The sequence below is a fragment of the Anguilla rostrata genome, chromosome 11, assembly GCF_018555375.3.
Source record: "Anguilla rostrata isolate EN2019 chromosome 11, ASM1855537v3, whole genome shotgun sequence".
In the NCBI taxonomy this organism is placed as follows: domain Eukaryota; kingdom Metazoa; phylum Chordata; class Actinopteri; order Anguilliformes; family Anguillidae; genus Anguilla; species Anguilla rostrata.
In genome coordinates, this window is record NC_057943.1 from 8284777 (window position 1) to 8547162 (window position 262386).

Genomic DNA, 262386 nt, shown 5'->3' on the forward strand with positions numbered 1-262386 from the left:
CATCCCCGTGTCCCGCGCTCTCTCGTGTCCCGCTCGCTCTCGTGTCCCGCGCGCTCTCGTGTCCCCCGCTCTCTCTCCTGTCCCGCGCTCTCTCCTGTCCCGCGTTCTCTCGTGTCCCGCTCTCTCTCGTGTCCCGCGCTCTCTCGCGCTCCTCCTGTGCGGACTGAAGCAGGCGATCCACGCGACAGCACTGTTTGCCTGTGAGAGGCTTAGGGCAGAATAGCTCCAAATCCCCCGGCTGGGCCGTCTGCCCTGGCTCCCAGAGTGCCGAGCTGCGTGGATGTATGGACAAGGGCGGGGCGGGGTGCGCGGGGGGGGGGGTTACCTAATCCCCCGCCACAAGGCCGCTTGAGCCTCCCGTTGCCAGGACACCTTTGAGAAAATCAGGATCTGGCCGGAGTCGAGCGCTCCGCGACCTGGCCCCCCCCCGCCCCGCCCCCCCCCGCCCCCCTCTCCAGCGACCGCGCGCCCCGCTCGGAACCCCGCGTGACCGCCCAGACGCGACAGGTGTCCGCGGGACGGGCGACTCTTCACCTTTAATCTTCCTCAACAGTCGGGCCGCTCGAGGATACAGGGGTATTTATGGAAGCCTAACCTTCGGGGGGTTCTGAGGAGCGCGTATATTTACACCGAGATGAAAGGTCCTGAACTCGGCAAGGGCGGACGGTGACCCATATTCACCATGTCATCTGGAGACGGACGTAACGCCACGCGTAACTCTGAGGTCCCGCGCCGGAAACGAAAGGCGTTATACGATTCCGGAAGGGGCAGACAGGTCACAGACAGGTCACATGATCACCAGGGTAAGGGGAATAATGTAGTGAAATAAACCGGAACATTCCACTGACACACGGACCTGGAGCGGCAATGTCTAAAGCAAATGACGGAAGGAAACGGACCAAAATGCAGCTGAACTGAGAAGAAATTAGAACCGCCTGCTTCTCTGGGAGCAGCCAATGCCGTACGACACAGTAAGGCAATATCCCAGCGTCTAGCAAAGTGCCTAATAAATGAGAGCAGTTTCGGACACCACCCACGAGAGATCCACCTTATCAGCGCCGACGCATTTAAGAAGCACTTTAATAAAATCAAGCTGCTGACCTGAGCACATGTGGGTCCTGGCGGGGGGAGGAAACCCAACCTGCAGGGAACCGGCCAATCGGAGGGAACGAGAATGCAATCACGGCCAATAGAAACCGTGCTCGGGCGTTAAAGGGGCCAGCGCGCCTGAACAGCACCGAAGGGTAATGAAATCATTCCCACGTTTGGCTCAACAAAAATTAAATGAGCTGCGTTCAGCCCAGCAACAACGGTGCTCGTAGTGGAGCCTGCATCAGCACAAGCAGCTCACAGTTGACCTTTACAGACCCGCAAAGGCTTCTGGGTAAGGGCCTCACCACATCTTCGCACTAGAGCAGCGTTCCTCTCTGGTGTGAAAGACAGACGTGATAATGGCAGAGCTGCACAACTGTCTCTGCATCATCTGAAACTGGGCTGGAACAAAATGGCCGCAGGGTCGATTACCGCTACGATTGCGCCTAACCCGAAGTGCTTCAGCACAGGGGTGTCCGGTCTTACCCGAAAAGGGCCAGTGTGGGTGTGCAGGTTTTCGTTTCAGCCTGGCACCGAGACACCTGATTTTACTTATCAAGGTCTCGATCGAAGACCAAGGTTAATTAGTTCATCAGCTGAACCAGGTGTCGTAGTGTTAAGACAAGAACCCGCACCCACACTGGCCCTTTCAGGATAAGACTGCACAGCCCTGCTTTAGTACATATATCCAGCCGCATAAACGAATACCACGTAAAAATGTAACACTGTGAAGGTGTGGTAAGGTTCTCTTATCCAGAGCGTATGCCAGCAATGTAACTTAATACACAGGATATCACAAGAGTACCGTAATGCAGATCACACAACTTCCAGAAAAGGCACGCTAATCCTCTCGGTATTTGAAATGCCTTCCAACTGTTGGAAAGGCCTAGAAAGCAGTGGCACACAAAGCCACTTAGCCAACAATGCGAAGCGGGTAATGTGAGTTTCCAGTCTTACTCGAGCGCATTCTCAAAGACAGAAAGGAACGTTTGACCTCCCCTGGTTCGGGGGCAGGTAGGGTAAACGTGAACACCGAGCACAGAGGTTTAATCTACACCCTTGGGCCCACTGCTACAGTGGTGGAATTGACAAGACAAAGAAAAATCTGGAACGCATTTTCCATCGCGATCGCGTTTGTTTACCCCGCCAAACAAACTAATCGGTCGCGGGTCACGTGCGAAACGAGGCCTTGTCTTCCTGCCCGACCGCGGGGCGGACGCAGCCAAAGCTCCCGGAGCCCGTCATCTGCAGATAGTTAAACGTGATGCAATAAAATAAAAATGTGCACAATATCAATCCTGGCCTTTTTTTTGTTTTTTTTTCGTTTCGCGGAAAGCATTCACGTTAACTGAAATCATTCCCCCGTTCTACAAATATCGGTGCTGCGCGCCTCCACGCGAATCTGCCGTACTACCGAATTGCGCTGGTCCGAATGCAAATGTTTCCACGGAGACCTCTTGTTATTTGTTTTTTAATTATCTTCAACTCAACGTGAGGATTAGCGCTTTCCATAGCATACTCATCGGCTAGAACTGCAAGGGGGCACATTTTGGACCGACTCACTGCCCTGACTTCACCGCTCAATAATATGGGCACAGTAAAAAGAGAACAGAGCCCTCCTTCTGGTCTCCTCCTATAAATCACAAAAGTTAGTTCATCGCTGCACTTGGAAGATCCTCATTTCGCAGTGATGGAAAACACGGCATTTTTTTTGGATTCAGCTGCTGGGCTGCAGACTGAAGCCGGATCCAACTGGCAATCAGTACGACAGTGCGAGAAATAAAAAGAAATATAAATAAATAAGTGTACATACTCTCTCCCTCCTCCTCCTCCTCCTCCTCCTCCCCCAAGCTCCCTCAACGCAACACTGAACGCCAGGCTTCCAAACAGCAATGAGACCACAAGGGAAATATCCAAGAGCTGTGTACATCCAAACATTCCAGTCTACTTCTACAGTTTCATGCAGCGAAGACAACTCACTGAGAAGGGGGAAGGGTGGGGGGAGGAACTGGAACACAAGTTTCAATCGACCTAAAAAAAAAAAACGATCAATCAAAAATGGAAAAAAAGAGGAACTGACTCCAATGGTAAAAAAAAAAAAAAAGAACAGGATGAGAATAAAGCAGATTGGCATGACTGGTTTGAACCAGAGAGGATGTGAGCCTTGTCCCTGCCCCCCCCCCCTTGTCCCCCCCCAGTGGAACCAGCTCCACAACAGGGAGCCTTGCAAAACCAACCAGACAAAGTCCAGGGCCGGGGGGGTGCACACCGTGAGCAATCGATGTGGCCTTTTTCTCCTTCACTGTTCAAACAGGAGATTACTGCAGCCAGCGTGCACACACACACACACACACACACAGCCGTGCGACAGCCGCGGCTGGGGGCTAGCCTAGCGCATCGCGCACCAGCTTCGTCCTTTAAAATTCAGGAAAAAAACACCAGCCCGGGCTACACTTCCCGAGCAGGTTTCAGTTTCGGGTTGGGCCTGTCGGGGACAAACCAGTTTCCTTGCTGATTCACTCTACCGGCATTCAATGAATTAATCAATCAGCCTCAGCCCCACAGTAATGGAGCCGGCTGCATACCAACCATATTTTTCCTCCACACGGTGCGAATCCCATAAATAGTGATGAGATGTGCATGACGCATCTGCACGCATCATCACTGTCATACTTTCAGTTCCCTGAACATTCAGAACATTCCAACCAGAGTGTTAGTACACCGGCGTCCCAGCTGGAGGACAGCCCTTGGGGGCAGTGTTCAGGGCCAGCCCTACGACAGGTGTAAGTAAAACATTCCTCCATTAACATTTAAGACGGAGTTCACTGAATAAAACATCCCTTCGGAAAACAAGGGACACATCAAAATGGCCGTTTTTTTCCACAGGATGTGAACCTTCGGTTCCTTGGGGCCGGGTCCCACGTGGTTTTCCCAGTCTCTTCTTCTGTGGTGCCTAGGCCCTGCTGCCAGCTACCAGCGCTGGGGTCTGCTGTTGAGAGGGGGCGAGGCTGGGAAAAATGAGTGACAGCGGCGAATGAGTCAAAAACACACTCACACGCTGTGTGAAAAGGCAGACCCCATTGTAGCCTATCGCTCACAAACACACCGGCGGGAAGCAGGAGCGCGATGGAGGAGCGCGATGGAGGAGCGCGATGGAGGAGCGCGATGGAGGAGCGCGATGGAGGAGCGCGATGGAGGAGCGCGATGGAGGAGCGCGATGGAGGAGCGCGATGGAGGAGCGCGATGGAGGAGCGCGATGGAGGAGCGCGATGGAGGAGCGCGATGGAGGACTCCCTGCTTTCGTTCCGGAAGAACGTCGGCCTTGGGCCGTAAAACCAGCCGGGGCCGCCCGCGGTCTCCGTGCGATCAGACGTCATAGACTACAGCTCTGGGTCGCGGCGGGGCGGGGGGGGGCGGGGGAGGAACAGTGACCGAATCGGCCAAAACGGGGTGTCTGTGGGTGACGGCGGTGTCTGTGGACGGCGGTGTCTGTGGCAGCCTCTCAGATCGAGATAAGGGCTCGGGCCATTGTGAAGCAGACAGCCGATAGCGGAGTCATTTCCACTCCCCTCCGAGGACTCAGTGCCTGAGAAAACATCCAGGGTCCTCAGCTGCTGTTTCCCAGGGCAGCACAAACACGCCTCCCACTCCCCAACACAATCCCCCTTTCACTGCTCCTAATCAGCCTGGAGTTCTTCTGTCGCTTGCAGAAACACCGGGAATGAGTTACGACCTCCGCTACTGCGGACTAACAAAACCTGAGGGTTCGCGAAAACATTTTCGGTGTTATGTTCCGGACACGGTTAAAACAATGAAGGCCGCGTATAAATTATAATTTTTTTACGCGAGCGGGCACTCGTTTCCCGAACGTTAATAAGCGAGGCGTGGCTGTTTTCACTCAACTCTGGACTCGGCGCTCGCTCAGACTCACGCAGCGGGTGTTACGTCGGGGGGTGGGACGGAGTGTAGCACAGTGGGTAAGGAACTGGGCTTGTAACCGAAAGGTTGCAGGTTCGATTCCCGGGTAAGGACACTGCCGTTGTACCCTTGAGCAAGGTACTTAACCTGCATTGCTTCAGTATATATCCAGCTGTATAAATGGATACAATGTAAAATGCTGTGTAAAAGTTGTGTAAGTCGCTCTGGATAAGAGCGTCTGCTAAATGCCTGTAATGTAATGTAATGTAATGGGTGAGAGGGGAAACGGCTGCTGCCCTGTATGGGCAGGTCAAGAGCACGCGGCGCTACTGCTGTTTGTGCTGAGGGCTGAGCGCGCCGCGTGTTAGCATCGCTGCTACGTCCTGCAGGGCTTACGGACGCAAAGCAGAAACTGCAGGCGCGAGGCCTGCGGGCCAGCTCAATCAGCAGAGTCAGAGTACACATGAGGACTGCTGATTGGATGACCCTGGTATAAGTGTGACTGTCAGAAAACCCCTTTACAGTGCTGATAAATTAAACAGCAGCTTCCCATTGGACTAAAACCTTTAAAAACGAACAAAAAAAGTGCTCTCCATAGCAAACTCCAAATCAAGACAGAGACCAGGACCCCAAAAAAAAAAAAAAATTATTTAAATGTTTATTGAGATGACTTATTTATTGAGATGACTTATTACTGTTACTGTACATATTATCTTTCATACGATAATGTGAAATATATGTATGTGTGTGTGAGTGCACTTGTGTGTGTGATATATGAATGTCTTAACCGCTCTGCATACTCCTAAACATTCTTTCAAAGACCACATTCCTCATCGGAAAAGAGACCGAGATCCAGACTGAGCCTGTACATGAGCCACAGCCTCCCCCCCCCACCCCCCCCACCCCCACCCCCCCCCCACCCCCCCCCCCCCCCACCCCCCTCGCGTGGCTGATGAACGAGAGCAGGCCACTGCAGCAGAATCCCATCACGGGAGGAGGGCGCTCAGAGGGATAAAAGCCCTCAGGGGCCTTGCCCAATTTCCACTGCAAATGAGGGTGTGCGCAGGGGCGGGGCAGCGGCTGTCTCTCCCCCCCCCCCCCCCCCCCGGGACGCCTGAGGGGGTGCGCACATCTCCCCCGACAGCCCGGAGAGCAGCCGACCCGGCAGGAGAAATGCCCCCCAGCCAACAGCGTCCCCAGGGCCCGGTACCAGTCCCAGCCAGAAACAAACGTACACAAACGCAAGCGCGCGCACACACACACACACACACACACAAACACACACATACATACACACGGACGCGCGCACGCACGTCACGCACGTCACGCACACACACACACACACGGATGCGCGCACGCACGTCACGCACACACACACACACTAACACAAGCGCGCGCACACGCGCAGGCACACATTAATGTACCCACACACACACACACACACACACACACACACACACACGCAGGCACACAGAAAGATTTATTTCCATCCTCTCAGCCATTGTTTGAAGTACACAAAGGACATATCGGCCAGATGAACTCTTGTACTGAAAACTGCACCCAAAGAGACGTCAGCAGAGCGCATCAGAGCCCGGGCCTCTCACACTGCGCATGTAATAATGCGCTCATTATGGATGCCCGCTGGAAAGGAAATTTCCCCAACTGGAGGAAGATGAAAGGAGTCTGCCGGGAGCCAATGGCAAGGCTGCTCCCCATATGATAATGCACCCCGTTTCTGCCCCCCGAAGCTGCTCCACGGCACCCTTCTCCACCCGAATTCAGCACAGACGCACCTCACGCCCGCTCTGGGAAGCTCAGAGAGGCACACGGGCGTATCTCTGAGGATGCTGAGAGACCGACGAAAAAATGTCCAGTAATGTAACACCTAATAGATCACATTTGGTCCCACATTCCAGAGTGGGGCCAAATGTTATCTGTTCAGGGTTGAATTAACAGTGTTAGAGTTGAATTAACACTGCTATAGTTATATTAACACCGTCAGAGTTGAATTAGCACAGGACATTTTATCGTGCAGAGGGCCCTGATGTAGACACACTGGCGAAACAGACAGAGAAGAGGCAGCTGACACGACCACACAGTAAAGCAGATTAGCCCCCCTCCCCCTCGCCCCGGCCCCGCCCACCCTCTCCCACCAACCCAATGAAATCCAGCCAAAGGACCCACCCTATTCACCCCCCTAGACGCAAAGCCAGAAGCTGCTCTCGTCTTCCGCCGGACCGCCACGACCACTGACATGGACCCCGCCCTGCAGTAAACATGAGAGTGCCCTCTCTCCATCAAAACCAGCCAATCAAATCCCCACCCTGAACGGCCCCCGATGTTCCCATTTCCAGAAAGACAAAGCAGAACTGAATGTGGAACATGAGCCAGTTTTTTGCCAGTCTGAAGGCTCTTGGTGAAACAAACGTGTGTGGAAACGGACACAAAACTGTACCACTTCCTGTGAACACTCAACATCGCGCTGACCCTGAACAACAGCGGGTCTTAGGGAAACGGCTAAAAATGTTCCAGATAAGGACGCCCATGCCATTCACACAAATAAATGACACAAGCAAACCAAACAACAGCCACCGCGGAAGCGGGGGAATGGAAAATACATCACAGCGCCATTAAGTAAAAAAAAAAAGACCAACAAACCAGGCATTTCCTGGGTGGGAGTGAGAGAGAGACACAGAGACAGAGGGAGAGAGAGAGAGAGAGAAGGAGAGAAAGAGAAAGACAGACAGAAAAGGGGGATAAGTGACGACAGCCACCTGTGCTCCTAGACATTAGAGGTGAGCCCAGAGCCTGAAAGATGCACACACAGGGCACGACCCCCATGGGGGGGCGAGGGGGGGTGTAAGGCGGGGTAGGGACACTCTGGGGGGGCTGTCGCAGACACGCGATGAGGATTACCCAAATCCCCGGCACCGGGGCGTCAGTACCTGCCCCCAAGCCGATTAGCTGACCGGGGGAAGTTGTTGTTGTTGTTGTAGTGGCTGTTGCTGTTGTTGTTGTTTTTCCTGCTCCCTCTTAAGCATATGCACGCCCGTATGCTGCACGGCACATCACCCACAGCCCCCCGTACATCAGTATCCATATGTTACCCATCCCCCCACCCCACCCCACGCTATCACGTGCGAGAGACGACAACGATGGCGACGCCGGGCGTTTGGAACGCCACTCGCGCACCGTCCGCCGTCTGCCGTCCGTCAGTAGGATCTGGCCCCCGCTCTGGCCCCATTCTGGCCCCCGCAGACGGGGACGCACGCCAGGAAAGCGGCAGGAGAACGCGACAGACGGCGGCGCTCCAACTGCCGTTTCTGGGTCGCTGCGGCGCACCGCTAATGCTAACGTCCTTAGCGTCACGACTGAAGCTAACCAGGCGGCAGCCGGTCAGGAGGCCATTTTCACAGCTCAGGTCTGGCCAGCGAAGCGCGCAGGTCTTGTGAGAACACGCGTAGCAGTCATTCAGCAGCTCGGACCGAATTCAGTGCACAGACCCATTTTTTGTTAAAACAATCAGCAGAACCGATAACTGATGGGGATGCATTTTCATCACAAAAGGCTCAAATTCTTTTTCTCTATGGAACAAGAGAGTCTGAATAGAGAAGTTGTATTTACGATAAGCGAGGCTCATTCACGAGCAGATCAGCAGATCTGTGCAGCAGATCAGAGGGTTGGGCAGCTTTGGAGCGTTATTTCCCACAGATACTGAAACTGGGGGAAATTCTAACAGATACCAAATTTGGGGGGGAGGGGTTTTCAGCTCCTCATATGCTGCAAGAGCTAGTGTTTGTTTTAGGCTGTGGACCAGTAACTATGGAGACCATGCTAGTGTTTTCCCCACCGAACGCTACGCACGGGCGATCTCCAAAGGCCGGACTGATTCAAGGGCAGAAGGATCATATTCCTGCGACTATTCTCATGCCAAACAAATTTCCATATTACCTCATTCATATATCAAATCATCATTGTATTCACGTAGCAGGCGCTCTTACCCAGAGTGACTCAGGAACTTGTGCGGTATCACCAGGAAGGCACAGGAGGCCATTTATAATCAGTATGTGAGACGATAGCCAAACAAACCTACAATTAGTATTATAAATAAAAACAAATGTCGCTACATGAGATAGCTCAGCGATATAGCGGCATTTGCTTTTGCCGATTATTAATAAACAGTCCTACTAGAGTTTAGATGTAATACTGCATTCACATTATGGAACCAACGAGGAACAAAATGCACTCATCTTACTACGACCACTGAGTGTACTGCAGGAAAGAGCACTAATGTAACTAGAGTACTAAAGAAGGCTATCTCTGTGTAACTTCTGGACTGGTCAGTTAAACAGGACTAGCACACAAAAGGTATGTTTGAACACCATGAACATTAACTATCTGAAAGGGAAGGAGATGGACTTGGACAGAGGCGATGACATAATCCCGCTCATTTCCAATAATACAGCGCGTTATTTCGATTTTTGCACTAAACTGTCGCTTGGATCTGCATCATTATCTGTAGTGCATCGGACAAGCAAGAGGCCAAAGACTTAATTGGTGTCAATGGCTGATTTTTCTGTGGAAGCAGCGAAATGCTAAGGAAATAAAGAGGCTAAAATAGATGGCAAAAAAACGAACGTGGCACAAAGTAGGTGGACTGAGCCGAGCGGAGAAGCCAGTGCAGATTAGGGTCTCCCCTCCTGGCGAAACGTTCTCCCCAGCCCCAGGTCCTGTAAAGAGATACGCATCGCCCCCATATCGAACGCCCCTGTCACCCTGCGACAGATGGGGGCGGAGAGCCGGGCGAAATTGACGGCGATCGATTGGGTTGATTTAAGGACACAGCGGCTTCCCTTCCTGGGGGGGCGGGGGGGTCACGTGACCACGTGAAGGACACACCTTTAGATGCTGGGACGGGGGATAGCCACCGGCATCGCGTTACGGTCGTGAAACAGGACACCGTAATCAAAAGCGGAAAATCGTTTGAATCTGAAGATGATTTCGCCAGCGCAGTAGCTCAGCTACGGAATATGAGTCACACTCAAAGAGTCACATGGCCTGTTTTTCACGGGCGTGAGATGACAGGGATCAGAAAGGCCAGCAGAGCCGCAGTGGGCTGACTCTGACGTGTTCAGATAAACCCTAGCACACTTTTCACTTCCGCATCTGTTCACCCCATTACCCTGACCCGAGTCGTGACCTGGAGCAAGTTCACCTGACCCCAGGGTCCAATGAGGAGGAGGGGGGGAGGGGCTTGTGTTGTGACAAGACAGGAAAAACAGGCATCGAACCAACTCCTGGACTCCAGGCACCGTGAGGCAGTGAGGCTTATGGGTAAGCGTTTATTGAACAGCGGCCCATGAGGGCACAAAATGGCTGCAGTCCTCACACAGTGAACAGCATTTTTCAGCTGGGAAAGGGCAACTGGGATTGGAGGAACAGCTGCAGCATGCGCGCACGCGAGACCGCGAGGACGGGGGCCGGTCGACGTGACCAACGCCTCGTCAGATCCCTGCGACGCCGCGCTCGAGAGATCCGCCTCCGGGCGCAGCGGTTCCGCTGAGGGGCACTGCAGCGCCCTCGTGCGCGGCGGGACGGCGGAGTCCGCCCCGCCTTAATTCAAATGGGCCCGCCTGTCCGGTAGAATCGCACGCACTTTGACGACGCTTGGGTAAAGCGCTGCTAAATGTAATAATGAATGCGCGGCCCGCTCAAACCGCCCCACCCCCACCCCCCACCCCGTCATCGCACCCCCCCATGCAGGTACCAGAAAGAACAAAAGGAGCTCAGAGACCTCGAGGTTTTCGCGTGGGGAGAAATTCACTGCTGTGATTCACGAGCCTGATCACAGGATCTGATAATTTATCGCTCTTGTTGGGAGTCTTTTCTGGCGTGGAAGAACAGATCTACTGCTGATCTGTTATAAACCCGCTCTACCCCCCCCCAACCTCTCTCTCTCTCTCTCTCACGCACATACTATTTTTCCAATCTATACTTATGAATCACTGTCCTTGAGAGCCACACTTAATACTGAAAAGAAGGGACTGAGCCCTGCGACTAACAGTGTCAAGACCGGACATTTCCTCTTTCCTTTCCACACACGCACGGCAAAGTGCGCGCGCACACACACACGCACACACACACACACCACACACACACACACACACACCACACACACACACCACACACACACACCACACATAGCACAAACTCAATTCTTTAATTCATTACGCTCTGTGCATTAGCGATGGGGAAATAAAGAGGGGCACGCAAGCAAATGGAATCCATCCATCTTCCCATCTTCAGAGCGGCTACTTCCTGTGTGGCACTAATGTAACGTAATGGCCGCCGTGGTTTCTCTCTCTCTCTCTCTCTCTCTCTGTGTGCTGGTAATGGTGCACTGTGACAGCACAGCCAGAGCTTCGGACGTGCTCCTTAAGATTACTGTAGATCGGTGTACCCTCGCAGTGGCCATCAATGTGGTTCCAGAACTAGTGCAGGTAACTCCCTTGCAGGTAAGCCAGGTCTTCTCAGGGGCCTGCTCGCACGAGGCCACCCTATACCCCTCCATGGTCAGACAGCTCAATGCTGAACCCGGGCATCAGGACGTCTCTGTTTAGCCCAGGGGGGGGTCAAACTCCAGTCCAGGAGGGCTACAGTGAGCAGGCATTTGTGGTTTCCTTTTCAATTCAATCAGTAGCTAAATACAGCCTTGACAACAAGATGTGGTTCAGCCAATCGATGACTTAAATTAAATCACTCGTGCTGAAACGCACCAGAAACCCAGCGGACACTGCGGCCCTGCAGGACTGGAGTGGGACAGCCCAGCCTTTAGCAGTTCAGATCTCGGGGTTGCATGCAATCCTCCTCTTTCCCAAAAAAGGAAAACAAATCTCACCAGCGGAGGACTCGATCCCGCGCGGTACGGTCAGCCGCGAAGGCGCTACACGGATAACCAACCGCTGCTGGATGAAGCGCGCGACGGCATACTGCGCGGTGCGACACTAAAAACCCTCCCCCCCCCCCTCCCCAGCCTCGGGATTCACTCGCTTAATCATATCAGTGAGCGGCCAGAAAGGGGCGCGGCTCTTCTGCTCCGCACACGTCGCTTTCGATAAAGGAAATATTCAGTCAGAGAGAGGGGACCTATCAGGCGGGGCCGGGGGCCGCTCGCACGCCCAAGGACGAGGCCTTTGTTCGGTCTCTTCCTGTCTATTAATCCTGTCTTTCCTGTCGTTTTCACTCCTCCGCTTCCTCTCTTTTTCGCAGGCGAGGGTCACTGCCAAGAGGTCCGAAAAGAGATTGAGAGTAAAGTGCACACCGTTGTGTGCTGCCCCCCCCCCTCTCCCACACTGACACAAAACACTCACAAAATAACACCCGTGATCGACACACCGTTCCACCGAGAGGAGGAGCAGCACTTACCCCTCTGGGTAAAACACAAGGCGGGAGCGGTGAGGAAAACAGGAAGCCTCAGCTCTCTGCACCTGACCTTCAAATCACCCCCCCACCCCCCCAAACCCCCCCGGCCTGCAATCAACAGCAATACCCCTGGGTGGGGGGGGGGATGACCAGGAGAGCTGCACTCCTGAGTGTATAAGTATTCTGCATGAAGCACTCCTTCGGTGTGGGGGGGGAGGTCACATCCGCCAGGCCGTGTCCACATAAAAGGGCTCCAGCATCACACATCACTGAGCGGGCGTGTGGCTATCGATCCGCTCCCGCGCTCCAGCGCTTCATCAACCGTCCTCCCGCCCCCCCGCCCCCCCCTCGCCCACCCACCCCCTCAGAGAGTACAGCACTCACAGACGGGTGGGCATCCCAACTGTCAGAGAGGTGGCACCATTACCCAAAGGATTCATTTACCGGGATTCACCAAAAACTCTCGTCTTTGAGATTGTGAAAAGCACTATATAAAATACATTTATTATTATTATTATTATTATTATTATTATTATTATGTCTTTTCAGGGTTTACCTTACATTTCGTAATTTTAAAACTGGAGCGTATCTCAGGACTCAGACAGCAGGCGCTGTGCGTGTTACTACGCCGGAGATGCAGCGTGGTGCTTCTGCTCTTGTTTATTTGAGTTCGATCGCTACCAGATGCTTATGTTTCAGCGGTGTGCTTTTCAGCTTCGCGGCTGACGGTTCGGTGCCAGTGTTCCTGCTCCCTCGTTCCTCCTGCGATGAGTGTGTGTGTGTGTGTGTGTGTGTGTGTGTGTGTGTGTTTAATGCACTCTGCACAGATGGCCCTGAACGCTGCTCCAGATGAAGACAGCGCCTGGTAAACCAACTGAAGACAGAAATAAACTGGAAATTAAATCAGGAACAATAATCTGATCTCGTAATCTGAACGAGACCCTTTCTGTGTGTGACCTCGGATGATCACCCCACACCCGTTCCCCGCACCTGAACGTCTCGTAAGTCTAAAAGTCTCCTGGAACAGCGAGCCCAATTTAAACGCACAGCTGATGCCAAAAAATAAATCCTATCCACTCTTTCATGGAAGAGATAAAGTCACTAATCGCCCCAGTTGGAGTGTGTTGTTTTTGTTTTTGAATCTCTAATCTGATTGCACTAATTAGTCTTCCATTATAAAGCTGGAATAATCAGACTCCCGGAATAGAAGCCCTATTTGATTGGCCGAGGCATGGGTACGTCTTCTCCATAACCGAGCCACGGGCGTTTCTTTGGGTAGCATGTGCCTCACGTGCGCTCAGAAAAACTGAATGAGAGCTCGATCAGATCAGGCTCAGACAACAGAGCACAGACCCAACAACGTTAGCTCGCTTCCCCAAACGTCGTCCTCCTCGAAGGACGTCAGAGGGGCCCGGGCGACATTCCGCATTACGGAGGAATTTGTCCAAACGCCGCACGCAGCGGTGGGGCTGCCCGACTGGGCGGGAGGGGTTAGGGTGATTCTATCCTTCGTCCTCATTTGTCTCTTTTCACATGCACAGGTGAACCAACATGGCCGATTTTGCGTCGCACCGTAAACGGGAATCGCCTGCCTGTCCTCCCAGGCTGAAATCCGGCGGTAAAGGTGGTGGGCAGGCGGGGGGGGTACTGGAGAGTGAGGGAGGGGGGAACTGTTTGACTGCAAGTTGTAATGGGGAGGGGAAAATAAATAACAAATTAAAAAAACGTATCCAAAATGCTGACCTAGTTTAGAATCCATGGAAACACACAGAGTTCCGCTACTTGCTTTGAAGAAGAAGCGAGGATGAGCACTGCGGCGAGGCACGGAGAGAGGGAGGCCAAGTACACAACTGGAAAAGTGAAGCGGAATTTACAGATCATTAGCCAGGCACAAACGCAGAGGGTGACACACGCGCACACACACACACACACACGCACACACACACACACATACACACACACACACACACACACACGCACACACACACACACACACACACACACACACACACACACACACACACACACACGCACACACACACACACACACATCATTTATTAAAAACGGCTCTTGTTTGGGGAACGCGTTCATTCTGCTGGGTTGGCACTAACGCCCCGAGATGAAGCTCGCCCCCACAGCCATCAGTTTGGGGAGATAAAGAACCCCGGCGGGGTCCGGTTGTTAAAGCCGTTTCTGAAGACACGACGCCCCCCCCCCCCCCCCCCCCGAACCGGCTGTAACGATGCACCTCCTCTGACAGGGGGTCCGTTTCCTGTGGCTCAATCGGACCTGCAAGAACAGCGCCCCGGAGCAAAGTGATGAAGAGAGTTTTTTTTTTTTTTGTTGTTTTTTTTTGTTTGTTTCTATCTTTCCCTCCATGACTCAGCCAATAGGGTGCCGTACCAGTGACAGGCGAATCGCAGTGGAGCCCGCCTATCGGGCAAAGCAAACACACTCCGACAGACGGACGTCAAGGAGAGGCGAACAGGACATGTGACCGGCCCGGTGGGGTGGTGTTTGGCCGATGGGGTTGGCTTATGTAAGCGCGGTTTTTGGCTTTTGCTCCTCATCCCTGGACAAACAGCCAAAACCCAGCAGCCCCGCTCCCCCCCTGCCTGCCTTCACTCAGAGCGGGAACGACAATATTGGAGAAGACAAATCAATACAATCACGAGCGGCCAGAGCCGGTGTTCTCAACGAAACGTCATCCGATTACAGCGGCAGCTCCGGGGCAGGCAGGGACCGGCTGGCTCTGGTTGCTGGGAGCGGGTTTGGCCACAGCGTCCCGATATGGAGGAACAGAGCGGGAGCCATTTTGTAAGAGGAGGCCCTTTCTCCAGATATTGAGTTTAACCCATTACCTTCTTACCGAAAATGGGGGGTTTGGCTCCATAAAAGGCTACTGCTAACTGCAGCGGAGGGTCCAGAAATGAAAAACAAGCCAGGTTCACTGCTGGAGGCACACAGGCCCAACATTTACAGTCTGTATTCACTCACTGCATTGCATTGCATTTAAGTGCCTAGCAGATGGCCTTATCCAGGGAGACCAGCACACCCTACATTCCACACAGAGTCTGTTTAAACAGCTGCATATTTACTGCAGCGGTTCAGCTTCGGTGCTTCGCTCAAGGGCGCAACGGCCTCGTCCCCGCCCAGGAATCGAACCCATTGTGTCGGCGCTGCAACCCCAGTTCCCGTAATCGTTACCCCAGTGTTTGCCGCCCAACCCTGTTCCTGTGTGGTTGCCGCTCCACGCCCGAACAAAGCACACCTCATCCAACAGCCAGACATCTCACCGAGCCGCTGACTAGTACGTCTGTCTGGCAGTCGAAGGGTTGCCGGTTCAAACCCCACCCTGGGCGTGTCGAAGTGTCCTTGAGCAAGACACCTTAACCCCTAACTGCTCTGGCGAATGAGAGGCATCAATTGTAAAGCGCTTTGGATAAAAGCGCTATATAAATGCAGTCCATTTACCATTTAGTATAATCGGTGGTGTGCCAAATCAGGGTTGAAGAGAAAAACCTTACAGGGCGGTAGATCTCCAGGAGCAGGGCTGGGCAGGCCTGGCTTAGACTACCCCTCCGCCCACTCCCGTTACTGTATAATGACACAGTTATGTCAGCGTTGGGAGACTGGAGGCTCAGGTCGGGGCTTTCCGGTCATTAACGCTGACCTCCCCGCTCAGGGCTGGTCCAGCCTCCGGTGCTCCCAGAACCCTCTGCTGTGCCGACGGGTTTTTTATTCCTGTTGCGGAAAAACTTGCCGTTCCCTCAGCAGCAGGCCCAGGCCCTGTGTGTGTGTGTGTGTGTATGTGTAATTGGGATATGAATTATTTATAATTACAAGGTTGGGGGGGGAGCCATTATAATGGCCCCACATCACCAAGCTGTCTAAAAATGGGAGATGCATCCATCTCGCCGTGGGGGGGGGGAGGGTTGGGGGTGCGGGGGGTGCGGAGGGGGGGGTCTGATGAGGACTGTGCGTTCCTCCGCGCTCTCTCCAGTTTAATGAAGGACTGCGCTGAGCCGAGGAGCACCCGTCTCCCACAATAAGAAAAGTGATCAATATCCAGGGAGGAGAGCAGGGAGGAGGGAGGGGGAGAGGGAGAGAGAGAGAGAGAGAGGGAGAGAGAGAGAGAGAGACAGAGCGAGAGAGAGAGAGAGAGAGAGACGCTTCCACACCGGCCTGCTCTCTCTCCGAGGAAACGCAGGCAGGGAAACACCCAGCGGGGGGGACGGCAGATTTGAGGAAGCGGGCACGGAGGGGAATGCCTGGTGCTTTATGTAGCGAGACCAGCCATGGGAGAGCGGAGACTTCATGAGCCCATGAACGGGCAGCTAGCACCCGCGCACCAATCAGCACCAGGGCCCCGGTGACTTCTGCCATGCACTGCAAAGTCATTTGTAAGGCTGTTCATACGGCTCATAAGTCTGATACTGACGGCCACAGTATGGCGGCACCCAGAGCCCTCCCTCCCACTAGGCAGATTATGCACTGAGCCTAGGGTCCCGCCTCCTCGCCCAGAGCCCTGCCTTCTTGGGCTGGGACCCGCCTTCTCGCCCAGGGCCCCGCCTTCTCGCCCAGGGCCCCAGCAGCAGTAGCACTGGATCCCAAGCAGGAGAATCAGAAGGTGCAAATATTCTGGAGGGGCCCCCAAAAATTCTAGGGACAGCTCAGATATCCACCAGCCACTGCAGGAGTAATAAGGACTCACGCTTCCTTCGCAAACTAACCACCAGGCTCCAGTGACACTTGGCTATGGTCACATGACAGAGCCCAACCTCTGGACTGTTTAGATGGAGGGGTACAGGGTCTGTGAATCAGCTCCAAAATAGGATTCCTAACAGAGAGCATCATTTACTAAAGATGATCTACTCACATTGTGCCTCTCCACTTATCTGCATGGAACAAGACACAAGGTTCAGAGCCACTCCCTATACTGCCAGTTCACTACAGTGCCAGAGAGAGAGGGGGGGAGACATTATTTTGTAGTTTATCATTTTGCTAATAGCAGGGCCGTGTCTTGTAATGTACAGTTGGATGAGTTCCCTCTTAACGAACCTTGTTAAGAAAGTGAGCTTCAGAACTTGACAGCTATGCAAACAGCCATTGTTAACTTTTGTCTCTTCGCTTACCACATGCACACAAACGCTCACGCTCACTCACACAGACCCACCCACACACACACAGAAGCGCACACACACACACAGAGACACAAAGTGTTTTGCTGTGGGTGTTGTACAGAGGAGCGAAAGAATAGCTGCTTAACGAGAAGTCCTCTGTTCTGCGCATGTTTGAGTGCTGAATCTCCTGGACAGCACAGCCAGACAATGGATGCAATAGGCCAGCACGGCCTGTCAGTCACACAGTGCCAGTGGGTGAGAGGGAAGGAAGGGGGGAGGGGCAAAGTGATGCAGAAGGACCAATCAGAACAGAATGGTAATGGTAAATGGACTGCATTTAGATAGCGCTTTTATCCAAAGCGCTTTACAATTGATGCCTCTCATTCACCAGAGCAGTTAGGGGTTAGGTGTCTTGCTCAGGGACACGCCCAGAGTGGGGATCGAACCGGCAACCCTCCGACTGCCAGACAACCGCTCTTACCTCCTGAGCTATGTTGCCCCTATGTCGGACAGAAGAAGGGAGCAGCTGTAAAGTGCTACAAACCATGATGTCATGACGGGGGCGGGGCCAGGTGTACTCACGGTTGGGAGTGCGCTGTCTCGTAGCGCTCGAAGGCGTGGCCGAGGTCGTGCTTGTTGTTCATGTAGCACTGGGTGCACAGGTCGTAGTCGAAGCACACCTTGCACTTCCACCGCATTCCCATGATGCCGTGCTTGTCGCAGCTGTCGCAGATGATGTTGGAGTGGCGGACCCCTGGGTCAGAGAGCGAAGGGACGGCGTTACAGAGCAGAAGGAACTCACAACCGGACGGCACTGCACATCATCATCATCATCATCATCATCAACTCAGTCTGGGGCAGAACACTGCTCTGCTCTCACACATAGGTAAAGGTTTATAACATCCTGGGTGGACAGAATTTGAACTTGGTCTTTCACATCATTACTGACTAATTCTGCGGAGGGGGGGGGGGATACTGTACACTGCCCTCTCATAACAAGTAAAGAGTTATAAATTTAAATAATTTTACATCTTTAGTGAATAGAATTTGAACTTGGTCTTTCACAACATTACCAACTGATTCTGGGGGGAAAAATACTGCACTCCACTCTCTCGTAACAAGCAAAGGCTTATACATTTAAATAAAAAATTTTAATCCTTGGTGAAGAGAATTTGAACTTGGAACAAAGAGTCCAACGCAAACAACAAATAACAAACATTGCTTCCGGCTCTGAGCACTTTAAGCACTGCCTCTGTTAAAAAGCAAAAGCTCAGCAAAATGGCTCAGTCATCTTGGCTGGCACTCGCTCCTAAATTAATTAATGGAACACAAGCCCCGACCCCTTAATCCAAAAACCCATTTTTTTTAACTTTATTCATTCATTTACGTAAAAACAATAATAGCACTTGCTGGGCAGCGGTCTTTGGAGTTTGTCGGCTCAAAAGGTGCATTCACTGTCTTCTTAACAACATTTTGTGTGGTCATTTATTTGTGGTCTTTCTGTTTTTGCTCAAGTGAACGTAATCCAACGGACTCCCATGAATAATAAGGGGACTTTTGGGCCATGTGAGTTTTACTGACAGGAACGGGCCAGAGCCACAACAGGAGGCTTCCTTACAGGGGATCTGGCATCCTGGACAGGCCGCGCCCACCACAGCTTAAATGCACGTACAGGGAGAGCGTTTCATTTCCCCGAGCTCTTACTGGGGGAAAGTCAGACAATTCGCACCACAATGATGCAGTTACTCAGTGACCTTCGGAGTTTCTCTCTTCGCCTCTCCCTGCCAACTTCTCTCTTTCTCTCGCCCTCTCCGTCCAACATCTCTATCTTTCTCTCTCTCTCCTTCTAACATCATTCTTTCTCTCCACACTCATTTACTCGCACGCTCCATTAAACAGAAGTGCAATCCGGTTAATTATGAAATATGTACAGTATATGAATTTGCAATATACCATTTTCAGCCACCCCGCCCCAAAATCCCAGCACCCCTGTTACGGCAAAACCAGGACAGGAAACAAGGCGGGACCCGAGGGGAAGTGAGAGAAACGAAGAAGAAGAACACCGCACATCCCAAAGACAGGGAGCCACATAAGGGAGCCATTTTATAAAACAACAACAACCAACAACGACAAAAAGAGCCTTGATAAGCTCATCCTCCCCTCCACGAAAGCCTGTCCCAGGCCGTTCTCACGTCCTGCTTCGTTTCCGACGGGGCGTCTGTCGCTCAGCAGATCTCGCAGAAAGCAGATCTCTCAGAAGTCCCGCAGCGAACCCAAAGCCCGCTCAACGCCCCGCGGTGGCTAATTAAGGACCGCGATGACCTCATAAGCTGAGACCTCTGCGGAGCGGAGCGAAGCAAAGGCCCATCCCATTAAACGCGGGACTTAAAACTCCCCGGATTAAACGCGCATCACAAACACGGACGTGTCCGCGAAACGTTACCGCCGTTGCCCGCTGCCCGCTGCCCGCTCGTGAGCAGTCACCTTCGACTTAAAAGGTCACTCAAGGTCACCCGTGAAAGGGTTAACCGGAGCCTTTTTTTGGCGGATAATCACTGCAGAACGTTCCACCTGCGGTTTGATGACATTCACACAAAAAAACAAAAAAAAAACGCGTGCCTCAGCAAACGCTCATAAATAATGGATCTAAATTACACAAAGCAGGAACTGGGAGGAGGGCGTGCGCCTCGTCACGCAAGGCTTTTTATGCAAACAAATCATTCAGCGGGCGAGCGACTAATGGATCGCTCAAACAACGCAAACAGTTCAGCCCGCGAGAAGCCTTCGCTGCGGCAGTAAATCACGTTTGTCTGGTTAAGAGAAAAAAAAGAGAGCACATCTGAGCGGATTTCTGCAGCGTTGCCCAGACCGCCCTCCTAAAGAAGACAGAACGTCCAGTTTGACACGCACAGGTTTGGGAACACCATCGCAGTGCGGAGCACGACCGCGGCTAACAAGCGCTGCGGCGGTGTGCGGGGCATTAATTCAGTCCAGATTGTGTTGTCCTCCCGCTGTTGCCAAATCATTTAAACTTCTTTTGGGATACGAGGCTTTTAAGGGTCTCCATCTGCCGCGGGTGCCCTCCTGTACCCCTCTTGTCAATCCCAGCATGCCTCGCTCCCTCCCCCCACCCGCCCCCGCGGCAGGTGCGAGCGAGCGCTGGCTCGGCAGGTGGGGGCAGCTGTCACGGCGTGCGGCGTGTTAATCGGTCGATTTGGGCAGCGGGCGTGGACGTCGGGACACGCGGTGCCAGTCTGCTCCGGTAACGAGGAGAGAACGCCTCCACCGCACCCCACCGCCACACCTCACCACCGCACCCCTCCCACGTACCCCTCTGCCGCACCCCTCCTCCACACCCCACCTCCGCAACCCACCACCGGACCACCCCACTGCACCCATCCGCTGCACCCCTCCGCCTTGCTTGCCAACCAACGCCATCAGCTCCACGACCCCACAGATACACACGCGCTTCATTATAAGGAGAGCAGGCTGGAAATTAAGCGATATTACAAACAGCTTAAAAAGCAAGTTCTTGTGCGACTGTTAAACTTTTAAAATACTGTTAATGCGCATTTAATCTACGAATGAACTTCTAATTAGAATCTCGATTGAAAATCAACAAGATTCCCTGGCAACTCGAGGAAGAGCTGATTAGATAAACACAAACGCAGAGATCAATCTGTGTGTGCGTGCGAGTGTGTGTGTGCGTCTGACTGTCTTTGGGAGAGAAATCAGAAATCAGAAGAGAAAAGTCTAAAGGTAGCAAAACCCCTCTTATCAGGATGGTGTTCACTATATGAAACACATCTGTACATGTAAACATGAGATTTAAGTGTATAACAACAGAATGCAGGAGATCAGTACGTACTCTAAACACACTGGCTCGAGGTAATCTTTAAAATAACAAAGCTCTTAGAGTTACAGGTTCAGGCTTCATTCAGCAAAACCGCAACACACCTTGCGTGCGCTCCCACGCATTCTAAGCATTTTTTAACAGCAGAACCTTTGAGCTGCAAGCACTTTGAGAATGACTGTCATTTGAAAAGGATCTTGCCTTTACCACAGCCCTTCTTTAAAAAAAAAATTAATAATAATACATTTTTAAAAACAAGCCACTTTTACTTTGTATGTATAAAACTTAGTTTAATTTAACAGCTAATGGGCTAAACGAGAGGAAGGGTCTCATTAAGACAGTAAACGACTGAAGGAGAGCACGAGTAAATTAAACGGGTCAGTAAAAACGACGTGTGCCCATAACGAGCAGTGCCCGAATTAAGCAGAGCCTGTAATGAGCAGGGCTCGTCCCCTCATCGCAGGCCCCCTCTGAGGGGTGGGGTGGGGAGGGGACGGGGCGGGGGGTCAGCCGAGGACCCCGGGACTCACCGATCTGGGCGTTGTCGTACAGCAGCAGGTCGAAGGCGCCCTGGTAGCCCGTGCGGTAGTTGGTGCGGGTGCCGTTGTCCCACTGCACCACCACGGTCTTGTCGGGCGTGGTGGTGCTCCCCTGGCGCCCGATCTCCACCACCGTGCCCACGTGGCCCTCCCCGTCGTCCTGGCCGCCCCACTTCCAGTCCAGGCCGCGCACCACGCGCATGCCCACCTCCATCCCGCCGCGGGGCGGGGGCCTCCCCGGCTCGACGCGCTTCCGGGACCTCGACGCGGGGGCTGGGCGGGGCCGGGGGCCGGCTGGGGGGAGGAAGGGAGGGAGGAAGCTCTCCGGAGACGGCTCTGGGGCGACTGCCAGATCAAAAAACAAAAAAAGGAACGCGGGAAAGTTAGCATGGCGAGAACAGGCCGTTCAGCCCATTGGGGCTGGACAGGCTGCAGTACTCCAAATCTTAGGCTCCCGACAGGGGGGCCCGCAGACCGCTGGGGGTTCCCCAAAAGTACTGTAGGGGGTCCCTGTTCAGCTGGCACATGCACAGTTATAACCCACCCCCCCCCCTTCCCAGGCTAGAGCCTTTATAAAACTTTTCTTAAATATAGGCAAACACTTTTTCCTCGATGAAGGGGGTCCCCGGGAAGCCTTTGAGCCTGGGTTTGGGTCCCTGGATCAAAAAAAAATGCCTGGACTAAAATACAGTATCCAGCGATGTGCCAAGTCTGGTCTTTGGTCTTGAACACTATGATCTGCGCTTGTACTGCAGGTCTTGGTAAACGATTCAATGCAGAAACAATAAGAACACAAATAAACGACCAAACATTCAGTCAAATCGCTACTCCTAGCACTGATGTTTCAGTCACTAACCCCAAACACCAAAATCATTACAGCTCAAAGCAGCATGGGAACTTCCTGTTTCTCACATTCTCACGCCATTTTGAAAAGGCCCCCGGGGGGAGCTTCTCGAAACGCGGAGGAGCGACGAATCGAACCCCAGGCTGAAGAGCCACCACAGCTCGGCCTCACATCAGCAGGCAATCCCAAAAAATGAGAGCGCCTGCGCGATGTTCCTAAGGAGCGGTGCGCAGAGGCGCGCTGATGTCCCTCGCTTTAGGCTGGAGGGGCATGCCAGATAACTGCTACTTTAGTGAGCAACGGCCTCTAACCACACGCCTGGCAAGCATCACTAAGCTATCTAACGTTATCTCACCTGAAAGGGTCTACCAGTAATTTATGTACTGACATGGAAGCCATCACCCGATAGTCATCTGAGAATCCAGTATATCAATGTATATTCCTCCAGATATGCTTGCAGTCGTTATGCAAGGGCAGATTTTACTGGAACTTTCGTTCTGAAAATGATGAAAACCTGACTTCTGGAAAAGTAGAAGGCCATTCATTGGTCAAAGCACCATTACCTCATGATGCACTGCAATGAGTGCAGAAGTTCACACTCTCTCAGTGGACATCAATATGAAGAACTGTTGCAAGACGTTGCATAATGCTGTGCTTGACATGCATTTTTAACACTAATGTCATGAGTCTATTGCCGCCTTTGGCTACACTTTCCCAGGGCACCAACGTCAGTGCAGTTACTTCTTCTGTCCGTCTAACTTGCCCGGGTTAGAACAAGTTAAAACTGTTCGAAATTGGCACACACGAATGAGCACACGTTCGCGTTTCAGTGTACCTGCTTTCTGAATGGCCAGCCAAGTCTTCCTCTCTTAATTGAGGACACGTGTAAAAATTAACTGCTCCCAAGCGTGAAGCTCGCAGTTAAGCGTTTAATAGGTCTGACTCAGGGGGTGGAGGGCCCTCTATAATCGTTCCCTCTTTTCATGGGTCGTTTCACACCTTCGTTTCCGAAACACAGAGGGGTACCCGCTGCTACACCCCGCCCCGCCTTCGCTTGCATCACCCGGGCCAGCTACCCGCTGTAAACATCGCTTCACTCCCCAAAATCTCGCACCTTTCGGGGAACTGGTCACCCCCACAGAGTCTCAATCTGCAGGCAGGACTGCAGCAGGTTTGTCTGAATAAGCAGGTCACGTGGATTAATTAAGATGAGTCCACCAATAGTGCCTCAACCTCTGTGCTGGTGAAACTGTTTTTCAGGGATTCTTCACATCTCCAGAAAAGTAAATGTAGGTCTTATCCACAGGATCCAGACTGCACACCAAGAAATGGTGTGGGTGCACCAGCTATCAAAGTGGGAAGCACATAATTCTGCCAATAATTATACTTTTGTTTTCTGCTGTATCAAAGCCAAATCCAAGGCAAACAGTGCCCCAGGCGGCCATCTCATTTTGAACCCTACTGTTCATTTTCTGTGGCTGCAATTTCTACCTGGCAAACCCTTTACCAGATGACATATGTTCAAAAAATACTTCCAAAATGTTATTTGAAATGCAAGGACTTCATGTGAGGTTTAATGGCATCCCACAGTCTTTGGATCACAACTTACAGTTCCACTTTTTGGATGGGGTAGGGTAGGGTCGACTGAGCATGGGGTACAGGGCAGGGCTGACTGTGCAAGCATGTTCTTTTACATTAACGCCCTGTTAACACACCCCCCAATTACCCTAGCCTGTATGTCTTTGGACCGCGGAAGGAAACCCACGCACTCAAGGAGACAACATGCAAACTCCACACAGGAAGGCCCCGGCCAGGACTCGAACCCGGCACTCTGCTGCTGCAAAGAAATAACCTGCAATTTTAATTCTATTCCATCACGCCCCCCTCCCCCAGCTGACAGCTGGCTGATCTCATCACAGGCACCCGCCTTTCGGGACAGTGATGTCATTAAGAGAATAAAATACAGAGAGGAAGGTCAAAGGTCGGACAGTCGTGAAAGGGAAGCCATCATCTGGTTCTTAACCACAGATCGCAGGCCAGCGGTGACTGAGCTCTCTGGGGACAATGCAGGCAATTGCGTTACAGCCTTTTTTTTTTTATATAATGAAAAAGGCTAGAAGCAACTCTATAAAAAGACACATGCTGGGCAAAGAATTGGAGAGAGAGAGAGAGTGTATGTGTGTAAATATATGTGTGTGTGTGTGTGCATGAATATGTGTCTGAATGTGTGTGAGAGTGTGTGCGTGGGCAGAACAGACGGAGCTGCAGTACTCATCCCACACACACACACACACACACACACACACACACACACACACACACCTCGGCTTCCCGCTCAGACTGTGGGAGGCACACAGCTCCAGGCGAAGCTTCCCCATACCGCTCGTCTGCCTGGGCAGAACACTCACACAGACGCCAGAAAGTCAGAAAGAACCCTGAAGAGAAATCATGGAGGCTTTCCCACACACACACACACGCACACACACACGCACGCACACGCACACACACACACACACGCAACCTCAGCTTGGCAACATCGAGGCTTTTTTCTTCTAAACAGTGGGAAGTCATGCTTGAAGTTAACAGAGCAGCAGCACTACGTATAAAGAAGCTTGCGTAACAGGCACTTAAATAAATATGAAGATTTCAGCAACAATTCCTTTAGCAACTAAAGCGCAAAGGGTCTGTACCCTTGATTGAAAGGAAAAAGAAAAACAAAAAAAACATTCTAAGCAGCATCTCTGGTTCCATATATCAACAATGATGTTCAGCAGTCCATGTTCAACAGAATAGCCGAGCATATCTTGCTATAACCAACATGTGGACGCAGCTAGCTTGCACTGAAGAGCACCCCAATTAAGGATTTAACACTGTTCCCACCTACGTATTGTCAACCCGGGGCCAAATTATTTCATAATTATTTCAGAATTTTGAAAAAAACATATTTGTTTTCCTTAATGTGCCATCAGCTGTGAGCAATAAAACCACCCGGCTACTTCGACATCCGCGCGAAGCTGGCCAATTAAAACTGACCTCTTCCTCTCCATCCACAACTCAGACAGACGGTCATTTACAGAAGAGCGCGCAAGCCAACTGCCACCACCGAGAGCGAAAATAAGCCAGAAAAAAAAGGAAAAATGGTCAGCATTCACTCTGTCAACAACTATAAAAAGACCCATTTATAGAGCACAGAAGAATGCTAAACACAAAGATGGTGGCACACAGCTCCAAATCCTACAGCGACGGCTCCCCGCGAACTCACCCTGGCTGAACTTGCACAGGAGGGCTACGAACTCGTCCTCGTCGGCAATAACGACGTACGACCGGCGGCACGGCAACGCTTGCGTCTCCATGGTTACAAAACGAACGGAAGTCAGCGGAGGGGGAAAAAGACAGAGCTGTACAGGGAAGAGAGAAATTTGCCCAGCCTGGCTGCCAAATTCTGCCCCTCAGGGGTACCGGCGAGAGGTGCAAGGTCGTCTTCAAAGCCGTCCGCCGCGCTCCTGAGCGAGGTACGCGCCGTATCGCTAATCTCCCGAACTCCGACGCTTCCCCTTCCTGTTGTCGGCGAGCGGGCGATTCCGGCGGTCAGTCGGTCGGTCGGTCGGTCAGTCGGTCGGTCCTTCGTCCGGCGAGCCCTGACACTGCCGTCCCCGGACCCGGTTGCGGATGGGGTAAATATCGATCGGGGGGGGGGCTGGACGCGCCCCCGCTTCCCAGGGAGGAGAAAGCCCAACGCCGTCCCCCCCGGGGCGTCCCGTCAGAAAACACCCGGCGCGCGTCAGCAGGAAGGGTGAGTCAGAGACAGCTCGCGACTTCACGAGCCCGCAGAGGCGCGGCTGACTGAGCCCAGCCCGGGTGTAATTATCGCCCCGCAGCTCGACGGTGTTAAAATGTGACGTTTCACAACCGCGTGTGTGTGGGGGGGGACACAAAATCATCCGAGGCCACGGAAGAGAGGGGGGATAACCAGGGGAGGAGCCGTTCTGCCTTTCTGCTGTTCAGCGAGGCCGGTAAAATGGCCGTCATTGGTGCAACATAAAGATAAGGCTTTAGGGCATCGGTGAGCACAAGCTATCTCGCAAAGATAACAACTACAACGACCGCAGAGAACACAACGATACGGCCACGCGTAGACTACTGAGAGAATGAATCACGATCACAAGTAAAACAACCTTTCAGTTGAATGAAATAAATGATGATTTTACTGATGGGGATGGCACTACAGGACCACGATCAGTCATCTTCCTGTAGAAATACATGTAGTGATACCAGGACACCGTCATGCCTCATGAACTCATTAAATAATGATTGTGGGGGTGCTGCTGGGTGGCTAATCCAGTTAAGGAACCGTTCTGGTGTGCAATGACTGTGTCACCAATGAATGGGAGGGTTCAGTCAAACGAGGGCGGGAATTGGGCAAGTCAACTTAAAAAAAATTTTTTTAAATAAACTATGATTGTTGGAACCTCAGAACAATTACTGGAACTGTATGTACAATAATGTGATCATTTCAATGATCAACCCGCCTGACTGGTTTTAACAGGCACAGTGCAAACAGAGGCACTACACCAAGGTCATAAAATACACTCAACAAAGACATCAGAAGCGCTCTTCTACACACGAGAGGCCGCAGTCCTCCAGTGTTTGCATACCGTGCGCTGCAACTTGCGAACAGGAGGCTATTCGGAGAACAGCACGCGTTATCAGAAAGGTTATCTCCTGCAACACCAATCGTAGCCTCCTGCAGAAACCGCTGGCTGAGCGAGCGACTGAACCAACGAGAGGACCGACGTCCAAAGTAAGACCGCGCCGCCCGTCGATCCGCTCACAGAGAACCGGCGTGATGAAACCGCGGGGCAAACGCCACCGTGCGACTCCCGAGCGACGGCGCAGGCCCGAGCGCGGCTCCTTCCTCGTAGCGCTGAGGCGAACCGCGAGCCGCCAAAGCCGTTGACATGCCGGTGACATGCCGGTGACATGCCGGTGACATGCCGGTGACATGCCGGCGCTGCATGCGCTGCAGAGAGAGTTGTGCGTGTGCACAAGTACAGAACGCCGTCTGCCAAAGGGGGACGACAGAACCCTGGCACTCGAAAAACAAGGCTGCCTCAACGTCAAGGTTAGAGAGAAATCAGTGTGCGCGCACGAACACAAACACACACACACACACACACACACACACAGGAAAAAAGCACACAGGGAGGTTGAGAGACACACACATGCACACGCATACACACACACAGACACACAGAAGTAAAAAGCATACAGAGAGAGAGACACACACACACACGCAGACACACACACAGGAAAAAAGCACACAGGGAGGGAGACACACACATGCACACACATACATACACACAGAAGTAAAAAGCATACAGAGAGAGACACACACACATACACACACATGCATACATATACAGACACATAAACGCACTCACACACACTTACACTTGCACAAACACAATTCGAATAATCCAGTAGAAGCTGTTCTTGAAAGATACTTGAATATGTTTCACCGTTTGTTACCGATCTCATGACAGAACTGCAAAGTACGATTTGATAACCTTTCGTTCTGCTGTGGGAACAAGAGGTAAAATGGCAACAGCTATTAAAAATAACGCTGAAAGCCACAAAGACTGAGCACTGGAGACACCCCCCCGTTTGAGCTGTGTGGACAGTAACAAGCCCTCAAAGGACAGGACCGAAAATCACACAGAGACCTGCAGTACCGGAGAAGGGTAAACGGTAAGTGGACTGCATTTATATAGCGCTTTTATCCAAAGCACTTTACAATTGATGCCTCTCATTTACCCATTCACACACACACTCACACACCAACGGTGAAAGGCTGCCATGCAAGGTACCAATCAGCTCGCTGGGAGCTCGTTTGGGGGGGGGGGGGGGAGGTCCCCAGAGAGGCTCTGGTGAGGCACGGGAGCTGGCGCGGGTCCGGTCAGGAGCGGAACATTCCGGGTGCCTTGCGCCATCAGTCTCCCAGGAGACAGCGGCTCCCGCTGGCGGGCAGAGGACAGCGCCACTCAGGGGCTCGGTCTTGCCCTGTCAGGCCAACGCTGCAGCCCGCCCCCACACCACTCACCCAAAACTTCAGCCTCCCTACAACGCACACACAGCAACAGGGCCCAGGCTTTTTACACCACGGGTCACACTGCTTACACAGGACAGCAACCAGGGGTGCACCGCCGTTAATCGGGGAAGGAGTCGTTTTGGTTCAACGGCGCACTTCCTGCCCGCCAGCACATGCAGGAAGGAGCGCTGGTGTAGGAGGGCATGCTGGGCACTTGGCGGCGTTCCCCCCCCGGGCACGCCACCTGCCAGGGCATGTCCTTGCCAATCTATTTCTGAAGGCTAAGACTGGGAGGGGGGGCGGGCGGGGGGGAATAAACAGCTCTGCTACAGCAGATGGGCAGCCCGGGCACACTGCTGGGATTCTGGGGGGGGGGGGGGCAGGCGAGATAAAGAGGGACATGGAGCAAGAGAGAGGAAGAGGGAGAGAAAGAAAGGGAGGGTGTGAGGAGGAGGGAGAAATAGGGAGGGAGGGAGGGAGGGAGGGAGGGACAGAAAGGAGGGAGGGGAGGGAAGGAGGGAGAGAGGGAGCGCCGAGGGCCTCCCTGTGAGTCCTGCATAGTTGCCTCCCACACAGCTCAAAATCCTATAAGGGGGCGGAGCCACAGACTTCACAGGACAAGGAACTGGCGGCAGTGTCCTGATTCTGAGAGATGCGACAAAAATCAGAAATACTAGCATTCGAAGAAAACTCACCACTCGACTTGTTCTTCAGTGCTCTTTCAAGTAATGATATCTAGAAGGTTTCCAAAAAACCTGACTGACTAGCACGCGAGTGTTATTCAGTTTAGTAAGGATATGAAGAGGCCTATAGCAACAGAAAGGGTAAAATGAACAATGAAGAAAATGTTTTCTTAACAATCTCATAAAACCAGATAAAACTAAATATTTGTTTTATATATATCAAAAACTGCAACCCCCCTCCCCCTGACTATTTCCAGTGTCAGTCTCTTATTTTTTTAAAGTGACAGCAACGTGTATTGTTGTATAATATCAAGGTTCATCAGTCCTTCTAAGTTCTATAATATTAGGCACACACAGGACGGATGTGGTCTAAATAAAGTTGTGTTCTTGATCTTCAGACCCTCTCATTTGAGGTCAGAGTTGGATTCTGGTCTTGCGTTCTCTCATTTTGCTGAAGCCATTTTTCTTAAAGTAAACACTGGAAAACAGGCGCACATGGGAACACACCATTTTCTGTTTTTTTTCATCACGGCTTCTTGAACCAGGGTGGCAGTGTACAACAACGGTCTGACACTGGTTTCTACAAGGCTTTCACCTCAAAGGTTGTGGGTTCGAATCCCCCACTGAAGCACTGCTGTTGCACCCTTGCGCAAGGCTCTGAACCTGCATGGCTTCAGTACAGGTCCAGCGGTATAAATGGGATTGTGTATAAAAAAATGTGATCTGCGCGAGTGGTCTGGATCGTCCCATCGGAGAAGGACCGTAACGTCTGCTGCAGACCACTGAAAATTCCGCTTTGCCAACAGGTCTGCCGAGTCTTCAGTGTCGATGGCCAGTCAACTCCCTTGTTTTGTAAAACCTTGAGCGTTTCATTATTACATTAAATATTCTATGGCATAAATGCTCTGTGGTTGTACATCTTGGTTTCTTGTGCAAAAGTAGTGTGGTGACAGACAGCAACTGTTTGGTAGGTATACACAGAAGCTCACAACATGCAGGCGACTGGACCCAACATTAGCAGAATCACACAGGAAGCGGCAGTTTGCGGTTACATTAGGAAATTATGCAGATTTTGAGAGGTACCGGTGTGTGGCTGATTGATTTTCCTGATTTCACGAGTACTCCCTAGTTCAAAACAAGACTGTTAGTTATCAAGCAAATTGCAGAAATTTAGGGAAGGGATTATTACTGTTCAGATCTCAATGATTGCCTCCAATTTCTGTCTCTCTGTCTGTCTTGTTTGTGTGTGTGTGTGTTTGTGTGTGTGTGTGTGTGTGTGTGTGTGTATATATATATATATGTGTGTATGCCTAGTCCAGGGCTGCCCAACCCAGATCTACCGTCCTGTACACTTTCAATTCAACCCCAATAGAAAATGTTGATTCTACTAAGTATCAGCTCAATATCTCTAGCAGTTGAACGGAGTGTACTTTGTTAGGGTCGGAGTGAAAACCTACAGGACGGTATCTCCAGGAAGAGGGCTGGGCAGCCCTGGCCTACTCAGTACACTACTGCCCTAGTCAGTAAACCAGGAGTGACTAATCAAGACTGACGACATGTGATGTAGGATTCGCCCCCCTAGGCGGTGTGTAAGACTAATCTCCCAAAATGAGCACCTCGTATGACTTAAATGCGAGGTTTTAACTGCCTCGGGGTTAGAGACAAAGGCCATAGTCCTTGATGGCCCATTCACCCAACAACACTGATCACTAATCAGTATTAAGCAAGTGAGTCACAGAGCAGGCATTGTGCATAATGTGCTGAGCAAGGATCAAAGATCAGCGCTGCTGAGTGGAACAGCGACTGCTTTCAAATGCCCAAAATGCAAAGACACCGGTGACAAAATGGCCGGTAGTCCACCACAAACAGACTTTGTCTGTATGTCAATCATACCACATGCGTTGTGTGATAACCTACATCTCCATTACGCTTAGTATGGTAGTTAGGAGGCTTAACTTGGAGCCAAAATGTTCAACTCACACGTGAGGTGATGCCGTTATTTTCTTAAGCAATGTACACTTCAGTAACCCCCTATAGAAAATACCTAGAAATATAAACGATCAGAATAGGCCGTGCTGTCTGAGTACATTCGGTTAAAGCCGTTCGACTACGAAAGTTAACAGTAACAAGTCATAGGACCTGTGAGGTAAATGTGTTGTTTGCACAGTAAATGTTAATCAAGCTGCTCCAAAAACAGACTCAAAGGGGAAATTGGGCCATTTTAAATATCCTGAAACCTGAAATTGAGGAAAATGTTTATTTTTTTTATTTTATTTTGTAAAAGCACAGACCTTTTTAATCACAGATAGCAGACTGCATCTTGTCGTCGACCCAGCGTTATTCTGGGAACACATCTCAAATCTCACACTCTCCCTCGAAAGATTCATCCAGGTTGGGTGGGCAGACGCAGACCAAAATACGCGAATACAGCATTTTCACAGCATTTAAGCCTACGGTATTTCCACTTCGGTTTTAAAACGTCAGAATAACCTGTTTCCGATAAGGAAAAACGATAGGTATTGGAAACTTTTGAATGAATAATGTAGCTATAATTGAAACAGTTTATCTATTGCACCGTTAGCAGGCTATGTGGCCCGACGCGGGTTGTCATTTTATGTGAGCATTTCTCAACGAATGGGCACGCCCCCAGTGCTCACACACAGACAGACGCGCAAAAAATAATTAAAGGTATTATTACCCATACGTTTCAGGCCGCTACGTAGCATCTTTACCACGCGGCTCTTCCTTTTCTCGTTGTCAGACTTTCCGGCTAACGCCCGCTTCCAAAAGATGATGTTCATTCTGGGACCGCCCCAGAACACAAGTGCCACTACAAGGATCCGTGGGTGAATTAACCTGCCGCAGCAGGTCTGTCCTGTTTGCCTGCGTGTGAACTTTGCTCTTTGTTTTGGAACATGTACTTTTTGCTCTTTTTGACAAGAGGATGTGGCTCAATGTCTTAAACTGGCAAGCTTGAATACATAGAAGTGATTTAGTTTAAATAACTGCTGTTAATAGAGTAGATCCACTGCTTTTACAGCATAAAAGCACTCTCTATATAATTGGAACGTACTTTATAAGTCGCACCCGAAAATTCACCCGCTGTCTCATTGGCCTGCGTTGATAGACCTATATCACACATTTTAAGAATAGTGATACGAACTGAACGTTAAAAGATTAAAACAACTGATGTAATAATCACCGGTTAATAACCAACAAACCCACTAGGTCCATTTCAGCACAATGTTGCAGCTTGAAAGCATCTATATTGACATATTTAATTTTTAAAAACAGACTTTATAAATACAAAATAACCTTTAAAATCCCAAGAGTGTATCAAATACATTTCTGCAAAGCTGTGGCATTTAACTGTTTCATGAGACTTGAAATGTACAATATCTGGCTAATTAAGGGGGGAAAAAATAAGATTATTTTGTATTCATTCTTACTTTTTAATTAATGAAATGAAAGAGAAAGATCGCATAATAATATGGATTGTGTTTTTTATTTTATTTCAGGATTCGTTTTGAATTAATCGGAAGCCTACTAGCTGTGCTTTCATATTTTGGTCTCATGCAAAATGCAGTGATACGCATTGAAAAATGCTAATAGCCAACCACCTTTTTCAGTATTTCCATCTTTAGCCAAGCAGCCATAACAATGTTAACTATCTACCCTCAAGCAAGCAAGAAAAGAGCTGATTCTCACAATACATAATGGCTAACTAGCTACATGGGTGGCAACATGGAGTTTTGCTCTTTTTTCAGTTGGACAGGCCACATGTAAAAAGTAATATCATATGCTTTTCATATAGCCATACATTATACAACTATAATAAGAAAACACAAAAAGAAATATACAGGAGCCGTTTAATCTAGTATTACAAGGGGATGTTGGCCTAAATATTAACCCCACACGCAGTGGCGTAGGTTTCGTTTGGACATTGGGGGGGGACACATTAAGTGGGGGGTCTTCCCCCCCCCCCCCTCAGGAAATTATGAGCGTCAAACACTTCATTTCCTGCATTCTGGTGGATTTTTATGCACCAATTTGTGCCTTTTCTGTATCATTTTAAAAGTCCTCTGCTTCTTTCATGTTTTTATAGGGGGGGGGGACAAATGCACATGTTCTAAATACTGAGGGGGACGTATCCCCTGCGACCCCCACCCCCTCGAAATCTACGCCTATGCCCAAACGTAATCTCTGAGATTTCAAAAACAAGACTTGGACCCACTTACTAACGTAATCAAAAAACCAAACAAACTATACTGAAGTGCTCAGTGTATTTATCAGAGAGTGACTGGGTAAACACTGGACTGCCTGCTGAAGTTATGTCATTTGCAATGGGTCAAAGTTTTGTCTTTGGTCTTACCCAGGACAAATTCAACCCCCTCACCGCAGCCTGTGTGGGTTTAGTGGTGTTTTTTTAAGATAAGGTATTTGCATTAGCACCAGCACTCACTAACATTATCATTTCACGCCGAGATGCCGGGCTTTTAAAAATAGATTTGCATCAGTTAATTTAATCAGGTAAAGGAAAGGTGTTGGTCTGCCTTCCCAGTTCAACTCAAATAAATTGATTATATATTTTTTCCTTCTAACTGTAAGGATAACTTGATTTTTATTCTAGAATACTGACCTACTACACAGCAATGATTGTGGGTTAGAAGCATCTCGAGTCCTGCTCTAGTTTCCTGCATAGTAGGACACTCTTATAGCGGAATTTATTATACACAGAAACGGTACGTCTATTCTTCGTGATGCATTTACGAAAGGAATTCTTCACATAGCAAATTATTTATTCGTCAGCACTCCGAAAACTCGTCATAATAAAAGAAAACAAACATCCCGCATTTTGATTGGAATACAACAGACAATCCTCTTTTTAAATAAGCAGCGTAATCGCAACAGCTGTAGCCTCAGGGCAGTGATATACAGCCCTGCACCCAAAAGACATGACTGGCTGCTACAAGCACACAGGACAGCTGCAATGAACTCATGCATACAAATGCTAGCTATGCAAGCATTTAGAAATATGGTAAATACAGTACATGTCTATATTTATATCTATATCTGCAAATGCCAAAAAAATCCCCAAATAGAAAAAATATAGGCACAATAAAAATGAATGAAATAACCATGCCGGTAATATTACCGTTTAATATGTCACGGTTTGTCTCTTTACCTGTTGGAATAAGCGGGGGCCAGCAAACAATATTCAAGGCGCCAAACGGGGAGGACTAGGCGACCGATCTTTCAGAGGCGCGAGATGCTGAAGAGCAGCGGTCCAGCCGCCGCCGCAGCAGCAGCACCCCGAAACCAGCTGCGGCGGGTGTCCTGGGGGGCGCGAGCCTTGCGCGGTGAGGTAGCCCTCTCTGAATTAAAATGAGACAGAACGCGCTGCGTCCCAGAGCCAGATTAATCAGCAGCCACACCACCGCCGGGGCCAGCAGGTTGAGCCGCGCACGCCGCCGTCTTCTGCGGAGACATCGGCGATTAAAAAATAAATAAAACGAATAAAGGGAAATAAAAAAACGGAGACGTCGGGAGGGAGGGATCGGCTTTGCGCTGGAGGATGCGGTGGGTATTTAGCCCATTGTGTGCCTAGTCAGAAGGGATTATCTGAGAAGGACGAGGAAAGTGGAAACGGCGCGTTCAGGTCGTCGCACGCGCACGCGCGCACGCACACACGCCCGCACTAACACAGAGGCTGACGGCTTCTGTCTTCGCTGTTCCTGGTGCTATTTCTGTCTCTGGCAAACCCCGGTGACACACATGCGCGCGCACACACACACACCACGCGCTGTGCTGGTTTTCTTCTCATTACCCAGGAACACCTCCGCATGCGTGGGTAAACAGAAGACATGAGCAGGAATATCTCTCGTGCAAAACAGAGGCAGTGGAGGGGGTTGGCTCTGTGCGTGTGTCTGTTGGGGGGGGCGGGGGTCTTAAGAGAGCATGAGCTGAAAGGGAGGGGCTGACGACGGGTGACGATAAATCAGCACCTGCCATGACTCTGTTCTTCACTTAAAAACCCCCTGGAGATCCCCGGGCTCAGGGAGAGGGGAAGAAAGGAGAGAGAGCGAGGTCTATTCCCGAGACCACGGGACGCAGGGATAAATCCGGGCGCAGCTGTCGGAGGCGTGGACGCTGTCCAGACCCAAGCTGCATTCCCTGCTCGCGAGCACCCAGCCGCGAGAATCGCACCGCTCTCCACCGACGCTACTGCCACGGTCCGCACGGCTTGGATAAAAAAAACACGCAAACGCAATCGCGCAGGCACTCGCGCATGCACGGCCGCACGTTCGCACCGCAACAACAAAGTTGTAACTGCCAGAATGACGGCAGAGCCGCTCTGGTGTGCGATTTACGCCTTAAAAACCAAAGCACAACCAAAGCACACTACAGTCATGTTTCCAAAAACAAAGAGCGCTTTGTTGTCCACCAAGGTCAGCCATATCAAAAATGGCCTGACTGAAATGCCAACTCCCTTCAAAGGGACTAATCTGGGATTTTATTCATTTGTTTCTCCCGTTCATCTTTTAAAGGTTCAGAACTGGAACACAGAACAAAGCCAAAAAGGACCAGGCTTCCGCAGGTAGCCTCCCTGTAAATCCGGCAGCGTGAGCAAGTCCACGTACAGAGACGTACAACACTTCGCTTGCCAGCAAACAGCACTGGGAGCTCATTCTTGGTTCCAGTGAGTGATCTTGAGAAATTTCTGGTTGTTGTTGAAAAAAAGAAAAGAAAAAAAGATCTCCCAGACTCTTGCTAGAGATACCTTGCTAGCCATCGTGTGGGCATCTTCGCTATTCGGGTCAGTGATCTGCTGTGCAGACGCTCAGACTCATATCCTGGTGAAGGGACGCTTCCTCTCTACCCTTCCTAAATCCCGAGCGATGAGGAAAATACCCTGAACGAGCTCTGGGTGGAAATGTCAGTCAAATGAGGAAAGAGAGCATAACTCATCGCTCTGCGCTGAGTGGCACGCGCTAAGGGGAAACGGCTCGTGCGCTTTTATCTCCTCCGGGCCAGAGCCTCGACCCCTGGGCCGTGACACTGTGCTGCCGAAGCCCATACGGCCTGGTCCTCGGTGCCATCAATCTAGACCCGCGGTCCGCAGGGCACCGAGTACAACTGCCACTTTCCGACGTGGTGTTCCCTGGCACTGGGCCCTTGGAGCAAGTACTTCTGGTGCTCAAACAGCCCTTCCTTGCTAAAGTTTTTCTTTTAAAAGAAAGGTTATGTTAATTTTCTCCTGCACGGGACCCCTTGCTATTGACAACGAACGCTCGTTGCGGTCACAAAAGGCAGGCCTTCCCTAAGGGTTTTTAAAAAGGAAAAAGGTTTTGTTAAATTTGTTCATGCCCACTTCTAACACATTGCTTTTTGCACCAACCTCCAAACACAACAAACAAAACGGCCTGTCAGTTATCTTCTAAGAAGGAACAGTCCAAGACACACCCCTAAAACAAGAGCAACTGCAAACACCACGCTCCCAAAACTATAGCAGCAATCAAACCCTGATTGTGCTTCTGGTGTAGACGCTATGCTGAGGTTTTCAAAAAAAATTTAAAAGGGGGGGGGGTTGGCTCTATGGATATTTTTTGCAAGCTACTGCTGTAAACAACTGATGTATTATTCAAGAGACTGCAGTTTTCTAAAAAAAAAAATGTTTGAGATAATATCACAGCCTTTGCAGCTCCAAGACTTCCTAACTCCAGTGAAGGCCTCGTTCAATGCCAAATTTCTGGTTTTTACTCACAGAACGTTCAGCTTTCTGTAAACCAACACAATTTTTTTCCAGCAAAAGAGAAGGTATAAAAATGAGATAAGAAAAAGTTAAACTACTTCAAAAGTAATTGAGGAGATAAGATAGGGTAGTATATGATGTGTAACCCTTTTAAATCAGTAATGTTTAAACATTAATAACACCACAGAAATACGTTAGGAAATCAGGCAAACCACCGGGTCTGGGAATGATATAGGCCTGATCAATCCTCCTTGATTGCTAACCTTAAGGTCATAACTAACCACCATATCAGTTAAAACATGGGGAAGATAAACTACCTGGAAAGGTAACAGTTTATTACACTATGACTTCCATAGTCTCCGGGCTAGGGGGCACACTGCCTTGGTTTGAAATTACAAACGTAATGCTCCAAGCTAATACATTCCTGTTAATTTCAGCCTAACACCTAATCTGGAATTTAAGCCATTTATCAGCTAAACAGACATTTAAACAGCCTTTTGGTTGGTTCTCACTTTTATTTCAGTGCATACTAGTAATTAATTCAGTAACTCAGCCATGTCTGTTTATGTGTTCATTTGACAGTTGTTACTAGGCATAGAACAAATAATCAACCAAAACAATCACGCCCAATTCTACTAATTAGCAGCTCAATGAGATCTCAAGCTGCTGAATGAGGTGTGCTTTGTTAGGGTTGGAATGAAAGCCAACAGGACAGGTCTCCAGAAGCAGTGTTGGGCAGCCCTGGCTCATAACCCTGCTATAAGCACATTTATTTAAGATATATACATACATATTAAACTCCTTCACTTGCCCTTTACTCGTCCTTTGGTCAACAGGGGCGGCTGCATAGTATAATGGGTAAAGAGCTGGTCTTGTAACCTAAAGGTCACAGGTTCGATTCCCAGGTAGGACACTACTGTTGTACCCTTGAGCAAGGTACCTAACCTGCAAGGCTTCAGTATATATCCAGCTGTATAAATGGATACAACGTAAAATGTTGGTAAATGCCTGTAATGTAACGTAACAGCAGGGTCTGCAAGATGCTGTTGGTAGGAGTAGCCCTACATGCATGACATTAAACAATCAGAATTACAGTCAATGACAAAGGGGAACTGCAGCAACAGTCCGTTCTATCACCGCACAGGTGGCAAGATAAACCTCGCCACTATCAGGGGGCAGTAGATGCGTGACTTCCTTGCAGAGCTGATTAACTTGGCTAAATTTAACGTTCTTACACTACGCTTCAACTGCAACTGCAAGTTTCAGGTCTGCTGTGACATTAAACATTTCTTTCTTTCCTGATCCACAAGACCATAGGTGCTCTGTTTATTTTCTCTCATGTCAGTGGGTTGATGCATGCATCAGTGCTGTGCAAAAAAAAAAGAGGGACTTACCAACTGACTAACATGAATGAAAAAAAAACATGACCTTACAAGCTAGACGGCAAACTTTAATCTTTGCTTACTAGCATCCATTCACTAACACTGAATTCATTTGAATGGGCTTAGACAGCAAGCAAGCAAAATAACTTGTTAATTGTACACATTACGTGCCGTTTAATTAGACTGTTAAAAATAAAAATCACACAGCACTGATACCTTGTTGTGTCGCTTTTAAAACCAGTCTTAATTATATTTTTTAGCTGTCTTAATTTGAGTAGAATTCCATCATTACTTTGAACATGATGAACTGTGAGAGAGCAAATTAGGCTATTCAAAGCAAGCTTGAGGCAATGTACATAAAGTTACTGATGTAAAAGTAAGTACATAAAAAAATGCAAATGTTTCATAAAGACATCTTAACTTTCATGCCATTGAAAGGGACATTTATGCAAACACCCACCTGTGCAGCACAGGAAATGTGCTTCTTATGAGTACTGCTGAGCTGGTAGAATTTGCCCAGGTGACTGCACTCAAAAAGATCAGTTCTTGTTATTTTAGCCAGCTCTACATTGTTTTCTCCCTCAATAAGATAGCTGCTGGTCATTACACAGATATTTGACATAGGCTTTCCAACATACAGGTAATAACTACAGACCAATCAACTGTAAACATATCAGCCTCTACAATTTACCTCTGTGTTGGCAAGTTCCCCATCACACATTTTGCACTGACCTGTTTTTCTGTCTCCAACAATTAACTACAAAAAAAAATTCTTTCCATTGTCGCTGAATGCACCCAGGTCAGTGAAACCAGGCTCCATATATATATATTTTTTTCATCGCATAGAAGAAGCAATGCATTGGCTCATTTTGTCTCTTCATTTAAAGGAGCCCCCATCTGTAATTACCACATTGACAAGAGCCTTCCCGATTAGGCAATAACAAACAACCAGCGACATTGTTTCCACTGTCTCGTAAATACTGTTTTTCTTATTATCTGACTCTCCTTCATTCCTCAGATCTTAGCGCGCTTTGATCATTTTCAAATTTAACTGTCTGAAGCAGCACTTTTGTGGCAGAGCTGCTTTCTTTCCCCGTCAAAGAAATTAATGGGTTTCTGTTATTGTTGCTTTGTTCGTAACAGGAACAATATGGCTGGCAAGAGAGAAAAATATAGGCCTTTGTTATACTTATTTATAATGGCACAATTGTACATAAAACCAAGCTCTACAGCAGGTTCACATTTTCAAGTACACAGGAACTACCGTACATATTGAAAGTTGTAAATTGGAAAGAAATACTGTAACATCACTGTTGTTGCATCAGCATTTTCCCTGTATTGTACATTACACATACCAATTACTCAGGCCTACTCTCCAGCACAATATTCAGTTAGTAAGGACTTATTTATCTGTACAGAAAAAATTGCTTGCTGGAATGGACATGCATCTTTGCTTTGCCAGTTGACAATGTTCTGCACAGTCACAAGGAAGCAAATGATTAATGCCATCAAACGATTATAGCTTCAAGAATTCACAAGTCCAAGAGACATGAACTACTGTATTTGTGTTCCAGGGTTTCTTTGCAAATCATATTTCATTACTTCTCCCACTTTTTTTCCATTTTCGTCAGTTTCAAATATTTAAAAAAAACCTTAGTGGAAGCAGAAATGATATGTGTAGGTTTGCTTTCACATTTTTTCCCTCACTTAAACTAATTACTTTACTGGCATTGTCTGTGTTCCATCAGTTAACGATACTACTGTCTCCTATAATGAGCTCCTTTGTATCCATGACTGAAGATAACCGAAGATAGTCTTGACATAAAGTCCTGACAGCACATTTAGCTTCTTCTTCTGTGGTTGCAGCGCCTTCGGTTAGTATTACGGTAGTCTAATTTAAGATTCACACAAGCCTATATATTTCCAGTGTATGCATGGGCAGAATCACATAGCTGTAAATGTATGAGTTTTTTTTAATTTATTATACAGGCCCACCATGGCCTCACTGGAGAGACATATCCAGAGCAGGTTCTGTGATGAACAGAATGTAGTTAATAGTGATTGCTGGGGGGGGGGGGGGGACTTTGACTATTCCAATGAAGTTTCAGCGCCATTTCCAAAACAGTGACAAAAGGACAGTAAAAGAAGACAAATTAGCATAAGTGGACCACTGCCCATTCACCGACTCAAGACTATATTTACATTTAAATTTTCCCAACATTTTCTTCCAGCTCTTCCAGTCTACCACTTCAGTTCCTGCTCCCCCCCCCTCCCCCGCCCTGAAAATAAACACAACCACGTCAACACTTATAAACACGAACTGTACGGAAAACCCAGAGCGTATTCCCAGTGTGCACGCTGCACCCGAGCAGAGAAGTTTTACACTAACTGAACAAAGCAAGAAAGCTGGGTGGCAGCCACTGCGCGCGTCTACAAGTGATTTAATTAGTTCGCACGCAAAGAGGAAGAAGTACTCATCTAAAAGGCAGCCATGCAAATAGCCATCAGAGGAACTACTAAAATGCAATTCCGGCTTCAGCACCAGACATGAGCAAATAAGCTTACCAAACACTGTATTTGCATGTATTTTCACCAGTCACTGTGTAAAGCCAAAAAGACCAGTTCTTCCAACGAATAAAGTGAAGTAATTAAGTAGTGATATAAACTGAACTGAAACTGAATTAAAGCATCAGTTTTTTACGGAATCATTCAACCTAGATGCAAGGGTCTTTTTCACTGGAAAACTGGAGATCGGTCAGAAACCATTAGTTGGAGTATTGTGCAATGGATAAATATTTCTCTGCAACTACAGTAGCCTAGATACTAATGTACGAGACTACCCTTTCCTGTTTTGTTGTGCTTATATCCGTAATGACACGGATAACACAGTGCCTCTTTTGTAAGAAAGCATGTATAAGAAGCAATGTGACTTTCTTTTCCCACATTCTGTGTCCAGATTTTCCAAGATAAAATACCATGAATAAACGTGTCAGGATCAGATTACATGATTGCATGTTTTCAAGCGGAGTCATGCATGCAAACTTACATACATACACGCATAACACTAACCGTTTCAGCAGTGCGTGGCTCCGCTTTTATCAATAATGCTTACTATGCCATTTAAAGATGCTCCAAGCTAATACATTCCTGAATTTTTATAGCCGAAGTAAAGTTAGTACACTTTAAATTTCCGGTCGTTTTTTTTTTTTTTTTGGTGTTATATACATCAGAAGGGGAGGTAAAAGCAAAACTAATCCACTTCTCACACCCACACTCGTGACAACCTGGGTAAACAGAACCATGCACGAAACCATGCAGACCCACGGCGCACCTGTACAAAGTGTCATGAGTGAAACTTGGCTAACTATATAGCTAGCTATGGTGTGTCCTCACCTCTGTAACGTTATTTGTTGTCCTCCGTGTGTCCATACATCTGTATCGGTGGTACGCGCTAAGTAGGTTAACTAAAGTAGGCGAAACGCTAACATGTTAGGGTTAGCTAAAGAAACGTTAGGCAATAAAGCTGTGCTTAAAAATCTTGTGCCGTTTGAAGTGGTGATTTTGGGAGATGCACCTGCGCATGCGTCCTACTAAACGAAGCACCACCTGCGCATGCGTCCCACAGGTCGTCCATGAGTGAGTGAGTGAGTGACCACAATTTGCCATGCATAGGCCACGGCGGCAGTTCCTGCGCGTCGTGAGAAAAACTATCAATGAACGCAATTTCAATCAGAACCATTTTGGAACTTTGATGAAAAGCGTAGGCCTACACAGATCATTCATACAGACAAGGCAAACATGTTCATTGTTTAACCAAATATAACGTGTGTACTTATATTCTCCTGATAAACTGATGTTGTTTCTAGTAGGACAATCTGAACATAGAACTTCACCCCCTTTTGAATTTGTTTACCATTTGTAAGTGGAAGATCTATGTATGATAGCTGCGCCTAGCTGTGATCTGTTGCTTTATTCTTCAACGTAGAGCACCAATAATCGCAATGTTTCATAACGAACGTGGGATTTGCTAATGTTAGTTCGCTTCCAAAATAATTAATAAATAAATACGTGCTATTATTTTATTCCCCTTTGGGAGAAACACCTATTTCGCGAGCTATTTTTTTATTTTTTTAATTAACGTTAGTTTACAGCCACTAGAGTAACAACAGTAATGTAGCTAGCCAGCACTGACATACCTTTTTCATAATCTAGCTATCACAATCTTGACATCACAGAGCAGACGGTTATTTATGTATATAGCAAACGATAACTAACCGATTTAGCCACATTATGAGCTGTGCTTGAGTAACTAGATGGCGTTATGTGCTTGAGCAGTAGCTAGCAAGTCCAGCATAGTCAACGTTCCCCAGGTGTTTAGCAAAACGCGAATAAGTAGCTAGCTATTTACAAATCGTTAATGCATTGATTTCACGACAGTAAAAAAAATATTGCCGTCTGGCTAATTTGCCTGACAGCAGCATTTGCGCACTGTAGCAACAAAAATACCAAGCTAATCAGTGAGCCACCACATTTTGTTTAGCTAGCTATCATAAGTAGCAGACTATTTGCGCTAGTCTATATTACAGCTACACAAACCGCTTTATGACACGATCGCACCAAGCTTGTAAAATATTTTGTTTATATATATATCAAAGTTAACTGAATATAACTAACCTTATTAGGAAGATCCTTAATGTACCCGGACTTTTAATTCCATGCCGGTGATCATAACATTATATCAGCTTTCTCTGCCGAGGCGCTCTCAGGCGGAAGTTATTGGTCAATGTGTATGAAGGAGCACTTGGCTACTAGCTAGCTACCAAGCAAGCTAGCTAACGAACGTCTACTCCCTCCACTAGTGAGTCACATGTATTTTCAAGTCATTTCTTCTTTTTCAAAGACATACAATATTAATTTTTAAAAACATAATCAATGTGCGTTAGTTACACACATTCCAAGCACGTGTATCAAAAAGGCAATATAGGCATTTGTACGTCATGACGTTAGTGTAGCTGCACGCACTTTCTACAATTGCGCGTTCTCCAAAATTCAGAACATTATCACTTGAAAGATTTGCTCACATTTTTCCACGGGCGTATTTAGGTTCGACAAACGACATAAACATTTGCGTGTTTGAACCATTCTTCGGCCAGCTAGTTTCGCTTAGATATGGCATTTATGCAGACCAGTTTTATGGAACAATTGCATTTGATTTAAGCAAAGTATAGCTGTATATAGGTGGATGTGTACTGATGAGAGAGGTTTGAGGTTTTATGAACCTCACAATGGACAGCTACAATGAATGATCAGGCATTACCTTGTTTGTAACAATCAAAACATGTTGCTCTCCGCAACTAAGCATAATGATCGAATCATTGAGTCCACTGATAACACATGATGAAGCCTCATTTCTCCATCACTACTGATTTCAGGTCAAGATAACACCTTCAAGCTTGTTTCTTTTTATGGCACAACAATAAATTCAGATTGATGGTAAACGCTTCCCTGCCATTCAAATATTGATAATTTATTATTTTCTACTTCATGAGAGTAGGTAGACATTCTGAAATGTATTAATTGCCCAGCACTGATTAAATGTGACTTGACTGTATTCATTAGAATGTTAAAAAAATTTCATTTTCTGTACACATTGATATAAATGGCTTACTGGTGGGCATACTGCAAAATAACTGAGAGCAATCTTACTTTAAATCAGTGACTCCTAGTGTTAGCCCAAAGCAACAGCACTTATAATTTTCCCCGTGTTCCAAATCCCAACTGTTGGCCCTTCCATCTCAGCAACAAGGGAAACATACTGCACTCACATCTGAAACCAGGTACAACTTTTCCCAATGTCCAATCAGATAGCTAAGTTGCTGCAGTTACTGGACCATATGAATTTGCAACTGGTGCAGGCAAATCGCAGACACCGGACCCAGCAGTCATCAGTAGTGTGCCATGAAGCATGGCTACCGTATCAACTGAGACATTTCAAATACAATTTCTTTCCCATTGCTGACTGTGGCAAATGTTGGGTGATATACACCAGGGGTGCTCAACAAGGGCCGATCAGTTTCAGTATTTTTGTGCCAACTTCTGCTCTTATTTATTTAATAAGCTCAATCATATCTTGATATGACATTTTGACATTTGTATACGCACCAGCTACAGCCACAGACAAGTGTATCCTAAAGGTTCTACTGTGCAGTTGTGAACAGGGCGTATAAAGCTGTAAGAAAAACAAAACTAAGCTAACAGGTTTGAAAAAAAAAAAGAAAACAGCATGCAGACCGGCCCTCAAGGAACAGATTTGTCACCGCTGTTTTACACACTTTAGTGATGACATCTATGACACTAAAAGTGAAAAAAAGTGAGTTTTTACCATAGGGATCTTTCACTCATTTAAATGCATGTACTAATGGTTTGATTATCACAACATTTTTCATAAACACTGAGATTAATAATGAGCTCTCTGGCTAGCTCTTCATTGATTAAAGCAGAATATTGAAGATTGGAATTCTAAAAATGGGTGTGAATCTGTCCTTCACGTTTTGTTATTTCCACTTGGATAGGCTACGTTTTGAATGGCTAGAGCAAGCATGTGAACGAGTGTGCATTTTAATCTATCATGAGTGGATGGCGGGTGTGACGTCATAGTCTGTTGTAGCCTATGCATGGACCGTAGAAAAAAATACATTATATTACCGTGCATCGCCGATAATTGGTTCGCGGCAATGTTTGCAGGCTTACGTCGAAAGATCAAGAACTGGTTATTATTTCGACATCCAACAAGAGGTGTCGAAAGACGCAAATACCTAACCAAACAACTGATCAAATCACTGCGATCGAGTCGCGCTGCAACGCACGGCCATTTTCAGTTATTATTAGCTAGTTCCATCTTGCTACATGTGTCAAAGCCAAGGTATATGTTTGGTAGGTAACAGTGCATGTGGACAGCTCTTACATTCATTCACGAGTGCTGGTCGATCTATTTTAATCTAGCAGGGGTCCAGCACAGCACGTCAACGCATCAGCTATACAGAAATTGATTCGAATTCAGCTGCCTAGATCACATGAGCCAGATAGCCTGTAATCAGTGAATATTTAATGTTTCCTCATAGAAACAGACAATATTTCGCTCAATATCTATGAAGCTAGCTTGCTTCAATTCCAACCGGAGCACACACGTTTGCATCGGAGATATTAAAGCAATTAACCTTTGGACACTGGACTGTTAGTAGTAGGGCCGTTGTACCTGCGGTTAAAACCAATGTTTTGGAAGTTTTGGAAAATGTCATAGAAACGACATGCTCTTGGCGACTTGCGAGCTACTTATTAAATTTCATCGTGATCTCTGGTCATTTTAGAAGCATGGCTACATCTGAACATATACAAATGTGACAAGTTGCTTCATTGTTCCGATACATTAACTTGTAGGATAGCGCCTTCTGCTGACATAAAACATAGATTTACAGTGCACGTATAGTTTCAAGACTCACCATATGATAAAACGAATATATCCAAGGTATCACTGCACAACAGAATGCATTATTTGTCGCAGTGATTCTCAAACCAGTCCCGGGCCCCCTTTCTATGTTGCTTCCGTTGCATCTGATCTATTGATCAATTAAGGTTCTTGAAAACGTGTTTATATTCTTTCATGTCTTCTCATTTGAAACACGTTTAGCCCTTTCAATCACTTAAATGTTAAACAAATGCACTTCAAATCCCTGCTCGACAATTTGTGAAACATGTTACAACAGATAAGAATAACTCTAACCTTATAAGATTTGGTTACGTGGATTAAAAAAGAGCACAATCAGAATGGGCGTAAAAATGTATTCGTGTAAAAAAATTAATAAATACATTGCCGATTTAAGCATGTTTATTTCCTACTTCCACCATGAAACTGTTTATGAAATAATGAATGAAAACAAAGCAGACATAAAATGCATTTGAGAGCCTCTTGCATTTGTAAACCAACACAAAAAAGCTTGTAATTTCTAGCAGCTTTCACAAGTGATGAGTAATGGCCACCAAAAGCATCACACAGCCTACAAATAATTGCGCAGCAATAGGCACTATATGGCACCTGAATCAGAATTATTCTGGCCAGTGAGTTTTGCTTAGCACAGTAAATGGAGGCTCTCCTGGATAAGCTTGACAACTAACTTTATTGTTTTGTTTTTTTTTTGTTTTTGAGAGGGGTGCTGATAGATCAGTTGGTGCAATGAAAGAAAAAAAAAAAGCTATAAAATTCGATGCTGTTCAAGAAAACAAAATGGCGTATTATTATTTTTCTGTATTCCCCATCAAATAAATCTGAAATGAACAAAGGGAAAATCAAGTGTTACAATTCAGTATAAAAAACATCTGTTCAACTTTAGAAAAACACAACTCTGGCTCACTATATATAAATTACCCATGTAGAGAGACTGACAGATCAAACAGCCTACATGTAATTATTGGCAATTTTGAATTTTCAAGTCTTGCAAATGTTTTTGGACGGATTACCGCATCACAAAACTGAACAAAACTTCCAGGGCAAAGGGGTAGCTGAAAAATTATCACCAACCAGCATGTAGTCATCTGACTTTCTGCGTTTGGTACAATTTGACAGGTACACAAGTATTCCAAGGAATGTCACAGTTTCATATTCTGTTCTCGGTTAATTTTGGGTCTTAAAAGTGTATTTTAATGTTATAGCAAGCAATCCCTTTACCTGCAGCTGAGAAAATGTTAGCTGCTGCTATACAACCTGAAGTACCTGTATTCAAATGCAATTACCCTCTGAAGTACATCTTATAAAATGTGATTGGGTAATTGCTCCATTTGACATTCTTCATTTTGTTCAATTTTGTAGATGCACATTTTTAAGGAATGTCCCAAAGGTTATTTTCTAACTGCAGGTCTATTTTGGGTCTCAAATTTGATCTTATTGCAAACCGCTCCCTTTGTATGCAACACAGTAAATTATGCAAAAGCTACACAAAATGAAAGAACAAGACTGACCCACAGACTGGTGTTTCTGTAGTTAAACTAAATTTGAGCTAAACTGGTTTCCTCCATCGTGACAGGCCCTATATGTACAAGACTGAAGAAACAAGTGTTGTCAGATTTTCTGACTGTACGTATGACACGCTAAGGTCATAGGCCGCCAAAACACAAACCTAACTCAATTAAAATAACCATTACAATTTTTTTCCTTCAAATCCACAACAGTATGTAGATTTCAGGAAGGGCCCAAACACTGAACACGGTATGTCTAATAGTACTATGGCATGTGCTACCTTTTTGAGACAATGCATTTAAAAAATAAATTAGTTGCTTTTTAATCTTGTCAACAACTAGTAGCAATGACTGCAATGTTTGTGTGTTTAAAGATTCATAATACTTTTTGTGAAAGAACAGAGAGCATAGCCTTGTTAAAAAAATCTCAAGACCTGCAGTCTGTTAATCTAGTACTGAAAAGGGTTGTTAACACTTCTCATACACCACATTACATCTTGTATGTGCAATGTTAAAACAATAACAAACCCGGTGGTAAGCTATAACAAAATTGACAAACCTGGTGATATATATATAAACAAAATTGGTTAAACACCAGTAAAGGGTTTACATCTGTCCTGAAATACAATTTAAACAAAACAATAAATTAAAGCCGTTAAACCGCACAAATAAATCAGAATAAATACACTGATGCATGTAATCTAATCTACTCTGTACTACAGTGGTCCCCAACCCTGCTCCTGGAGATCTACTGTCCTGTAGGTTTTTACCCCAACCCTAAGAAAGCACACCCCATTCAACAGCTACAGATCTCCAAGAGATGCCGATTAGCAGAATCAGGCGTGCCAGATTTGGGTTGATATGAAAAACCTACAGGACAGCATATCTCCAGGAACACAGTTGGGAACCGCTGCTGTACTAGAACGACGACAAAAAAAAAAAAAACCCCAAAAAAAAACCGAAGATGAATTCACAGGCGCGGCAAACTGCCTCGCGGTGACAATATTATCCCAAAGACGTAGAAGAGCCCCATCAGGAGGTTGAGTTTTGCGGTTTTCTGGGGGATTTTGGAGTAGCACTGGCTGCGGAACTGCTTCTCCAGCGGGAAAGCCATGGGGAGGGTGAGCAGGGGCAGGGCCATGCTGATGGTGTAGCGGGTGGCCAGGATGCAGAAGAGGACGTACGGGACGAAGAGTAGGAGGTTGAACAGCACGTAGGACAGCGTGGGCCCGATGAGGATGGCCAGGGTGACGATGCCCGCCTGCTTGTCCGAGTCCATGTCTCGCGTGTTGTTGCTGTGCAGGATGGCCTCGGTGTTCAGGGCCAGCGGGACGGCGTAGACCAGGGGCAGCACGGACAGGTGACCCACCTGCACCGCGTGGGCAAACATGACCGCGAGGGGGCCAAAGGTAATCAGGATCACCACGTCCCCCAGGGCAACATATTTCAGCCCAATACCTGCAAAGGGAAAAGGAAAAAGATTAACAGAATTAAAACGGGCAAGATTCTCACCGTGCCACTAGAGACCCTCATTTCACAAGTGGTCAAAACTTCCATTCTAAATACAAAGCTTGAACTAGAAACCAAGATTCACGTGGAGTCGTAAATAACTACAGAGAGAACAAATATTAAGCGGAAACACAGCAGTTACAACTACTGCGAGTCCACATTTGTGTATCAACAAGGCACTAGGGAAAGTTAGTAGTCGAAGAAGCACAACCATCCATCAGCAGAAATTCACCTCCGGTATAAAGGAAGGAGCTGGAGAGCCCCCCAAAGTAAATGAGGGCCAGGTGCTCCAACCTCAGTGCGGACAGGTAAAACAGAAGAGTCGCACACAAGCACCCGAGGGAGTAGAGCACAGCTCCAAACATGACAACATCCTGGGGCTCCAGGATCTGATCCACCAGTGTCCTATCGTCGCTCTTCTTGTGGTCAATGCCCTTGGAGAAATCGTAGTAGGTGTTCACCAGGTTCCCGGCGCCATGAACCACCAGTACAGCCACAGCACACACCAACAGGATCACAAAGTCCACCGTCCCCTCTGACTTGTAGGCCAGCGCACTGCCCAGGGCCACAGGTGTCAGCGAGGCACTAAAACTCCACGGACGGAGGGCCAGGACATAGGCGGCGCACTTGTGCTTCATGTCCATCGCTACTCTGGCAATTCCTGAGGATTTTTCGACGTGGTTCCTGTCCAAGCCATTCAGGCGGGCATCTTCTCTGCCTCCGTTGTGCCCGTTCGATCCAGCGAATATACAAGTCTCTGCACCGCCCGATTTCTGCCCCTCTGCCATCCTCCCGACGGGATGTGTTGGAGTACTACAAAGTGCTCCAGCCCAGGGGCAAGTAAGGGAAACCTGAGGAAGAAAATGCATTTAAACGAGTCAACTGATTAAGGTCCATTAGAAGTGTTATATACATTATATACGTGTATGCATTTAGTTCGGTGTGCGTCTGAGTCCAAAAAATGTGAATCCCTTAACGGTGAGTGTGGAACACTATTGCAACACAGCGAAGGGGTACTTCGGTACACTGCTGCTGCACTTCACAGCACAATACAGTGCTGTACAGAGTACAACTTAAACTCTTAAGAAATGGGGGCGCTGATTAGCTCTGATCTACTGGCCCCAATATAGGCCACCAAGCAAGTTAGCTAACTTGAGTTGAAGTTTGCAAGCGATTGTCTTGGCAAGCTTCAAAGGTAGATGTATAGCTAAATTAGAGACCTTAGTTAATCATCTCAGCGAAAACGGAACTCAAAACTTCGTTAAAATCTTATAAAATACTCCTCTAACATTCAACATCAATATCGCATTCCTAGCAAACGCTGCATTAGCTGACAAACAAGCCAAGTGATTATCGGAGATTATCTCCTCGGCTCAGTGTTAGCTAACTAGTTAGCAAGCTACCAAGGTAATGTCTAAACAAGGAACGCAAACATTCTAAACTTACCCACGCGTGAAATATTCTAAAAAGCCTCTCTAATGCACCGAGATATCATCCCTCTTGTCCTTGCATGACCCTTTCGTGACAACTTGACTTGCCTTGATATCACACAACCACCCAGTTACGTGTCAAATCAGACATCGTAAGCCACCATCTGAAAGCCGCCATTTTGTCCAACCCTTTTAAGTGTAACATGTTTAGTGTCCGAAGGAAACATGCTACCGATTCAAGTATATCCTCCCAATTTACAAATTATACAGTGGTGCTCGCGTGTCAGACCACCCAGTCTGTGTTCTCGTTTTCCCTCGATGCCAAGATGCCGTTTATAAACAGTTAGTTTTCGGGAAGTTTGCAAGTTTACGTTTTTTTAACATAATCGAACCCAGACTGTGGTATTGTACCATTTCACAACGTTGTCAAAGTCGACTACTGCAAAGTCAAATGTGCCAAACGCTCAGTACTCAGTTAAATGAATTCGTCCCCGTACACTGTATTCAATTGTTAAGGTTTATTTTACACGAAGTGAGGTATTCCCACATATGTAGAATTTACACTACAGTGCAATTGCATAATCGTTACAATCAATTAGGCAATTGCATGTAGAAATTAAGTCAGGACCAAGCAAGACTTCTAGTCTTAGAAGGTAAAGCAAAAATGTAACAATTTACATTTAAGTGTATTTGAATTCTTCTGACCATTGCACATAATGTGTCGTCTTTCTGTCACATTTTCAGTGATACATTTATTCAATGACCCACACAACCTCTGCTATAAAACAAACAAAAATGAGGTTTAAAAACTATTTCTAAAAACTATATTCAAATAGCTTCAGTAATCTAAAATGGATAATCCCTTGTAGGCTGTACCAGTTACTTGCTAATTTATAAAATATTGGCTGAAATGATTGCCTTTTCTGTCAAATTAGAAAGAAATTCACACAGGCATCACTTGTAAAAGACTCAATTTCAAGCAACTCACGAGGAGTTGAAAAGGTTTGGTACCATTTTGACATACATATAAGTATGAATACCTATGTGTGGGCATATACATCAATACCTATGTGTGTATGCAAAAATGGTGTGCATATATGGATGCTTACTGTGGCCTTGTTGAGAAGTAGGACTACACACAATGATGAAATACATACTGATTCATAAAAATATGGTGTATGAATCATTTGGTTAACTGTTGTGGCTCTGAAGACCAATTTCAATTTGAGCTACTTCAGAGCCTATGGGGTACACTTTGGAAGCAGCACTTCATCTTGAAGTCTTCTGTGGTTCTGCTTTAAGATTACACATACCCTGAAGCTGAAAAGGTTTATAGTAGCATGCCCTCAATTAGCTGATCTCCTGGGGCTGAATGCAGATGTTTTTTTGTTTGTTTTGTTTTTTGACAGGTCCTTTGGTAATTTATTGTACTTTTCTAGCTTTTTCTGGACCTGTTGACAAACCTGACAATAGGCATATAGCAGAATCTTAACTTCCCATCCACTAGTCATAGGCCTACTCAAGGAGCAGCCAACATCAATGTGCTCATACCTATAATGAGGATACTGCAGTCTCTATTCTAAACTAGCAGGATTTACAACAGAAAAGACCAGGACCTCTGAAGTACCTGTTTTTTTTAAAGATTTGTTGGCGAGGGATCAATGCGAATGCAAACAGAAATTGATAATTAGATTTTCCATATATCTGATGTCTCATACACGTCTATTTTAGAAGATAACACCAGAAAATCGTATATATTTTTTAGCTATGACTCGATTGATTGCGTAACTGGTCTTGCTGCAGAAAGATCCTTTTGCACAATACATGTTTGACTCGATGATATCCCCTTCACTGCTAGGCTAGGATAGCCCTGTGATTTCAAGTCTAACAAGGGTCAACTGGCTTTAAGAACAATGTATAGAAAACTATGGTCTAGGACTGGCTTTATATTAAAATGCGTACAGCCGGTTTCCTTTCGGCATGAACTTGACAAGCAATGACCTCCATAAGTAATGTGATACCGCTTGGCCGTCTGTGCGGAGTAGCGCTGCAGTAGAAAATAGAAAAAAAAAGTGGGAGTTTGGTGCAGACACCAAACTTGAAAGCGACTTTTATATTGAAGCGGAGCCGGACTGTTTGTGCTTTCCCGCTCTAACTTGCATTCTTGCCATAAACTAAGAATAATAGCCTAATAAAGACCAGTTCGATGGTCATTGCATAAATGTTGGCGAAGTACGCTAGAGTATTTCTTTCTTAGGGAAAGCAGTTGGAGGCAGTGATGGAGTGTCAGACATTCAGAAGTCATCGACAAGGCGACTCCAGTGTTATATTCTTCACATTGTGTGTGATCAGTGTTTTTTTAGCAGGGATGCAAGAAATCGCGGCATTCCCCACCTGGAGGATTGAGGTAGGGTGTGCCTATTGTATTTTCTGTTTGCATAATTTCTGTTATGTCATCGTAATGTCAATTTATGTTGAGAATTCATTATGTTTTAATACAACCAATTGCTTTATTGGTTTCTTTAAAAATTCCAGTTTTATATGTGCACGATATTAAACTACTTTATTATAATAAGATAAATCCTAAATATGAATATGATCAGACTACATCAAGTATGAAAGGGATCCAGACTTTAGATTGGCTTGATTTTTCTTTATGCAAAAACAGAACTTTATGAAAAATTACTTAAGTAGAACGTTCAGTAACTTGCAAAAAGTTGATTTTAGCCAGACGTCTTTCCCATAGTTTTCATTGCGATTTGAGCTGAAATCCGGCGCGTCCTCTGAGATTAAAAGGCTGCTTCCGCTGTAAGGTCATTTCCATGACAATTAGATAACTTCACAAAACAGCACCGGCGTCTGTCTTCATTGTGTTTTTTTATGTGAAAACCTTCTATTTTCCATACTTTTTTCATAATCATTCTTGTTCGGTGCTGCGTGTAGCCTATACATACCTTGCCAAAACTTTATTCCTTGCCAAACCTTTGCGTCTGGAATCTCGTAACACATGGAACCTCAACATCCATTAACCTAATACTTATGATGACCCGGGCTGTCTGATGAAGGAATTTTATTTCAATGGATTTTATTAACGTTTTTTAAAAAATTTTTTGAAAGGTAATTCTTAAATCACAAATAAACCAATGAATAGTTTAGGAAATGCCATGTGAATCATGTCAGTGAATGTGGCAGTACTGTTGGAGAAAGACAGTTTTTGGACACAACACTGGCAGTGAAATGTTAGTGAAGGCATGCCTTTCATAAAGCAATTCCTCATAAAATTTTTAATTTAGACTAAGAGTAAAATGTAGTTTAAATTAATAACGCATAGTTTGTTGTAGCTGACAGTAGCAATAGTGAACATATCAACATGAGGAAACAAGTTGGACTGGGGGGTCAACATAGTTCTATTGTCAATTTGCTTTACAACCACTCTTGCGTACATACATGTGATTTGTTCCTTCTCTTTAATACATCACACGGTACATCGTAGGGCGTCATACAGCGGGTTTATTTTAGCAAAACTTTAGCTTTAGCCAGGGAGCTGCTGAGTTCCTCATTCAGATGGCAGGGTCACAGGTTCTGGCCTCAGCTTTTTCAGTAAGCAACGATGACCGAGAGGCAGTTCTGAGAAAGAAGCACTGACAGTCGGCCTTGTCATGGAATGGGACTCAGCCTGTCAATCCTCTTTGGGCTACTCCTGCATACAGTAAATGCCTGTTGGTTTTTCGCCAGGCCGAAATTGTGGATTCCAAATTGGGAAGAACAAAGGAAAAGAACATAAAAACATAAAAGCTACACATTCTTTTTCGGGGTAGCCATTTATTGATTATTTATCGGAGAAACTGAATGCCAATCCTTGTGTCTTGGCTCAAGTTGGGATGAACCTCAGAATGCAAAAAAGAAAGGACGAAAAGTTGAACGGTCAAGAGAAACGAAACAAGGCCAGAAGCCGGTGCTTGTCCCTAGGCGGAGACAAGAAATGATCTGGTTCGAAGGGCTGCCTCCGCTGAGCTCGTCTTGGACTCGGAATACCTTTTCCACTTTCCCTTCTTTTTTCCTAGGAGCGCAGCTAGCCACCCCTTTGCCAAGGCTGCCTTCTTAAGAGCAACGCTGGGCTCCCAGTGCACCTGAAGAGGTGCCAGCGGGTTTGCGAGTGGTGCTGTATCAGACACGGCCAGAACTCGGCCGTCCTCCTCCTCAGGAACGCCAGCGCCGCCTCATTTTGGGTAGAAGTGACAGGGCTCATAAATCCAGTCTCCCTGTCTCCGTTATCGGTAGTATGCAAAGGCTTTCCTACACGCCCATCATCGCTGGCCAGAAAATGTGTCTGGCCTCTGCTGCTTGGCAAAGCTGTGCTGTTTTCCGGAAGAACACTGGAAAAAAAGGGAAGAACTTTAGGAATGCAAATTATATATACACGGTGCTTCTTCTGTTACATGAAACATCTTACTTAAAGAAATTTGGCTTGAAACTTCCCCCCCCCCCCCCAAAAAAAGAAGCTTATTTATGCTTATGCTGCTTTTGGAAGAAAATATTCAGATTAATTGTTTCCAGTGTCTGTGCGGAAGATTTACTCAGTTGGGCAGTTGTCTCATATAATAAGTTGGGCAGCTCTATGCAATATAACCCAATTTTCCAAATCTCCTGGGTAACTGAATAAACTATTTATGCTCATGCTAAAACCTTTTATTTCAAGTTTTATTTTTCGGACTGAAATTAAATTTAAAAAGCACCTTTTTCTACCAGCATTTTTTGAACATCTTTTTTTGGTGAACTATGTGTTTCCTCTTCTACCTCCACATGCTCTTATCTTTTACCTTAAAAATGGTCATGTTTTCTCTTTAGAGTCCCCTGTCAGCAGTCATTTTTGCTGCATTTTAGACTAAAATATTTATAGTCTTCCCCTCTTAACTCAGTTAGAGCACTTTCCTTGTGCCGGATGTGCTGATGTTTAATGAGGAAACATGTAGGGCCAAAACAACACTAAGAGCATCCCTCCCTTTTTTTTAAAAAGTCGTGGAACAGCCAGTTCTGCAGCCCTGTCTGTGTCACCCCAAGTTCATGTCGTTCATTCCCATTTCTCAGCTTTATGACCCTAGAGTAATGGCTGGATGGGGTAGTTAGCCACATCATCAAAAAGGCAAACAGGAAAAAAAAAAAAATCTTTTTTTTTTTTTTCTTTCGTCAGAAAAGCAAAAAGCACAGAGGATGACAAATAGGGAAGGGACCACAGCGGAGAAAATGGCACAGTGGGGACCGAACCTCCTCCCACGCGTACGGCTTAAGACCCGGCCGCCCTACGGACTGCGCCACACGCCTCGCCGGAAATATTATTTTAAGAACAGCGCCAGAGACGGCGCGGGCTTTAACAGAGAAACAATCAGTGCGCTCGGTTCTTTATATAGCGCAATTGTACTCCGGTGACCTGCCACAATTCCCACATAAACACAAGCTCAGGATACAGGCCGAGCTGCAGTTTGCAGAGAAGGATTGTGATCAGAACTAATGTATTACTTTTCAGCTCTGTTGCTGGCTTTATTAAAGAGAAGGATTTAATCCATAAGGAAATCTAGCTGTCATTGGTATGGGTTCTTATCAGCCCGAACCAAAAACGGATGACTAGGCAACTAGACCATTCAGTAGATCCGCGGAACACGTCTTGCTCAAAATGTTGGACATAATCATTAACAACGGATGCCTTCCTGTTCCCACATACTGTAATGGGATGGCCTTGCATAAAAGTGCAAAACATTCCATTCACAATATATTCATTTAGGTGGTGACACAGTCATGTGACAAATATTAGAGTTTGCCAGGTTTGCAGAGGAGGCCTGCAACATGTAGCTTTAAATTCCTGGAAATGTAAATTTCTCATTGTTAACATCCTTGGTATTTGGACTGAGGCCAGAAAAAAAAAATCAAGTTGGGTCATTCACCGTCTTGTTACTACCCCACCGCTCCCCCTCCCGCCAAGAGTTTCATTTCCCCCTTTCCCGATGTATGTTTGAGAACACCATCTTAGACAGGGATCTGCCATTTCGGAGAAAGGGAAGACATTACTTGCTTCTCGGGCTTGCGGTGGCTGCTTTCCCCACACTGAGAGAGGTGCATGTGCTTTGGTTAAACCCCATCCCATTAAACCCTATCCCAAAGATCATCAAATGCAATTTATGAGTTTTCAAATGTGCGTGTTTAACATTTTACCATGCGTGTTTGAAAACTCATAAATTGCCTTTTTCGATGATCTTCAGGAGGCAGGTTAATTTATTTGTGTTTTGTTGTAGGGTAAATCTCTCCCTTTTTTTAACCGTAGAAAATGTTTTATGGAGCATTAATTCGAAGAATATGTTTAGTTTGAGTGGCCGCCAGGTCCAGCCTAGTGTGGGGAGCGCTGTAGTCATCACAAAGGCCTCCAAGTCACCGAAAGGTGAATATAATTGGAAATGCAGGGGCTCCCCAGCTGCATCCGGCTAGGTCGCTCATACATAATGCAGCAAGGCGTCCCGTGGGCCAGACCCAGTCGGACTGGGAACCGTGTGCCCGCACACACACGTCAGACGTTCAGAGAGGGAGGACTTCGGTCAGCAGGCAGGGGGGAAACCCCTTACCTCGTCCCCCTGCAGACATGCAGCTGTTCAGGATGACTGCATGTCTGCAGCCTCCCCGCGTTTGACCACGCTGCCCTCGGGCGCGGTAGGTCAGCTGGGAAATAATCGCAGTAATCGAGTTGGTGAAGTGGAAGAGAAGCAGTGGACTGACTGCCCATGTTTTATAGAAGGCACATGCTTGTGCACTTCCTCCTAAATGGACAACCTTGAAAGGCTGTTTTCTTTATTTTTAGTAATAATAAAAAATGTAAAAAAAAAAAAAGACCTGTACCGGTTGAAAGATTTTTGATTAATCTAAAGTTCTTTTTGTCCAAGGAAGAAGCTCATCCCTCTGGGGTCTTGATGTTTGGAATTCGTAAAAATGCCCGTTCTCAAGTTCTGCACCTCTCCAGGAACAAGCGCTACACCCTCACTCCAGAGAAGCTGAAGTGGGACAAATTCAAGCTCACGTACAAGTAGGAACCATTATTTTTTGCAGTCTGCGTAGTTCCCTTGTGGATGGAGATGGACCAGGGAAGTGAACTAGGTTTATCTCCACAAACAGGAAACATTTAAATAATTAAACATAGAATAAACAGTTCCTCTGTTTTTCCAAGCGCCACCCCCGCATCCCCGTTTGTTTATTAACCACCATTCTCAGTTCTGTGGAGAACTTTTTCTTTCAGAACAAGGCATGGATGGTAAATAAGTTCAAATGGAAAGGCGAGAAGTACTGAAGCCAGAACAAGACATGATCCTGATGAGATTTGGCACATAAGATTGTGTTAAACCACTGCACTAACTTTATTTTCATCATCTTGTGATTTATAAGCCTGTGAACTTTAAATTTATCAATAAGATGAGAGCTTTGAGCCTTAGTCATCTTGAAAAGCTCTTTTTAAAGGTCTGGTGTATTATTATTAATGTTAATAATAATAATAATAATAATAATAATATTATTATTATTATTATTATTAAAAATAATACCTTTTCATACAGGAAAATAAGTTACTCATGGTGTTTTAGCTCTCTGTTGATAACAGCACCAGGCGCTAGTTTTGGGGAAACTGGTTCAGTACGTTCAGATTGCGCCCGCGTTGTGTTGTGTGTTCTGCTGAGGTTGCTGTCCTTCCCCCAAAACCTGATGAATGAGAGCGACACAAGGAAGGGGTTCGTCAAGGCCTTCCGCATGTGGAGCGACGTCTCTCCCTTCAGCTTCCGGGAGGTCCCGGCGTACGAGGAGGCCGACATCAAGATCGGTGAGACGTGAGCGCGCTCTGCGATTACGGCATTACGGCGACTGATTGCGTCTGCCTGTTGAACCAATCAGTGCTTGCCCTCTTACTGGCTTTTAGGTGGATGTGTGCAATCCCATAATTCAATCTGCATTTCACTTAAGGGGCATAGACATATCGCTATAAAACAATCCTGAGAAGTTTGTGAGAAGTCCCATATCAGAGAAATCCCATTAAAAGAAACGGGCATCTCAAATTTTATATTTAAGCTGCATAACCACTTCATGAGCAAAAAAATAAAAAGAAAAAAACTTACTTGGCCAGACTTACCTTATTTTCTATTCTGTCCTCCAAATATGCACAAAATTAATTCTACATCCCTTTATTGAGACCAGAGATCTTTTCCCTTTCATTCCAGCATGAATTCCCTGGAAGAGAGAGAATGGTTTTCCTCTGGAATGGGAGTTTGATTTGTAGAGGACACACCCAGACAGTGATATACAGGATGTGGATCCAGGCGCATTAGAGAATATGTCTCCTAGGAACTGAAAATTCTGTTCTCTCTCTCTTTCTCTCTGACACACACACACACACTCTGGTAGGCTTTTACCCTATCAACCATACTGACTGCATGCAGTCTTATCTGCACCACTGTTTCGATGGCATCACCGGGGAGCTGGCCCACGCATTCTTTCCCCAAAATGGAGAAATACACTTTGATGACCACGAGTACTGGATTCTGGGAAACATGCGTTTCAGCTGGAAGAAAGGTACGTACAGTTAGATGCTGTCGTTTTGACTGCTGGTAGCATTGATTTAACAACTTTTTGTCCACGTTTAAAAAAGAAAAAAAAAAAAATTTCCCCCAGTTTTGAGTGAGCAATTGCATTTATTTACCTGTCCCATCCCCAGGAGGGAACAGACTAGTATGTGCATCCTCGAAACGCATGCAGCTTGCAATGGCTTTACACTTGACCAGCTGAGCTGTACAGCCATTGTGCTGCAGGACTCCACATCTCATGTAGCCAGTGCTGTCCCTAGACTTATGGGGGCTCTGGGCAAAAGATTATTTGGGGATTACACAAGAACATTGGCATCTTCTGATTCTTTATTCTTGGGCGAGACGGCGGGGCCCTAGGCGCAGTGCCTGATCTGTCTAATGGGAGGGACGGCCCTGCATGTGGCAAGCCTAGTACACCGAGTGGTCTTGATTGAGCAGTTGTTCCCCAGGCAACATGATGGCCAACATATGTCCCAGAATTCCATTCCTTTAGCTAGACAAGCTACCCAAAGAAGCCCTATTACAGCTGGTAATCACTGGCTCATTGTAGAGGGGATGTTTGGAGTCATGCCACAGTCTGCAGTTTTAATGAAGTACTGTTGTATTTGTGTGTCCACGCACGCGTGTGTGTGTGTGTGTGTGTGTGTGTGTGTGGGCACGTGCAGGGGTGTGGCTGACGGACCTGGTCCACGTGGCGGTTCATGAGATCGGCCACGCCCTGGGCCTCATGCACTCGCTCAACCCCATGGCCGTCATGCACCTCAACGCCACCCTGACGGGACGCAAGCACATCACGCAGGACGACGTGTGGGGCATATTCAGACTCTACGGTAGGCGCCGCGCGCTCGGAGGGCACTGAAACATTAAAATCATGACTTTACTTCGGCCGACGTACAGCAAGTCGGCATCAACATCAATACTGAGATTACTGCCGTTTGTTTCTTAGCCCTTCGGATTGTTTTTTTTTCCCCCAAGGCATTCTAGAACTCCGTTGCTTCCAGTTACCAGTAGCGATTGTTACATCAGCATTAGAATGTTCAGTTAAGAACATTCTAATCACGTGCCTGTGATCCTACGCCTTAAAGGGTTAAAACGTAAAACAGCAGCACTGTTAACCTTGCACAGGTCAGCATTCCCCTGCCCCCCACCCCCCCACCATTTCCACAGTGTTGATTCACTGCCGTCTCCTCCCTCCCCCACCCCCACCCCCCCCCCACTCCAGGATGTTTGGACAGGCTGTTCATCTGTTCTGCCTGGGCCCGTAAGGGATACTGCGACAGCAAGCGAAAGCTCATGCAGAAGCACTGTCCGTCCAGCTGCGATTTCTGTCATGGTAAGAGCCGTGTGCTGCATGCCTCGGTGAAAAAGAAGACATCTGCCGTGGTTATCTTGGCCCCCCCCTCCTTCGCACACGGCACCGTTCCCACTGGGGTCTGGGACGGGGGACGGGAACCAGCAGCTTTTTTACCGGTAGCCTTGTATATTGTTGGAAATAAATCAGGGAGGTTCGCTTACTCTGAGGACGCGCCAATAAATATCTCCGCACGTCGGGCGTTGTCCAAATGAATTACGCGAGCGTCTTTAGCGCTCCTCTGTGGGACCCAATAAAAAAAGGACACCCCTATTAGTTTTCACGAGGGTCCCATTCGAGGGACTTGCGGTTCCTTTCCGCTTAAGCCGCCGTCGTTCTCCAGAGCTCGCTCACATTTTTATTTGTAAAAAAGCAGGATAACGGGGGGGGAATAAAAAGTGGAAAGGATAAAATTCCCTCGCCTGTAATCTGTTTCTCATTGTTGATTGGGGGATAAGTCGCATTGCTGTGGAAAATTCCGGCGTGACTACAAACCATCGGAATCTCAAGACTGTGGCTTGTGGGCTAGAGACAGAAGGGGGTCAGCTCCGCATTTACACTGGCTTTGCCAGAGCGGATCGAGAAAAAAAACGAAAAAAAAAAAACGAACTTTCAGACGGACCGAATGAAAAGGATCGGTTTTCTGAGGGGACTTGCCGAAAAGAAGCACATCGTTAATAAATCCAAAGTTCACTTCCCTTTGATAAACAGTATGTTACATAACCTTCACAGGGCAAAAAACACGAGACAGACATCTCTTTGAATCGATATCTACTAAACCAGACCGAACTGGAGCAAAACCAACCCCTGAACACTCTCTAGGTCAGGGCTGCGCATCCCTGTTCCGGGAGATGTACAGTCCTTCTTGTTTTCACCCCAACCCCTAACGAAGCGCACCTCACTCAACAGCTGGAGATCTCGTCGAGCTGCCGATTAGTAGAATCGGGTGTGCCAAATTAGGGTCGAAATGAAAAACCTCCAGGAGGGTAGATCTCACAGAACAGGGCTGGGAAGCCCCGATCTAGGGTATGATACGAGCTCCGCATTGCTGTGAAAACTCCACTGCCCTTCACCAGGGTGTGCATGAAACAACTGTGCATGAAAATTAATGGGATGCGTAATTAGGAGGTGGAAAACTGGAGCACTCACAGAGCGCTAACCCCCCCCCCACCCCCACCCCCATATCTCCCTCTCCACAGACTTCCCTTTCCCGACTGCCGCCCCGACCACCATCCCCCCCAGGACCAAACACAAGCTGGTGGTGGAGGGCAAGAACCTGACCTTCCGCTGCGGAAAGAAGGTCGCCGCGAAGAAAGGAAAAGTGTAGTGAGTACATCCTCTGCTTTTCCGTCACCCCATCCCCACACACACCCACACACGCCCACCCCACATCCCCCACACCCCCACCCCCTTCCGTTCTGGCTGATCCTGGGTCCGGTCTCAGTGACAGAGATGTAAATTCTTTTTTCATGTGCACTTCTGAAACTTCTAGTGCCGCCATTTTAAAACGACACCCTTTTATGTGCTTTTCGTGGAAGCGTGTGCTGTTGCTCATCTGCTCACGCGCAAACACCGAGCACTGCTTTGGTGCTCCCAGCTATGCAACTGCCCTGGGAGGGGAAGCACTGCATTACATTACAGGCATTTAGCAGGCGCTCTTATCCAGAGAGACGGTCACAACTTTTTTACATTTTTTACATTTACACTGCAACCATTCATACAACTGGATATATACCGAAGCAACGCAGGTTAAGCACCTTGCTCAAGGGTTACAACGGCAGTGTCCTAACCAGGAATTCAAACCTGTGACCTTTAGGTTTCAAGACCAGTTCCTTACCCTTTACACTACACTGCCGCCCTTTCTTTCCCGTTCTTTCGCGGTTTTTCCCCCTAACGCGGAGCTCTCTGGCGCCCTCCACAGCTGGTATAAGGACGGTGAGCTCCTGGAGTACTCTCACCCCGGGTACATCTCCCTGAAGGACGACCAGCTGAGCATCGTGGCCAACGCCATCAACGAGGGCACGTACACCTGCATCGTCCGGAAGAAGCACAAAGTGCTGACCAACTACTCCTGGCGGGTACGCGTGCGCTTCTGAGGGGGTGGGGGTGGGGGGGGGCGCGCTACCACGGCAACGGACAAAGCGAGAGACGGGGGGCGCGCTACCATGGCAACGGACAAAGCAAGAGGACAGACCCTTACCACTCACCTCCACTATAATCAGGCTAAAAAACCTCACTCTAAGCTGGGCACATATTTCAAAAATGATAAATGAAAATTGTCATTGTTTTATTCAGGTTTTTTTTTTTTCTTTTCTTCCAGTTTTTGTACATGCTGATGCCAATTAAAACAATTTTATTCTGTCACTTGATACGTGTTTTCATGAAATATTCTAACTTTTGGAGACAAATACGAATTTGCTATATTTATGAGGTTTTAAAACTTCCAAAACCAGATAACTCGGCTCATGTCCAATTTCAAAAATAGTTAAAATGGAGGATATTACATTGCTATATAGTTGAGTATCAAGCAGGAAAAGAAAAAATGAACATTTGCATTTTAGACGCCAACAACATCAAAGGGGAACAGCTATTGAACAGCTCGTGCTCCTCTCATAAAATGTTTTGAAAAATTCAGACAGCTGTATGCATCGTGCATGGCCCATCAAGCACGTGGCCACAACCGCATATGGCATTCGAGTCAAATATTAGCTTTGCAAAAAAATACTGTAAATATTTGAGGGGAGATGACAGACAGCTGAAGCATGTCTGGAGCATAAGGACACCCTTGCTGTCAGCAAAAAGAATGAACTATCTCCATTTGTTTGTAAATCAAAAAGCCTTGTGGCTCTCCCCGTGTCAGACACTGTTTGGTCTAGAGACGTCTGCAAAAGAAAAGAAAAGAAAAAAAAAACTTTTTTGGTTGTGCAATCCTTGGCCCGCACCAGCTATCCCCATTGTTAACACATCAAAGTTCAGCTGCTGAATGTCACATAAGCACTTAAATTCAGAAATAAAAGTCACCCCAAAAAAAAAAAGAGAAGAAAATTATATAGAGCGCTAAGTCACTGGGCTGCATTGCCATTTCTTTTCATTTCTTCCAGTAGCACATGCCAAAAAAAAAAAAAAAAAACTTAAGTGGCACAACAAGAAGAGCACAAAATTCATAAGAGCGGTTAGAAACCTGAGAATTGACTGGTTAAATAAAATTCAGAACACACTCTTTCCCCCCTCTCACAAAAGAAGGAAAATTAAGATCGTCTACTCCGAGCAGAACAAAGTAGCGTGTGATCCTCCTGCAGACGGACAGTGGTGTGCCAAAGTATGATATCACATTTGGATGTCTGCCGTCCGAGTTCGGTTCAGTGCTGGACTTTATTAAATAGGCTAACTCTTCTAGCTAAGAATGCTTTATTGCAAATTGCGGAAACCTATGAAAGGACCAGGTTGAATACGTGTGTGTGTGTGTGTAGCTTCGGATGACAAAATCGCAGAAGTGAGAAAATGAGAATTTCATGCATACTGAACGTTTTAATTATGTATATATTTATTTTTTTTAAAAGGCCCTTCTCTGAAGTTAGCCGAACCTGAACTGACTCCATCCTACCGAATAAAACCATTTTATTCCTGTGCCAAAAAAAGAATAAATCTAAATCATAGAACTCTCCAGAAGAGTCCCACTAATGACAGCTTTAAAAAAAAGGACAAAATAACTAACGCAAAATAACTAATCCCAAATGCTTTTTTGTTTATTTTTCCACTATATCTTCACAAGAAATAAAGCCTTAATTCAGTGATATTATAAAGTACTGAGTACTACTGAAATGTAGAAACCAGCAGGTGGACATTTCCCACGAAAAGAAGGAGAGGAACACGGACATTTTAACAAAAGTTTGCATCTGTGTGCGAGCCAAACCGACCAGCACCCGTCCCAGTCCGGCCCTTTCCGCGGGAAGGGGGAGAAATGGCGGTTTAAATCCGCCTCGTGCTCTCTGAATAGGGTCTCTCGCACCCTCTCCCAAAAACAAGGCGTAGGATTCCTTCCCATCTGCATGGCTCTGCGAGTGCTGGTCACTGATTGGTCAACGTTCTCGTGAACACACGGGTTCCAGTCTCCACTGCTCAGGGAGTGGGCGGGGCTGGCGGGCGGGTGGGCGGGAGGGAGGGAGGGATAGGGCCAGAGCAACCGCGTTTCTGTGCAGATTCCATTTCTGTCCAGTCAGTCTGCTCAAAATTCCCAAATCCGGAATAAAGGGGCCGGATCCGGATCAGAACTTGAGGCTGAACCCCGGCCCGGCCGCGGAAGCTCCCTGGTTTGTGGTGGTCAGATGAAAACCCGTGTCCTTCAAGTCGTCATCACCCTATCAGAACACACGAGGACGCGTCCACGTTAGCTGGCTTTAAAGGCTAGCAATCATACGCAAAATAAGAAGGTAGAGGCACCACAAAGCAAAAAAAAAACCATAGTATTACAATAAAACATAAGAAGCATTAGAACCATATCTTCTCAGTCTTAAAAAAAGAGAAGTGTTTTGAGTATTTGACTCTATTAATGAATAAGAATAAGATGTACTGGATGCCCGTGTCCTGTTTGCTCAGGCTAAGTTTAAGTTTGAGACGCAAGCGAGCGAATAGGGACGCGGGACGTGCAGGGAAGGGTCCAGACGCAGGACTCACCAGCTGGCTGTACCCCAGACCGCCCTCTGGGGGGCGCGGGCTGGTACCCCGTTTCACTCTCTGCTGCTCGCTCTTGGCCGGCCACGTGGGGAACATGGAGGGGTCGATGGGCAGGGGGGTCTCCCGAAAATACTCGTGCTTCAGGGCCTCCTCTGCCGTGATCCTCTTGCTGGGACAGTAGGTGAGGAACCTTTGGGACAGGAGAGACGGAAGGGGTGTTCAGGTTTGGCGGTTCACCCTCACACACACACACACACGACAATGTTCAGGGTTCAGATGGCATTTATTAACCAATTTTCTCTTTGCTACCCTAATTTTGAACGGGCCATCATGGTCTTGCTGCAGCGGTCACGGCAACCTCTGTTGTGGATTTGGGAAAACGCAGACAAGTGTGCATTTTTCTACGCGTGCGACGTCAGCCATCGGTTCTGACCACAACGCAGTGCGCAAGTTGGGCTCGTGCCGATATGAGTCGGTGGAAAACGTTTCATGGGCGGGGGGGGGGGGGGGAGTCACACGCAAGCGGAGAAACACTGTCAGCTTAACCGAGAGAAAACCCCCGCATGCCCGGCCAATGTTAGAGCCGTTAAAAAGTGAAGACGTGCTTTTGAATAAAAATCCTGTCTAGGAAGATCGGGTTTATTCAGATTTTACGTGCTATGGAAAACCAAACACTACTGACACAGAGGTCATAATACTTGGGGCGAGCACTCCTCTTGAGAGGAACTTGTATAACAATGGAAATTTTGCTTCATAAATCGCATAAACCAACCGAAAATCGAGCAAATGCGTGCACAGTGCAAAAATCCAAGCGTTTCGGCAACGCTGAATGTTCCACACGCGGAAGGCCTGTGGGAACCCAACGCCCAGCTGCCTCTCTCCCCAAACTGCTCCGGACAGCTGTTGCTGAGACGGCGGTTGCCGAGACGACGGTTGCATAGCGCGCCGAGCCAAACCCGACGGATGCTCCACCCAGCCGAAACGGCGCTCGCTGGCTCCCCCGCCGGGCCGGTTCAAACGGGGCGCGGGAACGGCGCACGGGGGCTCGAGGCCGCCCCCCGCCCGGAAGCCACCGTTCACCCGCCGTCGGCCCGCCGAGGCCGTGGCCTCCGCGGTCCCGAGCGACAGGGTTCGATTCGGCTCGCCGCAGGGCCCGGGGCTGCACCAGAGCGCGACATTGGCAGCGTGACCGCGATGTCCGCCAGCCCGGCCGGCTCCGCACCGCACAGGGGGAACCCCAAAACCGCAGACTGCCCCCCCCCCACTGGGCTCACGACTCTCTGGCTGCTGTCCACGGCGTCAGGGCTGGACTCAATATCAGGACTGATAGGACACACATGGGAGGCCCACTGTGGAGCTTAGGCCTCCCATTCACACGCTGGGACAAACAACCCCAGCGTCTGGGTCACTGAACACGTGCATGTATTTTTGGTCCTACCACTACAGTGCTTTCAATCAGGTTTCAGCAGGTCACCAAGTTATTTATTTATCCTAGTTATCTAAGGTCAAAAAGCAGGCCTCTTATTTGCTGAATGCTATACACATGATCAAAATGAACCCGTTCACTGGCCTGATGTTGATGTTGACAGCAGTAGGATTCACCGAAGACAATGTGACACAGTCCCCAACATCAACTGAACAGTAACCAACTCCTGCTTAGAGCAGAGGAAGCATCCCTTTTCCCCTGTCTTCTCCAGATATAGAGGTCAGTGTCTTTTCTGAGCTAATATTTGCGGGAAGGGGAGCGAGGTCGTCTGTGACATTTAACACTGGGCTGCTGAGAGACTGGGGACAAGCACAGCCTGTCACTGCACAGCACCTCACACACCGCAAAAACCCCCACATCACAGCAGAGTCAATAACCCTGTCACCAGGCACATTCACCCCCTAAAAAGAGTGGGCCTTTTTTTGGAATGTCTGTTCAAATTTCCATATGTCAGCATTCTAGAACTGGTAGGCTTGCTTTCAGTCACCAGCAGTGAATGTTACATCAGCATTAGAATGTTCAGTTATGAGCATTCTTATCACGCATTTGTGAACTTACACGGTAAAGGGTTAAGAACATTCTGACTTTCAGCCACGAAAGTAACTATGAAAAAACATACACTCCCCCCCCCAACCTCAGATTTATTCAGGTGCAGCTGTACACCCAAACCCCATATTTATGGCTTCCCGAGGAGATACCGGGGCTGAGAATTTATACTAGAGGAACCTCCCCATATATGTAGGTATGCGATAGTGAGGTCGCCGCGGAGACGTACTTGTTCATGAGGTCAAAGCCCTGGTCGGACAGGAGCGCCCCAAAGCGCTTGCGCAGGTTGTTGTAGGGGTACTCCGTGAAGGTCATCTTCTTCACTGCAGGCAGCTCGTTGTAACCTGGCCAGATCTTTTCACTGGGCGATCCCAAATCCTGGCGTGGGGAGAGAGAGAGACAGCCACAAACGCCCTGGGTCAGAGGTCTCATAAGTATTTTTCTCATGATCTGACAGAATTCTGCTGAGGAGATGTACACTTCTATGATCCAAAGAAAACTGAGAACCGAATAATGTTCAAATGCCTACGTACTGTGGCTAACATCTTTGCAAAAACCCTTACTGTTTCTCTGCTTTCATAACTAGCAATCGTACAAAACACTGACACCTAGTGTTCACAAATGTTGTTACACCTCACTCGTGCGCAACCACAAGAGCTCAACAGGTACCTTAAAAATCTTGTTTATTTGGTCAATTTCGGACTTTCCGGGGAAGAGAGGCTTCTGGGTCAGGAGCTCTCCAAATATGCAGCCGACGGACCACATGTCCACAGCTGTGGAGTACTCCTGTGTGGAGGGGGGGGAAAGGGATTTAAAATCAAAACTTCCTCTTGAGGTTCTGAGGTCTGGTACAGGCTGCCAGGGGGGAGACGTGTTAACAGGCGGTGTTTATAAGCGGAGGTTTAGCAGCCGAGCTCCGCAGCAGCTGCTCCCTCCAGCCTCCAGAGAGCCGGCGCTGGGCGGGCCGGGCGCTAGCGGGCCGGGCGCTAACGAGCCTCACCTTGGCCCCGAGCAGCAGGTCCGGGGACCGGTACCACAGCGTCACCACCACCGGCGTGTAGGGCTTGAGAGGGGAACCGTACTCGCGGGCCAGGCCGAAATCTCCCACCTGCGGGAGGACGGGGCACAACGGCACCACTCCATTAAAATCAATCATCCTCTAATGACTTTAATGAAGTAGATAAGTATTAACACTGAAAACCCCGCCCCCCACGCTGCAGCCAGCTCATCAGGGAGAGATGACGGTCTGCTTTGGAAAACCTTACGCTGATGGCCAGGAAGTGCCAGTGTTCTGGACACAGCTTGTGTGGGATGTAATTGGGACTAAGGAACATTCAGTTTCCATAAAATGCAAAAACCGACCAAAAATCAACCTTCACCATTACAGGCGACTGCATGAGAGGCCAAGTCTCACGAATGCCAAATTTGGACATGACAGTGGAGCGAGACTGACCAATTAGCCCTAAACAAACACCAGAAAGAGACAGCACACAGAGCGCTTGGGCTGCACACGGCTCCGGCTCTCCACCTTCAGAATGCCCTTGTGGCTCAGCAGGAGGTTGGAGGTCTTCAGGTCACGGTGGAGGATCCAGTTGTCATGGAGATGGCGCACTCCCCTAAGCAGCTGGATCATCAGCGTCTTCACCTCACCTGGAGGGAGAGGGGGGGGAGGGAGAGGGACAGAGTGAGAGAGTGAAAGTGAAAGAGAGAAGGAGAGTGAGAACGTGGAAAAGCAAAATAGAGACATGGGAGAGTCGAAGTGGGAAACAAAGAGGGAAGAAAAAAATTGAATAAGAAAACAGCATGAGGAGGATGAGTATGAGAGAACGACAGATTGCAGAAAGAGTGATGGCGACAGCAAGTGACTGATAGACTGTGTGTGAGGCACTGTGACTGACACTGTGACTGCGTCAGACACACTGACTGAGACCGTGTGAGGGACACTGACTGACAGACTGAGAGGCATGGTGATGGACCAACTGTGTGTGAGGCACTGTGACTGACAGACTGTGTGTGAGGCACTGTGATTGACAGACTGTGTGAGAGGCACTGTGACTGACAGATTGTGAGGCACTGTGAATGACAGACTGTGAGGCACTGTGAATGACAGACTGTGTGAGAGGCACTGTGACTGTGTGAGAGGCACTGTGACTGACAGACTGTGAGGCACTGTGAATGACAGACTGTGAGGCACTGTGACTGTGTGAGAGGCACTGTGACTGACAGACTTGCTCACCTGGCAGGAAGGGCTGCTTCATGGTCTCCATCAGGCTCTTCAGGTCATGCTCCACGTAATTCATCACAATGTAGATCTTATCCATGTTACTGCCAACCACAATCTCCTAAACATGGCGGGGAAGAAGAGGCACTTCCGTCAGCTTACAGCCTGCGGGTTAAACTGCCTGAGTGTCTGCCAGAGCATTAACATCGGCAGGGCCCTCTTACCCCCCCAAACTCACCCTGACTGTGACAATGTTGGGGTGCTGTGCTTTCAGGATGGTGTTGATCTCTCTCAGGGAGGTGATGGGAAAGCCCTCTTTCTCCTTCTCCATCTTCAGCCTCTTCAGGGCCACAATCTCGTCTGAGACGCAGGGGAACAGCAGCAGTCTGCGTTTGAGACTCAACTCCAATCGCGAAAATGAAAAAGCGGTTTTTGAAAATACACAAGATGGCGCTGCATACCCGTCTTTTTGTCCTTGGCTCGGTACACCACCCCGTAAGTGCCTTCCTCTATCCGGTTCAAACACTGGAACTCCTCCACGCTGCGGCATCCCTGAAAGAGATACAGGCACGTCAGGAAATGAATAACTCTCCGAGGGTAGAATCAGAGTCCTCTGGTCATTCCTTCAGAGCAGGGGTTGCCAGCCCTGTTCCTGGAGAGACAAAGCATGTCCTGTCCACAAGAAACCAGCTGAGATGAGTTAATGTTGTAAATAACAGCAGCTTTAATTGACCAATTCAGTGTTAAGTAAATAAAACCAGCCGACCATACAGGGCCAGGGCTGCCTGGCATAAGAAACCCCCCCCCCCACACCTCCCCCACCACGCTGCACTTCCTGGTCACGTCACCCATCTCTTTTGGAGTGTCCCACTGCAGTCAGGGCAGCAGATACCCTGTCTATCTCCAGACACAGACTGAAGACCCACTCTCTTCAGATAGCACCATGGGTCCCCTGACCCCCTACCTATCATCTTTCTTTTTGCATTTCTATTTGGCATAGTAATGGTATAGGTATAGTTAGAAAAAATCGGCTAGCTGTATAGTAGCATTTACTTTTGCATGTGCCACTAATTCCACTCATTTCTGGTTTGGTGGGCTAACTTCACATTTACGGATTATAAATGGGTTTGCAGGGCAATATCAACAGTACGTCTGTATTCCTGAGACAAACACAGTGTCAGGAGCTCTGGATAAGGCTGTACACTGAACGTGATGTCATGTAAAGCAGCAGCAGCAGGCACACCTGGAGCGCAGGCAGGTATTTGGGCAGCTCCTTCTTCAGCTCCACGGGGGACATGACGGGCGAATCCGGGATGTACTTGTCATCGGGGGTGGGGGAGCGCGAGTGGGACGGGGGCGTGGGCTCGCCCTCCTCCACCTCTTCGGGCTCCTCCTCCTCCTCCTCCACGCTGTCCTCCGTGTCGTGATCGAAGCGCGACTCGGGCACTGTGCCGGAAAGAGGAAAAACCGAAGATCTCCTAAGAGGCGACCCCTCCAGCAGCACACCAGCTTAGTCTTATATTATTCTCTCTCTATAGTCTTACACAGGTATGGGGCATGCTGCCCCGCCAAAGGTGTAATTTGGTGGGATGGCATACCTGCCATCCCGATATTCCACTCTCTCTATAGTCTTATATTCTGCTCTCTCTAGTTGGCTTGTTTTCTGTTGAACCTGTGTTGCACTCTAAAAAATTATTTAGAAATTATCGAATGGGTATACTGCCCAGCGCTAGCTTTAGCTCATAACGGATATGGTTATGATGAGGACAGGGAAAAACTGATACACAATCAGCACCCTGAGCTGAAAACTACAGCAGGATTTACAGCGAGAGAGATTCATTTGGTTAGAAGGAAATGCTGACAGCAGTTTTCCAATGTGGAGTTGCCATGCCTACCGGGAGGAATGTGGTTTCCGTTCTCCGCCTCCTCCTCATACTCCTCAGACTGCTCTTCCTCACTCACTTCATCTGAATGAAAAGAATGGTGTGAATGACCGGATCGCTGCTCACCCTCTGGAGCACCTGCACACAGAGAACACACAGGCTCACCTGTGCACTGAGAGAACACACAGGCTCACCTGTGCACTGTGAGAACACACAGGCTCACCTGTGCACTGAGAGAACACACGGGTTCACCTGTGCACTGAGAGAACACACGGGCTCACCTGTGCACTGAGAGAACACACAGGCTCACCTGGCACGTGAAGAACACAGGCTCACCTGTGCACTGAGAGAACACACAGGATCACCTGTGCACTGAGAGAACACACAGGCTCACCTGTGCACTGTGAGAACACACAGGCTCACCTGTGCACTGAGAGAACACACGGTCTCACCTGTGCACTGAGAGAACACACGGTCTCACCTGTGCACTGAGAGAACACACAGGTTCACCTGTGCACTGAGAGAACACACGGGCTCACCTGTGCACTGTGAGAACACACAGGCTCACCTGCGCACCGTGAGAACACAGGCTCACCTGTGCACTGAGAGAACACACAGGCTCACCTGTGCACTGAGAGAACACACAGGCTCACCTGTGCACTGTGAGAACACACAGGCTCACCTGTGCACTGAGAGAACACACAGGCACACCTGTGCACTGAGGAGAGACACGGCTCACCTGTGCCTGGGCCACGCTCACCTCTCACTCGTGTCAACGCTCACCTGTGCACTGAGAGAACACACAGGCACACCTGTGCACTGAGAGAACACACAGGCTCACCTGTGCACTGAGAGAACACACAGGCTCACCTGTGCACTGTGAGAACACACAGGCTCACCTGCGCTCTGTTCAGAGCCTGCCGAGTTGGAGCCGGACTCCTCCTCCTCTCCCTCGCTCTGGCTGCTCGTCTCTTCCTCCTCCTCCTCTTCCTCAGACCCTGACCCTGATCCTGGATGGGAGAGACAGTCCAACCACTTCACACCAGTGTCTTTACCCATTTACCCAGTCCACTTCCTCAGCATGAACATTATGGAAGACCAACAGCCTCCAAGTCTCTGCACGCATCTTCCTAAGCTTTATGTGCACCACCTTTGCTGTCCCATTCTGGGTGTTTCCATGGTTACCGTGGTTAAAGAGTGTAAGGTCCTGGGCGTACCTGAGGAAGACTCTGCCGTGCTGGTCTTCCTCTCGTTGTCGCTGATGTCCTGCAGGTCAGAGAGCAGGTCCCTGTCCTCGGGCTTCTCATCCCGCACCGCTGGAAAACACCACACCTTTACCCACAATGCCCTGCACTGTCAAAAACACCACACACCTTTACCCACAATGCCCTACGCTGTCACAAACACCACACACCTTTACCACAATGCCCTACGCTGTCACAAACACCACACACCTTTACCCACAATGCCCTACGCTGTCACAAACACCACACACCTTTACCCACAATGCCCTGCGCTGTCAAAAACACCACAGATCTTTACCCACAATGCCCTGCACTGTCAAAAACACCACAGTCCTTTACCCACAATGACCTACGCTGTCAAAAACACCACACACCTTTACCCACAATGCCCTACGCTGTCACAATCACCACACACCTTTATCCACAATGCCCTACGCTGTCGCAAACACCACAGTCCTTTACCCACAATGCCCTGCGCTGTCACAAAAAACACCACAGTCCTTTACCCACAATGCCCTACGCTGTCAAAAACACCACAGACCTTTACTGCGCCGGTACAGAAAAAAACAGACCTTCACTCCTACCCACCACATGTCAACTCAACAACCAGCCAGCTTCTTTATTTTACCCATTTCTCCATTTCATGTACAGATATATTTTACGGAATGAATGAGTGCACAGGTGAATGAGACTCAGAGAGCGAGAGCTGCAGTGAGATGTGGGTCTACTTCCACACAGACGGCAGGTAAGCCTGGTAACCCTTAGACTTACAGACTTTGCGGTAACATTTCTATGTAGCTCTAACAAACAGAAGACGTTGCATTCTGTAGAACACCAGGAGGGTGTTCCTAGGAGACTGACGCTAGGGGGCGCCAGACCGTCGGCTCCCTCACCCATGCGGCGGGGCTCGGCCTGTTCGGGCTTGCTCTCGCGGGGGGGCCGGAGGGGGCTGCGGCTGCGGTGGCTCTGTTTGGGCTTCTCCCCGTAGTCGTCCAGCTGCCCCCGGTGGTGGGACGGCACTGCGGGGCGGGACACGCACGCGAGACATTAACACCGGGAGGTCTGTAACTGAGCCAGGTACAGCGGCCAGGTGCTCACAGAAAGCAGAAACACTGAGGAGCTGCGCCTGAAACACTGATCCCAGTACAGCCTCATACTTACAATCAACAACTAAACAGGGGTAACGCACAACACAGCAAATGACTGACGCAAGGTCAGTGTCCGTTTCCATATATAAGTCCAGTTATTAGAGTACCGCATCCAATACAGCACTGTATGATATAGACAGTGCTGAAAGAGTATAATCAGCAACAAAAACGAAATACTTCAGATGAATCATGAACCTAAGTGGACGTACCTCAGAATTTTTATTTTATTATTATTTTTTTTTTAACTGTTTTTAATGCTTCTTTCCCCTGTTTCCACCCCCAAATCATCACAGTCAATCATGCCCATGCAGTGATGTTTACGGCTATGTCTGCTTTCAGTTCAGGAGAGCAGATTAGCATAAGCCCAAACGCAGGAATGCTAGATAAAGTCCAAACAGTAGGGAAAACAGGGGAGCCGGGATTGGGCAGAAAAACCTGTTTGGGTAAAACGGGCCTAAGTTCCCCAGCCTCTGACCTTCTCTGCGCGCCTCCCTCTCTTTCCGCCTCTCCTCGGCCCTCCTCTCTCGCTCCTTCTGCTCCCTCTGCTCCTTCTGCTGCTGCTCGCGGAGCTTCCGTTCCCGCTCCCTCTGTCGCTCCAGCTGTTCCAGGCGGTCCCTGCGTCCCGGGGGAGGAAAGGGGAAGTGTGTTTAGCAGTTTACCACACGCCAGGCACACACAGGCACTACAAACACTGAAAAACACAGACAAGCATCCCCAACACAGGCCATCAACAGCAATCACCAAACAGCTACGCACACGACAATACACGTTTGTAGTACAAGTGTACACACACCACTCACAATCTGGTACGCATTCATGCAAACATATTAAAAGTACGATTCCACACTGAGGCAAGATGGCTTCAAAGGGGGGGAAAGTATATTCCCTCTCAATTCACATTACCCTCCAGGTAAAGGAACGCAATGTTGCACATCAAACACATTTTAAGATTCAAGGGTTCCTTTAAAGGGACAAAGAAAAAAAAGGGGGTGGCACAGCTGGAGAAGGCTGGCAGAACACTCAGTACAGAGAGCCCACAGACAGGAACCACAGAGTACTGCGTCCCACACACAGGCTCAGGCTCAGACACGCACACGCACGCACGGGCACACACATACATGCTCAAACACACACACACGGACACGAACAACACACGCACGCGCATGCGCGCACACACACACACGCACATGCACACACAGGCACTACAAACACTGAAAAACACACACGTGCACGAACAACACACGCGCACACACACACGCACATGCACACACAGGCACTACAAACACTGAAAAACACATACATGCTCAAATTCACACAAATACACCACATGCTAAACTAGGCACACAAAAGTAAACAAAGCAACACACACAAAAATTGTCCCTCCATTTCCCTGGACGTCATCTCTATGGCCTGTGTTGAGTCCAGGGAATCATTTTAGTTTCCTTCCCCCATATCAATTTCAACTGGGTTTTCCGCCTTAATTTAGAAAATTACCTCTGCAAATGGCCCCTTGTTGTGTGCTGCGTCTCTGTAAGTGATGCTCTAAAGGATAAATGAAATAAATGACTGACAGACTGATCGACCAGTCCTGCGGGAGCACCCTCGCTGAGGGGGGGGGGGGTGTGTGGTCACCTCTCCATGCGGGAGTGGGCCCGGGCCAGCTCCCTGCGCTTCTGCCTCTCCCAGTCCCGCCGGGCCTTGTCCTGCTCCTCCCTCTGCCTCTTCCTGCGCTCGTTCTCCCTCTCCTTCTCCTTGTCCTTGTCCTTCGAGCGAATGTGCTTTCCTGTCGACCGAACCAGAGCAACACCCGTTAGACTGACGGCATGACAGGGTCGTGCAATATGACAGGGATCTAACCCCTCTGAAGAGTACATTCACAGGAATGGAATGTCAGTGTTCTAGAACTCTGCTGCTGTAGTTACCAGCAGTGATTGTGACATCAGCATTAGAATGTTCAGTTACGTACATTCTAATCATGCATCGGTGATTTTACACCGTAAAGGCTAAAGGAAGAGGAACCGTGCGGCCCCCCGAGGTCACCTCCTTCTGCCGAGTGGCTGCGGCGACGCCTCTTGTCCTTTCTCCTCTCCTCTTTCCTGTGGTGCGATTTCTCTTTTCTTGCCATTTGCTGGGGGGGCTTGATAGCGAGGGACTCGTCCTCTTCCCCTCTGGAAGACACAGAGCAGGAGGAGACGATGGCGGCCTCTGCTGGCTCGGAGGCAGACCGCCGGTGGGCGGGCCCGGGGTGGGGGTGGTACCTGTCTTCCGTGGAGTCCTCCCGCAGGTAAGGGGAGTTACGGATCGTTATTTCCATCCTGTGATCCCGCAGCTCTCCTTCCTCCAGAGTGTCCCGCTTGGTGTCCCGTTCATCCGTCTGGGGGGAGGCGCACAGCGCAAACGAGGTCAGGCGAGAGAGGAAACCGGGTCGTGGGGAGCGTCCAATCAGAGAACTGCTTCGCGCGCACACCTCACAAACAAATAGTTATTTAACATGTGATGGTGAATCACTTGAAGAATGCTAATTATAATCAATATTGACAAAGAGCACAATAAAATATTCAAGTATAATTCATCAATAACAGAGCCCAGTGGGATAAATTGCACTCTATCAGAGTAAAGTAGAGTTAGTTTTAGAGTTTATTTAAAACTGAAGTTTTTTTTTTGCCATGAGCTTGAGCACAGCTCCGACCGGCAGACTGCAGGACTCACAGCTTTCTGGCGTTTGGGGTCGGCCTTCTCTTCCAGCTCTTTTCTGCGTTTTTTTTCTTGGAGAATCTCGTCCAGTGTTTTAACTTTCCAGGTGTCCTTTTCGTCCCCCATCAGCGCCAAGTGACCACCAACTGCAAAACAAAGAGAGGGAGAGAGCGGATCAGTTCAAATTTCCCAGCCGACAGAATAACTTTCTCAATTGCACATGGTGTGTGGTGTGTGTCTATTTTATTTAAGCAATAAAAATTTCTTATATCTATATCATGTAGAGAAAAAACATCTCTTGTAGGATTATGAAGCATCAAAGCCATCAGACCATAACAGAATTCATATCAGCTAAAATCAATACACGTTTGTAGTACAAGTGTACACACACCACTCACAATCTGGTACGCATTCATGCAAACATATTAAAAGTACGATTCAATACTGAGGCAAGATGGCTTCAAAGGGAGGAAAAGTATATTCCCTCTCAATTCACATTACCCTCCAGGTAAAGGAACGCAATGTTGCACATCAAACACATTTTAAGGTTCAAGGGTTCCTTTAAAGGGACAAAGAAAAAAAAGGGGGTGGTGCTAAAATAAACCTATGACCACCCTTTTATTTCTCCAGTTACCTGAGACGTGCTCGGTATCCTATCCATAGTCAGTACCTTCACACTTTCACTGGATAAAATAAACACACAAGTAAAAACACCAACCCAAAAATTAAACCATGAACATGAGTAAGAAGCAAATAAACCACATAATGAGCATCCATACAAATGTATCGCTGTGTGCACATGATGTATTTCAGAGAGAAAATAAATCATGTAGAATTGGGACAGATTTTTTGTCTAAGATTTATCATTCATCACTGCCTGTGGCATGCTCAAGAGAATTTGACTGCCGCGTAAACACTACATCACATTCCAATTCAGACAGATAAGGGGCAGAAAGTCAAATGTAGTTTTAAAAAAAAACTAAACCAAAAAGGACTTTCATAGTAATCGAGAGAACCACATCTTTGTGTCAACAGTATGGCTGACACTTGGACAGTCAGTCTCAGGTGTTCAATCAGTTATTAAAGGCTGTATGATATATGGTAAACCACTACAGACTGTAAATAACAGGCCATGACCTAGGAGACCAACGACAACTTGCCAAAATAAAGACCTAAAGATGATTCAATAATCTGGTCCATTTTGGACTGCCTAATAAACAGAAGGTCACAACATGCCCTGTAGCAGTAGCTCTGGGGGGTAGCCTATTTCACGAAGCAGGGTAACTGCACTGAGTAAAACCCGGAACAGCTCTTGTTACTTCAGCTCACGTTCCAGATTTGGGAGGGTTCCGCGTTTCACTCAGTGCAGTTATCCAGCCAACTCAGAAATCCTGCTTTCGTGAAACAGGGCCCTGGGCAGGAGATGGACCCAAACGCACTGTCCGCTGTCCACAGCACCAAAGAGGGGCTCTAGTCTGTGCTCACCAGCATTCATTGCTGAAACAGAAGGTTGTGTTGCAATCTGCGTAGCACAGCCCTCTTTGGTGATGCATGACATTTGTGTGCACACTACCATAAATGACATCAGAATATGTGGACATAGATGCCTGCTATTCTACAACCAACCAATGGAGAGGAGGGCCAACAAGCAGCAATGCTACTTGTAGCAACTCGGGGCTAGCTGCCAGCACAGTGCTACTCCAATGCATCCTGAAATCTCCCTCGCCAACCTTCTGGCAGGCTCACAGTGAAAAGATTATATTCCAGCCAAAACAATGCAATCTTATTCTCATGCTGCTGGGCTAACAATGACAGCACTGCAATAAGAATGTGAATTATTCCATAGATGCCCTACTCTCCAGGCTTGTTAGCCATGTGAACATGACTTTCATCAAAGTTTCAAAGACATTGAAAAGGTCAATTCCTAGACAGGCTCTGCAAGAATAATAGGACATCTTTTCAGATGATACAAAGCAAATGTACAACTTATTTTGCTTCCAATAGTGGCAACAGACACTACAAATGTGTGAATGCAACAGCAGACCACCAGCTGATGACAAATAATGATGCTTAGAGGAGTTCTGACAATGCATGCCAGTCAAAGAGACTGTTGATGTGATTTGTTCAAATTGAGCACCCAAGACTTTTAATTTGCAGTCGTTTAGAAGGAGCTCTCATCAAGAGCGACTTAAAATGTAAACACAGTGATCGCAAAGAACAGGGATCGAATTGCAGGTTACTGAACGTAACATTAGCTGGTCTGCAAAAAGTGTAAGCAAGGATAAACAAGCCTGATAAACAAATAAGCCAATTACAAGAAAAGTACACCACGTCAGTTGGTTACCTAGTTATCTAGCCACGACTTTCAATTTGAGCCGTTAATAAATGTGTGTACCAATCATGTAGCTATGCATCTAGTAAACTGTTAGTTGAAATGAAAGGTTCAAAACGAGTTATATCATTGGCTAGCTAGCCAGCTGTCATCAAACTCGTGGTCCCACCGAACGCTTGCGCCAATGTTTTTCCTCACATTTCGGTGAATTTCATGAAGATCGAAAAATAGACGAATTAATGTGTGTTGCTCACTATAAACCATGTAGCTGCTATGACTGTCAAAATATACGTTAGAGTCAATTTAATGTCTCACAAAGAAACATGGATTGACGTAAGTTAAACGTGCTTCGTTCAAAACAAAGCAGGCCGCCTTTTTTTCAAAGGACCACGATGGAAGTTAGCTAGCTAGCCATCTACCATTAATGATGAAATCTATAATTGTTTGATCTGATTCACGGGCAGAACCTTGTGTTCTAATTACTATAACATTGATACATAGTTCGAAAATGACTGAGGTAGATTGCACACTTTTCAAGCTTTAAATTTAGCTTAGCTGGTACTAGCTAGCTGGCGCTAAATGAAATGTCGCTAGCTAGCTAGTAGGGACGCTGAAAACAATTAATAAACAACATTCTTACTACATTTCTTTATTTTTAACCATCGGATTACACTTTTTGCAGACGATATATCTAATGCTCCACGATTATATACAAAAATTAATGTTTTGACTAACCTGAAATATGCTCCACGCAATTGGAACACACCGTCGCCGGAAAAATAAAACACTTCCTGTCGACGCTTCAATCAGACGTAATTTCCTGCCTGGTGTTCTTGTCGAAGTTCTGTTGTGGTCCTATAAAGAAATTCCTGAAGGGCTTATTCACAATATTTTGTAATGCGATCAATACGTTAGATTATAAACGTATGGTCGGCCGAATGGATATTGATGATTCAAGGTGTAAAAACATATTAGAGAAGCCTTTTACAATAGATGGAGGGCAACACATGTTGTACTTATTGTAATTTGTTGATTGAAAACATAGACTGAAAGAAGACCTGTCAATTTACCTTACAAATTCTGTTAACCAAATAAGGCCAGAGACGTGCATTTAAAAATAATACACAATATTTCTCCCACAAATACATTTATATCTAAATTTACAAATGTATAGAAAAACTGCTCTTTTTGTGATTCTGACACAGAAAATGTCATCTCTTCTGGTCCTGTATTGTAACTACAATGTTCTGGGAGGATCTCTCGGCCTGCCTCATAAGAATTCCCATTTTAAAGGGCCTTTAATTATATATAACATTTGTTATTTTAAATCTAAGGATAACAAGTTAGTTAGTTAGGTACTGATGGGAAAAGGTTTACATTCGCAAATGCAAATTTGGGGAGAAAGAAGCCATTATTCGAAGCTTCCCTTTGCAAATTCAAATTAGACTCAAAAACTAGTAGGAAAAGTAAAAACAGTAAAGTACTGTAAGGTTTTTTATTTTATTTTTTTTTAAATACGATGAATAGATATTTCATGATATTTCTGTATATTTTGCATAGCTTTTCTTTTTTTTTTGTTGTTGATATCAGTTTCTGTATTGGCATTCCTGCCTGGATTCCTGGAATACATACTGAAGTTTTATATGTGGAATTTTATATGGGGTATGTCTAACAGTTCACTGTTATGACACTAACTGAAAATGCATTGGAGTCAAAGTTCTGCATCAATCTCATCAGCAAAGCTTCAAAGGTCACTTTTTCTAGTAAATAAGTGGCAGGGAGTTATCTACAGAGCATACAAATGTCTATGGAGCTATCCAGACCACATGTAGTCACTATCAGCATGTAACGATTTTAACATTTCAGCCCCTCTGGTTGTAAGTTGCAGTTATTTATTTTTTGCAAATTCAGTTTTGTAATGACAAAGAAAACACATTACTTTTTAGCTGATTAGCCGATTTGAAAGGCGACCCGTATGCGCTCATACATTGTCCTGATGCAAGGTTAATCGTCTTGATTGTACCCATGTCCTTCTGGTGTGGCCAAAGCCAAATCCCCAAAGAAGTGGACAATAGCATTCAGTCTAAACTAATCAATACAAGCACTCTGATGCAGGGATCAGTGATGGTCACAAATCAGATTAGCCTATTCTCACTGGTGTGAAGTGAAACTAATAATAATTACAACAACAACAATAATACCATGAGAAATGTCAATAAACTCCATTTCATTTTCAATCAATTAAAAGTAAATGTGTTCATGTACACAGTGAACAGAGCACATAAAAATGTTTAAAAATATTTATTTCAGACCAGTTTGATGCATTTGAAGAGTAATGCAAGTTTGTGCTGTAAATCAAGCAAAGTAAAAGCAAGACCATCTTCTTGAAATTGCACAAAACATAGAAATTTAACAGATCCCCGCTTCTTACATTTCCCTTTGCAGCATATTTTCTCCTGTTTTATACTTCACTGTACAGTAAGTTACTGAAAGATGTCCAGTTATAAAAGTGAAAATGGTCAACCCTTCAGAAACGAAAGTTGTGGAATTTCAAAACATGGGCCAACCACTTTGATGTTTTAAACCTGTAATGCCTACACCAGACAAAAGTCAGTTTGCTACAAAATGTATGCAAGTCAAGACAGGAATCATTAAACATGTTTCAATTCACGAATGGAATAATAATCACAGCACAAATATCAGGTCCATAACCTTGATATCAGGTTCATGTGGTAAACAAAAAAAATGAATTGGCCCTTTTTTTGTAATACAAGAATGTTAATATTCTAGTCCACAATATGTTAAAACAAGACACCAAATCTCTAAGAACTCACTGATACACCACAGACATAAAGGAAGAAATACCATCATAGTCAAGTTTTTGACTTATATTCTACAAATATGGACAAAAGGAAATCTACACCTGCTTAACCCTTTCTAAAGACCTGGTTAAACATCTTTCATCACAGTAGTCTTCAGAGCACAGGCAATCTGATTGCGAAAGAAAAGCACACAGCAGCGCAAAAAAAACAAAAAAAAAAACAATCATTTCCAGGCAGGCGCATCTTGTGTGCTCGGACATAGTGGCAAAATAATATCAATGAAAACACACAACCCATTACACTAGATTAAACTGGTCATGTACATTCTTGATGCACAGCACTGAAAAGTAGCAATGTCCCAAGGACAGTAATAGAACATCACTGTGGTCATACCACAGCACTGACAAGTTTATAGGCTGGTGCAGGTTTGACTAGTAGGCTAAACTGCTATTACTATCTATACAGTAATTCAAGTTGCTTTCTTACGTGTCGGGCACTCTAGCTTAGCAAACAATGTTGAATTTTTTGCTTCTTTCTGACAAGGCTTTTATTTGAGGGGACCACTGTTCACACAGCGTGTCACACTGACTTCCAGTTTAACTACTTTTCAAAAAAAAAAAAAAAAAAAAAAATTCTAACGTCTGCTATGGAGAACAAGGAATAGTATGCAAATAAGAAAAGCTACATACAACCACATCTTCCGTAAGTAAGAGCACAGACCCCGCACTCAGGGATGGTTTTATGGCAGCTAAACAAAAGAGCTTTCAACATAAATTAGCACTTTTAAAAGAGCAGTGAGCACAAATATCAATTCCTGGATTAAGTGATACAGAATGGATGCACAATTCAATGGTTCCTACGTGCTTCCATGACCCTCAGGCATCCAAAACCTAAGGGCTCATCTGCCATGGGGTCTTAAAATGAATCAAACAAAAAAGGTGTATCTTAACATACTGTATTTTCCTTGTAAAACCTTGGATAGCTTTAATACAATATCAGGCCGCTCCATTATAAATTGAAAGAACCACCTTTAAACCTACAACCTCCACCAACATAGAATGACATTGACATTACAGACACACTGGATTTAAAACATTGCCTGTGTCAATTTATATGTATGTATGTACGTTAAGTGGTGATGGTAAATACTGTATATTCAGTACTACCAGCTGTAATGAATTATGGGGTCCCTTTTTCAGTCTACTATGAGAACCATTTTGCATCTATGCAAAAAGCAATAAAAAGCTTTGCATTTACACTGACTCATGTAAACAAATTAAGCACACCCTCTCACTCACCGAACAATTCCAAAGAAACCTGAGCTGTTTGCTTTTTTTTTTTTTCCCCAACACCAACATTCAAATATATATTTATTTTGAAGTCTGTGCCTTTCTTTGCTGTGCGAGACATGAGACATTTTGTGAAGTGTTGCGTTAACAGCGAGGCCACACTTCTGAATCACTTTGAGGTATTCCTCCTTTTAGACAAAGCTGTACTTTCACCGTCATTCACAAAACAAAAATCACAGATCACTTGCGTAAAAAGAAGTATCCATATTGCTGACCACTCCACAGTATTCTAACCACTGTCTTTCTCACAACCAAAACCCTTTAATGTTCTGATGAAGTTCGTGTAATATTCCTGGAGGGTGTTGCCAAAATAATTCCATAACTGGAATAGTTATGCACAGTGGGGTTTTTCTCCCTACCATTTAACATAATTCCCCCCCACCAAAAAAGAAATGTAAAAATAAGACTCTTCCACTGAATAAAAACCCACTGGAAAAGAAACAAGAATACAGAAATATGCAGGAGCTCGCAGGGAGACTGGCGCTCACAGGCACGAGAGAGAGAGATCAAGTATTCAGGTTTGACCCGTCTCCGTCTTCACTGGACATCCCAAAGGAACGGAATGTGGCCTTTTAACTGGTGATCTGTGATGGAACGGAAGAGCAGAAAACACTGCATCGTAGGCTCTGGGTGACTGTTCCAGAAGGATCTGATGAGGCATACTCCTCCTCCGCCTCATACCCTCCAGGACAGGGCGTGGAGGGGTTTTAGGAGAGGTGTCCGTCAGCAGCTTTGTCCCCCTCCTGAAGCGGGAGCTTCTGGTCCACCTCGGCAGCCTGGGCCAGCGCGTGCAACGTGTCCCTCTGCATCCTCCGGGCCTTGTTGTACAGTATGACCCCGATGATGACCAGCACCGTCCCCACCGCCGACAGCACCGTGATCCTGTTGCTGAACACGATGATGCTCAGCCAGATGGACAGGGCGTGCTTCACCGTGCTGGCCACACTGAACGCCGGGAAAACAGCGCAAGGATAAAAAGAGAGACGGCGAATTACCTCAGAGTCCACCATACAAAAAAAAAAAAAAAAAAAAAGAACAGGTGCTTCCACTTCTCACCTCTCACATCCAGGGGACGTATTACAGGTGCGCTGAGGAAGAGGAGCCAGACTGGCCCTTACCTGAAGGTGACGGGCGAGATGCGGCCCATGAGAGCGTACGCGGTGACGCTCTGGAGGTGGAACAGCACCCCAGCGAAAAGCAGCAAGACGACAACGTCCTGGTTAATGCTGAAGCTGCCGTTCTTCCCGGCCACCGGAAGGTCCTGCGTTTTCCCCAGGAAACACACACTCAGACAATGAAATGCATTTTTACACTTTCTACAATTAAAGCAACATTCGAAAAGCACTGGTTCCTATGTAATCCCAGCTATCACGTTGTCTGAGTACCGAGTACACAAATTAACTAAAGCAATTGAGGAGCGCAGGTGTGTAGACCCAAATATAATAACTCATAGAAGTTAATAGAAGGTCATAGAAGTCCTCACACAAATCCATAATGCAGGCAAATAATTTCAAACTAGGGCCAGGCTATACAATAATGATGAGAATGACTATGAATATTCTGGGCAGGATATGGGTTTTTGCACTGAGGATCTCTCAATAGTACACACATCGGAGTTGCTGCTAAAAGCACTGTGCCCTTTGTCCTTCCCTATCGTCATAGCAACCACTCAGCTTACATGCGCCAAGTCATCGCAAGCCACATGACTGCTCATGTGAGTCAGCTGTACAGTCTAGGTGTAACACAAAAGCTCTGTGTGAAAGTAGCAAGAGCATCATTACATCTTAACTTGGGCACTGAGCCAGCTAGCTAGACACAACATACCTGCCTTGCAAGATCTGATAATTTATTTATCAGTTTTCCAGCCGTCTTATATTACCAAACTTTATTTCTTAGCTAATCTGTTTAGTAATTTGTACTGTTGCTTTACATTTAGCAATGTAATGCTACCAATTTTCAAGAATACTGAAACAACACAACAAGAACGTGTATTTCATGATATTTCTGTAGACCACATTCTCCACACCCATTTAGAACACGAAAAACAACTTTTCCATTACATTTTCAGCTTAAAATATTCTTTCCACCATAAAAACAACAATCACCTTTGTTCTCTTATGTAATGAGAGATTGAATAAATTTAGCGCAGAGCATTACACTCTCGTTATTTCATGACAGTGCACATATTGAGAGCACGACTACCACTGGTGCAGACAAAAGCCAACATAAGAAACTTGTATCAACAGCTCAGACAAAAGATACGACGATTCAAAATTCCATTCATTTGGTCTAACAAGATTAAGCAAGCATTCAGTCGTTTCAAGGAGGTGCTCCACCCACAGCTGGTAAACACTGAAACCAACGCATCGTTTCTTATTTTTCTTTGCATCCACCATTGGACTCATGCTGCACACAGACCATAGTTTTCATAAACGCAGGGCACGGAAAGCAGCGTGGTGAAGAACGCATGTTATTTTTACTTCACATGCTTTCTGAATGTGTCAGCACGACCATTCCCAATCAATCAAAAATTAAACATTTTAACAGCATTTTAAGACTATTCAATGCAAAAGCCCAGCAGGCTATATTCTCGATGCTAAAAATAGAGGTTCACTACAGATGTAATCAGCATGAAGTTAATGACCAGTTTACTTCAATATATGCAATTTAAGAACGTGTAAGGACACAGCCATGCTGAAAAACACAGTACGTGGCGAAAGGGTTTTTGTGATCTTAATCGTTTCATTGTTCGGATATTGAATGAAGACAATGCCTCCGAAACAAAACAGAGGTGATGCACACAAGCCCTTTCAATGGAGGGTGACAAACTGACGGAGAGTATACCATCCATGGCACCCATTGCTGCAATCGATTCGGGAGAGCCTGACCGTGGGGCCCATCCCTGAACTAAAACCGTGCCTTAACAGGATGAGCCACACGGCAGTCCCTTAAAAAAAATAAAAAACCTCTGCAAACCAACAATGAGAGGCAACTCCCAGCAAGTATCATGTATTTGTCAGGTGTTTCAAAAGAATAGAAAATATGATTCATGAGTAATCTGTAAGGGTATGGTGTGAGCGTCACTCACCAGCATGAAAATCCATGCAGGAATAAGCATTATGGTAGCTGCAGCACTAGTATAGAACTGCAGCTCAGGAGGGCTGAAAAGAAACCAGAAGATGACATCAAAACGGTCAACACTGTTACTTTAATGCAAATATTCCCGCAGGCTGTTGCCCAGCGAAGACATTTGCATGACTGCCCTTAAACATACGTTTTTTTTTTTTAATAGATTTGAACGCATGGTGATAATGCACTGTAGATAACCTCCAGCGGTTACTGCAGAGCAACTGCAAAATGAACGAAACGCTCACGCATGTAAAGTTAGACACAAGACACAACAGGTTTCATTACTCCAGAACACCAAGCCCAGTTTTGTCAGAAATAGCTTCCTGGAAAAAAAGCACTGATCAAAGGCATATCAATGGGGAATTACTGGGCAAACTTCCATCCAAAAGTGGACTGGTCATAACAAAGGTACATTAATGGAGACTGACGGGGTAAACTTCTTTTACACCCCCCAAGCTACAAGTAAACAACACCCGAAGACTACTCCCATTGAACTCACCTGAACTTATACTTGTCTCCACTGAGCAGCTTCTTTGAAAACACATTCTGCAAACTAGAGGGAAACACACGATAAGGCTTAGAGGACATGGAAGTCTTCACACAGACACCAACAGGCGTAAAGTAAGAGTGAACTTTTACCAGTCCATGATGTTTGTGGAGAGGGCTGCAGAGAAGCCCAGCATATTGAAGCTGATCTCTGTTGCCGTGCAGAGGGCCAGGCCAGCCATGATGGGGAACAGGGACAGGTTCACCCACAGACCTACACACCACACAGGTATCACCAAGGCAACTGTCAATCAGCTCTGTTCAGTAGCCGTAGCAAATCCACATCCAAATTATAGATGTCCAAATGATAAACCCGACAGGCTTCCAGTATACTAAACCACAGAGCAAAGCGCGCGACACTTGATCTCCTGGCACATCTGACAGCACCGCACCATAATACGATAATAAACCTGCTTGGTCTGTAAAGTTTGCGGTTCTCCATTGTGCCAGTGACTTAATGATACTGTGCAAACTTAAACAATATGCCACACTATCAACATCACAGGACCGGACCACAAGTCAACATTAACTCCAGATGAAACGGAGATGATTTCGGCTTTCTCTCTCCGGCACATTACCGATGTACTCTCCCAGGATCAGCCTGGACATGATGACGGTGAAGATGGGCGCCGAGCTCTTCACGGTCTCCGCAAAGGAAACGGCCACGTTCTTCAGGCTGACCAGCCCCAACACCACCGTGCTGAATCTGTGAGGGAGGCCCCAGTGCAGCCCTTTTAAAAAATCAATCCGCATACCGCCTCACACACCGGCCATTACACAAACAAACAGCAAGGGAGGACGGGCCTCATCGTGCAACAATGAGCTAGGGGCGTCATAGCTCAGGAGGTAAGAGCGGACGTCTGGCAGTCGGAGGGTTGCCGGTTCGATCCCCCGCCCTGGGCATGTCGAAGTGTCCCTGAGCAAGACACCTAACCCCTAATTGCTCTGGTGAATGCGAGGCATCAATTGTAATAAAAGCGGATAAAAGCGCTATATAAATGCAGTCATTTTACCATTTGAGCTCCTCTAGGCCAACTGGGCACCTGTAATCTGCACGAGCCAACCTTGGGCTGAGCGCAAATGTTAGCGCTCCACACTAGCGGACCTTGGCCCACGCGGACTTCGGTCTAGCCTACAGTACTGTAAACAAGCTGCAGTGAATACTAATGCATACAGCGCTGTGCGTGCATTTTTACATCAGCAATATTAAATGATTTAAAAAAATTACCTCATTAATCCAACGAATAGCATTATCATCAGGAAGTTGGGAGGGTACTCCGTCCTGGACTTGTGCTGGTACAGGCAGCAAGGCACATACATCTTCATACAGCCAATTATAGTGGTAGACAACATCTGAATAGCACCTGCCAGTTAAAGAGATCAGAAATCAAAGAAAGACGACATTACAATATGCACCACAGTTCTATACAACTCGCAAGCAAGCATTTTTTCATTCATCTACACATCCTAGTAAATGACATCATAATGAAAACTGCCCATTAAGTCAAAATCATGAAGAGCACTGGAGCTGCTCAAGCAATATTCTCCCAGAATAAAACAAGGGAATGCTTACTTCCCCTAGATTAGTTCAGGTCTATACCAATCTCATAAAAAACACGTTTTCAACGTACAAAAATGCCAAGTTACTCAAAAGTATTGATATCAAAATGACGCCAAGTTACGGTACTACAAACAATATAGGCTATCTTGCCTCACCGAAATTAAATAAGATGTATTCCAAAGCAATGCTACCCAATATTTACTCAGTTCTTTCAGAACGACAAACGTTGACATCATGGGTCTTCAAAAGGCAGCTTACCCAGCATGCTCGGCTCCCCCTCGAGCAGCGTCAGGATGTACTTGTTGAGGAACAGCGTGCAAAAGCTGAAGAAGTACCACAGTCCCAGGTAGGCCAGGGACTTGGAGTTCCACACCCCCGAGTCGGCCTCGATCACGGTCGTCTCGGTGATGGTGATCTTCAGGACGCTCTCGCCGGGAACGCTCTCGCTGCGCGCCAGAACCACGCGCTCCGGCCTGCTCCTGAACACCGAGAACAGGTGCCAAAAGGAGCTCCTCCCGGCCCTGCCATTGCCTGCCATGGCCAGACCACGGCCCGGCAAGCCTTTCCAGGTGACCGTCTACGGACCTCAGGAGGGAAATCTGGCCCAGTGTCAATCCATCTTCCCGGTCCGAGCATACGCCAATTAAAATGGTTCTCCTGTGTGCTGGCTCTTCCGCTGCATGACTCACTTTCTGAAACAGAAGCACAGGCCTTTACTGCATTCTGACTGCTTTATTACGGAGTACACTTAATGAGAAGCAGTTAGACAGAGTACACTTAATGAATGAGAGGCAGAGACAGAGTATAGGCTACTTAATGAGAGGCAGTTACAAAGTACACTTAACGAATGCGAGGCAGTTACAGACTGATGTTGCTCCGCAAGACATTTTTATTTTCAATCTAACCCCCATGTGCTCAGTCCAGACACACAGTAGACATGGATCACAGCTTGAAAAAAAGAGCACCCTTGTAACAAAATGACTAAATCCCCACATCCTATGAGAGTCTCACGCAGTAAACATGCAGGACATGTATATTCTGAAAAATAACAAATGACAAAAATCATTTTGCATTTTCCTTATTCAGTAGCGATTACATGCACTTCTGAGACAAGGGGTAAACAGATTCATTTTTCAGTCGTACTGTGAAATTTGACTATTTTCTCCAAAAATGAGCTCAAGTGTACCCAAAACCAAAAAAAATGACCAAGAATTTAAGGATCCTGGAGGCCCCTTGGACTTATGCTGACGCACAAAGACGCACGCGGTAACAACCGTCGACACAGACGACAAGAGCCAACAACCAAATACAATAATAAGGGCTTGTGCACGCAGTATAGCATAAAATCACACACTTTGGAGAACTAGTTGCAACCACAAGCATGACAACACAACAACTCAAAAAACAATAACACACAATAGCTGCCACTGCGGGCATGATGACACCATACAACATACAACTCCACAACCTAGTGAAAGAAGCAGCCAGCCTCCCATGGCAGGCACGATGGCACAATGCAACTCTCAATCGAACGATGATAGATAAACCAACGACTACTGCTTCAATATTTAAACATGTAACATGTCCCGCACCCCAGCTGCCTGAAGTCTGCAACCCAGAGACGTCAGCAGATGGTTTGGTATCTTCTCAGGTCATGCTCTGCCAGGCCTGCACTGCAGCCATATTCAGTTCCTGTTGGTTTCTGAGGCTTTTGGCTTGAGCAAGTGAACCACATGTCGAGTTGAATTCAGGCCAGGTGATTGACTTGGCCAGCCAAGAACATTCCACTCTTGACCTGAAAAACTCATTGGTTGCTTGAGCAGTATGTATGGGCTCACTGTCCAGCTGCAAGATGAAATGCAGTCCGATGGGTTTTGAGGCATTTGGTTGGATCCCAAAAAATGTTTCAGTACACTTTTGAATTCATCCTGACCCTGCTGTCAGCAGTCACATCAACAATATAGACAAGTGAGCCAGGTTTCAGTGGCAAACATTCATGCTCAATGTTACGTCCCCTGCCTCTGCTTGCCTGGGTAGTGCAGGTGGAGGTAGTTGCTTAATTACCTAATTGCCTGATTGCTTCCACCTGCCTGTGGTCCAACATAAGTCCAGTAGTATGAGGCAGGGGATACATTTTCTTTTGGGGCTTGTGATTTGTGTGGAGAGACTTGGTTTTGTGAACTTTGTGTGTTTTTGTTTGTAATTTAGATGAATAAATGTCTGGGTTTGTTTTTAGATCAGTTTCTGTCGTGTTTTTGGTGCATCTGGACTTTGTTTGTTGCGGCCAGTCGAGCCGGCCGCAACACTCAAGCCATAACACCTCCAACCATGTTTACCAGGTGAGGGGGGGTGCTTTGGATCATCAGCAGAAAACATCCCATCAATTTAGTTTGGTACAGGTTAATACTCGTCTCATCCTACATAAGACTTTGTTGCAGAAGCCTAACAAAGTCTCTTTGTTTTTATTTATCTGTTTAAATAAAAATTTAAAAAAATTGCGAGACGCCGGCATCCAATTAAGACGGCTATTGAGGTTACAAATGACATCTCTTGAAATATCTTAAAAGGAAACCTTGCATTAATAGACAGATCAGACCAAAGATACATCGTTTTGCAAACGTGGCACCACTCATAGGCCTATCAAAGAAACAGCAGTTTCAGTTACTGGTTCGGATTATCTTAAGCACAAGACAGTATGACAACAACGCTTGCGGAAGCTAGCAATATACATGCCGTCACTATTGTGTTCTGTAGTACGTGCAAAACTAACGCCGCGGACCCAAATTCAAAAGCGAGTGTGCGCCTCATCAAAATGAACGTCTCTCTGCGTGCAGTTATAAAAAGGACTACAATAAGGCTAGTTTTAAAGCAATTTATTTCACCTGGAAAAACTAGTGCATGCAATAGCTAACGCCATATGCATTGTTTCGCTAGTTCTCGGAGTTCCCCATTCTCCATTTACCTTTTAGCTAACTTGGCAATTTACCGGAGTTGAGTTAACGCTAGCTCGCATAAATCAATAAACAGCAACGAGTCACCAGACAATGCAAACACCACTGCATTTTTTCCTAATCTCTGATTGTTTTCAAATCATCAGCGTTGTATGTACACATTCTATATTTTAATTCTATCAAGCAAGGATAACGTTGACCAATTAGCTAATGTTATAATGTAACAAATCGACTTTAAGTTACCTTGCTATCTCCTTACACGTGGCCCCGAAGAGTTACATCGCTAGCCAATGTTAGCTAACCTGGGGTAACAATGAAATCACACAATATTCGCGGCCATGGCTGGCCAACTATGGTAACGTTAACATTACAGGGCGTGCTGCAAAAGTCAATAGCTAACAGGCTGGGTTGTAAGCTAATCAGATAGCTAAATATATGGTTACTACCATTAGCTAAGTTTTCCAATAGTTTGCCGAGAAGTACCCATATACAGTGGGAAAATGGTACCTATAATCTTATGTTAGCTTGTTCGCTAACGATATAAGCTAGCTCGGTGGTCAGCTAACAATTTAAGCAGCATATGAACCGGCTTAACATCCAGATGTCGATTCTTTGTTGCTGAATACAAAGCATGACACTTGCACATTTTTTAAAATACACATTAAAAAACGAATGACAATACCTTATCGAGCGCCACATATGCAGTCAGAAAATGAGCATTCATCCAGCCAAAATAAAACCATCGTGCAAAAACTCCTCCCACGCCGAGCGCTGGGCGTCTATTTACATACACGGAGTTCAAAACAATAGCGGGAGGTCCCAAGCAAAACACGATGCCCGTGCTCGAAACAATGTTGCCATGACTGCGGTTTTCTAGTCCAGAAAACTTCTAGTCCAGAACTACTAAAGATCTATGAAGCAAAAACTAAGCAGTGTACCCAGCATCTCCAAATCTACCCACAATGTCCAAATTATTAACACTGGTCTAAAATAGCTAAGGGTCCAGAAACAAATCCAAAATCTCTCCAAAAAGGAATATAATGCTTTTTGTCCATTGTAAAGCATATGAGCCCCTTATGAAGGTTTAAGATGAAACATAGATATAATTTAAACATAATGCAAACATATAGTCACACAATGCTGCACAGTACCTAAATGTGTAATAATTAACTCTTGTGTGTAGCCTATTTCTATACTCTGTACACTCCTATGTTTTCTTGTATGGGAATGGGACGATATAAAAACATTTTTCAGCCGTCCACCACGTTTTGGCAATGTTTCAACACTCTCCTCATCACTCTTGTATGCGTCACAAAAACCATTACACTACTAACTAACGCTTACATTACAGTGTGAAATATCCACATTACATAATACCACTAACCTATTTAAAGACACTCAATTTCTAAAATAACGTAATAACCGAAATATTTTGAGCAGTAATACTTACATAGCAATGATGAAATCTTATCTATGTTCAGTAGATGGAGACAGAGACAGTAAATCAATGACAGTTATATCCGCTTCTGTTTTGCTCCAGAAAACGATGTCAGATAGCTCTATCAGCAAACATATGGCTTAGCTATGCCCAGAAGTCCTCAATAATAATGGTATTTTCCAAGGAATTACGAAAAATCGTTGACAACGTTTCGTTAGGTGCAACGTCTTTTAATGCTACCATATAGAGCGAATGCCATGGTAAGAAAATGTACGGTTACGCGAACCTATAAAACGCTATTCCAAAAGTAAAATTAGACATGTTATACATCGACTGATTGAGCGTCCGCCATTTTAGCAACCTCACACAGTAAACAAACATAGGCTACTACCACACGGCTTTATTTATGGGCGGTGGCTTGACCGAAACAAAGTGACAATAGCCAACGAAATCAAACATGCTAATTAAACTGCACCCCCATCACGTCTCCAAAACCCGGCTGTAAGAATCACTAAAACAAGCCGACTTTGACCCTAAAAATGTTGTTTATTCTATTGAGTGACTTCTGCAACACTTTAACTTTCGTAATATGAAAAAAAGGAAAACAGTAAAAAAAATTTTTTAAAAAAGCGCGATTGCCTCCTAGCGCGATTTCAAGATTTGCGACTTGCGGACCTTTTCTCCAGCACCCGTCACAATTTTCCGTGTCCCAGCTCACCCTTCTGTGGACCCAAGGGCCCAGGAATATGCTATATGACAGAGTTTTTTTTTTTTTTTTTTATGTATATGACTGAACATAATGAGTCGCACCACTTGTCTACTAACGACCACCCATCAACCCCTTCACTGCATATCTTCACAATCTCATCCTAGTTTTCCTTAACAAAATGAAAAGGACATGGACCCAAGTTACCCAGCTCTCCACAGTTCACCTTGAACCTGCTACTGAAGTCTCCAGACAGCAATACACGACTGCATATCTGAAACATCGTAGGCCACCCATCATTCAAAACCACTAAATCATAGGCTCCAGGGTTCACTTGCAAAAGAGACATCAATCTCAATGTGACTCTCTTGGTTAAACAGAGGTTAAATAAAAGTAAAAATAAAAGCACTCCACTGGCCTTAGAGTAACACGCTGGAAGCTTACTGCCGCCTCCTCTCACCCACTTTAAATCCATTGCCTTAGTTAATCTATCTCTATAACATAAACACCAACACCCCAAAGATGACCCCCTTCACCACAGCCCTTTCCCCCTGACCCATACTCAATGGGCAGCCAATGCATTTCTCTGAGTGATTTTTGTTTGGAATGAGGAACTCTGACTCTCTGTGCTCTTTTTGAGATGAAAATCTCTGTATAATGACACTTGGAACAGTGAATGATCTGGGTACCTTTGTACCGGAAGCTGCTTTTTTCCTTCAGTACCTTCAAGCTGGAGTTCCTCTAAGAAAACAATCCTGTGCGGCTGGGCAGGGCCTTCCTGTTTCCTTGATATATTTTTATTATATATTATATTTAGCAGAAGTTGATAGGGAGAGCACACCGAGCCTGGCCACTTCAAGTGAATGGTTAGGTGTTGTGAAGTTCCTTGTAAATCTTATTATAGGGCATAGAAGGAGTGGTCCTTAATTTAGACTGGTGAGGTTGGAATGAAAAACCAGCATGCACAGGGGTCCCCCAGGACCAAGTTTGAGAACCACTGACCGAGGGGACATCATTTCGCCCGATCCCATTTATCCCTAGGGATGCTATGTATTCTGCAGTCTTGTAGTAAGTTCCGGTTCACGTTCACATGCAGAAAAAATAGAGTTCCGAAAATCGCACATCTGCCTCGGAAATGTAAGTGTTCACTGGAAGTGCAATATCTCGCTACTACTGATCGACAATCTTTGGAAACAAACCAGGAAGTCTTTGTTTCAAATTATTTCATTGGGTTACCGAAATGGTTAGCTAGCTAACTTAACTAGCTAGCTACGAAGCTGGATTTGCCCATTTATGCAATTCTAGATACTGCGCTTAGAGGTATTTAAATGCACCGACTCGCCAAGTAGCCATCTAAATTCTCCCTAAAATGGACGAAATAAGGTCAGTGAATTTGAATATTTTGTTTTGCCCATTGCTGTTGTAGTAGTAAGCTGGAATGATAGCTAGCTAGTACTACTAGTCAGGCAGTTAGCCAAGTCGATAGATCTAACATCATCAGTCAACAGATGGCTTTGAATAACATTAGCTAGCTAGCTGACCTGGCGCCTGAGCAGTGAAGAAAACCACTTGACCAACGTTAGCTAAGTTAATTAGCATGCAGCTTCGACTTGAAATATGAATAGGTTGGATTAAGCCAATGCACTATCACTTTGATTCTTCAAAAAAATAAAAATAAAAAAGTTATCAAGCTAGTGATGCAGCTACATCGCAAACCATACAGTCTAACGTTGCTAAGCCAACGTATGTGGCCAGGTGCCTAACTTCTAAAAGTTATAGATCGCTGTAACCAGGATGTGACTGCTATGGTACCTAGGTTTTACAGAGATGTGAAGAGGGGTGGTAATTAGTTGTCTACTTAAGAAATTAGTCTTGCAGTAGCCTATAAAGTTTGATTTCCAGATAGCTAGTTGAGTTTCCGTTTTGAAGATTCCGTGACGGGATTTCAGAACATTACTTGTCTGACCAGACTGACTTCTTAAATGGGCATTTAAATAAACGATGTAAATACATTAAATTATAGCTGTTGTGTGCATAAATATGCAGTTTATTTATGTGATTAAACGAACAGCCCAGATCCACCAAAATCCATCTGAAGTAAAAAGTTGTGTATCAAAAGTCGTTCTGGATAAGAGCGTCTGCTAAATGCCTGCAATGTAATGTAATGATGCTATGTGCTTCTTATTTTAGTCCGTTGCTGACCCCTCGGCACCCCGAAAGCGTTGATCTCCCTTCTCCAAATTTGAGACCAAGGCACCGCGAGCTCATCCCGACGCCCTGCGGTCCAGTGAGTTATTTGAGGCTCGCTGATGCTCTTCAGCATGTTCAAGAGATGCAGATGATGAGCCCTTCAACTTTAGGAATATATTTTTGGAAATGCAATGTTAAAGAAAACGTGAAAAAGAAACTGAAATAATCTCTCTCTCTCCCCATCACCCCCCCTTCTCTCTTCCATTTATCTGTCTAGATAAAGCCATGGTCGGAGTTGACTTGCCTGGTTAAAGTGTATTATTGTTTCACCATCACATCTTTAGTAGGGGTTCTGGCTCTTACTTTGGTTAACGTATACAGACAGTTCCAGAAGAATGACAGTTATGAAGAGGAGTCTGTGTCCCTCATTCAGCTTGTGGGAATCTGTAAGTAAAATGGCAGGTATGGGTGGCCCTGCATAGGTTATGTGCAAGTGTTCAAAACAAGTACACAAGCCAACAAATACCAAGCACATTGCAAAAAAAAAAAAAAAAAAATCTATTTTGATGATTATTATTATTTTAAAGGCTTTGTGCTTCTTTTATCACTTCTGAAATAATGTAACTTTTTATATTTTGTCACTTCAGAAATACCAACTGACCACTCAATGAAAATCCCAGTTGCTTTGGCGAAATCTTATTGAAGCTGTCTGTTGTTGCAACAAACAGGAAATACTTTCCTAAGATAGGACAAAATAGCAGAACTTGCTGAAGGGATTGGTTTCCTTTTTTTTTTTTTTCAAGGGGGTGCAGCTGAAACCAGTGTAACATTTTCTGCCTGGTATTAGTCTGTCAAACTGTTGAAATGAAAGTGTTTCAGTTCCCTGAAGTGTTTTGCAAAAAAAAAAAAAAAGAAGCTTGCTTCCAAGCGCTGTTCTCTGAGCTGCATTTCGACCGTTACCGCCCGCAGTGTTCTGCCTGTATTACGTCACGCGGGGGATTCTGCAGGAGAACCGGCAGGAGCTGATCGCCTTCGTGCTGAGCGTGCTGCTGGTCATGGTGCGCTCCGTGGTCAACTTCACCGTCCTACCGCCCGAGGAGCGCAGAAGCCTGCTCCTGGTGCGTCACGTGACCAGGCAGGAGGGGGTGGGGGTGGGGTGGGGCGGGGCGGGGCGGGGCGGGGCGGGGCGGGGCGGTCAGTTCTGGAAAGTTCAGCCTGTCGCTTCAGGCCACCCACACTGGGGGGAAAAGTCACAGTTGATGGATGTGAAAAGTTAAATTATGCATGTCCATCCTTCTGGCTCCCACGTTGCATGTTATTGTAGAACTTAAAGGGGCGCCATTGGTTTTATGCCGGTCAAGAAACTCAAAAAGAAAGTTCACAAAAGGCTGCTTATAGGGAATTGAAGAAGAGTAGTGGAGAGAATGGGACAAGATAAAGAACTAGTTCTATCAGCTTGTTCATTTACCACTCATTACTTAAATATTTGTGCGGGCATGAGTTTGATCCCTGGCGTGGTGCTTTCTCCATGGTGGTCCCTTCCCTATCTGTTACCCTCTCTGCCCTCTCCCTGTCTGAATAAAGCAAAAAATAAAAAGAGAAAGGTCGACTGTTCTACTAAAAAAACAGACAAAAAAAATCCCCTCCACTACAGGATGAAGATGATTTAAATGGTATCTTGCAGGTGCGGTTTGTGTGCATCCTGTTTGTGGGGATGCTCCACGTGGTCTGCGCCACCCTTCTCATCCAGAGGCCCAACATGATGGCGTTCCGTGTGGGAGGAGCCCTGGAGAGCCTGCAGGAGCAGTACTTCCTGCTCAACCTCTGCTTTTCCATGGTCACCTTCGACCTGCAGGCCCAGGTGAAATGCCGCTCTCGTCTTCTTTCGGTCAGGTCACATGACCGCACGGCACCTGCGCTCCGAACGAAAATTTTAAACTCGTCGTCCTCAGGAAATGCAAATTACCGGGCAGTCTTGCCCTGGTCTCTATACGCCTTCCGCTCGTCTGAGAACGCCCGCTGCTGCTGTGTTTAGACTCGCACCTCGTGGAGACAGAGGCATGTTTTGGGAATGTTATCTGACTGGAGTGCGCATTGATTTCGGGTGTTTGCTTTTCTCCGTCTCTCCCAGCTGTGCCTGTGTATCCTGATAATAACGTCGAGCATGTCTCTGTCCTACTCCCACAATATCATCCTGGGCTTTGGGGTCATCTGGGCCTGCTTCACTGCTGCCGTTGGAGCCATAGCGGTGAGTCTCGACAGAACACACGAGGAAGAACGGTCCAGTACTTCCGTTAATTATACGGGTTTCAGAAACCACAGAGATTTCGTAAAGCAGCTTGACTGTACTCTCCAGTCTACGCAGATCCCATGCAACGCAAGAGACCAATGCTCGGATTTGAGATTAAAACGAAGTGAAAGAAATGAATACTTCTGCATTTCTCTTTCAGGTTCTAAAAGAATTAAAGCCACTTGTTTGGATTTTCGTCCTTCAAAACCTGCCAGAGCTGGCCTATTTAATTTACCTTCTTTACGTGGTAAGTTGATGGTATCCTTGCTTTGCATTATTAGTCAGCAAGTTGGGGTTGCTGGACCTAAGTACGGGGTTATTAGTTGTGAAACACAAAGTGAGCAGTCCGGTCGAACGTGGTTTTTTGACAGCTGCGGGTGAGTGGAGTTATGAGTTGGAGTAGCAGCATTTTGTTTGAGGGGGGAGGGAAGCTTTTGTTTCTTGATATCAGGCTGACAGGTGTAATCTTGTAAACCCCCCCCCCCCCCCTTGTTGTCCAGGTGAGTGTGGAGTGGGGACAGGGCAAGTCCTACAGCCAGGAAGCGGCCGCCGTCACTGGCTCCTGCATCTCGGTGCTGATCAAAGGCGTGCTGTTCTGGTCCCTGTTCCGGCTGTACCGCAGCTTCGGCCAGGGCCTGAGGGAGCGCAGTGAGTGCCCGTCCTTTGCCCTCCACTGGCTGTTTATTTGTGTTAGTGTCTGTGTATTTATGTAGACTTTATATTGTTCATTGTCCAAATAGACTGTTATTATAGATCCATGGTGCTGTGACACCGCACTGAATGGACAGTTAGTTCATTGACGGTACGTCTGATCGAACCCGTTGCTCTGGTGTGACAGCACAAGCTAATCTCCACCGTCAGTGCGTCGCAAAAATGACTCTGATGAAAAATCAACTTGTTAAGCTATTTCAGAGAATGCATTAATATCAAGATATGTAGAGCATGTCACTAAAAAGATTTTAAAAATAGAGATGATTTTTTTTTTGCCAATATCACCGAGCCCTACTCCTGTCATAGGAGGTCAGATCCAAGATCCTCCCCACCAATGTGATGAAAACTGCAAAACACACTACAAGAAAATGGGGAAAAAAAACAAACCTGCCTGCCTCTAATATATATGACAAAATAAATACAAGTCAAACAAGGATAAAGCAATAACCAAAAAAAAAAATAGAAGAAAACCCAACAACTCCTCTAGCAGAGCTGTTTTAGCAGGAGTGGAGCGAATGAGGAGAGACAGAGGAGCCTTGGCTGCCTTACCCCATTTAGGCCCCCTTCCAGCAGTCCACGCCCGAATCTGCCGCGACACAGACGGGAGGGGCGCACCGTAGAAACCCCCGGGCGTCCGAGTTAAAACCGGACCGCGAAGCGCCCGAGGGCGCAGCTCTGGCTCTGCGGTCTCATAACAGGCTCTCCGGGTTTCTCTCTGAAAGCAGTGGTACTCAAACCTGGTGCACGAGGCCAGCGGTGCTGCCTGCTGGTTTCAGTCTTCCCCTCTAATCAGGACTGATTTTTAAACCTGGGACACCAGGTGAGTTTAATCTCTGACCAATCAGTGGCATTAATCCCATCAATTAACTATCAGGGAGAAAAGAGAACCAGCGGTGCTGCTGGGCTCAAGGGCCAGATCTGAGTATCCCTGGCGGGGAGGTTTTTAAATGCGTGGATGCCTGTGCATTTTATGATTTCGTTTTGACTGGAGAGCCCCACATGCACCATTACACATTCTATACACATTCTCAAAGCCACTTAAAAAAATCACGCGTGTGGCTAGTTTTGTTTCGTCCCGACAAGCAAAGGCCCTTGTTGTGTTCAGTTAGACTCCATGCGCTCTAAGACGGTCCAAGCAGCCTGCGCAGCAGGGAAACGTGGCCTACCTGAGCACCTTTGCCCCCAGCGCGCTTTCTGCCGTCTGCCCTTCAGCCCTTCTCCACTCCAGCCGGCACCTAATCGCCTCTGTTTGCTCTGCAGTGTTTGCCTCAGGCCAGCAGTGAGGCCACGCCCCCTGCCAGCAAGGAGCATCATGGGATATGTGCCGTCAACGATGGGTCCGTAACTCTTGCACGACGCGAAGGCACCGGAGAAGTGACTCTACAGGTTTTGGCGACGTCTTGAGTAACAACACACGGTTAGCGTATTGCTCCAAGCCCTTGGCTGGAAGGCAGATTGGGATGTGACCCTGCCTGTGAATTACAGGAAGCTGCTGCATTGCCTCCTGCAGGCTTTTATATAGGACTGGTTTTAATGTGTTGCACTAACGAGGGGGGGAAAAACCCCGTAATCTTGTCCTTGAAAGGTCAATTCTGGACACAGCAGGTATAACCAGTCACCTGTCGTCCTTGTAAATATTTGTAAAAGTGCCTTTGTAACTTGCTTTTGTAATTATCACTCAGTTTTGTTTGAATTTATACACCGCATTTTTCTTACACACTTTTTATTTGTTTATTTTGTTTAAGACATTACGTAAATAACGAGAAGCTAAATCCTGTCTATAGAATTTCTAAACGTAATTCTGTTTTTTATGACAAAATCTGTGAAAGCATATATATATATTGGTTTTTTGTTGACTGAAAGTATTAGGTCTTTAGTCTTTATTTTACAGTGGAAAAGATATTCTGCACGACGTGAGGCACAAGGCACGCTTTTCATTGAAAGACTAACTTAACTTATATATTGCCCCCTTGTGGACGGAATGTGCGTAGCATTAACTTGGTTTTGAACGCCTTTTGCAACTACCAAAGGAATTTTACGAGTGGAATTATTTTACCATTTTAAATGACTCTGTTAACATTTTAACTCTTGATACGGATGTACTAAGATTTAATTTACAAGGACCTCTAATTGTTTAAAAAGGTTTTCATTGGGATTTTTTCCCTGACTGTAAGCATGTGTGAGCTTTGTGTTGCATTCAAGTATTGGTTTGTTTGATATGAAAACATCACTCGTTTCCAATCTGAATGTGGATAGGAATAGGGGTGCCACAGTCTCTTACTACAGTTATCAGTTCATCAGGTCTGGCCTCATGGTTCCATTTTCCCTTTTTCACTGGCTTGGTATGTACTAAAATGGATAAACATCTTAAGGCAGAAACTAACCAGGCCCGTTATGGTGGCCACTTTACATAGATTTTTTTTATTTGTGTGTGTTTTCTATGTCAAGCCAATCAAGATCCATTAAATAAAATTTGTATTAAGTGGTTCATGCAGCAAGTGGTATCGATTTTGTTTTTGCATGATGAAAAATGCCTTTTTTACCCTCCGTGGCACAGTTTACAGGAAGAGGAAGTGCAGATGTGCACTGCGAAATGGAACATTTTGAAATGACAGCTACACTTGGGATCTGGTAACATTGGGGGTGGGGGGGTTGTTAAACTGATGACAGTTCAGGTTTCTGCACAACCAGTTTGCTTTGAGAAAGGAGACCTCACACCATCTGGGACACATTTATCTCTGTTTATTAAAACGCTGAGAAAATAGCCAAATCTGATTTCAATACCAGTATTTACAAAGTTTCCGTAGAACTGACAATTAGAAAATACTAAGTTAAAGTAGAAGATATAAAACAGCAGAAAATTAATATGAAGCTGTGTGGCATTCTTAGAATGAGAGTCTGACTTAGTTAATTCCATACAGGATTGTTTTAAATTAAAAAAACAATGTTGATACGGATTGTTTTTAACGAGCTAACGACAAACTCATTTTGAAGAGTCCCACACAGACAAGGTGATAACAGATAATGTAAAGTGCCTTTAAATGCGAAACGAATCCTGTAAACAAACAAACAAACGCCACCAAAAAAGTCTCTGGAGGAAGAAAGACCTTGGATGGATCTTCCACGATGATAACGTGTCCGCTCCTCCCACCTCATAACAGAAATACGTGCGATCATTTCAGGAATGTCGGGGAATGCGAGCGGCCGAGTCGAAGCTAAAAGCGGCGAGCCGCTCTCACGATCGTTCGGTTCGCTTCACCCTCGGGCGTGCTGCGTGCAAACGTGTAAAACAGCCTTCAGGGTAGCCTGACGGGGCAGGAATGTAACCCCTGCGTTACACGTGCGCCATTAAGAGAGCGCCTGTGTACAATTCAGAATACAAAAAAACACCACCATTTTACCAAGGGTGGCCAAAAAAAAGGAAAAGAAAAAAAGGCAAAAACAGCAGTAATGCATTACATTCAGACATCCATAGTGGAAATATGAAGGAATGACTGTGTTTTATATTCACTAATCTTCTTGTGGAGTGAGTGACGCTGGTGTAAACTGGATTTGGACCCAACTCATCCATCTGAGACAGTTTAAACGGTAGGAAAGATGTACTCTTAGTTTAACTTAAAAATGGCTTAAAGGGGGGGGGCCCTTTGGAACATCTAATTAATTAGTCCTGACCTTTGCCATATTCCACAATACGTCTCATTTAAATATACAGCGCACAACATTGTGGTTAGCTTTAAAATAAAACGCACTATGATATGCAATATAAAAATTCTGCTAAGACAGGATTTTGGAACACTGCTTTCAGGTAGCTCAACAGCCTTTTTGTCATGCAGAGATCCTCGATACGTAGTTCATCACAGAGAATTCTCACTACAGATGAAGAAGGCCACTTCAGCGATAACAGACAACTCTGAGAGGTTCGGCACAGAACAGAACGCGGAGTTTGCTGACGGATGCATCTTCTTGCAGCACCTGTCTACACTCACGGTTGGAGCCGGTATTGCAATTACAGACTGGAAAAGAACCGGAAAACCAATCATCTCTGACACTGAGCTTTACCCAAGATAAATATTCAAGGTACTATTTAAACATTTTAAGTGAAATATAAGCAACGATAGCCAATGTTAGCTTTGGTGCACCTGTGGTCTTTTGTAAAATGTTAAAAAGCACTACACTGGTTCCACTGAGACAGGAAGAGTAGTTTATTCTTTTCTTAAACTAATGAACTGCTCTGTTTTATCTTTGCCATGAATGACATTAAATTAAATCTTAACATGTAATCGTTATTCAAGAACAGGTTGAACAAAAATGGTTTAAAACTTCCTTTCAGGACAAGTCGTCCCAAAATCTATAAATGGCCATTCATTTATTAAACAACTGAAGGTTGCTCTAGGTCACAGATCTAGAGTTGAATGTGAGCAGATCACAATGGAACATAAGTTCAAAAGAAATGTAAAAAAAAAAAGAAAGAAATACAAATGTTAAAATGATTATGCTCACATAATTTAGTGACTTAAGGCACTAGCTACATTTTTAATTGCAGGAAAGACAGCTGAAGTTCAATGCTACCTCTAAAATGACCTCCTGTAAAGAGTTATAAATATTTCATAAAAAGATGCTTCACTGAGACACTCCGCTTCAGAAAGTGGACTTTAAGGAGCCACATCTTCATTAGAGACGTCACTGGTAATTTTACTAGAACACGTACTGCAGCAGATCCCTGAACGCTCCGCGGTCTGAACGGAACTCCCCGTCCCCCGCGAGTCCACAGCTGATCCTCGAAGTCTTCGCCGAGCCGCCGAGACGGCCTCTGCAGCGCTGCTCAGTACTCCTCTTCCTCCTCCGACCCAAGGTAGTGCTGCTTTTTCCTGACGTTCCAGTGTAAACATTGAGCCAGGCTCTCGAACCAGTCGTTGACGGGGTCCCGGAAACAGATGGAGGGGACGGGGAAGCAGGAGGTAGTGATGGTGATGCTGGAGGGCGGGAGACGAAAAATTTCAAGTCAGGCGACGGTTTGGAATGTGAATTATTAGTACCATTAAAAGCAGGCGTGGGCAATTCTAGAGCGGGGCGGCTGGTCTGACTGCTGAAATCGACAGGCTTGCGCAGTGCGTGTGTGTAACTTTGGTCCGACAAAATGAAGCACATTTCTTATTACTGGGGGGGGTGAACTCCCATAATGCACCTCACCTGTCCCCATGGCAGACTTCCTGTCGTTTTCTCCCATCAAAGGAAACCCAGGCGGTGTTTCTGGCACCACAGGAGAGCATGATCTGAGGAATGGACAGATGCTAAACTGTAAGTCGTATACATTTCCCCGGACATGGCCACATGCTGAAACTAATTATACAGGAAGGGGAGGAGTTTGCACGTACGGTCAATTTCAAACTAGACTGTATCAGTCAATTTATGCCAACTCCACTAGGGCTCTGACCCTGGCAGACGTTGCCAGAGAAATTCACCCAGTAGATTTCAGATCCAATCATTTGAATTAAAAAAATGTGTGAATGCGTTTTAAATTTTACTTCTCCTTTCAGCTGGGACTTCTCCTGCCAAAGGTCCCTTTCTGACCTTGGCCCGTCATTTTAAAGGTCACAGATCAAAGAAGAAATTTTTAAAAATAACAGTTGCAAAACAGTTGCAAAACATGCTGGCGAACTGTTCCAGTGAAACGCGAGTAGGAACGCCCCTTTTTTTGTGGTTGCCCCGTGCATCTGGCAGGAAGTGACCCGTATGTGCCGCGCCACGCTGCACGCTGTACCTTGAGCTCCACCCCCGCGGGGACCACGATGGGGCGGAAGGACAGGGAGTGGGGGCAGATGGGCGTGATCATGATGGCCGGCACGTTGGGGTGGATCATGGACGCCCCCGCCGCCACCGCGTAGGCCGTGCTGCCCGTCGGCGTGGAGACGATCACACCTGCGAGCGGGACAGAAACGAGGGTCACGTGACCTGGACATCAAAAACCGGCGGCCTTGGATGACTGGCGGAGGGGGGGGGGGGGTGAGACTAAATAAGGACTTATCTGCTGCCCTGGCCTTGCACTGCCAGCAGACAGACAGCAGGTGGGTGAGCACAGGGGTCAACCGTGTGTGGGAGAGAGACCCTGTCTCCACCCCTGCTCCTTAAACTCCTCTTTACACACAGGACAGAAAGGAGGAATAACCACTAAAATAAATAATAAACAGAGGCAAGCAAGTGCAGTCCTTATCTGACCAAGTCTTCGCTAGAAATTCCTGCTTCCTTAGGAATGCATCCATAGGGTGTGATGAACTGAACTTCCACTCACTGCAGTTCAACCAAATTCAAATTGCATTATGTTTCATAAGTGAACTGAGCAACACAAACAGATACAGTAATCCAATGCTTTCATAAATTCAATGGCCCAACATTGTCAATGTGAAAAGGTAAAGGGGCCTACAGTTTTATTTTAAATGAATTTGTATAAATTGTTTTGCACTGTATGTATATATTTTTATGGAAAAAGTTCTTATATGGATGAATAGAGGATACAGAAATAGCAGAGGCTAAAATCAGAACATACTGCATGCATGTCTGTTTTTATAGCTCTACATTGTACAGGATTTAATGGATGGGTTCTATACGTGACAGTGTATAATTTCACAGGGAACAAGCGCAAAGCACGAAGAAACAATAAATCTCACTCTTCCATTGCAGCAGTTAAAAACACACTTTGAAATGACACTCTGCCAAAAAGAATCCCGAAAAGAGGTTAAACAACATTTTGTGTCTATTACACACCACAAAAAGCCCGGTGCCTGTCTATATGCTGCTTAATTAGATGTTTTTTGTTTTTTTAAACTTACACCTAAAGCTTAGTAATTAAGGAACTGCAGCAAAACCACAAAGTTTAAACTAAGAGCCTACAATATGTGTATCATCTGTCAACAACGTATTCTTACAAAAATACAATTTTTAAAAAACATTTTAAAATGAACCATTTCCTTCCTGTAGTCTGTAAACTGGAACACAAGAACGACCATAGCAGCATCGAACGTTTGGACTTTAAAATGCAAATTACTTAAACACCGCAAATTCAATACTCTCCTCGTTCCACGACTTTTCTTAAATAGTTGGGGTTAAAATAATATGTTGGTGGAATAAAAAAAATTTAAAAAATCGACTTATTAAAGTACAGGCATTTTGTGCCATTTTCTTGACAAAAACCCCCCTGCCAGACAATAGGTAACATGCGCTGATACTCAGGTGTGCAGGTGTGAAATGGCTGCTCTCTCCTCCAGCACACTATTCAGCAACTGAATGACCAACGCTTTGATACAAGTTTCTGGGTGGAGCGCTATTGAAACTCATTTTGCATGTATAATGCAGGATCAGTGCTAGGCTGGTGATAAGCAACCTCAGAACATGCAGGATCAGTGCTACGCTGGTGATAAGCAGCCTCAGAACATGCAGGATCAGTATTATGCTGGTGATAAGCAACCTCAGAAATGCAGGATCAGTGTTATGCTGGTGATAAGCAGCCTCAGAACATGCAGGATCAGAGCTATGCTGGTGATAAACTGATGTGCAGAAAAAGCTGATATATGTACTCCGACCGTGGAGTGCTGATGTAATCCCATCCATTTTGTTTTAGAAAGTGCACGCTGTAGCTGCCTGGGGTGTAGGGGATGGGACAGTCACGTAAGATGGCAGGAGAACTTGCTCTGGAAGGACACTCACCGTCTCCCTGCACTGTCGTAATCAGGTGGCCGTCCAGAAAGAGGTCGACGTTAGAGAGGTATGACGAGGGTCCCCGATCCACCACCACCTCGTTCAGTACCTGAGCGGCCCGGGAGGAGACACCCAGTCAGTCCAGGCAGCCGCACACAGCTCATACAGCGCTTTCACTTTAACATCTCTCCATTACGCTTTCAAACAAGAGACAGAGAGCGAACCTAAATGAACTAACACATATTGCATGCAAAAATCCATTGTCCCAGGCCCAAAAAAAAAAAAAAAAACTTATTTGCAGTCACAGGTGTTTTAGATTTTCTTTACAGTGACATATATAAAAAAAAAATATATATATATATATTTTATGTTAAGGTTTATGATAGCTGAAAACATCGGGAAAAAACAGTAGTAGTGAAAAACACTAGTTGCAAGCATCAAAAGCAGTCATAAAACACTACCTAAATGAATCAAGTATGCTTCTTTTCATTTTGAGTACTAATCCACAAACTGCTGCGTCTGTGTGTTACAGGCAACCATAACCATGAGCCGCGCACACACACGCACACACGCGCACACGCACACGCGCACGCGCACGCACGCACGCACGCACGCACGCACACACACACACACACAAGCATCCGGCCGAGCCTCATGCAGGCGCGCAGATGAAAATCACGTCTGTCAGCATTACCCCGATACCTAACCCTGCACGCGACACGCTCACGCAGCCTGATAAACCGCACGTCACCTCGCGTCTCCGCACGTCTCCGCACACAAAGCACGCTTCTCTGGAAACGAGACCAAACTCAGGACGACCCAGGGGCAGGGCGGGCGGGCGAGCCAGGCCACGCTCAGACCCCCGCCGGTCAGCGGTACTGCCGCGTCAGCAGCGCCGTGTCACAGAGTGACGGCCGCCTGGCGATGATAAACATTCTCACCGCGTGCGGTTTCGGAAAACTGCTGCCTCACCGTTACCCAGCACCCTGGAAACCTGACCACGGTGACATCATCGCCGCGGCAGGCGCGTTCCGATTCGGCGGTAGCTCACCTGGTATTGCATAGTCGTGCGGCCGGTGTCCGCCTCCCCGTTGGTGAGGATAACGCCCTGCTCGTCCACGCCGCTCTTCCTCTCCCGGCACTCCTTCACCACCCTCACCTTCAGGCGGCTCCGCAGCACGATGGCCGCGTTACCTGCGCAGGTGAGACCCGCCCGTCAGCCGAGCAGAGCAACCGCCGCTCTCCGGAGAGGACGGGGTGTGTGTGTGTGTGTGTGTGTGTGTGCGTGTGCGTGTGTGTGCGAGCGCGTGCACTCGTGTGCTCCGAGCAGAGCCAGGCCACCCCCCCCACCCCCCCGCACTCACCTTCGATAACCTGCGTGACCTGAGACTGGTAGGTGTCGAACTTGAAGGGCGTGAGGAAGCCCAGGGAGCCCAGGTGGAAGGCCATGACGGGGGGGACGCTCTCCTGGGACGGGGGGGGAGAGAGAGAGAACCGGGGTCAGAACGGCCCTGTCTCAGCTTTAACGCGCTCCTCATAAATGCCCTTTCCTCCCCAGCCCACCACAATCCCCTTCATCATCCGCTCACGGCGGCTCGAGTGAGGAAGAGGAGCGGCGGTTACCTGGAAGAGGGACGAGGCGTACAGCAGAGTTCCGTCTCCTCCCAGGCAGATGATGAAGTCCACCTGGTCAGAAATATCGTCGAAATCTGAGGGAGGAACGCGCAGAGGGTCAGTAACGCCCGAGTTTGGCGGACTTGGCGACCACAGCGCTGCAGTGTAAAGGCCTGCACTGGGCGGGCAGGCGGCGGTGTTTTTAAAGCTGCGGGTGGACACGTTCGAATGTGCCTTTAATACGCAGGCATGATGTATGAAGGCCCAAATGTTTCTCCCAGCAATTACCAACATGGTGTGAATACACGGTAGGGTACATAGGTATAGTTGACGGTTAACAAAGCAAACGTGTCACAGAACACAGAACCATGCCAACGCACCTGTCAATTAACTGCACATCCATCAACAGTCTACGCACACACATATCTAGTTTCATTTCCCGATTCACTGAACATCCACCAACAGTCCACGCACACAGCTCTAGTTTCATTTGCCTATGTGTGTCTATATGCAAGCAGGCAGGCTTGGGAAAAGTATTGCTGGGTGTTGGCAGGTGAGGCAAGAAAACCTGCAGACCTATATTTATACTATAGCACGCATTACCTTCTTCGAAAGTGCAGAACGTCTTTTTCACCGCCACAAAGCTCTCGTCGGCCACGATGGCTGGATCTTCCAGAACTTTCTGCTCCACGTAGACAATCATGCCTTTCACCTGGGAAGGACAAACCTGAGGTCGACTACAATTCCTTCCGAGTGCACTCACAAAAGGACAACCGATTTTAAGGCCAACATGCCACCACTTCAACTAAAATAATAATCAAATAAAAACACTAATTGTGTGAGCCAAAAAGGATAACAATGCAGGAAGGATGAACTAGCTCAACTAAAGGAGAGGGAGTGTCCAGCATCTTTAGGAAGCGCTAGCCTTACCTCAGTGAGGAATCTGCACAGCTCTTTGAAAGGCTGTAGTAAACTGGCATCTCTGATCTTCTTAATGACAAGGACACTTTTGGGGGGTTTGTTCCACGTTAATCTCTGGCTGGCTGGATCCTGAATGTGCCTGAAACGGAGCACAGGGACAGCCTAAACACAGGAGCACAAACCCGGGACAGGACTGCTGATCATCAACGGCTGCCCAAATTTAGAGTTAATGACACCTGGGAAGGAAAATGGCTAATAACCACCCTGGGTGGCTTTTAAACACAGAAGTCTAGAACAGGAGCAACATCTCTGGCTGTGAAAGCAAGCATTGCAGACGCTCCAAACAAAAGACCCTCAGCGCACAGGATTTCAAAACCTGGCCTCGTTTTGGTGGCATTTTGCTGCGTTTTTGTGTGTGCGGTGAGCATTGTGTGTGGTGTGTGTCGTGCGATAGTGTGTGTGTTTGTGCGCATTTGTGTGTGAGTGTGTGTGTGTGCGCGAGCGTTTGTGTGTGTGTGTGAGTGTGTTTGTGCGTGTGTGTGCGTGTTTGTGCGCATTTGTGTGTGTGTGAGCGCATGAGTTTGTGTATGTTTGTGTGTGTCTGTGTGTGTGTGTGTGTGTGTGTGCGCGCGCATGCGTTTGTGTGAGTGTGTGTGTGTGCATGCGTTTGTGTGTGTATGTGTGTGTGCATGCGTTTGTGTGTGTATATGTGTGTGTGTGCATGCGTGTGTGTGTGTGTTCAGTAGCTGGTTGATTAATCCACAGTGCCTGGCTGCTGACACAGTCCTGCTGCAGAGCCCGCGCTGCTAATCGCACATCCAATTAAGAGCTGGGCTGAGCGCGCTGCAGGCGGCTAGCGCGGGCCGGAGGGGACATAAACCCGCCGGTTACGCAAACCGGCAGCACGGGCGCCACGTGAGGCACGGCTGCGCCCGCGTGCACCCGGGGAAGAGTCCACGTCCCCTGGGGAAGATTCCAGAAAAAAAAAATCAGGGGGAAACGGCCGACGTGTTCCATATTTGCACTTTCCCCGTCGTGTTTGTCCAAGGGAGCAAGCTGATGCACTCCAGTAATCCACGCTGGACGAGCTTAGCGCCTCGGTCTGCCGCTCCACATTTCAGCGCCGCTAATACCCGGCTTGAGCGGCAAGCTGAAAGCGGTAAAGTGCCTTACGTAAGCCGAGCCCGCGCGGCTGCCTGCGCGCAGAAGCGGGAAGTCGCTTTGCGAAAGGCTCGGTCGCAGACCGCAACTCTGCGGCTTGATTGTACAAGAGCGGCATGATCTGTGACAAAGGCAGCACCCGTCATCATCATCTCCAGGGGACTCACGCTTTCTATAAATGGCCCGCGAAGTGAAGCAGGAGGACTGAAAATACTGGGTCAGTGAAATGCAAAAAAGGGAGCCTTCCTCCACAAACTGGAGAAAAAAAAAATTCCCTAATTGATCTGTCTGCCCAGTTCTTTTCTGTACACTACTCCCAGCTGAGTTTCCATAGTGACCGATCGCCTGCTTTGTATAAATGAAATTTTAGAAAACACATAACAGTTCCTGCTGTTTTACATGCTAGAAGAGATGCAAACTGTTGTTCTGAGGTAGTACAGCAGAGTGGAACTGTTAAAACTTGATGTGATTAATTTGCATGTTGTAGAACTGTTTCCACGCCAAAAAGCACAAATGTACCAACACAATTTCCAATTAAAAACTGCCTGCAGGATAACATGAACGCTTCCTCTAACCAATCAGACACAGCACACAGAGGAACATGAATCTAATTAAATTCCATTGATATTCATCTTTCAGATCCAAAAGATGATCCTAATTTTATGGTGCAAATGAGCGTCTGTCTCTGTTGTTGTAGAAAATGAGCGTCTGTCTCCGTCTTCTGCTCTAATCGCACAGTACAATATGGCATGACCTTTGTATTCTTCAGCGGCAGAAATCTGGCAGCTACATGAGAGCCAAGCCTCCTCTGAGACAGGTGCTCTTGTAGCACGACACACGGTAAGGACACATGTGTAGTGCCACATGACGTGGAAAAAAAAAAAAACAGCACGAACAGTACAGGACACAACAACAAAAAAAAATGCAACTTTGCGAACTCAAATTCTCTTTTCAGCAGTTCTGAAAACTGGTTGACAAAAAGTTGTTGCTTTCGTATAAATTATACAGTTTCAAACGATCAGTTCTTAGATTAAATTTTACTGCATTATACCGCACAATATCAAAATTCACACTGAGAGTTTGAGTCATTTTTAAATTAAAAAAAAAAAAAAAAAGGCACTAGTTCTCACCATTTCCACACTCTGTTGTTGTTGCTGTCCCCTGGGACTTGCCGTTGGACACACTGGTTGAATTTCATGACTTCCTGCATGTGATGCCCGTTCACCAGGAGCTGCGGCTGAAGGGCCGTCTGCCTACACCTGCCCTTTCCCCAAAACTACAGCGACCAAGCTTCCCGGTCCCAAAGGAAGAACGCTCATTCTAACAAAAATAAAAGCCTTGTCAAAGAACACCTCATACTGCTACAGCCCTAAAATCAGATTTGAAGGATACTGGCTCCAGCTTCTCGCTAATCTGACTTGGCTGCGAGGAGATGTGGACACACGTTTCCTGGAAAGGCTGCTTTTCTGGCTCTGTCCGAGCGAGTCTCGCCCCTAATTCCCCGCAGCTCATTCTGCCTCTCTGACCCATACCTCTTCAACATTTAAGTCGAACCTGAAAGGGTGATGTCATCCTAGGCCTGCCCACAAAGCGGCACAGTCCCACCCACTAAAGGAGAGCTGCGCGCTGCGATTGGCTGGTATGCACAGTGATGTTATACAACGAGGAAGTTGCAGAGCAAGGATTTCCCGTAGCTCAGTATCACACAAACACAATACAGAGCAACCTTTCTTCCCAGATTTTCCACAAAGGTCTTTTTCTCCATTGTGTTTTTTTTTTGCCCAAATTTTAATTGTGTACTTACATCATTTTCATATTCAAAACATTTTAATTTAAAAAAATTAAGAGTTCTGAAATGGTGACCTGGCTATTTCAGAAAAATCTAAGACAAATTTACAGGACTTAAAGGGTACAAGAGCTCATTTTCAAAAATCACCATATTTTTTAAAAGCAACAAAAGTACAAGAAATTATTCAATTTGTTAAATGATAATAAATAATAATACATTTATTTTATATAGCTCTTTTCATGAACTCAAAGACGCTTTGATGCATGATACATAACCATGGGTTCTTATGGCTCATAAGAGTGTAACTGAAATGCAGGTGTAAATGTCCAACCTTTTTTCTGCACAAAACCCAAAACTTTGAGGAGCTACCCAGGAATCTGTAAACCCAACAATGATTTTCAAAGCTCCGGCGAGCTTTTCACAGATGTATGTGAAATAACCACTGCAAAATTAAGTTTCTTTTTTAAAATGGTAGTATTAAACTGTAAAAACCTAAATAAAATGCACATACACACAACTCATTTAGATGAGCAAATACAGATAGATGAAGATGTCACTGGATTCTGTCTTCTGAACCAGTCCACCTAGTCATTTTTGACAACTGGGACTTACTGCAGTGACCGTCCAAAACCATGCCCCACCCGGTCATGAAAACAAAGTAGACTCAAGGTAATTAGCGTGCCAATAATGAGTGTAAACAGTGTGTGTCGGGCGAGTGAACCAGTGTCAGACAGATTCGACATGCTGATTGCAGACTAACACAGCAAAACCTGTTCTCCGCCAGGCCTGATGACATAAGCCCCATTCCTGTGGCTCACTCATCGGTGCAGTGTTCACCCCCACCGCCCAACCACCCAACCACACACCCCCCCCCCCACCCCATTGTCTTCATAACAACATCCCTCAGCGCTTGGGAGAGTACCTGTGCTCCCTGTAGCCCCACCCAAGCCTCTCTTCAACCGAGACACAAAAAAGATTTCAGATTGCGCTGTCGACTGCGGCGGCGGCTCTGCTCCGACGCCACCCACTCCCGCTACACCGTTTGCTCATCAGATGCCGAGAGGCCAGAGGGTCTGCAAGACAGCTGCGGCCTTTCACGTGGAAATCTGCCACAAACAAGTTCACGCCGCGTCCTCAGTTTCAATGGAAGAGAGTCATCACATCCCCAAGAACCCTTCTCAAGGAAAACAAGGAAATATTTTCAAAAGCCTCCTTTTCCAAAGAAACATCAGCTACGTAACGTTAGAGCTCATGATCGCAGCGACCAAACCGAGAACACTCCACAGTCAGGCCTGGGGTGCGGAGTAGGGTGTCTTAAGGTGAGACTGGGGAATGAAAATAGAACTGAGGGAATTCAGGTTCAAATCCAGAACGAGGCAGAGCAGTTCAGACCCCGTAAGGAACACACTCCACCGGACTAGCTTCAGCTAAAATCCACCAGTATTTGCAAACAAAATTTTCTACAAGATGCACGTGAAGTTTAAATAGCAGAAGTCAGCGAGTTAACTTTGTGAAGCACTCTTTCAGCGGGCTAGTGCAGCTGGTTTGCACTAAAGAACTTAATCCAGTGCGGTTTATCTCTGCCTAAAACAGACCGCATTACCACCCAGTTACATGACGGGGCCCAGCTTCCCCCTTAAAACGGGAACCCTTTCATAAGAGTCTCAGAGCCGCACAGTGACCCAGAAAAGTGAACGCAGAACAGTGCCGTTGGAGCGCGTCCGGCAGAGGATGGACACCATTTCTTAGTCCTCATTCACACATTGGTTTAGCTCAGATTCGCACTGCATAAATACCTGGCGAATCTGAGCTAAACCAATGAGTGAATGAGGACAAAGAAACTACGCAGACCACCGTTCCTGCTTGCGGCACGCCGTTCCGAAAAACATCTGTGGACCCGAAGAAGAAGCAGTGGCACGGACGGATAATAAGAGCATATTTCTGCCTCTGATGGAAGGGAAGTTCCTTAGAACTCAGAGTCGTCAACTTCCCTGTCTCGTTAGCAAAGATTCACTCTGTCAATTTTCTTCAACTGCCCTTTTCGTGGAAATGAATGTACAAGTCGCAGCATAATTACACAAATGTACTGCTGCCACCCGAGCCACCAAGTTAACTTCATACAATGACAACGCAGGGGTCATTTCCCTTTTGTGAGCTTTCTGTAAAATCTTCACACAACACACGGACCTTACATGCGATGCTGCTGAAAGCAGTTCTTTTTCGCACATGCATCATTGCTAAGCTGTTTGCTATTCTAGGCACGCAACTGTGACAGGCAAACAGCTGTGTGATTCTCCAGTGTAATTACACGAGTAATGATCTCAGCAATGTCCAGAGAGGGTTCAGCAGTCACTCCAAGGCAGCTGCTTGTTCTGTCTCTCGATGGATTTAAGAAAATCAAGCCGTCATACTGAGGTCAATTACAGCAACTCACGCTGGTTCGGTCAAGAGAAACAAACCCATTCAAATAACAATAGACATAACACCATTAGCCTACATGCTGTCCTACTAAGTTTGTCTGTGTGTGTGTGCGTGTGTGCGTGTCTGTGTGTGTACTGACATTTACATGGTGGCCTCATGATGCCCTTTTACATCACTTTCCACCAGCACCACAGACACCCCAGTATTGACACATCCAGTGTGCGGGGAAAATGAAAGGCCGAACAGGAAGTCCTGCAGAAAGATCCGCTTAAGACTTCCCATTTTGTAAGGGGGGCCGTGGCGAGGGTGGGGGGTGGGGGGTTCCCAGACATGGCCCCACCGGGAAATGCCCTCTAAATAAACTAATGATAATACACAATAAAGTAGCCCAAATGAAGTGGCACACTGGAAGTGTGAAGAAATCTGGAGTGCAGTATTTTTACAGTGGTCATGATGAAGGAAATGAACAAGGCTTCTACTCCCTCAAAGTAAACAGATTTCACCCTTCCCAGGTTACTGACTGTTACTCACCGTTCTTCCCCTAATTCCATGCCTGTTTCTATGGATACAAGAAATGTTTTCTTCCCAGGATGTCATAAACCAGCGTCCAGTAGGCTGCCCGGGGTGGTGCGGTCATACTCACATGACAGTTTTAGGGTTCTGCAGCATACAGGCTTTTGGTCCAAAGGTGGTCACAGGGCTCGGTCCATGCAGAGACTGGTTCCTCCTACAAAATCAAGCAGTGAGGGTAAGGGGGGGGGGGGCATGATTACCAAACCAACCACATCCTGCTGGCAACTGAAGACGTGATATGCTTCACTTCTTCTGTACACTTGTCTTATCAAATGTCATTAAGTTTTTACATAAGAAATCACACCCGGGAAAATCACTTTGTGCAAAGAGCTTGTTTACACAGCAATGAGATTTGACTCCTGAGAAACAGTGGTAGATTAAGTGATTGCGTCAGTGAAGAATCCCTGCTTTCCTAATTAATCATTGATTTCTGCAGTCAAGCTCAACTTGATATGTACAGTGTAACGGGTAAAGACCGGACAGCAGTGGACCTTTGGACTCCAGCATTTTTACGCCCAGAATGTTCCACGTGAATCTTTTTGGCTACAGTTCTCACTGTAGATGTATAGTCAGATGTGGCATCCAGGCTAATCGTTTAGGAATAATGCACTGCTTTTAAATAAAAACATATATATACACCGATCAGCCACAAAATTAAAACCACTGACAGGTGAAGTGAATAACATTGATTATCTCGTTTCAACGGCACCTGTCAAGGGGTGGGATATATTAGGCAGCAAGTGAACAGTCAGTTCTTGAAGTTGATGTGTTGGAAGCAGGAAGAATGGGCAAGCGTAAGGATCTGAGCGACTTTGACCAGGGCCAAATCGTGATGGCTAGACGACTGGGTCAGAGCATCACCAAAACGGCAGGCCTTGTGGGGTGTCCAAGGAAGGACAACCGGTGAACCGGCGACAGGGTCATGGGCGCCCAAGGCTCATTGATGCGCGTGGGGAGCGAAGGCTAGCCCGTCTGGTCCCCGATCCCACAGAGCAGCTACTGTAGCACAAATTGCTGAAAAAGCTAATGCTGGCTATGATAGACAGGGGTCAGAACACACAGTGCATCGCAGCTGGCTGCGTATGGGGCTGCGCAGCCGCAGACCGCTCAGAGCTGTTTTGGCGGTACGAGGGGGACCTACACAATATTAGGCAGGTGGTTTCAATGTTGCGGCTGATTGGCTTACACAGAGGTGGACAATTCAGGTTCAGAAAGTAAAAGTTTATCCCGGGATTTTGTTCCAGTCACCTGGATTTGCTAATGAGCACCATTTTTCAGCCAGGAGGTAGAGCTAAATCAGCTGGCTGAGTTCAGGGGTGGATGAAATACATAGCAGGAGTTTTACTTTCTGACCCCTGGAACGTCCACCTCTGGTGTACACACTCATAACAGCAAATTAGAACGATACAGAAGTGTACAGAATCAGAAGCAGTGTTAGTTCCCACTTCTGATTACAAAACCACACAGAAGTGAGACTATCTGGGAAAACACAGATCCTGTTAAACAGCATGCATGCGGACTTCATGTTCCTGATAATACGGGTCGATAACGTTTAGCCTGCACAGTCACGCAAAAGGTTGACTCAAGGATAGGAACACGCATTGGTATTTGTCTATAGCCAACTTCAAATAAAAGCAAGGACACCCTGAAAATGAAATTCCAAGCAATCTTTCAACTGAACAGGAATTAAAATATTCGTCTTGATCAGAATGGACATAACAGAGAACAACAAACAACTCCTGGAAGGGGCTGCTGGGAGGTAAACAACCTGCACGTACACCTTAAAGACTCACCAGATTGCATGTGCCAAAACTAAGACTGTGCTCCTCAAAAGAGTGCTGTAAAATGCTTATCCAAAAGCACAGTATACTGTGCAGCTAGTTAGTAAGGTAGGCTATCATTTCTTTGGTGTACATGCTTCATTCACCTTCTGATTTTCTGCAGTAGTAAGAAGCAACACAGCTGGTTGCACGTCTTAGAGTAACAAGTTGGAGTTGTGGGACTGATCTGAATACCAGAAGTTACCGTTTGGGGGTCATACACAAACATTCCGGAACACTGCAGGGTAAGGTTGGGCAAACGGATTTAGTAAGAGCTGGCATTCCAGAAAAGTTGCTCTGGCAATTTTCCAGTTCATATTTCATATAGCCTACAATACAAAGAAAGTTATGAACAAAACAAAAAAAGAAGGAGATAACCAAAAAACAAAACACCGAAGCTGTTTCCACAGAGCAGCGCGTGCAGATTTATCGCTGACTGATACGAAGGAGATTTCAACTCGAGTCACCACCACCATCGCAGCGCGCTTCCGAAAGACATAAACAAAACGAAAAACAAAAAACAAAAAAAGCTCTGGGCTGCGGAAGGGAAATGGCCGCTGCACGTGAAGGCATGGGGAACGGCGAACACGCTAACAGGGAACGGCGAAATCGGCGGGGCGCCGCTCTTCTCAGGCGAGGCACAAACAGGGGTGACCCCTGGGTAAACGAGCACGGGGGGGGTGGCGGAGCGGTGGCAACAGTGGCTCCGGCGCTCACACACAGAGCATCAAGAGGCTCCCAGTCTTCAGCCCCCCCCCCCCCCCCGAGTCATGTGACCCGGGTCAGCAAATCCGATTAGCCATCTAAGATTTAATAGTCCACCATCTGCTGCGGACCGCTCTTCAGATAAACGGTATCAAACAAAAACAGGATTTCAATGAGACGAGGCTTCAGAGGGCCGGCCAGCGCGGGGAGCACCAGCTGCAGGAGCTTCATTTGTTCTCCGGTTCTGATTCTGGGATCTGAGAGGCCTTTATAAAAATCAGTGCGCTTTTTTCATCGAGGCGCAGAGAATGGTGTTTTTCAGGTGCTCACATTCAAAAAAACCTCACATCCACGCTACATTTGCATAAAATTTCAATTTGTCATTTGCTAGTTAAAATTAGCAGCCAATGCATGTGATTTTTTTGTAAATACTTTTTTGGATTGTAATACAAAAATCAACCTATAACAACACTTAGTTTCAGACTTTTCCTTGGTAAAAATTAATCTCACCGATCACGGATGGAATAAATTAATAGTAAATAACTTTTTACAGACAAAATTTAGTCCTAATTTTAAAATGCAAATGAGAGAATGGGAATGCATTCTTCATGCATATGCTTGTTGTTCTTTTTCCATACAGCTATCATATTTAAAGCAGGATGACTTGGGAAAAAAAAATCATTGTACATTTTGAAATATAGCTGTAGCTAAGAAAAAAACAAAAATTAAAGTGTGGAAATGATTGACAATGTATTCTTTATGACCCAACTGAAGATACGTTTTTCTGTTTAAGAATGCAATTGTCATATCACGCCCTGGATGTTTAAACAAATCAAAGCTAATAAAGTTTGGCAAGCAAACGAAATGCCCAATTCCACAGTGCCAAACAAACGTTTGTTTAGGTTTGTCTTACTACGCAACCCTGGCGTATCAAAGCAACCGTGCCTGAGGCAGGAGAAGCGCCGCCCGGCGGCGGAATCTACACTTCCGCTCTCCGCGCGACAGAGCGAAGCCTCGAACCTCACTCTTCCGTCGGGGCACGAGGGCAGCCGGGAGGACCCTATGAGTGAGTGAAGCAGCCCCCACTACTGGAGCCCTCAACCGTCACTCTGCACCGTCTCAGGGCGGGCTCTTTGTGTGGGTTTCCCCCGAAACCCCCTCTCTGCGACCACGCCTCATCGTCAACGTCGTCGATCCGGCAGAAGGTACGGTATGCGAAATGTTTAGAATACATCACACACTCTGTGCGTGTGTGTGTCCCCTTCAACCACGCCCCCCCCCCCCGAAAATTAAAATAAATAAATAAATAAATAAATAAATAAAATAAAAAAACGGCACAGGAGAAGGTGAACAGTTCAACACAACGTGCCCAAACTGAGAATCCGGTCCGATGCTCTCCACTCAGGGCCGGGGGGGGGGAGGGGGGTGACGCTCGTACCTGTAGTCGCTGGATGCGGACATGCTTCGGGCCTTGGTCCTGCCGCGGAGGGCGTGTCCCCGGCCGTGCGCGTCCCCCCCCTCGCAGGCGGAGCAGCAGTACGGCGACGCCCCCGCCGGGCATTCCTGAGCCTCCCTGGCACGACTCGGCCCTTGGCTGTTCTCCATCACCACTGTTTTACAGGAGGCGCAGGTCTACCAGGAAACACAGGCCACATTCCTATAAACGACTGCCGTCCACCACAGCCAAACCCCTGCAGCTCAAAGTAAGGAAAGAGTGATTTATTGTCTTATAGGATGACGGGCAATAACTTGATCCTACTTTAGAAAGTAATACCAGGAGTACGGCTTATGTTTGCGAAGAGGAAGACGAGCAATCGAGGAAGTTTGTTTAAGCCTTACGTGAAGGTTTTTCCCCCCCAACAGCCACAAAAGCGGAAAAACAAGCATTTCACAAGTTCCATACTGAAGCAATACAAGGCAGTCCCCAACACACAATGACAGAAAACAAGAGCTGCTGCCTACTCACACAAGAAACAAAGAAATATCTATTAAAAATTAAACCCCCCAGGCACTTACAGGAAAACTTCCTGGGTCATTTATAAATGATACATACAAGCAAGGAACTTCCTCCAGTTTGCAATGGATTGTATATATAGCAATTTTCTGAATTAAATTAACTTCTGTGGTGAACCGCCAGGAACGCCAATGCAGTTTTAGAAACATAGCCTTAAGTACTCTGTAAATTGCCTTTAAGAGCACACAAAATTACATTGGCACAAATAGAGAGTTCTTGTAAATTTGAGTTTTGTTTTTGAAATACATGGGTTGGCACAGCCTGGATAAGCCAGCCAACGCCTCACTTTCTCCACATAACACCGCACGGCAAGTGAAACCCGGAGGAATTATCGAAATCACCCAGCGGGCGCACAGGGAGGTGCAGAGTGCGACTGGTTTCCGTTCCCAAAATAGGCAGCCAGTTAACTGCGCAACGAACTGCCGTCAGTACTGAGTACCACTGAACTCCCCAGGCTGGGCACCCCTGGGGCTGAACATGCTTTCAGGCCACTGGAGTGGTGATTATGCCTGGTTATGTCATGAAAATGTGAATCCCTTTTCAGAAAAAATAATTTTTTAATGTATAATGACTGGACTCCTAAATTACCCCCTAGTGTCAAGAGATATTTGGACTCACGTGCACTTGATTTAACAAAAGGGGCTCACCCATTGCACCAACAGGGCTACTGTCGTTATTAGAAATATCAAACGTGTTTAACCTCCTACTGCTATTCACTTCACTCATTATATTTCAAATTCAACGGCGTGTAGCACAGTGGGTAAGGAACTGGGCTTGTAACCGAAAGGTCGTAGGTTCGATTCCCGGGTAGGACACTGCCGTTGTACCCTTGAGCAAGGTAAATTGCTTCAGTATATATCCAGCTGTATAAATGGATACAATGTAAAATGCTATGTAAAAGTTGTGCAAGTCGTTCTGGATAAGAGCGTCTGCTAAATGCCTGTAATGTAATGTAACTGGGGCTCAGGGATGACTGTTCATGCCAAAGGGTCACATCTAGCATGCCCTGTATGCAATATACACTACACAGCCAAAAGTATGTGGACACTCAGACATCACACCCATATGTGCTTGTTGAACATCTCATTTTGAAATCATGGGCATTAGTATGGAGTTGGATCCCCCTTGGCTGCTATAACAGCCTCCGCTCTTCTGGGAAGACTTTCCGGTAAATTCTGGAACATGCATATGGGGATTCGCTTCCATTCAGCCACAAGAGCATTAGTGAGGTCGGGCACTGATGTTGGGCCACAAGGCCTGGCCCGCAGTCGGCATTCCAATTCATCCCGAAGGTGTTGGACGGGGTTGAGGTCAGGCCTCTGTGCAGGCCAGTCTTCCACACCAAACTTGGCAAATCATTTCTTTATGGACCTTGCTTTGTGCACAGGGGTCTCGTCATTCTGAAACTGGGATGGGCCTCCCCCAGACTGTTGCCAAACAGCTGAAAGCACACAATTCTCTAGAATGTCATTGTATTCTTTAGCATTAAGGTTTCCCTTCATTGGAACTAAGGGGCCTAGCCCACACCATGAAAAACAGCCCCAGATTATTATTCCTCCTCCACGAAACTTTACAGGCGGCACCACGCATACGGGCAGATAGCGTTTCTCCTGGCAATCGCCAAACCCAGATTTGCCCGTCAGACATTGCACATGGTGATCTCCGGCTCAGGCTTGTGTGTGGCTGCTCGGCCGTGGAAACTAATTTCACGAAGCTCCCGAACAAACAGTTTTTGTGCTGATGTTGCTTCCAGAGGCAGTCTGGGGCTAGGATTTTTACGTGCTTAGCACGTCAGCAGTCGCCGGTCCAGTTCTGTACCGCTTTGCGGCTAAGCTGTTTGTTGCTCCAAGACGGTTCCACCTCACAATAACGGCACTTACCCATGACCGGGGCAGCACTAGCAGTGCAGGAATTTCACGAACTGACTTGTTGAAAAGGTGGCATCCTATGACAGTGCCATGTTGAAAGTCACTGAGCTCTTCGGTGCGACCCATTCTACTGCCAACGTTTGCCTAAGGAAATTGCAAGGCTGCATGCTTAATTTCATGCACCTGTTAGCAATGGGTGTGGCCGAACCCACTAATTAGAAGGGGTGTCCACATACTTTTGGCCTTTTACATACGGTTTCAGCACAGTTGTACCAATATAGTTTTATATAATTTTTTTGCGTAAAAACAAGCGAGTTTGCTTAAGCTGGAACAGGAGTATCTTAAGAGTACAGACAATACTCCACAATCATCTTTGATAACAGACATCTTTGACACAAAGTCCCTCAGACACTTCTAAAATTTGCCGTCACTTGTCTGCACAGCATATACGGCACTTGCTTTACTATTAAACACAGAGAGCCCAAATGCTGAGACAACCAAATAATTTCTTGCATTTTTGCGCGGTTCAAGTTTTCACATTATAAACACTAAAGCAAAAGTTTATCTTACACATAATCACAAATGTTACTGATATGATACAGATCATATAGCCTAGATGTCACTAAATTCAAATAGTGAAATCGTCATTGGAATCTGGTGCGAATCATAATGAGGTAGAACAACAGTTACTTTAATTCAGTCAATAATTTGAAGGTTGGAATTAAGAATAAATGATGATTGACGAAACTAGCAATTTCAGAATGCATATTACTAGCTTTTCATATACAACTCTTACCAGGTAACTGTAATATTTCGCATCATTTCACGGCAATTAACGAAGTATGTCAACAGTCACAAGACCGAAAAAGTATGTGATCCGTAGTCTAAGTTAGTATCTACATAACGATACAGTTAATTTCCTCTTTTTCAAACCTGACCGATACGAAGTTCCCACAAAGGAACCAAGAGAAAGCCACAATGGCGCAAAAATGCTGCCAGTGTCTTCCTGTCAAAAGTAGTACGACTCCAGTCTCTCGTTGCTATTGGACCATCCTCGGTCAGACCACAAAAACAAAGCTAATCGAAAGCTAATTTTTCTCCTCTTTACCCTACATTGCTTTTCTATGCAGGATCAGTCGGCTTGTTAAGTCTGTTAACTTAATGACGTTTGCTCCACAAACATGTTTCTTTGCCTCACAAAATTGTGGTAGTTATTTGTGTTTTTTTAAAAAAAAGGTTAACTTCATTGTCTTGTCATTTCGAGGGAGACGATTTTAAAGTGATCTTTAAAAAAGTTGACGTTATTCAGACCGACTCGGATAAGAAAATGGTAATCCATATTAAATAATTTACACAACGAATTTAAAATGCAGATGTACAGTACATTCAAAGTACGATACTGCAAATGACATACCCATGGCATATTTCTTAAACTAGTTGGCGGACGTTATACAACCGCATTATGTGGGCTAACGTAAATGCCTGGGGCTGGCCATTCAAAAGTTAGCCAGCTAGTCAAACCAAAACGCTTCGCTAAAGTCAGCCAATATAACTCCTGAAACAGCAGATATCATGTGCATGCTTACTTCATTAATAGTAGCTAGCTAGCCAGTACATACCTAGTAATACAGCAAGCAAATCCAAAATCTAGCCATCTACACACCCGCGAATTCTACTATGATAAAAACAAACTGGTAGGAACGTCCTCGTCAGCTAGCTTATCTGTAGCACAAAGCCTTTGGCGGTATCTCGCAGCCGACAAAGACAGGAACCACAGCTATAACGTCAATGTTGATTACTTCTCTAGCGTTAGCTAGCGACCAATCAATTAAATAGCTAGCTACGGAACTAGCGCTGGCTCCGTTTCTCCATATGAAAGATAACTAGCTAGCTAAATTACCTTGGCTACCAATAATGCTAATGCCATAGGCTGGTTGTATTAAATTATCAACAAGAACCTAATAACTTGACAGCATGCTTTGCAAATGAATCATAACTGTTAGACTACCTAGCTATGTTGTTACAACGAACATGTGCATACTGCCGGTGAACACCACTCAAAAATGAAATTACGTTAGCTAGTTGGCTATCGTTAGCTAAACTACGTTAACATTACCTTAATCCGTCAGTCTACGTGCACTTTGCGGTTCAGCAGTCGTACTACAGTATCTACTGACTCTTGATCAGAGCACCTCCCTAAACAAATCAGCCAACGTCAGATAGTTGTGGTCCTAGAAACTGTCCATGGTAAACCCATTACCCACATAGGCTACAATTTAGCCTACTCATCTGCCTTCTACTTCTTTCGTTACTTAGTGAGGAAATCACTTAAAGCAGTTTGACAGACACCGGGATCACCGTTGCCAGGCCCTTAGTGTTCCTATCGTTCTGTCAAAAATCCCCTATCCGGAATTCCCTTCCCTGGCTCTACTGACCTCGAAATTAGCAATCGGGAGATGCTGGTGCCGTTGAGCGATGAGAAGGGTTCCAAGTAGGAAATGCACCAGAACAGATTCATACGTTCTCAGTTAATCGTCCTAGTAGAAATTCTTACCAGAATCTATTCTGTTTTCGTTGTGTTAAGACGCGCTCAATAAAATTCCCCACGGCATCTCTCCACAGACCTCAACATCTTAAAAATGCGGGGTTTCATCAGATTTGGCAACACCAGAGTCGAAAGCCTGCCCCAGTAAATCTATTGGTTACTTTCGCACACGTCATTGTTCAAAGAGAAATTACCCAGAATGCACAAAAAAGAATCATCGTTCTATACAGATGATGACATAAGACAGTGTGCAGTATTTAGTCTATTGGCGGTATGAAATTGCCGATGGGAGGGACTACAACAAATCGGTAAGTTCGTTAGGTAAGAAAAGAACGTTGTCAACGCGTTTCTTTCAATCACGTTGTTAACTCAAAAGGACATGCTATATAAACGCTGTTAATGCACAGAGCAGGAGTGTGGTCGTTGGGCAGGCAGGAACCGTTTGGTGCAATAGGCATTCAAAAGGCTTATGTCTAGGTTGAAGTTAACGTCTGTGCAAATAATTTTGGTTTTGGGCAAGGTTTCCGTCAGATTCCATAGAGGATGAATTAGTTTGACATGTGCTTCAACATTTCAGGATAATAGGCGAGAAGAGCAATTATAGAGATACTTAATCCATACTGTTGGTTTCTCCCATACTCCTATACTTAAAAAAGAGGTCTTAATCTTCACTGACTGCAAACATTGTTCAAAAACACAAAGGAAAGAAACATACATTTTTCACTTGCATGACTGGTTTGTAAAATGTTTCAGATATGTATAGCCTAGTTATAATTGAGAACAGACACCCCACAGGCTGTGTTCCTGTATACTTCCAGAAGTTAACCGCTATATCAAGTAAACATTCAGAAACCACTGAAACAATACAAGTGAAGCAAAGTAAGATGCATGGGCCATCATTTGGTTGACTTTTGAGGTTCCTATCCCATTTAGTTGGATTTCTTTAATTTCACATATGTGTATGGTGTACCAAGATCAAATACACTGAAACAAATTGTACATTAGCTACCTGGAGTGAGTGGTCTTGGTTCTCATTTGCTCTCTAGTGTGATGACATCACTGTCAGAGCTTTCACATACAGCTTCAAATGAATATTTAACTTAACTGATTGACCCCCCAAGGTCCCTCCCCCTCTAACACGACTGATTATTTGTGTTGAGCAAGATGGCACAAAATAGCCCCTGTGCATTATCTAGGTGATACTACACACATCGATGGGGACTGAGGTTAATTTCCCCTTCACTGCAAGATGCAGAGAACCTAAGAGGAAAAGGTTTGCTTTCTTTTGTTCATTTCTCTCTCTCTCTCTCTCTCTCCACAGTGTTGGAGAAATGAAGTAAATTTCAACTTTTGGTCACTTAAGCTTATAATGTGTAGAATAACAAGTGAAAACAATCAATACAATATTCAGGGTTAATACACATTTCAACTAAAAATATTGAGTTCTTTCTGAAATATGTGGAAAATCACACAAGGCTTCAATACATCTCAAAGAGGGAATATTCCAAGGGTTTTGCTGAGGTGTCCAGGGGAGAAGTGCTTGGCTCAGGATGTAAAACTTTACTGGCATTTAGCAGACGCTCTTATTCAGAGCCATTTACAGTGCAAGCACAAATGCAAATATCAGGGATCAAAGTGCATAAATTATAGGGGAACAGTGCTGTCCCAAGAGAGACAGCAAGTGCAAGAAGTGCAGACTTGATTGCAACTACCCTACTGAACATTAAACTAAGATCTACAAATAAGAACAAAACCACCCTAATTTTCAGCCAAGCCAAATGCATTACACGACATTAAATGAACAGCAGTGAAACTAGAACTTTCCCGAAATCGCTGCAATGAGAGCAAGGACATGGCATTTTAAACCCGGACAGATTTCAGCTTGGAAACTTCACCCAGTTTAATGTGTTGTGTGAAAATGACCTCAGGGCAGAGACTCATAAGAGAGGTTATCCCAAAAAAACCCAGAACATTTCTAAAGGAATGAGACACCCAAAAACATCATCTCAAACTGCTTTTATTACATCTTAAATAACAGTACATTTTAATATAGTTTCTATCTTGCATCCAGCTTTCTGAAGTACACTGACTGACTTTAAAATTAAATACAAAAGGTGAAAGGGGTACAGTTGGGGGTGCAGAACTTTACAGTTATTTCATGGATAGAGAAAAAGAAAGGGAATTTATTTAATTTTTTCTTCTTTTTAAAATGTTTTTTTTTTTTTTTTGTTGCCAACTCCAGGCCTAACGCACAATTACAGCACATTTTTTCTACAGAATGTCGCAGAGAAAAAACAGAATGGGAAATCATGGCACTACCGCTAAAGAAAGAGCTTCTGTTTACAGTGAGAAGGGAGCAACAGAAAGTTCTGCCATTCAGATGCTGCAAGGTTTTTTTTATTTATTTTTTTCCCCATTTTTTATTATTAAAGAAAGCCAGAAAAAAACCTGTTTGTTACAAAATGATTCTTAACATTTTTTTTGTTTTTGTTTCTGGAAATTGTTTGCTACAGAGGAAGTCTGAACGTCTTTGTTCTATTTGTGTGTGTGCATGCGTGTCTGTGTGTGTGTGTGTGTGTGTGTGTTTGTGAGCGTGTTTGCTTCGTGTAGACAGAAAAAGGACATCTTGTTTTCATTCCTCAATTAACCGTTTCAAATGTGTTGACAACAGGTCGTGTGTAGATTTTTAGCCAATATGTTTGCTTCTCTCAGGTGCATAGCGTTGCCAGTTTAGTTGAATTATGTATGCACAGAGTAGCCAAAAACAGTATAAATACAGCTGTGAAGGACAGTTTAACAGGTTATTTTCTTAAAGAAAAACATCAAAGGACTTAGTTCCATATGCACTTTTTTAAGCAATTCTACAGCATGCGATTCTAAGTTATTCCACCCATGGCAGACAACCAAAAGAAATTCTTTTTTTTTTCAATTTTTAACTTAGAAAGTTTCAATATTATTTTCAAACATTGATTTGTACAACATTTCATTCACAGAGCAGGAACTGTATTTCCAAGCACAGACCGGCAACCTCTGTTCCAACAGAAAACTCTGGACGGAAGCCGGGGTAAAAATTCAGGGGTCAAAAACCCGAGTTCAACAAAAAGGAAAAGAAAAAATAAAATGATGAATTGAGGGGTTAATCTTCATTTAATTATTCTACATTACCCAACAAAATGGTGAAGAAATGGTTAAAATTGTTTTTTTTTTGTTGTTTTAAAAACGAGCATTCATTATCATAAACAGCATGTGCTTGGTTAGTTAACGTTTTCAACATTATTCTATATACGCAAGGTTTCTTTTTGTGCAAACAAAGATTTGTGACGAGACAGAAACAGAAAATGGGGGGGGGGGGGGAATCTGAGACTAAATATACAGAACTGACATGCCCCGAAAGCTGGCCATGGACTCCCTGGTGAAGCTGATTATATTTCGCTCTGTTTTCGTTTACTACTGTCTGGTTTTCCTCGTGGTAAAGCTGGATTAAAAATGACACGTGAGTTCTTCTGACTTTTAACTTTAAATCTACAAACTCAATTCTAAAAAATTTGAAAGACTAGGAGATAAAAGCTTTCAATCCTCATTTAAACATTAACCGACGGAATTCACCGAACTAATTCTTGGGGAAAAAAACCCCAATAAAACAAAAACAAAAAACAAACAAAACAAAACAAAAAAAAGCCTATCAAGAGTTAGATCACTGTATAATTACGCTCACTCAAACATTTCTTTTCAAGGTACATGATACATTTGGATGGGATGATAGTGTTTGTTTCTCATCATAGAATGGTCCCAGAGGGAATGCACAATTTCATTTTCCCCGTTTCATTTATTACCACACAATTCTTCCTTTTTTGTTGTTGTTGTTTTTTTTTCTTTTTTAGCTGAGTGATAAACAATTGTGCTCTTCTTTTTTTAAATGAGAAAGAAAGGTACCGTTTTTTTGCCTTTCATGGTTTTGGGGATGTTTTGAGTCAGTTTGTTTGTGGCGTTTGAGAAGATTGGATATGCAATGAAATTTTAACATTTTGATGTTGGAATGGTCTTCCAGTCAACTTTGGAGTCCGGATGCCACCTGGAAGAGAGCACAGAGAAGGGGAAATGTGGTTGAATGCGAGCTGGATCACCAAGCTTCTCAAACTGCTTTCAAATTGGGTGTCTTGAAAAAACTGAGTGCTATGCCACACTCCAGCAGCAGATGGCAGAAAAGAGTTAGAAACCAATGTGTTCAGCTGTATGTCCAAACCACCCCTCTCCTCTCTCGCACGCACGCGCGCGCACACACACACACACAAACACACACACACCTCACCTCCCACGTAGTGGTACACCTTTACAACTGATGAGCAGACTTCACACAAATACAACCTCAAGCATTTGCTGCTCTTTAATGGCACCAAAGTAATGTCTTCAGACTGCATGACAAGTCTAAAAATCTAAAAACCAATCTTAAAATAGACTTGTTCTTATAATCACAACTTGAGCAGTTATGGGGCTTTACAAACATAAAATAATCTACAGAAGGTTTAGACGGCCAGTACCCTCAAGTTACAGCCTCCCCTTGCAGACATTTCACTTTCTTAAAATAAAAAATAAAATGCACAGGCACTCGTCATAGATGAAATGACACAGAAAGAGCAGCTTATGTAATGTGAGTGCAAAAAGTAAGCATTCTGTCCTTTTACAAGACTCTACTGGTGAAAACAAAAAAGGTCCAGCCCACTGACAAAGCCAGCAGTACTAAACCTTGCACCCTTCAAATATGGCTGAAAAATGCAAAAGTAGTAATTATTCATAAAGCCATTAATAAACACAACAGCTAATCATAAATACATTAAAAACGACAACAAGAAAGATGTCCAGTGAACATTTTAACTAGATTGCAACAAATCAACGTTGTACATTGAGCCACTATAAACATGCCTAAAATCGATAGCTTGTAGCAATATTTCTGTAATGTTCTTTGAAAAAACTGACCTTAAATTCTATAATTATCTTCCAGTCCAAGCTTATGAAGTTACCTGCGCTGTGTATTTAACTCAAACATGCAGCGGGCTTATTCTATACTTTTGGGTGAAGCCCAACACCTGACGAAGCGGACCGCAGCTCGACGTCGCGTGCTACATGTTGGCGCGGTGTCAGGACTCCGATGGCACGATAAGCGCTGTAAACATGAGCTCGGCTGCCGTGGTTACACCGGGATGGACGGATGGATGGGGGGGGGGGCGAGGGGCGGAGCCGTACCTTCAGGCTCTAGTTCCAGATCTTCAGGAAGCTGTCCCAGGACCCTGTGGCTACCGCCATGCCGTCGTCGGTCACGCCCAAGCAGCTCACGCGGTTGTCGTGGCCGGCCAGCACACCTGGAACGCGTCACAGCGACACGGTTACGATCTCAACACCACCCGCCATTTTCAACATTTCATCGGCCGCGTTACCTTGTACATTGCAGCACAACCTGGCGGGTTACCTGTCAAAGTGGCTGCTAGAGTAGAAAGTCTTACCGGCCTCAATCAAAATTTTACCTGGTAGCTGGGTGTTCACTTCACACCCTGGTCAGAACGCATAAAAAACATTTCTGCCATTTCTCTCTTATCCACAGCATCTTACACTTCATTGTAGTTTCCATTTACACAGAAGGATATTTACTGAAGCATATTCAGGTTAAGCAGCTTGTTCAAGGGTACAACAGCAGTGCCCCGTCTGAGATCTGAACCGGCAACCTCAGAGTCACACGCCCAGTTCCCTAACTATTAGACTACACTTGTGTCCAATCAGAGTCAAGTGTAGCCTAATGGTTACACACTGACCACCCCTGCTGAATTTAGAAAGAGATGCCCTCCCACACCCACCCACCCACCCACCCAAATTTGTCCTGTTTCCCAGTATCGATCGGCTCAGTATGTAAAGCACTTTGAGCTGCAATGCTGCAGGAAAGGTGGTATATAAATGAGGCTCATATTACTAGTATTATTAATTCAGCCTGCTACTAAACCCAACAAACAGTTCAAACAAAACCAGGCATCAAATTCTGCACACGCTCACACGGGGCAAGACAAAAGAACCACTCCTTGCAATCATCTGGTGTGAGGACTGACCAAATGGCAGAACCATCAACCCTTTGAATGCATTTATTTATTAAATTCTTTATTTATTTTTTTAAACGATTGTCGTCTGTGGCTGTACGTCAGCCCCAGTTCCCTTTAGCCAGCTTCCCTGTGATCACTAATGCACGCCCAGTCGATATCACTGAAAAATTCATGGCCCTGGTAGGAAGCCTTCCGCAGCAGCAGCTGGTGAAATGGCTGGAGGTGGCTGTGAGGGGGGGGAGCCTGGACTGCACGTCTCCACAGGGCCCCTCCTGAGCCGACTGGCCCCTCCCACTGCAGACTGGCCCCTGCCACTAGTGACCGGCCCCTCCCACTGCCGACTGGCCCCTCCCGCTGGTGACAGCCTCCATCCCCACTCTCGAATGGCCCCTCCCCATCATGTACCACCCACCCTCCCCATTTCCTGACTGGCCCCCCTCCACACCCAACCGGCCCCATTGTACAGCAGGTATAGGGCTCTTTAAGTGCAACTTCCACAGACGGAAAGATGACATCGTTCGTTCTGCTTGTCCTGCGAACGTCACTGTGAACAATGGCCGGGGGCAGTCCAAGCCAGAAGTGAAGTGCTCGGCCGCCCACGTTCAGTTCAGTTCCATTTTTAAGTAAAGAGGGGAAAAAACAAAACATTTCCAGTGACAAACGAGTATGGCTGCTTTCCTTTAAAGTCTCTGCAGAAGGGGATTCACGGTGTTGTGTTTTTTGTTCATAAGTTACTGTAAATGGTTGTGTAATGGTTGTGCAAGTGCTGTGGCCTTAGGCTGGTATGAAGAGGTTGTCGGCGTGGACATTATAACACTCGGTTTCATGCAACCCACAAATCGATGCAGTCGAGAGTTGCACGTTCACAGAGATTCACAAGCCAGCTCAATTAGCTCACCGAAAATTACTTGTGGAAAAGGCCGAGACTGAGGCTGTTCCGTGTGTCACATGACCACTGCGTCGGTACAGGAGAGTACGCTTTTAATTTGGTTTTTTTCCTCACCTGCGCGGTCGGCCTTGAGCGTGTCCCACACGTTGCAGTTGAAGTCGTCGTAGCCGGCCAGCAGCAGGCGGCCGCTCTTGGAGAACGCCACGGAGGTGATGCCGCAGATGATGTTGTCGTGGGAGTACACCATCAGCTCCTGGTCGGCGCGCAGGTCGAACAGCCTGCAGGTGGCGTCGTCCGAGCCCGTGGCGAAGGCGTTGCCGTTGGGGAAGAACTGAAACCCCGCGTCGAGAGGTGTTACTTCTCTACCGGAGTGCAAAGTCATCTCACAAACACGACCGAAAAACGGAGCATCATCACGACTTCATTCACTCGGTGAGACTCACCGGAATCTTCTGAATCTCTAAACCTCTTCCCCACACTCTGTACCTTGTTTTTAACCCAAGCCAAGCGTGAGGTATTCAGTCTTTTAAACATCATTCTCACTGACTGACAGCTAGGGTTGCCAGATTTAGAATTTGTGCAAACCAGACAACTGGAAGGCTTAATCGCGGACAAGGTGAGGAACTGTTGGAATAGATGGCGGATTGGGGTAGGTGGGGATGAATTCTGACCGCGAATTCATTACAAATTAACGGTTAATTTTTAAAATCCTTTACTCAGACCGGGCGTTACGTTGTCCGTTTGGGACCACAAACCGAACCTGTACAAACAATTAAAAAACCGGACATTCGGGTTGAAAAACCGGGCATCTGGCAACCCCGCGGACAGCCCGTCCTGCTCGCGCTGCGGAAAGGGGGAGGGACTCACGCAGATGGCGTTGATGTCGGACTCGTGGCCCGTGAAGGTCTGCCGGCACATGCCTTCTCGGACGTCCCACAGCTTGGCGGAGGCGTCGCAGGCGCCCGACACGAATAACCGGGTGTCCGGCGCCAGGGAGAGGCTCATGACGTCGCCGGTGTGGCCAGCGAAGGTGGTCGTCTGCTGGCCGGTCTCGATGTCCCACAGAGCGCTGGGGGACGGGAAACGCAGGCGCGCACGGGTCAGTAACGGGAGCCATTTTGGCTCAACGAGCGCAACAGTAACGGGGTGAATTTGTGACGAATCCCTGCACGAACGCTCCAAAAGGAAACAAAAGCATTTAGTTTCACTCCTGCACCTCTCGTATTCCCCGGCTGAGCGACAGCCCAGGTGCGTGTGTGTGTGTGTGTGTGTGTGTGTGTGTGTGCGTGCGTGCGTGCGTGTGTGTGTGGTTAGCGCTCATAATCCCGTCTCCAGTTTATTCTCATGAACACGCTGTTCATTTCTGCCGTGTATCTGGCGTGCATTAATCAATCTGACGTCTGTGCCGTCAGAGGAAACGCACAGCCAATGGCCTGTGGGCAGCCGCTGGGGGGGGGTGAGCCTGCAGTGCAGTTCCCTTACTCACCAGGTGGTGTCTCCAGAGCTGGTGACAATCTGGTTATCATCCAGGAAACGACAGCAGGAAAGGTAACCTGGGGGTGAGAGGTTAGGGGGAAGGGGGGGGGGGGTTAAGTGTCATTGCCAAATGCCCAGAAATAACATTCAGTGATCTTAAAGAAAGATGTCCACGTTTTTAAAAAATGTATTTCAGCCAGTCCTGCTGGAATTGCTCAGTAGTAGTGCTTGAGATTTGGGCCCTAAATCTCCCAGTGAGGCGCTGTGAGCCTGTAAGGTGGGGTTAAATGTGAAACGGCCCGCACGTGGATGAGGACAGGCAGCTAGGCGGCGTGCGGACGGGGCGGGGTCTGCTTTTCACACAGGACATGAAAGCGCTAGCAGCGCTGCGGTTTGGAATACCCATCAGCCCCCAGTCAGCGAGTCATGCCAGCGCTCTGCCAGTACGCCTCACCTAACGACCTGCAAAACCGCAGGCCGGTGCCCCCGCCCACAACCCACAGCGAAGCGTGACAGAGCCGACCCCCCCCCCCCCCAGTCTAACCCACACACTGAGCCTGGGTGGACTCAAAAAAAAACTGTTAAAAACACCTGCAGCTGCTGCTTCAAACGCAGCAAAGGCAACGTGTGTGTCACAGCAAGCAGCCCAGGGCCCCTCTGTGCAAGAGCCCTTGACCCGATCCAGGAGCCGGCACTATTTCGCTGCAGTCACAGGGAGCCCCCAGTGCACTCTGGGAAGCATTTATAAATGCCCATGTGTCAATTTCATGCTTGTGCTGGTTTCTGCAGGCAGAGCTTCCTCTACCAGTTGAACACAAGTTAGCTCAATTTCCCCAAAAGAGGTTTAAAGATTAGGTGAAGGCCACCCCTATGGGGTCTTGGCCTACAGGGGCTCGCATGCTCCTCCCACAATCCTTTGAGATCAGAATGGTCATAACTGGCCCAGGATCGTGATGAGGACTGAAGAGAAAGTCGGCCTAGCGACGCTCTCGGCCTGCTGAGGGACAGAACAGGACCGTCCTCTACACGAGTGTGAAAGCCGAGGGAATCCGTGACCCCGCTGAACTCTCTAAAGGGTCGAGCCGCAGAGTCCGGTGAAACAGGGCCGGGGAACGGGCTTTCGGGGGCGGGGCGGGACAGGAGACGCGGGTCAGGCGCGAAGGGCGTAAACGTACCCGTGTGTCCCGCTAACTCGCGGCTCACGCGGACGTTCCCCTCGCGCGTCTTCAGGTTGTAGATGGAGCAGATGTTGTCCAGGCCGCCGCAGGCCACGTAGTTCCCGGACGGGGCGTACGCGCAGGTCATCACCCACGAGGAGCGCAGCGGGATGGCGTGAACCTGCGGGAGCCCAAGAGCGGCGCGTGAGAAACGCACGCGCAAGCGAGCACACACGCATGTACGCATACATGTACACATGCAGACACGTACGCAAGCATGCGTGTACGCGCGTACACAAACACGCAAGCACGCAGGTACGCGTGCACAGACACACACTAGCATACACGCAGGCGTGCATGTATGCATACACGCAAGCATGCGTGTGCGCGCGTACACAAACACGCAAGCACGCAGGTACGCGTGCACAGACACACACAAACGCGCACACACACACAAGCAGGCATGCATGCATGCATGTACAGATACACGCAAGAACGCACGCGTGTACACACGCGGACACACAAGCACAAAAGGATCTACACACTCACTAGCACACAGCGGCTGGGTATAAATGATCTCACATGATTAACACTTTGTGATCACAGCGAATGCAAAACAGAAAACGCACAGTTGAAATGACAATAAACTGGATGTAGGTTCGAGGGTCTCACCTTGTTTGTGGTATAGCTATCCCAGATGATGAGTTTACCATCCTGGGAGGCACTCACTAAGAGCCTGTGGGTGAGAAAGAAGAGGAATGTCAGATCTGTCAACACAATAAGTGCTCCAGAATATAAAGTTCTCATCTGGAACACAGAACCAGAACCAGAACCAGCGTAGTAGAAGGTAACTGAAGGACAACAGCAGCATATTTTTGGGTGGGGCACACATCTCCACCCCAACAGTCTTGTTAAAAACAAACAAACAAAGAAACATTCAAATGTGATCGGGTCATTTGAGGGTCACACACACACACACACACACACACACACACGGCACCGCTGCAAGGCAAGTCAAACACAGCTGGTTGTCATGCCGTTAGCTGCACGCGGAACACACACGTCAGCGCTGACGGCACACGCTCTCCGTCCCCCCCCCCCGGCTTTGAATAGGCAAATGAAAGGGAGCAGCCAGCGTTTCCGCACGCGGGCGTCGAAGGCAAATCACCTCACTGGAACCTCCGCCGCCGCGGCTCGGGAAGGCGGGCGGCTTCGTTATCCAAATCAAAGAAGTGACAGTTTACTGGACGTCTGAGCGCCTCAGCAGGAAAACGCTGGTCTCTCCTCCCCCCCAATCCACCAAAGCCAGTATAACCACGCCGGCAGAGACGGGCACGTCTTCCCGAGGTCACATGACCCTCGTCATAGGGGCTCCAGGTACAGTCCTGCCAAGAACTCTCTCTCTCTCGATACCGGCCTTGGAGACAGACACACTCGGGCACACGGCCCGGAGCGTCCTCGAGAGACCTTTCACTTTCAGCCTCCCCCACCTCCGTCCTGTGCTTAAAGATGTTTTTTCAAAAATCGAACTGAGCAACACCTAACGATTTATGACCTCAAAAAAAAAAAAACACTTGGGACCTTCAACCCAAAAACGGCCCAACGGTGTAGGGACTTCCCCTTCGACCTGGCACACGCCTCGACCCTCGCACCTCTGAGAAAGATGCGTACGAAACCGTCGGGCATCGTCTGACTTCTCAGACACGCGCTCCCACGTTTAAGGAGGAGTGGAATTAAACAAGCTTGCTTCTTCAGATTAGCACCGAAATTCGTTTGCATTTACTAATTAAAAACTGGGTTCGGATTAACGCTTTTAAATCACAAACAGGGTCATTTAAATCACCCTGGTAGTCATGCCGACTGTTGTGCATCTTCATGCTAAACCACCTCCTGTATAAGACAGCTCTCAAATAAATAAATGTTTTCGTACGTCTGATAATATGGTCTATTCCACGCATCAAAAATACAGTATTATTAATGTTAAGGACCAAAAACTATGCTCACACGCAAGAAACAGGAATGACTGCATTCCTCTGAACCATCACATGAGAAAGGTAGAATTAAAAAGAAAGTTGATTTGAGTGCATCTGTGTGTGTGTGTGTGTGTGTGTGTGTGTGTGTGTGTGTGTGTGTGTGTGTGTGTGTGAGAGTGTGTGTGTGAGTGTGTGTGTGTGTGTGTGAGTGTGTGTGTGTGTGTGTGTGTGTGTGAGTGTGTGTGTGTGTGTGTGTGTGTGTGTGTGTGTGAGTGTGTGTGTGTGTGTGTGTGGAGTGTGAGTGTGTGAGTGTGTGTGTGTGTGTGTGAGAGTGTGAGTGTGTGTGTGTGCGTGTGCGTGTGTGTGTGTGTGTGTGGTGTGTGTGTGTGTGTGGTGTGTGGTGTGTGTGTGTGTGTGGGTGTGTGTGTGTGTGTGTGTGTGTAGGTGCGTGTGTGTGTGTGTAGGTGTGTGTGTGTGTGTGTGTGTGTGTGTGTGTGTGTGTGTGTGTGTGTGTGTGTGTGTGGGTGTGGGTGTGTGTGTGTGTGTGTGTGTGAGTGTGTGTGTGTGTGTGTGTGTGTGTGTTTGGGAAAGGGGCACAAGTCAAGACCGTTAGCACCCCTATTATGAATGAAAGCGAGCTGGTAGAACCTGCTGGAAGGGTGCTGGCTGTGTTTGCTTACTGTACGCTGCGGACAGGGAGACGGGGGGCATTCCTAACCCCGAACGAGAACGCCATCGGTCTCAGTCGGCCCCGCCTCCTCCGCAGCGAGCTCGCCCACGCGATCCACCAGGCCGGGCGCTCGTACATCAGAGCCGGGGCGCGGCGGCTGGCGCCGGACGCTCAGCTAAGAGAAGCCCAGCGCCCAATCGGGAGCCGGAGAGCGCGGCAGCATGACAAAGCAATCTGACTGTTCCCCGCGGACCCCGAGCACACCCACCGTCAGGTAATTAGTTTTTGAGAAGCTGAGGTGAGCGAGTATGCCCTGAGAGACCGCCCCACGCCCCAAATCCCACTGAAGAAGCATACCTCCCCCTCCCCCCTCCTCTACGCACCTGGGCACACACACACACAGGCCACAAGCTCACCGATTCTGAGATTTCTGACTACGCCCTGGATTTTCAAAAAATCCCACCCGTAAAATTGTATTTTGAGGGGTGCGTTCTGTGGAAGCAGCCGTTTTTTTTTTTTTTTTTTTTTTGAAATCGCGCGAGTCATCTCGGCGAGCGGCTCGGAGGCTGGCAGCGCAGGGGAGACGGCGCGAGATGCAATCTGCAGCGAGTAAAACCCGCTTCCACGCTCACTTCCTGGATTCGCAAAATGGAGCAATTCAATTTACTGACACGACATGCGGCTTGATGAAATTACCTTGAGTCAGTGCCCCAGTGCATGGCGTAGATCTTAGCCAGATGCCCCCTCAGTGTTCGTCTGGTGCGCATCTGAATTCGGCCAACGGGATCGATGTTGGCTGTGATCTATTTTTAATTTAAAAGAAAAAAAAAGGGGGGGGGGGGGGAACAGGACAATTCAGCACAAGTCATTCCCATACAGCGCCAGTCTAAGTGAAATTCACCACAGCGTCCCTGCAATGGTTTGATAATATCTGAATTTGTGTGTACCTGCATGAGGCCCCCACAATGGTCTGAGAATAGAAATGTGTGTGTACCTGCATGAGGTCCGAGGTCCCTACAATGTTTTGAGGATCTGAAAATGTGTGCATCTCCATGCTGATGGAAGTCCCTACAATGTTCTGAGAATCTGAAAATGTGTGTATCTCCATGCTGATGGAAGTCCCTACAATGTTCTGAGAATCTGAAAATGTGTGTATCTCCATGCTGATGGAAGTCCCTACAATGTTCTGAGAATCTGAAAATGTGTGTATCTCCATGCTGATGGAAGTCCCTACAATGTTCTGAGAATCTGAATCTGTGTGTACCGGCATGATGTCTGAATGTTAATGACAACGTCCTTTTTTTTTTTTTTTCCATACAAAGAAAGTGCTAGACTTGGCTCTTGTACTGAATGCTCTCTGCACTGAACTCTCTTCTTAACAGGAAAAGGCGGTACTGCACTAGACGTGCACCAGGGCAGGAAACCTAGCATGGCCGCTCTGTCCAAACAATCTCACTCTAAATACAGCTCTCTGAATCTGGATGTTATGAGCATCCAAACACTTCGCCATTAGCCTACTGAGAGCGGATGCAGTTCGACATCAACTCATTCTGTAATATTTCCATGAAAGGGTCTACGCAAGAACCACATGACGCTTTTGTAAGTATTAGGTAACGTCCTTTTCAGCACTGCACAAACATTCATTAATACTTGCCACATAAGACCGTCGCTGGACGAGCCACATAACCATCCATGTAATACTGTGATATTTAAGATACTATACACAGCACTCCTCACAGTCTAGGCTGGGCACACGATGTCTGTGCAAGTTGTCATGATGTTCACATGCAGTGTTTTGTGAAGTATTATACGCACGACTCAAAGCTAGTGGATTTTCACGAGGGTTTACCTGAGACAAGGTAGCATCTGCGCATGCTTTCCTGGCATCCTGCAAGAAAGTAAGAAAAGAACAACATTTTACTCACATGACCGGATAAATCCAGGTAAATGAACAGGATATGAGTGATGCGCGAGCATGCATATGCAAACTTGCGGACACGTGTGCGTGCGCACAAAACTGCCCTAAATGGTCAATTCAAATATTGCCAAAAATGAATGTCAAATTCCAACAGAAACCAGTTAGAAAATATTTGTAAAACACGATCGAGTCCAACTTCTTTATTTCATTTTTTAAATACTGTCCCAAAAGCAGCCTCTGGAGGCGGACATCCCGACATCCCAAATCCCCCTTCTGTGTTTCGTCCCGCGGCAGCCCTTCTAAACGAACACCCCCACCACCACCCCCCACCCCCACCAAAATGTAAACCTGGACCCATTTCACTGCGCCTGGCCCCCGTCCAGTACAGGAGACATTCGGGAACAGCCATCAGATCCAGCCCACATCCCGCTCGGGCCCAATCTGTTTACAGTAGGGACCCCAGTGCGCCGCTCTCGCCCTCGCACAGGCCCGGGCCGGGGGGGGCCGGGGGGGGGGAGATTACACCTGAACTTCCTGTCAGCCCAATAAATCAGGTTCAGTTTGGGTTAGCGGCCCAGGCGCTGGAACACAGCCACCGAGCCGGAGGAACACGGGACTCAGCGCTCGACACAGAACAGGCCTGGGCCCTCTGTTAAAGGTGGGGGGGGGTCATATGCGTCATACAGGGGGGACTCTATTGAGAAATGGAAAACTAATGTTCAGACAAATGTGCAGTCTCTGCCACTCTGACTTGTCTGTAGTTAAAGCCAACTGTGACTGGTATTCAACACATTTCGCTTCTGCTCACAACATGGGGGTATTTACACAGGGACCTGAGAGAAGCCTGAACATTAGGGGACTTCCTCTTCAGCAGATACTGGACTGTATTATCGCCAGATTAAGAATAAGAAGACGTGGCCCCCGGTGGAACCGAGTCACACAGCTGGGAGGTGGCTGGGGAGCGGAGCGCGCTTTGTTTTCTGGACGTCAGCTGGCTGCTGGTGGGGGGGGGGCGGCGGGGGGGCATGCCACGGGCTGCACAAGCAGGAATGTTTGTCGGCTGGATTTTTCCAAAACAAACAGGTTATCTTCTAATGTAATCCCCCGTGACCTGGCTCTACACAGGCAGACAGGTAAGCAACAGCAGCACACAAACACGCCCGCACACAACACACAGGAGGGACGCACACACACACACACACAACACACAGGAGGGACGCACACACAGATATACAGAGAGAGACATACACACACACACACACACAATACACAGAGGGACGCACACACACACTATACTCAGAGGGACACACACACACACAGACATAACACACAGAGGGGCGCACACACACTATACACTGAGGGACAGACACAACACACAGAGGGATGCACACACACACACACACAATACACAGAGGGACACACACAGATATACCAAGAGAGAGACACACACGCAACACACAGAGGGACAGACACGATACACAGAGGGACGCACACACAGATATACAGACACACACACACATACACACACAGACATGTAGAGAGACACACACAACCACAGGCGGGCACACACAGACACAAATACTAACACACACACACAGACACAAACACATACACACACGTACACGTCAGCGTGGTACATAAAGATGAAATGAAGTGTTGGCTGATCTGATGGACTACACTCCATGAGCTGGGCTGTATTTCCTGCTCAATGCGCCTGGACTTGCGGCCTGACGAGCGGAAGCTGAGCTCTGATTGGCCGGCGGATGTGAATGGAAACAGGAAAAGAACAGACGCGGCGCTGCCTCCCCATCAGCCTGATTATCTGTCTGGCAGTGGGGGGCCACACCCCGAGAGTCAGCAAGGACACCGACTCCATACCGAGACCCCAACAAGCAAACCACGCATCTGTACAGCCACTGACTGGCCACAAGAAACACAGCAACACACCCAGGGACCCTGTGTGTGTGTGCGTGTGTGTGTGTGCACGTGTGTGTGAGTGTGCGTGCGTGGGTCTATGTGCGTGTATTTATGAGTAAATCTTTATTTGCTTTATTTGCATTCGAGTGTGTATGTGCATAATTGCACAAGCCATTAAAAGTACGTATGTAGGTACGAGTGCGTCCATGAGTGGCCTTAAGCTTGTTCGCAAGTGTTTGTGCACGGGTGGGTGTGTAATTGTGTGTGTGTGTGTGTGTATGTATGTGTGTGTGCGTGTGTGTGTGTGTGTGTGTGTGTATGTATGTGTGTGTGCGTGTGTGTGTGTATGTATGTGTGTGTGCGTGTGTGTGTGTGTGTGTGTGTGTGTGTGTGTACAGTACGAGGGAGTGGGATGTGTGTGTGTGTGTGTGTGTGTGTATGTATGTGTGTGTGCGTGTGTGTGTGTGTGTGTGTGTACAGTACGAGGGAGTGGGATGTGTGTGTGTTGTGTGGGGCGTGTGTGTATCGTAGTGTGGTGTATGCGGCGTTGTACAGTACTGACGTGGCGGGACGTGTGTGTGTGTGTGTGTGTGTGTGTGTGTATGTATGTGTGTGTGTGTGTGTACAGTACGAGGGAGTGGGATGTGTGTGTGTATGTATGTGTGTGTGTGTGTGTGTGTGAATGTGTGTGCGCGTACGTGTACGGAGCCCGAATGACACTCACTCTGATCTGGTTCTTGAGCTGCTCAGCCTCCTGGCGTAGCTGGTCCAGTTCGCTCATTTTCCACTGCTAACGGTGTGCTTCACTCCGGCCGCCGGGACACGCGCTGATCTGAGAGAGAGAGAGAGAGAGAGGGGCAAGCTGTCAATCAAACACATCCTGAAACAGGGAGGGGCCCGTCCAATCAAACTCAACACAGAGAGAGAGAGAGAGGCAACCTGTCAATCAAACACATCCTGAAACAGGGAGGGGCCCATCCAATCAAACTCAACACAGAGAGAGGCAAGCTGTCAATCAAACACATCCTGAAACAGGGAGGGGCTCTCCCAAACAAACTCAACCATACAGAGACCCAACACAGAGAGAGAAGAGAGGCAACCTGTCAATCAAACATCCTGAAACAGGGAGGGGCTCCCCCAATCAAACACAGCTTTACAGAGACCCAACACAGAGAGGGGCAAACTGTCAAACGCATCCTGCAACAGCCCTTCCAAACAAATACAGCTTTACAGAGACCCAAAACAGAGAAGGACCTATCCATACAAACCAATCTTTACCGACACCCAACACAGAGAAGGACCCATCCAAACAAAGCCATCTTTACAGAGACCCAACACAGACAGGGACCCATCCAAACAAACAGTCAGTCAGAGCAGTTAAACAGGGCTCAGTCAAACACTGTGGAAAGAAAACCTGCACATGGATCAAAAATTAACTTGCGTGACTATGCAAGGCCAGGTTGATCGCAAACTACGACACCAGCCAGATTACATGAATCTGAGGACCTTTGGTACGATCCATTCACAAGGCCACAGACAAACGCCCCGGGCTAAGCATCGCACAGACCAGGGTTTACAAAGTCTCCAGATAATCTGTTTTGTGTCGTCCGTGCGATTAAAACGGGGCGAGCGTAAGAAAGGGTCAGCAGTGAATGGCACTGTCCCGTTCCAGAGCACAGTGGGTCAGAATGGCCTCCCAGAATACCAGGCTCATTTGAGCAGCACTTATCGGAACAGACGTAAGTACACACCGGCCGAAGTGCCCAGCGACGCCCCGGTGCCTCTCCTGAATAGAGCGCACGGCGTCTTTCCGCCATGTGCACCCCAGGCAAATTCTGCGTTTTTTTTTTTTTTTCAAAAACCACAAAGTCAAGAATGGAGCAAGACTACAAGCGGCTGAACCATCGCAGGAGGGGCGAACGCGAAAAAAAGCACTGAACTCCGTGACCACGCGGACGCTAGAACCCCCGCGTATAAGAAGAATCAGAGTCATTTTTAGAAACCTGGACCCCCGAGCGTTACGCACCGCGCCCGGTGAGTGCGAGACGGCGAGCGAAAGCGCGTGTCCAGAGACTCGGGGAGTCGATGACTCCACGCGCGCGCCGAGCCTCAGTCCCTCTCACAGGCCGAGACGGTGTCCTCGCCAGTCTGAATCCGTTACCTAGCAACAGGGTTCTACCGCGAGCCTCGCGCTGAAAAGATCACTGTTACACAATTCCGCTCCCCCTCCCAAAAGTAGCCCTAACCCCCCCCTAACCCACCACCAACACCACCACCCCAAAAAGCTTTAACGCTGGAAGGAAAGACGCGCCCGTTTGGCTTAGAGTGGCTGTGGTAGGAAAGCAGACTCATGGGAGGAGAACGGCGGTTCCTCTCACTGGGAGGAGAGGGGACACTAAACTCAGGACGGTACGAGGCGGCGGGGGCCTGCCCTGTCTGCGGGGGGTCACGGGTCACCAGGAGGCTCACCTGACGTCCCCTGCCCCGGGACACGCAGGCTCGCCTGGCGGACCCCCCCCCGCCCCCCCCACCCCAATGTCACCCGTGTAATCCAGGGACACCGTTGATTCAGCTCCTCCAGGCAAATCCGGTTAAGACCGAACCTGCTGATGATCCTAAAAGCAGCCGCTATCCTGTTGACCCCAATCCTTCAGACGGCGGTCTTAGCCCTGACACTTTCACTCAGCCGGGGCGGCGGGGAGACACACCGCCAAAAACGCCGTCTCCTGCGCCTCAGGCTAGGAAGGGGGGGGTACCTACTTTAAGCGTTAAAAGCCGGACATACGAAGACGTTCAAAAAACATAACCATGAAAATCAAAATGGATGCCCGGCATTGAACTTGTATCGCACATGAAAAAAACCCACTGACCTGTGCTATACTTCACAGCTCTGCACTGAAACTGCATTGGTCCTAAAGCCCTCCAGTATTCTACACCGGCAACAAATTTACATCATTTTATAATTTCTGGATTAGCAGAAGACCACAGGCTGTATTATCCATTGGCAGTAGAATGGACATGGAAGAGAAACCTCACGACTTCCCCTATATGTGACAAACAAACGGAGAGAGGAGCGAACAACCACCCTAAGTCACTCCAGTGAGGCTCTCGACATGAATGAAGCAAACTATTGTAATTTTGCTCCACTAGAACCCATTAAGAGTCTAATAAAAGTTCCTGTCTGAAAACAGCATCACAGGTTCCACCAAATCAGTTCACACCTTCAGGTGACTTGTAAATCACGTTTAAAACCGGTTCCTCTTCCTGTGTGCGGAGTACACTCTGTGTGCCAGCCCACTTCCACTGTGTCTGCACACCGCCTGCAAATAATTTTTCCCAACACATATTAACTGTCCCCACAAATTCAGAACTCCCCCCCCCCCCCCCAAAAACAAAACACTGCAATATACTACTTTCTGATGCATAACCAAAAGGCAGTTTGTTTTAGGTTGGTTTTATAATGCTCCATCTGGCAGCTCTTCAGATTAAGTTATATTTTCACCATTACACAAACCGAAACTAAAATTTAAAAAAAGCGAGTAAAAACCTAAATAAACGGCCACTTGTGGCCCTGGACGTTCTGTTTTTGATTTGTGCCATTCAGACCAACCCTTCGCCCCAGGTCTTTTTCACCGCTCGGCTTACCTCACTTTCCCTTTCAGATTCGCTTGGCGCGTCTTCGTCGGAATGAACGCCTTAACCAGCGGGGCACCTAATCACCCCCTCCGGGGCACGCCCCCAGCTGATTGGTCAGCGCGACTAACCGGGTTTGGATCTGGGTGATGCGACTAAACCCCCACTAATCTAATTGATAAAAAAAAAAAGGTGTGATGGTGATATAGTTCATTCCCCGCCCCCTCTGCCTCGCTCGCTCACTCCGGAGAGGAAAACCAGGGGCGAGCGAACTGCACGACTCGGGCATGGCCCTTAATCACCCCTCGGGATGCAAGAGCACGGGCGCAAATTAAAAAAAAAAACAACTGTCCTAGCCCACGTAAAAATGTTTTTTCTTTTTTTAACTCACGAGCGAACGTTTACTGGAATGGAGCCCGGCGGCCGAGAGCACGCAGCTGGACCTGCCGGAGCACACGGGCGCCTGCTCACGGGAACGAGCAAACCGCCGAGCCCCAGAGCAGAGCGGTCACCGTGGGGGGGGGGGAACAGGGAAACGTCCGTTCCTCTAACCGGACTCTACCGGCGACGCCGAAACGCGCTGGAGCGGCCCCCCGTCGCTCCGGCGGAAAAGCGCCGGCGCGCTCGCAGCCTGCTTCGCACGCGCGCTATTTTTAGAGAGGCGGTAAGATGGGCTCGGGTAGAGGGAGGGAGGGAGAGCGGACTCCAGATTTTCCCAGCCGCTCCTATCGGCTCAGCCATCTTCCAGCACAATGCAGCGAGCGAGTGGAAAAGGAAGTGAAATTCGGCTGTGCAGAAAACGCCCGCCTCACTCGCTTTCTGATTACATTACATTTAAAAACCCTTCTTTTTTGTTTTAGTTTGCATTTTTTTTTTTGTGGGGGATGGGGGAGAAGGGGGAGGTGTGGGGGGGGGTGGGGTGGTGGGGGGGGAGTTTACTTCCTGACACGTGCTTCCGCAGAGAAGAGGCAGCGATTCTGAAGAACCCGCCCTTTGCCTGGATTGCGAAGGCTGGTACATTTCAGCCCCAGCTAATTTTAGCCACACAGACACAATCCAGCCCTATAAACTCCCCCAATCTGGCCACCGAATCCACAGGGGGACCAAACCCTGGCAACCCCCCATCAACAAGCTCTCCTTTTATGACAACCAGCACCCGCTTTCCAACAGATAAGCAAGGAAATCAAAAAAAAAAAAGCATGAAGTAAAAAAAACTGAATCCAAGTAAGAGTAAGCCGTTTAGACGCAACTGTTCTTACCCAAAATCTGCAATATAGGGCACTCGTGGTCAAAAATGAGGAACAAGCTGTGTTTCTCTCGCTTACGGAAACTGGTGCCAAAAAAAAAAAAAAGTTACTTGTGCCCACCGAAAAAGAAACCTGAATGCACTTCCCTCTTATGCAGGGAAAGCTTCACTGCCAAGAGATTGGAGGATGCCACCCATACATACGGCCCACAGATACAGGAGAGTCGTATGGAGAAATTCACAGCCAAAACACAGCCAAGGATTTTTGTCTTCGAGAGAAAGTCACTTTAAACTTCTGGTAATAGTGTTTAACGGGACATTCTTCCCAAAGATGTCTGGGAAGAATGTACCGTTATCCGCCATTTATGTTGTGGCTTCTGTAGATGTTAGGCTCTCTCTTCCGATTGGATGTTAACTTGGAGATCCTGCAGATGGCTGCCGAGATAATGATCTAGACGATTTGTTTCTTTACAAAACAGACATTTTAAAAAGTCCAACTTCAGATTGTCAAGAAATAGGATTTGAAGATAGCAAAGCTGTCATATTGTTGAAATTTCTATCATTTAGCCAGCTAACCAGTGAATCATTTCTCGCTAGTTTGATAGGCAACAGATATCATATGAATTTGCAGGGGGTGTGGGGGGTGGGTGTGGAGTACGGTAGATCTTTCTCCTTGGCAGTGTGAGAGCTGAGAAGTACTGGACGACACAGGAGAGCTGGCTTGTGCAGGACAGAGAGAGATTAGACTAACAGGAGTGTACACACAGAGGACGTTTGGGAGGAGAGCCGCAGATTAACCCTGTGACGGGGGGGGAGGGGCGGGAGGTGGGGTAACCTTCAGGGGAAGGGGGGCAAGCTGAGGCGAGCGGTTGGATGGGACGTCTTCACACGCGGAGCCAGCGACCGCTCTGGATTTTTACAAACTGAACATTCAGGCCAACTGTGAAACGCGTGAGGGGACATACAGACTGAGGGCAGAGCTTCAGGTGTTGTTAGGGTTTTCAATGGGGAGAGAGGGCAGCTGTGCACACTACAAACCTACTGTAGTTTAAAAAAAGGTGCAAAGGTCTAACATTCTCAGAGAGAGCAGGACAGTCCTGTACTCAGGCAGGGGTGCTCAAAAAAGGTCCGATCCATTTCAGGATTTCGTGCCAACCTCAGCCCTTAATCATATCTTGATCTGACATTTGTGTAAGCCCCAGCTAGAGCTGCAGACTGCAAGTGTGTCCCAAAGATTTTACTGTGCTCAAGCACAGGGGAGAACCAGCCTAGTTTAGGTTAAGTATCTGTCGGATAATTTGGTTAGAACAAAAACCAGCCGGCGGACCGGCCCTCCAGGACCGGAGCTGCGCGCTCCCGCCTCCTCTGGCTGAGCAGGTGTCTGCAGCAGCTGCGCAGGAGCTGCAGTCCTGCAGGCCAGCAGACGCGCAGGTCTGCGCAGGCTCAGGCCGCAGACGTCTTCTTAAATTATTTTATATTGGGACCCAAAATATCAGGGCACAAATGAGAAATGTATTACCTCTCAGGGACCCGTCAGATACACGTACGAGCATAGCCTAGTGCACTACAGGCTCATTCAGGGATCCACCTGATACACTCCTGCGATGCACAGTTCAAAGGGGACGTGAAGCACTGAGTAACATGACTGTGGTTAATTTATTTTTCTTACGTTAGATATGATATGGCCCTGCATACAAATCTGAAATTTACTCGTATTTGCTAGAAAAATGAACTGAAGTTTGCTATTTTTGCAGCTTGGTAGCAATAGGGCTCAGGCATCTTGGAACAAGCCAGGTTGTGATGTCACTAGGTTGGTGGATGTTCCTACTACTAGACTGTCGACTTCCAACCCCTTGATACCTTATAAAGAAATGTTTTCCCAGTCTGCTTGGTCATTGCAGAAAGTTCATTCAACAATCAGTGTACAATTATCACCCTCCCCCTTTTATCAGTTCAACTTTGCACAATGCTAAAACCAACACAACATATTTTTACATAATCAGCTCTGGCTGCGATTACGAAAATGGATCATTAGCCTAACTGCTGGCAAGTTACTAAAATTCCACACATCAAATTTTTATGCTTGTTCAAGCCCTTTTCCCCAAAATGAACATTTCATCTGAGCGGAATGTCCACGGAACCGACGCAAACGTCATCAAAACACTCGCTAGCCTTCATTCATTAATCTGGTAACGTCACGCCATTGTCGGCGGCCGAAATTCTTCAGGCAGCTAATCTGGGGAAGTATGCAGTTTGGCTAATGCCTCTGGATGGATTTTCTGGTTCTGCGTTTCCAAGTACAGGCACAGATATTATCAAAGCGAGCGCAGGCCCAAACTACGCGGCAGGAATGACATTTCCTTTAGCGCGGCGCTAACTCGTATCGCGGCCTGCGGCGCCTCATGCCTTCGGGCCCTGAACAGGAAGTGAGGCGTGATTCCTGGAAGAGCCCGGGCTCAGATACATTAGCGGCGGTGGCCGGCGGCTCACACGGCGTTTCAAGCGAGCTGCCATCCAAACCCCCCCCCTCCCCCTCCCCGGAACATGAGGGGGGGCGGCGTGGAGAGTGACCGGTTCAAAGACGCAGAGACGCCACCGCCGCGCCTTCTCCCACTGCGGTGCGGCATCTATTAAACATGACGCCCCGATTCTGGTGGGAACCTTAATAATTAAAGCCCCCCCTCCTCCTCTCCCAGCTGCACCCCTCCCCACGGGAGGGTGGGGGTAAGGTGGGGGGGGGAGGAGGGGGGGCAGGCTGGCGGGGGTTAACTCCTTCCTGCCCGCCTGAGTCCTGCCAGAGGCCGCGGGGGCCACCTGAGACCTGGGGCCGGTCCTGCTCCGACAGGCGCAGCCCCGCCCCCCCAGCGCCGCCGCGCTCATTAAAAACACAGCACTGACCCGCAGCGTTCGCTCCACAGCTGCCATCTCACTCAGCTCCGAAACGGGGGGGGGATAAACCCCCCAACCACCTGGGTCCGCGGCCTGCTTGAGCCCACCGCAGCGCCGCTCTCCCGTCCGCGAGCAGCCGACCAGCGGGAGAGCGGCGGGCCCTGAAAGCCAGCCGGCCCGGAAGCGGATGGCGGCTGTCTGGTGCGCTCCAGCGAGGTGCGGCGGGATTGTCCGCTGGCTGAGCACGCTAATGGAGGGCCGTGAATCTCTGCCGCGCCCCGGGGCGTTTCCCCCCCCCCCCCCCTCCTCCTCCTCTCCTCCTCCCCCCTCCCCTACCCCTCCCCGCGCGCTTCTTCATTCTCCTTCCGTCAGCGGCCCGCCAGAGAACAGGAAGCGCGCGGGAGCGGCGGCGGCTTCCTCCCCGGCGCCCCCTACCCTCAGCTCCAGCGCCCGCGAGCGGGAAGGGCATGATGGGAGAGGAGACGGGCAGAGGTCCTGAGGCACACCCCGCTCTCTTGCTCTCCCTCTTTCTCACTCCCTCACTCTTTCTAACCCTCTCTCTCTCTCTCACTCTCTCCTTCCCTCTCTCTTTCTAACCCTCTCTCTCACTCCCTCCCTCCGTCCCTCCCTCTCTCTTGCTCACACACACACTCTCTCTCTCTCGCCGCCTCTCTCTCTCACTCCCTCTCTCTCCCTCTCCCTCTCCCCCCCTCCTGACTGGGGTGAGATGGGGAAGATGGAGCACTGGCAGGGTCAGGCGGTGCATACCTCTGCAGCCCGTCATGCGGCCTGCAGGCTCATTTTCCACATACCAGGTACGGAGCGCAGAGAAGCAGGAATTCCCCCGCGGCCGTGCCGCCCTACCGGCAGAGGAGCGCTCGTCCAGCAGCCACGCGCACCAGGCCCTGAGCGGCGGGAAGCGCGGACGACCGCCAACCACAGGGGCCGGAACACGCCAGAGCCAGAACACGCCAGAGCCAGAACATGCCAGAGCCGCCAACACGCCAGAGCCGCCAACACGCCAGAGCCGCCAACACGCCAGAGCCGCAACACGCCAGAGCCGCCAACACGCCAGAGCCAGAACACGCCAGAGCCAGAACACGCCAGAGCCGCCAACACGCCAGAGCCGCCAACACGCCAGAGCCGCCAACACGCCAGAGCCGCCAACACGCCAGAGCCGCCAACACGCCAGAGCCAGAACACGCCAGAGCCGCGAACACGCCAGAGCCACCAACACGCCAGAGCCAGAACACGTCAGAGCCAGAACACGCCAGAGCCGCCAACACGCGTGGCGGTTCCGTAAAGAACGCGGCGAGCACAGGCAGCAAAAACTGGTTATTTTTTCTGAATGAAACACTGAAGCTGTTTTTTCTTAACCAGCTTATCTGACCTTGTTGCTCAATTTCAATTCCGGTGTTACTCATTCAATGGAAAATTACTGAGCGCCAAGTCTTTTTTTTTTTCCACCGTTACTTAGTACCCGCATGGTGTAAAGACTGGCTTAAATTTTTTTAATGTAATTGGGCGTAAATTCACCAGCTCTTGTTCGGCGTGCTGTTTTTGTCCCTCTTCTTATATATACCGCACCCGACAACAGCGTCAGCTGACTGCTCTTCAAACAGGAAGGACGGGGTGTGGTGTGCGGCAGTAACCACGGGAACCTTGCGCAGGCTCGGCATCGCCTGGTTACTCAACTCGCCGTGGAAACCGTGGCCTCGGCCTCTCCGCCTCCCTCCTTCATCGGGTCAGAGGTGAAAGTGGGCGGGGTCACGCGCGGACGGGCTCACTCATTGGAAGGGGAGCCAAACCGCAGCCGTGCGATTGGCTCGTGGGTCCACAGCCGGGCCGTTCTACGGGCTGCTCAGCGCAGCCTCCCGCGTCCTGCCCCCTACTGACGGCTACTGACATTACACAGCCGGGCGGGAAAGGGAATGCAGTGACACCGCTGCTCAGGACGGATCTCGAGCCGACGGCGCCAAGACAAGCGCACAAACTAACGGCCATGACAGAGACGATCTGATTGACAGTCCGGGGTTGCCATGGAGCCCGGTGAGGAGAACGCCCCGGCCCCCTCCCCGGCGTAGAGGTCTCCAGCCTTCGCGGGGGCGAGCCGGCGGGGGCGACGCCATCACCCTCGCAGGCGGGTGACCGGGGCGCTACGCGGGGCATTAATGCTCTGGTGCCCCGCGTCTCCTAATGGGATCACAGGAGGGGGCATTAGGATCAACTACTGAACCGCTGCCACCTCCTAATGGACACGCGCCTCGCAAAGTAAGGACAGGGAAGAGAAGAGGACTATTCGTATTCTACCCCCCCGAGTTCTGAGAGCTCTGGGAGGGGCAGTGAGTGACCTACTGACTGCAGAGTCATCTGCATACTGTGAGAACGCATGCACGCACGCGCACACACAGACACACGCGTGTGCACCTGCCAATGAAACCGCACGCAAAAAAATACGCACACGCCTATTCACGGGCACTCACCAACACACACGCACAAACCTGCATCGGCGCAGTACTCACACAGTGCACAAGACCGCGGCACACAGTACCGAACTTCTGGCTTAAATCTATCCATTTCGCCCCCAATAGTAAAGACAGATACCATATGTGGGGATTAATAAATGTGCATTACCTGATCAAACGTTTCAGCATATTGCTCTAATTAGTGAAATTTTATACGTCCAACATACCCAACTTTATATCCACAGGTCTACAAGCTAATCAGAGAGGAACTACCAATTAGAGCCTCTGTTTTCAGGTAGGCTATTAATGAGTGCCTAATCTGTGGCAAAGTGATATACACTTCAAACAGAAAACGCAAGCCCGTTATTTAAAAGGTTATTTCAGGTTATTCACATAGTTCCTCAAAAGGCTGTGATTTTAAAAATAAAGGGATTTTAATATGCGTGTTGCCTCTGCGTCCGTGCGGCACGGAAGACCCGCGTGAAACAGGCCACCTGAACTCGGGGGAAATAAACGGTTCGTCCAGGTAGCGTCGAGCTGGAGCATCTCTCCAGCACAGCCAGCTCAGACTGTGCTGCTCGCTAATGATCTGTGAACAACAGCGAGTCTCTAACTAGGCGTAACGCGTGAAACTGATGAAACAATTTCTGCCAACGTCTTATTCACCGTTCGCTCGTCGAGATGATTCATATACCTCGATTCAGAGTACCTTGGGTCTTAGTAGAATGAGGTCGAGGTCATGGCCTTGATCACAGGCCACTTTAAACTGCTCGTGTGTTTGTCAACGTAAGAAACACACCTTCAAATTTTGAGTCATTTTTCTTTTTCATTTTAAAACAAAAATAAAATATAAACACACATGTATATGTTTTTGCATGTTTGGGTACAGTTATCAGTTGGCTGGCTGCAGGAAACGCTGTTCTTGATTGGATGAACAGCGTAGCTGCTGATCACATGACCCTCCCTTAGTTCTCTCCGAAGGGGGGGGGGGGAAGGCCAGTTTCCTGGGTGTGTCAGAAGACTGTTACTGAACTCCAAATTTCTCTTTCAGTCACTATCATGGTTTACCGCCCAGCTCCTCGTATGGGTCACGCTTACGAAAAGCAAGGCAATTCTCTCTCAGACATGACCCCCTCACCCTCCTCCCCCATTATGGGCTAGCTGACCTAGGCTTGGTGCTTTACCCTCTCTCTCTCTCTCTCCAGGAACTCCTGGGTGTGTCAGAAGACTGTTAGTGAACTCAAAATCTCTCTTTCGGTCACTATCATGGTTTACCGCCCAGCTCCTCGTACGGGATGCTCTTACGAAAAGCGAGGAAAGTCTCTCTCAGACATGACCCCCCCCCCATTAGGGGCTAGCTGACCGAGGCTTGGTGCTTTACCCCTCTCTCTCTCTCTCTCTCTCTCTCAGGCACTCAGCAGCAACGCAGCCTCTGGCGCGGCCTACATTCAGAGAGGGGCGGTTTTTTCCCTCTCACAGCAGATATGGGTCAGGCCTCTGCTCCGTTAGCCCCCCCCCGCCACTCCCCACCACCCCCGCCCCCCAGACCGAGGCGGCGGGAGGCCGGAGGTCCGCCCAGACCTCAGCGGCCCATTAGAGCCGCGGCGGGAGAGAGAGAGAGAGCGGCGCGAGAGGAGCGGGCGGCAGGATATTGCTTCTCTTGCTTCCTGCTCAGGCTGCGTTGAGACAGAGCTTCCCTTCCCGATGAAACCCCGCAGACCGTTAGCAATCACGCGACGCCGCCCACAGAAACGCCGCGACGTCACTTCGGAGTGCTCGATTGCGACAGCGCACACCCTGCCCCGCCCAACTCCTCTCACCACCCTCCCACCCCCCCAAAAAAAAACTGAAATAAGACTTCCACAGAATGAAAAGCTCAGTTTGTCAGTTGGTCAGTCTGTCAGTCGGTCAGTCAGTGGACTACGTCACTTTCTCATGACGGACCACAGAGCAGCCGCATGAGCAAACCTTTTTTTCTGCCTTTCGAGGGCAACTTAGAGTGTCCATGACGCCAGGAAGGCCCAAATCAGAGTCTTACAAAGGGGAGTCTGAGACACAGGACCACGGCCAAACCTGCCCTGCCCTGCCCTGACCTGGGATCAGCCACGCGGCCCTCTACCCGCCCGATACAGCCGTGCACACTGACCCCAGATCAGTGCGCACGGCAGCCGCCACACCTAAAACCCACTGCAGCTGATCCCAGCCAATCCTCAGAGCATCCGGAAAACCCGCCCCCGCCTCGGCAGGCCCACCTGCGCTCCGGACGTCCGCGAGCAGCGAAGCCCCGGCGGAGTGCGCCTGCCCCCCGCCCCCCGCCCCCCCGCCCCCTTCCCCTCCCCCTCCCCCCGCGTGCGTCATACGCCCCGCTCAGTCCCTTGACTTGCACCCCTGGCCTGGGGTCTCGCAGGCACACAAAGGAGCCTGTCCGGCAGGAGCGGGCGCAGGAGCGGGCGCCAGCGGCTTTTCGGGGGCTCTGAAAGGCGCTCCTTTGTCTGGGCCGGGACGGCGAGCGGGCCGCGGCCCCCGGCTCTGCGCACAACACACGGAGTATGTAATATTTAAGAGCACTCAGCCGCCGGCCACTCCCCTCCCCTCCCCTCCAACCCCATCCCTTTAAACAGGTCCACATACGAGTACACAAAGACCTCTCTCACTCTCCCTCCTCTCTCACTCTCCCTCCTCTCTCTCTCTCCTCCTGTCTCTCTGCCTTCTCTCTATCACTCCCACTCCTGACTCTCTCTCCCTACTCTCTCTCTCTCTCTGTACAAAAAAGTCTTGGTTTTTCAGGTGTTCTCACAAAGAACTCCTAGGCAGCCACCTTGTTCATCTTCACTGCCTCCATAGGGAAAATGCGACCGGCGTTGGTGATAATAAAGCCCATTCAGCCTGGTGCTCAGTGGACTGCCATCATCTCAGCATGCAATGGCGGCACTTCTCCAGCGTGGTGCTGTAGAGCAATCAGCACTAACAGCATGTGTAGCTTAACCTAGGTTATAGACCAAGAAATATAATGATAACACACAATTTAATAAATACGTATAATGTCACGCAGTTCGCTAACACTAGCTGTCAAGTAACTTACAACGTAGCCAAACCATCAGTTTGCTTTCAGTGATTGGATTTTAGCTAGCAAAATGATGAATGACGGGTAGCTGCCAGGTTTAGCAATGAGGTGAATATTCACTCAGTTGCCCAAACTGACCTCTTAACAGAACGGTGAGCATAAAACGGCAGACCGAGGAGCAGGGTGGACGCGGCTAACAGACAGCTAGTTGTGTTAATGCTTCGCTTGTAATGCACAATGTCATGACTCCAATCGGGACGAGAGGGAGAGAGAGAGCGAGCGAACAGGCCACTAACCGTCCACACTAATGCCGGCTATTTTTAACGGTGCCCACCAAAAGCACCAGCACTACCACGGCGTTTAGCAGAGAGATCACCCACTCAGCCTCCGTTAAGGGTGTGCAATATTGGGCCTTCCACCTGTGCGGTGCCGTATTTAACCTGCGCTGTCAGCGTAGCTTTGCGAGGGCGTGGTTATTTCCAGCGCCCTGTCCTACATGCGCCGCACACAGACGGGATGCTGGGAAGGCTCTCGTATCTGGAGCGCCTCAGTGCTGGGAGTGAGCCGTGCGTGTGACTGCGAGAGAAGCACAAGGAGGTCAGGGAGAGGGTGGGGGACGGGAGGGAGGAGGAGGAACCCCCAGCGCTTCCAGAAGAGACGCTGGGAGCCATTTTTCATTTTTATTTTTTAAAGCCCACCATTCTCTCACCTTCTTCGCCAATCTGGCTGAAAAAGCACAAAAAGGAAAGGAGAGGGAGGGGGCAGAGAGAGAGAGAGAGAGAGAGAGAGAGAGAGAGAGCAAGACAGAGGGAGGGCGAGAGAGAGAGAGAGAGAGAGAGCAAGACAGAGGGAGGGCGAGAGAGAGAGCAAGAGAGACAGAATTAGAGAGAGAAAGAGAGAGAGAGAGGGCGAGAGCGAGAGAGAGAGAGAGCAGAAGAGCATGAGAGACAGAACGAGAGAGAGAGATAAAGAGAGAGAGAGAGAGAGACCTCCACTACACCTCCCCTGCTCTCCTGGAGGACGCAGAATTCAATCAGACAGCGAGACACTTTCCTTGCTGGTGAGGAGGGGCCCCATTCTCCGGCATCTATTTATAGTCTAATCCTGAAGACGCAGGCACACTGCGCAGCCTGAGCATACCCGTCTGCGCAGACCAGGCCGTGCCAGTTCATGCAGCCTGAGCTGTACCCGTCTGCGCAGACTCATGGGCCCCTGTGGGTCAGGCATCTGCCCCCACTTTGACTCTCCAGCCGCTGACGGAGATGCGCTGTTCTCACGCTACTCTCAGGGAAAATTACACACTCACAACAGCCAGGGGGTCTCATGTCATTAAGCTCCACCCAGACATACTGCTTTAGCCAATCAGGACGAACGAGGCCTCGCTGAACCGGTGCAGTTTGAGAAAGCCGTCGGAAGCACAGAGCGGATCCAACACTGGGCTCTCTTTACTAGAGCAGTTTAGCACAACGCAACAACCCCAAAATCCATGGCATTTTCATCAGGACAGCGCAGGCAACAATCTCCACGCACATAAAACTTGATAAGAGCACAAATACCTCTGATTTTATGATGCTCCATGTGAACATACATTTTATGTCTTATGACCCAGCAGATATAGTGACAATGGCAGCTGACTCCACCCACCCCAGCTCACCACAAGAGTCTGCATATTACCTGAGCCCAGCTTTCAAGCACAGGCTCTCTGGCGCCTTCAACGTTTTCTGCTTATTCAGGAGAGAAAACGGGGCCTGTCAGACGTAGGGCTCGACGGCGCTCCCATTTTAGGAGCGTTTGCTGCTGAAGACCGATGTGGTGCTAACTGGGGTGCGCTAGCGTTCTCCTCCCTAAATTTCTGGACCTAGGAGCGCGTGTGCGCCATGGAAACAATGCTAGCAGAGGGAACTTTATGGCATGTGCAGCCGCCGTCTCTCTCTCTCTCTCTCTCTCTCTCTCTCTCTCGCTCTCCTAGCACGCTGGGAGAGGGACGTGTTGCGTATCCTAGCAACGGTCCGCTCACCCTGGTGCGCTTCCCGCTGCCGCCGTCTCTCTCTGGTATAGACGCTGGTTTTTTTCCACTGGTCTCTCTCTCTCTCTTTTTCTTCTCTCTCTCTCTCTCCCCCCCTCTCCCTCATCTCTCTCTCGCTCTCTCTCTCCCTCTCTACCTCATCTCTCTCTCTCCCCCTCTACCTCATCTCTCTCTCTCTCCCTCTCTCCATCTCTCTCTCTCGCTTTACCGTGAACTTTCCTCGCTGCTGCCCATCGCGCCAGAAGCAGGGAGCCTCCGTGTCCATTTCAACACGCCATCAGAAGGAGGAGGACGCAAAACGGCATTTTACAGGTCCGGTCGAGCTGGCTCGCACTCGGGGTCCACGCCGCGCATCATTCGCCAGGTATTAACAACTTTCCATTACTGACTCAGAAACGCATTTAAACGCGCGCAGAACGAAAAGCGAAATTTATATTTAAGGAAACAAAGCGCGCCGTCGTCTGAATCATCGTTCCGGCACTTCCTCCGAGGTCCGCGCCTCCCCTCTCTCCGTTCATTCAGAAAACGAGAAGCGACCTTCGCACTGCGCCGTACGGCCCCGCACCACTTCAGCCCTGTTCATACACAACTTCCAAAAAGTGTGACCCGCTGCCACGGTGACCGCCCCTGGAAGCACTGTGGCTAACGGTCGGGAGAGGAACGGCTCTCCGACAGAATCGGGCGGCGTCGGAGACGGGGTGCGACTCCACGGAAAGATAACAAGCGCTCTGTAGGGACATGGCGGGAAGGGGGGGGGGGAGTCCAGGGAGAACAGATGCCCTGGGGTTTGCTGCTATTGCGTGCAGTCTTACCAAGGTGTGTGTGTGTGGTGTGTGTGCGCTGTGTTTGTGTGTGTGTGGTGCATGGTGTGCGTAGGGGATGTGTGTGATTGTGTGCGTGTGTGTGTGTGGTGTGTCTGTGAGTGTGTGTGTGTGTGTGTGTGTGTGTGTGTGTGTGTGTGGTGTGTGTGTGTGCATGTGTGTGTGATTGTGTGTGCATCTCTCCACTGTTTACAGGTTGTTTGGTAAGACGTGCGAGTCTAGCAGAAAGCCCAGGCAGAACCCAGCATGACGTGGGCAGGCACACCACACCTTCACACGAAGGCTAAGACAGCAGAAGCTCTATTTTGCCCGTTTCTCCTTTAAAACACGCAGCGTGTGGGCGTGCGGCTGACTGAAGAGAGTCGCCGCCCCACTGAAATGGGCGTGGCGCTCTGCGGCCTAGCCTGTAACGGGCGTCCCTGACTTACCGAAACATCACAGGAAGCGCTGTGTACTCAGGAGACGGGGGGAAGGAACAGGACCTGCCCGACATTTCGCTTTATTTACCCGCCGCTGAGGTTGGAGCTCCTAAATATTTGACAGGCTTTTCACTCGCCCGTTCAGCCACGCCCGCTACCCAACGGTGAAGGCCCTGGCCCAGCACAACGACCACCCCCAAAAGAGAGCAGGGCGGCCGGTCACCGGTGGGGCGTTCAGAGCACTTGTACAGGTAAGATTTCTCCCAGCCTGTTTGCACACGGGCCACCACAACCTTTTCCCCATTCAGGTTGAGGCAGCGGAAACATCGCCACCTAAATCTCACCCCCATGCTGCCGCCCCCCACAAAAAAAAGACCCACAGACGTGGGACCATGATGTGGCGATGCAAAGGAGAAAGGCCACACTCTGCTGCTCACACCGCCCGTGCGTTTTCTTAACGCTTCGATCCGAGCTGCCACAGATCATGCAAGAAGCACATGAACGTCCACTGGAGGCCTCACCACCAACATGACAGCCAACTGCTAATAAGTGTCAACCGCTTCTAGGCGCAGACTGCTATGATTCTGGAGTGCAATTTTCAGTTTTCCGAGATACGGATAAGCAATCTAAACTCTGAGGATCTGGGGGTGGATGGTTCAGAATCTCACCACCGAAAAGGTTGAGGTGAAAATTCCGTACTGCTGTTTCCAGATCGGCTGTCATCCTCCATTTCGCCAGAAGAGGCATCGGGGAGGCTACTGAGAACCTACCACCCGAAATGACTTCTGGACCCGGAGACCGAAAAGCCGGGCTAACGCTAACGCTATCGTCGCTTCACGAGCAGGACAGATACCGCCTCCAAGTGCAGGAGCCCTTCCACACTCTGTGAACTTGCGCCTGATAACTCCAGGGGGACGAAGTATTTTGGAGTTGCCACCAGCGACGTCCTGCGGTCTATTTTTACATTTTCATTCTCTCCCCTGCCAAAAAAAAACACCGCGAGGGTGGGCGCGCGCGGTCCCGCGAATCCGGAAGAGCGCCGGGCGTCGGCGTCACCTTCGGCAGCGAGCAGGAACATCGGCTGAGAACGGGGGCTTCAAAAAAACCATCCCGCTGGAGCCCTGGGGGCCCGGCCGAAACACTGAGCCTTATGGGAAAACCCTGCTCTTGCAGGACCATCGCACATGAAACGTTCTCCTCTACATTCAAAGCTGTGTGTCGCGGGTGTTGCGTGATTGGCTGGGGACACAGTCACACAAAGCCGGGAGCCAATCCTTGCCTGCCTTACAGCGTTGTCACCCATTCGCAGGCAGCCCACAAGTGTCCGTCCCACTTTCTCGTGCTATGGTGGAGGACGCAATCTTTGGCTTACCCAGCAACAACTATCCAATATTAAGATTGTACACGGTGTACGGTGGCCTTTAAGGCTCATATGTCCTGTAGCGCTGCAGTAACTCAGATCTCCGACAGCCCGTTATTCGCCTCTCGGCGCGATTTCGAACGGACGCGATCGCCCGTCTGGAGGGCGGAACATATTGGACGTGTTGGCTGAGGCGAGCCAGCGCATATGGTGGCCGTTTGGCACCGCGCGGCGTGGCGTAGCGTAGCGTGGGAGAGCAGCAGCGGGCCGTTACCAGGACCGGGGCGGGGAAATAAGACTACCCTTTCACACGCTGAAGCAAGAAAACCCAAAGTGAATTTGGCGGGTCAGGACCCGAAGTCTGTACGTGTGAGCGTGTGTGTGTGTGTGTGTGCGTGTGTGCATCCGTGTTGCAGTATCCCAGTGGTTACTGCAGAAGTAGGAACCTGTGCATTCCATTTGTAAACAAGGGTCCATTTCCCCCTTTATTAATGATCAACCTAACGGGGAGGGGACTCTCACGGAAGGAAGACACCTAATCGAGGGGTCGGGGTGTAAAAGAAAAGGGTATAACTGACGTTTTCACACAAATCAGTACAGGAGATATCCTAAAAGAGCCTCCGGTCAGCCCTGTAGGAAGCGTGTAAAAATCCAAGGTTTTATCACTCATTCCCCTCCCATTTTACTTCTGGGCATAAATTCTGTCATGGGCAGCAAAACGGCCATTTTAGACTTTTGTTTGGATTACTTTCACTTTAGCCATCATGACACCAAGTGTTTTTCCTACAAACTGCTTACAGCGCTATGGCAACGCTCCTCACTTCCCTCCACTCAGTACTCCAGTTTCTTTTTCTTCACTCACTTTCCACGGCCAACAAATGATTAAATATGAGAAATAAGCAGACCACATAATCAGTAGGCTAATCCTTGCCTACACACACAGGACCCTTAAGGCGTCAGCGTAGTCAAAATGAAATCGAACTTTTTTTTGTTGTTCGAAACAACCCTTTTCTGGGGCGAAAGACGAACAAAGAGAGGCGGCGTTTTGAGTTCGAACGTCGCGGTGCGTGCACGCCCCCAGCGCACAACTGTTCGCACGAGGTTCACAAGTTCACAGACCTCCGCCCATCAAGACATTCTCAGATCTGAGATTCAAAACGGAGCTCTCGCTGCAGATACGAAAACATAAATGCGATTTTGCGCGCGCACAAACAGATGCAACTGTCATGAGGCGCTGCGACTGCTTTCTGACTCAAACCAGGCAATTACACCATTAAATGCAAATTAATTTGAACAAAACCTGATTGCAGAAAAGATGTTTTTTATTTCTGAAACGCTCAGGCGTTGGGCATACATTCTGTCCCAAATACTCTACCCACTGAAAAATAGGCTAAAAGGCATTCTGACCTAAAATAGGCCCGTACAGTTTTCTCATTCACTCAGGAAAAACATTTTGTCATTTTCAGAGTGTGCAGTAGAATGAGACGTACCATAAAAAAATCAATTAAAAAAAAACACCTACCCAGGCTATGACTGTAAAAACAGCGTAGCCAGAAGGACTGAGAGCAACTCCACACCTGTTCCATGGCATTCCATACTTTTAACACTTCCGGACACTCACCTGTACAGTGACATTCAGCAAGTCTAAACAGAGAACTCTGAAGCATTTGTGAGGACAAGCGTTGAAGTCCACACAAGGCACGATGAAAGACTTCATTAGGAGCACTGGCACTTCACTGCCACTCTAGAACATTCCTAACCACGCTAGAATAACGTTCCCATTTTAAAACCAGTTTTGGCCTTCGACTGCTCCAATAAAACTTTTACCTCATTCAAACTGCCTTGTGCAGTCACCCATTTAGGATTCACATGAACGCCATTACTGGCAGCCGGCCAATGACATATCAGCTGGCGGATGCCTACTGCCAATCACGTATCAGTCAATTACATATCAGCCAATCACATATTCTCAGTCAAGGAAAACAAGAGAGCAGAAACGGGTGATGCATGAGATGTCAGAATTACTCACTTCCACTCCAAATGATTGCTCTTGCATGGCATGACCAATAATCTGCGTGGAAGTACATTGCTTAACAAAACTCCAGGCCAGTTATTGCATAGCGATGTCCGCTAGCATGTTCTAGCATGGTTCGAGCGTGACTGCCTGCATCAGACAAAGCAATAAACTGTCACCTGAGTTCAAGCTTTGCCGCAAACTGCACTTTCTCAAGAGTCAGCGCGCTGTGTGATGTTTATTCGACAGCAGTACGAAACAAAAGCTGTTAGAAATATAAACACAAATACTTAATATATATGTGATATCAGGAGACAAATGATGACGGTGGGTGATACAGCTTTGACAAGAGTTGCCCATTTTCACGTTAGCCATCCGCAAACAACAGATTAGTGACTGACATGGCACGAGAACGCAAAGTGCCGATGTCAGGACAAAACCCGTCGCCTTCCGTTTCCGGTCCGGTCCCGGAACTGGCGACTATCGAACATATCGAGTCCTTATTAGAAACGATAAGCACGTGTAACTGTGTGGTTATTCACGTAGAATCTGGGTCGGACAGTCTTGCCGTTACTAGCCTAGTGGGTAAAGCCCCGTAAGTAGTTCAATCAATCATCAATCAAACTTTATTTATATAGCACATTTCAGACAAATCAAACCGCAAAGTTAGCTAAAGCAAGTAAACGGTAGAAAACCTAGAAAGGCTGATATGATATGAAATGACTCGACTATAACGTGGCTTTATCACTCGCAAGTTAGCAGGTAGCTAGCTAGCTACAAAGCCTTGTTAGCTGCCTCCATAACCAATACAGCTACATCCAGGACACTAAGTGAACCAACGTACCAGTAACTCGTATGTATGCATGCGCAAAGCAATGTGCCAAAGTTCAAATCATGTGATAGTGTTTTATCCAATACGGGTTTGAAGTGGAACGCAACAGGTTTTGCATGGGCAACAGATTTTGTACTGACACGTGCGTACAGGAAGGGGAGGGGGGGGAGGGGAGCATCATGCGTACCAGTCAGGCATTTGAGAAATGGCAAAAAGAATACCAGGACACACCTCATCAGACCTGTCAAAAGCCACAAGTGCGTGCACAAGCATTTTTTGGGGGATTTAGCTGTTGAAAGTGAACGACAAAGGCAACCTCGATGCCCAACAGGCTGTTCTTACAGAATGTCCTCAGGGTGTCCCCTGTTAGGAAACAAACAAACAGCACTTGGAGGGGGGGGATTTTAAATTTTAAATGTTTCTAAACATTCTAGAGTAAGTTTCTGCACCTATATTTTCACAAAAAAGCACAAAAAGGAGAGGTTGCCCTGTGTCTTTCCACATTATCTCTATTAACCTTCTTTGCCAAGAGTAATTCTGTACACTGCACTAGCAAACCCACTGTCAAACTAATTAACTTGGAATTGATCATTGCGGATAGCGTTAGCATACCGCGCCACTTTATTCACAAAATGGCACTGCCCTGGTGAAATATTTTCCATTTATTAATGCATTTTCTTAGCATAAATGATACTGAAATTGCACATATTTAATCAGTTGCGGACTAGCCAATTACACACCGGCACATACAGGAAGGCCATTTCCTGGGAGGGGGGGGTGGTGGGTATTATACCCACAATTCAGCCTGAAAAAACTAACAGCCATGACATAGACTGAACCTGCTTTCCGTTTCATTTTGTGTGAGGCAAAGCAAGGCTTATTTTTCTTTTACGTTACTATTCACTTGTAAGCCTTTTAAGGCTTGACTGAGAACAAAGGCTCCCATGGTTTCCCCGTTGTTGGGTCACAACACCAGCGCTTGGTTCACAAAAGATTCCACATGGACGCGCCACACGGCCCAGGAGGGAAACGCATATTTGGAGGAAAGCTAGCGCTAACACCAAACTAGGCGCTGTTATACTCGCTAGCTAGGCAGCTGAAATCAAAATGAGTGATCTTAACAATTCTTAAGTTAACAATTACAAGAGATTATCTAGCAGTTTCTAGGTTAATACACACTAACTGCAAATAAAAACGAATATGTAAACAGTACATGTAACTGACGTTAGCTAATTAGCATCGGACGGTTAGCCTGCTTAGATTATCGTTAGCCGGCCATTTTGCCACTTGCCCAGTGCACATAATATGCACACGATGTTATCCATTAAGTAGAAAAACATGCACACGCATATACAAAGGAGAAATATATGCATAAGCTCCCCCCCTTTTCATTAGCTAACATTGGTTAGCATCACATTACCTGTGACTTAATATAATATAATGCTTGTGCAGTAGCTATGGCAGCCCAGGATTGAATCTCAGGCTGGAACTGAGGGATTGTCTGTCTGCACTCAGTTCAGGAGTCCCTAGAAGCCCAAAAACACTGAAACACACGATGATTGATTAAGCACGAGCAATGTAATACCTTCCCCCGCACTTCATTCAAATGCAGCTCCAAGGTGATCGAGTAGCCATTTGGCACATCTTAGCTTATCCATGCCTAAACCTGCCACAGATCATGGAAACGTGGACTCTACCTTCGCAAGCCAAACACTGGTTTGTTTACACTACAGGTGATTACAAACACAACCCCATCTATTACCCTAGCCATAAAGGATTAGTTAATAGTCACCACCTCCCACTCAACGCCAACCCAGCCATCTCTCCCTTGAGCCCTCCCCCCACCACTACCCCCACCCCAACCATTCCTTTCACAGGTATAAATGGGGGCGGAGCGCAATCTACCTGTGACCCACCCTGAACTGCGATCTCGGGAGTGGCGCTACCCACCCACGGCGCACCAGCGTCACAGCTTCCTCCCTGTGCCCCCTCTCTACCGTTCCCCCCTGCTGCACGAGGCTGAGAACAAACTGGTTCCGCAGGAATGAGAGGCCGCCCTGGCCCGGCCGAGGAGCCAGGCTGGATGCTTTGCATGCCGGAGCGCGAGAGAGTGACGCGGGGGGAAGCCAGGGCAGGCAGAATTAAACGTGCTGACCGCACCTCACACGCGACGCTGAAAACAAAAACACAGCATATGCGGTGACAAAGTGAAATACAGAAGTGAAATCCTTTCAAAACTCCCCATTTAAGCGCGTCAGAACGAAAGCAGCTCGGAGAAAGCCCTGGTCTGGTCTATCCGGAACCATCGATACAATTATCTGTTTCACAGGGGAAATAATCAAGACGTCCAACTCAGGCTTAAGCTTGCCCAAAGCCAAAAGCATGACTTCGTTTAAAAACACAAAATACATTCCTTTGATTGCATAAATACACACCCCCCCCCCCCTCCTCCCTTACCCCAATTCTAAAACAGGAGAAAAGCTCAAGTGTGTGCAGAGTCACATGATTTGTGGCATGAGCCAATCAGTTCACTCCGGCAGCTCGGTTTCTCTCCCACACACACACACGCACGCACACGTACACATACACACACGTGTACACAAACAAACACACACACACACACACGTACACGTACACACACGTGTACACAAACACACACAGAACAGACAAGAGCTCTGGGCCTCAGCCTTCAGGTTTAGCCACATTTCTTTCCCCCAGCAGGGAGTCAAATCTTTGGCCTAAAATGTAAACAGAAAAGCAGGGCCTCCATTCAAAGCAGGTCACTGAGGTTTGACATGCAAACTGCGGTCAGCGCGGTGCGGTCCTGGACACGCCATCGCAGCCGAAACGCAGCCAGGGGACAACGGGCAGCCTTGCTGTCCGCTTTGGGTATGCAAAGCAGGACGCCTCCGTTCTCCGCGTCCGCAGGTCGGCCGCCGGGCGGGAGGCGGATCTTCATCCCGACCGCTCGCGGGGCGAACTGCGGACCCGCCGGCCACGCCCTGCAGTCCTCGGAGCGTGGAAACTCTGCGCAGCGACAGTGTTTTCACAACAACCGCGTTTTCGACACTTTTCATTCTGATGCCACAGCCGATTCATGAGGAGAAAGCGGAAAGTACTTTTTTTTTTAGACAAGTTCCCCCTCCGCCCTGCCCACCCCCCCCCCCACATTCTAAACTTATTCTTTTCAAATGATCTGCTGTAATAACACAGCCAGTAACCATTTTCATTAAGTAAATTATTCTAAGTTTATTATAAAACTCATAAGTTTCTCTGGCTCATATGAGACAGTGTGGGAGGAAGCCTGATTCTATTCCAGGCAGGGCAGGAAAACTAACTTTTCATTCGCTGTCCACAGTGGCTGCTGCACCCCAAAAATCCACCGGCCAATTTCACCGTTCTGCCAAACGACTAAGTATTCCGACTAGAACAGGATCTCCAAGTGATGGCTGGTTACCTGCCAAAGTGGCTGGTAGAGTAGACAAACTTAGCGGCCACAGATAAAATGTACCAGCATTTGGCCTGTGTGTTAATTTCCCACCCAGGTTCCAGGTAGTCCCAGAGTCCCAGAATCGAAGCGTGTTCCAAATCAACGTGTTCCAAATGAGCCCAAATCATTCTTGAATCGACTCCCGTGAATCGATTCGCAGCCGTGAGACTGTAGTTTGAATCAAACGGCCGTGTGCGGCACGGCGGCACTCCCTGTAACTACCGCCGCTGGGGGCCTTGAGGACGAGCAGAAGAGCAGGGTGGCTCTTCTCTGGAGCCGCACGCTGCAGCTGATGGGACAGTGCGAAAAGAAAAAAAGAAAGAAGAAAAGGATGGGGGGGGGCGGGGAGGGGGGGGGGAACGGCACAGTGGAAAGTCACATGCAGCCAACACTAAAAATAAAATGACTGTGGAGAGGATCTGCTTGTTTGTGTTCAAATATACCGCAACCTAGGGGTCAGGCTCCTGCTTCGCAAGGCCCGCCCACTCGAAAACTGGGGAGGGAGGTGGTGGTAGCATGGGGGGGGCGGGGGCTTGCTTATGTTGCCGTGCCCAGACTTCCTCCCATTGGCACTTTGCTTCTCTTAATGCTTAAAAGAGGGGCAGGCCATGTCTTCACAGGGCGTTCTCGCCGAAAAAAGCCCTGCTGCGGCTCTTTTTGGGATGTAGGGCGACCCTGACGGGACAGGGACCTGCTGCGCCCCAGCCGCGCCCCGTGCTACCGGAGCCGCCGCTAACAGCCCGGGCCGCGCGTCAGAGCGTCCCGGAGCGCCAGTCGAAGCGCGGGATCCCCTTTCGGCCGGTGAAACGCGCGCCCCCTGTACCCGCGTCGAAAGCGCTGGCCGGTGCGGGGGGAAGGCGAGCCACGTGCCCCACGCCGCAGCCAGAGCCCCTCCCCCCGAGCACCCGCTGCATTCTGGACCCCGCGGCGCACTCTTTTGAGGCCACATGCAGCAGCCAAAAAATCAGGCCAGTCGCACACCTGGCAACCCCCACCCCTCTCCCCCCCTCGCCCAACGTCCCGCGTGCAGCTGGCTTATCGGCGCTCAAAGTAGGTGAGGCACTGAAGTGAACTTGCACACAGGAAAGAGTGGCTGAGTCAGGCGCACGTGCGGCTCTGTCAGAGCAGCATCACTGCACTCCACTGCGCTCGCAGCTCACAGCTCGCAGCTCGCGTGTTAGATCTCTCACAGCGCCTGTGAAGGCCAGGCCCTCCACATTCTGCACAGACATGTCGCTAAGAGACTGCAGACAGACAGACAGACAGACAGACGGACAGACGGACACGGTCAGTCACACACACACAGTAACACAGACACAGTAACACACACGCAGACACAGTAACACACACACAGTCACACACACACACAGTAACGCATACACACAGACACAGTAACACTTCATGTTTAACCATAAATTATGAAACCGAAAAAAGCAAAGACTGACGTTTGGCATGTTCTGTCTTGGACTGACAATTCACAGGAAGTGGTTTCACAAGGTGATTCGGAGGGAAATCACCAATTCTGCAGAAACATGCTACACATACATAGCTTACCTATGCCATACCTGTTCATATGCAAACCAGACAGGTGAACAAGGCTTTGATTTAGGACCGTATGGATATAACTGTGGAAACCTTACAGTCTTACACAGTAACACCTACACTCACAGTTCAGCATTATTCCAATTACTGTTATCTTGGTGTATGCTGGTGTATCTAAATTAACTTTAGAAAGCCTTATGCCACAGCTGCATTGTGCTTTCAATTTCCTGTCCGGGGCTGTTGTTATGGACACGCGATAGACAGCTCACTCCTTTTAACTGCGGTGAGGTGCGTCTCTGTTACACAGAGAGACATGTGACCGACAGGACAGCAATGGCTGCGTTCTACAGAAGCAGCAGACAGCAGCATCCTACCACATCTCTGAAGAGGCCGTGCATGCTGCTGACCTACTCAACCCTTCTCTTACTGACGCCACGTTTCACACGCCCACTACCTGTCGGACACCCGCCCCAATTACGTACCCCCCCCCACCCCCCCCCCCGGTGTTAAATTCATTTTCTGTGTTTTACATTGACACCCCCACCCCACCCCTTTTCCAGAGGTTTTAATTTGTAGCCATAACCTACACCGCCCTCCTGCCCCACCCAAACCTGACCTATCCAACTGCCCCATTATGAAAAGAAATGGCTTTATTTGCGCCTACACCTCCCATGTCATCGTTTCCTCCTGAGGGAGAGGAGGGTCTCCCCTGGTGACGTCTCCGCTCCCCCCGTGCTCCCCTGCCGCTCGGCTCGCTCCCCTGGGTGTGGTCCTGGCACGGGCTTGTTCTCTGTACCCCCCATCCCCCCACCCCCCCACCCACCCACCCAAAAAGCTGTGAGCTCATTTGAATTCAATGCTGCAATGCCCACAGCGCTGTCATTCACTGTGGCCACCCAGCTTCCTCCATGAGCTGATCTCCTGGCAGCCCCCACCCCTTCCCCCACCCACCTGCAAACTTTAACAGTTCAGCACCCAAACACGCTGCGTCCCTCCCACTGTCTGTACCAGCTGACCAATAAAGTACCGGAGCCGACAGTCCGAGGGACTACTCATCCCACGCGTCTCGGCCTGCTTCCTTGGCCGAACGCTTCCTGGTTGACCTTGCAGCCTCCATCTTCACGTCAACACGCCATTCCTCGCCGCCCGCACCCAACGGGCTGTCTGCACAGCCAGGGCAGCCGGGCAAAAGCCCTCCAAGAAGAGACGGAAACGATCCAGAGTCCCACCCGACCAAGAAATCTACCGTTTTCCAATCCCCTCCCCCAAAATCCACAGCCAGTAAAGCCCATGGGTGAAGTGAAGTGGAAAGGAACACCTTCAAATTAAGATACTGGAACTACATCAACGTTTTTGGGAACCTCCCCAACCCCTTCAAAAAAAAAAAAAAAAAAAGGAAAGTGCTCAAGTAATGCAATACGGAAATTTTGTTTTCACAACTGGGGACAGATTGTGACATAGTAATATTTTTTGAATGTTACCAGGTCACAATGTTTCAATTTTAGCGAAATTAAATTAAAAACGGAAAACATCCAAAGTTGAGTCTGGGAAAATCCAAATTGTAATTTCACGCCCATTATCAAAAGTATCAAATATAAACGCTGTAGTGCCCTGCTCTTTGTCATCTGAACACAACATAACCTTACCAAATCCTTCACTTTAGGACACCGTGATATTACGAAATACTGTACACTGATGTCCGCACATTATGAAAGCGAACAAAAAGCCAACGTATCTGAGAAAATTCTTCCAGTACCCTACGGGCAAATATGTATACAGGCTTGTTAGCATGACAGTATAACAGGAAATTCCGTATGGCTAATGCAGGATCAGGGAAAAGAAGAAAATCAGCACTATCCCTAACCAAGCCAGTAATCCTGAAAGCTGAAATCCACGGACAGTAAGAATTTAATCCCATTCATACCCACTCACGGAAAAAAAATCTGCTATAAACAAAATAAATATCCCTCAGCTCACAAATGCCAGATAATTCAGTGACATCTAGGCTATTGTTTTAAGAATTTTGGAAGCCCCATTGACAATTTTTTTTTTTACTCCATGCAATGTTTAGTGACATTTCACTTCCACATTTTAACTTTTAAACAGAAAACCCACCAATAAGGTGGTAAAAGCTCTCCTGAGGCTACAAGGAGTTTGTACAACTTTCCTAATAAAAAACACAGAGCACACAGGAAACAGTCATGATGCATATTTAAGTGTATAAATTTTAAGTGATGTGGATATTTTTAGGGCCAATTTATGTTATGGACAATACAATTAAAATACAACTTTAGCCATTTAATCTGAATACGTATTAAGAGTGCCTAGTAAAGACAACTATCACACTTGGATTATCTTAGATGATGCTCATAAATAGAATGAGATGAAACTTATCAAAAAATAAAAACAGCATGGCGCCAACAACACAACGCAATGGCATGAAATGCAACAAACAAATACACGCACGCCGTCCTTCAGGGTGCAACACTGGCCATTCGAGCTAGGAGGCTTTTCCAAGTAGCCGCCCTGAAATGAATGGCAGCATGCGGATGCATATAGACCACTTCTCCACATCCACCATGACCAGCAGCCCACTGGGGGGGGGGGGGGGGGTTTAATTTACTGTCTTCAGCCAGGAGCAGCATCACACACCCAAACATGCAGTCCTTGCAGTTTGATTTCAGGCTCGGGACACGCGGGAACCTGCAAGCGGGATGCAATGCAATGCCATGGCCATTGCCACTGCTTACGTGCTGAATAATGCAGTCAACTCTCCCTCCGTCACTGAACATCAGCGGGGGCGACCTCCTCAACCAATTTCATGGAGCCATTACTCCAAATTAGGGATGTACTCTTGGCTTTGATTCGCTTATCATTCAGTGGGGCCAACTATTAGTGGTGGAAGTGCTACAACAATGCACGATCATTAAATTTGGTCTATACACAAAGTCAATTAACCGCTCTCGAACACTGCGTCACAGAAGAACCTAATGGACAGTTATCTTCATAATGTACCAGGAAATATTTTTCTAAATAACTGGAAGTTTGCTTGGACACTGCTGTGTGTATTGGGATGCTACCAGCAGTGCTGCCTTTGTTGTGCTTGTTTTCGGTTTCTTGTAGGTGCCTATTTTTTCATATGGATTTTGCATAGTTGTGGTGCTGCCATATAATAGGCTAATTCTACCTCTGCATTACAAAGTTTGAATGCAACTTGTTTGTCGCCTATTTTCTCACAAAAAGCCAAAAGGGGACTCATTTTATTTTTTCCTGGGCTAGACATTTGGTAAAGGCACTCAATTTGATTTCATGGAATTCACATTGAATCACCACATACATTCTTGCCAAACTGCGTTATTAAATGCACAACACACATTTTTTCCATTTCAGTGATTTTCCTTTTATTTGGTGTCATTTTTCTATAAAATGATAAAAAAATCTAACCCTAACGAACCAAATTATAATAAACTAAAGCATTATAAAGGGGAAGAGCGAATTCAGGTGTACTGCACCTATAGCTTACGTAAAAGGAAATATTTAGAAGTTATTCAACTCTCTGTTCTATTTATTATGCTTTTGAGTAGACATAGAACAGAGTGCAGGCATGAAAGTACACAACTTGAAATGCCTGGGACATAAAGAGGATGTTAGCCAGACATTGTACATTCTTACCAGTCATGACATAATCCTGCACAAATTTAGAGCGGCATTTCGCAGAATGCTAGCCATACTTAATAAAGACATATGACAAAATGTGAATATGTAATCAGCTCCAGTTCATTGGATGTGTAATAAGCAGAAGCAGGGGAAACTGCCAAAAATCTGATCACAAAAAGAACCGGAAGAGTACTGCTAGTTACACCTTGATTAAAAGACGTATAATACGCAAATAAATGTGTCATCAACAGAATTAACTGAACCTATAACTATATGTCTGAGGTCCATTTTGAACATCCATGGTGTCAGTCCTTAATCAGATTATTCAGTGTTTCACATGACTTTCTGTCTTTGTGTATTCTGAAACCTTATGCCAGTTGTCAACTGACAATGTTTCACTACCGATGGTAACCTGGGTAAGGGGATGTTGAGGACTATATGCAATGCAGATGGTGTTGAAGGCCCTACATGGTGTCCAGACTCCTGTTTATGCATGATAAATATGGCACTAGATATTCATATTTTCATAGCGTATGTGGAGAAATAATTTGCATTAAAAAAATAGTGAAACACACCCAAGGAATTCAGGAATTTACTGGCCAACTTAAATTACCGTTCACCTAAACTATAAACTACATCATCCGAACAGCGCGAAGTCACTTTCACAAAAACATCAGCTTCATAACCTTTCAGGTTTCACTGAAATTTAGACACGTTAACACCAGCCCAATATTTTCACAAATTCTCGGTTAAATACAGATATTACTATTATTTAATGATACTGTCAAGTTTATGGTAATCAAAATATAAACTGTGACATAATTTTGAGTATCTGAACATAAAAAGATAACTTAGCAAGCACTCTCCCTATCCTTGATTTAACCGATGCTGAGCTGCCGTCTTGCCAAGATAGCGAGAAAGCGTTGTGAAAAAAGCAACGAACGCCATCTTGTTCGTTGCAGCTGCTTGGGCCCAGAATAGAGGAACCCATTCATTCTACATGGGACCTGGATGAATTCATCTTTGTAAACTAACCAAATGCAAAATAGCTCGTAAGAAAAAAAAAAAAACTTCAAATCCCGCAACTTGCCAAAAATAACCACGATGATCAGTGGATAAGATAAACGTGGAAAAAAACAAGACCTGCCGTCGATTGTTCCAATTATGTATCAAATCAGTGAACCTGCTTTCAACCAACCTTGATAGCCGCAACACAGTTGCTAGCCGGTGAATCAAAATACATTTTACAACAAAATATTTAACAAAACTACCGTTAACATTCTAAACTCAGCGTTAGAGCATGTGTCTTAAATGGTTTACGTTTAATGTTCTCGAAAGAATTTCCCCTCACTGCACAATTGTTTTCTCAGTTCTCGCATTTGGGAGGATATTCGCAGCTTCCTCATTTTAAATAAACGAGCTAGCGATCAGCCCATTTCCTCGATTTTTAACGGTGCAATGGCATTGGTAACAGTTGCCAAAAAGAAAGAGCGGCATCCATCAAACCAGATAGTCTGTTGGTTCCATTAAATAAAGAGATTGCAAAAATCCAATTACCTCATCGCTAGATCGTTAAAAGCAGCACACATTAACTAAGACGGATCAAATGTGCCCGGACAATGCGCTAACCACCGAGCTAGCAGCTGGAGAACTTTGGCTGAAACCACCGCGGATGACACATTAAACAAAACAGTGAACGTTAGGTCCACTAGGTAATCAAATTTGAACACATGTGGGTTTAACGGAATTTAAATGGCTGTGTTTAGTGATATGCAAAAAAATACAGGATTACAAACAGAGAGGACAAAATCTATGCGGCGCTCGGATTGCTAACGAGCCAGCTAACTGGGTGGCCGCAGTTAGGAAGATGGCTAATGCTAGCTAGCCTGCCAATTCATGCAATAAACGTACGTAGCGCTAAGCTAGCAAGCCAGCTAATGAGTCGGCATTCTGGTGTCTTCTGAGTGTGATTTACAGCCCCGAATCTCTCCCCATCTTAGATGAATACCTAATCACCATACCCATGTGTGATACTAGGTACTAAGTGAAGGCGGTAACTTAAGATTGATAGCTTTTCACAATCCAGACTAGCTGCCTGGTATCCAGTAAATAAGGATACAAGAGAAGCTAACGTAGGTAAAATATTCTTCCCTGTTGCTGTCTAATCAATCTTTTTGAAACGGACCACTAGCTGGCCGTCCAACTAAATCATTGCATGGCTGTCTGAAGCCTTCAGTGAAGGTACACACCCAGACACTCAACGGCCAGTGCATGGAACTGTAAAGAGAGAAAGAGGGGGTGGTGGTAGGAGTGAACAGGCTGGATAGCCAATTTTCCAGGTAGCTATTTTATTGCAATGTAGTATTTGAAACTACCAGTCTATTGCTCAGTCTAATGCCTGGCTACTGTTATTTGGAGATACCTAGCTGGGAAACAGGTCGACACAGCAAAACTAAAAGCCAACATAAAATAGTTCACAAGCAAACTAGACAGTTAATCGTAACGCAATAATGTTGACCGGCAACACTGGCAAAATGGGAAGTCTTGCTAATCGAGCACCATGGTAGCAAGCTACCTAATGCATGGGCGATGCCGGGTGATCCTACTTACTGGAATCATTTCCATTTCTACCCAATCAAGGTGTGTTCCTAGTTAACTAGTAAATTCAGAAAAATAGAAGTTGAACTAATCCAGTGCATTTTGCAACCTAATCCAGCAGGATTTTATTTGAACTTTCAGGACCCACAAATGCCGCAGAAGACACTAGATAGCTAGCAAACCAGCTAGCCGACTGTATATGTAACAAACTAGTTAGCCAGCTTAGCTTAATATTGGGAGGAAAATATTCACTGACCTGATACAAGAACTTAAATGTGCTATAAGGCCACAATTCAAAAGATACTATATCAATGTCACCCAATTAGCTAGCTAAGCTAGCTACCCCCACCCCCGTCGCAGCACAAACCACGAACCATCGAGTCAGCCAACCCAATTTAACCCCTTTCGACGATCTAGCTGCGGCTCTGACACATTCCTTGAAAGAAGACTCTCCATCTTGCCCAAAATGCATATTTCCTTACCCGTTTTCAGTCGGGGGTGTCCGTTGTTTATATCGCATTGACTGGAAAAAACGAAGATTGGGTTCTCCTCTACGCACCAGCAGATTTCACTACCGAGGAGCGGCACTCCCCGAACCCAGCTTTCGATACGCCAAGGGATACACACCGGCACACTGGCGCAAAGATGGGGCAGGGTTCACCGCAGCAAAGGCAAATTTAGCAACTGTGCGTTTTAATAAAGCGTCATCTAATGCCGCCTCGTCTCACTACCTTCTCTTCCAGTCCCTCAACTCTTATCTAACCTTTCTTATCTTTCTCGCTCTGTGTCGCTCTCTCAGAGTCACTCTCGTTTCTCTCCAGCACCTCAATCTCTTCCTCCGGCCATCAAACAGCAGAGATGGGCGCGGTAACCCTGCACTCAGGTCCGGGAAACCCCACGCTGTTGCGGCGTCACTACGCACAAGAGGGATCGTCTGCGCAAACCGTACTGGGTGCCATGCGCGGTAATGGGGTACATGGCGATCATTCCAAAATTTCATTAATTGAACTCTTATCAGAAAAATGATAAATAACAAAAGTGAACATTTACTACGGGAAAGCAATACCATCTATACAAATAGTGTAGTTAACTGAATGGTAGATATAAACCACAAACATATGAAACATCAAAAAATAAATACCCATTTATTTGGATGATTCGATTGGATCAATCTGTAACTGATATATATCTAACTTTACAGAATTTACAGAAACCAGTTTACTAACCAGTGAAAACATGGCCTACCATGACTGTCCTTCAAGTTGTGTGTTCCATTTTCAAGAAAAATTCTTGACGGATCAAGTGTAAGTTTTGAAATAATTTGCCCGGATTTAGAGATCCTGTAGGTTTAACAAATAAACTGGATGATACTTACAGGCTGTCATCACGAGTACAGAAGATGTTCATCTACCTGGGGCTCTTGTTAAGGTCAGTTGATTCATGAAATACAGAAAGCACCAATATATTTTGCACCAACACTTGGTTACTTCCACCAAGAAGCGGAAACTTAGTCACAAATGAATCTTTCACCAAGTCAATGATCACAAGCATACATCAAAATCAACCATGCAATGGTTAACTGACCATACAATTACCATTTTGCAATGGTCACCTCAGCCTCCAGACCCCAATCAAAAATCTGTGGTTTGCGGTTTGAGGTCAGTCGACATGTACAGACCAAATGGTCTGGACACTCTCAGAGATAGCGGTACATTTTTGTGAGGGAATACATTTCCCAAATGAACCCTGAATGTACAATAATGTTCCATTTGGCTACTAATAAGTACCTTTTGCCAGCATCAAAGGTACAAATGAATAGTGCATTGCTGGGGTGAAATTTTAAGTACCTGCAGGACAGCATCCCACTAAAAGCATTTGCACATTTGTAGGCACCTTTTTCTGAGAATGAAGGGTCTCTAAAGATTCCGTATGGAGGAATTATCAAAGATCTCCTAATATATGTTCACTTCATAAAACACAGAAGATGACTCAGTAGTGTTATCTTTGCGAGGGGGCATGCACAAAGTACTGAAAACAGGGGTGTGAATATTTGTTAGTTTGTAAGAAAAGTGTTAGTTTGTTTGATTCCACTGAATCTTTATTAAAGTCGAATGCTATAACGTTGGAGACCTAAAATATAGCTCAGTGCATTATTTCTTTTTTCACAACTTACTTTTTTGTTTGCCTTTATCGAGGGTGTGAACACATTTTGAGGGCACTGCATACGTGTGTGTGTGTGTGTGTGTGCTGTGTGTGTATGTACATATACATATGCAAAATAACAAAATAGTAATACTTTTGACAGAATGTTTCTTTTTGTCCTCGGTGACTTTTTTGATAGTCACACTTAGATCGTTTAGTTACCTTCAAGCAGCCTCCATTTGTGCCTCTTGTGAAGAAAAACACGGCGGCGCTCGCAGGTGTGTCGGAGTCTGGGGACAGCCGTGAACTCAGACAGGAGGGGAAAATATCACTCCTCACGGAGAGATAGAGAGGCTCATTATCACCAACAAGCAGTCAGAGGGAGAGGCTCCTCTGAGGGACCAGCACCGTTACTTAGAGACCTGGAAGACAACAAGCCCCTCGTCCATTACCCAAAGGGGAATGAAAGAGTCCTCACCATTCCCCAGCCTGACAACCCATGTGAGGAGACCCCCCCCCCGCATCACACGATTCCTCCAGGAGCCCAGCCTCTGTTTGAAACTCAAGGTCACGTCAGGTGTATGTGTTCCTCAATTACAAACACTCTTTCTCTGATGGAAGAAAACAGTATATTGTTGGCTTAAATTTCTTGTTTGAGTGACAAGGTCAATTGCAAATTACATTACATCTGGGGCATATGTTGCTTTACTCACTTTTCAGTAATTTTCATCAACTTTTGATCGTGCGAAAAACAACAGCGACAAATCCTACCACGTACTATATGTGTGCACACGTCTACAAGCTTAAACCCAAAAACAAAGCTGGAAATCGATATTTCATGTGTATTGCCAGTAACTTTACATATTGCTTCAGTAAAACACAATAACCAATCTCAAGTCAAGTTCAAAACATCTGACACAATAACAAGATTAGCACAACAGAAAGACATATTAGTATAGTGCAACATTGGTTGTCCATGTGTTCATCAAAGGTAGTTTGGAGAAAGTAATGTCTGTTGATGTCCTAGTTCTTTTGCAAATGTTATGCAAATAAGGACGTTAACTCACAGCAGGACAGAGTGCATAAGACAATACCAGCATTCAATTTATTTTTGTATCAAGATGGAAGCCCACTGTGTCACTTACACTTTAATTTATGGAACAAATAGTGTTATGTTCCAACACTAGCATTCTCTGCTATGCTTGGCGGGTCCACCAATACACAAATACCCCCTGGCCTTCAATTAAACTGGAAAAGCCTTGGATAAAATGTGTCTTTGACTTCAATTCACAATCATGGCCAACAATGAATGTCTACATTGGAAACAAGGTTGAAATCATTATATACAGAAAAATCAAAGCTCCAAAATTGAACAGACATGATTAAAATGTTTTGGAATTGATTTTGTTCTCTCTTCTCTTGCCAATCCTCCCTACGAGTTCAATTCATTGGGAACAAACAGTTCACAAAATAATCGTGGGCTCTCCAGAGAGATCCGTTCAGTGTTCTGCTAATTAACATCACTGGGCAAGGTAACACACCCACTTCATTGTCACCCTAGGATTTAGGCCCTTTTTTTAAGCTCTCGTTTCTGGGATTGTGAGTTCACTGACAAACATACAAAAAAACAGTTTCATGAATAATGGTAATCTGAGATGGCAATTTCATTAAGACAATGAGAGATGAAAAATGCTGATATTACAACTCAGAAATTACTGTTAATTGTTTAGGATTTATTATGTGTTATGTACTCTATTTGCACTGTATTTTAGTTTGTTTAGAACAACCAAATGTGTTTTTGAAGAATAAATCATATAAGCACCCAATAATAAGGCACCTGTAAATCATCTGATAAGACATCTATTTTCCACTCTGAGTACGGAGTGGAAAAAAACACTTGTTGTTCAAGTTGAGAAAATGGCTTTGTTAGAGGTTAATGTAAATCCTTAACCTTCATTATGAAAACTGGGAGTGTAAAGAATGCCTTCTGTTTAAACACTATAATATACACTATAATATACAGTGTGTGTAGTTGCATATCAGTGCTCAAATATAGTGAATATTCAGCAGATGTATTTCAATATGGATACACATATTTACTCAGCTACTAATAGTGGAAAATGGTATGTGATTTTGCCTTCTATTAAACTGTATACTTCAAAATCAAACCAATGTTATAAATCTTATGTGTAATATCTGATCTGGAATATGCATTTTAGAGTTCAGGAGAAAGAATTTGTTTTGGCATTTGATCAACGGCAAAAATGCACCTTTATTTTTTGTCAGCCATTATCACCACCTTTAACTTTGGTCCACCAGTTTATGTCAAGGCACATACAGTATTAGTGTAAAGCATTCAACGTAAAGTGCAAGCATAATAAAAATTTAAAGTACATATTAATTTTTTTTCCAACCAAAAACTTTCAGCTGTTTGTGCATGCAGCGGACATGGCATGGTTCATGTTTTAAGTTCTTAGTTTGCTTTAAGCAGTGATCTCGCTCCATTGCTCAAATCCGAGTACATTACGCAGATTGCATTAAAAACCGGTGTCTGTGAAACATAGCCGCAATGGAAGCTCCGTTGCCAGTTGAAGGGAGCGCATGGGAGATTTGGTTACCCTGGATACCCCTCGTCTGCACGCATCCGTCGCAAAGCTTCACCGCGAGTCCCCCAGGGAACCATTAGTAAACCGGCTCTGCCTCTTCACACGAGCGAGTACCTGTAGCTCAGACAGCGGACCGCGAGGCCGTTAGGAAACACCGCGACACCGTCCAGTCGCACGGTTTCTGAGCCACGCCAGCGATTCGCTTTCTGTTTGAAAGATGAAATAAAAGGAAAATAAGCACAGTTCTGTCTCTACGTGGACAAAATATGATTTCATTGCTAGTGGAAGCTTTGTTTTTCCCTCACAAATTATTTTATTGTTAGTGATTCCCCACCTCCCTTCACATCTAAGCTGTCCAATCTGTGTGTACATAGGGTTTCCCACAAAAATAACTGCAGTGACCACAGACTGTTACACCAGCCAAACTTGTTAACCTCAGTACCCTCTTGCTTTGTGTAACTCTGCGTGAGATACAATTTCACGCAGCAATGAAACAAAGCTTAAAACATGGGTTATTTTGCATCTCTTCCTTATCTCCCCTCCGGCCCTGCAATTTTAATCCCTTCAACCAAGAATAATATCTGTTAATAGTAGCCAACCGCAGAACACTGAAGTTATTTTCCTATTTGAAACATCACTTACTCTCCTGTGATTAGTTAATCGAACTGTCAGTTATTTCTTGGAACAACAACCCCCATCCCCCCCACCGAAAAGAAAGGATGGCTCTATTCTGTCAAGAAGTTATTTCTCTTACAGGCTGATACTGGAGCCCTAGAAGCCTGAAGGGAGGGGGGGGGGGGGACAGTGGGAGGACAGTGGCAGAGAATGAAACTGTACTTACAGTCTGTGCACATGTGATCCACACATTCACATCACAGAGTGTACCCATTCACATCTGAAGACTCCTTTTGTAAGTCATTCTATCAGCATGATTAGACTCAAGCTATTGAATGAGCCCACATTCCTCCAGGTACCCTTCCAGCACAGTCAGAAATAGAAAGCCAGACTCCATCATCAGCCTATAAACTACATATAAATCAGGACAGACGGTATGCACATCAATAACAATAAAATCATTATACTGGATGCCAGGCTAGTCATACTTTTCTATTTTTAAAACAGTCCATGTGTGCAGGTTGGAGAACCAGGTGGTGAAGGATTAAAACTGGTTTGGCATATAATATAAAATGGGCAGCAGTGTAGGATAGTGGTTAGAAAACTGCGGTTGCAGCTCTGTAGTTGTAGGATGTATTCCCAGGTGGAGAACTGACATTTCATGGCGTTTAACCTGAATTGTTTTAGTAAAAATGTCCCAGCCATTAAATTTCAACATCTACTCTTCTTACAGAGTCAGTAAGGGGTTGAAAGCTTACTGAATATAATACAGAAGACAGGAGTGCAGTTTATTTATTGGTGTTCATTTATTACACTGGAAAACCTGCACAAATGCATGAGTGCTGGCATACAAATGCAAATTAAAATCTTTGGGCCCTACTTGGTATCGGTAGTGATTTTCAGGGGGTTCCCTGCCCTGCAAACAAGGGAGAAAAGAAAGATAAAAATGCATAAAGAGCCTAAAAGAACTGAGGAAAGAGGGGCTAAAACTAGTGAGAGAAGATTATAGTTTAAACAGGAAATAAAAATAGACACACAGTTAAATGTGTGTTCAGTGTTAATTCAATTCGAACAGAGTGCAAATGAGTCCAGTACGGAGGACCATTTGTATTCTGAAAATGTTTATTCAACACTGAACATTTTACTGTGCAGCTGATAGGTTATCTATGGAAATGAAAAGCATCTATGGAAATGAGGGCGAACAAGGAAGAAAGATTAGACCACTGAAGAAGTGTATTTCAAACCTGAGATGATACAGATTTTCTGTGTGCCTTTTAAACAAATGAAACACATGAAAATGAGTGACTTATTGTGTTTTCTACTGGAACTATGAAGCTGCAAAGGCATTACCTATTCATTCACGCTTAACTATTTTTCTGTTCCCCAAAAGTAAAAACAATACCTTTGTTTTGCCACAAGGAGGCGAAAAACCACTAATAAAGGCACTGTCACTGCCTCAAATAGCTCCTTACATTTTTTGCACGCGCTTTAGTTTGTTCTTTTGCATACATTAAAGAAAACGGAAAAAAGAAAAATCAAGAAAAACAGAAGGCTATTGTTTGGTCTTCTTTAGCACTGATGAAGATGACTCTTTCCATAAAAGATTGGAAGAATGTTCTTGCAGTACTAGTAGTTCTCATATCATACCACTCCTTATTGCACTTCAGGGGCTACCTGTTATAGGGAACATCAAGTTGAAATATTTGGCTGTAGCTTATTTGTCTCTGAAGGGAATAGCTCCAATATAACTTCAATCAGTTTCCAAACCCAATACAGCAGACAGTGCTACCTGTTCTGCAAACCAGAGGTGACCTACTATCCGGTCCATGTGAGGTCACTTCTCTCAGTAACAACAGACCTCATTCACAAAACTTTTCATGAATTATTCTTACTTTTGGTCTTAAAAATGTTCATATAAAAAAACTATATGAGATTCATGACACATGTGCAGACCTGTTTTTGTGCATATCCCAGGTGTATGAGACGATGAATGCTACAATGTGGAATCCTGTTCTTGTGATTTGCATAAGAAAACAGCCATGAACAAATACAGATGAGTATGTTCTTACATGCAGTTTCCATCAAATGTGATCATTGTGAATGAGGCCCCCCCAGTGGTGGGGAACGAACTTTCCACAATGGACAGCAGAACGGTTAGCCACCCTCCAATCCCACCATTTATACAATTCAGGTTATGTTATTTTTTTGTAATTTCAGGTTATATATTTTTTAAATGGTTTTAGCTTTCTCTTCTTGGGGCTTGGTTATAGATGCAATATGTATTTCTTCAGAACTGACCGCACTTACGTTTTCCCCGCATTGTAATATGCGCTGGGTAAGAGTGTCTGCTAAATGAACAGAATGTAAATGTCATGTGAATAAGTCACATTACGTGTTCAATTGTTTAATCGCTTGCTTAATATACTGCAGCAGCATCTCGTGTGCTGCTGCTTATTCAACAGTGAAGCACACATTCATTGTACATATATCATATGTGTTGGAAAAAAATGTATATGTTTGAAATCTAACTGCCAATTTCCAGAGGTATGGGCAGACTGAATACCAAGGACACCATGGTTTCAAGCCCTGATATGTTCCCTGAGCAACTGTTCAATGTAAAATGTAGTTCAGCCATTGTGTTCTATTTTAAATTCTTTCCACGACTTTCTTGCATTTCTGTGGGGGGGGGTTTCCATTAGATTAATGTGTTCTGATGTGCATGACCCGTGGAGATAAGGTCCACAGTACTCTGACCTTCTGCGTCTGCTTGTTTTTAACATTATCATTTCCATGATACTCCTTTCCTCCTTTGTAGTTTTAGGAATTAGTGGAAACATTTACGTAAAAGAACCATCACCCCTTATAGTACAAAAGCAAATAAAAAGGCAGCACGTTTCAGAGAAATCAATATTTTATGATAATTGCTCGGCAAACTGTTCCAAACAAGACATTGCCGCATTAACTGACTTTTAAAAATACAGGACAACTCATTCAACCAACTGCACGTTAGCATTAGTTCTCTGTCTGGCTACAATAAATAGCAGTATTGCACAGCATTAATGTTTAGTCAGATTATGAGAAAAAAAAAAAAAACCAGATGGTACAAATGACATAAAAAGATTTCATGCGTTTGATGAAAAGACTGACATTACATTAAGCCAAAGCTCATAATGACCTGGCTTTTTATAGCCGGGCTGGGATATAATAATAATAATAATAATCTGATTTAGTGTAATCTGCTTCAATCTCCAGTAAACGCTGACGATATGTTTCTCTGAGGACAGACCGCTCCCATTGGCCAATGCGCAGCCTCACAGTCATCTGCTGTTGATACAGAATACCTTATACATATGACTATTTACTTCAAAAAGGAGCACTGGTCTTATGACCTTACACATTATGGCCGAGCAAGGCAACGACTTCTCTTCCCCTGTGTATAATCCATTTGTGCTCTGTAATTTAAACAAATAATAAATAAATAAAAACCAAATGAACATATCTGGGGAAAAGCAATGACAGAGTCAGGCTTCTATTAAGGGACAAATGCGTGGAACTAATAATACAGCTTCAGTATTACTTACTACATTCATTTTGTTATTATTTCTTAATACTTTTTTGTCATTCTACTTTTCTGTTGTGCATTCTTATTCTGTCTTGTAAAGGATTTTTGACTTTGTTTTGAAAGGTGCTATGTAAATAAAGATTATTGCTGTTGTTGTTATTATTAGTATTATATGAGAAATGTCTCCCAGTAGACTACACAACTATACTGTCCATCTGTGTACTGTGGGTTTGATTAGCCAAATGTGCTTTTGCTAGCTGTGGAGCACCAATGGAAAATCTGAACAAAGAGCAATAAAAAGCATTAAAACACATTAATCCACTCAGAATAAAATAGATCTCTTCGTACGCTGATACTCTGGTGAAAACAAACAGAATTAATGACAGCGAGGGCTGAGCTTTTTATAATATAGTTCTTTTTTTTTTAAAATATCAGATTTCAACACATTGCACAGCAACCATGCAGGCGACCATATCTCAGCCATTAGCTGCTCTGTATGACACACCGGCATAAGACAAAGGAATGGGGAGATGATGGTGGCATGTGAAATCTGGCCAGGACACCAGGGTTGCCACCCCTATCCATAAGATCTTCAGTGACTCATCAGAGAGAGACAAGTCACGCCACAGCGCACAGCACCAGACTCTGCACTAAGACAGGAGCTGACCCAGGTTTCAGGCCTTTAAAAACCTTGATCACAGACTTTGATCCATTACATTGCATGACAGGCATTTAGCAGACGCTCTTATTCACAGCGACTTACACAACTTTTTCTTACATAGTATTTACATTTCATTCATTTATACACGTGGCTGGGAACTGAAGTGATGCAGGTTACGTACCTTGCTCAAGGGTACAACGGACCTGTGACCTTTAGGCTACAAGGCCAGTTCCTTACTCATTATACCAGTGGTTCTCAAACTCGGTCCTGGGGGACCCCTGTGTATGCTGGTTTTCATTCCAACCTCAACAGCAATCCAAGAATTTTAACAAACTGTTAATTTTTCTTAATTAGATGCTTTTTATGTTTTAGAGCTGGGGTTCCAGAAAGGGTCAGCATGGGTGCACACACCTGATTCTACTAATCAATCACTAGAGTCATTGCTAAGCACCTGATTAGTAGAATCAGGGTCAGGTGTGTGCACCCACACTGGCCCTTTCTGGATAAGACTGGGGACCCCAGCTCTAATATACTACACTGCCACTGTGTGTAATGTGTATAAAATGTGTACTGTGAAGTAACAGGTAATGACTAACGTGTGCTCAATATTGTAGAAATGATCAATTGTATATTTATTTACTCAATTGGCAGATTCTCTAAACCAGAGCTACCTACCAAGCATTAAAATACATCACAGAAAAGCAACATTATACATACACAGCAAGCCTAACTGCAATACATACTGAGGTTAAAAAGTACACTTAGTGGCTAGCAATTCTCCTAGCAATTAGCAACAGCCATACCACACTGTATCCTTTCTACATCAAATTACTGGAACTAAGCAGGTGTGGGCTTGGTTAATACTGAGAGCCCTGGGAGAACTAGTGCTAGGAAAGCTGTTGTTGGACTAGTAGGGGGCACTTGTTACCTCTGGGGCATTTAGAAGGAATCCAATGGCCTCCTCCCACAATGCAATGATTCTGAACAAAGCAGACTATTAGGCCCGAGAGAAATTGAACCAAATGAAAGAAAATCATTATGAAAGGAGACAGAAACAGCTGTAAACCTTTGAGCTGAAATATGACATTTGCTAATTATCAACCTGTGTAACTCCTTCTTCAGCATTTATTTGGCTTTCAGGTATTCAAAATTCTCCAGCTATGAGAGCAGGCATATTTTACATTCACCTCTGTCCCTGTACACCACTGTCAAGGCACATGACAACTCAAACACAATTACTGATTTAGATTATCACTTCATCTAATCTGATATGTAATTTGATTCCCTGACTGATATGGCGAGTTTTAAGGGTGGTGGCGGTGTGTCTTGCGTCTGGGTGGTATGTTGTATCTACTTCCTGTTTACTGACGTTTTTAAGAGCAGTGCGCTCCCGAATGCGATTATCAGTTATGGCACACCATCTAGTGGTGAATAAAAACATTGCATGTAACACTTAATATTTAACCAAACAATTTATATTTATTTATATTTTATGAATGAAACAAAATAAATTACACAAATCATACAATAACTGTATGTAGTTTAAAAACCAAGGTATATACACTTCTACAAATTAAAAAAGCAAACAACGAAGCATTACCAGGCAGTGAGCAGTGAATGTGGAGCAAATTAGTAAAATAGATACAGAATTGAAAGATTTGACTGGTGGAAATTGTGTGGGCTGGAAACATAGAGAACAGGAATAACACCCAACATGGTTGACATTACATTGCATTTCAGCATTAAAAACTCTTACCCAGAGCAACCTAACACAGATCACTTTTAAATCTTTTTAAACAGCTGAATATTTTTAATGAAGCAATTCAGGTTAAGTATCAGATGCTGTTCTTATGCTTCTCTCTGACAGGATCTTTTCAGTCTATTGTACTGGAAATGACAATGACAAGTGACATCAGAAATAACATTTTAATCAGATTTTTAATTGTTTTGTCCGATTTACAACTTCAATACACGTTATTTTAAAATGAGAAAGTTGGCATTCTGAGAATGATACCTCCTTTCAGGATTCATTGAATGATTCTCAGTAAAAAACTTTCTGTTCTTCTAAGAGCACGTTTTTAAAATTGCGCATTTTTCTATGTTGCATTTTCAATGTTTCATGGACCGTGGTTTGCTATTAATGTTCACGTTCATTTGAATGTGCCGCAGAGGTGGAAAGTCCAGGCAAAAGACAGTAAAGGTCCCCTTCAGTGTTTTGTTCCAATCGCCTGGACTGTGCTAATGAGCACAGTTCTTTAGCCCGGGGGTAGAACTGAACTGAGTTCATGGGTGGAAGAAATACATGGCAGGCCTTTTACTTTCTGAGCCCTGGACTTTCCACCTCTGATTTGCTGTAAGATCTGAAGCACAGGCCAAACCTGTGGCAACACAGTTTTTTTTAAATTTTATTTTAATTGCAAGTAGGCTATTCTAAGTCAGCACGATGACAATCAGCAAGGAGCAAATAAATAATTTCACAAAGCTGCTCTGAAAATTATAGCTGACTAGCTTTCTTCAAGGAACTACCTAATAAGTACCAATAGTACTTACACAGTGTTTTGTACTAGAAACATCCAGTCAAGAATAGATACAAATAAATGAATAAAATCCAGTATACTATCACTAGATAGCAGGAAATATCTGGAAAAAGACAGGTGTCACAAGAAATCTTGTGCAGATCCATTTGCTTGCTACTTGCAACAAGTGAACTGGCTGAAATCCTTACTTCAGTACACATTTCCTATTCTGCCTCATCCAAAAGACATCAGACTTTTGTAAATATTTATTTTGCACTCCCTGTAGAAAATGCCGAGACAAATTTTCATACACTAAATATCTTCAACATCACGGAAGCCCTGTATTTCTGTACTTTATATAGATTTTGTCAAAATAATTTGTATCAATTACAAACAACATGTGTCAAGAGTTGGAAGATACTTAGAGTCGATAACAAGAAAGTATGTGACATTCATTGTTTTTAAAACAATATTTAAAACAACAATCTGTGCTGGCACTTATTAAAACAATTATCAAGAAAATCTATGTACAAAATTCCTGTAAACCAGCATAAACAATCATTAAAAAAACATTTAGTAAATACTGAAAGTTCAAAACACACAAATAAAAATATATCTCCATGTACATATTAAACAACATATACACACAAAGGCAGCAAGTCGTGGACATATACGATATAGGATTCAGTCAATACATGTGCATGTGGTCACATGGTAGCTTCAATACAAACCAATGTGTGGCACAAAATGTGTGCCAATTAAAAAAAAATCTTTTGGTATCTGTGCAGATACGCATTTATATACCTCAGAGATTAAAACGAAACAATAGGTCCGGGTAGTGATTTTGTAAGATAAGCACTTCAGACCAAACCTTAATGGGCAAGAGAGATTTCAGCGCTTGGGTATTTGATAACACCCTTAAATACTCTTAGTACCAGGAACAACAGTAACAGGTGACTCAGTCTCTGGTGTTCAGTGAAATGTCTCTGATGTAAAAATAATTACCGAGGCCAAACTCCAGTTAAACCTGACAGACGACAGAGTGGGCCGAGGGTTGGGGGGGCGGGGGGCGGGGGGGGGGGGGGGGGGGGGGCGCGTGGGGGAGGCAGGGGGCGGTGTTGGCCCTTTTTTTTTCACGACGAGAACAATGAGGGTTTCACACAAGAGCAGGAAGCCCTCTCCGCTCCCTCTGTTTTTCACCAAAGCAAAGGCTCGGTCATGCGCGCCTGAAGCAGCCATGACTGTAAACAGTGACACAGCGCCTTATCAGAGCCGAACGCATGTGGTGAAATGGAGGTGGGGGGGGGAGTGTAGGCCATAGGGCACAGGCTCCAGCTAGACAAACAAACCCAAACTGATTTTGCGCGTTGGTGCCTTTTGTCTTCCGGCGGGCGACGCTCCCATTCCTTGCCCCCAAGTGCAAGACCTTTGCACTTCTAGAGCGGTCTGGGTCCTTGGGTTCATCTCCCGGCTTCGTGACAGGGGTTTTTTTTTGCGAAGTCCGGCTTCAGACGTTTTGTTCGCGGGTGTCGACGTCCTCCCCGTGCCTCTCGGCGGGGTCAAGTTCATCCAGGTCCACTTCGTTAAATTCGTCCTCGGCCACGCCGCCGTACAGCTCGTATGCCGGCGGCTCCTCCTCCTCCTCCTCATCCCACGCCGCGTAGTCCGGCGTGTCCCGGAGGCCCTCTCGCCGCGGGGCCTCCCAGGTGAACTCCGTCGGCTCCCCCTCCCCGTCGGGCGAGCGCGTCTCGTAGAATTCCTCGGGGAGGTCCTCGGCGTTTCCGATGCCGACGCGTGCCAGCGCGTTGGCGGGCATGGCCAAAGCCTCGTCGTACTGCGGCAGGCTGTCCAGGGTGCACAGGTTGTAGGGCGGAGGGGAGAAGCTGTCCGCTGCAGTCGTGAACGGGCGGGGCGCGTGCGATTGGGTAAAGGCTGGTGAGCAAAGCACGAGAAACAAAGATACATGGGCAGGGCTCAAACTTTTCACCTCACATCTTACTGCCGCTTTGACGAATAGCCGATAATAGTAAACTCACAAGTTAGACACCCATAATGTCCATATTGCAACATACCTTGCCTTACTGCGGCTGTTTACTTAAATGGAGTTGGAACTAGCTGAATAAGGGACTACAAAAGGGTGTTAGGCACCGATATGCTAACTGTGCCACTCAAAGTAGCCATCTAAAATGGCTAACCAGATAAGGTTATTCCCCCCTCCAAATACACTAGAAACATGGAGTAAATGACAAGATGCTTACAGGGAGCGGGGCTTATGTTGCGCATTGTGTTTTGATGGTGATCGATGGAAATTACGGTGACTTCAAGGGGGTGGCTCTCAAACACCGGAACAGGTGGCTTATTCGATCTACAGCACATCTTGATGCAGCTGGCGATAAATCCGCATCCAAGTAGCGCAGATATAAATACAAGAATCACCCTGGAAAAAAAGAACACAGATTAGTGAAACGGAAAGACCACTTTACTTACTGAGTGGGTACATCTCTGCGATCAAATGGTTAATTACACAGAAATAAATAAATGAATGAATAAACACATAAATAAATGAATAGCGTAAGCGTACGGTCTTGGTGGGTTATCGCAGAATTAAGGTAGGCTATCTTGCCACAATTAACTAGCTCACATGAATAACCAAATAAATCACAAAAATAAAATAAAAAATGAAGTGGTAGGTCTATATCCAACGGATCATTTCCCTGAATGGGTCATACCATGCGACAACGCAAATTTGCGCGTTTTTACATTTCGCTCTGGAATTCGAATGCAGTCGTATATAATAATCATTTTCTGTACAAGTTATAATTGGATATAAATTGCCTACAGTTCCGTTCACTTTTTCAGAATAGGCTATAAATATTCTAAACAGGAATCTAACGAGATTAAAGAAATCATTAAGGTAGGTAAAGGTATATAAGAGTTTAATTATATTAATAGAACAAATTGTACATAGACTTACCAAACATACCACAAATTAGACGGATCGAAGTCTCTCTGACAGCTACATGGGTGAAATAAAAACAAAAATAAGTTTTGAAATACATGGCTCGGATTTAAGATTAAAGTAAAACCTGTAACGTTAACGAATACAATCCCAACTGAAATTCAATCAACTACAAGTAAGTATACTTACTTTTTTATACAGCGTTCATCTGCGGCAGTGAAAGATACCTGTAAAAGAAAGAAGAAGAAAAAAACACTCACACGCACATTCAAAAAGTAGCACAAATTATATTTCTGATGTTGAACATCTTTCACTGAATCGGCTGACCTAAGAAACGAAAAAAGATGCTTCAACACAACAACCTAGCTACTCACCAATAACACCAAAAAAGTTAATAGAACTTCGATGCTCCTCATTGCTCGTTAATTGTAAGGCCAAAAAAGTTTGAAAATATGAAGCGCACACAACTGTTACACTCAAAACATCTGCCTACAGTATCCTAGTTATAGCCTACAAGCTATAACAACCGCACACCAACGTATTCTTTCGGAATTGGCTTTATAGGCAGGCCACGCCTGCCTGCTTCCTCGAAATAACTAAAGTGGAATGGAAACGCCTCCTTCTGACAAACGTACACCTCTGATAGCTACCTGGATTCACTTAGCCTACAGACAAGTAGGCCTATTGAGACTTTCATTGGGCAGGTCAGTGAACATTAAATTGCCCCACTAGATACGTGAATGCTTTCAACCACGTTTTTATGCATTTCCTGAAGATTATACTCGATAATAACCCATCACAAAACACACATTTATTGCAAATCTTTCCGTATTTCGGATGTGACGTTGAACAGAGGTCCTGACTCACTGTGGTCATTAAAGATCCCGTGACATTTATCGCAAAGAGTAGGGGGTTCCCCGGTGTCCTGGCTAAACTTCAAACTTGGGTCTCTCTCTCCCCTGATCTACTGGGCTAAACCAAAAAAAAAATCGTTCTCTCCCTCTCCACATCAGGTGAGCGTTCCGGCGCAAAATGCTGCCGACCATCACCCAGGTGCGTGCTAGACATTGGTGGTGGCTGAGGTGACCGCCCCCTCATCACTGTAAAGCACCTTGAGTGTCTGGAAAAATACTATATAAATGAAATGTTTCATCAGTTAATTCATTAATTAATTCATCCATCCATTCATTCATTTGTTCGTTCGTTCGTTCGTTCATTCATTTTTAACTTATATGTGAATCTGAGTATTAATGAGCACATGTTCACAACAATACTATAATAATATTATTTCAGAGATTTTTCCTATTCCTATTTTTCCATAATAAATGTATGATGGTTGCCATAGCAGCTACTGTTTCAATATTAAGACAGGAAGCATAGGATCAACAGGAACCTAGGTAGCCTACTAGTATTTATGGTTCGGCCGTGTCTATTCTGAAATAAAGTAGCATGTTAACCACATTGACCTGAAAAATCTATGTATTGTAATATGAAGACAAGTCTCTATATTGGGTCCACGATTCAGTGACTAGTTTATTTACATGTTTGGCATTTTATGAAAAATGATGGTTTGATCATGTCTGAATATCGGGGGGTTACATCCAGTTTGTCAGCAATTGTCATTGACAATGAATAAACTACCACCATCATCCCTGACGTCACTCAGTGTGGAAAAAGTCAAGGCGTAATCATAAACATTGTCCCCTTGTTGTCAGCGGTCCTGCATTTTGAACAAGCACTGCTACAGAATATGAAAAAGTCTTTCAACAGATTAACAAAACAAAATTATCTCTCTTTTCTCTCTCCTCCTCTCATTCTCTTGTTCACACATACTCAAATGTACACCCTTCATGACATCAGGAGAGTTTGAACAACATCGATACTACCATTAATGTAAGGGACTCTTGCCTCATTGTTGGTTTGTGTTAAAAATATGATGCATACATAATATTTAGAAGATAATTGCCAAAACCAAAATGTGAAACAGTTCAGCCAGACTGTTAGAAACCTTAAGCATTGATCCATGTCTTGATAAAGTCTATTTATGTAATTTATTTCTGTTAATTGTATAGGTTGCAAACCAGAGATCCTTATAAAGAAAGATCCAAGGAAATATGATATTAACCAGCATCGTGTCCAACAGAGAATCCCCAACTTAAAAAAATATGAAGGCCCCCAAAAATGACTCCTCCATAGTTGAGTTATAAGAGTAGAAATTAACGGCAGGCGTACATTAAATGGTCAAATTGGAGGTTTTTTGAACAGGAAGTGACAGCGAGCCCATACCGCCCTGCTCACAGTATTTTCTGTGCTGTACCTGTGCCGCGTACCTGATCCTGGGACATTCTGTCACACGGCGGTCTGAAACAGCGGAGTGTTATTGTTGTCCTCCCCTGTTCCCGCAGCGAGACATCCTCGGCTCTTTCCTTGCGGTCCTGATAACATCACCGCTCGCTGTTTTGTTCGCCTCGCTCAGGTATTTCAGTTCCCAGGTATACTGTAAGTGAGTCAGGCCCCAGCACAACAACAGGCTTGAGGTTAGAGCGAACCACAAACCTCAGAAAGCCCACAGCAGCACCACAGTCAGAACTTTTTTAATTAAATAAAATAAAAAAATTATCTGAATTATTTATAACTACAGCTAATAATATTACTACTAGAACATTTACTAAAAGCAGAACATTTCCCTTTTTTTGCCTTTTAATTGGGCAAAAAAGGAAACTTCCCTTTCATCTTGTCTTAAAATATCATTTTTCCATTGCGTGGTTTCCATTTTCCATACTTTTGTTTGCATATCTACTTTAAACAGGAGTCAACTCCGGTCCCATATTATTAATAGTGGATGATTATCCGTCTTTGTGTTTCAGCTCATTTAAAAATAAACATGGCCAAAGAATGTCAAATTACACGTGACGATGTTGAAGGATAAAGGGTTGCAGTTAGTGGCATGTTGTCAAAACAAGCATTACAACTGCAGACCGTTACCGTAGAACAGAAAAATCATCAACAGACATGTCTGAGCTCAGATATGAATGTGCCCTTTAGGTCTTGAGAATGGGAATGGTATATGATGCTATAATGGTGACTAAATATTTGTTTATGTCACTGAACTTTATCCGTGGTGGTTCCGGTCATTGTCAACGGATCTCCTTCTGAGCAAAAAATAGCTTTTATAGTGAACATTTCCATGACTGTATCAGACATTTGAGAAAGCTTTATTAACATCACTTTTACGTGTACCGTGTACTTCTCCCAGAATATATATAATTAAATTACTCTAGGTGATTATAGTACATACTTGGTACTGGATTAGGGTTAGAGTGGATGGATGAGGCAAACAGCTCACCTTGTCAAAGTATGCTTCCTTGACAGCCAAGAAGTTCATACCCTGGCCACACTTACCAGTTGTCATAGTAGCCATTTTAGATCACACTGAACACTGATCGGGTATACTCTAAACCCAGGATCTAAAACTCATATCCTGGAGGGGTGCTGTGCCTGCTGGTTTTGATGTGTTCCTACAATTAAGTGCTTGATTTAAGACGCTGATTGACTTAAAGTGTCCGCATACCTCGTTTTTAAGGCCTCCATTGGCTGCTAATTGGAAGAAGATCACATTGACCAGCAGCCGCAGTAGTTTAAGACCCCTAATCCCAGTCTCATTCAGTATTTTTTTGTTTGTTGCTAAAACGAAGGCTAAAAATGAGGCTGAAATCAATTGTGATGTATTAAAATATTATATTGTGAAGGCCTGCCCGACCCTTGGGAAGCCAGGAATCATGCAGACTCCAGTGACTCTAAGCTCCCACTATCCAGGGTCCCCCCCAAAGCAACTTGAGAATACCCCAGCCAATGAAGCCCAAGCAGCTGGAGGTGGTGGAGTCGGAGGCGGGTTCGCAATCGGCTCTGGTGGTGTTGTGTTGGGGGGGGTGGCGGTTGTGCTGTGGGGTGGGGGGGTGGGGGGTGAGGGGTGAGGGGTTGTCGGGTGTGTGTGCGTGGGAGGGGGGGGGCGGGTGCCTGGCGGGTGCGCGTGCTAATAGCATGGATGACCACTATATATACATATATATATATTTTTTTTCTTCACTTATTTTTTATTATTATTATTTTTTTCTCTTTCTCTTCTTTGTTTGATTATTGGGTTTCTTTCCTCTTTTTCTGTTTTGTTCTGGTTTGAGTAGGTCATTTTATTTTATGACTTTGTTAACTTTGTTTTTGCTTACTTAATAAAAAATAAAAAATAAAAAAAATATTACCACATCTTACAAGCAAGATATAACTTAGGTCTAGCTAAATTCTTACCCAAATATTCAATTTCAGTTTTGCCTTTTCATTCACCGTCATGCACTTGCACCCATATACAGATGCACTCGAACACACTTGACTTGCCAGAAATAGGCACGTTCACTCTACTAGACCAGATAAGGGAGAGCAAACAACTATCAGAGGGGAGTGTACATCTCTCACCGAAAACAACTGGCCACCTCTGGGCACCTGCTTTGTCTTTGACAGGATCAAACGTCGCAGAAACCCCAGGAACTGTGGGCAACGTTCCCCTACCCTGTGCCAATTTCGAGCTGGCACTGCAGGCTCCCAACCCCGTTCTGTTTAAACAAGTACTGTTCCATAGATAAGCTAGGACAAGGAAAAAACAAAAGCACTTTTCAAAAGAAAATGTCTTTAGCAAACTAGCTAAAGCTACTTGGGGAATCCCCCAAAATATTTCAATATAATCATGACTATTAGGTATGTGTTATGGTTTGGCATTAAGAATTATTGAGTTAATGCATGAGGTAGCACTGATGTCACACTCAAAAAAAAAATTTTTTTTTTTTTTTACAATTATGGCTATTAGAGAAGTAGACATGTGGTAAGAATGATCATTAAATGTTTTTTAGAGTTTTGCTTCCCATACAAAGTCTCTGTTAAGGAAAAAAATTCTGGGAGAATCTAATCTAACGTTGATAAGATCTCACTGTTTGCTTTTTGATTGTCTTCGTTAAGTGCCATACCCTTGTTTTCTTTCAATGTCATATGAGCAGCTATGTTAAATGACCTTGAAATTAAGTTAACGTGAGCACTGTGTGTCTAATTGGTGTATTGTATTGTGCAGTACAGTACAGTCTGCCTCCTGTTCAGGTGCATTATTTTATTGTTGTTAATGTTTACTTCTGTTGTTACCTGCTGCTCATATCTGAGTGCGTACCAGTAACAGAATGTTCTTTTCTTTACCTGCCCATTCACTGATGCAGATCAGCTTACAAAAAAATCTGGCATCATAAACTAAAGAACTTGAAAGAAAAAAGTTATTATATTGCCCAACGAACCATGAAAATATCCATATTTTGTTTAATTGAAAAAAAAATTTCTCCTTTTTTGCAGGTATTTACAGAACAACAAATTGAGGCAATGCAAGATTTAGCAATGCCTTACACAATTTTGGTCACCTAACCCTTTTTCAAATACCATTTTGGCAATCTACCAACCCAGCCAGAAAACGCACAGCGCCCACTTGTGGTCAGTCATCAGCATTGCTGTCAGCTCACCAGCATTGTGCAAATCTGGCAGTTGAGGCAACGCTACTGCGATGAGTATCACTTGGCAACAGAATGCAAAAAGAGCAGGTGAACGTCCCTCCAGCCACGATCCACGTTTTGGAGGCGAGCGCTTTTTCCAGTCAGTTTCCTCAAACTGACAATTTCTCCTGAACTGACCGTGAACGTTGAACTAACGAGTGCTGCTGATGACCAAGTCGAGCATTCCAAAGTGGGAAAAAATTCAAAAAGCTTTAAAACTACCATTCCACCAAACTCCACACATTACATCAAAGCACATCAGCGTTTTAACAAAGGTAATGAGTATAAAATGATTAAATGAGCAAGGATGACTTATTCAGGCACACTTGGCAGTACTTGAGTATTTTTTTAAGTTCCCATTTATGCCTGATCATTTCCCCACAAGCAATCCATCACCACCCTTTTTCACCTCAGCCGCAACACCCTTCTTCATCCCATAAACACCACCCTTCCTCATCTTCGGCGACACCGCCTTTTTCACCTCGGCCCCCGGAAAAAGAGAATAACCATTTGCCGCTGATTAACGTTTGCATGGGCAGGTTTACAAGGTCAAGGCCCAGCTGCCCTCAGCGTTACGAGCGGCAGCAGACGGATGGGAAACCCCGAGCTGCTCTGGTAATGCTCTGTCTGAAAGTATGCGCTGTGCGGGCCAAACCGATCCGGTAAAGGGAACCAGTTTCCGGCAGTGACGCGGTGAAAGGACACACACGCACGTCACACGCTGGTGACCTAACCCAGCTGATAAAGTGCTTCTGCGGGGGGGGTAATACGCTTCCGCCTGGTTTCTGTCCTTGAGAAACAAGAAGCCGTTGAAACACACCGCTGTTCATCATAAAAAAATAAATAAAGTTAAAAAACGAAATCACTGAAGCAGAGCAAAAGACGAGGGGAAAGCTGAAGTACATGTCTACAGCTTGGACATGTTTACTGACTGACAGGGGTGTTCAAGTGCAGGACTGATGCAGTCAAGTTTATGAGTATATGATGATCATAGACAGGCTGAAAGGAATGTTTTTGTTAGGGTTAGTATTCTTAGTTCTCATGTTGCTATGCACTGGTCTTTACCACACCCCCGCCACCAAATGAAAGCAGTAGGGGCGTGACTATAGTTAAAACATATTATTTATTAACCACAAAGGCTGCGGAGGATTCTGAAAGTGTTTAGCTGCGAACGGCCGATGGCAAAATAAACCATTACTGCTTACTGCACTTGGCATAATACTTATGTTGAAAGGAATGTGGTCGTGGAATTATACTATTTATAGCTCTAAACCAGTTGTTTGGTCTGACCTATTTTGGTGTAGAAAGGCCACAGGTAGCAAAGCTAACCTGTTACTGGTGGCAGACTAACACCTTAATCAGGAATCCATCCCTGTGTATCACTGACAACGAACCAGGCACGTGAACTCTCACATGGATATCAGTACCAGCACCACACCTTGTCCCTGGACAGACAAACAAAGTGTGAAAAGCACCAGGCTTTTTTCCGGGCTTGCTTGCATTCCGATCGATAGATTTTGTCAGTCTGCTCTGCTGCACATGCTTTCAGAAGGCCCCTTCAACATAAAGATCTCTGCAATGCACAGACAGAATGAGAGCACTCAGTCATCAATCGACACCTACAAACAGGACTGATAAGGCTCCAGATAAGCTCTTAAACCGTGAGACTAAGTGCATTACAAGTGGCCATGACCCCGTCCAATGCACGAAGTAATTTCGTATATCAACCGTCCCCATCCTTAAAAAAATAAGCCTTTATTTATCATTTTCTTAACGTTAAGCTGTAGTGAGCTTATCAAGCATTCAGCATAGTTTAGCAAATTCTAATGAAGCAATATAAAATAAATGTGTAGTTGCACCTTTGTTAAGTGACAAAGGAATGCCACTGTGGAATGAACAAACCAATTACCGTGACCAGATCAAATAAAGTGACATGAAATCGATGCATACACTGTACATATCAAACATTGCACAACTGTCAACATGTGTCGAAACCATTGTTGAAGTATTAAAAATGGTGTTTCACTAGTCTCTGATTGGTTTGAAATGAAGCCATTTGGTTTACTGAGCACAGATGCATTCTAATGAGTGAGCATTAAAACTACACCCCTGGATACCAAGAACAGACAAACGACTCTATTTATTTACCCTTCTTGCTAGATTAGAGTTAGATTTCTTTCGAAGAAAGGTTCCTTTTAACAGGTAAAGTGGTACTTCAGCAGGTAATGTGTAGGCTGAGACCGAAGTTCACCTGCATGTTCTGGGGTTACAGGTGTTCATTTCAAACAAACTGTCGAGGAACTAGGGGAGTTGGGGGGGGGGGGGGGTGGTTTGGTGGGGAACCTGAACCAAAGTCCTCCACCTCCACCCCTCCCAGCCATGCCCCCCCCCCCTCCCCCCAGGGTGCCAGACGTAGAAAGGAATGCAATAAGAATTCTGTGCAAAAACACTCCAGCTAAACAAATGCAAGATCTACTTTGGAAATCCTGGTTTCAGACCAATGGACCAAAAAAAAGTACCTGTGACGTATGTTGTTATGCCAATTTCAACGCTTTGCCCTTTGCCCTAAAAATAACCTGTTAGCTAAAAAATAACTTGAGCTACAGATGACGCATACAAGCAGGCACGTGTAAACAAATAGTTCAGCCTTTTCAAGGGAAAAAAAAAACCACACAACTGGATCACAAACTTTGTGGACATATTACAAGCAAAATAAAATATAAGCATGAGTCAAGGGATCGTTGAACTGCATTTTGTGAAACCTCTGCATCATACCATAATATGACGATCCCATTAATCTGCAGTAAGGGAATTTCGTAACAGCGCATGCATTCTCTTCGGGTTATTGAATGCTGAAATGTTACGTCAGTTCCTTTCCTGCTCAGACGCTTACTCACTCACGCTGGAACGCAGTGGCCTTCACCTGCAGCCTGCCCATGTTAGCTGGTCACAGCTCCTCCAAATAAAACAGAACCACGTGACTGTGTCCACTCCCAGGCCGCCGGCAGCCAGACGGATGTTCTGAGCCAAACCGTGACCCGTTTGACGGCCCAGTTCGCGGCGCGTTTTTAGGGGCGTCTAAAAAACAACGCCACACAGAAAGCACCCCGGAAACCCTGCTGCGTTCGCTTCTGCAGGAACCTTGCAGACGCATAAATCAATTTGACAAAAATTGGTTTGTTATCCCGAAAACCAGAAACTGAAATATGAATGTGTCCGGAAAACGCATCGAGCCAATTTCTCCTCATTATCCGTATGATACAAAGCCACAGGCTGCACACTTCAGAAAGCCACAGTGATAATTACTCTCCCCTGAGAGGTCTACCCAACAGCCCGGTTTGTGCATCTGGGAAGATATCGCAGTATTCAGGTTATGAGAGCTCTGGGACTCAACAATACGCACTGAGACACACAGAATGCATACAGTTATATGCAATTTAAGATTTAATTTCCTATTGTCTTATGCATGCCACCAGTATATAAAGCAAGGTATTCAAGTCTTTACAAAACTGAATTGTTAAATGCACTGTTGGGTGGGGGTCACAAATAAATACAAATCACCAAAAAAACAAAACAAACAAAAAAAAAAAACAACAACAAATTAACACTGTATCCTCTGAATGTCAAAACTAATTTGTAACGATGGAAGATATTAGTTATCATAAGAAAAACATAAACCAAGCAGTTATTCTGGCTGCACAGGGAAACATTTTTGAAATAATAAAATGGGAATTTTATTGACATAATATGTCACCGAGACAACAGTCACATCCTGTAGTACCTGCCATACTACCAACATACGGTGATGGCTCTCCCTCTCTCACAGTCTGGGGCTCAAGTGACATTAAACAGACCCTGCTGATGAAGAGGTCAAATAAAGAGCACCTGCAGATGTCTATTGCTCCAAATTATCACAATGTAACAGGGCCATGGAGAGACCTTCTGAGGGCCAGGTGCTCAAAGTGAGAAAAAGGGGCACACCAGCCTAGAATAACTGCTTTACCACACCCAGCTATTGCACAAACTATATGTGTGACAGGGCTCGGTTTGTGGGAGAGGTTCAGGGCAATCAGAGGACCGCGCCTACTGGTTAAATAGGCACACCCACCCGGAGTGCACTACCAATTAGTCCAGGGGTTTAAAGTGTGTTCTCGTCCCCAGTAAGAAACAGCACAGGTGTGGTGAATAAAGACACTTATGTAATATCCGCAGACAAAATAAAACACCAGCAATTTACAAGCAAGGGACATAAACCAGCGTAATCTTTGAAAAAGTATTTGAGTTTTATTTTGCTGTTCTTAACACATTTTCAACAGTTTTTGAGCGACAGTCATTTTCCTGTTGAATTGGAAAATTAATTGGTTGGGGAAAGAGAAATAACCACATGCCTTCAATCAGATGAAAGTTTCTTCTGGGACAATGCTGTTGTAAAAACGTGTTCTTTCTTATTACTTGCACATTCTCAAATATTATTTGAAGAAAGTTTTACACTTATAATCACATTTACATACTAATACAAAAATGCAAAACAAAAAAGTCAGTCCTCTCCTTTCTAAACGATTGCAACTTGATTTTACAACATATATTTCTTCTTTACTGTATAATCAGAGGCCCAATGGCTATGATAAATACACACCCTTTATTTAAAAATCTAAAATGTAATAATCACATCTCTAAAAGCAGTAGTATGTTTTTTAATTTGGATTTTATCAAGCATACTAGTTTAAACAGTTAATGGATAACCACAAAAATCCTCCCACCTTACAGTCAGTTCAGTAGGTATGCATACATTGTTGGGGCGACATGGCTCAGGAGGTAAGCGCGGTTGTCTGGCAGTCGGAGGGTTGCCGGTTCGATCCCCCGCCCTGGGCATGTCGAAGTGTCCCTGAACAAGACACCTAACCCCTAATTGCTCTGGTGAATGCGAGGCATCAATTGTAAAGCGCTTTGGATAAAAGCGCTATATAAATGCAGTCCATTTACCATTTACATAAAACCAGAGGGCTGCTTTCACCACATAGTGATCTCAATTTCCTTCCTGATGAGTTGCACTCTTACCTCAGAACTTAAAATCACCCCCTTTTCTCTAATGCGTAAGGAATGAATGGACACTTGATAGCTAACAATTACGCATTACAACAGGGTTCCTTTTTCCAGGTCTGCACGTTTTTAAGGATAAAAACGAGGCTTCCCTGAGCTGCTCAAGCAAACTCAATTCTATTGAGATGCTGCTGTTACTTCCAGTTTAAAATTACATCTCAAATCTCGGGTCCTGTCCCTACAGTACTCCTGCTGTGGATGTGGCTGCAACCCTACTGTCTATTAGCACAAATCTGATAATCTTCACACAGGAGGACAAAAACTAGCTTAGCCTAGAAATGTGTGTATTAAACTGATGAATTAGATTGTTGCTCCTGGCCAGGCTGCAGGGCTTAGCCTCTGCTTCAAGCCAGTGTCTGAACAGACCAGGGCACTTGAGGAAACCCATGAACAATCAGCAAGGACAATACTACAACTCACAGCAAGAGGGAGGGGCTGAGGGTTTCAAATGACCGTCTTAATTATGAAAACAAACATCTTTTGTTAATAAAGTGTTATTACACGTAAGGAAGGTTGTGTTCAAACATTAAATGTGTAGTGATGTCACCTTGAAAGTCTGTAATAAATGTGACAAAGGTGGTGGATGTCCACTGTCATTTAGCTCCTAAAAAACAAAAAAAGCAGCACATTGCATTAAAAAAGTGAAAACTGCCTGATCATGCATTCCTGCCATCCAACCAGTTCTTAAGTCTGGTCAAATTACCACTGACCAGGAGAATATCACAATGTTTTAAATGTTTGAAGTTGTGTTTCTTTCACAGAGGGCTTGCTGAATGCTGTCACACGTTTGCCTGTGCAGGACTGATGGTCTCTGGCTTCTCTCCTGTGAGTGAGCGCTGTGCAGGCTGCTCCCGCTGCTCCCGCTGCTCCCGCGGCTGATCATTCGCGAGGGCCGCCAGCAGCGTGACGCTGTACACCTCGGTCTCGTCTCCTCTCAGAGTCAGCCGAGCGGACGCACGCACCACCTCCTGCGGCTGAAACACAGCAGGCCACAGAGACGCCTCTGAGCCGCGCTCCAGGAGCTGCTTACACACACACACACACACACACACACGCACACGGACACACACACACACACACACACACACATACCGAGGACCAGGAAGGGTTCGCTTACACATGAGAACCACACACGCACGCACGCACACACACACACACACACACACCAGGGACCAGAAACACTTCGCTCACACATGAGAACCACACACACATACCAGGGACCAGAAACACTTCGCTTACACAGGAGAACCACACACACATGGGTATTTTCCCAAAATAAGTGTTCACTTCATTTCTGCATGCAGACATGAACAGACATTTTCTACGGTTCAAATTCCACTCATGAATCAGTGCAGGTCCATTGGCTGTCCCTGGGGGTTATCCTTCACCACTTGTGCTTGGACGAACCTCCAGCATTTACAGACTTCCCCTCAAACTGGATTTTTCCCAACACACCTACCTCCTGCCATTACATAAAAATTGGACCAAAAAATTGGAAGTAGAGAAATCAAACCTGTTAACGCTCAGTAAAACTGATATATTGCCATAAAGTCAGGAATTGGTTTGAACTGCACATGGATAATTACACACACTTAAATATGGTTAAATTAAACTCATTCTATTATATTCAACCACAATACTGGCTCTCAGCCTGCCACCGGGATTGTTATTCATTGTTTTCTGTTCAACTTCATGTTGTACATTAATTCCAATATTCGTGATGTGGCTTTGTTTGCTGTAGAGAAAGTGATTTCCCTTGTCTTGGTCTTCGGCCAAAAAAACAACAGCAGTGAAACAGCACCATATGGAGACGCTGAAAGAATTCAGAATTAAGAGTCGCAGTCTCACGCTGAAGCCACTGGGTGGCGCCCACGTCACGGTGATGGAGCGCCTGGTCCCGGGCTCCACGGCTCCCCTGGCCGGCTCCACGGTGAAGCCCCGCTCCTGCAGCGGCGGCAGGCCGTCCCAGCTGAACTCCACGTTCTGCTGGGGAGGGAAGGGGAGGGGAGGGGGGGGGGGAGGATAAGGCTGAGGGGCCGGTGAGTGATAAGCCTCTTATGAGACAGGCTGCCGCTGACTGCATCAGCCACTGCAGCTGGAGCTTAAATCCACTGGAGTATCAGCCCCGCAGGTCCGGCCGCAGGAGCAGTAATATAAAGCAGAATTAAACCGCTGCCACATCAGCATACACCGCCTCTCTGCGCTCCTGCAAAGTGGATTTTTTCCCCCCCGTCACCGACGGGAGGCCCTGGAAGTGTTTGTGCCCCACACACACGCACACGCTCATCCACGCTCGTTGCATTCGCACACTCGCGGCAGTAATGCCATCTATCCACAGCAGGGTAAAGAACTGGGTAAAAACTCATTTGCAGTACTGAGAAACAATGCCGCTTCACTCCACGGTTTTATCGTGAAGTGTGCAGGAATGGATTTACTTATTTTTTTATTTTTCCAGGAGAGCCGCAAACGAGGCAAGGCCGGAGCCACTGTTAGCCATGATAGAGCGGCAGACGTTAGCACTCCTGCAGGTGTGTGAGAGAGCAGCAGACGTTAGCGGTGGTTTGAGGGAGCAGCAGACGTTAGCGCTGGAGTGTGTGAGAGAGCAGCAGACTTTAGCGCTGGTTTGAGAGAGCAGCAGACGTTAGCACTGGAGTGTGTGAGAGAGCAGCAGACGTTAGCGCTGGAGTGTGTGAGAGAGCAGCAGACGTTAGCACTGGAGTGTGTGATAGAGCAGCAGACGTTAGCGCTGGAGTGTGTGAGAGAGCAGCAGACTAGCGGTGGTTTGAGAGAGCAGCAGACGTTAGTGGTGGTTTGAGAGAGCAGCAGACGTTAGTGCTGGAGTGTGTGAGAGAGCAGCAGACGTTAGCACTCCTGTGGGTGTGTGAGAGCAGCAGCAGACGTTAGCGCTGGAGTGTGTGATAGAGCAGCAGACCTTAGCGCTGGAGTGTGTGATAGAGCAGCAGACCTTAGCGCTGGAGTGTGTGAGAGAGCAGCAGACGTTAGCACTCCTGTGGGTGTGTGAGAGCAGCAGCAGACGTTAGCGCTGGAGTGTGTGAGAGAGCAGCAGACGTTAGCGCTGGAGTGTGTGAGAGAGCAGCAGACGATAGCGCTCCTGTGGGTGTGTGAGAGCAGCAGCAGACGTTAGTGCTGGAGTGTGTGAGAGAGCAGCAGACGATAGCACTCCTGCGGGTGTGTGAGAGAGCAGCAGACGTTAGCACTGGTTTGAGAGAGAGCAGCAGACCTTAGCGCTCCTGTGGGTGAGTGAGAGAGCAGCAGACGTTAGCGCCGCTGCGAGTGAGTGGGCTGGGGAACGCGGTACCTTCTTGGCCGTGGGCAGGGAGCAGCGGATGCAGCCCACCTCCAGCTCACGGACAGCCGGGAGGACGCCGCTCTCACCATAGACGCTTCTGAGCGTGAGGAGGACGGCCAGCGGGGGCTTCTCTGCTTCTGCCAGAGAGGACAGGAAGCTCACTTATCTTCCCACACACACACACACTCATCCACGCACACACAAACACACACACGCACACACACACACACACAAAAGCACGCACGCACACACACACCCAGACACACACACACACGCACAAACGCACACACACACACACTCAAACAGTGCCAATGTGTAACAATGATCCCAGCACCAATAAGCAGCCTATGCTCAAACAGTGCTCTTTTACAATGCTATTTACTATTTACAGAGGAAAATGAAAAGTACTTTGTGTCTCATACACACGACTTAAAAATGTCTTCCTCCATGTCGGTGAATGGCTGAAACTCCCTGTTCATGTTCGTAAATACCTGCAACCTCCGGGTCACCGATGGGAGGCAAGGTGGCCAGGGACTCGACCGGCACGCCCAGAGGGTCTCCACCACACAGGAACATAGTGTGCAGGCACGCTGCCCCCTTCAGGTCAAACGCGCACACTGTTTGCTGGGAGACAGGACAGGCCATTGGCTTCCAGAATACTGCACTATGCTTTGGACACATTAAAAAATAATTTATCACCATCATTTTATATCTATAGATCGTAATATAGTACAATATTTTTTTCCCCATATTATTCAATTCATTTCATAGATCAGTAATATCTATAGAAGTATATAAACACATACATACACACATACGATGTACAGTCAGCACAGTGTTAGGGTTTTTTGGTGGCCCCGCGTGTCCCGCACCGTGTGTTGAGAGGGGAGGCCCCGCCCCCTCAATCCCAGCATGCACCTGACAGGCTCGCGTTTCAGTTAAAGCCTCGCGCTGACCCCATTTGCCCACACTAACAACGGGCTTACGCAACGGGCATGACAACACGACAGGGAGGAACATTAAACAGGTTTCCCACGCACCGATACAAGGCTTACTGTTTTCTCCCCGACTAAACTAGGCCATCTTTATATATATATATGGAAAAAAATGGAATGCATACACAACGCATATGAGCGAGATACATTTTATACAGACCGCAAACTTTAGGCTCTCGGCTCAACAAAAAAAAAAAAAAGACACATTCAAAAGGGCCTGTTTCCCACCTAATGCGAGGGGACTAGGTGCCAATGTTTCCATTAAAGCTCGCGAAACAATGCCCACAGCAACAGCTTCCCCGCGGTCCCACGTGGGAGCCGGCAGCTCACTTCCAAACCCACGCTGTTTTCCTGCTAACAGCGCGCGCGCTAACCTGGTTTTCTGCCGTTCTCATGGGGCCAGAGTGTTTCTTGAAAGGAAAATTGTCTGGTGGTTTACAGCCTCGCCATAATTGATGAGCTTTATTTTTAGGCCTTGTTCTCCGGGCGTTTCTTTTATTATTATCATGGCTTCTGTTTGCCATCAGCTCTTTCAGGGCCCTATATTTAGAGAAAATGTGTCATCGCAGCCTTCGGACCCCGCTAATCCAGCTCGGTCAGTAACCGGTGGCGCTCCACCTGCCCCTCTCACACAGACGGTTTGTGATGGAGTGACACCTTATTCGTCAGCTCCACGGTCAGCCTGTCCGAGTAGTGGAGGCTCTCGTGGTCCGGCCGGAACGTTACGGTGACGTCCTGCGATTTCCCCGGAGGTATGGTGCCCTCTACTGGCGCCACGCTGAACACGCTAAGACCACTGTAGTTCTGGGTACCTGGGGAAGAGGCATATAAACATCCAACCATGTCCCTTTTCCCCTTTAGACAGAACTACAGAGCTATGCTTCCTCTGCATACTGTTCCCTAAAACCACTTAATGTGCGATGGCCACTTAGGCACTGAGGAGAGTGGATTGAGGAGATGTAAACAGACTTCTGTTTAACACACAGCCCTTGCAGGCCACTGACACACACCCTGAACTTCCACTAAATACTGGCAGCGTTTTGCAGAGAACATTTCCCAAAAGTCAAAGGGGAGAGATGAATCATCGGCAAAGCACAAAAATAATCCCTAGCTCTGGTGAGACTCAAAATCTTAGTGCAGTACAACTTTACGCTGGTAGCATGTGGCTGGCTATACAATAAATGTAAATGCAAAGTCATTTGAAAAAATATAAGTTGTGCAACTGTGTTTGAACAACAAGTAAACTAAACATCCAGCCTTTATTTTGGGCCAACAGTGACTGACATAAATTCGTCACACTTTACATCAATCATGTCAATAACTTTTTATTAGTGTTCATTTTTTAAGTGATGTTCAATGGTGTTCTTACTCTGTCATTAAGACCCTGTACATCTGCACACACATATACACACACACACACACACACACACACACATAAACAGTGGTGTACACACACACACACACACACACTGTGGTGTACACATGAATGTGTGTGCATGTGTGTGGTGTGTGTGAATACTTGGAACACAGACAGACACACAGCAAGTCCAGCTGAACCAAATCCAGCAGCAGGTGCGCTTCCTGTCTTACCCACAGTGGGCTGCAGCCGAGAGCCGCAAGCCAGGAAAGCTGGCAGCTCCTCCTGCTCCCGCTGCCTGGCGAGAGAGAGACTGTCCAGGTGAACCCTGAACCGCACCTGCAGGGAGGAGGCGTTCTGCAGCTGGACACAGGAAAACCAGGTCAGTACCGCAGTCTGCGCTCGCCGTAATACAAGACAAGGCCAGCAGGGGCGCAGCCCTGGGCCTACCTTAAACACCCGCGAGGCGCTCTCCCTCTCCAACGCGTATCCGAAGTCCAGGACCTTCCCCTCGTGCGAGCAGGTGACGGCAGGGTCCACGCCGGCGCCGCACAGCGTCAGGCGGAGGGTCGTCTCGGCGCTCTTGATGTCCAAAGTCTCGCGGTACTGCGACAAAGGGACAGCCATATCGCACCAGGAATCAGGAAGAGAACGTCAAACTGTTCTTCTGGGCACTGAGCCCAAGGACAGCGCCGTCTCTCTCTGTGGTACTCCACCTACCTTTTTACCCGACGTGGGACAGAAACTCAGGACGATGGAGTGTGTGGCCTGAGGCCCCAGAGGCCGGAGGGCGTTCAGAACCATGAAAGGTCCGCTGAGGTCCAGCAGCGAGGATCTCAGCTAAGTACCGCTCTGATTAAGGGCAATGTACGACGTCGGTGATTCTTTTCTTAACCATTTCCACTGAGCAGAATGCAGTTCTCTGTAGCCAACCTCCCATCACAAAAAAAAAAAAAAAAAGTAACCAATGACACAATATCTGAAGAGAACTGCGATTAGAAACAAATGCTACGGTTTCATCGCTATTTCGCTTAACTGCTTCCTGTTCCTGGACGCCAGCTTTGAATATTGAACACAGTTGTCCATAGAGAAATCCTTTATATAGTCTTTGATTGAATGCCTTGTATAGAGGGCAAAGCAGAGAGCAATAGGTGATTATGAGATATGCAACTTCATGGATTTTCTGTCTGTGAACTGCTAAATTATACAGAGGAAGTCGTGCTCTGGTTTGAGTGGGCATCAATGGGGGTTTTCCCATCCTTGTAACAGGTTAAGTACTTTGCAGACAACAGAAGGGAGTCATATTTTTTTGGAATATCTGATTCGTCTTGGTGAGTAAGAATATTCTATGTAAATATGTAAATGCAAACATGCAAACAAGTCAATTCTGTGAAAAATCATTTTATAACGACACTAGCCATGGTCTACATGGTTCTTTCCTTTGCATATTTATGAAGCAGGTTTGAGAATGACCTTGCCAGACCACAGGTTCATGCGGTCACATTTTCCTATGCAAAGTCATGGACTGGTCAGCTAGCTGGCTATCTTGCTTTCAAGCCTGCGCTCAAGGTCATTGATCTGATCAATGCTAAATATTCATAGATTCAGATTGTTTGGGGTCAAAGCCATTCTTCGATGGACCACAATCTCACTACAATCTGGGGACAAATTTTCCATTAACTTGCGTTATAACATGTAATTATATTAATACACATAATTAATTATTTATTTTAATGAATTATTAATTCACCCTCCATGTTGCTAAAAAGATAAACTATTAGCATACAGAAAAGTACACATAAAAACTCAAAGCACCATCAAGTGGACAGGTCTCACATGCATTTTCTTGACATGGCTCCAGTGAATTGAAATTCTTATTACATTCAAAGTACAGTTCAGCTCTCAGTGAGGTAACCTGAGGCACATGCTGGCCTCCCTAGCATTAGCACTCACAGGGGGGAGACCTGTACAAATACAGACCTCCCCAGGTGGACAGTGTGATTAGAAAGGATACCTCCAGAGACTCCTGTGAAGTGTTCTGTATTGTGACCTTCTGGATGACTCGCTGGCCTTCAGGGAAATACAGAATATGACAGCAACGGTAATGAGGACATGGGACAGAAGCACATGGACATGTTCATCGTTTTACGACTGAACCTCCATTTGACTTTTGAATTAAGAGGACAGGTAATAATGTTGAGGCGGCACTGCCAACGTTTTTGACTGCATGCTAATTTTTTTATGCTCTAATAATTTTCCTCTTTATTCCCAGCCTCAGCACTGCAACAGGGAGAGACTGCAGGGCGGCTGCGCAAGTCCTCCAAAATGCCTTCTGTCTGCCTGTCGCCCCTCCTGAGCTGCACAGTCCTTCTGCCGAGCTGCACAGCCTTTATGCGGGAGTACTGCTTCACCTGCGCAGCTGGAGCAGCTACACTGACCAATCACAGGAGCCGCTACTGCATGACCAGGCAAGGAACACCCAGCACAGTACAATGATCAGTGTTAAACCAACTCGTACAGAGTACATATGGTCCCTATTGGACTCATATATGCTCTGTTAGAGCTGAATTTACACTGGAGATTTTTTTACAGTGTGAGACCCCAAGATTGATGACACTTCGCCGTGCAAGTCTCCCAGTTACAGTCGCCACGGTTACAGTAAGGATTTGTTTGTGGATTGTGAGGAGCAGTGAGACCCAGAGTTTGTCTGTTTCAAGACTGGCGAGATTATTGCAGTTACAGACTGTAGCAGTGCTGAAGATGATATAATGGAGTTTTGCCATTCTGTGCGGCAGAGGAGACTAGTTCCCCTGAGTACATCTTTAATATTCAGCTGACAAGCCGTCTTGTCCAGGTGATTTATCATTTTGCATTCTGAAAACAGACTTCAGTGGGGTGGCAAATACGGTGAGCAGACTGTTATATTGTTCAGACATTGTTTAGTTAGTTCTGGGATGTCTATGGAGTCCACAAAATTGTTTATATATTGGGATGCTATTTGTTCTTGAAGGATATAGCACTTTGGTGTATGTGCAATTAACATTGAACTTTCTGTATATTCTGTGAGTGCAGTTTGATCCAAGATAATTGAGACTGGTAATTATTTTTATACGTTGTATCTTTCTGATTTGGGAGCCACCATCATCAAAATTCAGCCGAGGTCTGCATATCAGGCATTTGTTTTAGTCAGTTACACATTTCACAAAATGCAAACAAATTCTCAATTCCAATTCAACTGAAAAGATTTTGGTGTGGTTTTCTTCTAAGGTTGTTAACAGAACATTTTCCAAATGTGCTAAGTTTTTATACATCTTTATGACTCTCATGAGAGTATCCTCCCTTTTTCTGTGGAGTGTATTAACATACTGATCCTGTTGTAAGGCTTTCAGAAGTATCTGCATCATTAGGGGTCTGGCATGGGAGCTTAGAATAACTTCTTTTTTGTGCTTATTTATCCCAGCAGAAATCTGTTCCCTGTACCGATTACAGCACTCTCACTGCAGCATGCAGGGGCCCAGACAGACAGACGCAAAAACGCATCAGAAGGAAAAGGTGTGCATGGCCTGACCTACTGCCACCTGGTGGAAGTTGACGGTTCTGCGGCCCTTGTTTGAAATGACCGCGATGGCGGGCCTGACGGCCGGACAGTGCAGCTCCAGGTACAGGGTGTTGTGGGGGCTGCAAGGGACCAGAAACCAGTGTTAGACACGCAGACATGTGACCTAGCTGACTCCTCCCACAGGAGGAGGGGGAGGAGCTCTTTCACCTACATGGAGTTCAGCAAAATGTGTATTGTTCAGCACGAACACATTAAGTGCAAACAAACGTGAACTCCCAACTGTCATCGCTAAAGAAAATCTAATCTCACTGCCTTTGCATTCAGACACCGAAGTGAGAATTAACAAAAAAAAAAAAAAATGAAGCAAACAGCATCTGGGATGCTTAGCGAATGAGGGACCTGTTTACAGGCTAGTTAATCGAATATCCAAAGAGACAGCGAACAACCCCTGAGACTGACCAGCCTTTCTGAGGGGAAACCGTACCTGAACAGCAGGTCGCTGGGCAGCTGCTGGTCGGTGGCGTCGCCGTTGGATACGAAGCAGGGGATGACGTAGCGGGTGAAGCGCTGGGCGAAGGAAAGCAGCAGAGACGCCTTGCCTGCAGCGAACTCGTCTGAACTGAAACGGAGAGAGAGAGAGGAATCCCACCGATTATCTCCAAACCAGCAGCGCTTAACAGGCAGGGATAAATCACACAAGTGATAAATAGCGCAGAGGCCGCGTTTTGCAATTCTAATTTTGGGACAGTAAGGGGTTCGGTACGGTGTGAAGCGCCGAAACGCTGACAGAATTAATGCGGAGCGGTGGGACTGCGTGCATTGAAAAAGACAGCCATATAGCCATTTATATTTAATCATGTTGGTTTCACTTCATAATTCATTTTCCAATGGCTCGTGGAAATATTTGCATAAAAAGGAGATCTACATAGGCCCAAGATATCAGGGAATTGGTAAGCGTTTTGATGAATGTTTAAAGGTTCTATGCTTTGTAGAGAGGGACTTAAAGACTGTAAATATAGCTGAGTTAATTTGCCGGTGCTGCGGTGATCATGCTCTTGAACAGAGCGGTTATGTGTTCTCCAGGCCAGGAGTGGGATGGATGGAAGTTGTTAGAGGAGCGGGATGGATGGAAGTTGTTAGAGGAGTGGGATGGATGGAAGTCGTTCTTCCGTGTTGGGTGAGACGTACTCCGGCCTGATGTCTGCCGGGTGGGGCGGTCGGAAGGGGCTGGAGATTTTGGGCGTGGGGGACGGCTTGCTGCCCTTCTCCTTGAGGGCCGGCTTGGCTGAGGAGCGTCTGGACGACTGATTTTTGCCTCTCTTCGAGTCACGCGGCTCGTCCTTCTTATTCTGGACGAGCACAAGGGCACAGAGAACAGCGGCTTGCGTTAGCGTAACGCGAGGCTCGTTATGAGGGCTTTTAGCACAAACAAATCATCACGCGCTTCACACGACAGGCAAAAACCGCAATTCACTGGTTATGAGGGAAAACAAAATAAAGCATATAAGAGCTGTTGACATACGAAAAGAACAGTGTGGAAAAATGTTCACAGCAAAACACAGGCCAGACACAAAGTACAGGAGATGCCTCTCTCTCCCTCCCCCCTCTCTCTCTCTCTCTCTCCCCTCTCTCTATCTCACTCTCTCTTTCTGTTTCTTTCTCTCTCTCTCACTCTCTCTCTCCCCTCTCTCTATCTCACTCTCTCTTTCTGTTTCTCTCTCTCTCCCCTCTCTCTATCTCACTCTCTCTCTCTCTCTCTTTTCTCTCTCCCTCCCCCTCACTCTCTCTCCCTCCCAGTGAATGGTTACCAGGTCCTCCAGCTCCTTCTCCTTCTGGGCCTTCTCCTGCTCCCTGACGCGCAGCTCTTCCGCCTGACACAGCAGGCGCACGGCCTCCTCTCGGACCGCCTCGTCACACACCGTGGGCCTGAAGGTCACCTGCACCAGGCAGCGCTGCGAACCCAGAGAGCACCGGGGCGGCCATTAGCGTGCGCTCAAACCCAGGCTTAGTGTGCGCTCAAATGCTCAAATCCAGGCTTAAACTGAAATAGTGTGCGCTCAGACGCTCAAATACAGGCTTCAGCGGAAATAGTGTGTGCTCAGACGCTCAAATCCAGACTTTAGCTGGAAGAGTGTGTTCAACTCTTCAAATACGGGCTTAAACTGAAATAGTGTGTGCCCAAACCTTCAAATCCAGGCTTCGGTGGAAATAGTGTGCGCTCAAATGCTCAAGCAGAGGCTTCAGCTGAAATAGTGTGCGCTCAGATGCTCAAATGCAGGCTTCAGCTGAAATAGTGTGCGCTCAGATGCTCAAATACAGGCTTCAGCTGAAATAGTGTGCGCTCAGACGCTCAAATACAGGCTTCAGCTGAAATAGTGTGCGCTCAAATGCTCAAGCAGAATTTTCAGCTGAAATAGTGTGCGTTCAGATGCTCAAGCAGAGGCTTCAGCTGAAATAGTGTGCGCTCAGATGCTCAAGCAGAGGCTTCAGCTGAAATAGTGTGCGCTCAGATGCTCAAGCAGAGGCTTCAGCTGAAATAGTGTGCGTTCAGATGCTCAAATACAGGCATCAGCTGAAATAGTGTGCGTTCAGATGCTCAAATACAGGCTTCAGCTGAAACACACACTAAGTCATTGGCATGATTTGCACTCAACATTGCGCTCAACATTAATTACACTAAAATTATCCAGCAAGACGGACATAAGATTATGTGTGAATTTTACACATGGGATTTAGATATAGCTTCTGCATAAAAACCCTTTTACAAATCTATATGTATGGGCGTTTGTTATCAGATGTATTTATTTGTGCAGAGGTCTCAGGCACCTGTCCCGGCAGGACCCGTCCCGTGGTGGGGGCGATGCTGATTTCGGAGCTCTCCGGCACGGCGAACTGGAACAGCCTGGGTCCCGCGGGCGAGGCGGGGCCCTTGCCGACGCGGGGCGGCGGGCGGGCGAGATCGCCGTGGCCCGTGTGGGCGTTGACCACGTGCAGCACGGCGGTGGACACGTCGCCCGCGGCCGTCGCCCCAAACTGGACCAGCGAGTGGGACAGCTCCAGGGGCGGGTGGACCCCCACGCCGCTGCACCTCAGCTTAAAGTCCCTGTGTGCGACACAGGGGGACGGGACACGACTGAGGGACCGGCGTGCTAAAACACTGTGGTGGTTTAGAGCTTCTCCTGAACTGACTCCCAAGCAGCTGTAAGTATCCAAACTGCATTAATCCATCTATCCATTATCTATAGCTGCTTATTCCTGGTCAGGGTTGCTCGTGGGGGGGTGCTGGAGCCTATCCCAGCATGCATTGGGCAAGAGGCGGGAATACACCCCGGACAGGTCGCCAATCTATCGCAGGGCAACTGCATTAATGATTGATGAAAAAATGAAAAACACTGTAAGCCATCCAGGCTTCCACCATATGCTAATCCTATAAAATAATAATGATCGACTTACAACTAACACAGGTGAGTGTTTTAATTACCATTTTGTGGCTTGAAAATGTGTTGATGAAGATGAGCGCATAATCACCTGTTAATTCCGGATTTGCAGTTGAGCTGGAATTTGTATTCTGTGGCCTGCTTGGGGCTGAAAATGACATCTATTTCCAGAGTTTCCAGGGGAAGAAGTGTGCCGAAGCCATCGTTGGGCTGCACGTCCACAAACTAGGACAAGAACAAACAGGAAAACTGCTTATTTAAGCTCCCCAGGATGTTCTCCAGGTTATTCTCGTGGATGCTGCAGAGTCCTGCAGACGGCGACCTCATTCTAGTCACTTCTCAGCTCAGCCCACACATCACTGTGCTGCTGCTATGCATACAGAAGCAATTCAACCTTCAATAAGCTGTACAGTCAATTATACACAGATGGGAATTAAGAGTTCTCATGCCATACAGAAACAGCAGATTCATTCTCTGCAAAAAGAATTAAAAAAAAAAAACAGCAAATATGCTGCCAGTGCTGGGTATTACACAACCTCCAGTGTGTGTGTGTGTGAGTTTTTTTTTTTTTTTTATACCTCTGGGATTCCCAGGAAACCAAAGTCTTGAGGAAGCAGGGAACGGTTCCTGAGCAGGACGCTGGTTTTCACCGACTCAAAAACGGAACAGTGCCCGAAATCCACCTCCGTCCTGTCAAACTCCAGCTCGGAGGTTGTGAGGATGGCGTTGACCGTGAACGCAACAGGACGGACCTAAAAGCCAAAAATAACCGTACATATCAGCAAGCTAGCTGTGTGTTTATTATTTTTTTAATTTGTCATTACTGCCCACAATATCTATGCTACATTGTATTTTTTAATTTTTTTAATAATCACAACTAACAGAGAAACCATTCTCTCTCACGCACCGAAATCAGCGTGCGCATGATTAAGACTATGATTAAGCACAGCATCCTCTGCCAAAGAGAGACACAGGCCCGAGAACGGGACCTGCTCGCAAGCCCCTGCACCACGCGACGCTGAGGGTTCCGCAGCGTGAGTCACAGACAGAAGGAACACAGCCATCCAGCAGCAAGGAGACAGCCTTTCAGAGAGCAGCCCGGCGAGCGCGCGCAGCGCGGCTGTCAGGCTGAGCAGCGAGCCGCGGCTATCCACGCCAGCACCAGGGAACTCAAACTCTATAAAAATACTATCGCTGCGTTAGTCACTTGAGCTCTAAAAAGAAACCCGCCCCAAAATAAGGACCTTTTTTTTTTTTGAAAAATCAAAATAAAATAATAAAAAGATATGGCAGCAGTACACATTTTTATCTCCAAAATCTCTCGCAGCAGACAGGAAATGAACATTTACTTTTTTTTGGTACTTTTTATTGTGGATGCATTGCATAACATATTGAGGATATACTACAGTATATTATTATTCTACTGTCGGTGGAAAAACAACTATTTAATCCCACAACTGCCTTTTCCTTGATTCAGGGAACCATTTTTCCTGAGGTGGAGTTTTCTGTTTTTTTATTCCCCCTTGAAGACACATTCTATCAGTGCAATTATGAAAATATCCTTTTGAAAAATGTAGTTTAATTCCCCGATGTATTAATACCTTATTAATATGTAGTAACTGCATAGGAGAAATTAAGTAGTTAAGCACTATGACTAGATGTGTCATACCTGCAATATATTCCACGCTACTATCCTGAATTTAAATTATATCAGCCTTGTTCATTTTTCGTAACCAAATATTTTCTTGAAGTTTAATGGACCACATAACACATTTATAATTGTCACTGTAGGAATACACAAATTTCCTGCAGTTTATAAAAATGTTATAATATTGCACACCTGCACAGTGAGTTATAATTCAGCTATTTATGTACATGAATCATATTATTGTGTTCACACAGTTAAATAAATGTCACTAGGACAAAAATTCAGTCTAGGTTAAAAACAAAAAAAAAAAGAAAAAGTTTTTTAAGAGAAATTGTAAAATGAAAAACATAAAAAATCTATGCAAAATTCCTCCAAAAAAATGTTTCAGTGAAGCTGCTGGTTCAATAAAATAGTAGCCAAGCGAACATTAATGAATCATCTGTGGGTATTTACCCATCTAGTCATTCACAGATCACAATAAAGGTGTACTGGCCATGGCATACAGTACTACTGTACCCTACTGCTGTACTGTACTGCCCAGGACAGCTGATTATCCACACAGTGACATTCAATTAACTGACTGACCGTAATTTTAGCATCCTTATAACCAATACGCCCAGAAATGGTGATTTTAATTAAATTTGTGCACGCTGGTCATGATTGTCACGATCATTATAGCTAGATATAATCTATGATAAAATAAAACCCCAGAGAGTTCACAGCGAAAGAGAATTGAGTTCTCAGTTGAACTACCTGGTCAAAGCAAAGGAGCAAAGAACAAAGAAAAAAAGCTAGCTGTGATCAGGCAAAACCTGACGATCAGGCGTTTGAGACCACGTCTTTGTGAAAACCACGCACAGATATCATTAAAATTCCCTGAGTCTCAGCTGCTTCGAAGGCTACGCTGCTCTGAAAGTTAGATCAGCGTATATCTCCGCACGCACAGCCGTGCCCGGGGGCTCCTCACTCCAGTTGTTGTTTCGGCGGGGGCGAGGGTGACCTTGTTCACCGGGACCTAGCGCTCGCTGTTGCTCTGCTGGGTTAGCGTGCCAGGCTCGGGGAGGAGGCTGGTGCTCCGCCAGGCTCCCGAACCGAAGCACAGGTTTCCTCTCCGCGTGCGTCTCCCCTGGCCTGGGGAACCGTCGGAGCGCGGCGAGCTGAAACGGCCCCCCTCCCCCAGCCCTTACCCCCCCTCCCCCAGCCCCCCTCCCCCACCTGCCCCTCGTGGAGGAGAGGAGGCTCCAGGGCGGAGTTTGGGCCGGGCCCACCTGAACCTCGTCCAGCGGGAGGAATTATATGAATCACCGGCACGCGGCTGTGAGCTGACTTATGCCGCTGACGCCGGGCACTATGGGTAAATGGCAAAGCCCTGCCCTTTTCTGCGCGAGTAAAGAAAAAAAATGGCAGGTATGATATTTTACTGATATAAAAAAAACCTGTCCTACTGATGATTAAAGGCTCTAGAGTCTCCCTCGACCGGGATTGGGGCTCCTGCTAAATGATTTCATAATCGCCCCGCTCTTGGGATTCTAATAGCTAAATCAGTTCTAAATCAGAACTAAGGATTGCGCAATAAAGGAATCACATTTTACTGAGGCAAAGAAGCCTGGAAAAGTGCAGTTTATGTGACTTTCTCATCTGCAAAAACCAATATCTGTTAATTATGCAAATAGCACTTGGTGTAATATTCAAAAAAAGTCATATATTTAAAAGGAAAACAATCGTAAGCTCCATTATTTTTAATGTTTTATTGGAGTTGAGGTGGGAAAGGGGTAAAAAGCTGTGAAAGTCGCTCTGGATAAGAGCATCTGCTAAATGCCTGTAACGTAATGTAATGTAATGGAATGGAACAAATATTACAGCTGTCTTCATATGAAAAACACGGGATCTTAAAATGTCTGATTAACTCAACAGGAGACCTGGTTTGAGAGGCATGAGAGGATGGAAAATAAAAAGCCAAACGGAAGAGGGAAAAAAAGAGACATATTCCTCTCATTTCTGGAGCGGTTAAAACAACGTGAAATAACCTTCGTTTCCACGGGCACCTCATTAACAGTCACGAGCCGGGGGGCCTCTGGGGGCCGCTCTTTAATTCGGTCCGCTGGCACTACCTGCATTAACCTTATGTCACCGAACGACGAGGGCGTTAATGGGAAGCCTCAGAATAAAAATCACTCAGCAGAAGGAATGAAGGGAGCGTTGTCACCTGATTGGGCGACGAGTCTACAATGGGCTCCCGTCCAGAAACTAATATCTGTACTAAACTTCATTTACGACGGGACCAGTGATGAATAACTGACCTGATCGGCCACTTGCACTGACATCGGGACTTCCAGAACTCCCGTCTCTCTGTCGAAGAAGCCCTCAGCATCCTCCGGCAAGGAAAACCTGCGGGCATTACAAAAAAAATATATAAAAAATATATGTTTATGAGCGACCTCAACTGAAGTTGCAACCAGATCGATAACAAGTAATCCCACAGTGTTAGGGGGTGCGTTGATTCCACAATGCCGAAACTGATGGACACAGTAAGGGCGCGTGAGAGCTGACAGATTCACGGAGAGCTGAAGGGCAGAAGATCAATAACGACGCGGTGGAGAACGAGGCAGGCCCTGGACGATCGCCGCGACGCCAAGCGCGAAAAGGCCGAACCCGACAGACACCAGAGCCGAGAAGATCATAACTCATAACAGGCATAATTACAGCACGCGGGCCCGCTGCAGACGCCGCCTGATCGATTCTCATTCTGCCACCGTTTTCCCGAAAACTCGGAGGCCCTCGGTGTGAAAATGCTCAAAATGAGACGGGTGGGGTGGGGTGGGGGTGGGGGTGGGGGTGGGGGGGTAGGGGCGGACAGTCAGCGGACCGCCAAGGCTGGAGAACAGCTGGAGCACCGGCACGGCCAGACGGCGGGCCAGAGCAGTGACGGGGCTGCCGAATTATCGGGTGTAAAGGAGCGGAAGAGCCCCCTCAATCACACACACGCGCGCGCGTGCGGCAGCAGATGTTCGGAGCGGCCCGAAACCTCCGCGCGTCGCCGTTGGCTACGGCCCGCCACATCTGTCGGGTTTCCGGAGTGGCGGCGAGGGACGGAATTCTTCATCCGTCTCTGCACGCCAGCCGCAGAGATGCTGGTAACACAGGCCTCATCAGGGCGAGACTGGACCCTCATAGCCCCGGCATCGCATCGCATAACGCTGTAAACAGGTCCGGTAATCCACAGGGTTTGCGGGCTCTCTCTCTTTAAGAGAACGCCCACATGCTACTGCTACTGCAAACCGACACGGTACGTCGATCAGCATCACAAACAACGGGAGACACGAACGTCTGAACAACAGCAGCTGAGGAACTCTTAAGGAGACCGAGAAGATGATTCTGGAGATGAGGACCCGATATCCCCGATAGGGGGTTAGCAGAGCCTGAAAACAGAAGCGATTCCAGCGTTTTTTAATGCGGGTTTCCCGGTGTTCTCCTTAAAAGCCTGAGCGATAAACCTGTCACGAGCTAAGATTAGCAGTGATTGGGAAGACGGGAAGGGATAGATGAGCGGCACTTTGAACAAAGCATTCAGCCGGGCTCTTTAAGGAGTTCCTCCCGCCCGTTACAGGGCGATGCTATTTTGACTGGGAGTCTGCTGGAAGAGCGAGCCGCTAACTCAAACAATGGAACAGACTGCCGGTTGTCAGTTCAGCTTGAGCACCAGATACCCCGTTCCGCTCCCCTGTAAGATCCGTGAGGGGCCTACCGGCGCGAACGTCGGAGCCGCAACAGCCAATGGCATCGCGCGATTTTTAATGGAGTTTCCAGATTTCTATATTCCTGAACAACGGCGATGCATTCTGAAATGACTGATGCTTTCACAGAGCCTCTGGGAGCCCTGCACTGTACCTGCTTCATTTTTAAATTCCCCCACAAGGCAGCTCAGCGCTACGCGCGTACAGTACTCCACGCAAACAAACATATGGGGATGGCAGCCTAGGAAGCAAAAAAAAAGCAACAACAAAAAAAAAGTACTACAGAAGGTGTTAGGGTCACGACTGAAGCTTGTTTACAGTGGGCGCTTGGAGACGGGCCTCCGAACCGTACGCTGCTGATAATTTATTTACAGAGTCACTTGTTCTCTGCTAATAGAATCGCTGCTGGAGCTGGACTCCTGAATTAGCTTGGCAGGGCGGGGTGGAAAAGCCAGGCGGGACGGCAGCGGTCCCATCTGTCGGCTGCATCTTTCGGCTTGGCACGTCACCCCCCCCCCCCTTTGCCCCCCCTTCTTTTCCTCCCCAATTTTTAAAAAACCCTCCTATCGCGCGGGGCGGGCAGATCAGAAACCCGCTCGCCTACGGTGAGCTCACGAGATTCGCGTGCGCTTTGGGATCGGGCGTGGAGGCGCCGGGCGAGAGAGAGAAAGAGAGAGCGTTGGCGTCAGTGAAAGGGCCGTCCGCAGGGAAGATGAAGGAGGACGTGAGCGCAGACGCTCCGCTCAGTCTTCATCACGGCCACGGCCACGCAATTAAACCTCTAATTTCCTCCCGGATCTGCCCCTGGTCACGACAGCCAGCAGAATCCCATTTCCAGCGGCCCCCCGGCCTCATCTGAAATCGCGGAGAGCCCGTTTAAGAAGCCGTAATCTGCAGACGACTCGTAATCCTGGAGCAGACACACGCTCTGCAGGACCGGGAAAAAAATAAATTAAACAGAGAGGTGTTTCCCGTCTGCCAAACGCGACACAACTTTATTTTGCGAAACACCTGAAAATAAGCCGAGCGATTTCAAAAAGACCACTTTCTGCAAGCTCGCGTTTCCCGCTCACTGCCCCATAAGAAAAGTGATTATGACGAGGGTTGCAAAACAGATTAAGAGGATTAATTGTTCTGAAAAAGGAAAAACACACTCGTAACTACACACACACTAATGTGAAAACATTCTTTCTCCAGAGCCCCAGTATAAGGACACTTTGCAAAGATCAGTCCGCCCCCCCCCCACCCCCATTCCCCCAGCGTACGAGCTGTAGGCACATACAGCTGCAGCGTTTCACTGATAACATGCAGTAATCTGAGGAGTCTGGGGCCAAACAGACCATAATCTCCCCTTCTTCCTGCACCCGGCTGGCGAGCTTGCTCAGCAGATGCGTTTTGGCTGCAGATGTTTCCCCCCTCGCTGGAGATTATGCTGTGACCTTGCCGAAGTTCAGTCGATGACCGAGCGAGGACACTACCGAACGCATTCACGCAACACGCTGCCATCAAATAAAAAAAGACCACGTACTGCACTGTAAAAAAACCCCAGTGCTTCTCTTTAACCTCGACAAGCCTCTCTATGCAGTGCGGGGGATTCAAAAATACGCATTACGCATTACGCAGCTACCGGGCCAGGAATGTCTCATGACTCTGTAATCATGCTAATAATCCAACAGAGGTGCTCATTTATAAAACTTCCGAAAAGCACAGTATATATTACAGATATATTATGAGCTTTTCAAACGCCTGTTAACATACGCCTTCCATTATTATACTTTCCTATTAACATACTGTATACCAGTGAACCGGATCAAAACAAAACTAAAAAAAAAAGGAAAACAATTACTCTTCTTAACCTGCATGGAAAGGCCATTATTTACACTTAAAATGAATTTATGACTTGGGTATTGCAAAAAAACTATTTTAAAAATAAATGTAGGTATAATTATTAAACTGTATTCAGAAGGTAAAACCATTTTAAAGGTGTAATTGGATATTGCACTCCAATAACCATAATCTCTTTGCTCAACCTGAACATAAACTGATTCAAAAAAGAAAAATCTGGGAATACAATGCTCTTTATCCCCTTCGTGCGTTGCTCTCAATCGCACGCTTGGCAATGGCATTAATACCAGTTCACGTTAAACGCAGAAATTGCATAAGCCCCAATCTGCCGACGTGAGTCAAATTAATCTATAAACTACGGAGGGATGCTTTGACGACGACTGCAATAATAAAAATGTGCAGAGAGGCCTCTCTGCGTGACCTTACGTAAGCCATTCCGGGGGGGGCACGCAGTCATGAGAGATCTGGGGACGGAAGAGGCGGAACTGTGCCGTCGTACGCGTAACCCCGCTCTTAAAACCTTTTCCGATTCGCTAAAGCAGATTACGGCTCCCGGACTCTCCATTCACGCCTGCACCCTCGGCCCTCGGCCAATCAGACGCACCGTTGGCTCCTGTCACGTGAAAGCCCAGCTGTCAGACCGCAAAGCTTCTCACCTACACGACACGCCTCAACGCCAAACAGAAGAAAAGGTGGGCCAAAACCGTCTGCCCTCCACACACACCTCACGAACCTTTCAGCTCCTCCACACGCACCTCAGCCTCTCACAGCTCGTCTTCTATTCTCACAGAGCATAACCTTGCCTTTTTCAACTAAAAATAACTCGCCACCCTCATTTAAATAATAAGTCCCCCCCAAAAGTTATTAAGAGCCTTGATGGCAGGCCATTCTACAATTCCATGTAACAATCTATTATGGTCAAACGTTCCATGACTTTAGAGGATGTAATTAAAGACTCTTTAAATTTAAATTTCATAATGAATAACTGTCACGGTTTTTTTTTTTCTCTTCTTCTCCTTTTTGCTTTCGGTGTAATTAATTATTGCCCTGGCTCTGGCTGACCTAGCCAAGGTCCCCGACAGAGTCCTGGACACACGCACTCTATTTTTCTCACCCGTGTTACTTCTACAACATCAGTACAAAAAATAAAGTAATTTTCTGTCTGAAATTAATGACGCCTGTGCCTAGCCATCTTTAGAAAATGTATTCAAATATTAATACTGTTATTAACACCATTTCTTTTATAATTTTCCTTGATTGATTAAAAAGAAATATACAGCAGAATTATACCCTTCTGATGAAGCTAACCCGTGATCACAAGAGAAAAATAACTTACTGTACAATACACTGTATTCTGGATACTGGTCCTTGGTTTCTGCCCCATTTCTAATTATCTGTTCATACACACTGAAAAATGACGAGCAATTCCTCTATACATGACATATCCCAAATGAAGCCTGTAAAAAGGACATGGATGTCCCACTAATTGTACTTTTTGGAGAGATGCTTGCTTTTGCTATTCTGTGTTGTTTTTCCGCTTTTGCAAAAATATCTTCTTGCAAACACTGGTCCTCTTCAAGACATCATATTCATGTCTGTCAATAAAAACAATGTTTTTACCTTTTCCCCTTTCCAAAGGAGGGGCACATAATATTCATGTCGTTCAATAAAAACGATATTTTTACTTTTTCCTCTTCCAAAGGAGGGGCACATAATATTCATGTCCTTCAATAAAAACAATATTTTTACCTTTTCCCCTTCCAGAGAAGGGACACATAAAATTCATGTCGTTCAATAAAAACATTTTTTTTTACTTTTTCCTCTACCAATGAAAACTATTCCACACCTCCTCATCCTTGGCAGTCAGTAGACTGGGCTGGGGGGTTATTTTCTTCCCTAATTTCCATTCTGGAATCTCAAACCAGGAAAAATAGAGAACCAGCCAATCCCTGCCTGAGATCCATAAACCCTTCTGTGTGACACCAGAGCAGCATTGAATGTGGCACTGACTTCCTGTTCCTCCTGGGCCCATCTGCATACGATTGGTCAGGGTAGTGATAGGGTCACAGCAATTGAGTTCTGTTCTGTCCTCGGAGCTCTTCAACTCCTTCACTGCTCTTGACAAGGGCACACTGCTAGGCCACGCCCTTGTGAACCCTGCATCATAAGAGGTCCTTTCTAACAGGAGGGGACTTTGCCACCAGGCAAGAGCTCCATTAATTACAATGGAGGATTCTGGGTAAAGTTGCCCACACACGCGAAGTGACACGTCTGCCGCTGCAACCCAACCGCCAACCGCGGTGGCGGGAGCGGCACGGTTGCCTAGGAGAAGCTGCGTTTTTCGCCCGCGATGCCGCCATCTTCAAAACAAGCTTAAGGGGGTGCAGGGAAGATAATAAGTAATGCTTCCCTGTGATATATCTGAGAGGAATGGATTCTGCTTCTGTGTTTACAGAGTTAAACGAGTTATGCTAAATCTGGACACTATAAGAGCATGTATAAAACGCATTTGTGGAGAAGAATGTCACAGCTCTTAAGGAAGAAACTGCATTCTGTGTATCGAGCTAGCTACGTTTCACCAAAAAAATCTAACCTGGCAGCCTACTTTTCATCTCTTGATGTTATTTAATGACCCATGCAGCAGGTAGTGTAGGCTATAAAGTCCACAGTAAAAGGTAAATCACACAGAAAGCAGACAGGGCTATTGGAGAGCAGCGTCCCTCTTCTCATTTCCAAGGGACATTCTGTCGGTCTAAAAAAAACCTGAGCATCTCAGCTTAACAATGTATAGTTATCATTTTTAAAATCAAGATATTATATATCTCTATATAATGGGAAATTCATTTAATTCAAGCTTCCATTTAATGGTTAACACTATTACAAGACTACAGTAATTGACTCATATCATAGGTGGAATATCTAATATCTATATTTGGGCTAATATCAGAATGTTAGTGTTCACGCAATCATTGTCACTGGTCAATACCCAGTCCGTAGCGACTTTGCACAGAGGCTAAATTGCGCTACCAGGGCAGGATAACCGGGGCCTAATTTGCCTGATTACCTGGGCAGGAACTTGAGCTGCGCGTTGAAGCTGGACCTGGCCTGGACGTAGCCGGTCTTCGGCAGGACCTCCATGTGGTTCCTCAGCTCCTTGCGCACCTCGAAGGTGAGCCTGAGCGCGGTGTTGGACCTGAAACGCAGAGCGCACACCGGCACGATCAGCCCCCCCGTCCGGCAGAGACACCCTCAGTACGACACCCTATCCGCCATTCTTCAAATTTTCCCCCACTTTAAAGAGCGACTGTAGTGGGGGGGGCTTCTGATCAGCCCCCCCCTTTTGCTATTTTGTGCGTAGAGGAAGTGTAAAGTGGGCTGCACTCGTCCACGATGAATCACCGTCGGGTCTGAGGGTGGAACGGACAACGGGCTTCGAAACGTCATGGAAACGCACGCGTGTGCATCCAGAACCTTGGCAGGGCTACCAACACACGCCCACTCCACCCAGCATAGTATAAAACTATAATTTTTAAAATTATATATTTACAAGTGTGATTGTCTGATTAATTTATCTTTATTAGTGTCCATACGTTGAATGTTCAATTGCATTTTAGGCTGATCTCATCACTGCAATGTCCTCCATCAGAGGGAGAGCACTTTCCTCCATGCAGTCATTGTTTTGAACAAGTACACTTTAAGTGCACCTGGTGTTGACAGACTGCATATGCCTGACTGAGCACAGGACGCGCGACGAGACAGAAACTCTCCGTCCACGGGTGACGGTTTAGCCACCAACACTCGTACTTCCCCGTAGGACTGGCAGCTGCTGTTCGGGCTGGTATGATCTGGATCTGATACCACAACCAAGGGGTGGACTGATGCAGTGGAACTGCGTCTCAATAGGCCGTGAAATTTTGTGCCAGTTTATTACTCGTGTAGACACAATGAGGAAAGGATCCCAGATGTATCCCCACGGTTAGAAGATACAGTAGTCGGAAAGGAACTTTTCACCTCAAGTAAAGGTGAAAAGTTGAAAGCCGCGAGCATCAATGCACTGGTGACTTCACGGTGATAAATTAAACGTGGGGGAAATGAAAAAAGGCACAGAAAGATATATTTGTCTAAAGAGACAGCTCCTTACGACTCGATTTTAAATCCCTTTTTTTCGACAAGGGCGCTGTGGAACCTGACTTCAGGCCAGTGATTGATATGTACAGTGTTGAGTCTCTCTGAGCTAAATTGCCGGATAATGTGAAATGTACTGAGTCCTCCGGTTTTTCCATCCCACCACTGAAGTGACCCAGTTTCCGTGGGCTCCAACAGATGGTTATCCCTTTGGCAAGGACACACCGTAGCTGGAGATAAAAATGGATCCGCACCCTGGGAATTGTTCACGCACAGCCAACCACACGCGTGCATGCCACCTTTAAGATTGCTGGGCCCTATAGCTGATAGGCACCACAGCTGTTCATACAGACCTTTTCTATTTTATTTTATTTTCTGCAAAGAGACACAGAAACCTGTGTTGATGCCTGTGACTGAAATACATAGAAACATCTAAATACATAGAAACTGAATTATTTAATAAATTGCCTTACAGTATAAATTGTCCCCCTGTCTTCATTATTTACACCAACAGTGAGGCATTCACATTTCCTGAAATCCAGCCAGATGGCGATATCCCTGTGGCAAGGACGTACTGTAGAGAGCGATATAAATGGATCTTCACCTCAGGAATTTGTCATGGAAGAACCACTTTGCTTACTGTACACACAATGTTTCGTCAGAAACAACCAAAAACCCCATTGTGCTCATGGTCAACGGTACAAACAATGTTTACCTTTTTTTTATTTTGTTAAAGAATGACTTATGTTGGGCAGTTTTAGAGGGCGTGGATAAGAGAATGTTCCAAAGCCAAGCCCCCAGGATGATGTAATGGAAGCATCTCACCTAAGCTCTGATTGTTTCACCTGACGTCACCTCAATCTTAACTGAAAAAACATTTCCTGTGACATCTGCCACAACTTTGCATTTTTATCACATTCTAGGTGGCTAGACCACATTTTGTTGCTCGTTTTTATAATGGTGGACCGCCAGACACCTTCTGAAAGTGCCCATGGTGTTTTAACGGTGGTCTCCTATCCCATTTCCTCTTCCTGCAGAGGGTCCAGATGGCCGTGTCGGTCACCCCTCCCCCTGCTCGGGCCCCTGTGGGCCAGGTTTGGTGCGATATGGACCCCTGAGAGGGAACCTCCGATTCTTACTCGGGGCCCTCTCTGTGACCTCTTCTATCACAACGAACGGAAAAAAATAAATAAATCAGGTATCAAACCCGATTACGACAGGGCCGGGGCAAAATGACGACAGTTTAAAAAAAAAAAACTTTAAAATATAAGAAGAACAGGCAAGTGGGACATATGGAGTTTTCGGGCGGCTCTAGAAACAGAGATCGTTAATCAACTTAGTCTCCTTTTGTCAGGGGGAACATAAGGTTGTCCTAATAAAAGCCACGTTAAACAAAACGAGCTGAAACCCATGAAGGAGGGAGAGGGTTAGGGGGGAAAAAACAAACGGCTCGCGGCTGTCCGGACCCGTCGGCCTGACAGATCTTCTAAGCAGTCAGCTCAGACAGTCATTCATGGGAGTATTCATTATGCATAAGCAGCAACAATGTATATTTAATCCAAAGGCTTAATATAAAACCGACAAATTAATTTATGGCTCCATAATACGAAGCGGTGAATACAAAGGAGGGACCTGCTTAGACTGGCAGCAGAAGGAGTGAGTGACAGTCCCATTCCTAAGTCTGCCATTAAAAAAAAAGAAACACCTGTACTGTATGGACTAATATTATTTTACCAGAGCTGTCATAGCCCGATTTGCATTTACTAGTTTTCTTTACGGCGGTGTGGATATGGTGAGGAACAATCCGGAACGGCGCCCGTGCTGTAAGGCGGTGGCCCTGCTTCTTGTAGGGGATTATATTGGCGATATTGGGGCGTTTTGTGAGTAGTTGGCGTGGGTAGTGCGCGCTGGTGCGTAATTGTTCACTGAATCGAGGCCAGTGTCACTGTCACATCTGTGCCCGCGTTCCAGCCGGTCTCTGCGGCTCAACCCCCTGCTGGTGACACCACGTTACCCAACCTTATGTTACCCCACCCCCATCCACCTTCCCTAAACCCTCCCCACAAACAAGCATATACGCATGCACGCGAATACTCACGCGTGCATGCGTGCACAAAGCCACTTCACCTTCTGAAGAAGAAAATAACAAGACTGGGCTCTAATACAGTCCACACACATCCTCGGGACATTACAGGATTACAAATTACAGAAGCCATTAAGATGTAATCTGGTGTAAACATCTAGTGAACGGTGTGTATCAGGGATGGCGATTTTCAATTATTTCCCAGATCGAGGGATCGCATAATGTGCTCGATTGCAAATTGATTCCTGGCATGGGGAAGAATCTATTTTTATAGCGGATCTTGGCCGGGCGCCACCACTAGTTGTATAGATGCATGAAGGCATAACAACGCACATCAATACCCAACTTTTTCCATCATAATAGAGTCTTAATGGTCAGTTTATTCTGTCAATAAACACAGCCAGTGGAAGATATGACGCAAAATTTTTTATTTCCAACTCACAAATGTTGCGTGCCCGCAAAACCATTACGCAACGTCTTGGCTGAATACTCAAATCTGATTGGCTGGGATGTGTGTTATATACACCCGACTATGGAGGAGCGACTGCAAAAGTTCAACCACCATTTGCTAGAATACTTAAGTTTCCTCTGCAACACATATTCTGAAATATATGTTTTTTATCACAACTGACAATGGTAGTAAAATCGCCTCGGGCAATTTTCCCCCAGAGCAGGGCATTCAAACTGTGTAATGCTCAGCCACATTATCCAATCAAAACGTGAGTTTCTAAATATATTTGCTTTATTCTGTTCATATTAGATAAAGAAATGTCCACTATTTTAATGTGTTTTTTAAAAAAAAAACATTTTTTTACATAGGCTACTGTGTGATAAATTAATAAGTGGAGCAAAGTTCAACACATAGTTGTACATACATAGCCTTCATGAGAGAATAAAAAAGAAGAAAAACTGAAGTAAACAAACTTATTTTTCCAAGTGAGACATTCCACCACTGGGGTGTGAACTGTAAGTCATGCAACTGTAAGAAACTTTTACCTAAATATATAATTTAAAAAACAATATCCAAAACTTCTATTTGTAAGGAAAAATGAAAAAAATAAAAAATAAAAAATGTAATCCAAGCCAGAGACTGGTGTTTGCCTGCAGGGTAAAACCCACTACCTTAGAATCCAAAACTCGATGTGAATCAGTCAGTCCATGTAGAATAAGCCAATCAATATGTACCATGTAAAATCAAAACCTGCTTATTTTCAACCGTCAACAGTTATATTTTCTTCATGAAGTAAATAAAGTAACTCTGGATTCAAACTTATAGAAAGACATTTCCCAGAAAGCAGGACTCACCTGCTCTGCACCACGATGCTGTCCTGGTAGAGTCGATCGTACATGCAGATTTTGAGGTCGATGTTGGGCTCAGCCACCCACACGGGGACGCAGACCCCCATCCCACGCACGGCGATAGGGATCTGGGTACGAGAGAGGGCCTCACTGCATCACCGCGCTCACTCACAGGGACGGGGAACTTCACAGCAGAACATCCAGCGTTAATTCAGCTCTAACAGAGTACGTTATGGTCCTACTCTGGACCGCAGCGGGTCCATACGTGCTCTGTAAGAGTCGATGCTAACGGCGGCCATTTTACTGCGCCGTGAGGAAACAGGAAACCGTACCGGCTGACAGTCGGGGTCGGAGAACCTGATGTGGAAGTCCATCTTGGCCTCTCCCAGCACGGTCGGCGTGAAAACGATGTGCAGCTTGACGCATCCGAAGGGCCCGATTTCGCCTTCTCTCCCCTGGAGGGCGGAAAGACTCATGACACACAAACGCTACAAGCCCTGTACCCAACACACTAACACAACAAGCCCTGTACCCAACACACAAACGCAACAAGCCCTGTACCCAACACACTAACGCAACAAGCCCTGTACCCAAAACACTAACGCAACAAGCCCTGCACCCAACACACTAACGCAACAAGCCCTGCACCCAAACACACATGTAACACAACAAGCGCCTGTACCCAACAATGCAGCCTCAACCAAACAACAAGCCCTGCACCCAACACACAAACACAACAAGCCCTGCACCCAACACACAAACACAACAAGCCCTGCACCCAACACACAAACGCAACAAGCCCTGTACCCAACACACAAACACAACAAGCCCTGCACCCAACACACAAACACAACAAGCCCTGCACCCAACACACAAACGCAACAAGCCCTGCACCCAACACACAAACGCAACAAGCCCTGTACCCAACACACAAACGCAACAAGCCCTGTACCCAACACACAAACGCAACAAGCCCTGTACCCAACATACAAAACACAACAAGCCCTGTACCCAACACACAAACACAACAAGCCCTGCACCCAACATACAAAACACAACAAGCCCTGTACCCAACACACAAACACAACAAGCCCTGCACCCAACATACAAAACACAACAAGCCCTGTACCCAACACACAAACACAACAAGCCCTGCATCCAACACACAAACGCTACAAGCCCTGTACTCAACACACTAACGCCACAAGCCCTGTACTCAACACACAAACACAACAAGCCCTGTACTCAACACACAAACAAAACAAGCCCTGTATCCAACACACTAACGCAACAAGCCCTGCACCCAACACACTAACTCAACAAGCCCTGCACCCAACACACAAACACAACAAGCCCTGTACCCAACACACTAACGCAACAAGCCCTGCACCCAACACACTAACTCAACAAGCCCTGCACCCAACACACAAATGCAACAAGCCCTGCACCCAACACACAAACACAACAAGCCCTGTACCCAACACACTAACGCAACAAGCCCTGCACCCAACACACAAACACAACAAGCCCTGCACCCAACACACAAACGCAACAAGCCCTGCACTCAACACACAAACGCAACAAGCCCTGTACTCAACACACAAACGCAACAAGCCCTGCACCCAACACACAAACGCAACAAGCCCTGTACCCAACACACAAACGCAACAAGCCCTGCACCCAACACACTAACGCAACAAGCCCTGCACCCAACACACTAACGCAACAAGCCCTGCACCCAACACACAAACACAACAAAGCCCTGTACCCAACACACAAACACAACAAGCCCTGTACCCAACACACAAACGCAACAAAGCCCTGTACCCAACACACAAACGCAACAAGCCCTGCACCCAATCCTGGTCTAAAGGGAAAACCGGAAGCACCCACACTCTCAAAATAAGATGTGTTAAAAACATCACATAATGTGTCATTTTTTTAACACACCTACATGTCTAGTTAGGGACAACACATTTTGTGTTATTTCAACAGAGTTAAATAGACTCCCTTTGTAACACATAAATTGTACAATTGTAACACAATAGTAGTAACTTGTGTTGAAAGTATCACGGAAGTAGTAACACAAAAAATGTGTTGGATTTTAACACATCCTCTTTGAGAGTGATGCTACTATTGAATAACTTAAAAAACTGTATCTGGCAGTTGTCTCATAAATAAAAATGTTTCTTTTAGACAGATTATCCTCTATGTTTATTCTATCATTTCAGATATCATTCCACCATTTTTGGCCTTGCAGGCCCTTACTGCAGCACTAACATTAAAAGCAGATGACAGCTCCTCATGAGCTGAACTAATATGGCCGTGTAAGATGGCTGAAAGTCTCCTTCTCTTTGTGCTCTGGTGTCAGAGAGTACGCATTGACTAACTACTCTCTGAGACTGGTTAACAGACGAGGCCTGAGTCTTTTAAACCTCTGCATTGTTTTGTTTTTGATAAATTCATGTGACACAACTCAGAGAAGTAAAATCCACAAAACAATAAGAATTTGGCACCTGCTAAAACTGGGGACTATGGTAAAAATGTGCCAGGCAAAAATATGTTTGAAGACGGAAAGATGTGCCAATTAGCCAGCTGTGTTCTTTTTTTTTTTTTTTTTTAAACATGTCACTGCTTGAAAATCTCGAATGCACATCCCAACATAATCCATTTCTAAGTCACAGAAATCAGCCCTCATTTGAGGGCAAATAAATCACCGTGACAGCGCACCAGCACGCCGCGCCGAACACAGCGGCCGTCCCCACGCGCGCGCACACGCCATGGATATGGGGAGGGCCCATTAGCGTGCTGGCAGGAGCGGGGGAGGGGGTGGGGGCGGGGGTGGGGCTGGGGGGGGGGCAACGAGCCCAGAGACAGGGAGAATGAGATACAAAGACAAATTTCAACTCAAAATTTGAGAAACAACTACACCCACTTTTTCAGTGTCCGTCTAACAATAAGGCTGCCCCCACTAATAGGGATACCTTTCGGGAAGGATTCTTGGAGGACGATGAAATGATAGATTGAACTGGTGACATTAAACCTAACCTCAAGTCTTTTTTATTTGACCTTAATTAATAAATTCAAGGATTCTCTTTTAACCTCCTTTTTTTTTTACCATCTCAGATCCTTGTCCCTCTGTTGCCATTTAATGTTCAAACCCAGTACCAGATTGAGTATACACCACCATACATAGACATACTGAAGAAAGGACGATATCTAATACCTACCCCGCTAAGATAAGGACAAAGCACAAGAGCAGACAGATTAAATTGCACCCTTGGTGCTGTTCACACCTCTCCAGCCCTGATATCACAGCAGTCCAGGCTGTCCTCCCGACCGGACTCCCGCAGCTCCGCTCCAATCTGCTCGGAAGACGCCGACCTTGAAGAACCGTCCGGACCCGTCGCCTCGGGGTCGTCTGGAGTCGGACATCTTACTGAGGAGCCCCCCGCGGCTGCGAAACACAGCGAGCACTCTCACAGGTTACCGCCCCTCTCTCTCCCCCCCAGGGCTCGCCCTTCGGTGGAAAAAGCAATGTCACCGCGCCGCGTTGTAACAGACAGACGGGACACAGACAGACCTTGAGAGATCACAGCTTTTACGCGTCTCCCGAACAGCGAGGGCGAGAGCAGGTGCCAAAACGTGACACCGCGGGGAGCGTCGGGGGGCTGACGGGGGGGCTGCCGGGGGGGGGGAGAGCGCAGCTCGTCGAGGTTCAGTAAGGCGCCCAGGATCCGCCGCGCTTTCATTTAACGGCTCACCGGGCCGCTCGTGGACACACCGCGCTCCGCTCCGGAGCTGTTCTGAGCCTGCACTGGTTTTTTTTATCCCCCCCCCCAAAAGGAAACGGAAAATCTGCAAATATGTACGTTTTACTACAGGAGGGTTTTGTGCGTCAGTTGCTATAGCAACTATAGCTTGCTGTTCAAGGCGGAAAGGGACATAGGGCCTGGTTTACGAAGACGTTTTAGCAGGCACATGCAAAACTAATAACTTGACCAATGATTGATTGGTCATAGTATTTGTTTTGCACCAATCATTGGTTAAAAAGGTTTTGCATGTGCTAAAGGTCTTGGCCAATCAGGCCCATAATATGAACCACACTAATATTGCTATTTAGAGGTGCAAAAAAGACACCAGCTGAAATTCACAGAAAGGCACAATGGCCGTCTCGCTTGACCTGTGTTCTTGAAAATGGCTTCCAGCACACACTGCTTTCTGGTATTACGGCATTATACAATAAGTGGCTTCCTTGCAGACACGTGCCCGCCACTTGGCGGATCAGAGGGGTGGGATTACCCAGGGTTCAAGTGTCCTCGAACACAGCCTGAACGATTATCCGGGAAGACTGTCTTTGTGTGACAGCGAGTGCTACTGCGCAGAGGCACAGGCTGCGATCGCTTTCACTCGTCTAAACGCAGACATTACTGAGGCTTATGTTCAGTAAACCACCATCAGCCACGCTGAGAAATAACGCTGAACTTGAGCATGCGTTTCCACTTCGCTTAATGGACATGGATAGAACTGTGATATTATACTATCTAAGCATAGTCTTTTAGACTGAGAAAATATTCCAAAACTCCACTTTTGCAACCCACTCCATTGTGAGCCCTGGGCTAAAATGTCTTGCTGAACTGAAAATGTATGTGGTCTCTTAACAAAGCGGTGTTCACTGAAAACCAGGGTCATTTCACGACAAGCATCTAAGGGTACTCGTAATTTCATTATATTTTCACACTCACTGAACACCAAGGTTTGAAGTGTCCAATAATTAAACTCATTTGTCCAAGTCGCAAAAAGGAACAGCTGTTTGGATTAAGTGTACACGATACAGACGTTTGATGCAAAATCTGGTACATACAGTACATGCCATTTTAATTAAAATTTCACCAGGGATTTAGAGTACATTTAGTATTTCCCTGTATTGCATTTTCCACATTCAGTACTTCTGTAAATGGGGAAAACCTGAATGCAAATACCATGAAATGAAAGCTATAAATAACGTGTGTGTACTTTTGTCTGATATTCATCTATTCGACCTACCGGATTGTTTGCGCTCTGTGCTGGAGCACTCTATCGCAGCAGAAAGCTTGGGAGCCCTTTCCTCTGTTTTAGACTCTCCCCCCTCCTGCTGCACAGCGCTCCCCCGCTCATCCAGAACAGCCCCTGGGTCGCTCTGGTCCTGGGGGGTCACCTGAACACGGACAGAGACTCGGGGGCTGACAACGAGACACCAGCACTGAACCCATGGGGTACAGGACGGAGTGTAGCACAGTGGGTAAGGAACTTGGCTTGTAACCGAAAGGTTGCAGGTTCGATTCCCGGGTAAGGACACTGCCGTTGTACCCTTGAGCAAGGTACTTAACCGAAATTGCTTCAGTATATATCCAGCTGTATAAATAGATACAATGTAAAATGCTATGTAAAAAAGTTGTGTAAGTCGCTCTGGATAAGAGCATCTGCTAAATGCCTGTAATGTAATGTAATGTAATGATGTACCCCTCTATTTCCTCAGATGACCTGCCCCATGAAGAGATGAAAGAGCAAAGCTAAACATGCAGAATGACTGCTTGTGTAAAAGACGGGTAAAACAGGCAGCGCCTTGACTGCAATTCACAGTTTCCAGTGTTTCTCCTGGGAGAACATCATCCATTTTGTTGTCCTGTTGTCAGTTACCACAGGGCCCCAGAGAGACTGCAGAGAGACTGAGTGAGAGAGTCCACGAGCGGGGACAGAAGAGAAGCCTCACCTGTGCCTCCCGAGAGACCGGCTCGGAGACGGGCAGCTCGGGTTCGGAGTGGGCAGAGGGAACCAGGATGAAGTACGTGCCCACCGCCCCCTGGTTGGTCAGGGTGATTGTCCGTGAAATTGTCTCCCCCACCACATGGGTGCCGAAGTCAATGAGGCCGCAATCGATCGAGAGCTTGGAGGGGAGGAGGGAGATGGCGCTCTCAGGAATGTGTGGGTACAGGGGAAGCCCCGGCAAGTCGGTTGGACAGCTTCACCCGACACTTAAACTTAATTAGAACACGATGCTAATGATACTTCAGGTACTACATGAAACTCCACAGAGAAAAATGATCTCTTCTTCAATAGTATACACTGGTTTATCATATGGACATTTTATTTGTTCAGTTTCTATCAAGTGAAATATCTAATGGAATATCTGAGTTCTCAGTTTATTCCCTATTCTTTTCCAATCCCACTGGACCGACACGACACATTCGCAACCCATCCCAATTTTCTACTCACAGAACACTTCTTGATGGTACATCTGAGAGGCACAGAAAACGGTCCAGCTGCAGATAAAAATTGCACTTCTCCATCCAAATCTTTATTTATCTGAAAGAATGTCAATACGCAAAGACGCTTTAGCCGTTATCACAAGATTTACACAAGCAAATATCTGAATAAACATCCGGCAAAAATGTTGGTTTTCACTTGACTTAATCAGTTTAATATTTGCTCACGTTCTCTAGGCATACACGACAGGATGTAAATGAAAGAGAAATGGGAACCCAAATCTGAAATTAAATATTTGTAAACCTTTGTTTCATCATGAGGACAGACAAAGACTAATTTGTTGAGTACAAACAACTAAGACATCCAGACTGTACATGAACTCTATTACTGAAATGTCATTATTTCAGTTTTGTTCATGGAACAACAGGAAAAGTTTTGTGGAAATATAACAATCACTGTTTAAAAATCATATGAACATCCCAAGTCCAATTAAGTGTACACAATGTGGCGCTGTTTTCTTATTTTAAAAATACCATGAATATCATCAAACATGTCTCCGACTTGGTGTCCACATTGGTCTACACTATCAAGAGACAAATGGAAAATAATGTCCTGCTATACCATAGCTTGGCAAGCATGACCAGTCGGAATGCCCATATCATTCTTACAATGTGTTTACACCACCAGGGGGCGTGTGTGAGCATGAGTGACAAATTGAGAATTCCTGAATGTAAAACGAAAACATTTGGAATTGAACATGCACATCCAGCTGGATTATCTGTCAATGCACACCCCATACCATATATCAACAACTCAGTGGCAATGACTGAATTATTAACAAAAAATGAAGAATAAACAAACAATGGTGCATGCTGGTGTGGGAGGTACCCTGAACACTGAGAATGCTCTCAGTGATCAGGAAACACAAGGTGCTGAATTCACTTCTCATCTGGAGAAGGAGGTGACCATCATAGGAAAGGCCAACATCACTGACATTAAAAAAAACGAAAAAAAAAACAAAACAGAGAATATCAATTGGTTTGAGTGCGGAACACGAAAGGACTGACTAAATTAAGTAGCTAAATTAATTTGTTGGCTATGTGTAAGCTATGTCCTCATCAGCTACGTGTTGAGTAACCTTACTTAATTAGGTTACCTAAACGTAACAGAAGTAGGTGTGCTACTGGTCTCAGAATGCTGCCTGTGATGCCCGTTCTGTACAATAAAAACCACTCCTAAGTCACTGAGCGATTGGCCAATAGCTATAAGCTATAAACAAAAAATTACACTCTGACTGAGGGTCCAGGGGTGATGTCACATTCTACCACACGAACACAGAGCCAGTCCAGCTAAACTAAAAATTCAAGACAACACAATAGAAGGACCGCATTGATCTTATTTGAAACTGCTACGGTCACTGTAATTTCATTTCTTGCTCGGATGTATTCCAAAAATTGATATTGCAGTACAATGTAACTTCATTGCTATGAGCAAGAAAAGACAAATAAATAAAACATAAAACTCTCTAAAAGTTTTATCAGCATTTATCGTGTTCCCATAACTGTAGATCTGTTTGTCTCATTTCAAAGCCAAACCTTCATTGTCTCTGTACTGAATTTGATATGGGGAAATCACGACAATATGCTATAATATATATTTTTCTGCATCAGTACACACCATTGAACTAAATAATGCTTGAAATCGGTTTTTTTTCCTTTTTGTTGTCAAGGGAATCATATGGCCATATTTTTAAAATGGTATCAAAACATTAAAACTGTCAAATCTAATAATGTACAAACAAAATGTCAGACCATTGGCTGGAGACTCACCATTGGTTTAAAGGTGGCCATCATGTCACAGGCCATTCCAGGTGACATAGGACCGGGCGGCTCAAAGCTGTGACAGGAGAGATGAGGGCGACGCACAGTTACACAGCATTAAATCAGTACGACTTTCAATTACGGAGAAGATTCCATGCAGAAATAAGACATTCTCATTTCCATATGGGTGATGCCAGACAGATGCTGTTAAAACAGCCTTAGTCATATATTTGTGTACCAAACAAAAGGAATGTAACGATGTATAACTATACACAGGAAACTGTTGGCCTCTGGCTCCTTGACCACGGGACTGACCCTCCGGTGAGTCACACTTGCAATTAACTTTTTCTGATTAACCGAGGCATAATTAAGCGCCTGTCCCCTTCCTCTTGTGACCCTGCAATAAACTCGCTGCTTGATCAGTTAGGCATCAGTTCGGGGCAGGAACTGCCCCTTTGAGAAGGAAATGGGGAGCCAGATTTAGCACACTTAAATACTGAAGCAGTAATCAATGGTTTATCCATCTTTGATTGACAGCTCCAATTCCGTGAGCCAATCACATGTTTGTGTTCCACTAAAATAATCCACCAACCAGGTTCCAGGAAACAAACGTGGTGTCCCATCATGTTGGGCTCGACAGGCGTACAGAATTCTGATTGGTTGTTGGACTTAATTTGTTCTGATTAAACCTGACCAAACCTCACAACAAAAGGGTAACCATTTAAAACCAAAGCTATAGTGCCGGTTAGAAGTGAGAATTTTTTATTGTTTCATTCTAACTACCAGTGTTGTAGGAGCCACAACCTCAAGCTAAGCTAATATATCCTGAAAAAGAAAACACAACAATTAAAAGCGTGAGTGGGCCCAAAAGTCACTGTATTGCTATTGTTGCAGTCAAGCACATTTTGCAAACTGTTTTCTTCAGGCAAAAAGAAGTGTCTGGCAACAGGCAAGCTGCACCACGTGTCATGATCTCTGGATAGGTCATGATAAAAAATTAAGATGCCTGGAGTGGTTTTGGAGGAGTTGAGCCTCACAGCGAAGGCTGAAAAATCAATAAAATGGTACAGGATGGCCAAGATAGCATTCATTTCAAAATATAGGAAAAAAAAAAGAAACTGGAGAAGAGAGGGAAAGTCATAACAGATGAACAAAGGTGTCAAATGCTAACAGTGCTTCTGCGGAAATAATTATTCTTTTTCTCCTTTGTTGGCTGGAGAGCACACAAATGCGATTTGCCAAAGCGCTTAAATCGAATCCGCACATTCTTTCACATAATGCCTTTATTTCCAGTCGTGCTAATTGCACCGTGTCAGAGATGCTGCGCAGTTGGGTGAATGTGACGTGTGCGAGTAGAGCAGAGCCTGGCTCAAATGCGTCAGCAACAGTCATCTTTCATCAGCTCAGCACAGTTCAAACCTGATCCTTTCCCAACTGCCATTTCCCAACTGACCTGCAGTCAGACGGATATGTGGAGGTACTGTAAGGGCCTGGACAGAGCAGCTCCCAGATATTAAATAGCTCGAAGGCATGGGTGTCCAGTCTTAGCCAGAAAGAGCTGATGTGGTTGTAAGGTTTTGTTTTAGCATAGCACTATGACGCTTGATTCAGCTCATTAACTAATTATGGCCTTCGATAAAGACCTTGGTAAGTAGAATCAGGTCTTGGTGCTGGGCTAAAACAAAAACCTGCACCTACACTGGCCCTTTTCAGGTAAGACTGGGCACCCCTGCCCTAAGGCTAAGGTCGTGCTTACTGCTTCCCTGGATCAGGTGAACAGATTATCACAGAGTTCTGTAATTCCTAGACCCGCTCTTGAGTGCCCAAACCTTGGAGTGAAGCCTGGTCCAGGTCTCAGCTCCAGCTCTCATTAGCAACGTGCCAATCCTTCAACTGCAAAGAGTCCCTCACCATAGAAACACATTTTGGATGTGATCCAGCCTTGACATGTAATTCCAGAAAAACATCACTGGCTTCGTCTCCTCCAGGCTTATATTCATGCCCTCATTCTCACTCTCCAAATTCCTTGAAAAACATGGGGTACCACCTGGTTGGCGCACCCAGTGAGGTGGCCCATGGTCTGTGATTAAATCCTGGCTGCAGTGATGCCGTCTGTCTCATGGGGGAAAAAGCACAGCTGGTCATGACTTCACCCAGGGAGGGAGGGAGAGCCTCATCAGAAATCTCACTGCTGCATCCACAGCGGTCTGCTCAAGCTGGAACCTGCAGTCCGGCTGCAGCGGAGCATCTGGGACTGCAGCCGCGCAGCTCACCTAGACTGCAGAGATGCAGCCGCGGCCGGTACCTGCCTCAGGCACACACCTGCTCAGCCATGCTATGGTGGCACTGCAGAAATGATAAACGCTCACCCGTACAGCAGGGCACATTGAGATGAATTTAAATTAAAAAAACTGATGGGTTACATAAAAAAAAAAGGATTGCCCAATTTAAATGTGTGCCCACTGGCATTTCAATAAATTTTAATGTTGGCTTTAATATCCTTTTCACCCATATATTTATGAAGGAACTGACCCACATACTCATAAAACCTACGGTATCCCTCATTTGCAGGCAATTTAGTTATTATACTTAAATATGAAGAAAATATATATGAAAATATAAAACACTTTTCAAGAATACATTTTCCATAAGACACAATATTTGTCAAAGCCCTTTCCATGCTTCTACAATACACACTACCTTTGCCCAATATTTAACAGTACATTTTAACATTTTATCAGATAAATCTGAAACGCGGGATGGAAATACAAACATATTTAACCGATCCTTTATCTTCGAAAAAATTGTTTTCCCTCGAGTTTTGTATCACACCTTTGTTATGAGTATCTCTCCCTCTGCGAAGCACTCTGGGAAGGAGGCTCAACAGCAGGAGTCGTGTAAATAATACGTTTTATAAAGCCAAGAGATAAAAAGAGGCCTGTGAATCTGTGGGGAGCGACTTTGTAGGCGTGCGCCTGGTGACAGGGGTGATGGGTCCACAGCCCAGGAGCTCTACAGCAGGGTACAAGCCTGGCACGGCGCCAGCCTTTGTGAATCTCATTTTCCGAAAGCGCGTTTCGTAAGACTTTGCGAGAGTCGTTTCAGATAGGCACGGCAGCCGAGCATTATTTATAACAAATAGCCGTGTTTTTGCCGGAGTTGCTGAGAAGAGCAATGGAGCGTAACACCCACGGTGCGCATCGGGGGTGTCAGTCAACCCGAATAAAGCTACTGGCTGGGTTATGTAAAAGAGCGCTTTATAACCTAATGTGATCTCGTAATGACTTCGGAGCTACAAAACAAGCGCCGCAATTCTCGCTCATTTATTCTGATAGAAATTCTTTGTAGCAATTTCAAACATTAACGCTTATGTAACACAAACACTTACGCTGGGATTTGAAATGCCTGTACCTCTAGGTCATTACCTAAAATGTTTTCTTTTCCAGTTCAGTATCGGACGGCTCCCTTTCATGTTTGTACAAAGTGTGAAATAAAATGAAAGAAAACCCTGAATTATTACTGACTTTAACTGTTGCTGTGTTGTATATTAAACAGTGGCCATCTCTATAGCTGTTTTCTCCTTGGGTAAAATAAGCCGATGTGCAGACAGGAAGTAAATTAAATGGTCTGAAAGCTGTCTGTCTGATGTCTACAGCAATCAGGGATTAATCTGGAGGGGACACATGCTGACTGAAGTCATTTAAAGTCTGCAATGTCTCTCTTTTTCCAAGGATTGTGCTTAGCATGACATTATCTAACTCTTTCAGTACTTCCCAATCCCATTATGAATCAATCATCACCCAGACCTTAAGGAAACATCTTATTAGATGAGATATTTACACAAGAATGCACGATTTGTTCCATAACATATATATTTTTTACTGTGTACCTAAAATTGGGTCTCTGTCATGTAGCCTTGGCCACGCACATTACGTGCAACAATACATTAAGTAAATAAAAATGGGTAAAATATTCCAACATATATATAAACAAACTAAATCTGGGATTAAAATGAAAGTTATAACTAGTCTGAAATAAAAACAAGTCTTCAGCATCCCTGTTAGTGTTAGGATCACAGGGCTGAAAATCTGTGCATGAGGTCATCTCTTTCATGGGCTTGTCCTGCACTGGCGTGGGCAGGGAACGCAGTGTGACAGGAACACAGGAGACGAGGCTCTGGCACGCACAGCACCACCCAGATAAAGGCCCTATCAGCAGCCATTTTGAGCGTCACCGGGGTTGACACACACAATAACAACTGATTCATGTCCGAATCCCTCTGCATATGCTACATTCTGAAGGACAGCCATTTTGAGTGTCACTCGAATGTCCGAACCCTTCAACATATGTTACGTCCTGAAGGAAATTAATAACGTGTTGCATTAATAATGAGTCTGCCAACAATAAATGCGCTACTTAAAAAGCTGTTGTCTAGAGATTACAACTGTCCACACAAGGAAATCTACCACTTTGCCATTACTTCCTTTTTCAAAATGACTGTCTGAAATAAATGTCGAAGGATCCCACAACCTATGCATGAGCTACTGCCTGCTGAATATTTTATCGATCATATGTCGCAGGCCATAAGGAGTGCAGAAATAGCATCTCAGTGCCCCCCGAATTCCCCTCGTGCGTACAAATTCTATATTGACTAAATCAAGCTCTGTATGACGACATTCACCAAAGCAGTACTGATATACAGCCAGACAGTATCACCCGGCAAATGGCATTACATTCCAATATCATCCAAACATCTACTTTTGCTCAAGATGGAAACAAAGGCGACACTAGCCCCTTTACCTATAAATCACAAGTACAATGATAACGCCTGGCTTATAAAGCTAGCTCTGGAGCGGAGACGTTCATTCACAAGGGGAAGACAGGATGATGACGCACTCTGCCACACCCACGGAGACGTTGGTAGAGTGGGGGGCGGTGGCGTGCTCTGGCCCCGCCGTTGAGTCGGACATCTCCAGGGGGGACTGAGCCACTTTCACGCAGGGCGCCAAGCGAGGCAGAAACACAGGAAGACACGATCTTAACAAGTCACTTTCGCCCTCTCGGGAGAGGGGCATTTCAACCGCCATTGGCTTCCCAATCACCTGCGACTTCATTCGCTGGCGTGTGTGTGTGTGTTACGAGCCGGGGCGCCATGCGTGCTGTGTACATGGAGGTCGTGTTGCCTGAGAAACACTGGATGTGGATTTATTGCCTGGTCAGGAACCTCAGGCAGCTGTGGTGTTAAATATTTTAACAGTCTGTGGAGCTCCTCCGCAGAAAGCAGAATATTTCGGTGGAAAAACCGTGGATTCCTTTTTTAAATTGTTTTTTGCCTCACCTCAAAGAAAAGGGCGAAAATATTTGAATGCACTTTCCTTTAACACAACTCAAATTAGAGCAACTCATACGGTCATACTACACACAGTTTTTCATTTTTGGCTTTCTTACGAGTGAATACTTAAAATTAATTAAATGATTTCTATGGCTCACTTACACGTTTTAAACTGAAGTCTCAGCTCTCAGTTCTTAACCTGTAATCAGAGATCTGTTACAATTAAACCTGTGTTATTCAATATGTGCCTGTGCATTTAAAGGAGAAAAGTCACAGTCGCCAGAGAGAATTGTGTTTTGACAAGTTCAGATCTGTGGCAGCAGTGACTAGGAAACTGAGATTGCAGCCCAGAATGTGGAGCGGGTGCACATTCATACATACAGCCGTATAAACGGATTAAATACTTAAAATGGAAGCTGTTTAAGTTCTGCCAGAAAAGGGCAGCCACTGAGAAATGAACAATAAAAATAAATGAGCATTATTGTATGAAGGAGAGAGACAAGTCTGCAGGGACAGAATAAAGGAAAAGAGAAGAGGAGGAGTGCTGAGGAGAGGAAAGAAGAGTTGAGGACTTGTAAAAAATAAGTTGAATTTACAAAGACATATACAGTACATTTAAGTTTAAAGTATAAGCATTATAATTCTGGAAAAGGATGGACCTCTGGTAAATGCTTCTGCAGGAAGCTGGTACTCACTGTATTGAAATGAAATCCTTCAGAAGCTCAGTGACACCCAGCAGTTTGCAGTAGTTTGTGGAGTATGTGACATTGGTCAGCGTAATCTTCTTCTTGTACGTCTTTCCAACATCAAAGTCCTGCAACATAGAGAAAAGTTTTGAAAATGTTCACAATATAGTGTCATCCAACTTTCGCATATGCCCTCATAAATAATAAATGTAAAAAAAAATACAGCATTAGTAAATATGGCCACTCCCAAAACATACTGAATAACATGAATAATTATGCCAACGGCCTTTTAAAATTAAATTCTTCCTTAAATGTTTGTGTGCCGTGGTCACTGATTTCCATTAAAATCATAAGGTGGATGTGGTGCTCATGTAGCCACAGCTGAGACGAGCAGCATTACCACTCACAGGGTGTAAGATTGTTTTTTTTCTTCCCAAAGAATAATTTATCTGACTAACTTATTATATATTTCCTCACAGATGGGTAAGGACACCTTCAAACCAGTGAACATGTTTTTAGCAAAAAGTAGGTGAAAACCAGGCTACAATTTGTTGAAAAGTAAAGGTTTTCTAGCCAACTAGGATGTAGCCAGGCTATATCCAGGTGAAGCCTGAGCTATTTTGGAGGTTAACCTCTAGCTTCCTGCTTTTTCTCAGTGGGAACGGGTCACAGTACCTTGAAATGAATGAATTCTGGTTTGCTGACGAAGGGGCAGCCCCTGAACTCTTTTCCCAGCGCTGCCTTATTCCTGAGCAGCGCTCTCTGCTGATTGGCCTGCGCCAGGGCAAGCCCATCATGCACTGTAGTACAGATGGACACTTCATCGTCCTGGAGATCCTGGTACACGTAACAAAGAAAAAAAAAAAAATCAAAAGCAGTATGCACTGTGACGGACTTCCTTAATATTCAGTGGTCTACATAAATGCCTACTTTCTACTACGTAAAGACCATTCCTTTGTACAAAAAATCTAATGAAAAATCTTATAATCTGCATAATTTATGCAATTAAAATGCAAATATGCCACTGATTTTACTAAACACAGATCATCTACACACACTGGTACCTGGAGAGTCAGTTTCTCTGAGACTTAAGTCTGCACTGTATATAGCCTACAATTAGATTTGCATGGTGGCCCTATATGTCATGCACCAAAATACACGAACACACATCCAGTATATGCACATATGCACATAAACACAGTATATACGCATCTGGACAAAGATGACAAACATGAAACACAGCTGATCCCAGTTTCATTGCTGGAGTAGAAACAACACAGTAATAGACATCAAGCACAAAGATCATGGCTAGTCTGTGTCTTATCAAAGATGAAGTGTACTGACATCGTAATGTAGTGTGTTCTCAATACTCAATATTCCAAACTACCACTAATTGCCAATTAAAGAGATTCTAATTATACAGAATCTAGAGGTTGTGAACCTCCTGTAACATTTTTTTTCTGAAGAATAATTACACTGGGCACTTCCCCAGGGGAGATTATTAAGACAGCACTGGTAGCCATTCGCCTGATAGAGACATATTTATGACTACTGTGTGAGCTATAAGAATGAGAAACATGCTAATCAAGACACATTAAGATATTATGTTCATACAGGTTTTCAAAAAAAACACTGTAAACACTGGGGACATTAGTATTTATTATAACATTGCATTGCTGTTCCCTCCAGCAGGACCAATGCATTTAGAAAATGAAACTTAATGACACAGGACGCACTTGCTGCCAGAATTTCCACCCCAAAATCCCTCGTTTCTTAAGCTATCATTTCCTATCATGTCTCTAGTTGGTAATGTGGTCATTACTTTGAAATAAAGGGTTCAACCAAAGCTGGTCTTGCCATACCGATGTATCTACATCGCAAGACCACAATCAACAACTTATAATGTATTGTAGTCCATAGGTCTATATATTTTAAGTATTGAAGGGGCACTCAACTGTTTGTTCTTGTTTAAATGACGACGCCTAACGAACTGCTCACATAACGCCGTTCACCAGGGCTTAATGTCAGAACGTGACTTCCTGAGCTAAATGCTTGAGAGCCCAAGAGTTTTCTGCATGGATTCTCACACAGAGAAAGAGCAAGGCTGAATGTCATATTCAGCTCTGAGTTTCAGAGACGCCAGCAGACCAGAAGCGATGTCTGTCCTCACAGATCTAAAGAGAGTGGGGGGGGGGGGAGAGAGAGCCCAATGCTGCACTGATTGGTGAAAGACTAGTGTTCCGGGGCCTGTGCCGATGGGCCCGCCTTTGTGAGCCTGGACACCGCGTGCTCAGTGCCGGGGCAGGGACGGCGTCCCGGCGAGTCTTCGGCACTGACCCCGTTTCGCCGCACGGCTGCAGTGCTCTCGCTACCGCTGATCAAAACCTCTGTGTGGTGAAAATCACGCCGAGCGCCTTAAATCAGGGGTCCTGCAGCCCTGGTCCTGGTGAGCCGCGGTGGCTCCTGATTTTTTGCTTTCACCTTAAAATCAGTTTTGACCCAAGTAACCATGCTAACTGTAACCAACAGGTTTAATTGGTCAATAAAGTGACAACAAAAACCAGTTAAAAATTTAGTGATGTAATAATACACATTCAGCTTCAAATTACATTTATTTTATGAATATAACTGAAGATATTTTCACACTGAAGAAGCTGTACTGCACTTTTGGAAAAAGAAACACTTGACCTAAAGTTACCTTGGCTAGTCTTTTAAAAACATTTCACTGCAGACCTCTAACCTGAACAAACATCAGAGTGGCTTTTTGCAGGACAGCTACCGAAAAGACGAGAGATGCAAGAAATTTCACTTTGCGGTGCACTCTACCTTGTAATCCCTGTGTTTCAGGTCCCACAACCCCGTGAATTCAGGCAAGGCAAGGCACTCTTCCTCTTCCCTTTCCTCCTCATCCTCGCTCCTGAGATTCCCAGCGGGGTGGGCGGAGCCAGGGTGGAACACGGCGGAGCCGCCATCGTCGCTACTTCGGCTGTCCTCGTCTGACATGGGGGACGGTGTGCGCCAGTCCTTCAGTCACAGTGAAAAGACAAAGACGTGGGACTTATAGACTGTATTAGGAAACCGGTCTCACAAACACAGAGATGCATAGTGAGGAAATGATCATATTCTTATTTCAACCAGTGATGGTGCTCTGGAGAACAATGACTGCAGAAATAATGCTAGGTACTTTCACTCACAGGCCTCAGTCTCTGTGGCTTTGCTGGTGCTCGTTCTGCATCCAGGGACTGCCTTAGGTTCTCTGCAGAAGCATCCAGTCCTGACGTCTTTTTGAGGCTTGGTGGAGTTGGTGGGAAAAGTAGAGAACGAGTTTTCTTGAGTTTTTCGTGTAAGGTCTCCTCCAGTGATACCCTGGAGATTGTTTCAACTTTTTTTGATTTCTGCTGCTCCACAAACAATCTAAAAAAAAGAAAAGATAGTGAGGTAAGTCGACATGAGAGAGATGACTACTTAAATGTACATAAACTATTTTAACTTAAAACTATTTTAACTTAACTTACACCTATCGGTTGTTGGAGCCACTTTATGCATGTATATAACATTTCAACCTTCAAGCCAATGTGCTATAACACAAATTAATTTGGTCCTGCACACCTTTTCAGCTGCAAACTGGCTAATGGTGTTATACAGTAATCCACTTCAATCAATTTTCAATGGAAATTAAAACAAGAGCGCAGAGTTCCTCCTGGGACACTGCTGGTCACAGAAAGTTTTTATATTAAGGAACTACACACAGGACAGGCTAGTCAGCTTTTTTGTAAGTGCACAGCTGGCTTAAAAAATATTACACTCTTAAAATAATTACACAGATAACTGGATATGGATTTACACAGTCTCATTATGCCCTGCCCTCATCAACAAAACAATGTCTGATTTGACAGGATAATGACAAGGGACATTACTTTTAAACAGGTTTAATAATAAGAATTAAGATTATTATTATTTAGTATTAGAACCATTTTAAAAAGCATTCACAATGACCCAAAACTCTCCACTCAACTTGGGAAATGTAACGTGAGAAATCTTTCATTAAATTTTCAACCAGCAACTGCCATTCAACAGCCAATCATCAGAACTCTTGAAAGCAACTGTCATTCACTGGAACCCTCGAAAGAGAGGTGGTTTTTCTGGCTATTTTCTATGTGGAGGGCAGCGAGTGAATTAAAGAAACATGATATTCCCGCGACAGGAGGCACACAAACGCTGAAGCATACTCTTTCTTTTTCTGGGAACCCTGCGGTTGCTTCTGCCGGTGCTTGCGTCTGGTGATGTTTCTGTTCTGGGCCTGCTGCTCCTCTGCGGCTGGCATCTCCTCCTCCTCCTCCTCCTCCTGCTTTAATGGATAGGCCCTGTCTCTCGCCTGCTTGGCGCGCAGCTTCTCCTGAAACCACAGGGTGTCACTTTGAGAGCTGGGAAAATGCTACTGCCGCGCGGAGCCTTTGGTTGCCAGATTTACGCGTGTAGTAGTAACATGGCAAGCGTTGCTAACATAATCTCAGAGGAACGGTATCCGCATGACCTTTTGTGGATGCGGAATTCTGTCCGCAAATCTGTGAGGTACAGCACGCCATCTTCGTGCACTTGAGAGGCCGATGAATATAAACTGTTCTCATCTGTCACAAATCATCGCGTGAAAAGAGCCTCTCTAAATTTCCTCTGGTTAATGACAGCCTTGGCTATCCACATAACATTACATTCTGCATGCAGTCATAATGAGAACTGAGAAACCATGGGACCAGTAAAAGCACACTGTGAGAGTATCAGGTGCACTGCAGAGCCGCAGAGAGACCACTGGCACTTGACAGAGATGGAGAATCCAGCCACATTCATATAAATTCAAACGCTCATCATAACTAAGTTTCCTGGAGTGATGTCATGGGATAGTTTGTTCCATGGCCACTGAAGGCTGGTGGTTGGGAGGGCCTATCCAATCATGGATATGTATGAGACCTATGTTTTGTAAGTTCAGCAGCTACAGTAACATGTCAACCCTTGTTTTGGCTGTGTCATGCACAAATAACAGAAGACTGAGGCACAGCCAAGCCAAAAGATTTTTTTATTTGACTATCCTGTCATACGTGCTAAGATGATAAAAAAAAGACTTCTACAAATGCCGAAAAATTTCATTAACAAGATTTACTTAAGACTTTGAAATACATTTTTCGTCATTATTTGTTACACAAAACGTCTTAAAAAGATTACTTTTGACACCTTAGAAATACCCAGCCTAGAGACTGTACTGATCTTAGCAATGTCTGTAGGCAAGTTTGTAAAGAGTTGTATATTTTTTTTCATGAATAACAAGTAAAATGATATATTTAAAATGCACATTATTCTTCAAATCAAAATAAAAAACCCCTCACAGGGATTGTCTGATAACACACTTTCATATGAAATTATGAGGTTAAGACTTCAGATTTTAATTAAGCAATATTAGCATCTGCAATTTAAAGTAAATTCAACTGATATAAATCTGCGTGAGGGGTGCAATTAAATATCCCTAATTGAGATCAGGCCCTTATGCATCAAACTGCGGGCGCACTTTAGAAAAGAAACCCTCCAAGGGTTGTCCTGTGTGACACAGTACTTGGCAGAAGGTTGCACTGTACTGTACTTCAGACCATTAGGAGAGCAAGCCATTAGAATTGGGCTGTGGAGATGAGATTAGAAAGCTCTCAGGTTCTCTCGCTGTACCGTACCTGTGTGGCCGTGATACTGGACTTCAGCGAGAGCACCGCCTGCATCCTTCTCTCCATCATCTCCCGGCTCTGCAGCTCCTTCTCAGCCTCTTTCTGGCGAATTCTGCAGGTAGAGTTACCGGTAAATTAGCCCCAATCACCGCTAACTCATTCTGTAACGGTGTCACACGCAGAACGCACACGCAGAACGCACGCGCATCGCCGCGCGTCCCATCTCCGGTGTCGTGCCTCTAAAAGCCCGGCCACCAGCTGTGTTTCAGAGCCGCAGTGCGGTTCAGTGTTTTACGGGCCCAGACTGGATTATCGTAGCGTGACAACGAGAGGTCAGGTCTGCCTCTTGGGCCTCTTGGCTCACAGTGAAAAGAAGGACTGCAGCCGCTGACAAGCTGAGACTGTAATTACCGGACGGTCAAAGTTCTCTCTTAATCTGGCCCTAAAACAACTGAAGAGGCTGCAGAGGCTGAGATTCTGCTCCTGCTGGCCTTAAATGATGAAATTCCCTGTTTAACACTTAGGTGGCAGTTTGTTTCTTGAATGGAAGCGTTTGGGTTTAGTGCGTCTGAGCCTCAGTGCGACGTGGATAACCCACGTGATCCTATTTCATTGATCCGCTCCAGCGCAGTACGCTATTGACTTATAGGGCCTGAAAAATCACACTAAAATGTTGCAGGGCTGAGATTGATTTACCTTCCCATAAAATAACATGGGTTTCCAAACAAATCTTTAAAGGACCAGCTTAAATCTTGAATGACTCTTGCCTGGGGAGTAAAAATATATATATACGATTTCAGTTTCAGTCTAATGTTTTAGATTTTGTGGATGATGAAATATATTTCAGATGCTTTTTATTTTAGATATTTTACAGAGGTTTCTGATTACCTGTCTGCTTTACAATGGCCAGTATTTGGGCATGATGGGGTTTTGTCATCTAAAGCAAGCAAATGCACTACAAATAACTCCAGAGCAGCTTGTACAGCGTTATACCACCAGAGGTTGTAGTACATGTCTACATGACCCAAATAATCTTAAAAAACGATGTTTAATCTTTTTTGGTTTAAACTATTTTCTATGACACATGCAACCTTGCGTCCTGCGCTCCATTGAGGGAAGTACCAGCACAATATAAAAACTGATATTTATACTGATAATTATGAATAATCACTGTGTCATTTATCTTCAAATGTACAGCCTCACCACACAGAACATGGAGCAGATACTCAAGAAGACACTCTCTGGGAGAAAAAGAGGCATTTCACCACTGCTCATCCTCTGGAGATCAGCTCGGCCTGTGGCCTGACGGACTGATCTGCTACCTGCTCATGGTCTCCTTGAAGTACACGGAGGCTCTCAGGTGGCTGGCCCGAGCCTCCTCCGCTGCCTGGCGACGGCGTTCCTCCTGCTCCTTCACCAGGTCCCTCTGCTTCCTAAAAACCAAAAAAACGCCAAAAAAAGCAGCGGTTCCTTTATCAGCAGCCAGCAGTGATACGCAGTAAAACGTTCAGAGTTAAATCAACTCTTACAGAACTCATATGAGCCTGCTATGGGCAGGGTAGATGCACATAAAGTCTGTTAGACTTGAATTAATGGTGGACATTTTACTGCGCAGGCCAGTGTTCTGGAAGATTTGATGTTGCTAAGCTACAATACGCATAGCTGATGCATTCCATTTGGTCAGACATGAAGTTCTGCGCATAGCACAGCAGAACTCAGAAATTCAGTTGTTGTACGTCAAACTGATTACTGGTTGCAGTTTTCAAAAACAATGACATTTTCAGAGAAACCTGGTGCACCTCTTTTGAACGAATTACATTACAGGCATTTAGCAGACTTACACAACTTCATTTTTTTTCAACTTAGCATTTACATTGCATCCATGTATACAGCTGGATATATACTAAAGCAATGCAGGTTAAGTACCTTGCCCAAGGGTACAACGGCACTGTCCTACCCCCGAACCTATGACCTTTCGGTTACAAGCCCAGTTCCTTACCCACTATGCTACACTGCACCATACCGATGCGATGCCCACAACACTGATGCTACAACACCGATGCGAGGCCTCATGTTACTGGATTGGGAAACGTGAAATTTGGGGCAGGTGGCCGGTTACCTCCTCTCCCGCTGCCTCCTGAGCCGAACTCGCCGGGCGACGGCGTCCTCCTGCTCCAGGCGGCGGGCGGCTCTCCGCGCGCGCTCCGCCTCCAGGACCTGCTCCTCCTGCTCCACCTCCTGCCGCAGCGGAGAGAAGCGCCCCCTCTCCACCTCCACCTGACACAGCTCCAGCCTGCGAGGAGCAGGGCGTCACGCACGGGACCGACATCGCCTGCTCACCGCACCCAAGCCACACGCAGCGCTCCAAAAAACCAAAAACTACAAATACAACCGCAAACAATGCGACATAGAGGGTTAAATGTGAATGTGTTATTGTAATCTGAATGTGTTTGGACTGAATGCGACTGAAATATGCTAATAAAATCAAACACTTGTGGTTTGTTATGGGATGTGACTGGCATAAGTGACCGGTGGAAACATTTCTGAACTTTAGACCCTTCAAAAGGCTCCATTTTTTGAAAGCTTCCTGCTGGCGGTATAGTGTATGAATGCATCCGCAGGGGTTACTAACAGAGAGGCTGATGTTCTCAGAACTTAACACATTAAATTTTCATTAAAATCTATTTTATTTTACCAGCATATACTGAATTGCAAACAAGCTGCAATACATACTGCATCTTTTTCATTTTGTTTTATCTTTACAAATGTTTACTATTAATGTTATTACATAAATATATATATATACATATATACAGTACACTGATGTAAATTATTAATTGATTCTAGGGTTCGAAGACAGGTTACTGAATTTGGAGACTGGTAAAAAAGCCCTGAGCCTTGAGCGTGTTTGAATCTAACACACATATGTAGATTAATAATGCATTTTGTGATTTTTGTGATCTCGGTCTTGAAATATGCATCAACAGAAAAAAAGATAACTTTAATGGCTCAGCTGAACTAGCCAGTTTCACACTACGCTGCAGCATAACACTAGTGCAACGTGAGGACTGAGGGAGAGGAGGGATGTTGCCGCGTTTGGCTGGCCGCCTGCGCTGTGCGCTGTGCGCTGTGCGCGCGCGTGTGTGTGACTCACTCGTGCGCTCTCAGCTCCTGGGCGATGTGTGACTCCAGCTCCTCCTCTGCGAGCAGCTCCGCGCACAGCCGCCTGTGCCGGGACCGGAGGCGGAACACCGCGGCGCTGTGGGGGGGCGGAGGAAACAGATCGATATCTGAGCCGGGGGAACACCGCACACAACCGCCGCGCCTACCAGCGGGAGAATAAAGAGGCCGGGTGTGAGGCTGTGGCTTTCCAAGGCTTCTGCCTCATCCAGTTATTTCAGCCTACGTTATCGTGATTTCAGCCAAATGTTATTGTGGTTTCGGCCTATGTTATCGTGGTTTCAGCCTATGTCATCGCGATTTCAACCTGTCATCGTGATTTCAGCCAAATGTTATCGTGGTTTCAGCCTATGTCATCACAATTTCAGCCTAATGTTATCGTGATTTCAGCCAAATGTTATTGTGATTTCAGCCTGTTATCGTGATTTCAGCCTGTTATCGTGATTTCAGCCAAATGTTATTGTGGTTTCGGCCTATGTTATCGTGATTTCAGCCTAATGTTATCGTGATTTCAGCCTGTTATCGTGATTTCAGCCTAATGTTATCGTGGTTTCAGCCTATGCTAGCGTGATTTCAGCCTAATGTTATTGTGATTTCAGCCTAATGTTATTGTGATTTCAGCCTGTTATCGTGATTTCAGTCTAATGTTATTGTGGGTTCAGGCTAATGTTTTCGTGATTTCAGCCTAATATCACGATTAGCTTGATCACTTCTGAGGTTTTTACCATTGTTATGTGCTGCTCATGCTGACTAAAACAAACAAGAGCAATTTTAATCCTGTTTTTCCACTGGAAACTGAAATGTTCTTCTTCATTTTGTCTGAAATGATGCCATGTTACTGAACTTCTTCAAGGTCAAAAGGCTTTAATAAACTGACAAAAGGAGGAAAAAAAATCTGGGCTGTTGGGACAAATGACCTACTAAAAAAGGGAAAAGCAATTTTGAAATATTTTTTATATTTTCTAAATGCAAAACATGTTCACGGAAAACATGCTGGTAATATACAATCCAGACCTGCGCTTGCCAAATTCAGTCCTAGGGGACCTCACGTATGCAGGGTTGTTTTTACAGCCAATCTCTAGATCAAATAAAGCTGTTGAAAACAGGTGTTAAAGTCCTTTCAGAACATTTTCCTCAAAATCTTAAAATTAATCTTAATTGCACGCAGGTCTGGCTTGTTGATTTGGTTTCAGAAGCTGGGATCTCACTTATGTCACCTGTCAGTGTGCCATTTAAACAATTTAAAAATGAAAACTTATTCTCAAGGAACCACTTGGCACGTTACAGAAAATGAAAGCAGGGGATGTGACTGATGAAAAATCGTGTGACATTAATTCTTGGCGGCATAGCTGTTTCAGACCTAATGTGGCGTGAGAGGGTGAATCCTTCAATAGACATTAAAGTGTCTTTTAATGAACAAGAAACAGCTCATTACAGTTGAGGAGCTGCCGTTATGGTTGGACTGAAAACCGGCATACACCCCAAGGACTGAGTTTGGGGATGACTGATCTAGCCCCTGTCCCGTCTCGACTGGCTCCCGCGCCTCCTCTCTCCTTCAGAAGAGGCACTCCGCTTGATGTTACACTCGGTTGCCCTTAGAGACAGAGAACGGAGAGGAGGGGGAGGAATGTGTGGCATTAAATCTTGGGACGTACTTCAACACTGTCAATCAGCGCCGTTACCTTGGGAGCAAAGCCACTCTCTCAGAAATAAGGCAGGACAAAGTGCCTAAAAAGGTGCAAACGCATGTCACTGGGGAGGTTCCCGATAGGTACATAACATTGTATCCCTTGCCAGCAATGCATAATTCATCTGTAGCTGTTTTTACTACCCAAATACAACATTATTGTCCTTTCAGGGTACATTGGGCAAATTTGTTCCTTAAAGAACAAAAATGTATCCCCACTGTACCTTTATTTCTGAGCGATAATTCACCGTTGGGACCATGCTGCAGCTTTTAAATTGATTTTAAATTGGTATTTCGAGAGTAAGCCCACTACTATATGTGTGCCATGCACGAGCGTGACAAACACTTTACTGACTTAACAAAAGCTTGAAATCATGATAAATCCTCCTGAAAGTTCAGGGGTCAAGCACTCATGTCTGTGCTTACTCGTCCACCGGAGCCTGTTTTCACCTGCCGGACCCTTGTCGGGTGTGTACCTACGTGTTGTCGGCCTCTCTCTGCTGCTCGATGTCTCTCTCCACCTCGCCTCTCTGCTTCTCCAGCTCAACGATGCTCCCCCGACACGCCTTCAGCTCCTCCCTGCAGCACACAGATCACAGGGCCAGCCACCGTGCAGCCATCACCATTACTGTCAGAGAACAAGCCGCTTTACAGCAGCAATTTCTCAGATTCCTGTATCAAAGCACTTTTTCTTTTAAGTCATTTTGCGTCCACCTCTTTTAAATACAATAAGTTATGAGTTTCCATTTGTATGGATGATTCCACCCCCCCCGCCCCCCCCCAAATCCAGATAAAAAGTAATAGAATCAGCCTTTCATGAGATTCTTCACTTGAATCATTGCTTTAAAATAGTGCAGAGACGCAAACGCGTGTATTCCCACAGATGACACAGACAACCCACATTTCGGGTGGAACAGAGACAATTGTTTAAAATAATTGAATTTAAAAAAACAAAAAACCCAGATGAACGTTTTTTGCAATTTCTGCCACTCCCTAGAGTGCGCGGAGACACGCACCCCGCCGCTCTGCCCGGGAACAGATGAAGGTGTGACGGAGTGGAGAAAACAGCCGCTTTGCTCGCACAGATCCTCTCTGTTCCCGGCAATAGATCAGCTCCTGCCAGCCCTAATGCGCGTTCTCCCTGCCACCTAATGAACTGCAACACTGCAATCTGCTGCAAGGCTGCTTAAAGACAGCCACGGCTAAGGGGAGTATCTTCTTTTGTTGTTGTCATATCGGAAGGGAAATGCCTCTTCGTTTTAATGCTCTTATCTAGATATTGCTGTGATTATGGTGCTGAAATCACAGGGAATTGCAGAAGACATTTTGGGCCACGATCAGAAAAGACAGCACATGGACAGATTGACCATGATAGGGTATCATTACAGCCTCTCTCTTTTTTTTTCTGGAATTCATTGTGTCATTTGTTGGCACTGCATTACAACCCAATAGATGGCTGCCGTTGGAGCCTTGTGGTGAAGAGAGAGAGAGAGAGAGAGAGAGAGGGTAAAAAAAGCCCCAAACTGAAAACGGTTGTCTCATGCTAACGTTTTGGTTTAAAATAGATGGACCTGCCGATGAGGAAACGTTCCTTCTGGTCTCGGGGTTACAGTGAGAGGAGAGAGGGCCAATTTACTGACAGGGGCCAGACCTGGCTTTCAGGACATCGTGCTCCTTCTGTTTGTAGAACGAGTCCAGCTGGTCCAGGTTTCTTCTCAGCTTGAATATCCGCGCTCTCTCGGCATAGCTCTTCTTACTGCTGTCTGCGGCCACATCGGCCTCCATCTCATCGCTTTCCACACGCGCAGAAACGATGGGGGGGAAGAAAAAAACACGACAAAGAAGGAATGTCTGTTAATGTCTGTCTGTTACGCGGTGACATAATAAATTCACTTTTTCTATCTGATTTGTCAGTTTACATAACTGGTTCAAATAATCTGTCTCACTGTCTTCCTAAAAACATGACTCATTACAATCAATGCTCCACCGGTGTGGTTCTGTTTCCTTTTGAATAACTGGTACCTCAGTAACTGCATGCTTAATGATGAATGGCAGTATATATTGTATGTAAGGCAACACTGAAAGGCAGATATTCTGTGTGCTGGATGAATTTGGAAAAATGGCTAAACCTGAGAAAATTCTGCATGAAATCAGCTCAACTATTCCAACTCTGTAAGTTAGCACATACACATCTCTTTTTGACATAACAACTGGATATGCAGTTTAAACTGTATACTAACTGATCTTTGAGACACTATATGGGGCGGATGAAGCAGTTATCTTTTGTTCTTTAATCATGCACCAGTATCCATAGTTCATTCATTTATCTCTGCCATTTTGATTTAAACACAACGCAGGAGTCACTGTTTCATAATAAAGCTCCTTCTCCTCCCATTAGGGACTTCTGACATCTTTTGAGAATAAATGCCCCATTTAAAAAAAAAAAAAATCTTTTATGGCAGGATGATGAACACAGCTAATGAACCCTAAACTTCTAATTAATATTTAAATATAGTACTGTACATTACGTCAGGAAGAAATTCAGCAATTTCACATAAAAATACTGCAGTACTAACCAACTTGTGGAAGAATCAAATTCTGTGAACTCATCTTCAGCATTTGAAAAGGACATATTTTCATCTCTGAAACCCTCCTCTCCAGGCTCATCATCTTGAATGAAAAAGAAATAAAAGTTAATAGAACACTTTTAAGTTTTGACACCCCTCACCTTATTTTTAAAATCCACCTCTCCTTAAAAAATTGTAAACATCAAGGTTCCAATGCTATTTTAAAAACCTGAAACTGCATAATTGAAGCAATCACAAAAAAGATAATAAATACAAAAGTATTTGATTAATCCTTGAACAAGATGGAACATTTTGCAACAACCCCCCTCACCCACCTAAATTGTGTACAATTATATTATAAATATGTACAATTTCTAGCCATGAGCAGATCTGCAACAGCTGTCTGTCGATAAAATTCATACATACAAAAACTAGTGCTTCAGCAACAGACAAGACAACATTTACCATCACTGAATAGGCTACATACTGCGGTCTGCTTTGGTAATGCGGTAACTGGATTCCTGCAAATGCAAAAGTATCATATTTGCTAATGGAATCATGAACAGTAAAATGGCTTTCATGAGATTCCACTAGCCTGTCCAGGGCCGGTTGTAGGAACAGGTGTCTGGGAGGCGCCAAACGAAGGGGGAGAAAGAAAATAAATATCCACACGTTGCATCCATGATGGTGGGTGGCCTGAGAGTTGGTGCCATGAGATGATAGATTACATGTCCTATAACAGACGATTCTGGATTATCTAGGCATCGGTTTGGTTTTTAAAGTAATGATACCTCCAGTAAATGTGCCTACTTTATGCAATTTCATGATTAAAGATGGTCACGCCAGCATTACTTGCATTACTGAAGTTGCCGGAGCATTAACTGTCATTTCCCACCGGGATGTGAACATTCATTTTTAATTCTTTTTACTATTCTCGACGGGCAAGTGTCTATGAGTGAATATAACTTTCCATGTTGCTTTTGCCATTGTGTAACTTTTATCGGAAAGTGCCCTGAATTACTCTCGTTATTAAAAGCCATTCAATGTTTTTGTTTCACACATACACATTTCTTGTCCTTTCATACTTGAAGCCTCATATTACACTATTAAAATCTGAAGTGATGCACATATCATATTAATGACAATATATTCAGAATTTAATCCGAATCAGAATACAAGCTTTCTTTGAGGAATGCATGCATCATGACTATTAACAACTTTATCATCCCTTTATTGCTACATTATGGCACTCTTGTGGTTCTCTACTTGTAGTGTAGTAGTAGGTTTAAATGTGATGTCACAAAAATATACTGGCAACTTCAGTTGGGTGAACAGCCTCATGCCATATAGTGACTGCCTGTGTAAGGTGGTGCACGTGCTCTAGAAAACTAGTTCTAACAAGCTATCTAGAATCAGTCCTTTTTAAGACTGCATTTGCTTCACATTCCGTCTGTGTGTCACTATGGACAAATATTATATATGTACAAGATATCTTAATATTATATTATCCGGTGGTGCATATAGCCTTGACAGCTAGTGTAACTGACCCTTACTCTTTGGTCTAATAAAATCAACAATGCAGTAGCCTACTTCCATGTTTAGTTATTTCCTGTTTGTTTCCTTGCAAGAATGTTTTCGTATTAGTGGCCTTATTGTAATTGCATTAGTGGGCCTTTAATTTGATATTAACATCCCGGTAATCGGCGTAGATGCAAAAAGGAACTTGAGACGAACAGTAAGCTAGTTAAAAACACGGTGGAAAACTATTCCAAGCAAAGCAAAATGTTATTTATTTTTATTGTGTAGCACCTGGCTGATATGGGCGTACGGTTCATAATTGTTTATTTTCATATTGTGATTAATATTGCGTAACATCATAGCTTTAATGCATAGTTTTGGTAGATTTGTAAGCGAGTGTTTGTTACCTAACAAGGGAGCTGTATTAGCTAATTGCATCGCCGATATGTACGCGTTGTTCACACGTAATTAACACAATACATAAGAAATTGTAGTAGATGGTAATGCTTTTGTTTGTTTTCACCTTTTAGCTCTTGTGGTGTGTTTATGAAGCTACAACATTCACATTATTTAAATAAAAGCTTTATGAACCATCAGTTTGGGGAATCGGACCATCTTTCAGCCAGGGACGCTTAACAAATAGCACTGTCAGTGTCAACCTTTAAAAAGGAAAACAATTTACCCCCGGTTTCCTCATCTGTCCAGGTATTCAGGGGTGCATTTTCAGCAGCTAAGGGCGATACCTCTTCAGGACTCTCCGAAATGTTCATTTTAAGCTGCTGCATTTGAGAAGAACAGGCAGGAGAAAACTTTTCAATTTGTTTTCAAGGTAGCGCGTGACTACTTCAACTAGCTAGCTCAAGAGCCAACGATAGTTCGGTTGTCTAACTCATTCATACACTGGTACATTCTGCGACGATTCACTTGCACTACGGTAAATTGCTACATTATTATCCTTACGGAGATCCACGCTACGAAAATAGAATGGACAGTCTAGCCGTTTTAGCTAAACTTACGTAGACTAGTGCTCAGAATATTTAACGTTAGCTAGGGAAGCTTAGTTTCTAACATTAGGTAGCCCTACAATTTGGCTACTGAGAGGCCTCTTGATTAAAGAAAATACAATAACGACACAGAAAATAAACTGATAGCTAAAAAGCCACACCAACCAAGACTGAAATTAGCTAGCTAGTCTACCTAACCAAGAAAAAAAAATAATAGACGAAATTAGCACAATTCATTATACGTATCTACATTTCTAAAAAGAAGGAAACAAGCTAATATTGTGTACGTTGATATGTACCTGCTCTACCAAAGAAACTTTCTAGATGGTTCAAGTTTATCGAGAAAAGGCTGTTCGCATTCACCCTCCTAGAAGTTCGAAACTTCACCTTCAGCGTCCAATGTGTCTCCAGTGTTTCCACGGCAACCGGACACCTGCATAAAAAGGGAGGAGTTCCTTTTAACCCCTGAAATAAGATAATGCGTTTATGTAAAATGAACCTGTTGATATTTCTCGTTTGCCGTCTAATTTACCTTACAATTAGCGCTAAGCTACTTTGACACTGAATTACCTGATGTGTTTTAATAGACTAATCAATAAAGTCAGCATGACTGCATCTTATCAATCTGTGAGGAGAGTTGCAAACAGACCTTTATAAAAACTTTATATAGGGAAAGGGTAATGGACTCCTGTGTGGGGTATTTGTTTTGCGTCCTTGAAAATGGAAGCTAATTAACCTGAAATTGGCAATAATGATAGATGTAGGGATAATTAAAATGAACAATGATGGCGTGGATGAAAATACAAGACAAGCCTGTTTTCTGTGATTGTAAATTTGAAATGGCCAAATGCACCTTTAAACTCCTACACGAGATCCCTACTACATGTCTGACAAATACATTGGTGCTGTTCCATGTCAAGCTTTGAAAGTAAGAAGCAAAACCTTACAATCAGTCCTACATGGGTAGTCATTGAAATGATGCCAGCACTGGCGTAATTTTTCCATGCTACTTTGTTCCAGTCAAAATACAAGAAGGTGCATTTTGGTCAAGTTGATGGGTCGTTTAACTGAGGAGAGGGTTTTTTAGTGAATGACACCTAGACACATAAAATCTAAAATGTTTAAGGAAACTCTTTACACAGTTAATTGAACGATTTTGACAAAAAGAACGGGTAGTAAACAATAAAACTACTGGCTTAGTAAGGTCTCTATCATTACTGTGCTTAAAAAATATGTAATATACATGTATAGTGTGCATATGACCAACATACTTTTTTGGTTTATGGCTGGTGCTTTCATCATGCAATGCCTCTTCTGTCTAGTGCATCACTGTCAATGAAATTGTGAGACACTAAGGCTTTTATATTTTATTTGAGTTGAGCTTTGGGTCTTATATGTATTATCAGATCAGCAATGATTATTTTAATCTGCCTGCCGTGTCCACATGCACAACCTATTTCATTTCAATCATACTGCATTATAAATTACATAATAGTTACTGGAGGCAGTAATACCTCAGGTGATATGTGAAATTTGAAGAAGACTTGGTACAATCCAATACAGATTTAGAGGTGGAAATAGCCATTCACTCTCTACATATCCTGGGGGAACCAATCCACCTTTAAAACTCAAAGATACATTTACAGGAAGTGCAAATGTGTTAAATATGTGGAAAATGAATGAATATGAGCCTTGGTTTTGAAGCTAATTTCTGAAATGTCCGAAATTCTGGAGAAACTTTGAAATAAATCAGTTCTATATTTTAAAGCACAGAAAGTTTTGTGCAAGACCTGACGCTTTTCCTGTATTGCTAATTTTCCTTCATAAATGATAAAGAAGACTTTAGTTTTACAGAAGCTATTTAAATATTGTGTAGACACTTTACCAAGTAAAAGCTTTTTACATGTAGAAAACGCTGCATTCAAAATACAACATTGATAAGAACGATCATTGCAATATAATACAATACAGCAATACAATTATTGTAATAATATACAAGAGTGATGTGTACAATAATACAAAAATCAATATTAATTTAAGTAAAGCTTGCAATCTTTATTGATTAATCACAACAACCAGCTTTGGAAATGTATTAATGTAAGGTAAGGATGTTCAATATATTTTATACTATATGGATGAAAAGTTTTGATAATGATGAGGGGTGGTTTCACATGGACAATACTTAACTCAAACATCAAACTGCTTTTGTGTTTTTGTGATCGAAAGTATGTGTCTGTCAGTGGATAACCCATGGAGGAGGTTAGAGTGAAGGGATCCGAAAAGAGACATATTAAATTAGTTCTTATTCACTTGTTTCACAGGAATTGTCTGTCTTATTATACGCACTTAAACTCGCAAATGGAAATACATTTTGAGTCAGTTATTTCTCAGTGAAAGCTAGATCTGCTGATTTTCCTCAATGAAATGCCGGGCACTGCTGGTTGTGTAATTTCAGTTTGGCGAAACCAAACATGACAGGGATGAACTGAGGCCCAAGGGCCAGTGAAGATACATTTAAACTCATCACAGTGATTTCTGTTGCAAGTGGCAGTGTAGACCTTCAGGGATGAAAGCAAAGGATTTTTCCTTTGTTTAATGGTATATGATAATGATTTAATACCCCTGCAAAATAATCGAACATGAATAATTTTACTGATAATTTTTCTAAAATGCATTGTCCCTTAAAATGAACTTGGTCATTCACTGAGAATTGTAATTTGCATTACAGTGACATGGCTTCAAGTTGTAACTCCAGTTGGTGCTGCGTTCTGTCTGTTGGCAAAGGCAACCACGAGAAGTGCAGAAACTTTTGAAAGTGCCTTTGAGTAGAGTAAGCGTACCTGAGAGATGTGGATAATGGCTCATTTGTCATTGATTGCTTCAGTAACAGGCTCTTAAAAATTTAATGAAAGGGGTAAAATAGGGGTTTATAGGGGTTTAAAATCATCAAACAGATTCACTACTGCACAAGTCGAACAGAGAAAAATCAATCCCAGGCTTGTTTGAAATGAGACTGCAATAAAAAAGAATGAATTAATATGAGCATTTAATGCATCAATAAACCTACAATGAGTAATCAATGCAAGAGAGGGATGTAAGGCCTAGAAGTAAGTTATGTCTGGTAAATGAGGCTTAAATTTTACCAATCTCCTTCTGTCACAGTACACACACATCCCTGTGCCCAGGGGCCAGTTTAATCACAGCCTAATGGGCTTAAGATGAAATCTTCAAATACCAATGGAGCGTGAGCATGGTGCTATGTGTGCTAATCTCTCAACCAATCATTTGAAAAGTGATACACTCTTGTGAGAGAAAGTTGGGTGGGCTACACTTAAAGAGTGAAAAACATGCACGCGTGCTTTGCTCACTGCACAGCATAAATGTTTGCTCCTTGAAGCATTCAAGAACAACTTGAAGAGCTACAGCATGTTGTTTCCCTAAATGAATAACTCTCCAGGCTAGACTTGCTTTCTGTACGTTAGCACTTGTTTCATACAGACTACTGTAAGTGAGGAAACATGGTAGATGTGACATTGGGAAGCTGATGCATTTTAAATGCTCTGTAACGCTATGGTGTAGGCTGCTATATTAAATATAAATGGCAAAATCTGACAGACTGATACACAGTTCATGTATATTTCAAGAGGGAAGAACATTGCTTTTGAAATGCGATCCTCCAAAGATTCATAAATGCTTTGATTATTTCAATATGCACAGACAGGCCTTAAGATAAAAAAGGCCAAATAGAGGAAAATAGCGTTTGCAGCACAAAGTCAGCTGGTTCAGAAAAGATGCGAGGTCAAGTGGGAGGAACCGCTGTTTTACAACTGACCTGAATGCAGCCTGTGTCTGGACCATCTCCCGTCAGCCCATCTTGCCCGGAGGGTTTCAGGGTAGGGTAACCAAATGGTAATGCATTCAGTCCAGGGGAAGTGTACGAGGAAAACATGAGCTGTACTGTAGAACAAAACTGGGAGATGTATGTAAATGACATCAAGAAATGATCTTTGGCTATTGGTCCCACTTGTAGAACCTGATCACCTGACCTGCTTCCTGTTATTAATATCAGGGGCAATTCAATCAATGCTCGTCAATCACTGAATAAATGAACGAATCAATTAAATTTTAATTAGCACAGCACTCTGTACTATCACATTTTCAAAAGGCACTTGACATCTATCGATTTACAAAGGGGATCACATAAAAAAAAAAAAGAAAACAATCTCAGACTGAAGTTTCTTGATTTTCTGACCACTGACACATTTCTCTGACTGAAGTTACTCTTCTCTGACCTGGAGCAGTTACCTTCTCATATTACCACATCAGAAATTAAACTAAAGTCCATTTACAGTGTGAAAGCCAGTCTTGTGCTTTGGCTGATATTCATCACGATAGAGAATCAGTCCGAGCATCGATCTTGGCAGTGGTGTTGTTCTGTTTTATTTATTTATTTATTTTTTGCTAATCTTCCTTATGTGACACCATTGTGCTGAAAGATTGATGCAGCTGGATAAACCCTTGAAATATTGTTCTCTTACATTGTGGCCACAGTTCTTGCTCACCAAGTTTTCCACTGAGAGAAATTAATTTATGCAGGTTTTCCTAATGTTAAACGCTGCCTGTGCAGCTTCAGGGAGAATCTGACTTTTTCATCATTATTATTCCCGATCTCACTTGGGCATTCTTGGTTCATCAAGCTTGCCTCAAGAGACCATTTCTTGGCCTTTTCAAGAAATGTTATTTTTTCATCTTTTTATTCATTCATATATGCTGGCATCGTGCCTCTTAGTTCAGATAAAGAGTATTTTAATTGATCAGGCAATTTGAGAAAACAAGTGCACCGTGTTAGAATTGAATCGAGCAATTACGATGCAAAACACAAAGAACAATTGCTGTTTGAGGACGATAAACATTAATAGGAGGAGCTAGTTTGTTGCAATTAAATGGGAAAATTCCAAGAACTCCATTGAGGATAAATGCCCTGAGGGGATTAATAAAGTTTCACTGAATTGAATGGGAAACTCCTGCGGAATTCTTCTGATTTGATGAAGAAATTACAGAAACACAGTAAGACACTATTTAGGCTATAAGACATTAGGTTAATAATTCCATCCTCTTATATCAAATGCTTATTGCAAATACGGTTTTGCTTCTATGTGTTTATTCTCCAAATTATACCATGGGATGTCTTTGTTTCATGTGTAGAATATGAAAAGAAAACCCTTGTAGACAAGTATACACAAATTGGAACAGATGACATAAGCACAAGAAGGAATCTCGTGTCATGCCCTATATGCACTTCACATTATATGCTGATTCTGCAACTCTGACTTCAGAACTGGCAGTTTTCACCTACTTCAGTATTGCTCAGAAACAAGGAAGGAGTTCAGAAGCGTTTAATTTCCACCGCTGTTCCAGTAGATAAACGAAAATGCACGGTTGGTACTTTTTCACTTGATAAAGATCTGCCTGAGCCTGGCAAAAAATATCCCATGCATTTGAGAAGCCAGGTGGCCATGACTGGTAAAATCAGTAGCTTTTTTTGTTCTTCCCATCTTTTCATCATGGCAGTTTATATATATATAATGAGAAATGAAAATATATTGCTCATGCTTTGTCTCGTCAAATGATTAAGGAAAAGGTAGATGCAATACAAATGCAGGACAAAATGTAGTCATCTGACCATTATAATTTATACAGTGACTTTAAAATTCAGCCTCTAATAGGGGCAGTGTTAGGGGGAAAAAAGAGTCACATGGGCCCCATACCCCCATCCCAACCCCCCTCCTCCCCCAATGGGTAAGTGTGGCTTTTGGGCCCATTAATAATGGAATAGACTCAAGGGGATCTGGGGAGGTCCTGGACCTGATTGCATATGAAAAGGGCAGACTACATATGTCCTCCCAGGACAGCAAGCAGTGCCAGAGGGGAAGGGGACCTAATGGGGTGCCTTGTACTATACATTAGTGTGTTGCCTCGGTACACCGTCCACTCTTTGCTTTACATCTTCTTACCTGGAGCACAGCTCCAAACTGTGACTGCTCTCGGGGCGAAGCTTGGTTCACAAACGGCATCTCTTGCTCCGCCCTTGGGTGGGTGGGTATATAGCAGGTAGTTGTATGCCAGGTAAAAATTACATGCGATTTTAGGCAGAGTTACAAATATATTTGTGCTGTGAGAAGACCAAATGAATTAGGTTACTCCACAGCTTTGAATACCTCTCAAAAATCTAGTTGAAGTAAACACTGAGTTAAATTAAAAAAGCTGCCTGTGAACAAAGCGGGTGGCTGCAGACAATGCCATTTCAGATTCCATATTGCCTTGCGCCTCTAAAATCATTTCAGTGCATTAACAGATACATTCACCGGCCACTTTACTAGGTACACCCATCTAGTACCGCATAGGATCTCCTTTTGCCTCCAGGACAGTGTGAATTCAACTAGGAGCTGGAAAGATCTCCTTCGGGATTTCGGTCCATGCTGACTTGACAGCATCACATAGTTCCTGCTGATTTTTCTGGCCACACATTCATGCTGCGAACCTCCCGTTCCACCTCATCCCAGAGGTGCTCTATCTGGGCGCCGTGCAGGCTGTTGGAGTAAAATGAAGTCACAGTCCCCATTCGTGGAGCCAGCTTGAGACGTTGTGCACTTTGCAACGTGGTGCATTATCCTGCTGGGATAAAAATGGTAGACTGTGGTCATAAAGGGATGTGTCATGGTCAGCAACAGCGCTTAGGTATGCTGTGGCATTCAAATGGTGCTCAACTGGTATTAAGAGGTCTAATGTGTGCGAAGAAAACATCGCCCCACAGCGTAGATCATGCATCTCGGCCAATCTAATGTTTGGTCAAACAAAAAAATTAAACCCTCTTCACCATGTTTAGATTCACTGTTTGGAGAAGCAGGCAATTTGTGTTAATGGTCAGGTGTACCCAATAAAGGGGCCTGTGATTGTATATGCAGATATATATACAGCATATACTGCACCTACATTTCAGTAGACATTTGTCTCATGTCTCCAGCATCGCTTAGCAATCTGCCTCAAGCGAAACTTTTGATTGTGCAATCATAATACAGCCAATAGTTTTATGGAAAAAAAATAAATAAAAAAAACTAGTTCAGCTGAACTGAACAATTACATATTTATATATTTTGGGGTGCAGCTACCAAATCAATAGTATGCTGCAAACAGAGATATCTGCAGGTCAACTATTATTGTTGTTTCGCTGATGGCATTGTGCTCAATGCCAGGCGTGTGGGCTGAATGCTTTAATTTCAACAGCCACTATCATAACGCTTAGCCACCATCCTGTTTTCAGTGGGGCATTTCAGCATCACATAGGCTACTTGAAATTGTGGTAATCTTTTCCACGTTTTAAGCAAGAAATACAGTTGGCTAATAGCTCAAATACATATCAGAATTATTGCCCCAAGTTTCTAAGCTATTTCTTATTCACTCAATAAATGAATTCATTTACACTCAATAAAAAGTATAGTCTCAATTAAATAAATTCTGTGGATAGGCTACAGGCCCGATAATTTGGTCTCACATTTAGATTTAAATTCTATTAAAGGTCAATGGAACGTTCTGGTGCGAGCTGTGTTTATACACGTTTTAATATTTTTCTAAGGCTGAAGCCGCTGACAAAAATATAGGTAACCATATAAATAAATCATTAATTGCACCCTGAAAAATATTGCTGACATGGTAGCTCCCACCTGTC

At 46.0% G+C, this 262386-nt stretch overlaps 10 protein-coding genes across 36 annotated transcripts in view; 2 read left to right on the top strand and 8 right to left on the bottom strand.

Annotated features, from left to right (window-relative positions):
• Positions 1-43650, bottom strand: part of mib2 (MIB E3 ubiquitin protein ligase 2) — a 70093-nt gene extending 26443 nt beyond the window's left edge. For 2 of the 9 annotated variants that reach the window (XM_064300858.1, XM_064300855.1), the window contains exons 1-3: positions 32262-32429; positions 21940-22293; positions 18139-18310 (exon numbers count right to left, since the gene is read on the bottom strand). In XM_064300858.1, coding sequence (XP_064156928.1) covers positions 18139-18310; positions 21940-22293; positions 32262-32364 — 629 coding nt within the window. In that variant the 5' untranslated portion in view covers positions 32365-32429. Of the gene's footprint in view, positions 27-18138; positions 18311-21939; positions 22294-32261; positions 32430-34748; positions 35281-43372 lie in introns of those variants that run through there. The other 7 variants (XM_064300859.1, XM_064300857.1, XM_064300860.1 and 4 more) reach the window with 6 other exon arrangements.
• Positions 43651-46870: 3220 nt separating this feature from the next.
• Positions 46871-50944, bottom strand: ubiad1 (UbiA prenyltransferase domain containing 1). Of its 2 annotated transcripts, none has more exons than XM_064300865.1 (3): positions 50755-50944; positions 49449-50067; positions 46871-49165 (listed from the first exon to the last, which is right to left on the bottom strand). In XM_064300865.1, exons 2-3 carry the CDS (start codon positions 50002-50004, stop codon positions 48678-48680), a joined length of 1044 nt encoding a protein of 347 aa, XP_064156935.1. In that variant the 5' UTR covers positions 50005-50067; positions 50755-50944; the 3' UTR covers positions 46871-48677. The 2 variants fall into 2 exon arrangements, with proteins under 2 accessions (XP_064156935.1, XP_064156934.1); XM_064300864.1 differs by having other exon boundaries at positions 50663-50937.
• A 1534-nt stretch (positions 50945-52478) lies between these two features.
• mmp23ba (matrix metallopeptidase 23ba) lies at positions 52479-64155 on the top strand. 3 transcript variants are annotated; one of them, XM_064300870.1, is made up of 9 exons: positions 52479-53053; positions 57573-57712; positions 58356-58495; positions 59074-59241; positions 59918-60082; positions 60475-60585; positions 61803-61929; positions 62525-62703; positions 62752-64155. In XM_064300870.1, exons 1-8 carry the CDS (start codon positions 52925-52927, stop codon positions 62697-62699), a joined length of 1155 nt encoding a protein of 384 aa, XP_064156940.1. In that variant the 5' UTR covers positions 52479-52924; the 3' UTR covers positions 62700-62703; positions 62752-64155. The 3 variants fall into 3 exon arrangements, with proteins under 3 accessions (XP_064156940.1, XP_064156939.1, XP_064156941.1); XM_064300869.1 differs by having other exon boundaries at positions 52480-53053; positions 62525-64155; XM_064300871.1 differs by having other exon boundaries at positions 52480-53053; positions 57577-57712; positions 62525-64155.
• Positions 64156-64328: 173 nt separating this feature from the next.
• Positions 64329-79719, bottom strand: cdk11b (cyclin dependent kinase 11B). Of its 2 annotated transcripts, XM_064300867.1 has the most exons (21): positions 79567-79671; positions 77134-77182; positions 76515-76645; positions 76064-76179; positions 75846-75973; positions 75438-75588; positions 74281-74420; positions 73551-73676; positions 72631-72729; positions 72313-72423; positions 71426-71497; positions 70774-70976; positions 69992-70082; positions 69769-69890; positions 69546-69651; positions 68838-68959; positions 68310-68417; positions 67979-68095; positions 67539-67687; positions 65278-65467; positions 64329-64961 (listed from the first exon to the last, which is right to left on the bottom strand). In XM_064300867.1, the coding sequence occupies exons 3-21, from the start codon at positions 76623-76625 to the stop codon at positions 64869-64871; spliced, it is 2355 nt and encodes a 784-aa protein (XP_064156937.1). In that variant the 5' UTR covers positions 76626-76645; positions 77134-77182; positions 79567-79671; the 3' UTR covers positions 64329-64868. The 2 variants fall into 2 exon arrangements, with proteins under 2 accessions (XP_064156937.1, XP_064156936.1); XM_064300866.1 differs by lacking the exon at positions 77134-77182 and having other exon boundaries at positions 79567-79719.
• A 1398-nt stretch (positions 79720-81117) lies between these two features.
• Positions 81118-99714, bottom strand: si:ch73-236j9.2 (solute carrier family 35 member E2A). 4 transcript variants are annotated; one of them, XM_064300881.1, is made up of 9 exons: positions 99691-99714; positions 88497-88930; positions 87906-88041; positions 87256-87383; positions 86771-86891; positions 86631-86684; positions 86091-86163; positions 84121-84263; positions 81118-83947 (listed from the first exon to the last, which is right to left on the bottom strand). In XM_064300881.1, exons 2-9 carry the CDS (start codon positions 88774-88776, stop codon positions 83710-83712), a joined length of 1173 nt encoding a protein of 390 aa, XP_064156951.1. In that variant the 5' UTR covers positions 88777-88930; positions 99691-99714; the 3' UTR covers positions 81118-83709. The 4 variants fall into 4 exon arrangements, with proteins under 4 accessions (XP_064156951.1, XP_064156950.1, XP_064156949.1 ...); XM_064300880.1 differs by lacking the exon at positions 99691-99714 and adding an exon at positions 99074-99215; XM_064300879.1 differs by lacking the exon at positions 99691-99714 and adding an exon at positions 91872-92012.
• On the top strand, positions 94442-101018 carry LOC135235397 (uncharacterized). The gene is made up of 9 exons (XM_064300884.1): positions 94442-94716; positions 95524-95620; positions 95801-95969; positions 96493-96641; positions 97208-97384; positions 97655-97771; positions 97974-98060; positions 98314-98461; positions 99785-101018. The coding sequence occupies exons 1-9, from the start codon at positions 94703-94705 to the stop codon at positions 99805-99807; spliced, it is 981 nt and encodes a 326-aa protein (XP_064156954.1). The 5' UTR covers positions 94442-94702; the 3' UTR covers positions 99808-101018.
• A 233-nt stretch (positions 101019-101251) lies between these two features.
• nadka (NAD kinase a) lies at positions 101252-123799 on the bottom strand. Of its 7 annotated transcripts, none has more exons than XM_064300873.1 (12): positions 123657-123799; positions 118659-118852; positions 114766-114849; positions 108761-108890; positions 108434-108542; positions 107840-107925; positions 107581-107683; positions 107268-107410; positions 106226-106325; positions 104286-104443; positions 103715-103797; positions 101252-103497 (listed from the first exon to the last, which is right to left on the bottom strand). In XM_064300873.1, exons 2-12 carry the CDS (start codon positions 118823-118825, stop codon positions 103347-103349), a joined length of 1314 nt encoding a protein of 437 aa, XP_064156943.1. In that variant the 5' UTR covers positions 118826-118852; positions 123657-123799; the 3' UTR covers positions 101252-103346. The 7 variants fall into 7 exon arrangements, with proteins under 7 accessions (XP_064156943.1, XP_064156945.1, XP_064156946.1 ...); XM_064300875.1 differs by having other exon boundaries at positions 123538-123752; XM_064300876.1 differs by lacking the exon at positions 123657-123799 and adding an exon at positions 123219-123422.
• A 1849-nt stretch (positions 123800-125648) lies between these two features.
• On the bottom strand, positions 125649-172672 carry gnb1a (guanine nucleotide binding protein (G protein), beta polypeptide 1a). 2 transcript variants are annotated; one of them, XM_064300885.1, is made up of 11 exons: positions 172269-172672; positions 140455-140562; positions 137745-137783; positions 136592-136698; positions 133925-133988; positions 133271-133433; positions 132106-132172; positions 131487-131688; positions 130734-130950; positions 128889-129004; positions 125649-127719 (listed from the first exon to the last, which is right to left on the bottom strand). In XM_064300885.1, the coding sequence occupies exons 2-10, from the start codon at positions 140509-140511 to the stop codon at positions 128898-128900; spliced, it is 1023 nt and encodes a 340-aa protein (XP_064156955.1). In that variant the 5' UTR covers positions 140512-140562; positions 172269-172672; the 3' UTR covers positions 125649-127719; positions 128889-128897. The 2 variants fall into 2 exon arrangements, with proteins under 2 accessions (XP_064156955.1, XP_064156956.1); XM_064300886.1 differs by lacking the exon at positions 172269-172672 and adding an exon at positions 143376-143533.
• Positions 172673-183291: 10619 nt separating this feature from the next.
• LOC135235399 (transmembrane protein 52B-like) lies at positions 183292-187407 on the bottom strand. 2 transcript variants are annotated; one of them, XR_010324373.1, is made up of 6 exons: positions 187222-187407; positions 187037-187074; positions 186863-186904; positions 186147-186325; positions 183751-185820; positions 183292-183715 (listed from the first exon to the last, which is right to left on the bottom strand). XR_010324373.1 is itself a non-coding variant. In XM_064300887.1 (5 exons), exons 1-5 carry the CDS (start codon positions 187261-187263, stop codon positions 185396-185398), a joined length of 726 nt encoding a protein of 241 aa, XP_064156957.1. In that variant the 5' UTR covers positions 187264-187407; the 3' UTR covers positions 183292-185395. The 2 variants fall into 2 exon arrangements, 1 of the variants encoding a protein (XP_064156957.1); XM_064300887.1 differs by having other exon boundaries at positions 183292-185820.
• Positions 187408-196685: 9278 nt separating this feature from the next.
• On the bottom strand, positions 196686-255099 carry cfap74 (cilia and flagella associated protein 74). Of its 4 annotated transcripts, none has more exons than XM_064300890.1 (39): positions 255048-255099; positions 254339-254435; positions 252148-252241; positions 251223-251363; positions 250052-250150; positions 247859-247963; positions 246824-246997; positions 246027-246137; positions 244714-244816; positions 243229-243395; positions 242194-242413; positions 241826-242023; positions 239675-239836; positions 239009-239127; positions 232991-233057; positions 231171-231260; positions 230668-230841; positions 229962-230112; positions 228212-228372; positions 225248-225370; positions 224922-225043; positions 220473-220601; positions 214130-214217; positions 210760-210933; positions 210273-210406; positions 209571-209847; positions 208553-208696; positions 207933-208093; positions 207229-207363; positions 206754-206863; positions 205200-205255; positions 203906-204025; positions 203636-203791; positions 203419-203548; positions 202486-202640; positions 201325-201457; positions 200843-200970; positions 199372-199509; positions 196686-198497 (listed from the first exon to the last, which is right to left on the bottom strand). In XM_064300890.1, exons 2-39 carry the CDS (start codon positions 254424-254426, stop codon positions 198303-198305), a joined length of 5232 nt encoding a protein of 1743 aa, XP_064156960.1. In that variant the 5' UTR covers positions 254427-254435; positions 255048-255099; the 3' UTR covers positions 196686-198302. The 4 variants fall into 4 exon arrangements, with proteins under 4 accessions (XP_064156960.1, XP_064156962.1, XP_064156958.1 ...); XM_064300892.1 differs by having other exon boundaries at positions 199372-199506; positions 254960-255092; XM_064300888.1 differs by having other exon boundaries at positions 254960-255092.
• Between the last annotated feature and the right edge of the window lie 7287 nt (positions 255100-262386).

What these genes read in the sequence shown, in the direction of transcription:
- gnb1a (XM_064300885.1), bottom strand. Translation starts at nt 140,511, where the DNA reads ATGAGCGAACTGGACCAGCTACGCCAGGAGGCTGAGCAGCTCAAGAAC. An exon ending in CAGATGCTACCTTGTCTCAG is followed by an intron (nt 136,699 to 137,744) that starts GTAAACCCTCGT and finishes AATTAAAAATAG; the next exon opens with ATCACAGCCAACATCGATCC. An exon ending in CCGACATCAACGCCATCTGC is followed by an intron (nt 130,951 to 131,486) that starts GTGAGTCCCTCC and finishes GCGGGGTTTCAG; the next exon opens with TTCTTCCCCAACGGCAACGC.
- cdk11b (XM_064300866.1), bottom strand. Translation starts at nt 76,625, where the DNA reads ATGGGGGACGAAAAGGACACCTGGAAAGTTAAAACACTGGACGAGATT. An exon ending in GAGGGAGGCGCGCAGAGAAG is followed by an intron (nt 73,677 to 74,280) that starts GTCAGAGGCTGG and finishes CCCGCCCCGCAG; the next exon opens with TGCCGTCCCACCACCGGGGG. An exon ending in GGCCGAGCCCCGCCGCATGG is followed by an intron (nt 72,730 to 73,550) that starts GTGAGGGAGCCG and finishes GGTGTTTTCCAG; the next exon opens with CGGTGCGGGATGAGAAGCCC.
- si:ch73-236j9.2 (XM_064300881.1), bottom strand. Translation starts at nt 88,776, where the DNA reads ATGGCAGGCAATGGCAGGGCCGGGAGGAGCTCCTTTTGGCACCTGTTC. An exon ending in GGGGGAGCCGAGCATGCTGG is followed by an intron (nt 88,042 to 88,496) that starts GTAAGCTGCCTT and finishes TTTAACTGGCAG; the next exon opens with GTGCTATTCAGATGTTGTCT. An exon ending in CTGCATGGATTTTCATGCTG is followed by an intron (nt 84,264 to 86,090) that starts GTGAGTGACGCT and finishes GGGAAAACGCAG; the next exon opens with GACCTTCCGGTGGCCGGGAA.
- LOC135235399 (XM_064300887.1), bottom strand. Translation starts at nt 187,263, where the DNA reads ATGAGGAGCATCGAAGTTCTATTAACTTTTTTGGTGTTATTG. An exon ending in TAACTTTTTTGGTGTTATTG is followed by an intron (nt 187,075 to 187,221) that starts GTGAGTAGCTAG and finishes TTTCTTTTACAG; the next exon opens with GTATCTTTCACTGCCGCAGA. An exon ending in GATGAACGCTGTATAAAAAA is followed by an intron (nt 186,905 to 187,036) that starts GTAAGTATACTT and finishes TCACCCATGTAG; the next exon opens with CTGTCAGAGAGACTTCGATC.
- mmp23ba (XM_064300870.1), top strand. Translation starts at nt 52,925, where the DNA reads ATGGAGTGTCAGACATTCAGAAGTCATCGACAAGGCGACTCCAGTGTT. An exon ending in AAATTCAAGCTCACGTACAA is followed by an intron (nt 57,713 to 58,355) that starts GTAGGAACCATT and finishes TGTTCTGCTGAG; the next exon opens with GTTGCTGTCCTTCCCCCAAA. An exon ending in GCGAAGAAAGGAAAAGTGTA is followed by an intron (nt 61,930 to 62,524) that starts GTGAGTACATCC and finishes CGCCCTCCACAG; the next exon opens with CTGGTATAAGGACGGTGAGC.
- LOC135235397 (XM_064300884.1), top strand. An exon ending in TCCCGACGCCCTGCGGTCCA is followed by an intron (nt 95,621 to 95,800) that starts GTGAGTTATTTG and finishes TTATCTGTCTAG; the next exon opens with ATAAAGCCATGGTCGGAGTT. An exon ending in CATTCAGCTTGTGGGAATCT is followed by an intron (nt 95,970 to 96,492) that starts GTAAGTAAAATG and finishes TACCGCCCGCAG; the next exon opens with TGTTCTGCCTGTATTACGTC.
- cfap74 (XM_064300890.1), bottom strand. Translation starts at nt 254,426, where the DNA reads ATGAACATTTCGGAGAGTCCTGAAGAGGTATCGCCCTTAGCTGCTGAA. An exon ending in CAGAATTCATTCATTTCAAG is followed by an intron (nt 239,128 to 239,674) that starts GTACTGTGACCC and finishes TCTATGTTGCAG; the next exon opens with GACTTTGATGTTGGAAAGAC. An exon ending in CAGCTCAAGTTCCTGCCCAG is followed by an intron (nt 214,218 to 220,472) that starts GTAATCAGGCAA and finishes TAATGCCCGCAG; the next exon opens with GTTTTCCTTGCCGGAGGATG.
- ubiad1 (XM_064300865.1), bottom strand. Translation starts at nt 50,004, where the DNA reads ATGGCAGAGGGGCAGAAATCGGGCGGTGCAGAGACTTGTATATTCGCT. An exon ending in CTCCTTCCTTTATACCGGAG is followed by an intron (nt 49,166 to 49,448) that starts GTGAATTTCTGC and finishes TTCCCTTTGCAG; the next exon opens with GTATTGGGCTGAAATATGTT.
- nadka (XM_064300872.1), bottom strand. Translation starts at nt 121,228, where the DNA reads ATGGGTCGCACCGAAGAGCTCAGTGACTTTCAACATGGCACTGTCATA. An exon ending in TCCGCATCCAGCGACTACAG is followed by an intron (nt 114,850 to 118,658) that starts GTACGAGCGTCA and finishes TTGATTTTGTAG; the next exon opens with GAGGAACCAGTCTCTGCATG. An exon ending in TGTGCAGATTCCTCACTGAG is followed by an intron (nt 108,543 to 108,760) that starts GTAAGGCTAGCG and finishes TGTCCTTCCCAG; the next exon opens with GTGAAAGGCATGATTGTCTA.